General features: G+C 42.3%; 4 protein-coding genes across 14 annotated transcripts; 2 read left to right on the top strand and 2 right to left on the bottom strand.

The window, feature by feature from the left end:
* Positions 1–22: 22 nt before the first annotated feature.
* CSF2 (colony stimulating factor 2) lies at positions 23–2071 on the bottom strand. Its single transcript, XM_030869698.2, has 4 exons — positions 1913–2071; positions 1771–1812; positions 910–1035; positions 23–130 (listed from the first exon to the last, which is right to left on the bottom strand). The coding sequence occupies exons 1-4, from the start codon at positions 2069–2071 to the stop codon at positions 23–25; spliced, it is 435 nt and encodes a 144-aa protein (XP_030725558.1).
* Positions 2072–13852: 11781 nt separating this feature from the next.
* Positions 13853–15622, bottom strand: IL3 (interleukin 3). Its single transcript, XM_070045088.1, has 4 exons — positions 15458–15622; positions 14239–14331; positions 14075–14110; positions 13853–13957 (listed from the first exon to the last, which is right to left on the bottom strand). The coding sequence occupies exons 1-4, from the start codon at positions 15620–15622 to the stop codon at positions 13853–13855; spliced, it is 399 nt and encodes a 132-aa protein (XP_069901189.1).
* A 57733-nt stretch (positions 15623–73355) lies between these two features.
* ACSL6 (acyl-CoA synthetase long chain family member 6) lies at positions 73356–139619 on the top strand. 11 transcript variants are annotated; one of them, XR_009563462.1, is made up of 23 exons: positions 73356–73716; positions 74083–74168; positions 91638–91858; positions 95212–95326; positions 96021–96085; positions 96359–96460; positions 96962–97061; positions 97648–97826; positions 98849–98881; positions 100226–100277; positions 109540–109613; positions 111195–111272; positions 112729–112863; positions 113264–113398; positions 114473–114568; positions 115726–115798; positions 117641–117729; positions 122866–122982; positions 125946–126089; positions 127107–127208; positions 128156–128227; positions 128602–128750; positions 136986–137124. XR_009563462.1 is itself a non-coding variant. In XM_060296178.1 (22 exons), exons 2-22 carry the CDS (start codon positions 74084–74086, stop codon positions 137121–137123), a joined length of 2205 nt encoding a protein of 734 aa, XP_060152161.1. In that variant the 5' UTR covers positions 73358–73716; position 74083; the 3' UTR covers positions 137124–139619. The 11 variants fall into 11 exon arrangements, 10 of the variants coding, with proteins under 10 accessions (XP_060152161.1, XP_060152163.1, XP_060152160.1 ...); XM_060296178.1 differs by lacking the exons at positions 111195–111272; positions 128602–128750 and adding an exon at positions 111330–111407 and having other exon boundaries at positions 73358–73716; positions 136986–139619; XM_060296177.1 differs by lacking the exon at positions 128602–128750 and having other exon boundaries at positions 73360–73716; positions 136986–139619.
* Positions 139620–142617: 2998 nt separating this feature from the next.
* MEIKIN (meiotic kinetochore factor) lies at positions 142618–276621 on the top strand. Its single transcript, XM_070045181.1, has 11 exons — positions 142618–144616; positions 145024–145111; positions 146810–146870; positions 154803–154940; positions 162137–162256; positions 171762–171801; positions 180220–180284; positions 194509–194579; positions 209717–209797; positions 271235–271358; positions 273976–276621. Exons 1-11 carry the CDS (start codon positions 144264–144266, stop codon positions 274050–274052), a joined length of 1218 nt encoding a protein of 405 aa, XP_069901282.1. The 5' UTR covers positions 142618–144263; the 3' UTR covers positions 274053–276621.
* Positions 276622–288358: the final 11737 nt, after the last annotated feature.

Below are 288358 nucleotides of genomic sequence, written 5' to 3'. Positions count from 1 at the left end.
CTTCTGGCCCGTCTGGCCTGCTTCACTTCTGGACTGCCTCCCAGCAGTCAAAGGGGATGGTAAAAAGAAAATCCTTCAGGTTCTCTTTGAAACTTTTAAAGGTGATAATCTGGGTTTCACAAGAAGTTTCCTTAAGAAAGAAAAGAAAAAATATATAAGTTGAGTCCAGGCACGAGTGGGTAATGTGGGGGAAGCATCAGCATGTTTCTGTGCTACGTCTTAGAACTCAGAGGCCAGAAGGCCTGTCTGGGGCCCACCTGCTGACCTGGGTCAGGTGACATGCTGCCACCCATGTGTCACCCAAAAGGTGCACAGCTCTGTCAATGGCAGCCGGGGCCAGGGGCCTGATAAAGTGCAAGCCGGAGGCTGGTCTGCTGGGCAGCTGGGCCACTGCCTCTTTGGTCCCAGGCCAGGGCACAGCAGTTGGGCCCAGGCCGTCTCTAGGAGCCCAGAAGGGGCAGGAGTCAAGGCCTCACTCTTTTCCCACCGGAAAGGAATGTTTGGGGCCTTTTTCCATTTCAGGTAAGCTTTCCTCCTTGCTCCCGTGCAATCCAGGCATCCCAGGAGGGGCCAGGGGAAAGTGCTTTTAGGAGGCGGCACTTGGGCCCCAGAACTTCCTCTGGGCCTTAGGCAGGTCTTGAGTTTCCTTGTATTTGCCTCACCTCTGACCTCATTAATGGTAATAATAAAGATAGTAGCAGCTCCCACTAGGGAGTGCTGTAGGCTCTCGAGTCCAGGGTTTTAACTCCTAGAGTTGCTCCCTCTCAGGAGGGGCTAGTCATTAAAAATCTGTGGACTCAGAAACCCTTTGGGGTCGTGAACACCCACAGCCAAAGGTCTCTCCCCAACCATTCCTCCACCCTCCTAGAATGAGACCTTCCCGCTTGGGGACCTGATGTGGGCACTTACCTGAGTGGGGGGGCAGTGCTGCTTGTAGTGGCTGGCCATCATGGTCAAGGGGCCCTCGAGACTAGTGAGGCTGCCCCGCAGGCCCTGCTTGTACAGCTCCAGGCGAGTCTGCAGGCATGTCGGCTCCTGGGGGAAATGTCCATTCTTTGGTGAGCAGTGGCCAAGTGTGCTCTGGTAGGCACAGGACATCCTCCCCATCACTCCTTCCTGTTCTCATCCCTATCTACCAAGAGCAGGGCCTGGGAGGGGCACAGGACTATTCTTGACTAATCTCAGGCTGGACCCGGTTATACACACTGCCCTGTCCTCCTGTCCACTGCAGGCATGAGTCTGACTCGTCCTCACCACTCAGCTCAGGCCATTCCCAGCCAATACAGCCACATTCCCTTGGCCTGGCATCTCAAGAGGGTCCCAGTCTCCAGAAAAAAGAGGTCACTGTCCTCCCAGCATTCAGGGGGAAGGAGTAGGGGACCCTCGCCCAGACCTGCTGTGTGAGCAAAGTTTGTTCCTGAAACCCTTCTGTGCCCGTCAGTAGCCAGCACCGTGTCCACAGGGCTTGGTCTCAGGCCACAGTGAGTGCCCCATGTCCACATCCCCTGTCTCATGACATAACTCCCACTTACCCACCTGTCCCCTGGTGACCCCTAGCCCCTTGAATGCTAGGTCTGTCCATGGCTGGTCAGCTAGTAAAGAAGCTCACACGACTGCCACAGGGGCAAAGCCAGTGGCCTCCTGAGCAGCCCTCCTTCTGGCAACCAGCTGACTGGGGAGAAAGTGGACAACCCTGTGACAGTCCATCTAAAATGGAGTCACTCCCCAGGGCCGAGGCCTTTGAGAAGTTGTGTCAGAGAGGTATCTTACCTGGGAGTCAAACATTTCAGAGATGACTTCTGTTGTTTCATCCTGTAGAAAAGGAAAATGTTGTGTTATCAAGCTGACAGGCATGCCAGGGCCAGGCCAGCGAGGTGACCCAGGCATGGCCTGTGCTCCCTCCCTCACTCACCATCACAGCAGCAGTGTCTTTACTGTGGTTCAGAATGCTCAGGGCCTCCTTGATGGCATCCACATGCTGCCAGGGCCGGGTGGCAGGGCTGGGTGGGTGGGTGGGTGCGGAGGTGCTGCAGACCACAGTGCTCAGGAGAAGCAGGTTCTGCAGCCACATCCTCCTTAGGACTTTAGCCTTTCTCTCTGAGCACTGGGCTCACTGGCAAAAGAGCTCTTATATACACAGTTAGAGGAAATGATTAATGGTGACCACAAAACACCAGGGAGGCGGGGGAACTACCTGAACTGTGGAATCTCCTGGCCCTTATCGGCTACACATGGAAAGGTGAGCCTTTCCCCAAGGTGGTCAGCCTTGGGGGTTTTCGTTAATGAGTCTTTCCAAGAATTGGCAGCCCACCTGCCCGCCTTCTTGAGCGTTCTCCAGCCCTCCTGGGCAGTCTGACCTGCCAAGTCTTCCCCCTGCCTCTGAGGGGCCTCTGGGCACAGCATGGACTTCCTGGCCTGAAGTGGCTGGGGGGCAGGGCCTGGGAGACATTGAATCGAGCTCCTACCCCCGCCCTCCTCCCCGGCTTCCCATCCTGCCTGTTATCCCAAGAGACCTTTGGGCCGGCTGTGCCACACTGGGGCCCATTCCAACTCCAGCCTCCCCTTCTCTTCCTAGAGCCCGTAGCTGTGGCCACAGTGAGATATGAGTGTGAGGAGGACTCTCACAGTCCTGCCCCACTGTCCACCTAGGCAGATTCCAGCCAAATGACATAGTCCTGCGACAGCTCACCTCATCTCCCACCAAGGACCCAGAGCGGTCAGCAAGCTGTTCCCAGCCAGGAACCTCTGCCCCACAGCCCCTGTGAGCTGAGGGAATGACAACCATGTACAAGTCCAGCCAGCAAGATCCAGAACATTCCTCCATGGTAAGATCTCATCTAACAGCAACAATCCTGGTTTACACAGCCATATTCAGCTCCCAAGCTGCAGAAGTGAGTTGGGGCTCTCAGTGGGGGGTGGGTCAGGATTCTGAGTTCAAATCCTGCTTCCAACTCCACCTTGCTGAGTGACTCTTCCCTTGAATTATGTGAACCTCGCTTCCCTCTGCAGAGCAGACTGGCCCCTCCGAGGTGGGCACTGTGCTGCTAGCTACAGCCTCTGGCAGGCATTAGGCACCAACAGGGTCATGGCTGCATCCACAGGAGGTACAGGGGACAATGGCTTTTCAACCAAGGTCTTCTGGGCTTAGCTTCCTATGTGGCCCCTGCCCCAGCCCACCTCCAGCTCCAGAGGCCTCCCTCTGGAACAGAAACTGCTTCTGGAAAAGTCACAGGCTCTTGAGGGGCTGACAAGTGTTTGATTTTCACAATGGACTTTGGAGAGCACAGCACGAGTTGGTGTTTACTTCCCCATGCCATGAGTTTTGTGGTCGAAGGGATATGGGTCCACACACTTACGTTTCTGAGTGTCTGTGTGCCAGGGTGGTTGATGTCTGTACTTAGAGATGTGTCAGGAGGGGAGGATGTTTTACATGAGGTACATCTGTGTGAGCCCCCATGCCTCTGCAGGTGCCCTTCTGATATAGGAGAAGCTCCCCACACTGGGAGCTTCTGGGCCCCAGAGGGTGATTTAACCTAGATTGATGGGGTCAGACATAAGTGAGGACATGCTGCTGAGCTCAAGTGGACAGCCCTGGGAAGCAGGTAGAACTCATGGTTTGAGTACTGTGGCCCGAACCTGCAGCCCTGGCAAGTTTCACTGCCTAGCAGGAGGGTTGTTGCCCTTGTACAGGGAAACCAGGCCTCAATCCTCCAGACCCCTCTGGAGTCCCTGCCAGGATCTGGGGCACACCGTGAGGCCAGCCCTACCCTTCTGAGCCTGATGGGACATTCCTAGATGGCCAGGCTGGGGGTGAGAGTGTGGCATGTCAAGGCCCTGGCCCTTCCTCTACCTTTTCCATGGAACCTCTGCTCAGCCCCTACCAGGAAGCACTCAGCGGGGAACAGAGGGTCAAAGACACTGGGTGAAGATGCCACACAGAGTGGAGGTCTGTGTCAGACAGTGCCCTGGAGGCTGTGTGGTGGAGGATGGGGGCCACAGGCTATATGGAGACTGGCCCAGACACTGGCCGTCACTCCCCTCTCATCCTTTCTTTACAAAAGGGAGACAGAGGTGGGAAGAGGGAGGCACCCAGTCAGCCAAAACAGAAAGTATCCCCTTATGCAGCCCATAACTCCCTTGTTAGGGAGTTGTTACCTGCAAAGTGGGCCTTCACCTCCTTGCGGAGATAAACTAACTGGGACCCAGAGGTGGAAGTAACAATCCACAGTCATGCAGTGAGAAGTGGCAAAGCTTGAAGGCAGGCTCCAGCCCTGCGTCCAGCACAAAGGCAGCTGCTGTACCCCTGGCACTGCACAGGGGACTTGGCACACTCTCGCTAAGACGTGGCCTGAGGGAGCAGGATGAGTGTGTGTTTAGGGAGAGGGAGTTATGAGTTGATGGCCCCAGGGCTGAGAGGAGAGAGCCCCAAGGACCCCTCCGGTCATCCCAGAAACTTTGTGGGCCACCTCCCTCCCCTTCCCCACAGTTCACTGACCCCTTTATCACTACTCCTGCTGGGCCCTCAGTCTGAGTCCTGGGAGGGGGACTGTCACCCTTGTGAGGGGCTGGGGGGCCTTTGGGGGAGGTGCTGGAAGGAGGTGGGGGGCTCTCTCCAGAGGCAGAGGTACATGACAGGGAGCTCGGGGCTCAAGGCCACGGCCCTCTGGGACCTGAAGAACAGAACTGGAAACAGGAGACACACCTGCCCAAACAGGGCTGCAGGGAGAGTCTGAGGGAGCCCTGACACTTCAGAAAAGTCCTGAAGGAAGGTCGTTCCAGAACCAACCATCTTGCCCAGAATAGAAAGCTTGCATCTGCAACCTTAACTGGCCCATCAGCTCCAGAGGGACTGGTGAGGGAGCTGGGCCAGGGTCCCCAGGCTCCCACCCAGCACCTTTGCCTGGACAAACATAGAGGGCAGTGAGGGGCATCCTCAGGACTTTGGAAGTAGTAAAGGCTTCTGGTAATGATTTCTCTCCCTTTTAATTTTTAATGAAGCCTCCAGTGGTTTTTTTCTTTTAATCCCAAGGGGCAGATGAAGGCAGCAGCCCCTTCTAGCTATCTGGTGACACTCCTAGCTGGGGATGAGCTTAAGGGATAGAGATTCACAGGTGGGGAATGCATTTCCAACCCTGGAGGAAGTCCTCTGGGCGGGTGGGAGGCATAGGTTGGGGGAGGGCAGGCCTGGTGCACACCCACCCTTGGAGTGTCATTTCCTGAGTGTACAGTTGTTGGATCCTGGGAAACAGCAAGGAAGCAACAAGAACCAAGGAGTGAAGTGAAGACATCTCATTATCCTTGGCTCCGCCTTAAAGTTGGCACCCCTGGGCACTACCCAAGGCCTGGCCCGCTCTGTGCAGTGCTCTGGTGCTGGGAACTTCCTCTTCACCAATGACTTCCAGATGTCTTGTGCCATGACTTCTCTCCTACCTTTGGGCCCATGTGGCCACAACTGAGTCTTCTGGCCTCTCAAACTTGCCACATCCAGTCCAGTCTGGACTGGCTCCCCAAACCTCTCTGAGACCTTGGGTCTCCCCCACCACAGCAAGTGGCCTTGCTGTCCACCCAGCTGCCTGAACCAGAACCCCGATGTCAGAGGTTCCTCACTCACCTCCCACCCCCAACCCACACACCCAGTGAGTCCCCTCAAGGCCTTCTCTTAACTTGCTTCACTCTCATTTCATGACCGCCCCCTCCTGGCTCATTCTCTGTGCACATCTTGGTTGGTACCCTTAACACTGTGCCCATGAGTCTGGGCCTTGTCCTCCCTACCACCTACCCAACATGAGCACCAGAAGTGAGTGCAGGGGCCTGTGAGGTCGGCCACACCTCCAGCTCCCTGGAAGCTGGGCTATATGGATGTAGAGTCCACCCACACATGGTTGGGGGTTAACCACCCTCAGGTCCTCCCAGACCAATCAGGATTCGCCAGTGCCAGCGGTCTGGGGATACCCAGAGAGCAGGACAAGAATTGCTCTTCTGGACATCCTGGCCTTTTTGAGGTGCATCTCTGGAGACTTAGATGAGATGCAGGAAGGCTCCAACTGGAGCTGCAACTACAAAGGTCAAAGATGTAGCTTTGTGTGTATGGTATGGCCTGAGGTGACCAGAAACCCCTCTCAGGAAGGACGAGCCATTCACTGGGTTCTCCTGAGGGTGATGCAGGACCCCATGAGCCCTGAATCTGAGTGGTGGTTGGGCTCTCCACCTCACCACATCTGTCCAGAAAGATGCTATCTAGGTCTGCAGCTGGGCAAAGGGTAGCTATCCCTGAAAATTCCAGTAAGGCTGAGTCTCTGCCCAGTTTGGGCTTTAGAAACCTCCCAAAGTGGTGGGGAGAGGAGAGGAAAGGTTGAAGCACTACCTCCTCCCTGGGAGGATTCCCCCACAAAGTTTCCTGGGACAAGCAACAATTTCCTCTGTGAGGCAGAAATAATTAAACCCATTGTACAGATGAGGGAGTTGAGGATCAGAGAGAAGGAACTTTCTTGGGCTACCCAGGGATCAGCGGTAGAGAGTCCAAGCCTGAGACATAGAGATGCCTGGATGGCAGGCTCTGCTGGGGAAATTGTGCCTTTGGCTCCCAGGACTTCCTGGGGACAGTAACAGGACACTCTAGCTTCCCTGCCCACACCTGGAGGAGTCTCCCTTTACAGCTGCCCTGAGGGGGACATCCCTCTGCTGGTCTACCCAGGTGACCAGCATTTCCTGGCTTTCTGATCCCTGACTTAGAAGACATCAGGGGAGCAGGAACAGATACGGGTTCAAATCCCATCTCTGTCATCAATGATAGTGTGGACTGGGTGGGCCACTGGTCTCCTGGTCCTCAGGTCCCCAGGGAAGACAAGGGGTGGCAGGCCCAGGGAGGGTGAGATCAGCTGAGATGCCTGTGCAGAGGTCCCATGGGACGTGAGAAACTCAGGCCCATTTCCTTCCCCTTCATAACTTCCCCTGTGAAAAAGATTCCGGGGACGCCACAAGCCCCTAATTTTCCCCAGAGTCAGTGGGAGGGACACCCATAGGAAACCCCTTCCAGAGGGTTTTCTCCTGACCCTGTGGGAAACGTGCCAAAAAGGAGTCACACTGCCCATGTAGGTCCTCACCCCCCACCCTCGCCTTAGCTCACTCACTCGATGTTATCGCTGTCACTTTCCATGCCATGCAATCTAGGAATGCCTGCCCATGTCACGACCTCAGCCCTGATGTCATCTTTCCAGAAGAAAGATGTGTGGCTCCCCACAAACCTCACTGCCAAACCCATGGACTCCTATCCTTCACGTGCCAACTTCAATGCCCATAGGCCACCCTGCTGGTGTGGACCTCTCCTTGTGGCTCCTGCTCCTCCTTTCCTACTCTCCAAGGACCACTGGCCACTGGCCAGTCTCTCGCCCAGCTATCATGCCTCTGGCCCCTGAACACTGCTGTCCTGGCCTTCAGCTCTTCTTCCCGAATAACACTCCGTGGCCTTAGCCATCACGTGAATGGGGACTGCTCCCGGTCTGTGTCCTACACACGTAGCCTCTGAACCGTCGAACCCTCCTGTGGGCCCTTAGACCCTGCAGACCTGCTTTTTCATCCCCTGGGTCCTCACCTTTGACACATGGAGAGTAGTTCTAACTCTTCTCGCTTACACTCCACAGCACACTTTGTAACCTGCCTCCTCTTCACCATACCTGTTCCTAAAACTCTCTGCCTGTCTGTGCCCCAAACACTCTCCCCCTGTCCTATCCTCCTCCTCCCTCTGACAGCCTGACTTGCCCACCTGACTCTACTTGCCCCTTCAGCAAGCACTGGGAGGCAGCATCTCCCAGGAAAAGTCTCTGGCCCCTGGGACCACCAAGCTGGGACAAGTGGTTCCTTGAGATTCCTCAGCTCTGAATTCCCCCCATCCCAGCCTGGATCATACAATGGGAGGGTCCACTGCTCCCCTACAAGACTGAAAGTCTTCAGGGCCAGATGGAGGGCCAGTGGGAGGGTCCCGTCCTCCTCCTCCCCAGCACAGGGCTTGGTGCAGATAGGAAAAGTTTGTTGACTAATTGTCTGAGCTGTGACAACTCATTTCCAGGAGGAAAGTCACCTTCCATCTCAGAGAGGCCACACCAGCTCTCTGCCTCCCTGGCCACAGGCTTAGCTGGTAGAGGCTTCTGGTAAGGATGGATTTAGGTTTACTGTGCAGACCTTTCCCCAGTACCTCAACACTGCCCCACACCCAGCCCCAGGAGGCAAACCCTGCCAGGCAGCCTGGGTATTCAAGGTCAGCAGACTGGAAATGACTCAGTCAAATGGATTTTCCTGGAAAGAGCCAATTGACCACACGGCTACAGAGCACTTTCCTCCCTAGTCCTGCCCCCTGTCTTGGGTAGGAAGAGGTGGCCCTACCAAGGGCCCAGGGCCTTGCCTTGTAGGAAAAAACAGCCATTGAGTCCGGCCCTCAGCCTGGGGAGAACAGAGTCACATTTATTGGATGCTCACTGATGTGGGGTGGGCTTGGCCAAAGTGTTTCCCCCACCCCCAATCAAGGCTCAGAGCCCCTCTGAGGGATCCATTGTTTTATTACCATGCTCAAGGGAGCCCTGGTCCTTTTCCCCATAGGGGTCAGGACAGATAACAGCAGAAGGAGAAGGAGCACCCTACCAGCATCACCCCCGGATGTGGACCCTCACTGCCAGCACTCTGCCACCAGTGCCCCAGTACCAGGTGCTTCCCACCTGGGCACAGGTACGGGCACAGCCACACTTCTTTCCTGGCACAGCTCTCCTCAGAGGTACACATCTTCACTGTCACAGTCTGCTGTCCCTGGCTGCACCACTTCATCTCTGGCATGGCCCATGTGGTGCCCTCCAGGGCAGGGTGAGTGGAGACACTCGCCCATTGTCTGCTGAAGGAAGTCCCAGGGGCAGCATGGTCAAGGGCGCCTGTCTGAGGAGGAGGCGAGAAGGCCTCAGGCTAGGATTCTGTGGACGCTGGGGAGTAGGGAGGGCTCCTGGAGGGCCACAGCATGAGCCAAGGCTGGAGGTGGAAGTTGAGTCTGGGATCTCTGAGGAGCTGGGTAGGAGAGAGGAAGCCTTGACTACCAGTCAAGGTAGGGGGTGGCTGTGAGCCAGTGATCTCTCTCCCAGAAACTCCATGAGGCATGGGGATGGGAACGAGCCTGGATCTAAGCCCAGTGTGTGTGCATATGTGGGGGGTGCTGGGTAGGAGAAGGGACAAATGTGCATGTAGAGGATTTTGGCGATAAACATGTGGTGGTTCAATGAATGGAGGATGGAGCTGAGGCACCACGGCTGTGCTGTGCGCCCCTGGAGCTGAAACCAGGAGGTCTTGGAGCCAGGAGGTACTTCTGGAGGCCTGGGTCCAGTCAAGGAGGAGACCCCAGGTGGGCCCTAAACCAGACTTAAAGGGCTCCTCTGCTTCAGTGGGCATTGGCCAAAACACTGTGGCTTGAGGATTCAGAGGCTCTGGAGTCATATTCTCTGTGCCTCATTTTTTTTTCGTATGTAAAATGAAGGCAGTCATAGACTTCATCTGGTCATTGAGGGGATTCTGAGTCCCTTTGCCTGATCCATCTTCCCCCTCCATGAGCCTGACCTGAGGTTTTCAGGAGAAAATTGAGACCCCAGCCCATGGTGAGAACTCACTCAACCCTCCACTCTGGCCCACACAACCTCTGCCTCTCCCTCCCTCCTTCCCACCATGGCCCCAGGGATCCGGCTCTGCTTGGCTGGCCCCTCTTTCCTCCAGCTTCTCTCCCTCTGCCCTGGCTCTTTCCTGTTGGCATTAAAAACAGTGATGTGGCCCCATCCTATCCCTCTCCCTCCATACACCCCCGACTCCTCAGGCATGGTTATCTAGTCTTGCTGTCTCCACAGTGTCCAGGCCAGGCTGGGCTAGGCTAGGCAAAGAGAGGGAGGAATGGCGAGGGACCAGGCTGAGACCCAGAGGTGCCTGGGGCTCCCTGACCAAGGGAGCTCTGGGGGACTTGTCTCTACCTGGCCACCCGGCACCCACACTGTGGCCCTATAAACTGCCTAAACTCTCCTGTGACCCCCAACTCACCCTATGCTCTTAGACCTCCACACCCTTACTCCCTGGTGCCATCTGCCTGACGTCCTTCTCTGCACCTCTGGCTGCCTGATGAACTCCTACTCCTTTATCAAGCTCCCTATGCATTACCTCCTGAGAGAAGCACCTCTGACGAGATCCACACCCATCCATCCATGGCTCTGTATGTAGTAACCCCTACCACACCATCCTGGGCCAACTGGACATGGCCAAGAGGCCCCCGGAGGCCTGACTCAGTGTCTCCCCAATCCCCTGCCCCAGCCTGGGTAAGCTGTGGAGGGTCCTCAGGGTGTTCGCTGAACTGAGTCAAATGCAGATTCAAGGCCAGGGTGGGAGGAGCAGAACCCCTTCCTGGAGCAAGAGGATTTGCACCATGGAGGGAGGTGGGCAATGCCTCTCTGAGTTCTCTCCTCAGGCGTTTGCCTTCCTGGCAATTTCTCTTTGCTTTATTTTTCTGTATTTCAAAGTTTATCAGTAAAGCTCATCTATGCTCTCTCATATTGCCCTTGCAGTAAAAAAACGATAATTTAAAAAAATTGAAGTATAGTTGATTTCCAGTGTTTCAGGTGACAGCAGTTATTCAGTTTTAGTTTTATATACATATATTTTTTCTTCTTCAGATTCTCTTCCATAATATTTTTTAAATTAAAAAATAAAATTCCTGGTTGAGGTTATCTACTTTCCTGCTGAAGAAGCACCTTGGATTTGGGAAGGTGGGAACTTTGGCCTTCACTTGGACATTGTGGGACTGATGATGGGGCTTTGGTGCCCCCTTGTGGCAACTGGACCTATAGACCTGGCACTAAGGACAGTCTGGGCAGGCTCTGAAAAAAGACCTTCAGGAGAGACTCAGGCAACCCAGGGCCTCCTGTTGGGTCATGGAGTCATCAGCCCTCTCCCTGAAGGCAGATGGACATGATGTGAAAATACCCTAACTTGACTGGGAACTGACCACCTGTTGGTTCTGGGCCCCAGGACCAGGGCTGTGCTTGGGCCTGGTTGTGTTAGACCCAGGCAGGGTCTGAGGTTTGGGGTCAAGGATGAGCCTGAGTGTGCTGGGCTCATGTTCGTCCCACTTCAGCCTGAAGCAGGCTGGACTGCTGTACAAGAAGGGCAATGAAAAGCCCCCAGGAAACCTGAAAAGGCCCACCCCCTTCTCAAGCATGTCACCTCCACCCAGGTCCTGCCTATACTCCATGTCCTCTGATCTTTCTACACCAAGTCTGTGTTGTCTGACCTGACCACTGACCCCCACCTCCTGCAGTCATTTGCCACTAACACAGGTTGTGGTTTTGGGTTTTGGGTTTTTTTTTTAATTTTTTTATTAACACAAATGGTAGATAGTTTCACACTGTTTTATATCTTTCTTTTTTCCCATTCTTAACCATGAAGTAGTTAATTTTATAACAAAATATACAGATATAAAGTGAGGGAGGTAGATAGCTAGACAAATACATAAATGTGCCTATAGTCAGAAACCAGATAGCATCCACTTCATAACTATGTTATTTAACAAATTATCTATTAAAGGACATATAGATTATTATTATAAAACATATATCAATAGAGTAATAATTATTTGTGCTCATATATACACACGTATGTATATAACAAATAATCACAAGGTATGCCTGTCACATTTAAGTAGATAATAGCAGCTTACCTTTCAAAGAGCTTGAAAATTTTACACTTTCATCAATAATAAATGAGAATGTCTCTTTTCTACAGTATATTCATTTTTAAGCACAAGGTAATTCTAAGTAATATTTTTAAAATAAAATGTGAACAATTAAAATACAACATTTAAAAAACTCTGGTATGTAGACAATAAGAAAAAAAGAAAAAAATGTGTACACCATGACAATTTCATGAGGTTTTTATTTTCAGGAAAAAAAATACACACACCAATGTAGGTTTTGAATTTTTATAAAGCCTGAGGAGGGAAGGGAGAGAAACTGAGGGAGAATTGTGGGCTCTTCCTTCTGTTCCATGAGTGCTCTCAGCACATTTCAGTCTCCAGGCACTGGCTGTTGTTCCCTCTTTCCAGAGTTCCTTCCTCCCTGATTGCTGCATGACTGGCCCTTTCTTGTCATTCAGGTTTCAACCTATATGTCCCCTCCTCAGAAAGACCTTCCGAGGCCATTCAATCTAAAGCAAGCTCCCTGGATACCTTCCATCTGTCTAGTCACTGCCATATTCCCAGTGTCCAGTAGAGGGCCTGACCCATAGGTTTTCAGCACCCAAAGCTCTTATGGGACTTGTGAGGAGTCAGAGAGGATGACATTACTCCTTAGCATGGTGACAGGAAAGTTTGCTCTGCCTCTTCTCCCCTGAACCCCCAGACTGGAGGAAGTGCACCTGGGCAGGGTGCAGGGGAACCAGAGAGGGAGGCACTCAGAGCGAAAGGGTCAGTGGGACCCCAACGGTCAGGTGGCAGACTGAAGCCACATTCAGTGATGCCCCAGTCTCCATCATTCAGGTCAGTCTGTGCCACCTCGGGGCCACACTGGCTGTCCTTCCAGTGGGTCCCTGCCTACGCACCTGTTTCAGAGAAGAGCTCTGTCCTGGAGTAGTGTGGATAACCCAGAGGTATGCAACATTTGAGCTGGTCTTTTTTTCCTCCATGTATTCATTTTTTCTTTTTCAATAGGATTCCAAATCCCCCTAAGCACAGACACTTTATAGTAAATTTAAAAAAAAAAATTACTGCACACATTTTCGCATCCTTTATAAGATACAGGAGACTGTTTTTGTCTGACTTGTCTTTATTATGTTATTTCTTGTCTACTTTAATAAGAAAGATTTCAGTCTGATCTAATTCAAAAACTACATTGCACCTTCTTTTTCTCTACCTTCATTCATCCCTTTAATGACTATGCATTAGAAAACGTGCTGGAAAAGGGCTCTTTAAGTAATCAGAGTGTTACTTGTTACTTCAAGTAGTTAACAGCTTCTTTAAATGAACCTGGGCGTGTTGAGTCAGGATCAGGGCATGTGAGGCTGAGGTTACAGTGTGGGTAAAGGTTTAGAGGTAGGAGGCAAGGTGTGTGGTTCCTCTAGGAAGCCACAGCGCTTCTGTTACCTGGAGCATCAAGGAGGTAGGTAGCTGTGGGAGAAAGGAAATAGAAGCACTGGATGGAACCAGGCCTTTTATGCTACCCTAATGATCTGGACAAGGTCCAGAAGACCCTGAGGACTGGAAAATGAAGTATAAACCAACATGGTCATATTTGCATTTTCTAAAACTCAATCTGGCTCCCCAGTGGACCACAGATTGCCAGGGTGTGGGTTCCAGGCCCATCTGGTGGTAGGGAGGTATGTTAATCATCAGGCAAGAGAGTTACTAAGACCTGAGTAAAAATGAGACACTAGCAACAAAGCATTTGTTCAGAAAGTGTGGTTTATTTTCACAGATGTATAGAAACCAGTTTAAAACCTGAGGTACAAATGAACATGCCTCGAAGTCCCCATCTTGAATCTTGTTCAGAAGGAGCAAGACATGGCTCCTCTGCTAAAATAAATACCCTTCACATTGCACAAGGTAATAAATAAATACATAAATAAATAGTCTCAATAAAATAAAAATGAGAATAATCACAGAAGGACAAATGGGGGCTGCACATTTCAGGAATTAGGTAATTAACAATTAGTCTGACTCCACAGGAGAAAATGAAATTCTTCCAGTCCCGGACTATGCGAGAGACATCCAAGAAACTTAGGACATCTGCTGTTACTGACGTTCCGAGGCTCCAGAGAGGGATCTGAGCTTCGGACTTCAGACGTTAGGGCTCTATGTGTTCTTACAATTCAGAGAGTCTCTAATGGCAGACAGATATTCCTTCAGTTTCACCCGGAAATCACCCAAGTTATCCTTCTCAATAAGGATTGGCTCTTCCTATGAAGAAACCAAGAAGGTGGCATTAGATGGAGCCAGGTTGGAAGGTGGATGACAGGCTGGGGTCAGGTCATAGCTGAGGGCATCACCTGCAGGGACCTCTAGGGGGCAGCTTACCGTGGACGTGGTTGTGGGCAGGATTGGCTGGATTTCCTGTGGGAAGAGACCGAAGCAGACAGTCAGAGACTTGGCTGGAAAAGAAGCAGGACCTGCTACCCTCCTCCCCAGAGGCAGGGCAGGGCCAAGGCAGGAATGACAAAACCCTTGACAGCTTCACATACCTTAAGATTTTTCTTGATTTTCGAATCCTTTCCAAGGGAATTTGTGGCAAATGTCAGGAATTCTTCCAGGTTTGTCGTCCGGAGCCTTGTTTTCTAAGGGGGCAAAGCATTCATGTAAGTGGGGAAAGGTTGGAGAGTGTCCTTCCCATGGCTGGGCTGAAGTCATCCCCACAGTTTTCCAAGCGTGCTTTCAGGGACATGCCTGGACAATCCCCTCCTTGTCCCCTTCTTGCCCCAGGTGGGTCCCTGAACTGCTCTGAAGGGCACAGGCCTAGAGGTGAGTGCACACCCCAGGCAAGCCTTATGTCACCCACATCCCGAGCCTCCTGTGAGCTGCATGAAGGGCCTGGGTGGATCTTTCTGCACTTGGGGAGAAAGAATTTCCCAAAACAGGCTCTAAAAAGGCAAAGGGTTGGCCAAGGGAAATATTTGCAGCAAGAGGCCTTGACTGAATTAAGGGCTCCTAGAAATCAGGAAGACAGTCACAGAGGCCCCAGCATGGAAACGGGTGCAGTGTGTGAACTGTGAGTGCCTAAGAGAGGGGGAATACAAATGGCCAGTAAACTCAGGAGAGATTCCACCTCTTGTTTTACCCAAATAATGCCATGCAAGCAAAAGTGAGATAACCACTTTAGGAAAAATAGCTATAAATGATGATAACTAGGGCTGATCAGAGTTGAAAATACGACAATTATTCAAGGAAAAGGAGGGAAGCAAACATGATCCTGAGGGAAATTTTAGTCTGCCAGCCCAGAGGATGCTCCACTGAAAACTGAGCTTAAAACCTGTGATATTGTTCATCTAGAACTGCCTTTTCATTTTGTAATTTAAAAAGAAATCATTTTCATTATTATAGCCATGACGGGGGAAATGTGTTGAGCAGCTGCTAAGCACCAGAGGCTGGTCTGGGAACTTGACACACAGTGTGCATTTAATCCTCACAACAACCCCACTGAGACAGGTGCTGTTAACCCTATTTACAGATGAAAACACCGAAGCTAGTCAAGGTGAAGTGACACGCCTGAGGTCACCCAGGCAGGAGGTGAATGGGGACCCACCCAAGTGCACCCATTTGTGGGGCTCTTACCATCAGCCTCCTCTTTTCGTTTGAGTTCAAGAAGTCCTGTAGGGGCAGAGGGAGAGAGCCCATGAGTCCTGTTGGCCTGAGGCACCTGCCAGCCCTTCCCTGCCCCTTGCCAACCTTATCCCAGCTACTCACTTCTGAAGCCACAGGTAGCTTGTCTAGCTCATTTATAATTTCCCGGATCAGGTTGAGTACATAGCATTGTTGGGTTCCTGGTGTCTTGACCGGTGCCCCTTGTGCCTGAGGGGTGTGGAGTGTGAGCAGGAACAGGAGCCAATGCAGGATGGGGAGGCTGCGCATGTTTGGGCTGGCAGGATGGATTCTGTCTTGTCCGGGTCCTTCGTGGCATTATGAAGTGTCTGAGACAGCCGCCGTCTTTTATGCAGCAGGCCCGTGCCGCGGGCAAGCGGGGGTGTGGCGGGCGGGCTTCAGAAGAATCTTTATCTGACATGGAACCTCCATAGCAAACCACAGACTTATTCATCACTTTTTAGTACTCAAAATCAGTGAAACTTGGAAAAAAAAAATTACAGGGTATCTCCTCATCTTGCAAAGGAGGCTAAGAGACAGGCAGGTCACTGGGCAGAGTGGGGACAGGTAAAAGGACCTGTCTGACAGGGGAGCGGCCCCCTGACCCTGAGCTCCCTTGAGCCTCCTGCCCAGTGGGACCTGGTCCTGCCATCCCCTGGACAGCCCTGACCCTCTGCTGCCCGCCCCACCTGGCACTGCCTGGTTCTGCATGGGTGGCCAGGTGAAGGCCCAGTGGAACAGGCAAGAGTTTGTCTGGCAGCTGGTCACATGGCTAACCATCCACCTGTGGGCTCGTCCACTGAGAGCACATCTCTTGATACCCACTCCTAGCACTGAATTACTGGTGTTAAAGCCCCCAGTGGTTTGCCTCCCGGGCTTTGGGCAGCTTCTCCTCTACACTCTCTGTTCCTGGTGGGTGGCAGATGGAGCTCAGGCACCAGACGCCCATTCTCTTATTGGTGTGATAACAGCACAGCCCAACTCTGCCCTGTGCTGTGGGATGTTAGCCCCTGGTGGAGGCCTGGCTGCAGGCCCTGGGCAGTCCCTCTGGTAGCACAGAGGAGCTGGGCTCAGGGGCCCGTTGATGGGGGCCCTTGAGGAAGATGTCAGTGGGAAGTAGGAGGAGGGGGCTGGCCTGGGTAGGTTTAGGTGGTGGGATTGACAAGGTCTGAAGGGCGAGGGAAAGGAAGAGAGGTTTCATGCTGGGCCTCTGGTGATGCGGTCCAGTGACCAAAGGAGAGAGTTGTGTCTCAGGGGTCTGGATCCCAGTCTGTGCTGAAGTGTGATTTGGCAGATGCAGGCCAGAAGGAAGGGTTTGCTGAACAGGGCAGAGGGCAGGGATAGACCACGGGAGAGTCCACAAAGAATCAGAGAAGCAGCAGCCAGATGGGAAGCAGGCAAACTAGGAAGGTGGGAGGCTTAGAGGGCAGACCCTGAAGGAAGAGGTAAACTGCTGCCCCATGGGGCATGTCAGGCCCTGACACAGGCCCAGGGCAGGGGGTGTTGGTAAAGGAATAAGTGTAACAGGGACATGGGGAAGAGTTCTTTGAGATGATTGGGGCTGTGGTGGTGGGGGAGAAGAGAGACAGAATGGAAATGCCAGGGGCTGGGGTGCAGTGTGATATGATCCGTGTGGGGAGATGAAGGATAGGAGGTTATGCTGAGGCGGGGGAATTTGGGTGTTTCAGGCTTCTGAGCAGATGGAGATCTGGTGAAGACAAGGACCAAGATGTGGTTGCAGCAGAGGCAGGTGAAGAGGCTGTGATGCAAGGAAATAATGAGAATAATGCCTGTGGCCGATATACGTGGCTCCTAGCTCAGCCCTTGGATCTGGGCCCAGAGCATCCTCAAAAAGCAAGGGGAGTGTCTCAAAGGCATGAGTGAAATGAGGCAACAGAAACAAGTAGGGAGCCTTAGGACTGGGTACCCACTAAGAACAATTCATTCAACAAACTTACGAAGCACTTGCTTTGTGCACGCACTGTGAATAAAGCAGATACCGTTCCTCTCCTTAAGAGATGCACCATCTTGTGGGCAGAGATAGACATAAAGCCTTCCTACTCAGCTTGGACCTCGGACCTGCAGCTTCACCATCAGCTGGGGGCTTGTGTGAAGTGCAGACCCTCAGACTTCACCCCAGACTTTCTGATTCAAAAATTGCCTTTTGACCAGGTCCTCAGGTGATTCACATGACATTTAAGAAGCTCTGATTTGATTGCCAAGATATGGAAGCAACCTAAGTGTCCATCAACAGATGAATGGATAAAGAAAATGTGGTACATATATATACCCAGTGGAATGTTACTCAGCCATGAAAAATAATGACATTTTGCCATTTGCAGCAGCATGGATGGACACGGAGGGCATTATGCTACGTGAAATAAGTCTAACAGAGAAAGATATACTATATTGTATTACTCATATGTGGAATCTAAGAAATACAAGCTAGTGAATATAACAAAGGAAGCAGACTAACAAATATAGAGAACAAACTAGTGGTTACCCGTGAGGAGAGAAAAGCGGGGAGGGGCAATATAGAAGTAGGGGAGTAAGAGGTACAAACTATGAGGTATAAAATAAGCTACAAGGATATGCTGTACAACAAGGGGAATATAGCCAATATTTTATAATAACTATAAATGAGTATAAGTTTTAAATTTTGTGAATCACTGTACTGTACACCTATAACATATAATATTGTACATTAACTATATTTCAACTTTAAAGTGTGGAAGAAAAATAAGAATTAAAAAAAAAAAGTTCAGATTTAAAGTATTCAGCTCAGGCAGGGGCGGGGGTTCATGTCCCAGAGACCCAGGGCTGCTTAAATACTCAACTGTGGTTTGGTATTACATTCTGTATAAGAGTTTTGAGACCTGTGCACACACACAAAAAAATGTGATTTCTTATAGAGAAAAACCTCTTTTTTATGTAAATGAGCTTTTTGAGGGAATTTTAAAGCTATGGAGGCCGAACATTCCTGCAAGCCTTCTTAAACAGTCCTGACTTCACGTTGTATTGTAGCAAAGAAAAATTCTGAGTAGTGTTATTGTAAATCTTGACCTTTGTAGTTTGCCTCTTGTTTAAAAAATAGTTATAAAGTCTATGAAAGGAGGAGGAGGTTTAGGCTTCATGCTAGGAGCCCTGGAAGCATTGTGGGGTTTTCAGCCAGCGACAGGTGTGGTCCCTGGAAGGTTTGGGTCCCAGGAAGCCCAGTCTAGCTACTGTGGGGAGAATGGCTGGGAAGAATCAGGACAGCAGGTTGGCCAGTGCGGAGGCGGGGAAGTTCTCTGGACCACAGATAGTGGGAAGGCTGGAGCTGGTTGACTCTGGTGGGGATGGAGAAAACCAGATGCAGGTAAAGACTCTAACAGCTAACTTCCACTGCCGGGCACAGAGTTCTTTTTATGGGTTAATTCATTTAATCCTCACAATGAGCCTGAGGCAGGGATGGTTATGATCCCCATTTTACAGAAGAGGAAACTGAGGCTCAGAGAGGTTGAGTTCATGCAGCTAGGAAGCAACATCGCCCAGGGCTGAAAGCAAGCAAGTCTGTCTGACCCCAGAGGCTGAGCACCCACCATGACAGCACTGGAAAGTGACAAATTAGGAGGTGATGCCAGGTGGCGGGAGGGGGACAATAGGGTAAAGATAAGATGCGGCCACTGGGATTGTTGACAAGGAGGCCACTGGAGCCTCTGGGAGAGCAGTTTTAGTGTATGATGGGGGCAGAAGCCAGTGATAGTGGGCTGAGGAGTGAAGAAGGGTGAGACAGAGAGGGCAGGCAGCTCTTCGAAGATCTATTCTGAAGAGAAGGAGAGGAAGGCAGCTAGAGGAGTCAAGGGGTCAGAGAAGGATCTTTCCAGGCAGGGAAACTCGAGTATCTCTCTGCTGGAGATGAGCTGGGACTAGGTGAGAGACCTGGATGTTGGGCCAGTGTAGTGAGTGCCTGAGGGGGATGGTCACAGGGAGGGCTCCCGACATCAGGTATCACAGGCCCACCTGAGCAGAGAGCTCAGGGGAGGGCTGCCTGGGTGGGCCCAGTCTGGGAAGGTGCAGTGGGTTTGGTGGCAGGAGGGGACAATGGCTTCTGTCTTCCCCGGGAAATAGGAGGCCAAGTCAGCCATTGAAGAACGGAGGGTGGCATGGTTGAGGAATGTGAACTGACTGCTAGGGATGACCTTGAGGGGCTGGCATCCAGGGGTCAGAGGGTGAGGAGGTTGGGACAATCCAAGGCTTTGCTGGGCTAGAGTGTAGAAAGGCAGGCCCCTGAGGCAAGGTGAAGGGGCCATGGGAGGAGGCCATGAAGGGCTGGGAAGGAAGCAAGGATGGCGCATTTGTGCGAGGAACAGAGTCACATTCCTCCAAGCAAATGTGATTCAGAAGGGCTGCCCAGCTGCCCCTGTGGAGGACAGGTGGGAACCTTCCACAGAGCTTCTGCAGCTTCTCAGGGGAAGCAGGCAGAGCCTGGGCCTCCTCCAGGAGTCTCCTTTGAGGTTTGTCTTGACTCTAAAGAAGCTGCTTCAGGTGAAATCACAGGAACCCTCCTTTCCTCCCCTGCAGGCCACAGTCCTGCCTGACCCCCTGGGTGAGGCCTGGCCCCCTGTAAGACAGTGATCTCACCCCAGGCACCTGCGTCAACCCAGCCCAGGGAAAGCTTCCTCCACAGGCTGACTGATTGTGATCACAAAGGGAAATGAACTAAGGGTGCCCAGCCCTGGGCGGGCACAAGGGAGGCCCTGCTAGAGCTGGGGCAGGAGAGCCAGCCCAGAACTGCTGCCTGGGGTCTGCAGGAAGAGACCCTGTGGGTTTCAGAGTGGGTCCTTGGGCCCCGTCCTACAGACCCCTGCAGGCCTGGCTTGGTCCCGCCTGTTGCCCAGATACATTCAGAGTGGGGCACAGTGTCCGTGGTCCTGGCCCCTGGGGCCCATTCATCCAGAGGTTCACTCCTGTTCCTTCCTGTCACTCACCCCCATAGGCGTGGTGGAGTTACTGAGTGCCCATCACTGGCAGGGACCCAGGGCTCCATCATCATGACTATCTCCTCTGTCACCCTCTCCATGGCATCATGTGTCAGATTTAGTTTCCCCATGACCTCACTTGCACTTTCACTGGTGGCCCTCACCACACCGCCTGGTTTTGTCAATACAGAAGGCAGCTCAGGGCTCCTGGCTGGCCAAGCAGTGTCATCAGTTTCACGTGTCCACCTCAGCAGAGAGTGCAGGAAGGAGCCTCCTGGGTGGGCTCAGATGGAGAGGACCAGCTTCCTGTCCCACCCAGCTCTGTACTCCTTCCCTGGGGCCTGTACAACCTCAACCTGTGCACCCTCAGAATTCTAGCCCATGCTGCAGGGATGCAGCCTCCTTGGGGCACACCTGTGCCGAGTGGACCTCCTCCCCAAGCTCAGTCTAATAGAGAAGACAGATGGAGAAGCACAGTTTAGGATGATAAGCCTGGTGGGGTCGGGGGTGGGGTAGGAAAGGGAAGCCCAGAAGCAGGGCAGCCTCTCCCATCTGGACTGTGGGGGAGGACTGGAGGAAGGGACATCTAACATCTCAAGGATGGTCTGGAGCCAGGCAAGTCGCAGAGGAAGTGCTCCCAAGTAGATCTGGGTTTGGGGATGCAGATGTTCTGTCTGTTGACCTCAACCCTACTAGCCATTGCTCCAGTATCCGGGGAACTGGGGGTGGCCATGTCATTCTTGTTATTAATGTATAGGCATTTGGTGCCTGTCACTCTCTTGTTGCTCACCTGGAACACAAAGACTTGGAACATGCGTTCATTCCTACTGTGTTCATTATATTTATCTCAGACAAAACCAGGAGCCAGGGGAGGGACAGGCATATAGGGCCCTCAGCCCCACAGTCCCCATTCTCAAGGAAGCTGCCCCAAAACTGTGAGGTGACAATGTTGGGACTTAAATGCTAGTAACACAGTGTTCCAGGCTCTTAAATAATATAGTTGACCCTTGAACAACATGGTTTTGAACTGTGTGGTTCCACTTATACATGGATTTTTTTAAATAAATATATTAGAAAAAATTTTGGAGATTTGCAACAATTTGAAAAAATTGACAGATGAGCTGTGGAGCGTAGAAATATTGAAGAAATTAAGAAAACAGTGTGTCATGAATGCATAAAATATATGTGAATACTAGTCTATCCTTATGTAGGCATAAAGTGAGTGACATTTAATATAAAATTAATAATGTGTTAGTTTTCTTACTGTTTTATAACTTCGCTTTCAAAGAATCGCATTATGCTACAGTATGCCTCTCTCTCTTGTAATTGGAGAAATTTCGTATCAGCATATTGTCACAGATTGGTGGATTTTAAAAAATGTAACAATGTTTCCAATACTGTATTATGAATATGACTGTAATACAGTATTCCATGACAGTTGTATAACGATTTATTCATTGGTGTATAGGCTAGGCTACCATGAAGCAATCCTGTTGATTACACTGGGCTACAATAAAGCAGTCATATTGCTGCTTCTTCATTATCAATGCATGAATCTTTATACCTTTAAAAAAAGTATGAATTTCTTTTTCATATTATCTTTTCATTTTTGATGTCTACTGTTAGTAATACACATAACATCTACAGTGTTTGGTATCATATAAGATAGCATTGTTGTAGGTATAGGTACTGACAGGCAGACAATTCATCTTAGAAACACAACATAAACTTGTGGAATCAATAAATACAGTACAGTACTGTAAATGTATTTTCCTTATGATTTTCTTAACATTTTTTTCTCTACTTTACTTCACTGTAAGAATACAGTGTATAGTACGTATACAAAATAAGTGTTAACTGACTGTTACGTTATCAGTAAGGCTTCTGGTCAGCAGTAGCCTATTAGTAGTAAAGTTTTTGAGGAGTCAAAAGTTACATGTGGATTTTCAACTGTGGGGATGTCAGTGCCCCTAATCCCTGTGTTGGTCAAGGGTCAAGTGTACTCTTCTACATGTGTGAGGCTTCACACAAATGGTTAGCCACGTAGAAGATGTTCCCAGGCAGAATCTTGTCTGCCTCTCAGGCAGAGTGGGAGTCCTGTGAGGATGGTGACAGAGAGTCAGAGCTGTCAGAGGGCAACAGGACCAGATCCCAGCTGGGAAGAGGCACAGATAGGCCTGGGCGAACTCAGAGCTAGGCTGCCCTCTCACCTGCGCCCACTCTGTCTGGTGGGCAGTGGCTCGTATCCTCCTTGGTAAGGTGAAGTGAAACCCTTGGAGGGAATTCCCTGGTGGTCCAGTGGTTAGGCCTCCGTGCTTTTACTACCAAGGGCACAGATTCAATTGCTGGTCAGGGAACTAAGATCCTGCAAGACTTGCGGCAAAAAAAAAAAAAGAAGAAGAAGAAGAAAAGAAAAGAAAGAAAGAAATGCTTTGAGAACAGTTTTTCAAGTTTTACTGATCTTGAGTAGCAGAAAATGATGCATAGGTTGATTTGTTTGTCGTAGAGGTTCTATATCAGAAAAGGGTATCAGCCCATCTGGGGCTTCTTCACACACCCCACCATCACCCCATCTCCCAACCTCCCCCTGACTCCACTGGGCCTTTAAGAGAAGCCAGGCCATTTCAGATTTCCATAGGATCAGGGAGGACCACAGTCAATCCCAGCAGCTCAGAGATGTGGGGATCCCTCTGCCTCCTGCTTCCTCATCTTCCTTCCCTTCAGCCTCCCAAACCCCCGGCCCTTAGGGACCCCCTGAAACCAGCCCCAGGCCTGCTGCTACTGGTACATCCTCTCTGAAATCCAGAATAACCTGGCGATCGCCTCTGTGAGTAGCTGGGGCCATGCTGGGCATGGGGCAGGGACAGCCTGGCTCAACCTCAGGCCAGTGGCACTCATGGGTTCTCCCTTCTCCCCTGCAGGAATCTAAACACTTGGATCAGTGGCACATGCTGAAGGTGAGCACTGAAGCTGAGGGCCCACTGTCTCCTTGCTGGTGACTGCCATCGTGTTGCTGGTCACTGCTCTAGGCTTGGGTGCACTGGGGTCCGGCGCACCTGGATGGTCTCCTCTGAGTCTTAACTCTTTACCTGGCATATTAATGGGTCTCTCCTGAGTCTTAATCTTTACCTGGCATCTTAATGGCAGATACGTCCATCACCCTCTTCTTTGTCTCATGTGGGGCTGTGCCGTAGTTGCGTTTTCCCAAGTGTGGGAGTTCTAAAATTTTGTTTTAGCCAAGCTGGCTTCCTTCCCTTTGGGTTCTTCTCTGGCAGCTGGTTCAAGAAGTATTCTCCATTCACCCAAGCCCTTTCCCCAGGCCACCTGGAGCCAGGAGGTGGGATGGGCCCTGCCTTGACTGGCCTTTGCCAGAACATGCTGGGACCACCTCAGGTGTGTGCCCTTAGGGCAGCTGGGTTCTTCCTGGGGTTGGGGTCAGGACAGAGCTGGTGAGCTGGCGGGCTGCGGGAGAGGGTGGAGGGCTCTGCTGAAGACCTCTCCAGAAAGGAGGCATCAGGGATGACAGACAAGGCCACGAGGAGGACAGCCGCTCCCCAGCCCTGTCTCACACACTCTTGGTCCCAGCAGAGAAAAACCCATCTGAAGTCTAACTTGGCTCCCTTCTGGAACGCCTTAGAGAAGTTTGTCAGTATCTTGAATGTGTCTTTAACCATCAGTAAAAATCTGAAGTAGCGTGAGGTATGTGAGGCTGGGGAGGGTCCCTCTGGCACCGGGGTCTCCACGCCCCCAGAAGAGTCCACTCCAGGTCAGAGTGAGTGACCTTGTCTTGCCCTTTCCCAAACAGGAGCAGATTTTCTGCCCCCGTTTCCCAGTTCCTACCCCCTCCTCTGTGACCAACCCCTCCAGGGCTGGGGATAGAGCTGCCACTCAATACCTGCTTAGTCACAGAGGCCCCCCCACTGCCTTCCTGGCTTCCCCCAAAGGCTGACTGGCTTCTCTTGTCTGTGGTCCACAGGAACTCCTGCAAACCCTGACCATCCCCAAGACCACATCCCAGGTAAGCTGCCAGCCAGGCTGGGGCGCCCACTGCCCTGACTGAGCATGGCACCTGCCATACACCTTCCACATTCCCCACACCTGACCCAAATTTGTGATTTCCTCAAAGGGAGTAGAGCACACCCTAGCAAAGAGATTTTAAGGAGTTCTTGAGGAAGTTGAGTATCTTCCTGAAAACCCTGGATGATGCCCTGGAGTCCTTACCGAGCTGCCCACTAACTCTCACAACCTTGTGTAGAGTCCCCGAGTCCAGGCCTTTGCCTTCCCAGGGAACAGAGCTGGGCTCAGGTCCCGGGTCTCAGTCCTCCTTGATATTCCAGTTACTGCTCTGCTCCGTCACAGATCTCAGCTGCTGAACATCTGGCCTCTGAACCAGGCTGCTCAAGTTTGGTCTCAGGGTTACCAGCAATTGTGTCATAAGTTTATGTAGCAGTTTATTTATTTTTTATCTACCCTATTGTGGAGTTATTTATCTTAATAATGGAGGCCTCTACGGAGCCTCTGAGCAGAGCTCACAGGAGGTGAGACACCACTTTCATTTTTATCTCAGATTTCAAAGGGGTTCCTTCTCCTCTGGGAAAAATAATTGCTTTGTAAAGAGTCCCTTTGTGCCCAGTGTTGCATTTCTAGAGGTGTCTCCATCTGACTTGAGTCTGGATCATGATTCCCACACTCTGCAGTTAATTTCATTAATGCTGCGGGGTTGATTCCTCTTGGGATTCTATCTCTGAGTGTATCCCTAGTATTTCCCTGTCCTGTGCCCTGAGCAGGCTCACCCAGGACCTGCTCCTTCTCCGTGGCTTGGTCGCCACCGTCGGCCTCACCCTCCTGCTCATCACTCTCTCCCCACTGCCTGCATCTGCTTCCTAGTACCTCCCTGCTCCGTCCACTTCTCATCATTCCCATGGGCACCCACATCCTGACCCAGGCCTGGCTGCCTGAGTTCCCACCACAGCTCCTAAGCTGACCTCCGACCCTATTTCCCACAGCTGTCAGAGCGGCCTTTCTGGACACCTCTCTGCTCATATCACCCCGGCTTTGTCCTCCAGTGGTCAACCTACTTGGACCAGGCCCCAAGAGAAACATAGCCTAGTTTTCCTCCTAAGGAAATCTCCACTGAAGATCCACAGGGCTCCTTCCAGACCAGGAAACAAGTGGTCCTTGTCAGTTTGGGATCCTGACCCCCTAAATTCCCCTCACCTCTATTCAAATAGGCGTTCGATTCTCCCTCACCCCTCTTGCCATCCTCCACCTCCTGGGAGCCATACCCAGGGGTGTACAAGATAAGAAGAGTATAGCCCACACCACACAATATGAAAATGTGCTTTTTTTTTTATTGGGTGGGCCAAAAAGTGTCTTTGGTTTTTTAACTAAAAATAAGACACATTTTTCATTTTCACCAAGAACTTTATTGGACAATGTATTCACCCTTTTGTTCCACTACATTCTGCCATTTTTCAGGCAATTTCATAATTACATCTTCCCAAAACTTTTTATCTTTTTGAGCAAGGAAGTGTTCCAGGTGCCTTTTACAGTCTTCCATGGAATGGAGATTTTTTCCATTACAAGAATTTTGTAAAGACCAAAATAACTGGAAATCGAAGGTACAATGTCTGGGGAATACGGTGGGTGAATCAGAACTTCCCAGCCAAGCTGTAGCAGTTTTTGCCTGGTCATCAAAGAAACATGCGGTCTTGCGTTATCCTGATGGAAGATTATGCATTTTCTGTTGACTGATTTTGGACGCTTTTCATCGAGTGCCGCTTTCAGTTGCTTTAAGTGGGAGCAATACTTGGAATTAATTGTTTGGTTTTCCGGAAGGAGCTCATAAGAGAGGACTCCCTTCCAATCCCACCATATATACATCACCTTCTTTGGATGAAGACTGGCCCTTTGGTGTAGTTGGTGGTGGTTCATTTCACTTGCCCATGATTTCTTCTGTTCCACATTATTGTACAGTATCCACTTTTCATCACCCGTCAAAATTTGTTTTAAAAATGGAACATTTTCATTACGTTTCAGTAGAGAATCACATGCAGAAATATGGTCAAGAAGGTTTTTTTCCACTTAACTTACGTGGAACCCAAACATGAAAGCGATTCACATAACCAAGCTGGTGCAAATGATTTTCAGTGCTTGATTTGGATATTTTGAGTATGTGGGCTATCTCCAAAGTGATATGACATTGATTGTTCTCAATTATTGTTTCAATGTGATCACTATCAACTTCAACTGGTCTACCCGACTGTGGAGCATCGTCCAGCAAGAAATCTCCAGCATGAAACTGTGCAAACCACTTTTGACACGTTCGATCAGTCACAGCACCTTCTCCATACACTGAACAAATCTTTTTGTGTGTTTCAGTTGCGTTTTTACCTTTCTTGAAATAATAAAGCATAATATGCTGAAAATGTTGCTTTTCTCTTCCATCTTCAATATTAAAATGGCTACACAAAAACTCACCAATTTTGATAAGTCTTTTTTTAAATGCATGCTGATATGACAGCTGTCACATACAATCTAACGAAATTGTTTCGAATGAAGTTAAAGACAACTAGGTGCTATTAGAGCCATCTTATGGAAAAAATCGAACGAGCCCTTTGGCCCACCCAGTAATTGTACTGGCCTCTCTAATGGTTGTTTGTTTTGTTTTGTTTTGTTTTTGGCCATGCCACGCAGCATACAGGATCTTAGTTCCCCGACTAAGGATCAAACCAGGGCCCCTGGCAGTGGAAGCACGAAGTCCTAACCACTGGACCACCAGGGAATTCCCTAATGGTTGTTTCTTAACTGAAATTGCATTAGTTCCTCACTTTGAAACATCTAGTCTTTAGTTATATACCAATGTTCATAGCAGCTATGTTAATCTGTATGGGCTGCTTTAACAAAATACCATAGACAGGGTAGCTAATAAAAAACAGAAATTTATTTCTCACAGTTCTGGAGGCTGGAAAGTCCAAGATCAAGATGCTGGCAGATTTGGTGTCTGATGAGGGGCTGTTTCTTGGTTTATAGATGGCTGTCTTTTTGCTATAACCTCACATGGAAGAAGAGGCAAGGGAGCTCTCTGTGGTTTCTTTTACAAGGGCACGAATCCCATTCATGTAGTCTCTGTCCTCATGACCTAATCACCTTCAAAGGCCCCACCTCCAAATACCATCACTTTGGGGATTAGATTTCAACATATGAATTTTGGAGGGACAAAACCTTCAGTCTGCAGTAGCAGCTGTATTCACAATAGCCAAAAGTGGAAACAAACCAAGTGTCCATCAATACATCTAACAAAATATGGCAAATACATACAATGGAATATTATTCAGCCTTAGTAAAGGGAGGGAATTCTGATACATGCTTCAACATGGATGAAGCTTGAAGACACTGTGCTAAGTGAAATAAGCCAGACACAAAAGGACAAATATTGCACTCTGCTTATGTGAGGTACTTCAAGTAGTCAAATTCATAGAGACAGAATGTAGAATGGTGGTTGCCAGGGGCTGAGGGGAGGGGGAAATGAGGAGTTATCCTTTAATAGGTACAGAGTTTCAGTTCGGGAAGATGAAAGAGGAGATGGATGGTGGTGATGGTTGCACAACAATATGAATGCACTTAATGCTACTGAACTGTACACTGAAAAATGATTTAAATGGTAAATTTTATGTTATGTATATTTTACTCCTAAAAAAAAATCTAGTCTAGATGTTTTCTCAGTTGACCTGGACTCTTCTTGAGGTTTCCTATTGCTCAGATCTCTCAGTGTAGCGACAGAGCCCGCAGAGCCCCAATCCTAGGGTTCTCTCCACCCTGATCCCTGGACCTTCTTCAGCTGGGGGTCCTTGGCTCCTCACCCTCTGGTGAATGCCTCTTCATCTTGAGACTCAATTCATGGTCACCTCTGTGTGGCCCTCCTAGCTTCCTCACCTACCCAGAGATCAGTATCTGCCCTCCTGTATGCCTCGGTTTTACCTACGGTTCTCTCTGTTGATGAGAGCATGTGTACTAGGCCCAGAGGTTTCCGTGGTGAGCCACATCGGCTTCCTCCTGTGCCCTAGGAGCCCTGGGTGGGGGATAGGGGACTAGTCTAGGAGTCCTGTGAGAATAAACATTCTGGGCTTGAACACCAGGCAATCAGGGTAGCAAGCAGGTGGAAGCACCACGTGAAGATGGCTCTAGTGACTGGAAACCTATTGCTTATGGCAGGATCTGGCACAGCCCCAGGCTGTATACTTTTGATGTTTGGGAATGTCTGCTAAGTAGATTTAGATCTACCATGGAATTTGCTCAGGGTGGAGGAAGAGAGGCTGGTGGAGAAGGCAATGAATTGTACTACCATCTTGCCAAACTCTCTTCATTCTAAAAGCTTTTCTAGTTCTCTTTGGTTTTCCAGACTTGAAAATGTTTTACCATCTGGTAGACATAAATAATATCTCATTGTGCTTTAAATCTGCCTTGTGCTGGTTACTAATGAGGTTGAGAACTTTTTCATAGGTTTATCAACCATTTGGATTTCCTCTAATGTGAAGCATCTGTCCAACCTTTTGCTCTGGGATTGTCTGCAACTTTCTTATTTGTAGGATTTCTTTAAATATTCTATATACTAACGCTCTGTGAATTGTATATATGCTGCATGTATCTTCTTCCACTCTGTTTCTTGTCACTCCATGGTATCTTTTGAGGAAACGAAGTTCTTTAGTAATTTCTTACTTCCCTACCTCAAGACCATGAGGTTTTCTCATATACTACATAAAAACTTTATAGTTTTGCTTTTCACATTGATGTGTTTAATTGACCCGGGATAGTATAAGGTAGGGCTCTGGTTTGTTTCCATATTAATACTCATTTTTCCCAGCACCATTTTGAGAAGGCTGTCCTTTCCCTGTTGAATTGCATTACTATCACTATCGTATTTCAAGCGTTCATTTATATGTGGGTGTGGGTCTCTTTCTGGGCTCTCTTTTCTCTTCCATTGGTCTGTTTCTTTTTGAACCAATATCACACTGTCTTAAATTTTATAATTCATCTTTATTATAATGTATAATATATCTGGTAGAACAAATTTTCCCACCTGTCCTTTTTCTTCAAGAGGGTCTTGGCTAGGGGCTTCCCTGGTGGCGCAGTGGTTAAGAATCTGCCTGCTGATGCAGGGGACGCAAGTTTGAACCCTGGCCCAGGAAGATCCCACGTGCCGTGGAGCAACTAAGCCCGTGTGCCACAACTACCGAGCCTGCGCTCTAGAGCCTGCATGCAGGAACTACTGAAGCCCGCGCGCCTAGAGCCTGTGCTCTGAAACAAGAGAAGCCACTGCAATGAGAAGCCTGCACACCGCAACAAAGAGTGGCCCCCGCTCGCTGCAGCTAGAGAAAGCCCATGCGTGGCAACGAAGACCCAACACAGCCAAAAATAAATAAATTAAATAAATTAAAAAAAAAAAAACAAGAGTGTCTTGGCTATTCTTTTTTTTTTTTTTTTTTTTTTTTTTTGCGGTATGCGGCCTCTCACTGTTGTGGCCTCTCCAGTTGCGGAGCACAGGCTTCGGACGCGCAGGCTCAGCGGCCATGGCTCACAGGCCCAGCCGCTCCACGGCACGTGGGATCCTCCCAGTCCCGGGCACGAACCAGTGTCCCCTGCATTGGCAGGCGGACTGTCAGCCACTGCGCCACCAGGGAAGCCGTTGACTATTCTTTATCCACGTCAATTTTAAATCAGCCTGTCAGTTTCTCCCCTCAACCCACCCCACCCCCCAAAATGCTGGGAGTTTGGGATTGCATTGATTCTATATATCAATTTAAGTAAAATGGTATCCTTTAAAATATTAAGACATAATCCATGAATATAATATATCCTTTTTTTATTTCTTTAATGTCTCAATAAAGTTTAAAATTTTCTTAGTAGAGAACTTTTACATCTTTTGTTAGATTTATGCTTAGGAAGTTGGTATTTTGATGTAATATTAGTAATGATATATTTTTAAAAATTCAAATTAGTAAGTTTTATCTGGTATAGAGAAATATAATTTATATAGATTGATTTTGTATCCAGCAAATTTATAAACTCTCTTATCACTATTAAAGCTTTACCTATAGATATTTTTGAACTTTATACATATACAGGTAAACCATCTGTGAATAACGGCATTTTGCTTCTACTTTTCTTATTTTTATATCTTTTATTTATTTTCCTTGCTTTACTATACAGACTAGGACATCCTGTGCAGAGTTAAATAGAAGTAGTGGTATCATGCATCATTGTCTTGTTACAGATCTCAAAGGGAAAGATTCAATCGTTTTACTATTAAGTGTGTTTCTTCTAAGTTTAGTGCACATATCCCTTATCAGATTAAGGAAGTTCCCTCTATTCCTAGGTTTGCTGAGAGGTTTTTTTTTTTAATCATGAATGGATGTTAATTGTACCAAAATCTTTTCCACATATATTGTGATGATCCTGTGTTTTCTTCTTTAATCTGTTAATGTGGTGAATCACATTATTTTTAGAGTTAAAATAATCTGTATTCTGAAAAAGCCCAACATGGTTATCATATATTATTACCATTTTTATGTGTTGCTAGTTTGTGTGTCCTAATATTTTTTAGGATTTTGGCATCTATGTTTATGAGTGAGATTGAGGGGAACATATGTCCTGTTTTGCTTGGGACAACCCCAGTTAATACTTGTCATCCTGATATCATTATTAATAGCAGTTTCTTTCACTCTCAAAAGTGCCCTGGTTTGGATGATAAAGCATATCATTATTCTAGTGAGAATGCCTTCTCATATTGTCTGTCCAGTTTTGGTATCACAGCAGTGTTTCCTCATTTTACAGTCTCTGGAGGAGGTTGTATAAGATTGGAACTATGTCTTCCTTGAATATTTTGGGAAGAATTCACTGTTGAACCCATTTGGGGTCAGAGTTTCCTTACCGAATCCATTATTTTATAGGTTGTAGAATTATTCATGTTTTCTATTTCTCCTTGAGTCAATTTTGAGGTTATAATTTTATCCTAATTTGCTGATTTTTTTCTAAATTTTGTTAGCATATGGCTTTTCATATTGGTTATGAATTCTCTCTACTTTTTTTTTTATTATTTCACTACAGGTTTGTTAATTGTTTTAGGTTTTTCAAAAAGCCAGCTTTGAGCTTTGCTGATCCTTTCTAGCATATGCTCATTTTCTATTTCATTACTGTTTGCTCTTTATTATTTCCTTTCATACATTTTCTTTGGGTTTATTTTGCTGTTCTTCGTCACATTTCTTGACGTGGATGCTTAACTTGTTACCTTTCACTCTTTACTCCTTTCTAATGTATGTACTTAAGGCTCTAAACCAAATAATTTTTCTGTAAAAGACCAAATAGTATATATATATATTTTTTGGGGGGGGAGCTGCATTGGGTCTTCGTTGCTGGGCTCAGGGTTTCTCTAGTTGTGGTGAGCAGGGGCTACTCTTCGCTGTGGTGCATGGGCTTCTCATTGTGGTGGCTTCTCATTGTGGAGCATGGGCTCTAGGCGCGCAGGCTTCGGTAGTTGTGGTGCATGGGCTTCTCATTGCGGTGGCTTCTCATTGTGGAGCATGGGCTCTAGGCGCGCAGGCTTTGGTAGTTGTGGTGCATGGGCTTAGTTGCTCACGGCATGTGGGATCTTACCAGACCAGGGCTCAAACCCGTGTCCTCTGCATTGGTAGGCGGATTCTTAACCACTGTGCCACCAGGGAAGTCCCAGTAAATATATTTTAGCTTGACAGATCTCTGTCAGAACTACTCAGTTCTGCCATAATAGCATGAAGTCAGCAACAGGCAATAAACAAATGGAAGTAACTGAGTTCCAATAAAATTTTATTTACAGAATAAGGCTGTGGCCTGGATTTGGTCCATTGGCTGGATTTTGCCAACCCCTGCTCTAAAATTTGCCATATTTACTGCTTTAGCAACATCTCACGGATTTTGGTAAGTTGTATTTTGTATTTTGTTATCCAGTTCAAATATTTTCTAATTTCCATTTTGAATTCTTCTTTGACATGTGGGCTATTTATGAAGTGTATTTCTTAATATCCAAGTATTTGGGGATTTCTAGTTTTCTTCCTTTTTTTTTCCTAGTAATTCCTTCTTACTTGTTTTGTGGTCAGAGAATATGCTGTATATCAGTGCTGCTCAATAGAAATATAATGCAAGCTACATATGTAATTAAAAATTTTCTAATAGCCACATTTTAAAAAGAGGCAGGTGGAAATTAATTTTAATAATGTGTTTTATCTAACCTCATATATCCAAAATAGTATCAACATGTAATCAATATAAAAATAAATGCCATATTTTAGATTTTTTTTCATACTAAGTCTTCAAAATACAGTGTATATTTTACACATACAGCATATCATAATTAGGACTAGCCACATTTCAAGTCCTCGGCATGTGCCTAGTGGTTACCATATTGGATAGTGTAGCTCTAGATGATGTCACCCTTGGAAATCTGTTAAGACTTACTTTATGGCTTAGTATACAGTCAATTTTTATAAATGTTCCATGTGTATTTGAAAAGATTCTGTATTCTTTAGTTAATGAATAAAGCATTTTATACAAAATGCATTCATCAAAATTGGTTGGGACATTTTCTTACTGTGTTGTTCAAGTCTTTGTATCCTTACTGAATTTTTGGTTGTTATTCTGTCAATCACAGAGAAAATCTTCCACCATGATTGTGAATTTGTCTAATCATCCTTATAGTTCCGTTCCCTTTACATGTTTTGAAGTTATGCATATAATATTTAAATTGTATACTCTTGAGTTGAGCAGTTCATTGTTATAAAGTGACAATGAATTTTTTTTTTTTTTTTTTTTTTGCGGTACACGGGCCTCTCACTGTTGTGGCCTCTCCCATTGTGGAGCACAGGCTCCGGACATGCAGGCTCAGCAGCCATGGCTCACGGGCCTAGCAGCTCCGCGGCATGTGGGATCTTCCCGGACCGGGGTACGAACCTGTGTCCCCTGCATCAGCAGGTGGACTCTCAACCACTGCGCCACCAGGGAAGCCCAGTGACAATGAATTTTAAAATCCTTTTATTTCTAAAAGGATGTTTGTCTTAAAGTCAATTTTGTCTTACTTCACATTCTTTTGTTACTGCTTGCATGGTATATCTTTCTTCAGTCTTTTGCTTTCAACTTCTCTTACACATTAGATATGTCTCTCCTTTTGGTTTTTGGTTTTTGGCCGCGCCATGTGGCATGTGGGATCCAAGTTCCCTGACCAGGGAGAAAACCCGTGCCCCCTGCAGTGGGAGCTTGGAGTCTCAACCACTGGACCCGCAGGGAAGTCCCACTCCTTTTGCTTTTTAATCTAGTCAGACAGCCTTTATCTTTTACTTGGAATGTTTCATTGTTTTTAATTCAAATGTAATATTACTGTCATATTTTGGATAAATTTTATCATCTTACATAGTGACTTTCATTTTTCCTGCCTGTTCTATTTATTTATTTTTGTTCTTTTGGATTAATTTTTTTGGGTTTAGTTTTTTTTTTATCATTTTTTTCATCTCTACTAGTTTGGAAAACCTCTAGCTAAACCAAACAAGGGAGTACCCTTCTACACTGAGATCCCTTAAATCCCTCTGGCCAAACTTAAGGAAGGGATGGGACTTTGGCTCCCCCTACCCCGAACACTCCCCTCCACCAGCCCAGGAAACCTTTATCAAGTTGGGCAAGAGACCTGACACTAAATCATCTTGCAGTTGTACCCTGTGTCCTGAATCCTTAAGAGTCTGAGCTTTTGAAAGTAAAGCCTTTTCTCTGTTTCTCTGAGGTAACATCCATCCTTGGAAGTCCTATGTGCTTCATATTCCATCTGCAGGAATTGGGGAAGCCTTGTGGGGCAACATAATTTACTGGGAGAACAAAACTAGCTTAATATTTGCCAGTGTTCTCCTTTTACTTAATTGTCATCAGGTCTTCCTTCCTTGATTTCTTGGGAAATATGGGAAGTTAATAAGGAAAGCAAAAGCCTAGGGACCACAAGTGACAAGGAGGGGGACTGAGGTCTGGGTAGCAGTTCTGTTCTCTCCCCAGCCTCATCTCTCCTTTTTTTCTGCTCCAGTGTGTGCTGTGAGCCCACTGCCCAATAAGGCTACCCTAAAGAGAGCACTGCTGGAGGCCTTGCTCCCTCTGAAGCACATGGGCATTCAGGTCTAGTGATTTCACTCTCGTGCTCCTCAAAATGCTTCAGAGTTTCTCTGTTGCCTGGTGCTCAAGGTCATGGCTTCTCGTCCCTCCAGCCTACTCTCCCATCACTCCCCTTGCCCCTGCAGCTCATGCTCCTTTCCCTCCCATCCAGGCCTGTACTCACTTGTTCTTGCACTCAAGAACGAATGCTGGTGTCCTCCCCTACCTTCCCACACCTCCCTCCTCTTGCCCTCTCAGGCTTGAGCTCAGACACTTCTTCCTCCAGGAAAACTCCACAGCTGGGTCAGACACCTACTCTAGGGTCAGAAAACCCCAGTGCTTCCTCAGTGGATTGAAGACTTTATTCTCCTTTTCTTTTTTTTTTTGCCACTCCACGCAGCTTGTGGGATCTTATTTCCCTGACCAGGGATCAAACCTGCACCCTTGGCCATGAAATCGCGGAGTCCTAACCACTGGATGACCTCTTTTAATGGCCATTTGTCCATCTTTCTCACTACACTATGAAGACTATGTCTTCTTTCCGCTTATAATCTCAGCACCTAGCTCAGTGCCTAGATGACAGCAGTCCTATCATAAATTCTTGTTGACTGACTGGTTAAATGTCTTCTTTCCTTTCTCTTTGTTCTCTTTCTCTCTCTCCTTCCTTTCTTCCTTCATGACTTGTTCATTCATGTCTTCTGCCCATTTTTCCACTGACATCTCAAGTATTTTCCTTGTAAGAGCTTTCCATATTAGCAACACTTTATGTAATATTTGTGGAAAATATTTCCTCCAGAATGTTAAGTACTTGTTAATGTAATTCAAGGTGATTTTTCACACATAGAAGTTTTAAATTTGTATGCTAGCAAATCAACTGGCCTTTTTTGGGTTACGTTTGGGGGGATATTGTGTAGTGGGTGACATGAGGGAGCCTTCTGGAGTACTGGAAACGTCCCAGATCCTGATCTGAGTGTTGCTTACAGAAGTGTATACATATATAGAAATTCACTGAATTGTACACATAATACCTGTACATATTATTACATGTAAGGTATAACTCAGAAGTTTAAAAATCCATTTACCATTTTATCTGTGATTTTTTTCACTGACTTTTTTGAAAGCAGTTTTATTTAGATACAACTGACATACAATAAACTGCACATTTTAAAATTGTACAATTTGATAAGTTTTAACATATGAAGGCAAGTGTAAAAGCATAACCACAATTAAGATCATGAACATATGCATCACTCCAAAAAGTTTCCTCATACTCCTTTGTAATCTCTTCCTTCTACCCATTCACTACTATATGCTTTACATTTTCTAGAATTTTATGTAAATGGAATCATACAGTATGTTGTCATTTTTGTCTGGCTTCTTTTAGTCAGCATAATTATTTTGAGAGTCACCTGTGCAGTTGCATGTATCAACAGTAACTTCCTTTTTTTAATGATTTTTTATTGAAGTATAGCTAATTTACAACGTTGTTTTAGTTTAAAGCATACAGCAAAGTGATTCAGTTTTATATGGCTCTTTTTCAGATTCTTTTCCATTATAGGTTATTACAAGATATTGAGTATAGTTCCCTGTGCTAAACAGGAGGTCTTTGCTGTTTACCTATTTTATATCTAGTAGGGTGTATATGTTAATTGCAAACTCCTAATTTATCTCTGCCCTACTCCCCACTATCTCCTTTGGTAACCATATATTTGTTTTCTATGTCTGTGAGTCTATTTCTGTTTTGTAAATAAGTTCATTTGTATCATTTTTTAAGATTCTACGTATAAATGATATCATATGATATTTGTCTTTGTCTGACTTACTTCACTTAATATGATAATCCCTAGGTCCATCCATGTTGCTGCAAATGTATAGTACCTTCCTTTTTATTGCTGAGTAGTGCTTCATTGTGTGGCTGGTCCATAATTTGTTTAAACATTTATCTAGCCATGAAAATGTGGGTTGTTTCCAGTTTGGGAGCTACTATGCATAAAACTGCTATCATTCAAGTACAAGTCCTTATGTGGATATATACTTTGATTTCTCTTGGATGAATTCTTTCATTGCTTTTTGTTCTTAGAAAATCCTCTCCCACCAAATGAGAGGATATATATTTTTTCTTCTATTATTTTTTTTAACATTTCGTTTTAAGCAGCTGGAATTAATTTTGTTGGGTAGTGTGAGGTAGGGATTTTAACAGGCTTTTTTCCCCCCAAATAACCATTTTGTCCATCACCATTTAATGAAGAATTGGTTCCTTCCTCCTTTTTTTTTTTTTTTTTTGCGGTACGCGGGCCTCTCTCTGTTGTGGCCTCTCTCGTTGTGGAGCACAGGCTCCGGATGCGCAGGCTCAGCGGCCATGGCTCACAGGCCCAGCCGCCCCACAGCATGTGGGATCTTCCTGGACGGGGGCACAAACCCGCGTCCCCTGCGTCGGCAGGCGGACTCTCAACCACTGCGCCACCAGGGAAGCCCCTTCCTTGATTTATAATATGTAATTCCCCTCCCCACTGTAATTCCAGGAATTGGGACAATTGCAGGAAATGCCCTTTCCCACTCACATCCAGGCCCCTACAATATCCCTCAGTTATTTCTGAGTATCCCCAGAGCATATCTTATGGTCACACAACTCATGCTGACGAAGTTCACACACTTGCTCAGATGTTAGAATCATTCACACCCAGGTTCAACTCTCCACTGATGATTGGCAGGAGATTTGGGCATCTGTCCCATTCATGCAGTGATCCAGACATTGACAGAGTGGGCAGACAGGAGTGACCCACGGTGAGGATGGCAAAGCCAACCCATGTGGCCACCCTTTTAGCCATAACCACTTCCTTCCTGCTTTACTTTGCAGAATGAGGCTGGCAAGAATCTTGGTTGTAGATGATGGGAGCCTTGAATGCCAGGCTGAAGGCTTTATTTTACTGATTCCTGCTCTGCACACAATCCTTGGCTGAGTGCTGAGGATATAGAGATTCCTTATCTTTAGGTCCTGCCCTAGAGGAGCTCACCAACAAGTAAACAGACAACTGTGGTTCCTTCCTTCCATCATTCATTCCACTAATATATTTTGATCACCAGCTAAATGCCAGACATTCTTCTGAGGGCTTAGTGTACATAAGTGAAAGATCCCTGCCCTTGTGAAGCTTGGCAGGGAGAAAGACAGTACAACAATAAGGTCCTAATAAAAAGTATATGGTACATTAGAAGGTGACAAATGCTTTGGAAAACGTAGAGCAGAGTAAGGGATCTGGGAAAGGGTGAGAAGAGGAGGGAGGGATAATGAATTAAAATACGGTGGCCAAGGCGGCCCTTGGGGTACTTGGTGGCAGCCTCCTTCAGAAACACAATGTGGTGCTGAGGTCGTGGGAGCAGAGAGAAGTGTCTCCACCCAGCTGGTGGGGTGGATGGAGGGCTTGCAGGAAGAAGGCCCTGTGAACTGATTGTTGAAGGATAAGGAGGGAAGACAGCAGGGAAAGGAGGAAGCAACATGGGCAGCAGTGACAGAGAGAGTGGCCCAGTGGAGCACCACAGACATGCTCTGGCTGGAGGGCAGGGTCAGATGAGGGAGAGGTGTCCATCTTGGAGCCAGTGGGTGCTTGAGTGAAGCTCTCAGCCCAGGGTGGCAGACCACAGGCAGCCCCTCAGTACGTGCATCTGCGCCCACTGCTTAGTGGATCGGTGATTTTTTCCAGAGCATGGAGCTGGAGTGGTGGGGAGCTCTGCCCCACCTGTGCTGAGTGCAGATCTGCCCAGAGCTCTCTGGTCCCTCAGAGCCAGAGCTGCCACTCCCGGAGGTATCAAGCGGGTTGTCACTAGGTACGCCCTGCTCTTAGGGCATCCACTTTGGGAAAGGTGGGGGTGGGGGCAGTGTGCCTGGCCCTGGGTCTCTGAAGCTAGTCTGGCAGGGCAGCTACTGAGACTGCAGCTGTGGCTTCTGATCTCAGAAGGAGGCAGGAAGCTGTGGCCAAGGCCCCAGCGACATTTGCTTCTCTAAAAGGAGAAAGGAAGTATGTGCCAGGAAACGTGTGCAGCAGCCCCTCCTTGGCCTGGGCCTGAGTGGCCTCAGTCCAGCCGAGTCCTGGATGTGACCCAAGGTCTTGTGATGGCAACAGTACCCACTCCCTCCTAGATAGCACTGCCTGCCCTTGGAACGGCAGTGGCCAAGGTGGTCGCTGACATCAGGGACTCTGGGCCCCAGCAGTAATGGAATCTGTGACCAAAGGCCTCAGGGTGACTGGAGACCTCCCCACACACATCCCGCCCCAAGGCCTCTCTGGGCTGGGGCTTCCTGTGACTGCGGCCGCAGAGGTTTCTTGGGCCCCTTTTCTCTGACGCTTTTTCCATAGAACAGCTAGGAACTAATGTGAACCACCATCTGGAGCCCAGGTCTCTGAAAGCCTCATGGATTCTCCCCTGGGCCCTGTCATCTGCCTCCACACCCCCGCTCTGCCCAGAAGCCTGGTGGAGGACTCGGGGCTTCCACTGCAGTGGGACACAGCGTCCTACATTAGCAAGGCCTCAACAATCTGCTGCTGCTTCGACAGCCACAAACATTGCTGAGATTCACAATCTGTCCAAATGCAATGAATGTTAGGTCTTAGGATACAATAATGAACAAGACTGGGCCAGCCATCAAGGAGCAACCAGGAGAGGGAGAGAGACAGACAATAAAGAAGTGAACACATGCACAAAAAAAGACAATTTCAGACAGTGATAAGTGTCATTAATAAAATAAAACAAGGCACTGTGATAGAGTTTGACTGGGTGAGCATCATGAGGTGGTGTCCTCAAGCAAGGCCTCCTGAGGAGGGGACATCTGAGTCCACACCTGAGTGACAAGAGAGAAGCAACCACAGGAAGAAGTGGGGATATAGAAGAGCAGTGCCAAGGCCTTCCATGGGAGTACAGGGAGACTTTGAGGAAGAGGAAACCAGTGTAGTTGGGGAGGGGGCAGTGGAAGGGGATGAGTCAATAAGGTAGGCAGGGCTAGATCCCATACAGTCGTTAGGCCTGGTAAGGACTCTGAATTCTATTCCAAGTTGGAGGATTTTAAAGCAGGCTAATGATGTAATCTAATTTTAGGTTTTTTAAAGATTCATCTGGCTGCTGTGAGAGAGTAGACAGCAGTGGGACAAGAGTAGGAGAGAATGGATTCTCCATATATTTTGAAAGCAGAACCGAAAGAGTTGCTGACAGACAAGACACAGGGTGTGAGAGTATAAACGGAGTCAGGGATGAGTTGGAAGATTTGGGCTGAACCATTGAATGGATTGGGGTGCCATGAACTGAAATGGGGAAGACCACAGAAAAGTAGGTTGATAGGGTGGTAGGAACATGAGAGTTCTGTGTTTCCTCTCATATGGTCATGAGGCTCCAATTGGAGAGTAACAGAAAGTACAAGTCAAACTGGCCTAAATATCAAGTGGAACGTATTGACTCTAATAACTGAAAAGTCCAGAATTCAAGCATGTTTTGATCCATGGATCCTTAATCTGGCTTTGTCCTCAATCTGGCTTCCCTCAGTGGGATAAAATGACTGTATTGTTTCAGTCTCAACACCCATCAGAAGAAGCAACTTCTACTGCCTAACCATTAAACAAAATTTCTAAACTTTTGTTCAATTTGATTGGATCAATTTAGATCACCAATCACTGTGGCAAATGGGAATGGGGTTATATTAATTGTCTTCACCAATCAGAGACCATCCTTGGAGGTGTGGACAGGAATATCAGCTTACAAAAGGGGGAGGAACAGAATGGATGCTGGGAAAGCAGCCCTAAGGTCCACAGAGCCATGGTTCATTAGAGATGCCACTTAGATGTACAACAGGAACTACCAAGGGGAAAGCTGGATGTAGGAGTCCGAAGTTCAGGAGAGAGGTCAGAGTGGGAAATAAACACTTGTCATTGGTGTATAGATAGTACTTACAGTATGAGCCTAGAAGAGGATACCTGAGGAGTTTAAATGCAAATCTGAGAATTCATCCCTGGGGCATGCCAACATTTCGAGGAAGGACTCTTCTAAAGAGAAGCCAGCAAAGGGAGAACAAAGGAGCAGCCAGTGAGATAGAAGGAAAGCCTGGGGAATGTGTAATCGTGGACTTAAGAGAGGAAAATATTCAGGAGAATGTTTTCCTTCAGCTGAGTTGAAAGCTGCTGAGCAAAAAAGCAAGATGAGAACAAAGACGTGGATCCAACATGGTGCTCATCAATGACCTTGACAAGTGACACCTCAGGGACACACTAGGAGGTGAGGAAGTGGAATAGTGAATATAGATGACTCTTTCAAGCAGTTTGGCTGTCAATGGGGAAGAAAAAAGGTATGACATCTGGGAGGGTCATGAAATCAAGTAAAACTTAGGTCATCGTGGCTGGATTCAGTGCCCATGTGGTCCATGGAGTTGTGGTCCAAGGGGAGCAGCCTGACCACAGGACAGTCATTTTCTTCTCTGTTCTGGGATGAACTTGGACTCAGAGCAGCCCTGGGCCAGGAGCCCCTCTTTGCCCCTCAGACCACTTGGTGTTAGAGCATGCAGCCTACGATATTGTGACTACCCACATCCACCTCCTCTCAACACACCAGGCTTGCACAGGGGTGAGCAGAGTGAAGTAAAGGACTAAACCCTATTCACTGTGGCATCAGCACAGGAGGAAGGTCCTGGGTTCTGACAAAAATGACTGATAGGGAGTTGGGAGGGGTGGGCAGCAGTGCAGCTGGGGTTGGACAGAAATGAAAGTGAAGGATGAGGGACAGTTGAGGTCCAATGGCCAGCATGGTGGGAAGAACAGCATGAGTGCTGGAAAGTCATGAGGCCCTGTTTGTGTGGGATGTATAAGGGTAAGGGCGATGAAAGGGGAGAACTGGGGTCGCAGAAGTTATTGACTGGAAGGGGAGGGCAGGAACAGGGTCCTAAAAGTCCAGGTCATCCTGGAGGCTGCCCTAAGATGATGGTGGTACCTGGCCTGGCAGAAGCCCTATAAGCTAGTCTAAGCTATCGCATGTGCCATGTTAATGTTTTGAAGTATTAACCTCCTTCTGAGCTTTGTTTCTTAGCTCATGCTGCAAAGAGGAAATACCAAACTCCACCTCAGAGCTTCATTCACACCAGTGAAAGAAACCACCTGAGGGATGGTCAGCATGCAAAGACCATCACTCTAATTCCCAGGGGCAAGATCTACCCATGGCTGACTCTGGGACCTCAGGTCTCTTGGGAAGAGAGACTTGGCTTGGACGTGGCTGGATTGATTGTCACAGGAATGACAGGGGGGACATCTATAACAGCTGAGGGTGTGGGCAAGAATCTTGGCCACCATTGCCTGGACACTAGAAGGAGCCCAAAAGTGACAACATTTAGTAAATGAAAGTGAACAAATGAGTGATGAAATGAAAGTGATCAAATGAGTGATCAACTCTGAAACCCAGTTTCCAAAAAGGCAGGAGAGATTCAAAAAGGAAAAAGCCAGGTTAGGAAGGATTGAGTCAAATCAGTGAGCAACCTCTCTGTCCTCAGGGGAGGCTTGGGCCTCAGCCATGCCTGGGCATGCGAGGACACTGACTCATGGGAAAGACAACGTAATCAGGATCAATGTGATTTTGTGGGGGAGGATATTAGATAAACACTTATAAGATGTTCCTTTGCCTGGACTTTTCTTTCCTCCCACTGTTCACCCTGCGTTATCTGGAGCCCACACCCACTTCCGCTAGTGCAGTCCTTCCCCTGCATCCCCTCAGTCCATCCCCAGAGCAGCCAGCCCACGCCTACCCAGCCTGTCTTCTCTACAGCCACTGCCGGCATAAGTCCCACTCACATTCTTTGAAAAGAGATGACATTTTTTGATTTTCATTCTGGCTACAAATGTAATATATGTTCATGACAGACAATTTGGAAAACTCAGAAAAGTACCAAAAAGAGTACAAAAACCACCCTCAATCCCAAGCTTTCTCTCTTGACACATCATTTTGTGTCTTTTTTGACTCCCTTATATAAAGGGAGATGTGGTTATAAACCACATCTTCCTTTTTTTTTTAGTTGGAACCATGCTTAGAGTCTGGTTTATAAATTTTATAATGGAACGGAAGCTTTCATGAGAGTAGGAACGTTATCTTGTTCATTGCTGTTCAGTAGCACCTGGGAGTCGCTCAATAAATATTTGTCAGAAGAGTGGATTTTACAGCTTGTTTTCACTTAATGCCATGTGACCATTTTCTGGCATTATTGTGTATTCTCTTACGCACTTATTTTTAATGGCTGCATGGTATTTTATCCTATGTGTATATAATAATTTTTAAAATATAACCCACTATTGGTAGATATTGAAGTTGCCTCAAATATTTTATGCTATGGGTAATATCAGGCTGAACATCTTTGACTATTCATATATAGCTATTGCTACACATTACGTTCAGAAGATAGATTCCTAGAAGTGCAATTCGTGGATTGAATGTGCTTACTTAAAACTTCTATACATTTGTCTAATTGCCCTGCCACCCCAAAAGGCTGATCCAAACACACGTCCTCAACCCTTTTCAGTGGAATCTATTACCATGTTTTAAACTTTGATAAATAATAGTAAACATGTACCTTATTTTTACTGAATTTTTCTTTGATTACTTGTGAGATTGGCTAATTTTTATGTTTACAAGCTATTTGTATTTTTTTTCTTTTCTGTATTGCTTAGTCATCTTCTTGCCCCTTATTCTTTTCAGGGTGTGTTTTTTCTAATTGATTTGTAAGAGCTCCTCATATAATAAATGTTTTTGAGTTGCAAAATTTAAAAATTTCATGTAGTATTTTTGTTTAGTGTTTGAGCTTTCTAGTAAATTGATCTATTTCTGTGCCACAGATTTAATTTTTGTGTGATTCAGTATATTATTTATTGTGACATTTATTATTGTGGCAGTATTTTTTTTTTTTTTTGGTTGCATCAGGTCTTAGTTGCAGCACACACACTCCTTAGTTGCAGCAGGCAGGCTCCTTAGCCGTGGCGTGTGAACTCTTAGTTGCGGCATGCCTGTGGGATCTAGTTCCCTTAACAGGGATCAAACCCAGGCTCCCTGCTTTGGGAGTGCAGAGTTTTATCCACTGCGCCACCAGGGAAGTCCCTAATTTTTTTTTCTTTATTTTTTTTACTGGTTATCTATTTTATACATATTAGTGTATATATGTCAATACCGATCTCCCAATTCATCCCACCACCACCTGTCCCTAATTTTTAGTATTATTCTACTTTAAAAAATGTCTCAGCCAGTATTGTACATGAACATTCTTACCCATTTTGTTAAGTTTTAAATTTAACAAAAGAGATTAATTAAATGAGATTGCATTAAATGTAAATAAAACTTTGGGGAGAATTGATATCTTTGTAATATTTAGTATTTTAATCCAGGAATATCATTCATCTCTTCATTCATTGGAGCCTTCTTGCTCTTCATCTAGGTCCTGAACATGTCTTGTTTACTCCCATTTTCTATTTTTTTCTTTGTTGCTTTTGTAAAGGAAATATTTCCCTGTATATTTTCTGTTACATTTGTTTTCATATTTAATAAATATTCAATCACCTTACAAACACTCCTGGGTAGTACAAAAGTTTTTAGTTGCTTCTGTTGGAGTTTCTACCCTCTAGGTGCTCACTTTTTGGCTTTCCTCCTTCTCTCTTCCATCTACAGGTGGAGGAAGAACTAAGTTTGAGTACCTCAAACCAGAGGACAGATCAACATGGACTCCTGTCCTCAGAGGAATATGGACGATCTTCCCCCAACGGGATCATTTATGCTTGCCTTGGAAAGATGAGTCTGATCTGGATGCATAGATGTCTAGGGTGAAACAGGACAGACACGGTTTGCCCAGCCAAGGAACCACGGAATCAGGTCTCCTGGGAGGAGCAAAAACCAGGTGAAGCAGAGAGCACGTGGTAGGGAGTTGTGGGTAATACAGCTGGAGGTTCAGTAGAATCTGGTCATGGGCATTTGGAGCTAGCTGGAGGCCCTGAATTCCTGCTCTGGCAGGAGGACCTGCCCTTGAGAAACATGGTGATGGGAATGGGAGAGCCCAAGGAAGAAGAGGAGCTGAATGTGTATATGTTGTTGGGCAGGGTCCGTGGAAGGGGGCCAGAGGGAGCAGAGGTGCCTGGAAGGAGGACCAGTCTGCTAATCTCCTTCTTCCTTCAAGCGCCAATGCCTGCTCTCACCACCTGAGGACATCCTTCCTGAGCCTTTCCAAGGGCATAGTTTAGAGGTCCATCCTCCCCACTCCCATAAGACCCATGCTGACTTTGGCACAAAAAATGCTGCCCCTAGGGCAAATTGTTTCTAATTCTCTGCCTGAACAGGTCCTGTTGGTGTTTACAACTGCTTCATGATTTCTTTTTCATTCTGAAATCCTACAACACCCGACTTGTATTGAGTGTCTCCTGAAAGCCAGATGACTGAGCACATACCAGCATGAGTACTGAGTGGAGGAGGTGGCAGGTGGAAGGCCTCTCTTGGGTGGAGAGGGTGGCCTTGTGGGTTTCAGTCTGATGCTCCCACAGGTGAGCATCACCTCCCTTACTCTTTACCCCACGTTCTCTGGGAATTCACCTTGTGAAACTGTCCTCTCTTCAGTATACGCTTGGGCCCAGCATGTCCATCCTGGGTGATTTACGTTCCATTACCTTTTTCTTGTTTGGGAGCTTTCATTCTACAGATTAAAAAGATTTTTTGGAAATTATTTTGAGTGAGGTTGGAGTTGTACAGCACATGTATGCAGGATGAACTGGTATTTTGGTTGGATTCCCTGCTGTGTGTCATCACTGAGAGCTTGTGGTTCCCCCCAGTGTTTCTATGAATGCACAGGATATTCTCTTTCCTTCTCTCTGGGGTATGCCGCCACACAAACCACAATGAGGCTTTAATAGCTTTAGGGATGACAGCAGACTCGGGTTCCTAGGGTTATACTTGTCATCTTTTCCCACTAGAAAGTAGATTGGCTCCTGAATTCAAGTCTCCTCTTCCCAAGAAATTAACTCTTGCTTTTCTTTTTTACATAGGAAATCCTCTATTCCTAATTTTAAGAGATTTTATTGAGAAAAGATGTTGAATTGTTGTGGATTCCTCTTTAATATGACTTTTGCCAATTTTCCTGTTAATACATATAAAGGAAAGAACACGGGCTTGGGAGGTGGATGGCTTTGGACAAATCTCAGGCTAGCTGTGGGATCTTAGGCAAGTTACTTCAGCTCTCTAAACCTCAATATCCTCATCTGCAAAATTAGGTATTTTAGTACAAATGATTGCAAGCAGTAGTAACCTGCCCAAGCCATCTAAAGATTGATTAGAGGTCACTGGGAAGTACCTCATATGCTCCAAATGCAGGAATGCACCTGAGCCTCCAGGGCACCCTGGAATCAGAGATGCAGCCACAGTTGGAAATGCAGGTCACCAGAAGTTCAGAATCTAGCATGGATTGGCTAAAAAAATCTTTCCCTGGGGATTTGTTTTGAGATGCAACATAGTTGAGCCTGAGCCCTCTTCTGGTCTTGTTTCTCGCACTGATTTCCCTCACCCCTCACTGGCCCATAGAGAACTCAACAATGAATTTCTCTGTTTCTCATCTCTGCTTCTCTGGGTGTATTTGCTTCATTTTTCATGTTCTCTGCAGATGTGTACTCTCTGCAGAAAAGAATTAAAATTCCAGTTCCAAGTTCCCAGGGAAGAACTAAAATGGGTCCAGCGATTGTTCCAGTTATTGGTCATTTTGACCAATCACTGGTGACCAGGGTACAGAGTCACCTGTGTGAACATGACAGCCCCCATTGTAAAGCTTTGGATGGATTGAAGGTCATAGTGAGAGCAACATTTCCTAAAGAAGCTGCTGCAGAGATAATCCTAGCATCCTTATGTCTTAGAGTTGCTAAGGGTAGAACATGAGCTCATTGTGTAATTACACCTGGATAATGCTCAACAAATCTTTAGGTACTGCCCTGACTGCTTGTTCCATATCAGCCTGGTACACTGGAGATAGATTGTATTTTATGTTAGTGGAAATTCAAGTTACATATTTAATCATCAGTTAACATTTTATTTAGGATGTTTTTGGTGCCCATATTTATATCTGATATTGGCCTATTTTAAAAACGTATTTATTTATTTATTTTTATTTATTTTGGCTGTGCCAGGTCTTAGTTGCAGCACGTGGGATCTTCGTTGCAGCATGCGGGATCTTTAGTTGCGGCATGCAAGTGTGATCTAGTTCCCCGACCAGGGATCAAACCCAGGCCCCCTGCATTGGGAGCAGAGTCTTACCCACTGGACCACCAGGGAAGTCCCTGACCTATCTTTTTTTTTTTTTAAATTTATTATTATTTTTTAATTGAAGTATAGTTGATGTACAATATTATAAAGTAAAATGTGTACAATATAGTAATTCACAATTTTTAAAGTTTATATTCCATTTATAGTTATTATAAAATATTGGCTATATTCCCCATGTTGTACAATATATTCTTATAGCTTATTTTATAGCTAATAGTTTGTACCTCTTAATCCCTTACCCCTGTATTTCCTCCCCATTCCCTCTCCCCACTAGTAACCACTAGTTTGTTCTCTATATCTGTGAGTCTGCTTCTGTTTTGTGATACTCACTATAGACCTATCTATTTTTAATTGTTTAAAAGTTTGATGTCACATCAACTTTTGGAATTCTGTCTATATTTACTTCATAAATTGAATTAGATGACAAATAATGTTTTTATATGGTTTCAAATACTTTATATAATATAGTGATTATTTATGTCTTCAAATTAAATAAAATTCTCCTTAGGGGGTAATGGATAAGCACGTTAGACTGGGAGTCAGAATGTCCGTGTTTTGGTCTTTGTCTTAATTTTCTGTGTGACCTCGAGCAAGTCCCTGCTCCTCCCTGGGCCTCTGTGGGATTAGGGAGGACGGGACAGCTGGCTCAGATGTGTTGAGCTCCCACTTAGGTGGCTCTTCTGGGGAGTCAGCCACAGGTCCTTGGGTTTTTTTTTTTTTTGGCAGCCCCCTTCTGCACCTTTCTGGTGCCTTCTAGGAGATTTCTAACCAGTAGTTTTTTCCCCACCTATTTTTTTTAATTGGCATATAATTGCTTTACAATGTTGTATTTGTTTCCACTGTACAACAAAGTGAATCAGCTATATGCATACCTATATCCTCTCCCACTTGGACCTCCCTCCCACCCACCCCCATCCCCATCCCACCCAGCTAGGTCATCACAGAGCACTGAGCTGAGCTCCCTGTGCTGTACAGCAGGTTCCCACTAGCTATCTCTTTTACACATGGTAGTGTATATATGTCAGTCCTAATCTTTGAAGTGCTTTGTGTTGTGCTCTTGTTTCTCTCCTGGCCCTGAGGGTACCCTCTCAAAGCACTGTTTTTTGTTATCTGTGGGTCTGAGCCCATGTGGGCAGTGTCTTGGGCATTGATTTTTTGGTTCCCTGTAAGAAGCTCTGAGACTGGGAAGCAGCCTGACTCCCTCCAGGAGATGTACCATCCTGTTCTGAAAATTCACTTCTCCTTTGACTTCCCAGCACTGGCCCCTCCTCGAGAGCTCCTCCTTCCACCACCTCTAAAAAGGTCTGCCTCTGTCCACCTCCTACCCTCTATAACATCTTCCTGGGCTGCCCATGGGTCACTCTTAAGGTCCACATGGCCACCTCCAGTCCTGACCATGTGGACTTCTAATGGCCACCAGAGAAGGGGAGGACTGGGGCAGATGCCAAGAGACCACAGGTCAGGATGTGAGAAGTCCAGTAGCACTGACCCTCTACTCACACCTTGTAGTTCATGCCATGTAGGAGGGGACATCATTCTGATTTCTGTCATGATCTTCCCATGACATGCTTCTCCCTCTCAAACATCCCAACCCTTTCTGAACCAAGAGAGAGCTCTGGAAATACTTCTTTTTATAATAGATTTTTTTCTTGTTGCAAAAACGTCTATTCATTGTAGCAAATTTGGTAAATTCAAAGAAAAGAAAAAATAACCCCTTATAATCCGACCACTCGGTGATAATCACTATTAACCTTTCTTCCATTTTTCCCCATGAATGTATAAATGCTTTTAAACATAATTGAAATCATACTGAATATATTGTTTTATAACCTGCATTTTTCAACTGGCCACATGCCACAAACATCTCTCTGTGTCATTGCTCAGTCTTACTGCGTCATCATTTTTTAAAATAATGTATTTTATTTATTTATTATTTTTTAAATTTATTTATTTATTTATTTATTTTTGGCTGCATTGGGTTTTCATTGCTGCACGCGGGCTTTCTCTAGTTGTGGCGAGCGGGGGCTACTCTTCATTGCGGTGCGCGAGCTTCTCATTGCGGTGGCTTCTCTTGTTGTGGAGCACGGGCTCTAGGCGCACAGGCTTCAGTAGTTGTGGCACGCAGGCTCAGTAGTTGTGGCTCACAGGCTCTAGAGCGCAGTGTCAGTAGTTGTGGTTCATGGGCTTAGTTGCTCCGTGGCATGTGGGATCTTCTGGACCAGGGCTCGAAGCCATGTCCCCTGCATTGGCAGGCGGATTCTTGCTTCTGCCTTGTTTCAGCAAGATGGAGCCCACGTGTAGGACTCTCTCCCACTCATTGTTGGCTTTTGAATCAAAGGCTCATGAGGGTTCATCTCACTGGTACAGTCTAAGTCACTTATCTACCTGTTCCTGCAAGGGAGGCTGGAAAAGAAAGTTTTCTGGATTCTACCTTGGGAAGGAGGTACTTACAATGTGTATACAATCAAAATATCAAAATAAAGGAGAGTGTTCAAAAATGTTGGAGAGCTCAAATAACAGAGGGTCCATCACTATCAGAGAAGCATGGCCCAGATGTCCTCGCTGCAGGAAAACCTGGGCCCAAAGTGGCTGAGTCCATCCTTGACTGGCTCTTAGGGTCACTAGCAGGCTGGACATAGAGTGGACATGAGGCCTTGCAGAACAGAAAGTTGCCACTTGTGATGATAAAGAGGCAGCAGATTTATCACTAGTTAGTCCTGATGCCCAGAAGCCTCTAGATCCGCCCCCACTTGTACCAGTGAACACAGAGAGGGACAAACTTGCTCAGGGCTGCACAGCATGACAACATCAGAGCCAGGACTGGGAGTGCTGTCCTATGCCCCACTTTGATGCCTGGCAAGATTTAAGAGCCCAACTCAAATATTTTCCTCCTCCAGGAGGTCTCCCCTGGGTTGAATGTGTGTTATCACGTTCACCACCCTGGACTGCTGTTACTGCTGCTTCCTATTTGTCTCTCCTGCCTCTGCAGTGCCCAGGAGGGGGCCAGGCACATTATTAGTAAACATGAGCTGAATGAATGAACAAATAAGAGTCTGGAGGACAGAAGTGCTGTGTGACCTGAGGCAGATACTCTCACCTCTAGACTTCAGTCTCCTGCTCTGTTGAGTGGGATAAGGTTCTCTGCATTCTTTGGGTCAGGCCCTGTGCCAGGGCTGAAAACATGATCAGGATCATGCTTGCCTGCCCTCTCAGAGATGCTGATCTGGGAGGAGATGGCATGAACAGTGCCGACCACTACTGTGGGTGACCTTGCTAAAAAAGAGAAATCCAAGGGTCCTCCAGCCTGGCCTAGGTATCTCTGGGCCCTGGATTCCCTCCTGTTGGGTTCCATGGCTGCCACGCCCATGCAGAGTCACAACTGCCCAGGCTCACAAATGGTGCATAGATGGTTAACCACAGAGCAGGGAGGAGATCTCTGAAGCCCAGGATAGGAAAGAACAAAACCCCTTACCTAGTGATAGGAACAGGCCTAGAGAGGAGAGGTCTTCCTGGTCTTCCTTCCCCATTCCTCAGGGAGGTACCAAGACACGCTCAGTGAAAAAAAAGGAAAATAATAACGTTAAGCTGTAATGTGTCACAGCTTCAGTACAGGTTTTTGAATTAAAATGTTTACAAGTAGCAGAGATAGCTGTAGGAATAGTAACTGGATGCGACATCCTGCAAGAGGCCAGACTAAATGTGTCCCATGACATCACTCTGGAGAGGAGGCTGCCAGGAGTCACACAAGGACCTGGAGCACTTCTGCACCTGAGTGCTGCAGAGGAAGGCTGGGCCTGGGGCTTGAGGCATGGCTCCTGGGCCACTTGCTCTGCAAAGAAATGCTTTGCTGGCCCTCTGACCTAGGAGAAGTTATCTGTCCACTTCTCTAAGATAATCTGATATGGGGACATACCTTCTTTCTGCCCAGCCTTCTGGTTTCCCCTGAGTTTCCTTCTGAGTACCAGAAGGTCTTTAGTTAATCTGCTGCTAGTGGGAGTAAAGGGATGAGATTCTGACAGCGATATGACACTCTCTTGGAGGATCCCAAGCTTGGAGCATGAGAGATTCCAGAGTCCCTGCCAGGCTGTGTCTGAGTTCAGCAGGAGCAGCTCTCCTAGGAGTCCAGGTTCTACGATGGGGAAGAAGGTGGAAGTGCCTATTATAAACACAGGAAGTGTCTCAGAGGTATATACCTGCACACTTGCATCCACAAGGTGTACATAGACAGGCTGGGCACACATAGGTCATATATTGGTACTACAGGCACAGGCCCCTACACAAACTCACACCCTAGCTGCTGAGCTGTGAGCGCACATGCACACAGGGAAGGTGGCCTCTGCTGGGTCTGAAGAGACCTCTGGCCCTTCCACCCTCCACTGCCTGACCTCTGCTCTCTGATTTCCTACCCTTTTCTTCCTGAGTCAGCTAATGCCTGGCCTGGGAGGGCTGCTTATAGACAGGGTTGGGCTGCCTGAGCACTGTTCTCGGTGCTGGAGACCTGGTGGTACGTGCATATTTGAGAACAAGAAAGACTATTGGAGGAGGTGACCTTGAAATCCAGGTGTACGTGTCCACTAGAACCCACCAAAATAACTACACTCATTCTCCCAGAAGAATGTGCAACTGGGCTTCCTCCTTTCAATCCCAGACACTGAAACAGAAGGTGTCCAGCTGAAACCAAGTCTGCCTAAAACTGAGTTCCCTTACTGAGTTTATGATGATCTCTCTATCCAAAACTTTATCCCCTTTCTTGTCCCCTCTGATCTCAGTCCTCTGCTAACTGAACAGTAATCAACCAGTCAGATGACTATGATGTCAATAATGTCATTAATGTGCTAAAATTGCTATTATAGATACCATCACTTATGTACAAACACAGATTGTTTCTCCAGGGCAAGATGAGCTAACAGACCCTGAGTCATGGACCACCTGTCAAGAATCATGAATCAGAGGCATCCTGACTCACGAAACTAGGATTAAGAAATGTCACAAGATGATTAATTCCAGCCTCTTTGTTCTTCCCCTTTTAAAATAAAACCCTAACTCAAAGACCAGGTTGGAGTGGATTTGAGGCTTATCTTCCACTCTCTTGCTTAGCACTGTGCAATAAATGCTGTACTTTCCTTAACCACAACCTGGTGTCAGTAGATTGGTTTTGCTGAGCATTAAGTGAGTAGCCCGGAGTTTAGTTAAGTTACAATTTTTACAACCACGAAAGGACCACCATCCCGTGTAGACATCTCACCCACGGCACGTTGGCCCCTGGCCAGTGGTGGCTCTTAGATCCTGTCTAGCAGCTGCCTGAACGCTTCTGTCTCATGGAGAGCCCTGAGGGCTTTCTGCTGACTGGGCATGGTTGGCCGATGGAGCTCTCAGTTATGTGGTGAAAGACACAAGTCACTGGCTTGTTGAGAGGTCTCTGGCAAGTAGCAGAGCTCATGTGTGACAACAGCAGGGTATTCTTCTCTGATGCATTTGCCTTCATCTTTGGCAGGGCATTGGTTGGGATTTTCCCTTTTGAATTAGGGAACTATGACCCCGAGAGACCACTTTGCATTGGTTGGTTTGTTTGCTTGATATTTGACAACGCTGGCCGTGAACAGCTAATAATAGGTAATCAGAGCTCTTTTCCATCTTGTAGCCCCCTAGGGTGTATTTTACAGAATTGGGAAATTTTAGTTATGCATCTATGAAAAGAAAAAAATTGTATTTTATTGTAACACTGCTTAACTTCAGTACTCCTTAAAATCAGGAGAACAATGGCCCCTAATGGCTCTGTAAATTATAATGCCATTTATCAACTAGAACTGTTTTGTAAAAGGGAAGGAAAATGTGATGAAGTTCCTTATGTGTAGGCTTCTATGCTATTGTATTGCAGTGAGCCTTTGGGAACTTGGCTTTGAGCCTTTCGGAACTGGTTTGACTTATCTCGGTTTGACTTATGTACGTGTGCGAGTGTATATTTGTGTTGAAGCAGGTGCACTATTTTAGTTGGCAGACCCGGGCAACAAAAGTTCAGTTCCTAAAAACAGCCCTTTATGACGCATCCTATGAAATTGGACCACCTTATTTATGGTTCTGTGACTAAAGTCAAATGTATATTGGTAACACCACATGGTCACAATATTCTTTAGGCTCTGGAGAAAAATGACCAAGACAAGGCTCATTTAACAATCCAAAACTGGTTTTGCTGGCTTGATAAAACATCTTTTCAGAACTTTTACCCTAAGGGAACAAGTCCTTCTAGGGGAAAATTGCTTTTCTCTCCCTGTGCCTTTGAGATGTAAATGTTCTAACAGGCTCTCAGGAACTCACCTTTATCTTATCTAGACCATCTCCAATTCTTGAGACTGAAGAAAAAAAGGGAAAAGAGGCCTTTTAAAACTTATTCCAAGTCGTATTTATAACTAGTGAGTTTTATATTGTAACACCTGATTCATGACTAAGTTTTAAAATGAAGCGATGAAATCTCTGGTTGTGTCTCTCTATATGCTTATGTGTGCATTGTAAATATATGTCTTTATATTTGGATGGTCTTACCAAAAAAATTTTTTTAACATTTTTATTGAAGTATAATTGCTTTACAATGGTGTGTTAGTTTCTGCTTTATAACAAAGTGAATCAGCTATATGTATACATATATCCCCATATCTCCTCCTTCTTGTGTCTCCCTCCCACCCTCCCTATCCCAGCCTTCTAGGTGGGCACAAAGCACGGAGCTGATCTCCCTATGCTATGCAGCTGCTATGCAGCTGCTTCCCACTAGCTATCTATTTTACATTTGGTGATGTATATATGTCCATGCCACTCTCTCACTTTGTCCCAGCTTCCCCTTCCCCTTCCCCATGTCCTCAAGTCCTATGTCTGCGTCTTTATTCCTGTCCTGCCCCTAGGTTCTTCAGAACCTTTTTTTTTTTTTGGATTCCATATATATATGTTAGCATACGGTATTTGCTTTTCTCTTTCTGGCTTACTTCACTCTGTATGACAGTCTCTAGATCCATCCACCTCACTACAAATAACTCAAATTTCATTTCTTTTTATGGCTGAGTAATATTCCATTGTATATATGTGCCACGTCTTCTTTATGCATTCATCCGATGATGGACACTTAGGTTGTTTCCATCTCCTGGCTATTGTAAATAGAGCTGCAATGAACATTGTGGTACATAACCCTTTCTGAATTATGGTTCTCTCAGAGTATATGCCCAGTAGTGGGATTGCTGGGTCATATGGTGGTTCTATTTTTAGCTTTACAAGGAACCTCCATACTGTTCTCCATAGTAGCTGTATCAATTTACATTCCCACCAATAGTGCAAGAGTGTTCCCTTTTCTCCACACCCCCCCAGCATTTATTGTTTGTAGATTTTTTGATGATGGCCATTCTGACTGGTGTGAGGTGATACCTCATTTTAGTTTTGATATGCATTTCTCTAATGATTGGTGATGTTGATCAGCCCTTCATGTGTTTGTTGGCAGTCTGTATGCCTTCTTTGGAGAAATGTCTGTTTAGGTCTTCTGCCCATCTTTGGATTGGGTTGTTTTTTTTTTGATATTGAGCTGCACGAGCTGCTTGTAAATTTTAGAGATTAATCCTTTGTCAGTTGCTTCATTTGCAAATATTTTCTCCCATTCTGAGGGTTGTCTTTTGGTCTTGTTTATGTTTTCCTTTGCTGTGCAAAAGCTTTGAAGTTTCATTAGGTCCCATTTTTTTGTTTTTATTTCCATTTCTCTAGGAGGTGGGTCAAAAAGGATCTTGCTGTGATGTATGTCATAGAGTGTTCTGCCTGTGTTTTCCTCTAAGAGTTTGATAGTGCCTGGCCTTACATTTAGGTCTTTAATCCATTTGGAGTTTATTTTTGTGTATGGTGTTAGGGAGTGTTCTAATTCCATTCTTTTACATGTAGCTGTCCAGTTTTCCCAGCACCACTTATTGAAGAGGCTGTCTTTTCTCCATTGTATATTCTTGCCTCCTTTACCAAAGATAAAGTGACCATATGTGTGTGGGTTTATCTCTGGGCTTTCTATCCTGTTCCATTGATCTATATTTCTGTTTATGTGCCAGTACCATACTGTCTTGATTACTGTAGCTTTGTAGTATAGTCTGAAGTCAGGGAGCCTGATTCCTCTAGCTCTGTTTTTCTTTCTCAACATTACTTTGGCTATTCGCGGTCTTTTGTGTTTCCATACAAATTGTGAAATTCTTTGTTCTAGTTCTGTGAAAAATGCCATTGGTAGTTTGATAGGGATTGCATTGAACCTGTAGATTGCTTTGGGTAGTATAGTCATTTTCACAGTGTTGATTCTTCCAATCCAAGAACATGGTATATCTCTCCATCTGTTTCCATCATCTTTAATTTCTTTCATCAGTGTCTTATAGTTTTCTGCATACAGGTCTTTTGTCTCCCTAGGTAGCTTTATTCCTAGATATTTTATTCTTTTTGTTGCAATGGTAAATGGGAGTGTTTTCTTAATTTCTCTTTCAGGTTTTTTGTCGTTAGTGTATAGGAATGCAAGAGATTTCTGTACATTAATTTTGTATCCTGCTAATTTACCAAATTGATTGATTAGCTCTAGTAGTTTTCTGGTAGCATCCTTAGGATTCTCTACGTATAGTATCGTATTATCTGCAAACAGTGACAGCTTTACTTCTTCTTTTCTGATTTGGATTACTTTTATTTCTTTTTATTCTCTGATTGCTGTGGCTAAAACTTCCAAAACTATGTTGAATAATAGTGGTAAGAGTGGACAACCTTGTCTTCTTCCTGATCATAGAGGAATTGGTTTCAGTTTTTCACCATTGAAAACGATGTTGGCTGTGGGTTTGTCATATATGGCCTTTATTATGTTGAGGTAAGTTCCCTCTATGCCTACTTTCTGTAGGGATTTTATCATAAATGGGTGTTGAATTTTGTCCAAAGCTTTTTCTGCATCTATTGAGATGATCATATGGTTTTTCTCCTTCAATTTGTTAATATGGTATATCACATTGATTGATTTGTGTTTATTGAAGAATCCTTGCATTCCTGGGATAAACCCCATTTGATCATGGTGTATTATCCTTTTAATGTGCTGTTGGATTCTGTTTCCTAGAATTTTGTTGAGGAGTTTTGCATCTATATTCATCAGTGATATTGGCTTGTAGTTTTCTTTCTTTGTGACATGTTTGTCTGGTTTTGGTATCAGGGTGATGGTGACCTTGTAGAATGATTTTGGGAGTGTTCCTCCCTCTGCTATATTGTGGAAGAGTTTGAGAAGGATAGGTGTTAGCTCTTCTCTAAATGTTTGATAGAATTCACCTGTGAAGCCATCTGGTCCTGGGCTTTTGTTTGTTGGAAGATTTTAAATCACAGTCTCAATTTCAGTGCTTGTGATTGGTCTGTTTATATTTTCTATTTCTTCCTGGTTCAGTCTCGGAAGGTTGTGCTTTTCTAAGAATTTGTCCAATTCTTCCAGGTTGTCCATTTTATTGGCATATAGTTGCTTGTAGTAATCTCTCATGACACTTTGTATTTCTGCAATGTCAGTTGTTACTTCTCCTTTTTCATTTCTAATTCTATTGATTTGAGTCTTCTCCCTTTTTTTCTTGTTGAGTCTGGCTAATGGTTTATCCATTTTGTTTATCTTATCAAAGAACCAGCTTTTAGTTTTATTGATCTTTGCTATTGTTTCCGTCATTTCTTTCTCATTGATTTCTGATCTGATCTTTATGATTTCTTTCCTTCTGCTAACTTTGGGGTTTTTTGTTCTTTCTCTATTTGCCTTAGGTGTAAGGGATTGTTTATTTGAGATGTTGTTTCTTGCTTCTTGAGGTAGCATTGTATTGCTCTAAACTTCCGTCTTAGAACTGCTTTTGCTGCATCCCATAGGTTTTGGGTCATCGTGTTTTCATTGTCATTTGTCTCTAGGTATTTTTTGATTTCCTCTTTGATTTCTTCAGTGATCTCTTGGTTTTTTAGTAGTGTACTGTTCAGCCTTTATGTATTTGTATTTTTTACAGATTTTTTCCTGTAATTGATATCTAGTGTCATAATGTTGTGATTGGAAAAGATACTTGATACGATTTCAATTTTCTTAAATTTACCAAGGCTTGATTTGTGACCCAAGATATGATCTGTCCTGGAGAATGTTCCATGAGCACTTGAGAAGAAAGGGTATTCTGTTGTTTTTGGATGGAATGTCCTATAAATATCAATTAAGTCCATCTTGTTTAATGCTTGTGTTTCCTTATTTATTTTCCTTTTGGATGATCTATCCATTGGTGAAAGTGGGGTGTTAAAGTCCCCTACTATGAATGTGTTACTGTCGATTTCCCCTTTTATGGCTGTTAGCATTTGCCTTATGTATTGAGGTGCTCCTATGTTGGGAGCATAAAAATTTACAATTGTTATATCTTCTTCTTGGATTGATCATTATGTAGTGTCCTTCTTTGTCTCTTGTAATAATCTTGATTTTAAAGTCTGTTTTGTCTGATATGAGAATTGCTACTCCAGCTTTCTTTTGATTTCCATTTGCATGGAATATCTTTTTCCATTCCCTCACTTTCAGTCTGTATGTGTCCCTAGGTCTGAAGTGGGTCTCTTGTAGACAGCATATATACGGGTCTTGTTTTTGTATCCATTTAGCCAGTCTATGTCTTTTGGTTGGAGCATTTAATTCATTTACATTTTAGGTAGTTATCAATATGTATGTTCTTATTAGCATTTTCTTGATTGTTTTGGGTTTGTTTTTGCAGGTTCTTTTCTTCTCTTGTGTTTCCTGCCTAGAGAAGTTCCTTTAGCATTTGTTGTGAAGCTGGTTTGGTGATGCTGAATGCTCTTAGCTTTTGCTTGTCTGTAAAGGTCTTAATTTCTCTGTCGAATCTGAATGAGATCCTTGCTGGGTATAGTAATCTTGGTTGTAGGTTTTTCCCTTTCATCACTTTAAATACGTCCTGCCACTCCCTTCTGGCCTGCAGAGTTTCTGCTGAAAGAGCAGCTGTTAAGCTTATGGGGATTACCTTGTATGTTATTTGTTGTTTTTCCCTTGCTGCTTTTAATATTCTTCTTTGTGCTTAATATTTGATAGTTTGATTAATATGTGTCTTGGTGTGTTTCTCCTTGGATTTATCCTGTATGGGACTTTCTGCGCTTCCTGGACTTGATTGACTATATCCTTTCCCATATTAGGGAAGTTTTCAACTATAATCTCTTCAAATATTTTCTCAGTCCCTTCCTTTTTCTCTTCTTCTGGGACCCCTAGAATTCGAATGTTGGTGCATTTAATGTTGTCCCAGAGGTCTCTGAGACTGTCCTCAATTCTTTTCATTCTTTTTTTTTATTCTGCCCTGTGGTAGCTATTTCCACTACTTTATCTTCCAGGTCACTTATCCGTTCTTCTCCCTCAGTTATTTTGCTATTGATTCCTTCTAGAGAGTTTTTAATTTCATTTATTGTGTTGTTCATCATTGTTTGTTTTCTCTTTAGTTCTTCTAGGTCCTTGTTAAATGTTTCTTGCATTTTCTCCATTCTATTTCCAAGATTTTGGATCACCTTTACTATCATTACTCTGAATTCTTTTTCAGGTAGACTGCCTATTATTTGTTTGGTCTGGTGAGTTTTTACCTTGCTCCTTCATCTGCTGTGTGTTTCTGTGTCTTCTCATTTTGCTTAACTTATTGTGTTTGGGGTTTCCTTTTTGCAGGCTGCAGGTTCGTAGTTCCCGTTGTTTTTGGTGTCTGCCCCTAGTGGCTAAGTTTGGCTCAATGGGTTGTGTAGGCTTCCTGGTGGAGGAGACTGGTGTCTGTTTTCTGGTGGATGAGGCTGGATCTTGTCTTTCTGGTGGTATGACCATGTCCAGTGGTGTGTTTTGGGGTGTCTGTGACCTTATTATGATTTTAGGCAGCCTCTCTATTAATGGTTGGGGTTGTGTTCCTGTCTTGCTAGCTGTTTGGCATAGGGTGTCCGGCACTGTAGCTTGCTGGTCGTTGAGTGGAGCTGGGTCTTAGCATTGAGATAGAGATGTCTGGGAGAGATTTCACCATTTGATATTATGTGGAAGCTGGGAGGTCTCTTGTAGACCAATGTCCTCAACTCAGCTCTCCCACCTCAGAGGCACAGGCCTGACACCTGGCCAGAGCACGAAGACCCTGCCAGCCACACGGCTCAGAAGAAAAGGGAGAAAAAAAGAAAGAAAGAAAGAAAAAGAAATAAATAAAATATTAAAAAAAAATTTAAGTAATAAAAAAAGAAAGAGAGAAGAGAGCAACCAAACCAAAACACAAATCCACCAATGATAACAAGTGCTAAAAAGTATAGTAAAAAAAAAAAAAATATATATATATATATATATATATGGACAGACAGAACCCTAGGACAAATAGTAAAAGCAAAGCTATAGAGACAAAATCACACAAAGAAGCATACATATACACACAAAAAGCGAAAAAGGAAAAAAAAAATATATCTATATATAAAAAAAAAATGGAAGAGAGCAACGAAATCAATAAACAAATCTACCAATGATAATAAGTTCTAAATACTAAACTAAGATAAACATGAGACCAGAAACTAATTAGATGCAGAAAGCAAACCCCAAGTCTACGGTTGCTCCCAAACTCCACCACCTCAATTTTGGGATGATTCGTTGTCTATTCATGTATTCCACAGATGCAGGGTACATCAGGTTGACTGTGGAGATTTAATCCGCTGCTCCTGAGGCTGATGGGAGAAATTTCCCTTTTTTTTCTTTGTTCACACAGCTCCTGGGGTTCAGCTTTGGATTTGGCCCCGTCTCTGCATGTAGGTCGCCTGAGGGCATCTGTTACTACCTGGACAGGATGGGGTTAAAGTAGCAGCTGATTCAGAGGCTCTGCCTCATTCGGGTCAAGGGTAGGGAGGGGTACAGAACGTGGAGCGAGACTGCGTTGGCAGAGGCCCGCATGATGTTGCATTAGCCTGAGGCATGCCGTGTGTTCTCCTGGGGACGTTGTCCCTGGATCACGGGACCCTGGCAGTGGTGGGCTGCACAGGCTCCTGGGATGGGAGGTGTGGATAGTGACCTGTGCTTGCACACAGGCTTCCTGGTGGCTGCAGCAGCAGCCTTACTGTCTCCTGCCCATCTCTTGTGTTCAAGCTGATAGCCGCGGCTCACGCCCATCTCTGGAGCTCGTTTAGGTGATGCTCTGAGCACCCCTTCCTCGTGCAGCCTGAAACAACGGTCTCTTGCCTCTTAGGCAGCTCCAGACTTTTTCCCAGACTCCCTCCCAGCCAGCTGTGGCGCACTAGCCCCTTTCAGGCTGTGTTCACGCCACCAACCCCAGTCCTCTCTCTGGAATCTGACCTCTGAAGCCAGAGCCTCAGCTCCCAGCCCCCACCCGCCCTAGTGGGTGAGCAGACAAGACTCTTGGGCTGGTGAGTGCTGGTTGGCACCGATCCTCCATGCGAGAATCTCTCCACTTTGCCCTCTGCACCCCTGTTGCTGCAATCTCCTCTGTGGCTCTGAAGCTTCCCCCTCCCGCCCAGCCCTTGTCTCTGCCCGTGAAGGGGCTTCCTAGTGTGTGGAAACTTTTCCTCCTTCACAGCTCCCTCCCAGAGGTGCAGGTCCCGTCCCTATTCTTTTGTTTCTGTTTTTTCTTTTTTGTTTTGCCCTGCCCAGGTACCTGGGAAGTTTCTTGCCTTTTGGAAAGTCTGAGGTCTTCTGCCAGCGTTCAGTAGGTGTTCTACAGGAGTTGTGCCACATGTAGATGTATTTCTGATGTATTTGTGGGGAGGAAGGTGATCTCCAAGTCTTACTCCTCTGCCATCTTGAAGATCTCAGTCTTACCAAAATTAATTTCTAAATAGCTCTATTTAATCGGCTTAAAGGAAGTTGAGTGCATACATAATTCCCAGAAATATAAAAGTAACTAACCCCAGTGAATTTCAGGTTTACATGAACTGGGAAATATTTCATATTAAATTAATATTTGGTATTAAAGTTAGTTTAAGTGAACTGGTTTAATTAATACAGACATGTCGGGACTTCCTTGGTGGTCCAGTGGCAAAGAGTCCATGCTCCCAATGCAGGGGACCCGAGTTCGATCCCTGGGTAGGGAACTATATCCCACATGCCACAACTAAGAGTTCTCATGCTGCAACTAAAGATCCCATATGCTTCCAGGAAGATCCCGCACGCAGCAACAAAGATCCCATGTACTGCAATTAAGACCTGGCATAGCCAAGTAAATACATAAATAAATATTAAAAGAAAATACAGACATGTCTTTAGAGCCATCAACATTAAGTATAATAATTTTATCGTACCTAGGTTTACTAAACATCAAATAAGATCTTATTATATCTGTTACAAAATTTGTCAGCAAAAACAATAATAACTTGGTATGATGAAATTTTTATAAGTCAATTAAATATCAATGAGATAAAAGCTTTTAGGTAAACTCTTCAAGGATAATTATGTTTTAGGAATGTCTGCTTAAAAACAGTGTCTCCAGCTTTTGGTTGCTTGAAACTTTAAATTTTTGCTAAATTAAGTAATGAAAGTTTTCAAAATATCTAGGTCATTCCCAAATAAAATAAAATACTGGAACATTAATTGCTGAACATAGGCTTCCTTTTACAGAGACACTAAAGATATTTAGAACTATTAATAAATATGTTTAGTGTCACACCAAGACATTTTTGGAATGTAAGCACATGTTTTGAGAAATTACAAATAATATTTATAAGTTTGCCAATCTACAGAATGCTAATGTAAGACAGATCATAATTGCTTACTTCTTACTTTTCACTAGAAATTAAGGTTTTTAAGAGTTGAGAATTCTAATTATATATGTAATTAAAACTGAAAATTAATAAGGAAAACATCTTTGTATGCAAGGAAAAAGAAGGTATGAGGAATGGAAAGGCATCTTGTTAAGGGAAAATAATTTTGTCTGAAATCTGGTTATTTCTAAATAGGAGAGAAAATAAGGAACAAATTAATATAGATATAGAAAGTTGTAGAAGATTTGCAAGAGGCAAAAAAATCTTTAGAAAGGAATTCGAGTCCCTCCCATCAGGAAACTTACACAAGCCTCTTAGATAGCCTCATCCACCAGAGGGCAGACAGCAGAAGCAAGAAGAACTATAATCCTGAAGCCTGTGGAACAAAAACCATACACAGAAAGATAAACAAGATGAAAAGGCCGAGGGCTATGTACCAGATGAAGGAACAAGATAAAACCCCAGGTAAATAACTAAAGGAAATGGAGATAGGCAATCTTCCAGAAAAAGAATTCAGAAGAATGATAGTGAAGATGATCCAGGACCTCAGAAAAAGAGTGGAGGCAAAGATCGAGAAGATGCAAGAAATGTTTAACAAAGATCTATAAGAATTAAAGAACAAACAAACAGAGATGGGCTTCCCTGGTGGAGCAGTGGTTGAGAGTCTGCCTGCCGATGCAGGGGACATGGGTTCATGCCCCGGTCCAGGAATATCCCACATGCCACGGAGCAGCTGGGCCCGTGAGCCATGGCTGCTGAGCCTGCATGTCTGGAGCCTGTGCTCCACCACGGGAGAGGCCACAACAGTGAGAGGCCTGCGTACCGCAAAAAAAAAAACAAAAAAATATACGAAACAGAGATGAACAATACAATAACAGAATGAAAAATACACTAGAAGGAATCAATAGCAGAACAACTGTGGCAGAAGAACGGATAAGTGACCTGGAAGACAGAATGGTGGAATTCACTGCTGCAGAACAGAATAAAGAAAAAAGAATGAAGAGAAATGAAGACAGCCTAGGTGACCTCTGGGACAACATTAGACACAACAACATTCGCATTATAGGGGTCCCAGAAGGAGAAGAGAGAGAAAGGACCCAAGAAAATATTTGAAGAGATTATAGTTGAAAACTTCCCTAACATGGGAAAAGAAATAGCCACCCAAGTCCAGGAAGTGCAGAGAGTCCCATACAGGATAAACCCAAGGAGAAACATGCCAAGATACATAGTAATCAAATTGGCAAAAATTAAAGACAAAGAAAATTATTGAAAGCAGCAAGGGAAAAACGCAAATAACATACAAGAGACCTCCCATAAGGTTAACAGCTGATTTCTCAGCAGAAACTCTACAAGCCAGAAGGGAGTGGCATAATATACTTAAAGTGATGAAAGGGAAGAACCTACAACCAAGATTACTCTACCTGACAAGGATCTCATTCAGATTCGATGGAGAATTCAAAAGCTTTACAGACAAGCAAAAGCTATGAGAATTCAGCACCACCAAACCAGCTCTACAACAAATGCTACAGGAACTTCTCTAGGCAGGAAACACAAGAGAAGAAAAGAACCTGCAAAAACAAACCCAAAACAATTAAGAAAATGGTAATAGGAACATACATATCGATAATTACCTTAAACTGGAATGGATTAAATGCTCCAAGCAAAAGACACAGGCTTGCTGAATGGATACAAAAACAAGACCCATATATATATGCTGTCTACAAGAGACCCACTTCAGACCTAGGGACACATACAGACTGAAAGTGGGGTGATGGGAAAAGATATTCCATGCATGGAAATCAAAAGAAAGCTGGAGTAGCAATACTCATATCAGATAAAATAGACTTTAAAATAAAGAATGTTACAAGAGACAAGGAAGGACACTATGTAATGATCAAGGGATCAATCCAAGAAGAAGATATAACAATTATAAATGCTTATGCACCCAACACAGGAGCACCTTAATACATAAGTCAACTGCTAACAGCTCTAAAAGAGGAAGTCGACAGTAACACAATAATAGTGGGGGACTTTAACGCCTCACTTACAGCAATGGACAGATCATCCAAACAGAAAATTAATAGGAAAACACAAGCTTTAAATGACACAATAGACCAGATAAATTTAATTGATATTTATAAGACATTCCATCCAAAAACAGCAGATTACACTTTCTTCTCAAGTGCGCACGGATCATTCTCCAGGATAGATGACATCTTGGGTCACAAATCAAGCCTCAGTAAATTTAAGAAAATTGAAATCATATCAAGCATCTTTTCTGACCACAACTCTATGAGATTAGAAATTAATTACAGGGAAAAAAACGTTAAAAACACAAACACATGGAGGGTAAACAATACGTTACTAAATAACCAAGAGATCACTGAAGAAATCAAAGAGGAAATCAAAAAATACCTAGAGACAGATGACCATGAAAACACGACGATCCAAAACCTATGGGATGCAGCATAAGCAGTTCTAAGAGGGAAGTTTATAGCTATACAAGCCTACCTCAAGAAACAAGAAAAAACTCAAATAAACAATCTAACCTTACACCTAAAGGAACTAGAGAAAGAACAAACAAAACCCAAAGTTAGCAGAAGGAAAGAAGTCATAAAGATCAGAGCAGAAATAAATGAAATAGAAACAAAGAATACAATAGCAAAGATCAATAAAAGTAAAAGCTGGTTGTTTGAGAAGATAAACAAAATTGTTAAATATTAGCCAGACTCATCAAGAAAAAGAGGGAGAGGACTCAAATCAATAAAATTAGAAATGAAAAAGGAGAAGTTACAATGGACACCGCAGAAATACAAAGCATCCTAAGAGTACTACAAGCAATTCTATGCCAATAAAATGGACAACCTGGAAAAAATGGGCAAATTCTTAGAAAGGTATAACCTTCCAAGTCTGAACCAGGAAGAAATAGAAAATATGAACAGACCAATCACAAGTACTGAAATTGAAAGTTGATTAAAAATCTTCCAACAAACAAAAGCCCAGGACCAGATAGCTTCACAGGTGAATTCTATCAAACATTTAGAGAAGCGCTAACACCCATCCTTCTCAAACTCTTCCAAAAAGTTGCAGAGGAAGGAACACTCCCAAATTCATTCTATGAGGCCACCATCACCCTGATACCAAAACCAGACAAAGATACTACAAAAAAAGAAAATTACAGACCAATATCACTGATTGAATATAGATGCAACAATCTCCAACAAAATACTAGCAAACAGAATCCAACAACACACCATGATCACACACCATGATCAAGTGGGATTTATCCCAGTGAAGCAAGGATTCTTCAATATATGCAAATCAATCAATGTGATACACCATATTAACAAATTGAAGAATAAAAACCATATGATTGGGCTTCCCTGGTGGCGCAGTGGTTGAGAGTCCGCGTGCCGATGCAGGGGACATGGGTTCGTTCCCCGGTCCGGGAAGATCTCACATGCCACGGAGCGGCTGGGCTCGTGAGCCATGGCCATTGAGCCTGCGTGTCCAAAGCCTGTGCTCCGCAATGGGAGAGGCCACAACAATGAGAGGCCCATGTACCAAGAAACAAAGAAAAACAAAAAACATATGATCATCTCAATAGACGCAGAAAAAGCTTTTGACAAAATTCAACACCCATTTATGATAAAAACCCTACAGAAAGTGGGCATAGAGGGAACCTACCTCAACATAATAAAGGCCATATATGACATACCCACAGCAAACATTCTCAATGGTGCAAAACTGAAGGCACTTCCTCTAAGATCAGGAACAAGACAAGGATGTCCACTCTCACCACTCTTATTCAACTAATTTTGGAAGTTCTAGCCATGGCAATCAGAGAAGAAAAAGAAATAAAAGGAATACAAATCAGAAAAGAAGAAGTAAAACTCTCACTGTTTGCAGATGACATGATACTATACATAGAGAATACTAAAGATGCCACCAGAAAACTACTAGAGCTAATCAATGAATTTGGTAAAGTTGCAGGATACAAAATTAATGCAGAGAAATCTCTTGCATTCCTATACACTAACGATGAAAAATCTGAAAGAGAAATTAAGGAAACACTTCCATTTACCACTGCACCAAAAAGAATAAAATACCTAGGAATAAAGCTACCTAGGGAGACAAAAGACCTGTATGCAGAAAACTATAAGACACTGATGAAAGAAATTAAAGATGATACCATCAGATGGAGAGATATACCACGTTCTTGGATTGGAAGAATCAATATTGTGAAAATGACTATACTACCCAAAGCAATCTACAGGTTCAATGCAATCCCTATCAAATTACCAATGGCAATTTTTACAGAACTAGAACAAGAAATCTTAAAATTTGTATGGAGACACAGAAGACCCTGAATAGCCAAAGCAGTCTTGGGGGAAAAAAACGGAGCTGGAGGAATCAGGCTCCCTGACTTCAGACTATACTACAAAGCTACAGTAATCAAGACAATATGGTACTGGCACAAAAACAGAAATATAGATCAATGGAACAGGAGAGAAAGCCCAGAGATAAACCCACGCACCTATGGTCAACTAGTCTATGACAAAGGAGGCAAAGATATACAATGGAGAAAAGACAGTCTCTTCAATAAGTGGTGCTGGGAAAACTGGACAGCTACATGTAAAAGAATGAAATTAGAACACTCCCTAACACCATACAGAAAAATAAACTCAAAATGGATTAGAGACCTACATGTAAGACCGGGCACTATAAAACTCTTAGAGGAAAACATAGGAAGAACACTCTTTGACATAAATCACAGCAAGATATTTTTTGATCCACCTCCTAAGGTAATGGAAATAAAAACAAAAATAGAGAAATAGGACCTAATGAAACTTCAAATCTTTTTTTTTTTTTTTTTTGCGGTACATGGGCCTCTCACTGTTGTGGCCTCTCTCGTTGTGGAGCACAGTCTCCAGACGCGCAGGCTCAGTGGCCATGGCTCACGGGCCCAGCTGCTCCGCGGCATGTGGTATCTTCCCGGACCAGGGCACGAACCCATGTCCCCTGCATCAGTAGGCGGACTCTCAACCACTGCACCACCAGGGGAGCCCATCTTCAAAGCTTTTGCACAGCAAAGGAAACCATAAACAAGACGAAAAGACAGCCCTCAGAATGGGAGAAAATATTTGCAAATGAATCATCAGACAAAGGTTCATCTCCAAAATATATAAACAGATCATGCAATATTAAAAAAATAAAACAATGCAATCCAAAAATGGATAGAAGACCTAAATAGACATTTCTCCAAAGAAGACATACAGATGGCCAAGAAGCACATGAAGAGCTGCTCAACATCACTAATTATTAGAGAAATGCAAATCAAAACTACAATGAGGTATCACCTCACACCAGTTAGAATGGGCATCATCAGAAAATCTACGAACAACAAATGCTGGAGAGGGTTTGGAGAAAAAAGGAACCCTCTTGCACTGTTTTGGGGACTGTAAATTGATACAGCCACTATGGAGAACAGTATGGAGGTTCCTTAAAGAACTAAAAATAGCACTACCATATGACCCAGCAATCCCACTACTGGGCATATACCCAGAGAAAACCATAACTCAAAAAGACACATGCACCCCAATGTTCATTGCAGCACTATTTACAATAGCCAGGTCATGGAAGCAACGTAAATGCCCAGTGGCAGACAAATGGATGAAGAAGTTGTGGTACCTATATACAATGGAATATTGCTCAGCCATAAAAAGGAACGAAATTGGGTCATTTGTAGAGATGTGGATGCATCTAGAGAGTATCATACAGAGTGAAGTAAGTCAGAAAGAGAAAAACAAATATCATATATTAATGCATATATGTGGAACCTAGAAAAATGGTACAGACGAACCAGTTTGCAGGGCAGAATTAGAGACACAGATGTAGAGAACAAACCTATGGACACCAAGGGGGGAAAGTGGTGGGGGGTTGGTGGTGTGATGAACTGGGAGATTGGGATTGACATGTATACACTGATGTGTACAAAATGGATGACTAATAAGAAAAAAAATACATAAAAGTTGAGTGGAAATACAAAGAAAATTCCTAGAGAAAAAAAAGGAATTCTGTGTGTGGTCAGGAGTAACTAAAATCAGAATGAATTTGAGTAAATCAATGTTAATATTAAAGGTAAGATGGTGAAAAACCTGAATTTGGTTTCTCTCTGTCAAGAGAACAAAGGGTTTTTGTTCTTTTTTTTTAATTTTGAGCTGCTTTTGGTAACATCATAAGTTTCTTTACAAGCTTTTAAGAAATTTGTTGTAACTCTTTGTATTTGCTTTTGATATTTTTTTGTTTTTTTTTTTGCGGTACGCGGGCCTCTCACTATTGTGGCCTCTCCCGTAGTGGAGCACAGGCTCCAGACACGCAGGTTCAGCATCCATGGCTCACGGGCCCAGCCGCTCCATGGCATGTGGGATCTTCCCGAACCAGGGCATGAGCCCATGTCCCCTGCATCGACAGGCGGACTTTCAACCACTGAGCCACCAGGGAAGCCCTGCTTTTGATATATTTTATTGTCAGTTTGGTTAAGTGAATAAGTACTGTTTCACAGTGACCTATGACCCTATTTGACTAAGTGTTTTGAAACTTTTTGATATTTTTGACAAATTTCCCAAAGGTCAAATTCTAATTAAAGTTCATTTGACCTCTAGCTAACTTTGAGTTTTCTAAAGGGCCCCTGAAGAACCTCAGAGAGAGATATTAAACTAACTAGGATTATTTGGTATTTTAAATTACATGGGAAGCATTGTCAAAGAGTGATAAACATTCTCAGGTTATACTGTATGGGTAAATATTGTTAATATAGATATGTTAGAAATTATATGGAATTCCTAAAAAATCTGGTATGCCCTAATAAAACGCTATCAGTCATAATTCTAGTTATTACCTTACAATGTTGTCTGTCATAGCAGTAACCAAGTTTCTTTGTCAGTTGCATTGTAATAAGATCTTTAATGATGCCTTTTGAAGTTTTTTGTCATTTATAGAGTTTATTATTGTACTATAATGCTTTTGCAAAAAATGCCTCATCTTCAAGAAGATTCATGGAAAGTACAGGTTTCTGATATCTTGCAGATTATGCCACTGAACTGGGTAAGAAAAATGAATCCTGATGAAGGATTCATTACATAGGACTGAGTGAACTGGAGAATATGGTTTTATAAAATGGTTTTTATCTGAAATATTACTGACTTTAATCTGTGTTCTCCAGATATAAGTAAAGCTTTCCCCTTAAGCTAATTATGACTTCCAGCAGCTTGATAAATTATACCTTCATAAGGAGAACTGAAATACTTATCTTTTCTCTCTACCTGATCCCTCCAGAAATTGTAAACTCTTAGGTTTCCAGCAGCCTTATCAGGTGAATAAGGAAGATCACCTCCTGACAGGTGCAGGAATCTCAAGATATTTGGGGGTCCTCGAGAAGAGAAGAATTCACCCAAACCTATAGATATCGCAAGCAGAATCTGTGATAAGCCCTTGGCTGGAGTGGCTTTCCTGGCCTTGAGAGTCCTTTTAAAAAGTTCCATCTGAGATTCCTTATGAAAAGTTCCAGCACAGCTGATTTAAAAGAGCCTATATGATCAATTACACTTTTGTAAATAATCAGGCCAAGTTTACTAAAACCAGACTTACTTTGCAAACAAATTAGTCTTTAAAAATTTTTTTTCTATTTGTTTAATTTATTTCTTTATTATTTTTTTGGGCTGTGTTGGGTCTTCGTTGCTGCACGCAGGCTTTCTCTAGTTGCAGCAGGAGAGTGGGGGCTACTCTTTGTTGTGGTGTGCAGGCTTCTCATTGCGATGGCTTCTCTGGTTGTAGGAGCACGGGCTCTAGGGGCGCAGGCTTCAGTAGTTGCAGCACGCAGGCTCAGTAGTTGTGGCTTGTGGGCTCTAGAGCGCAGGCTCAGTAGTTGTGGCGCATGGGCTTAGTTGCTCCTCAGCATGTGGGATCTTCCTGGACCAGGGCAGGAACCTGTGTCCTCTGCACTGGCAGCACCACCAGGGAAGCCCGACAAATTAGTCTTAATTTGGCTATATTTGGTAGAAATTAGGGTAATTTTAGAGAGAAAAAGATTATGTTCCAGTGGATATTAAATTCTAGTTTTGTTAGTTGAGAACTGTATTTACTGCCTAAGACTCACTTCCCAGATAACTCCTTGTTATTATACTACATTATTGTAAAGTTTAATTGAATTATTAAAAGGACACTCTAAATTTGTTTCTGAAGCTTATCACAGCAGTTTATCTTTGGATGAAGATCAGATGCCCCATGACCTGCAACCAGGAAATTATTCATCCTGGAAAAGGCATCAGTTAAAGGACTGTCTCTAACCTAGATGAAAAGACCCTTATTAGGTACTCTTAAGTAGCTCTTGCACAGCAAAACTGAAAGGAATTGACTCTTGAATTCAGATTTCCCACTTAAGGAGGGTTTCTTCACTGGACTGGCCTACAGAAAGGACTACTGACCGCAAATGACACCCACATCAAGATGAGAAGGAGAAGAAGATGACAGCTGTGGTAGACTGTTGACCCAAGAATCTAGACCAGGTCTGTAAGACCCATCTTATTAATTCAATTGAACTGTTTACCAAATGTTTTTCTCCTATCAAAATTGAAAGTTATTATTTTACTTCTAACCATACTGTTGCCCCAATGTTCAGGATAGAAGGAAAATTCTCTAGTGAAGTTTTCAGAGTATAACTGCTCATGACAGGTATCACTGCTTGCTTTAGGTCTTCTGCTAAAAGCACATGTACAATATTTGTGTGACAATTTGGTGTAATGGATAAAATGTATATCCTATAAAATGTTTCCCCATAATCAGACCTCTGAACTTGTTCACTATGTCTGATTAGTTTTCACCCAATGTAGATAACTAGGCATATCTCTCTGTCTATGTATATATAGAGATAGATAGACATAGTAGATATAGATATCTATATAGATATAGCTATAGATATACATAAACAAAAAGGAGGTCTAGTACTGAGGGACATGATGGATTCAGGGAGGCAGCAATCATCTTGGCATCACAGGACAAATATTTTGATCTATTGAAAGATTTGCAAACAAAAGTGTAAATGATCAAAGAAATTTTCACATATTGAGGTCTGGGAAAGTCATTCTGGCTTATACATCATTTAAATTAAACTGGAACAGCCTATTCTGTGGCTTGTTGAACATACATTGTATTACATCTGCTTTAAGCATTAAGGAAAAAATTGTATTTAGAAATCAAAATAGAGTAACTGTGGTTCAGACATCCCAAATAGAACTGGGTGGCCATGGTTTCAGATTTCTTCCTATATTACTGAGGACTTGAATTTTCTGAACTGTATCAGACTCAAGAACACCACCAGCTGTTCTCAACATCTGCTAGCAGCCCTCAACTGCAACCTTATGGTCTCAAGGTGACTATGAAATCTTGATCTTACTTTAGGAATATTAGTAACAAATGAGACAGCTTTAGCCTCCCAGCAGAAGGCATTAGATTCTTTAGCCAGACTAGTACTCGACAATAAAATTGCTTTAGAATAGATTTTAGCAGAAAAAGGAAACATATGTGTAGTAGCTAATAGCTCCTGTTATGTATATGTTAATACCATATCAGAAGTTAAAACCTACTTACACAGAATTAGGAAATTGGCTACCTGGCTACAAGTCTCCCCATTAGTACCAGGTCCAGGCTGGTTTTCAGGCTTATTCTCCTGAATTCCTCAGGGAACAAGATCTATTTTCCAAGGTTTATTAAAGTTTGGGTTGTCACTCCTCTTACTTCTAATTGGTTATCTGATTATAAAATGCGCTGTACAGGGAGATCAGCTCAGTGTTTTGTGACCACCTAGAGGGGTGGGATAGGGAGGTTGGGAGGGAGACACAAGAGGGAGGAGATATGGGGATATATGTATAGCTGATTCACGTTGTTATACAGCAGAAACTAACCATTGTAAAGCAATTATACTCCAATAAAGATGTTTTGAAAAATAAATAAATAAAATGTGCTATAAGCTGTTGCACCAAAATGGTGGACCAGGGGACTAAAATTTAATCACATAAGTCTTGGGTCTAAGACCTGGAACTCGGAAACATGTCCAACTTGGTATGCAATGTTTCCATTCCCCAAAATGAGGCAGGACTATGCCCCATTTCAGCAGGAAATAGAATAGTCATCACTCTGTTCCCTCAAAGATTTGGGGGAAAGTTAAAACAGGAGTGGGGATTGATGCCGAAATCTCAACTTCTCTGTACACCAGTGCCAAATCAAATCTGAGAGACAGAGTTTTGGGTGAAGTAGAAAAGGATAGCTTTGTTACTTTGCCAGGCAAAGGGGGACGCAGCGGGCTCCTGCCTCAAAAAACTATGTGTCCCAACCCAGGACGATTTGATGAGGAGTTTTGACAATACTTCCCAAGGGTGGGGTTGCTGACAAGATTAGGGTGTGTGCTGTCTCAGATGGTCAGGTCTCCTAATCTTGACTCAGGTGGTTTCTTGGCTGCTCCTCCCTTGATTAGCAACTGTTCGAATCTGCCCTTTAGAACTCCAGGAAGGTCACGGAGGCTGGAGTCTTGCCTATAAGAAATGGGGGACAAAAAGAAACCTCTGTGCCTGGGAGCCCCACAGGGCCCTGCTCAGTTTCAGGATTGAAGCCAAGTCCCCCTAAAATTGAGTTTCTTTACTGAGTTTATGATTAATCTCTCTACCCAAAACTTTATCCCCTTTCTTATCCCCTCTGACCTCAATCATCTGCTAACTAAACAGTAATCAACAGAATCAGATGACTAAAATTGCTGTGTTGATAACATTGTTAATGTACTAAAAGCTATTAGAGATATCATCATTAATATACAAACTCGGGTTGTTTCTCCAGGGCAAGATGAGCTAACAGACTGCAAGCCATGGACCACCTGGCCAGAGCATCATAAACCAGGGACATCCTGACTTTCAAAACTACAATGAAGAAATGTCACAAGACAATTAATTCCAGCCTGTTTGTTCTTTAAAAAAATCCTAACTCAAAGACCGAGTTGAAGTGTATCTGAGGTTTATCTTCCACTCCCTTGCTTGGAGCACTGTGATAAACACTGTACTTTCCTTCACCAAAACCTGGTGTCAGTAGATTCGCTTTGCTGTGCCTCAGGCGGGATGAGTTCCGTTTGGTAACACAACCGCTCAGCTAGCAGTGTGGCAATCTGTGACCGTGGGTGCCTATGTGGCCATTCATTTTAGCTACTAGGGGCCTCTTGAGACCTCATGTGCCACATAAGATTGTGGGTGAAGACCAGGATTGCCTGTGTTCTGGTGGAACACCTGTGATTCCATGTGGCTTCCTGTGACTTCATGTGACCCTGTGTGGCAGCCTGTTACAACATGGAGCCTCCTGTGACCTTGGGTGGCCTCAGATCCAATCTTCCCAGAAAGAGAGATCTGAGGTCCCCAGAGAATATGGGCACTATCCGGCGTAGCTGCCCCTTTTCCAGTTCCTAAATAGACCCTCACCGCCCTCTCTCCTCTTTGGCTTGCAGACCTGACATCCAGAGGCTCCTGGTGTCTGAAAACTGGGGTCCTAGGGAGCGTTAGCGTCAGCGGGAACCGGCCCACCGGCAAGTGTGCCTCCTAGAACAGGTGACCGCGACCTCTCTGCCACCCGAGCCCGCCCAGCCATAAAAGCCAGCATCGCGCTGGGTAGGGGTAAGGGTCGCGCGTTGGTGGGGTGCGCGCGGCGTCGCGCTCCTACGCTCGTCGCCCGTGCTGCCCTCTCCTGCCGGTTTCCCCAGAACTCCGGGTCGTGACGTTAGGCGGGGCGGAGAGGGCCGGTCGGCTCTGCAGCCTGGCCCCTCCCCCGCCCGGGGCCTCGGCGGTTCCCACGCGGCTGTGAGCGTGCGGAGCGCCCGGACCTGGACCGCGGCAGGGCTGGAAGGGGGCTGGAAGGGGGCTCCGGTGCAGAGCGGGCCCGTGGCGCCCTCCCCCTCCCGCCAAGACACCGCAGCCGCGCGCGGAGGCGGGGCGCTGCGGAGCCGGGCGAGGGGGGGGGCGGGGGCTAAAAATACCCGGCGGCAGCGGCTGCGCGGCTTCTGCTGGGGCTGCGGGGCTGTGGGCCGGGGAGGTCGTGCCGGGCCCATCTGGGTCCCGCTGAGCGACATGCTGACCTTCTTCCTCGTGTCGGGGGGCTCCCTCTGGCTGTTCTCGGGTAAGTCTTCCCCCTCTCCCCGCCCTCTTCTGTGACCCTCATCCCTGGCACGCGGTGGGGTCTTGGTCCCAGGCTGGGGGTGATCCCCCAGCCCCGGCTGCCGAGCCATCCTTTCAGGACTACCCTGGGCCCCCCAGGTCTACCCCCTTCCAAATTCTGGCGGGCTCCAGGCCGCGTTTGGGAAGTGCTTGTGTCAGTGAAAATGAGGGGCCTTGCTCTCCGAGACCTCACAACAACTTCCCTCCGGTTCTCGACTCCCCCCGCCCCTTATAGTGAGAACCATCCGCCGAGCAGACTAGGCCCTGAGCCCAATCGTCCCCCAAGGCCAAGTCCAGGGACAGACAGTTCATCCTTGTCCATCTCCAGGATGCAGACCCTGAGGATGTTGGACCCTGAGGTCCCACAGCAGGTCAAGGACGTGACCGGGACTGACCTGGGGCTTCCTGATCCTGGTGAGAAGGCTTCCTCACAACCCCTCCTGCCCACCCTTCAGCCGGAGTACACGATTTCTGTAAAGCAGGGTTCACCTGGCTCCTCAGCTATGCCCATGGCTTGTGTCCCCACCCTGCCAGCGCCCACCTCTCCCCCTCACAGGAGTCAGCCTCTCACCCCTGCATCCTCTCAAGAAACCTTGAGAACCCCTTCTGAATCCCTGCCCAATGCTCTTGCCCCCTCCCCACACAGGACCTGGGCTCTCACCCAGGGCGCAGTCATCCACCAGTTCTGCTGCCTACACCAGCCACTCCCCTTTGTGAGTGTTGGGTTCCTCTAGGTTATGATACCACTAAAGGGTCTCCACCCACCCCCACCCATACCCCCATGTGCAAATTCAGTCTCATAATGTATGTGAAGTGCTCGAACCTTAAACTGGTTTTAAGCTGGACCTGACCCAGAGCAAGTGCTTTATGAATGTTAGTTTTATTATTATTTCATGCTCAAACAGCATCATCAGAGGAGGTAGTAAGGTTCTTTCTGAGCCGAAGAAGGGGAGGAAGGCGACCCTTTTGAAATCCTTAACTGAAACCTTGCCTGTGTTATTTAATATTCACAGCAAATCCTAGGAGGTTGGTGGTGCTCTTTTTTTACTGAGGTTCAGAGGTTAATTGACTTGCCCAATGTCACACGGATAATATCTGACAGATTAGGATTTGATCTGAGTTTTAATTGATTCATCATTGCTAAGTGCTTCCTGGTATCAGGCTTGAACCTAGAGGGTTGGTAGGCCAGGTAGTGGTGGGCAGCCCCTGCCACCATTGCCCTGAGTCAGGCCACAGGGACACCTCCCCTGAGCTGGGGAGAGTGTGGCCTCCCTAATCCCCTCAGCTCCCTAAGCTCCTTCTGTCTGCCGTGTCTGAGGCCAAGCCGTGCAGGGGCACTCTGGGCCTGATGTGCTCATCCAACAGGCAGGGTTGGAGCTAGAGCTAGGGTTAAGAATAAAGGGCAGGAGTCATCAAAATAATGGTAATGATGATGATGATGATAGTAACAGCCACCATTTATTGCTTGGATGATGGTCTCAGAGCCTTTTCCCTGTGCCAGGACCCCTTTCCCCTACCCTTAGGAGGCCCCCACCCAGCCATGGGTCCAAGGGTAGCTCTCTGGAGCCTTGGTCTTCTGTGGCTACAGGGAAGTGCCTGGGGGCTACAGAGCCACATGTGGCAGGAGTCATCAGCCTCTGAGAAAAAAAGTCCTTACAGTGCGGGATGCTTGTCTGAAAGTGGGATTCAGCAGATGCTAACTCAAACTGGTTTTCTGCCCTGCTTCGGCGTGGAGTGTTTCCCAAAGCGGTCAGTCGCCTCCTAGAATGAGGAAACTGCCTCAATGAAAGACTGTTCAGGGGCCTCAGAATAGTCAAGCAGGGTGACTCTTGGTACAGGTGACATCTTCTTCCCTACAGACCAAGTTTCTCAGTAGGTACAGGAAATTCCTCAAAGATGCCATACTTGGTGTAAGAGTGAGACACTGAGGCTGGTGTGTGGTACCCACTTCAGACACATTGTGGCATTCGCAGATCACGTCCACCTTGCTTGGGACTTTGCCTGGACCCCAGCCTTTTTTTGAGAGCAGAGAGGACACCTAGGCTAACACTGAGAACACATTCTGCCTTGTAATCGCCAGGGTCCCATGGCAGCTGCCAGATCTCTCTGGCTCAGTTAGAAATAGGAGAGGCCCCCTGAAGTGATATTACTGTTTGTAGAGTTATGTGCCGTTTGCCACCCAATCCAGCCCTAGGGAGACAAGGGAAGGGTAGAGGGGAGCCACCTGGAGAAGGAACTGATTATATGGGGGAAGCAGCCATGTACTCTGAGCCTTAGGAGAGCTAGGGCTGTATTTGTCCTGTTCCCCGCTGAGGCCAGCCCAGATCCCACCTGTGTATTGAGTAATAAACAAGGAAACAAAATAGATCCAGTGTGGTGCGTCAGATGCTGTGCCTGGCCCAGGAAAACATGGTCTCAGTGCTGTGAGCACTCAGAGGACTATGGGAGCAATGGATTGGCACTTCTGCCTGCCTATATGGCACCCTTGTACAAAGTAGAAAGAGGCTCCCCTCCTGGTGGATGAATTTCTAGGCTGATGCAGCCCTGTGTCCTTCTACAGTGTCCAGTCTGTGCCCCATATACCCAACCATCGGTCCGAGTGGGCTTTTGCAGCATATAGGGAGGGGTGTTTTGTCAGAGTCAGGTAGGCCAAACCCCAGGTAGAGAAAATCAGGCCAGCAAAAGTGTGCAGGAAGAACTGTGGTGGAGGCGGGTCTTTAGGGTCTTGTGCCTGAGGAGTCTAGCTTGTAGGAGGGGATGGAGTCGGGATGGAGTCTGGATGGGAGGGGATTCTAGAGAAAAGAGTTTTATTCAGGGGGGCAGAGGAGCCCTCAATTTAGCTGCAGTGGCCAGGCTGAGCCAGAAGGAGGAGGGTGGAGGCTGGGAGAGTAGTGGGAGGCTGTTGTGATGTTATGGATGAGAATAACTGTGGCCCAAGGATGGCCCAGTTGAGGCTGGGTTCCAGGAAGGGGAAGGTAGGAGGCCCTAGCTGTGACCCTTAGGGGAATGGGGGCTGGCCCTGGTGGCAGAGATTGGTGTGGCAGCAACCTGGCTGTAGGTATCCAGGGCAAGTGCAGACTTGCACAGCCTAGCTCAGCCCAGCCCCATCAGATTCTCCCCACACCCCTGCTCCCATTAGGGTGGAGGACTGGTGTGAGGTCTGGGGCCATCCCAGGGGGCCCAAGAAGGCAGCCAGGGCCCTGACAGATGGTGGGGCACCAGGCAGCACATCTGAGGGCATGCCTCACAAGATAAGGCCTGGATTTGCACATGGTGCACCACTGTGTGGGAGAATTCGTACCTCAGTGCCTTCTCTCCCTCCCCGGCCTGTGGTAGGATACAGGGGTGCTCCCAGTGAGAGCACACTGACACCAGGGGGTGGCAGAACCCAGCCATTCTGCTCTCTGGCAGGTTTTCTGTCCCTTGTGATTACAGGGGCTCTTGGGTTGACCTTCAGAAGGCTGAACCTGGCTCAGCTACAGTCCCAGATGGGACCCAGGACTGTCCCCCACACACAGCATGCAGGATAAGTGAGCATGAGGAGTTTGCAAAAAGAGGCCGAAGTTACAGGCATTGGTGTAACAGAAGCTGCAGTGTGTAACTAGCCAGTGCCTGGCACGTAGTAGGCACTCAGATATTTGTTGAATGAAGTACTTTTGGGGGCGAGCAGTGTTTTCATGGGGGAAGTGTTGTTGCAAACATGCTGACTTGACTGCTGTTGCCCTGAGCACCCATCACGTGTCCAGCACCATGTTCTACAGTTCCCCAAGCTTTCCTTTAATCTTACCCACAACACTGTGGTGCTGTTATCCCCATTTAATAGATGTGGCACAAAGACACAAGGAGGTTCAGTGGTGAAGCAACTCCTGAGAGCTGTGAGTCAGACCACATGCTCAGACTCCAGGCCAAGAAGGGACCCGGAGGATCAGGCAGGATCAGGCAGGGCCTGAGCCCCTCCAGCAGGCTAAGTCAGTGGGCACAGACAAAGGAGCAGTCCTTGGATGGGGAGGGTTTAAAGAGAAGACAGGTGTAAAGAGCAAAGAGCAGGGGCTGGCTCATAGGAAAGGGCTCACTGAATGTTAGCTAAAGTTATAACACCTTGAGCTAAGCCTTCCTCAAAGGAGGTGCAGGATTCTGACGTGCAGAAAGGGGGTAGGGAAAGAAAAGGCGTTCCAGGCAGAGGGATCCGTGTGAGAAAAGATTGGGAAGATGAATCAGTGAGAGTTAGGGACTCTGCTCAGCCAGCGGGGTCTCCAGGGCTGGCCTCTGCGGGCACTAGAAGGCCAGGCCAGGCAGCACAGGCTTCATTCTGTGTGGTAGATGCATCAAGGACATATGGCCCAAACTGGGCATGTGGATGGCCAAGGTGACACTGTCCCTACACTACTCAAGCCGCATGCATCTCCTGGTGGCACGCGTGCCACTGAACTACAGTCTTTTGCCTCCTCTACTAGCCCTACGATCTCCTTGAGGGCAGAGCCAGGGTGTCTCCTCCCCGCGCCCAAGCCAGGGCCGGTACACAGTGTGCATCAGTGTTGATTGCATAAATGAATGATATGAAGAATTCCCTGAGAACAATTTATCTTAATAATGAGGTGTTTTCTCACTACAAGTCCATTGGCTGACAACAGACCTTGAGTGTTCTCCTACTGGGTGCCAGGCTCTATGCCAAGCTGGGGGATATCACCAATATGGTAGAAGCTGTAGGGGAAAGCAGGTGTGAACTCCTTGCAGGCAGAACCAGATCAGCCTTCAGTGGAGAACCCGGAACAGAAGGTGGTGCTCCAGAAGTGTTTGCTGAATTAACGAGTGAGTGAATGACCACACTCACAGCTGTGGTGTGACTGGTTTCACAGAAGATAGTCTTCTCTGAGGATGAGATTCTGTTGTTTCCTTAGAGCTCCAAGTTTCCAGTCTCCCGGTAGGCTGGGAACTCCGGCGAAGCAGAGCTGAAAGGAGGCCCTAGTCAAGGTCCTCAGCTCACTGGATGATCTGGTGTGATGGCCCCACTCCTGCGTTGGCCTGGCCAGAGTCCCCACTCACCACCCATTGGGCCCCAGGAGGGTAGCACTGTTAGTGAGGTGCTACTTTGGGCCCTTGGGGTTGGCCTTCAGGTGAGGCCCAGGGGTGGTCCCACATAATTGCTCAGCTGCTCCAGGAGCCCATAGTTGGTGTGGTCATTCTCAGACCCAGTTACTTTGTGTGGCTCCTGATTTGTGTGAAGCTTGGGATCTGTGACAGGCAGAAGTAGGAGGATGGAAAATGGGCTTGGACAGATTCTGAGCCAAGCTGAGCTATCTGTTCAGAAGCCCAATCTGTAATCTCAGAGCCTGAAAGATTTCAAATCCCAAGAAGTCCCATCTGTGCCTGCTTACGAGCTCTTCCTGGAGAACTTTGCTCTCCCGACAGCTACTCCGGGGAGTGGGGGTGCCTGGGGGTGTCCATGGAGAGTTGGGGGTGGTGAGCTTCTGATTTGTCTTCTGCTCATTCAGGCCTGCATTCTGAGGTAACTGTCTTCCTGGAGCTTTAGAATAGGAAGCCAGGCCTGGATGGTGCCAGTGAGGTAACAGTCAGCATCTGTTCCCAGACCCTGGAGTAAGCAAATCTGGGTTGGCACCTGTTAGGGCCAGGAGCAGACCTAGTGATTGATGGCTATTGGAGGAATGGAGAGAGAGGACAGGCAGGCCCAGGTTGAGTGGGCAGCTCTGAGACAGAGCCCACTAATCAACACTGGCAACACTGCCCTACTCCCAGGGTACCACAGCTTGACCTACCAGCACGGGAGGTAGATAATCAGGGACTGAGCAGGACTTGTCCTGCTGCAGAGCCCTGTTTTTACCACTAGCATGTTTTCCCTGTTTGTTTGTTTCTCTAGATTGTTCTGGTGGCTGAAGAGTCCCCAGTGGGGTTCCTCCTGACCACTCACCCTTGCCCCAGCCTTGGCTATAAACCATTCTGGGCACTGACTGTAGGTCCTGCCACATAGACAGGAGGGCTACTGGGAGGGACAGTAAGGTCAGCCAGAGAGTAGACAGCAAGGCCAACTGGAGGCCACACAGCAAGGACAGAAATGGGGATGGGAAGGTAGCCAGAGCTGGGACAAAGAGGGCAACAAGATGGGATGTGGGCCCGCCAGTGAGATGGGACAGGGAGGTTGGCCAGAGGCTGATGGTGAGGCCCTAGAGACCAATAAGAGGAAAGCAGGTATGAGCATGGAGAAGGGGGCCTCAGGGAGGACCCATCTAGGCCTGCAGTGACCCCTTGACTTTGTTTGCTTTATTTAATTTATTTATCTTTGGCTGCGTAGGGTCTTCCTTGCTGCGCAGGCTTTCTCTAGTTGTGGAGAGTGGCGGGCTACTCTTCGTTGCAGTGCGCAGGCTTCTCATTGTGGTGGCTTCTCTTGTTGCAGAGCAGGGGCTCTAGGCATGCGGGCTTTAGTAGTTGTGGCTCACGGGCTCTAGAGCGCAGGCTCACTAGTTGTGGCGCATGGGCTTAGTTGTTTCGCGGCATGTGGGATCTTCCCGGACCAGGGATCGAACCCGTGACCCCTGCACTGGCAGATGGATTCTTAACCACTGCGCCACCAGGTAAGTCCCCCTCTTGACTTTGGAAGGAGCAGTGTTTCTGGCCCTTCTTCTGTGTCCCCTAGCTGCATGAAGCCACCTGGACCTCAGGACCCTGCTTAATGGTGGAGAATGTACCTTCACGCAGATGGATTGGATGTGCTTCTCTGGGGGACGCCTTCGACTCACCCATACTCAGCCCCCACCCAGCCTGCAGGCTGCCTCCGCCTCAGCCTGGCTCTGCCTGGGGTGGTGGAGAGAAAGGGAGGGTGGCCTTCCCCTGGCCAGTGGGCTGTTGGGAGATTTGGGTACATGTGTCCCTGATCTCCTTGCCACAGATCAGGCAGCAGGGAAAGCTGTGACCTGTGAAGACCCCTTTTCCATCTGGACTGACGTTTCTTTTCTCTTTCTCCTCTACCTCCTGCTTTTCCTCCCTGGGGCAGCCCCATGAACCCTCCCAGAGACATGCCTGGCCTCTGGGCTTCATGGGCATACTGTGTGGCCCCAGCTGACAGTAGGAGGACCTGAGGAAGGAGGCAGCAGTGCACGGTCATCAAAGATGGGCATTTTCTCTGGGCTGAGAGGCTGACAGGGCCTGTTTCCTTTGGATTGCAGGAGATCTGTGGAGCATCTCCAAACCCTCCTATTGGTTCAGAATCAGCTCCCGGGTGGTTTTGTCCTAGATTTCCTCTCAGGCTAAATGATCATACGTGTGATTGAGATCTTGCTGTGTCATTGTCTCCTGTTAATGGGAGTCTGAGTAGCAGCCATGCTTCATAGGTTATAAGCTTTGTGCTGTAGACATAGATTAGCTTCACCTGTGTTTGTCCTGTCTCTGTGGGAGAATAGTGCCTAGAGTGTGCACTATTTTGTGCCTGGTTTCTTCACTCAGTATCATCCACAGTGCTATGTGTAATGGGGAAATTTGCAACAATACATTCCAAAAAATGGAAAATGAAGGCAACACTGTTGAGTTGTTCAAGTCAAATGACTCTCCTTTATTCTGAGATCATGTTCTTCCATCTATCTTGCAATAAAATATGCTGGCAGTTTGGTTGGGTTTTGTTTTGTTATTGATACATTTGTTTAAAAAATAAGTAGATAGATATAGATACAGACATTTGTATATTTGTGCCATGGTTAATGGACAGCTCCTGGTGACCCTAGGGTGTCAGAAGAGCAGCATTTCTGGCCTCTGAAAATCTGAACAAGATTGAAGTCTGACCTTGTCGTGGAGCCTCTGTGGTGGATGGAGTCCAAGCTCTGGAGCGTGATTGTGCACATTGGGCTCTGGGTCACAAACCCCACCCACAGCTCGAGGGCCACCTGTGGCAGCAACACTCTGGGCAGCAGGCAGAGAGTACATGTGACCTCCATTCTTCAAAGCCCTGTCAGTGCCCTGCAAGGGCTTTTGTTTGCTGTCACATTTTTCTTCCCCTTTCTTTGTCCACATTTACCACCAACACCATGAGAATTGTTGGAAGTTCCCTCATTAAAAAAGGTTGCTACCTGAGGCCCAGTCATTACTATTTCTGAAAAGGACAAAACAACGGAGCCTCAGAATGGGCCGATCCCATTTCTTGGTCCCGCCCACCCTGACCTGACGCAGTGCTTTCTTTCCGCAGCGGCCGCAGAGGCCTCCCTCCAGCTCCCTCTGGAAAGGTGGTGGATTCAGTGAGAATCCAAGTGATGGGTGCTCTCAGTGGGTCGGTGTGAACAACGTCCAGCAGCCTTCCTGGGCCAGCCAGGGCCTCGTTTTGCTTTGGTCTGAAAGAGATTTTTGTTTTCCGGTGAGAACAGCCCCAGCCTGGCCGGGTGCCAGAGGCAGCGGCAGGAATACAAACACTTTCATGTGACAGACCCTGGTGGAGAGGTGTGGGCCTGCCAGCAGTGGGCCCTCCCCTGCCGCTGCTCCTTGGGAGGCGGTGATTTGCATATTCCCCATTCATCTTGGCCTTGAAAAGGAGGCCTGCGTTCTCAGTCCTCCGGACCAGCTGAGGCCTGGGCTGCTTGAGCCTGGTTTTAACTCTGTGGATGCCACCGGCTCTCACCGGCCAACAGCAGGTCTTGGTGGCTGGAGGGTGGTGAACGGCAGCAGCTGCTGTGTGGTCCTGGCCTCCAGAGGGATGATTGAGGAGGTGGCAGGGTCCCACTGAACAGCACAGGCTTCTGCTGAGCGGAGTGAGGTTCAGATTTGTTTCTCCTTGCGCCATTCGGAAGAGGAACTTTGTCAAAGTATGAGGAAGCCAGAAAATTAAGGTGTTTATCAGAGTCCCAGAAAATTTGCCTTTAACCAAAAGCAAAACTCCCTTTTCTTTGCTCATTGTCATTCCTGCAAAATAACAGTGACCCCTGGAATGGTGGGTATAGGTGCCTTATTGGCTCCTGGCTGCAGCAGGGGTCCCTTTGGCTGGGATCTGGAAGGACAGCTTGCCTGGGACACTTTGGCATCCTAAAACCCCAAAGTGCTAGGTCAGGTGAGCGGATGGGTCCTGTTAGCTTGTGGCTGGGACTTCAAAAGCATGAGGCTATATATAGTACAAATCACCATCTTTTTCCCTCTGCAGCTAAATGCTATCTTCCCAGCCTCGCTGCCTCCTTCCCAGGAGCCCCAGCATCCAGTAGGCTCTTTCTAGGACTCTGTCCCCTTCTCAGAACTCTCCTTCCCGCCCTGTTCCTGATCTCCTTGCTCCCCGTCCCTGACTGAGGATATGTCTTAGGTTCTGTCTTGTGAATCTCCCCTCCCCCTGCCCCAGCAGGTTGTCCCCAGTTGCTCCTGAGGGAACAAGTGGGCAAAAGTAAATCCCTCTGTTGCTCTCCCCACCTCAACGACCCAAACCACATCTCAACAGAACCCTCCTCCCTCCTGCAAGGTGCTTCCCCCTCGCTGGAGGTGGTTACATCCTGTTTCCCCTGTACCCTGGCCACCTGCAGTTGAGCTCTGACAGCATGGCCCTGCCTGGAGCAGCCCATGTTCTCTTTCTGAGCTTGAGTCTGTAGGGTTTGCCTTGTGTCCTCAGTTTGGGCCAGTGATGGAAATGGATCACTGCTCCTGAGGCCAGGACACTGGTTGCCCTAACCTAGACGGGCTGGGAGGGGAAAGGATCATGTTGCAGCCACAGGATTTGGCTTCCTGCACAGTGGGGCCTGGCCAGGGGGTGTCCTCTGCTTGTGTAGCGCTCATTGGCCCTTGCCACTGTCCCTAGGGTTCTGCCTGCCATCCCAGGGCTTGGTGTGGAAGGAAGGACGATGAGGCCAAGGCTTATCCACACCGTCTGTCCTAGTCTTCGTCCCCTGGAAATATTTCTAAAGGGAGCGTTGCCACTGTCATAACCTCTGCTGTCCCTCCTCGTTCTGAGAATTTTGTCAGGCCTGATTCGTGGTAAGGACAACTTTTATCTCAGAGCTCGTGAAAGACACTGTTTCTCTTTGCTCCTCTGCTCTCAAGGCTATTTGTATTTTTAAGTGTCTGAAAGTATTGTTTGAGCCTGGCTTCCTGGTGGTGTTGTCAGGACTGTGGGCCCACGTTCCCTGACCAGGGCTTAGGGTGAGTGAGATTCTTAAGAGGTGCTGGCCTGAGGATGGGGGCGGAGGGTGCTGGGGGCTGCTTCCCACCCCCAGTGAATTGCTGGAGGGGAGGCATGTTCACAGTGGGGTCGGGCTCTTGAGACAGGGGCCCTGTGCAGTGGCCAGGCACCGACAACTTTAGTTAGGCCTTTCTACATTCAAGAGGCTTAAGTAAACCTTCAGAGCAATAATCAGGCTCCTCAGGGAGGTTCGGCAGGCGAGCCACCCTGTAACCCCGCAACCCTGAATCCTGGGCCCGTCTCTCTTGGGGGAACATGCGGTGGGTCTCACCTGGCAATTCCCAGCTCGGGGATGCCCTTGACCCCATGTCTGCCCCAGTCATCTGTGGTTCTGTGACTCTAATTAAAACCCAGGAGGAAGGTGGAGAGAAAGCCCCTCTCACAGCACAGACAAGCGTGAATCCCTGTGTGGATGGGGTGGGGGCCCGCTGAGTGTGGGCCGCTGTGTTTGTGTCTCTACAGATCAGGGTCACACAGGTGTGATGGTGAGACTTGTGCTTTTCTTAACCTAGTACCTGGGCCACACACTTCCCGGGGTAGCACTGCTGGGCCGTGACTCTCTGCCTCTGGCACCCTGTGTGGTTTTCCGTCAGCCAGGACCTCGGTTGTGTCTACTGGATTTTCTGCCCCAGAAGCTGCCCTGAGAAGCATTAAAGGAGGCTTTCGTCTTAGTTAACAACATCTCTGAAAAGGTACAGAGAAAAGTAAAGGTCCTGCCAAGAAGGAAGGAAAAGGGGCTTTGGGGGCTGAGGGTTGGTCCTCAGGCATTTGTGCATTGTAAAGCTTCCTCCAGGTGTGTTGCCGGAGGCTGGGGCCTGGGGGCCCAGGCAAGCTTTTGCCAAGTTCCAGGTTAGTGCTGCTGAGGCAGGAAGCTCTCTGTGCGGCCCACCTGCCCCAGATGGTGGGGTGAACAGTGGAAGCCCTATCAGCCCCAGGGAAAGTGTTGCAAGGCCTGCGGGCTCTAGAGTTTCCAGGCAGGTTATGAACACAGCTCTCGAGAGGGAGCTCAGAGTGCTGCGCGGCGACCTGGGGCGGTCTTGCTGCAGAGGAGGCGGATGGTGTTGGGCAGACAGCGGCCCTGTCCTGGAAGACTCGGAAGCACCGGTTGTGAGTAGGGCCTGGGAGTGGTGAGCTGGGTCCTGTGGGCTGGACCTGCCTTTTATTCTCCACAGCGGCTACCATGTGCCTGCTGTGAGCCCAGCCACACCCTGGCCTTGGAAGTAGGAGTCAAAAAAGGCCATACGCAATCACCACCCCAACTCCTCACCCAGTGGAGAAATCTTGCAGGAGTGAGGCCCTGGGTGCCCTGGGACCTCACTGTCCCAGTCTGTCTGCCAGAGGCGTTGAGGGAGTTTGGGGCTCAGCTTTGGTTCCAACAGGCCTGGGTGTGGATTCTGGCTCCAGGATGGCCATCCCCCTGGCAAGCCAGGAAAGCGTCTCTCAGGGCAGGCTTTAAGGAGGGGCTGGTGTGCTGCCCTGGGGTCTGTGGGGGAGCTAAGCCATTATCTTCTACCTGCTGACCTTGGTGCTTGGTCTGCAGTGTCCCCACTGCCCAGGGCATCTCTGAGCAGATGTTTTATCTGGGACTGTGCCTAATCTCCTTCCTCTCCCCGAGTAGACTGGTTGTGACCTTGTGGGGTTGGGGGTGGAGACAGCCCCTGGAAGGTGCTGGAGGAGATTCCTGGGCAACGGTGCAGGCCGCCCTCGGCACCAGGGATCTGGCCTCTCCACGCCCACTTCCACCATTCCCACCACCCCTACCGCTGTGCGGCCTGCAGGTCCCCAGCCCACAGCTGAGGGCCTGGCCCTTAATCAGTGCCACAGATAGTTGTGTAAGAAGACTTTGTCCTTAGGCAACCCTTCTGACGAATTCCTCTCCAGGACTGAAGACAGGGTAGGGGTGGGGAGAAGCAGAGGGGTGTGAACTGAGGCTCTTGCAACCTGGCAGAGTTGGGGTTAAGGCTGGGTTGCTTGCCTCTGAGCTGATCTGAGCCAGCACTGCCCCGTGTGCAGATGCAGGGGAGGGGCAGCGGGGGGCCTGGAGGGGCCAGCGGCTCCCCATAGAGCTGTTCTGTGCCCGGGTCCCTGCCAGACCTGCTGCCACAGCTGCCAGGGAGCCTCTGCCACCACTGCTAGAGCCTCTACCACCAGCCGGCTTCTCAGAGCAGGCATTCGTTGCCATCGGCTGACCCCAGGAGGGCAGACCTGGGGCAGGGCCTTCGCCACTTTTGAGCTTTGATCAAGATGTGGTAAGCTCTCTCCCTAAACCCCACGCATCCTTCATAAAGGGAGGCTGGTGCTAGTGGGACCAGCTCAGCTGCCTCCCCAGTGCCAAGAGCCTGCTGGAAAGGTAGGATGTGAATGCATGTAATTTTGCAAGTTGTCTTTGAGCCCTTTTGGCTGGCAGAGACAGAGTAACTGCTTAGCTAACTTCTATCTACTGAATGTCTCCCTTACTGCATGCCTGGTACCTTATTCTCTGTCCATGAGATTTTTGATATGAGGCTAGAGGGGTAAAGTGACTTGTCCAAGGTCATACAGCTGTCAAGAGTATGAGTCAGGATTTGGACCCGGATCAGTCCAGCACAAGAACTTCCCTTTGGGCCCTTTCCCTGACTTGTTTGCTGGGGACCCTGGCCTCTGGGAGGTTATGATTTCATTTCAGAGCTCTTCATTGGGAGGTTCTTTAATGATCTGCTGGCTTGCCTTGTGCTTCCCCGTTTCTGAAGCCCTCAGAAGTTTGCACAGACCCGGAACCCCATTGCAAGGACCCCCACCTGCCTCCAGGCTGATACAGAGCGAAGCTGGTGTGATTCTAAGGGGAGGGAAGAATCTGAGGATCATGGAGGGTCTCAGTGCCAGCATTATGAGTTTGAATTTTTGTCCTAAGGTAGGAGGGAGCCAGGTAAGGTTTTTGAGCAGCGGCATGATATGGTTATGTCTGTGTATCAGGAACATAACTTTGGTATCAGTGTAAACACTGGTTAGAGCAAGGAGACCTGTGAGGAGATTGGTGTGGGAGTCTGGACAGCACTTGGTGGTGGCTGGACCAGGCCAGGCCAGGAGGCTGGAGAGGAGTGGTCAGGTTTGGGAGGTGTTTAGGAAGTAGTCCTGATAGAACCATCTTGCTAGATCGTGAAGGTCTAGAGTCAGGAAGCTGGACCAGCAGAGGGCTCTTGGAGTGGAGCCATGGGTCTCAGGGCCATCTCCACTGGAAATGTGCCCTGTGGCTCTGCTTCTGCCCCCTTGAAGTCAAAATACTTCTGACCAGGGCCCCCCTTCCTCCCATTCTCTCCCTTCCTGGGTTTTGACAGCTATGCCTCTCACTACCCACCTTACATGTGCCCTGAACCAGCCTGTGCCACCACTGGGTATTCTGAACTGGTCTGTGCCCAAGGCGAAGGCATAGGATATGCTAGAGGAGAAGAGGCTAGTTGATGCTGAGGGCTGGGTACCCCTGCCAGGTGAATATTTACAGACACTCATAGCCGCTTTCTTGGCAACACCAGCACCACTGATTCCCTTGGGTGCTGTCCCCCTCCCCCATGCCCCCTGTGCCCCATGCTGCTGCAGCCAAGAGAGCCTCCTGGGGGCATGGAAGGAGGCAGCCATGGCTGGGACCCCAGGGACAGAGAAGGAGAGGAGGTCAGAAGAGGCCAAGGCCCTGTGAAATAATGAGATAAGACCAGACTCCCAGGCCCAGGCTCTGCTCTGCCCCAAGCCAAAGGCCTGGTGGCACAGGCTGGCTCTGAGGTCCATGTCCTCAGAGGACCTGAATTTGCAGCTCTCCACTCCAGTGGCTCCCGGCGGTCTGAAGGGCATCTCACGGTATGTGCAAGCACCCGTGACTGTCTGAGGTTGGCAAGCCTGTGCGAATGACACCCTCTGGTTGCTGCCCAGCCAGGAAGGGGCACAGGCTCAGCCTTAGGACTAGAGGAGCTGCAGTCACTTCAGACGCCTCCTTAGGGGTGGACACCTAAATAGAAGCCTGAGGAGGAGTGGGTAGCCAAGCCCTTTTCCCACCACCCTCCAGTGTCCTAGGCGAGTGGGCTTCCTGGAAGAGAACTCAGCCATAGGAGGATGGCAAGTTCATAAGGTGAGGCCAGGAGGGAGCCCACCTGTGGTGTGTGCGTGGTGAAGAGCAAGTGACTGGCCTGACTGGCTGAGCCCTGCTTACGGACTCTGGTGGCCCCTACCCCCTGCAACCTGCCTGGGCTCTTCTGAGCAGGCCTGAAGATGGTTTTCTGTGGGTTCAGCACTACTGCAGAGGAGAGCATGGGTTTGGGTATGGATGGTACAGTGTAGGCAAGGGTTAGTGTTGCGATGCAACACAAGGCAGTGGTTTGAGAGGCCATAGTCGTCTGGGGCTCAAGTCCTGGCTCCCCTGCTTGCTCACTGTGTCCCTGTGAATGGCAGGTAACTTCTTCAGTGGAGTCTCTATGTCCTCACCTTATAATGAGTACGTGGAGCTGTCATGAGGATCGAGCAGTGCAGTGTGTAGGCATGGGCTCCCACACACTAGCAGTTCAGGAAGTTTAGGCAAGTTCTCTTCTTCCCTCTCCTGGAAACTGTGATACTTTGGTGATGGCCGAAAGCTCTGCACATCTGGGAAACCAGCCTCAGACTTGTGGCACTGACCCTCGTACAAGATTTCATGGGCTCAAGACTTTATTTCCTGAGAGAATATATAGTTTGCTAAGTGCTCCATGGTCTCCCTCAGCTCCAACCTTTGCATATTTGCTTCCCTCTGCTTGGGACACCCTTTCCTCTTTATCCTTCAGTCTCAGCATCAATACCACTTCCGGCCAGAAGCCTGCCCTGACTCTCCGTACCTGAGTTGGGCATCTTCTCTGGTTCCCCATGCACAGCCCAAACGGCACTCACGGCACTGCCCACTGCCTCATGTATTTCCCCCGTAAGATTGTGGGCAGGCCCACATCTGGCTTGTCCCAGTGCCCAGCACTGAGCTAGCTCAGAGCAGAGGCCATAGGAGAGTCTGCTAGGTGAATGGGTAGGTGGATGGGTGTGTGGGTGGATGCGTTGGCCATTCTTGTCTGTGCTCTGTGACAACCACAGCATTGCAGCCAGTGCCCACTTGCGGCTGTAGCTTAGGACCTGTGAGCAATTGCCAAGGGCTGGGGACTGGAGGTAGTAAGGCATCCTTCCTGGGTTTTCTCTAAAACTTTTGGGACCACGTACTTGAGCCTTAGAGCTGAGCCAGGACTTCTTGGGCCTTGGCTTCCTAGCCCATGGAGTCAGTTCAGTCCATTAGAGGAAACCTCACTCAGCTCTCAGAGCTCACCCCAGGAGCTGGTGGGCATATCTAGATTTTCCACTATGTAGTGAGTCGTTTATCTGATGGGCCTGGCTGTGACTTAGTCTGCCATTTGCAGCTCAAGGAAGTAAATCTCCTAGGAAAGCCAGCTGGCCTCCTGCCAAGCGTCTTCCCCAGAGCAGTTTTCCTTGGTGAATTCACTGCGGTCCATAGCCTGCCCTCTGCTGATGCAGAACCTTAATTTGACCAGTATGCCAGGAGTGGTTTGTTCCTGTGGGATGGCCTCAAAACTGATCCCGTTCAAGGAGGCTGCTGGTAAAACTGGATCTCCGCCTCAGGGACTCAGTGAGAATGCTCTGGCTGGCTGGGGGCTCACTTCTCTCACCCAGAGCCTGTAGGTGGTTGATGAGTGTTCCCCGGACTCAGACAGCCTGTTGTGCCATCTGTAGAGCATAAACTCCTGTGGGTCCGTACTACCTGGATTCGGCCACCTCTGTCCAGTGGTTATTCCTACCTGGACTGAGCAGCCTCCTTGGTCTGACAGGCATACCTCTAGCCATCTCTTTAGTCCCAGCATGCCTCCACCTATGCTAGATCCAGTATGAGGAGCTTTACATGCCTGAGTGATAATGTCCCCATTTTAAGGATGGGGAAGAAGAGGTCTAAAGAAGTGGGGTGTGCTCGACCTAGCATAGCTCATAAGTGCAGGAGAAGGGACTTGAACTCCGGAGCTTTGCCTGCTTTCTCTACAATGGCTTTGCACAGCCTTGACCTTATTTTTGGTGTGGTGATGTTACAGTTCAGCACAAATGCCACTTATTGGGAGTTCAGCAGACCTCTCTTCTCTCTTCTCAAAATTGCTGTTTGGCTCATATCCCGTGGCTGCAGAGTAGCTGTTGTTAGGTTTCTCATTCTTTCCCAAGAAGGAAAACAACAGCCATGCTCCCAAAGGTTGGGGATGGAAGGCCAGTGACTGTCAGCCTGGAGCCCACACAATCCTCATTGAGCTGGCAGACCTATAGGTGTCATACAGCACTTCTGGCTTTAGGCCCTTCAGGTGGACAGTAGCACCAAGAAGGCCCCAGTGGGGATAAAGTATCCAGCTGGCCCTCCCTGGCTACCTTCCTCAGTCCTAGGCAAAGTGCAGACAGACCCCTGAGCCCTGCTGATCATGTGTCTGTTCTGCCAACACTACTTCACTTAGCAGCTAACAGGAGGACATGGTAGCACTTGGGGACTTCCCTCTTTGAACCAAATTCAGTCACCAGTGCTTCTCACAGAAAAGCTCCCACTGCCCACCTCAGGGCATCCTCCATGTGCCCCTGTAGGCCCACTGTGTCCACTTGGACTGCAGTGGGTGAGCGTGGCACCCAGACCACCATATGCAACGTCACGAGGGATTCTCGTTACCCCTAGGAGTGCACACAGCACTTTGCTGAGCCCTTTCTCTCCGAGCCTTCATTCCTTTCCCTTCCCACCAGCTTACCTCCTGCTCCCCTCTGGCACCTCCTTTTTCCTCTGGACATTAGCAGATGGGATCCCAGGGAGGACAACACAGGCTTAGTTAATGGTGGGGCTAGCTCTTCTTCTTGGGTCTTGGTCTGTGCAGAGCTGCAGTGCAGTCTGGGGTCAGAGAACAGTGCCCGGACCTCACCCGGGCTGCTCTTGGGATCTCTGCTATTCCTCAGAAAGATGGCCCCAGCATTACCTCTGGCGCTGGCAGGCCTTTGGCTCCAACTTTTCTTCAAGGAGACCCCATGGTGGGCCAGGATGTGGGCCTAAGGGGACTCTGCTGTGTGTCATCCACTGGACCCTTGTCAGGTAGGTCATTGTCCTCAGATCTCGGGGGCAGGAAGTGTCTGTCAGGGCTGTTCTGTGGGCTCTGCCACCTTGCTTTCTCTGGGTCCCTTAGGGTGAGAGCCTGGTGCTGGCAACTTTGAGGTGGAGTGGAAGGAGTTTGCATCCCTTCACCCCCCGTCGTTCTGGGCACTGTGCTAGGCACACCTGCTGCCCCTCTGTCCAGTCCACGTCGCAGGAGCAAGGATAAGCAAAATTCTATGACCACACAGGAAAGGCAGTACACCCGGGCCCTAGGGCTCAGGAGGTGTTAACTCCAGAGCTGTCAGAGCACGCTCTCTATTCCTGAAAGATGTGGAAGTACGTGTCAGGCAGGGCCCAGGGCCTGAGTGTATGTTTCTCAGGAAAACTGGGCCGGATGTCTGACGGTCAGGTATGACTGCTAAGGGCTCTCTGGCCTGTCACCGGGATAGGCCCTTCCAGGCGGCCAGCTTTCAGGATACACTGTGTTGCACCAGGAGCCTGTGTACCCCAACTCGCTCGAGGCCTGGCCAAGATCAGTGTGTCGCCTGTGACACAAGACAGGTGGGAGGAGAGGCCCAGGACTGCTCCCTTGCCTCCTGTCAGGGCTCCTCCTTCACCTGCCTCTTGTTTCCTGCAGAGTTCATCCTCTCGCTTCTGGAGAAGATGCAGACTCAGGAGATCCTGAGGATGCTGCGGCTGCCCGAGCTAGGCGACTTGGGCCAGTTTTTCCGCAGCCTCTCAGCCACCACCCTCGTGAGTATGGGTGCACTGGCTGCCATCCTCGCCTACTGGTTCACTCACCGGCCAAAGGCCTTGCAACCACCGTGCAATCTCCTGATGCAGTCAGAGGAGGTGGAGGTGAGCAGGGTGTGAGCAATTGGGCTGTGGGAAGTAGTAGGCGGGGGACAGGCATCTTGAAGGAAGAAGCCAAACTTATGGCTTATTTGACCTCAAATGGCCCAGAGAATCTCCGTTTCTCCCGGCAGCCAGCCAGTAAGCCCAGAAGTGGCCCTGGGCAGGCTCTCCTACTAGAGGCTCCTTCTGCCTCTCCCAGTAACTAAAGCCTGGGCAGAGACTGACCTTGGCTTTGCCCTGGGCCTCTGGTTTGCCTGCTTCTTGGGTAGGGGGCCTTGGCTTACGTTGCCTCAGTAGGCGGTCTAAGCATGTGCTCAAGGGGCTGCCAGGTAAATTCCCTCCCAGATTCTCCCTGTGCCCCACCCAGGGCCCTGCCCTCCCAGAGCACATGGACTCACAGGTAGAGCCACTGAGGGAAGAAGGGATGGTGGCCCAGCCTGGACAAGGGTGTTCCAGGCTCTGTCTAGAAGGACCAGTAAGATTTCTTTCTTAAGTTTATGGAGTTTATTTTGCCTTTTTAAAGAACTTTAATTCCATTTATTTTGAATAGATAATATAGTCACACAGTTCAAAAGCAACCAAAGGACATAGACTGAAAAGCTTCCACCTTCTTCCCCTTGCCTCTAAGCTCTCTTCCCCTGAGAATTGTGTTAGCAGTTGTCCACGAGCAGATGTATAGATGTCTGCCCACCTTTTAAAATGATAACATACCGCATACACTGTGCAGCACCTTGCTTTTGCTCTCGATGGTATGTCGTGCAGGTACCGATCAAAAGCATGACAGAGTTTGGCCTGGTGGGAGAGGGCTCAGGTCAAGATAGGGCTGGGATCTTTAGGGCATTTTTCCAGCAGAGGGAATGATGTGTGCAGAGGTGAGAGTGTGTGATAACACACCTGGTGCCTTTGGGAAATGGCGATTCATGTGGTGTGGCTGGGAGGTGGAGAGGGGCTGTGGATGCGTCAGTAGCCTGTGGTTACCAGCAGCCGTGGGTTTGCAGGCTGGCCGTGCCTCTTACTAGCCTGATGGTCCTTGGCTGTTTCTTAACTCTCTGAGCCTCAGTTTCCTCATGTGTCAAGTGGGCAATAAAAAGAGTATCTGCTTCCTAAAGTTATGGTAAGGATTTGGTGAGGTGATGCAGAGAAAGCACTAAGATGAATTATTTTTGGTAAGCTTACAGTTACAACTCATCTGGAGAGGCCAGCAAGGACAAAGCCCCATTAACTGGGCAGAGACCCTTGGAGATGGACAGCCTGGATTTATTTGAGGCTGTCAGTAGTAGGAGAGACAGGGCCAGTTTTTGCTGTGGCTTTGGCAGGGGCAGGCATGAGGAGGCAACTGGGGCTTCTGGGCTGGAGGTGACAGTGGTCTGGATGGGGTCAGGTTGAACGCCACAGAGTGAGTTGCATCACGGGTCTGGCTGGGAGGACAGGGCATGGACACAGCTAAGGTCTCCCTTCCTGGGGAGGATGGAGCCCTCCCTTGCTTCATCCCCCAGGAGTGTAGGAATCTGGAGTGACTATAGTGAAGGAGGAGAGGAGAGAGTGGTAGGAAATGAGATGAGAGAGGTAAGAGGGACCCAGATCATAGAGGGCCTGGTAGCATTTACTCTGTGTGCTACACGGTAGGAAACAATTCATATCATGTCACTCACCCTGGCTTAAAATCCTTCCCTGCTCCCCGTTGCCCTCAACCTAAAGCTCAGACTCCTCACCTTGATCTGCAGCCTCTCTGGCCTCCTCCATTTACCACTTGGAGTGGCATGAATCGCCTACAGTCTCCCAGGTGCCCCCTGCCCCATGTGTTTGCACTCCCCGTTGCCTCTGGTGAAACCGCCATTCCTTGTTCCTCATTCTTCCCAGTAAACCCTTTTATTTTTTAAAAAAATTTTTTTCTATTTCTTTCCTTATTTAATTAATTAATTTATTTTGGCTGTGTTGGGTCTTTGTTGCTGCGCGCGGGCTTTCTCTAGTTGTGGCGAGCGGGGGCTACTCTTTGTTGCAGTGCGAGGGCTTCTCATTGCGGTGGCTCCTCTTGTTGCAGAGCACGGGCTTCAGTAGTTGTGGCGCATGGGCTCAGTAGTTTTGGCTTGCAGGCTCTAGAGCACAGGCTCTGTAGTTGTGGCGCACGGGCTTAGTTGCTCTGCGGCATGTGGGATCTTCCCAGACCAGGGCTCGGACCCGTGTCCCCTGCATTGGCGGGCGGATTCGTAACCACTGCGCCATCAGGGAAGCCCCCTCTTTGTATCCTTCAAAACCCAGCTCAGCGGCCACTCTCTGACATACCTGCCCACTGAGCCCCTTCTGTCGCTGGCACACAGTCTCTTGCTGTCTCATTTCTGTCCCCCTGAATGCTAACCAGGTCTGACTGTATCTGTCCCCAGATTCCCACAGAGGTCCTGCATGGGCCTGGTGCTCAGGAAGCACTGGCCAAACAGAACTTTCCACTGCAGAACAGCTGAGTGCTGCCTGTGGTTTTGAGTTTGGCTGTTGGCTCTGTGGCTGTCACATTTTTCCTCAGACCTGATGTTCCAAGAGGGGTAGCGGACCATGGGCCAGCCCAGTGCAGCCCAAATAGTGCTCAGAGAAGAGGTGGAGCCGTGATACTGCAGAGTTCTGGGTTTGGGGAGCCCGAGGAGGGGTGGCATGTGGAAGGGAAAGAGGCAGGAGAAACCCAGCTCCTTTCCCCCGCCCCCCAGCACAGATGGTGTTTGCTACAGTCCCACTCTGGATCCATACCACTGAGGGCCCGGGCATCTGCTACGCTATTCCCTCCACCGCCTTCTAGGCCTCTTTTCCCAGCTGGTCCTCAAACTCATCACACTGTTATGTGAATGATGGATGGGAGCCTTCTTAGCTAAAGACAGCTCCCAAATGATTCTTAACCTACGTGCATAGCAGCAACACCTTTGCAGGTTGGTCCTGATGCAGGGGGCAGCCTGACTAGCCAACACTCCCCACTCTGCTGTATGAGTGAACCACGGGTGCGTATGAACAGTAACTGAAGATTCTGGGCATTTAGTGTATGCTGCCTGGTGTGTGGGTGCTGTATGTGTGTATGTGTGTGGGAGACCAGTGTACTGGGCCCCTGGGCATGAGCCACCTGTGTTTGAGTGTGGATGCATACAGGTCCAGTGTGTACAAGCCACGTGTACATGAATGTGTGTGGAGTTTGTGTGTGTACAGCCCAGGTGCGTGTAGGCCATGTGTGTGAGTGCACACAGAGTGTGTCCCAGCTCCAACTATGTTGCCCAGGTGTGTATCCAAGCCATGTACAGCCTGGTGCATGCTGGTGCCCTCTCCTGATACCCCTGCCTGCCTACATCAGCCAGCTTCTCTGGCCTGTGCTTGGCTCATAGGACAGTGGTGGGGCCCGGCGATCCGTGATAGGGGATGGCCCTCAACTGCTCACCCACTACTATGACGATGCCAGGACCATGTATGAGGTGTTCCGCCGTGGACTTAGCATCTCAGGTGAGAGGGCCCATGGGGGTGTGGAAGGGCTGTGGCAGGGGTTGAGCAGGTGCAAGGGTGTAAGTGAGCAAGCATGGTTCCAGGGGTATGGCAGGTGAGTCGCGCCCAGGTTCAGAGGAGAGAAGCCATTCTTGGCCCTCCTGCCACCCACCCAGACGAGTAGCTGCATTATGAGGCCAAAGGGCTGACCTCAGCTTTATTACAGCCCTGAACACTGCTGACCTTAAGCGGTCTCTTTGCTCATATTCTATATCTCCTATTTGCAGCCCCTCGTGAGCCTTGAACTCGCAGGCTACTGGCTGGCATGGTTCTGAACCTGAGCCTCCGAGAGGTCTGGGTGACCCATGGCGTGGGGTGAAGGGAGTTGTCACAGAGAGGCAAACTTCCACCTCTGGCCAGTGGCCCCCAGGTCTCCATGTCTTCTTGGGGCTGCATCACACAGGTCATTGTGGGAACTAGCGCTGTGTCAGTTCCCATTCCTGGGCCTTCCTGATCTCCCTGGGGAGATGCCATGCTTGTGCACTTTAGGCCTTCTTGGACTTCAGCAGGTTAGACAGAAAGCTGGGGAGCAGTTCATTTGGCCCATGGACCACCTCCCAGGATGGAATATTGATCCAGGTGTCTGATGGGCAGGTTCAGTGGCTCCCACACCCTGCCCTCCTCCCTGGCACAAGGCCTGCTTATCTCTATGTAGGGAATGGACCCTGTCTTGGCTTCAGGAATCCCAAGAAGCCTTATCAGTGGCTGTCCTACCAGGAGGTGAGTAATAGAAGACAGGCCCCACCCTGTCTACCCACACAGACCTGGCACTTGGGTGGGGGGGCTTGTGGGCACCCTGGAGGCTCTCAGAGAGTCATTTTTTTCCTTGCCTGGACTGTCTGCCAAACTCCAGGCAGCAACCTCTCAGGACTTCCAGCATCACTGAGTAGGGAGTTGGGGAGCTCCATCAGACCTTAGAAATCCCACCTGGGGATCTCCCTTCCCTGCTGAAGAGTCCTTGCTTTCCCATCACTGCCCCATGTTTGTGTGCAGGTGGCCGACAGGGCTGAATTTCTAGGGTCTGGACTTCTCCAGCACAATTGTAAACCGTGTACAGATCAGTTTATCGGCATTTTTGCACAAAATCGACCAGAGGTGAGCACCTGCCTTAACTGGTTTTAGAGGCATCAGTGGAACACAAGCTTGGGTACCGTAGAACAGCCCTGCTCCCGCTGTCTGTAGGGCCTGGGACAAGAGGAAAACTGGAGACTGTTGGTCCATGCCATCCCCCACTCCCTTGGCTCTGTCCCTCATCAGGGCTGGACATTCCAGCCAAGTTCTGTCCACACCCTACCTAGCTGTCCAAACAGTGGCTCCCTGAGCCATGGGGGAAGAAGGATCTGGGGAAGAAGGCCATGCAAACCCCGGAGGTGGGCCTGGGGTTATTTTGAGTCCTGTAATTCCCTGGGGCAAGCAAGTCTAGAAGAACGTGGGGGAGCAGGCCCAACGGGTCAGCTTTATGGATCCCTTGCCTTGTGCGGAGCGCTCTCGGCACAGGACCCTGATCAGGGAGCCCCGTGCCTAAGGCCTGAGGGCAGTGCAGCCCTGCTGTCTGCTCTGCGCTCCCCCTTCCCCCCAACCTGTGTGTCTCCACAGTGGATCATCGCAGAGCTTGCCTGCTACACATACTCTATGGTGGTGGTCCCGCTCTATGACACCCTGGGCCCAGGGGCAATCCGCTACATCATCGACACAGGTGAGCCCAGCCACCCACTCCTGCCCCTGGCAGCCAGCCCCACCTCCTCCTCCCAGCCCTTTTCAGCTTATGCTGATTGTCTGACACTAGTAAGTACTTTGCTTCCGCTCTCAGAGAACGCTGGGGGCTTCCACTTTGGCCCTTGAGTTGGCTTCCTGAGTCCAGCTGTCCCCAGTTGGACTTCACCCAAAGGCTCCTTCCACAGGGTAGGGCTGCCAAGAAGGAGACTCTGTACCAGCCTCCACGTAGGGCTGCCAACCCTCTGAGTTCACTTCAGCTTGAGGAAGATGCTGTGGGGTGGTAAATATCTCAAACAGACCAGGGACGATGGGGGCTGAGCCTGAAGAAAAGGAATGCTTGGAATCTACCCCGGGAGACTCCCTGGTCTTCTGCCCTTGGCTCCATCCAGGCTCTGTGCACTTTCCTCTGGACACAATACATGTCCCACATGGCCTGTCGTATGTATTTATTTACACACAAGCTTATCATGTGGCACACACAGCCCATGGTTCCACTGCCTGCCATGTGCTGCCCACAGTCACAGCCTGTGCCCGCACAGCCTGACTCTCCTTGGTGGTCCCCGCAGCCGACATCAGCACTGTGATCGTGGATAAACCTCAGAAAGCCGTGGTTCTGCTGGAGCACGTGGAGAGGAAGGAGACACCAGGGCTCAAGCTGATCATCCTCATGGAACCATTTGAGGAAGCTTTGAAAGACAGAGGGCAAGACTGCGGGGTGGTCGTTAAGTCCATGCAGGCTGTGGAGGTGAGGGTCTGCTTCTGGGCTGTTTCCTGGCCACAGCTGGTTGGCCACTGAGCCAGAGCTGCCGCTTATCTGCCCATCTTATGCCCTAGGATGGGTGTCTTGGGCCATTAGGGTGTGTCAGGGTTCAAACAGGGCAGGCTTCACAAGGGCTGGTGGTGGGTAGTGGGGTTGGTACCCACAGGCATCCTCTTTGAGATGGGCTCAGTTATTTGGCACAGTTAGTGACACAGGCACCAACAGGTAGATGGTGGTGCCAGCCTGCCCCAGAGCTATCCCCACAGCCTCCGGAGCCTCCTCATTTCCAGCTAATAGCCAGCCTGTCTGAGCCTGAGGACTGTAGTAAACTTGAGGTCCAGAAGTCTTGGAGAGGTTCTTGCAGTTGTGTCCCAGACCCCCAGCAGCCAGCAGAACCAATTTTCCTTTGCATGGCCTCTGCAGAGACATTAGGCTGGTGGCAGCTTATGGCCTGCTGGAGTGACCCAGGACATCCTCCGGGGCCTCAGGCCTTTTGCTCAGTAGCAGCTGACCCCCACTGTGCCCTCCTGGATCTAGGCCTGTGGGCCCTCCATTTCTCCTTCTGTCTCCCTGTCTGCTCTTAAATGTACCCACAAAGCCATGGAGGGCCTGTGCCCCTCCATGGCTTTAGGGGCCACGCCTAAGCTGGCAGCCTCCATCTGCCCCTCCAGCCCTGACCACTTAGTTGCAAGCCCGGGTCACCTAGCCACTGTGTCTTGAGCATGCGTCTAGACGTACCGTGGGCCCCTCAGGCTGTCTCTCCCTTGTGCATGTGCACAGTGCTTAGCCTCTTCCTGGGCCCCAGGCCGCTGTCTGGGGTGCATGGGTGGCCAAGGCCTGGATGTGTATCTGAGGAGAGACCGCTGAGGTGGTGTCTCTGCACGGGCCACATCTGGGCAGGGAGTCTGGGACTCTGGGCTTGCCGCGGGAACAGAGCATACTGTGCTGAGTTTATTTTGATTGATTAGAACTCTCGAGCATTTAAAAACAGTGTTTTCCTCTTCCAGGACTGTGGCCAGCGGAATCACCACGTTCCTGTGGTAAGCTCATCTGCCAGCAGGTTTTGACTGAGCACTATGGTGTCCAGGGCACGTCCTCACAGACTCCCTCGCTGTGCACAAGGCTCAGTAGAGGGGCCAGAGTAGCAGCTCTGTGTTAATAAGCAACTCAGGAAACGTCCCCTTGGGGCACCCAGGACGACCTGGAACGGGAGTCAGACATTGGGAGGGAGATAAAAGGGCCGCCAATCCTGGACACCCTTGGGTCTCCAGTAACTTTTTCTTTGGGAGGTCTTATGTTTTCCCTTTCGATGTAGCAGTCTCTCCCGAGGATGGGATGGACAGGAACAGCAACAGACTCGGAAGTGGACCCCTTGTAACATCTGCTGTCTTTGTTCATCTTTGCTCTCTGAACTTTTCTGTGTGTCGGCCCCGAGTGATCCTCCCTGGGCTCGAGTCACCAGGGAGGGTCACAGCCCCTGGGAGGGTCTTGTAGGGGCTGTGAGCTTTCTAACCAGGCCTCTTGCCTCCAGCTCCCTCTGCAGCTCAGCTCTTCCCGCTCTCACCAGCCTGTGAGCTTTCTCACACACAGGCCTCAGCAGGTCAACCCCTGCTTCCCAGGGCCCTTCACCATGAGTAGCCCCTGGCGTGTCCCCACCTCTACACACTGTGCCCCAGCCTTAGAGACCTGCTCTCTGGCCCTGCAGCATGCTGTCTCTTGTGCCTCTGACAGTGCCCAGGCTGGTTCCTCTCCCAGAATGCCCACCGTCACTTCACCTGGAGAGATCTTGCTTGTCCTTCAGTCTCAACTCATGTCACCTCCTCCGGGAAGCCATCCTCTACATGCAAGTGGTCATGGTGGGCTCCTCCTGGTGACCCCAGGACTATGTGCACACTGCCAGGGCAAGGGCCTGATGCAGAGCAATCTTAGTGACAGAGTGGGCAGCTCAGTTCTTGGGTTACATTTTCCGTTCCCAAGCCTAAACCCAGACACTTGGGAGAAAGTGGGAAGGAAGGAGGAAGTGGGTCACATTCCCTAGAACGGTGAGATCTTTGATAGAGGCCTAGGTATGGCCACTGCAACCCAATCCCATTAGAATTCAGCTCAGCCTCAAGTAGGCGAGGCAGCAGGAGCAGGTGTGAGGTTGGTGGGACAGATCGACGTCCATGTCCGGTTAGGTTTCCTTGGTTTTTCTTCCTCTTTCCTGGGGACTCGCCTGCTCACCTTTCCAATGACAGCATGCAGGGCCATGCACATGTGCCGACACATGCCTGCACCCTCACACAGTGCACACACGGGGGTGTGCTCAGAGGGGCTGGCTGGTGGAGGAGTCCAGGCTGGGCACACTGGGTCTCTTTAACACACTCCTCTTCTCACCTCTGCAGCCCCCGAAACCCAGTGACCTCTCCATTGTGTGTTTCACAAGCGGCACAACAGGTAAGCAGAGGCTCCTAGCCCACCAGCCAGGGCCACCTGCACCCTTCCCTGGCAGCTTTGGCAGAGTGACTGAGACGTCTCCGGCACCCTCTGTGGGATGGGCTGAGCCTTGTCCTGTGCCTGGCTCCAGACACTGGGTCCTTCCTGCTGCTCCCAGTGGCCAACGCGAGGCAACGTGGGGCAGCTGGAAGTGAATGGACGGTGTGGACTGGGGGTGTCTGGGGTGGGGTGGGTGCTACAGACTTCCTGGAGCTGGGGCCAGAGGTGGGCTGGGCAGCTGGGTCACGTCATTACTCTGAGGAGGGGCTCTCACTCCTCAGCTTTCCTGCCCCTGCCTGGACTTTGTGTCAGGGACTGGGGAAGGAGTGTGGGATTTGGTATCTGAGAGCCTGGTTTTAAGTCCCACCTCCACCACTTGCCGGGGGGCCATAAGCCGGTCCCTTAACCCCCCTGCCACCACTGTCCCCAGTTTCTTTCTTTCTTTCTTTTTTTAATATTTATTTATTTGGCTGTGCCGGATCTTAGTTGCAGCACACAGGATCTTCAGTTGCAGCATGAGGGATCTAGTTCCCTGACCAGGGATAGAACCCGGGCCCCCATGCATTGGAGCACGGAGTCTTAACTGCTGGACCACCAGGGAAGTCCCTGTCCCCAGTTTCTTACCTGGGTGGTTAAAGGTGCCAAGTTGGAGGTGGGAAAGTGTGTGAAAGGGCAGTGCAGATGATCTGGGGCAAGATCATCTGCACAGATGATCTATGCCGTGGGCAAGGCTGTCAGGGAGAGAAAATGATGCAGTCCATGCCCAGTGCTGACAGAGGAACACGTGCATCAGTGTCAGTGCAAACAGCCAAGGAAGGCTTCCTAGGGGAGGCACAACGCACCTGAGGACCACGGCTACAGGCACAGTACTTTGCAGCCTGCAGTGGCCCGTTCACCCTATCACTGTGTCACTGGGGCCTCAGCACGACCTGTGAGGCAGGTGGGGTGGAGACTATCCAAGGGGGCACCAACAGCAATTGGAGGCAGAGGCTTGTGCCCTGTTCTCCCATTTCACAGCCCAGTGCTCTCCCCACTGCTGCCTCTTCATCTCATCTGATGACTCGGGAAGTCACTTGCCCTCGGCCTGAAGGGGCAAGAAGGTTCCAGCCTGTTTTCCAGACCTAGGGCTGGCCTACCTTGATGATAGCTCTTGATGGGCAGTGACCTGGAGTTCCCCACGCCTTCCACAGATGGAGCCTCCAAGGCGGTTGGCAGATCCTTGACCAGCCCCGCAGGCAGGATAATCCTTGTGGGTAGATCACGATAAGCATGATGTTATTGAATCAGAGTGGGTTTTTGCCATTAACTCAAGTGGGTCTGAGAATTTCCACCTGACTGCTAAACCCTGTCAGGAGAGAAATAACACAGCCTTTGCTTTCCAGGAGCTGACATCCAGAGCCAGCCCAGAATTCAAAAATGCCCTTCAGGTTTTTGTTGCTTTTTGTCAAGAGTTTCACAATGTGAAATTTTGGTGACATGTCCCTCCACCCTGGGTTTGGGGGCAGGTCACTACTGCGGCCTTTAGCTTTGGACCCTTGCTGTTCAAGAGTGCCCCCTGGCTTTTTTTTTTTAAACATCTTTATTGGAGTATAATTGCTTTACAATGGTGTGTTAGTTTCTGCTTTATAACAAAGTGAATTAGTTATACATCTGTTCCCACATCTCTTCCCTCCTGCGTCTCCCTCCCTCTCACCCTCCCAATCCCACCCCTCTAGGTGGTCACAAAGCACAGAGCTGATCTCCCTGTGCTATGCGGCTGCTTCCCACTAGCTATCGGTTTTATATTTGGTAGTGTATATATGTCCATGCCACTCTCTCACTTTGGCACAGCTTACCCTTCCCCATCCCCATATCCTCAAGTCCATTTTCTAGTAGGTCTGTATCTTTATTCCCGTCTTACCCCTAGGTTCTTCATGACCTTTTTTTTTTTTTTTAGATTCCATATATATGTGTTAGCATATGGTATTTGTCTATCTCTTTCTGACTTACTTCACTCTGTATGACAGACTCTAGGTCCATCCACCTCACTCCAAATAACTCAATTTCGTTTCTTTTTATGGCTGAGTAATATTCCATTGTATATAGATGCCACATCTTCTGAGTCAGTTAGTCACAGCTGCTGCCCCTGGATCTGGAAAAGAACTTGATGATGCAGAAATGTGTTGTTGCCTACCTGCAGAGGGCAGGCCTCATGTCCAGTGCTTTTTCAGACCATGGAGTCTCAATTGGAAGCTGAGCCATCCTGCCCAGGCTCTATGTGGTGGAAGCAGAATGTATGGAGGCTAGAAAACAGGTTGTGATTCAGTGCCCAAACCTCTCACTCCAGCGGTGTGGCTGGTGCCAGGGCAGAGCTGGGGGAGTGAGCAGGCCTCATACCTGACGTTACCCTGCTTGGCTGCACGTGTGGATTTCCTTGGCATTAGCCTAAGCCTGTGCTGCGCCTCTGGTAGCCATCCTCTTGTCCAGCACATCACAGCTGTGGATACAGCTTCCCTTCCATGACAAGTGTCCTGGCCTCAGCTTCATCAAGAGCCACATCATTCTTTCAATGAGGAAAGATGGAAAATATGATCTGAATCTGACATTTGAATCATGATTCTGGTGGGATCATTCTGGGAAGATTTTTCTCTTGATGTGTGATGGAAACATCTGTGGAAATTCCCAGAATAGGCCAGTGCTTTGGAGCCACCAGTTAGGCCAAGAAGGCCCTGGAGGAGGTGAGAGCTTGGGGTTTGTCTGTACTCAGGGATGGCTAATGGGTGGGTGTGTGGTTGGTTGTTCGTTTCAGAATAACCATCAGCTGGACTGAAATCGAGCTGCCCTCTCCAAATAAAAGATAATTTGTGGGTATAACGTAGCCCAGTCTGGGGACTTGGGCCCCATGAATGATAGTTCAGATGTATCTTTATGCGTTCATGTGCTACCCTCCCTTCCTAGAGAAGAAAATACAGTGGTCTTTTATTTTATTATTTATTTATTATTTATTTACTTATTTTATATATTTTTGGCTGCATTGGGTCTTAGTTGAGGCATGCGGGATCTTCACTGAGGCATGCGGGATCTTTCGTTGTGGTGCGCAGTCTCCTCTTTAGTTGTGGCATGTGGGTTTTCTCTTCTCTAGTTGTGGCGCACAGGCTCCAGGGCACGTGGGCTTAGTTGCCCTGCGGCACGTGGGATTGAACCCACGTCCCCTGCATTGTAAGGCAGATTCTTTACCACTGGACCACCAGGGAAGTCCCTACAGTGGTCTTTTAAAACATATCCTTCTTAGTCTGGGTTTTTAGCATTCTTTTTCTAATTTATGTAGATTCATTCATTCAGCTCATTTATTGAGCATCCACTATGCCTCAGACCTAGTGTTGGAGGCTGAGGACACAGGGATGGACAAGACACGACCCTGCCCTCATGAGCACACAGCTCATGTCATGAGGCAGTTCACTGCCTCGAGGGTCTGCATCCCAGGGTACATGGAGTGCTAGGCCACCCAGAGGTCAGGACAGCGGGACAGAAAGGATTTCAAATCTAAGCAGAGTCTTGAAGGATTGGCAGCTGGAGGAGAAGAGGAGGAAGGGCATTCTCAGCAAAGGGAACAGCATGTGCAGAGGACCAGCGGCAAGAAAGAAAATGTTTCTTTGAGGGAGAGTCGACTGAGGAAAAGAGAGGTCTGGTTGCAGGGCCTGGGAATCCTGACAGGAGAGGAATGATGGGGGTAGGAGTTCCAAATAAAGGCTGAGCAGGAGCAGCCAGAGAGGCTAGAGGAGAATAGAACCTGTCAGCATTGTCGATGGCTAAGCTGTACCCATAGGATGCTGCCACAAAAACACCTGCTGGTGCTCCTGAGACAGGGGAGGTTGGAAGCAGAAACTGATTATGGTGGACTGAGGAGTGGATGGGAGGTAAGGATGTCAACTCAGCAAGTGTGGACAATTCTTTTTTTTTTTTTTTTTTTGGCGATACGCGGTCCTCTCACTGTTGTGGCCTGTCCCATTGCGGAGCACGGGCTCTGGACGTGCAGGCTCAGTGGCCATGGCTCACGGGCCCAGCCGCTCCGCGGCACGTGGGATCTTCCCAGACCGGGGCACGAACCCGCGTCCCTTGCATCGGCAGGTGGACTCTCAACCACCGCGCCACCAGGGAAGCCTGACAACTCTTTTAAGAAGCTTGGCTGTGTCACCAAAAGGCATGCTCCATAATGTTCCCAGCAACACGATTTGGAAAGTCAAAGTCTGGAAACAATGCAAATGACCCTTCAGCAATAGAATGGTATATCTACAAATAGAAAATTATATACCTTAATGTTGAGCGAAAGAAAAAAGGCACAAAATATTGTATGATTTCTTTTTTTTTTTATAACAAAGTGAATCAGTTATACATATACATATGTTCCCATATCTCTTCCCTCTGCGTCTCCCTCCCTCCCACCCTCCCTATCCCACCCCTCTAGGTGGTCACAAAGCACAGAGCTGATCTCCCTGTGCTATACAGCTGCTTCCCACTAGCTATCGGTTTTACATTTGGTAGTGTATATATGTCCATGCCACTCTCACTTTGTCTCAGCTTACCCTTCCCCTTCCCCGTGTCCTCAAGTCCATTCTCTAGTAGGTCTGTGTCTTTTTTCCTGTGCTGCCGCTAGGTTCTTCATGACCTATTTTTTTTTTTTTTTTTTAGATTCCATATATATGTGTTAGCATACGGTATTTGTCTTTCTCTTTCGGACTTACTTCACTCTGTATGACAGACTCTAGGTCCATCCACCTCACTCCAAATAACTCAATTTCGTTTCTTTTTATGGCTGGGTAATATTCCATTGTATATATGTGCCACATCTTCTTTATCCATTCATCTGTCGATGGACACTTAGGTTGCTTCCATGTCCTGGTTACTGTAAATAGTGCTTCAGTGAAAATTGTGGTACATGACTCTTTTTGAATTATGGTTTGCTCAGGGTATATGCCCAGGATTGGGATTGATGGGTCATATGGTAGTTCTATTTTTAGTTTTTTAAGGAACCTCCATACTGTTCTCCATAGTGGCTGTATCAATTTACGTTCCCACCAACAGTGCAAGAGGGTTCCCTTTTCTCCACACCCTGTCTAGCATTTATTGTTTGTAGGTTTCTTGATGATGGCCATTCTGACTGGTGTGAGGTGATAGCTCACTGTAGTTTTGATTTGCATTTCTCTAATGATTAATGATGTTGAGCACTCTTTCATATGTTTGTTGGCATTCTGTATATCTTCTTTGGAGAAATGTCTATTTAGGTCTTCTGCCCATTTTTGGATTGGGTTGTTGGTATTTTTCATATTGAGCTGCATGAGCTGCTTGTATATTTTGGAGATTAATCCTTTGTCAGTTGCTTCATTTGCAAATATTTTCTCCCATTCTGAGGGTTGTCTTTTTGTCTTGTTTATGGTGTCCTTTGCTGTGCAAAAGCTTTGAAGTTTCACTAGGTCCCATTTGTGTATTTTTGTTTTGATTTCCATTTCTCTAGGAGGTGGGTCAAAAAGGATCTTGCTGTGATGTATGTCATAGAGTGTTCTGCCTATGTTTTCCTTTAAAAGTTTGATAGTGTCTGGCCTTACATTTAGGTCTTTAATCCATTTGGAGTTTATTTTTGTGTATGGTGTTAGGGAGAGTTCTAGTTTCATTCTTTTACATGTAGCTGTCCAGTTTTCCCAGCACCACTTATTGAAGTGGCTGTCTTTTCTCCACTGTGTATTCTTGCCTCCTTTATCAAAGATAAGGTGACCATATGTGCGTGGGTTTATCTCTGGGCTTTCTATCCTGTTCCATTGATCTATATTTCTGTTTTTGTGCCAGTACCATACTGTCTTGATTACTGTAGCTTTGTAGTATAGTCTGAAGTCAGAGAGCCTGACTCCTCCAGCTCTGTTTTTCTTTCTTCAAGATTGCGTTGGCTATTTGGGGTCTTTTGTGTTTCCATACAAATTGTGAAATTCTTTGTTCTAGTTCTGTGAAAATGCCAGTGGTAGTTTGATAGGGATTGCATTGAATCTGTAGATTGCTTTGGGTAGTATAGTCATTTTCACAATGTTGATTCTTCCAATCCAAGAACATGGTATATCTCTCCATCTATTTGTATCATCTAATTTCTTTCCTCAGTGTCTTATAGTTTTCTGCATACAGGTCCTTTTTCTCCTTAGGTAGGTTTATTCCTAGGTATTTTATTCTTTTTGTTGCAATGGTAAATGGGAGTGCTCCTTAGTTTCACTTTCAGATTTTTTGTTGTTAGTGTAGACGAATGCAAGACATCTCTGTGCATTAATTTTGTATCCTGCTCCTTTACCACATTCATTGATTAGCTCTAGTAGTTTTCTGGTAGCATCTTTAGGATTCTCTGTGTATAGTATCATGTCATCTGCAAACAGTGACAGCTTTACTTCTTTTCTGATTTGTGTTCCTTTTATTTCTTTTTCTTCTCTGATTGCTGTGGCTAAACCTTCCAAAACTATGTTGAATAATAGTGGTGAGAGTGGGCAGCATTGTCTTGTTCCTGATCTTAGTGGAAATGGTTTCAGTTTTTCACCATTGAGGATGATGTTGACCATGGGTTTGTCATATATGGCCTTTACTATGTTGAGGTAGGTTCCCTCTATGCCTACTTTCTGGAGGGTTTTTATCGTAAGTGGATGTTGAATTTTGTCGAAAGGTTTTTCTGCATCTATTGAGAGGATCATATGGTTTTTATTCTTCAATTTGTTAATATGGGGTATCACATTGATTGATTTGCATATATTGAAGAATCTTTGAATTTCTGGGATAAACCCCACTTGATATGGTGTATGATCCTTTTAATGTGCTGTTGGATTCTGTTTCCTAGTATTTTGTTGAGGATTTTTGCATCTATGTTCATCAGTGATACTGGCCTGTAGTTTTCTTTCTTTGTGACATTTTTTTAAAAATTAATTTATATATTTTTTATTTTTGGCTGCATTGGGTCTTTGTTGCTGTGTGCAGGCTTTTTCTAGTTGCGGCAAGTGGGGGCTACTCTTCGCTGCAGTGCACGGGCTTCTCATTGTGGTGGCTTCTCTTGCTGTGAGGCACGGGATATAGGGGCCCAGGCTTCAGTAGTTGTGGCACACGGGCTTAGGTTCTCCACGGCATGTGGGATCTTCCCGGACCAGAACTTGAACCCGTGTCCTCTGCATTAGCAGGCGGATTCTTAACCACTGTGCCTCCAGGGAAGCCCCCCTTTGTGACATCTTTATCTGGTTTTGGTATCAGGGTGATGGTGGCCTCGTAGAATGAGTTTGGGAGTGTTCCTCCCTCTGCTATATTTTGGAAGAGTTTAAGAAGGATAGGTGTTAGCTCTTCTCTAAATGTTTGATAGAATTTGCTTATGAGGCCGTCTGGTCCTGGGCTTTTGTTTGTTGGAAGACTTTTAATCACAGTTTCAATTTCCATGCTTGTGATTGGTCTGTTTATATTTTCTAGTTTTCCTGGTTCAGTCTTGGAAGGTTGTGCTTTTCTAAGAATTTGCCCATTTCTTCCAGGTTGTCCATTTTATTGGCATAGAGTTGCTTGTAGTAATCTCTCCTGATCCTTTGTAGTTTTGTAGTGTCAGTTGTTACTTCTCCTTTTTCATTTCTAATTCTATGATTTGAGTCTTCTCCCTCTTCTTCTTGGTGAATGTGGCTAATGGTTTATCAATTTAGTTTATCTTCTCAAAGAACCAGCATTTAGTTTTATTGATCTTTGCTTTTGTTTCCTTCAAGATTCCTTTTTAACACACCATTCCCACCACCACCTATTGTTCCTTCTGCAGACTCCATATCCAGTTTCTGGGATTTATTGTTTTTTTTGCAGCCACGGCCTTCTTCACCTTTCTTTTTGGGACCCCCCCCCAACCCCCCAGCCCAAGCTGTAGGGAACATGATTGGGCTTTTGAAGCAATCTCATTAGTGGCTGAGTTAGCTTGGGTTTCAGATTGGAGATGGGAGAGAGGACCCCTCATTTCTCCCCTTTTGATGGGCTATAGCACTCAGCATAGCTCTCTCGCCAAAGAAATCCTTTCACAAATTCTTCCTCATTCATTCATATTCTCTCTCCCCCACCCCCACCCCTTTCTTATGGAGGTGAAATTCATATAGCATAAAATTAACCATTTTAAAGTGAAAAATTCAGTGGCATTGACTATAATACTCAATCTTAACCTCAACTCAGCCCTTTTTTTAACCTCTTTCTGGGTGAGGGTTGCAAAGTTAACATTTTGGTTTATTTGATATTTCTTGGGTAAATTCTGCACATGGTCTAGCCCCTCACTTTTGGAGTTTCACAGCTGTTGTATCTTCTGCCTCAGTGGAAACTTCTAATTTAATGTCTTTTGTGCATGGCTGTGTCCTTAGACCTTATAGAGCCCTATGAGGTGGGTGTCATTGTCCCTATTTTATAGGTTAGGAAACTGAGAGAGGAAAAATGACTTGCCAGTGTTACACTGCCAAGGAGGGGCAAGGCCAGGATTTGAGCCTGCTCAGATCTGTCCAGCAGCAGTGGCAGTGCTGTATCCACGTTGACATGAAATGGTGGCCAACAGCCTCCCTCCACAGCCTGCTGTGCCTTCTGTCCCCACCTGGTCTCTGTCCTCTGAGCCATCCTAGCAGCCCTGGGCTTCCTCATGAGCAGCAGTGAAAGGTCGTGTCAAGACAAAGCAAGAATATCCATGTCCCATCTCTGCCAGTGAGCAGGCAGGAGGGCTGCCCCAGCAGTCTGGACCTCCGGCCTGGCCTGAGCTGGGGCCTTTCCAGGTGCTGGATGCAGCGAGGAAGTCCTCTGCCAGCACAATTGACTGCTGGATTCTGGACACTAGAACTGCTCAGGCCCAGAGAGTGGCATAGTTTACTGGGTATATGTATAAGGAGACTGGAGGCCAAGAGCCTGTGCTCCTTGAGGAAGGCAGAAGGGAAGGTGCAGGCCAACCCATCAGTCCTGAGGCACTCCTTGAGGCGCTTGAGGTGACTCCAAGCTGTGTCACCTGCCTTCTGGTCTCAAGCACCTGGGAGCCTCAAGATGGGCTTCAAGTGTCTACAGAATGAAGGTCCCTGACACAGCATCCATCTGCCTGGGACTCTGAAGGCGGCTGTGGACGAAGGCCAGAGGTTTGCGTGGACAGCTCTGGGTGTCTGGGACTGGTGACTCCGGTGCTGTTCTCAAGGAGTGGCCCTTGAGCTTCCCACTAATTCTCCTTCTTGCTCTCTCCTTTCAGGGAACCCAAAAGGTGCGATGCTCACCCATGGGAACGTGGTGGCTGATTTCTCAGGCTTTCTGAAAGTGACAGAGGTGAATAAAGTAGACTCACCAATGCAGGTGTCTCTCAAGGACACCCTCGAGCCTCAGAGGTTTTTTGGGTTTTCTTTTTTTTTCCCTGATACAATCTGGGCTGCCTTTCACAGGCAGGAGTTTCTGTTCTCATTAGAGCAACCTCACATTCACAGATACTTTTAACCCCAAACACTGAAATGATCCATACCTGGTAAATATTCAGTTGATTTCTGAGAGTGCTCAGATCCCAGAAAGAAAAACGTGGAAACCTATCTTTCATTTTTAACTTCAAATATTAAGATACCTGTGGTTTTACGTATACCTTTATTTAAAAGTAATCCTTAATAACTTGTTTTTCCAAGTAGGTCAGGGTTTAATTCAGTCATTTTGTGTTTAAGAACTACTAGAGTCTGAGAAACAATGGCAACTGCTAATTTATAAAACTGTACTTAAAAAAGGTAAATCTAAAATCAAAAAAGCTTGATAACTTGGCCTGACAAAAACATGTTAGCACTTTTTAACCGGCTAAGAAAGAAGGACCTTTTTCCACAAGTGGTGAGTATCTGAATGTCCTACACTTTCCTAAAGGAGAAAGGAATGTACCTTTTCCTATATAAATTAAGCTTTTTCTCTACTGTGGAGAAAATCGCTATCCACATTTATGCCAGATGGCATTATGGAGCATATGCCCATTTGTTATATATTTTGGTGGAAAACCGTGAGACACTGTTGGTAGCTGAGCCCAGACCAGAAGCCATGAGCAAGGTCCCCTGGGCTTGTCCAAACTCGTCCAAAAGCCAGCCCAGGAGACTGAAGACCTCTGTAAAAGGGCGGAGGGCAGGGAACTCAGCCAAGGAGAGCTCATCCCCCTGAATGGGGCCCCCTGGCCAGGGCAGCCCCTGTCCCTGAGGTCAGACCCATCCTGGAGAGTGGGGTCCCTCTTGGCCATCCGCTTTAAGGCCATGTTCCCAGGCTGTAGCTTATGAGGCCTGGTTCCACCCACCACACCTCTGTCCGGGGCACGTACCCCAGCCCCAATAGGCATAGACCTAGGGTTCTCTTGGCCCCTTTCTCTCGAAGGAGGACCAGAAAGTGCCAACAGGCTGAGACCCTCTGAATCGCTGTCCGGGTGGTCCAGGAAAGCTGGTGAAGTGGGGCCTGAGGCAGATCCTGCAGCTGTGGGGAGGGAGAGGCGTGCCGGTCTGGCGCGAAGACTGAACGAGGTGCAGGCCCTCCCAGAGGAGACTTCCCTGCGGAGCTCGACTCTGCTGGTTTATGTGTGCTTCAGTTGGCTCTTTGCTTCTGCAGATAACCTAGACCCACTGGCGCTTCTACCTAACACTCCGCTTCCTACACTGCCCTGTCTCTCTGTCTCTCTCTCTCTTTTCTTTCTGCGCCTCCCATCTTCCTCTCTCTCCTCTCTCTCTCACTTTTCTCTCGCTGTCATCTCACCTCTCTCTCTGTCCTCCCTTCCCCACTGCCCTTCCCCTCTTCATGTTTGCCCCTCCAGGTCATTTTCTCTTTATTGTTTTATGACTCTCTTGTCGTCTTCCTGTCAGTGTTTCTTTCCTTTCTGTCTCCCATGCCCGGCACCTGCAGAAAGTGATCTTTCCGAGACAGGACGATGTGCTCATCTCCTTCCTGCCTCTGGCTCACATGTTTGAGAGAGTCATCCAGGTAAGACGCCCGCCTGACTGACCGGGCCTTGCCTGGGCTCCTTCTGTTTTCTTACAGAGTCAGTGGGCTCCCACTTGTGCGGATGTGCACATTTCCTATTTGCCTTTAGCACACATGTTTGAGCGAATGGTGCAGGTAAGGCCCTGGCTTCAGGGAGGCACAGTCTGAGCCCAGAACCCAGAACCCTAGCAGGGTGTCACACTTGTCACTGGCAGCTTGAAGTAGAACTAAACTGGCCTGTCCTCGGAAGGTGCCACAGGGGTCAGAGGGGTCAGAGGACCTTGGACCCCCTGATCTGTCCCTCCTGTGAGCACTGCTCCAGGGAGGACCCAGGCCTGCTTGTCTTGCTGTGGACACACCTTGGCTGAGAAAGGCCCCAGCTGCTCAGAGAGCATTGCAGCTCTGCACAAGTGCTTTACCATTCAAGCTCTGTACAGTATGGCTCCATTTATGGCCCAAACACCTATATTCTGTAACTTTCATCACTCACTAAACTCCTAAAAAAGGAAACAAGACAGTGAAGTTGAAAGGGGAGTCAAACTATCATGGCCCCTCAGGCTGTGGATGGGACTGGTGTTATGGTTGGACCTGGGACAGGCCTTGTGGGGACACAGAGAGAATGGAGGAGTCCTCCTGAGGTTGTGGGGACAAAGAATTACCCGTGTGTGTCACTTAAGGGACCAGCCTGTGCATAAACTATCTCCTAAGCCTCTCCCGTTTTGCCTTGGGGGAGGTCTGGTACACTAGGGCGTGCTTTCAAGTTTTCCAGACCTGGATTCGCATGCCAGCAATTACCATGAACTAGTTTTGGGACTCTAGGCAAATCCCTTTCTTTACCTCTGTGACCTTTGCATTCCTCATCTGTAAAACAGAGATTAGAAATTCTGTTTCCCGTATAGAATAGCTCTGAGCATTACAGAAAGGAGCCCCTGGCGTACTCTTAGTCCCATTAGCAACCAGCCAGGCTCTGCCTTGGCCTCCCACCGCCAACATTAGCAGCACCTCCAGTACTTGTGGGCACTGCATACCCTTCCAGAGTTGCCGAGGTATCCCTGGGGAAGACCACAGGTGCTCTGAGACCTGGAGGGACACACCGATAGGGTGTTGTACAGCTCAGAGACTGAGTCCTCAGGGAGGCCCCTGTCCAGGCTTTGGGAGTAAGCTTGAAGGGGCAGGCACCAGTGAGACTGGCTGCTCTGGCATCTCCCAAAGGCTCAGGATTCCACCCTGTCTCCTGCTGCTTCTCTCCATGTCTGACTGGGACTTGGTGGGGAGGGGTGTGTGTGTGGGGGGTGTCACCTCTAATGGCTTCCTTCAGTGTCCCAAGGCAGCAGCCAGAGCTGGGTGAGGGGTGTCACCGGCACCCTCCGTGTGGGGCAGAGCTTTGGACAGCTCTGGATTACAGCCAGGAGTGACTGCCCTGAGGGACTCCTCCCTTCCTGTCCACTTCTTCCAGTCTGTCGTCTACTGCCACGGAGGGCGCGTCGGCTTCTTCCAGGGAGACATCCGCCTCCTCTCAGATGACATGAAGGCTCTGTGTCCTACCATCTTCCCTGTGGTCCCACGACTACTGAACCGCATGTACGACAAGGTGAGCTCCGCGGGGAGTCTCTGGCCAGGCTGAGCAGCTGCATATCTGCTTGTTTGGACAGAGGCTGGAGCCCCAGGCTGGCTTTCTACACCACCAGTCCCAGGTCCTGGAAGTTGCCTCTTCTCTTGTATTCCCTGACTCTCACCCCTCCTTCTCCTGTTTTCTTCCTATTCTCCGAAACCCTGGTTGGGAGATTTCGGGGGGAGGGCTTCTTTCCCAACAACGTGTCTGGGCCTTGGTAGCGTTAACCTTTAGCTGGATGTCACACATTCAGTGACCTCCTGCAGGGGCAGAAATAGAGTGTGGCTTCTCTGCTGGCCAATCTAGGCCTTCTTCCTGGGGGTGTATCTAGAGGTGGGACCTGCAGTCTTTACAGCTGTTTCCAACTTCTGTTCCTCAGATTTTCAGCCAGGCAGACACATCATTAAAGCGCTGGCTCCTGGAATTTGCAGCTAAGCGTAAACAGGCTGAGGTCCAGAGTGGAATCATCAGGAATGATAGTATCTGGGATGAACTCTTCTTTCATAAGATTCAGGTAAGAAAATGAACAAGTGATGATAGAGTGGCACCCAAGTGTCCAATGGGTGACCTTACAGAAGAATTAGAGAAGTTCATCCCAATGGTGTGTAATCTTATAAAACAGTAACTTTTTGCTAATGAAATCAAAGCTTAAGCTACCACTGAAATTTTAAAGGACCCATTTTTGTTCATTGGAGATGTGTTACATTTGCCAAAGGCAACCAGCAAGAAGGACTCCTGGAAAGTAAGTTCCTTGACCTCTATAGGCAGTAGGGCAGCTTTGCCCTTGGGTAGTCAGATTCACCAAGCAAGCAGCTCTTGGGGCTCGAAGATTCTCTTGCCCCTCCCTGTAGCCTTGGCCACGGTGGCTTTCCAGTAGCACAAGGTTCTAGCCAGATGACCAAGAATCTTCCTTTCCCTCAGTGTTTCCCATCTCTTCAGCCTCTCCTAAACCAAGCTGTTTATGAATTACTCATTCCTGTCTCCTCACTAAAGTTTTAAAGCTGTGCATTACTCAAAGAACTTGTAGTTAATTTGTACCAGTACTCATTTTTCCTTACTACTCTATTTTTAGCTATGAAAACTAATATTTAAAATCTCTTGGCTCAACTTACAGAAACAAAGTGTTTAAAAAATTCTTTGACCTCTGCAGTGCATAGTAAATAGCTCATGGCATTGATTTAGAAATGAAAAAAGGCCATGCCGTTAAGGTGGAAGTGGGAAGAAATTGTCCTCAGTAATTGTTTTGGATGCTTGCAAATGATGGGAGAGTGAGGAAACAGCTGTGTATTTTAAGAAAGGGAGAACCAAAATTATAGAATGCCACACAGATTAATGGCCCTTATCTCAAAATACATAAAAGAATTGGCCATATTGTGGGTTGGATTGCAAAGCTGATTGGGCTGATTCATTTGGAAGAAGGGGGCTTCCTCAGCTCATGTGTTGTACAGCCTCAGGCGGCCTCTCTGATCCCAACCCTAGGGTCCAGGGAGGGTACAGCTGTTGAACGTTGATGTTAGGTGAGGCCCAGGTGAGCTACACTCCACTTGCCACAGCACAGACTCTGGCAGGTTCTTCTCTCTTCCCACAGGCCAGTCTTGGTGGGTGCGTGCGGATGATTGTTACTGGAGCGGCCCCCGCGTCACCAACGGTCCTGGGATTCCTCCGGGCGGCTCTGGGGTGCCAGGTATTTCCTTTATGTGGCCTTCCCTGGGGGCAGTGGGGTGAGTGTTAGGACAGGGCAGGAGACCCATTATACCCTCTACTGTACAGAGAAATATTCTGGGGGCAAGATCTTTGTGGAATAAAAGCTCCCTTCTCTGAAGATGTAAAAAGCCCAGGGTCACTGAAAGCCAAGATAACCTTGTGACATTGTGCAAAGCCCAGGTGTGTGTATCCACTCTGGGACAAAACTGTATATGGATCATCAGTGTGCTGGAGAACCTGTCTCACACCTGTACCAGCATCTCTGCATTCTCCAGCCTGCAGACTCTTTCCCAGCCCAGAGAAGGAGCACGAGGGAGGGGGATAAAAGTTCATTTGTGTGTTTTTATTTGATTCAGTAGGTTTTGTCATTGCTAAAAAAATTCATTCCTTTATTTATCCATTGAATTAATGTTTGTCAGGTTCCTACTTATGCAGACTATAGTAACATAGTTGTGACTGGTGGGTTTTAAGTAAAGTAGGCACATCTACTTCATAAATGTGCATGCTTAAAATTTTATCCTTTAGAAGCCGTGGGCTTCTTGGGAATTCCCTGGCAGTCCAGTGGTTAGGACTCAGTGCTTTCACTGCCGTGGGCTCAATCCCTGGCTGGGGAACTAAGATCCTGCAAGCCGCCAAAAAAAAAAAAAAAGGAAGGAAAAAAGAAGCCAGGGGCTTCTTACGCTGACTTCCTGTTCTACGCCAACATGAGCTGACCACTCCTAAAGGCAGCTCTCCCACATGGTCCATTCATGCGAGCACATGGGGCTCTGAAGGGGAACATCTTACAGAGACAAAACCTTTATTGGATTTTAAAATGTTTGTCTTTAATACATATTATTCAAATTAGAAATAGAGTCAGTGGTTGAAAATAGGTTAGAAGTCTTTATCCCAAACCATATAACCTTATCTACTAAGTGTCTGTGGTTAAAAATAGCATTTCTTCCAAGCAGAGTAGCTATACCTGTTGTCTGTGTTCAGTTTCTCCTGAAGGTACCTACTTCCAGAGCACCTCCCCTCCCACCATCCCCAGCATGGAGCAGCCAGATGCTCCGTGAGAGGTTATCTGGCTGAAAAGGGCAGCCAGCTATCTGCAGGCAGGTGGGCACCTACAGTATGGTTTCTGTGTTTTGCTTGAAGGTTTATGAAGGTTATGGCCAAACTGAGTGCACAGCTGGATGTACCTTCACCACACCCGGGGACTGGACATCAGGTAGGATTGGCTGGAGATGTGGGAATGAGTTAGAACAGCAGGCTCTAAAACTTCCTCATGGAAAGTATATTTACATAGGAAACAGCAGAAGAAACAGAAGAAAAACAATGATGGTAGTTTTGTCTGTGTTGTGGCATTATGGATCTGTTTCTTTTTGTTACATATTTTTGTATTTCCTACTGTATTTTGTATTTTCCTATTTCTTTTATAAATAAACAGAAGTTATGTTAAAAAAAGTAGTAGATCACAAAATACAGCTCCAGGTAGAAAAATCCTATGATATCAATATATTGGATTTTATAGTTTCTAAATATCACACAGTCTTGCTTACAGTCATTTCAGAATGAAGGAAGCAGACTGTGAATTGGATATGATTTAGGAAGGAGAGGCAAGTTTATAGCAGCCAGTGCGCTGTTTCTTGAAGAGCCATTTCAGAGGCTCTTTGGAACTATGGTCTCCTGTGATAGCAACATCTAAAAGGCAATGGCAACCTCAGAAAGGAGCAGCTACTATCCACACCCTCATTCTGAAGGGACCTATCTTTCAGGGCAAGGAGGAAGCAGTAGGTAGCCCATGTATTGGCTGTCACTAAACTTAGAGCAAATACAATCATCTGAAAAACATTCAGCAAAAGAATTCTTCAGGATACCAACTTCCTCTGTGAGCCTGGAGCCACGCTTCACGCTTAAGTTTGCTCAACTACGAACTAGAAAATTTGGGATGATGTGCACAGAAAAGAAATATGCTTAGTAGTGTAATACTATTTTCAGAGCACCTTGAGGTAGTCAGCAGAAACATGATAGGTGGATTCTAAATTGAAATCACATTTGGCAAAGTCAGGTACAGAAGTTTTATCTCCTTAAACTCTAGCTGAATAAAGCCTATCTTGTATGTGAAGTTTTTGATCTCCCTGCCACTGGCACCTTTACTACACGGACCATTTTCTGAGGTCCTGGCTCATTAACTCTGTTCTTGTTACTGCGATCATATTTACTGATCATTTACATGTATACCCTTCCTTTGGACACTTTCTTCCCTCTTATGATGTCCTGCATTTTCCTATGTGAGGCTTTTGAGGTTTTACCTTTTTTATGCATCCTTACCATAAAAACTTGCAAAGGTTATTGAGTATGAGAGGATCGGTATCTTTGTACAATATTATAAAAGATTTGGCGGTCTCTCATTTAAAAGAGAAACGAAAGTGTCACAGCCTGCTTTTTGTTTATGTGGCTCACTTTATTTCAGGACCTTGGCCAGCATCTGCTTAAAAATCCTGCGCCTTGCCAGTGAATTGTGTAACCACCACAATTACTAGAAAATGACTTAGATGTAGTTTTGTGGTGGGAGTATATAAGACCAAGAAAATTTGCAGTCTTATTTGAGGGGGTGGGGTGGTGAGTTGCCTCATCCTTGTTTTCCATTTCAACAGTCTGGTGACTGGAAGAAAAAGCAATAATGACTATATTTTATGATCCCCAAACCAAAACATATGATCTGATGATGGGGAAAGTGTTTTAATATAAAAAATCCTGACTGTTTGGTTGGTGTGGGTATGAGCCTCCCCAGAGACCCTGTACAGGTTGACTCTGGGCCGTGTAAGCCTGGCCGGCTGTTTAAGAATCAGATGTAAAACAAAGGCCCAGCAGAGGTTGGCCTCTCCTTTCTCCAGAAATTTGTTTTATCATCAATGCTTGCTTGTGACAAACGCCCATCTAGAGGTGTATTGCTTTCCATCCACGATTCCCCACTTTGACCACTTGAGGGGTTTCACATGGCGTGGAGCATCTTCAGTGCTGAAATTGATCTGAACACTGACAAATGCACATTGTTCTGGTGTTCTAGGACACGTAGGAGCACCTCTGCCCTGCAATCATATCAAGCTCGTGGATGTCAAGGAACTGAACTATTGGACCAGCAAAGGAGAAGGAGAGGTAAACTTGAGCGTTTAGCCATTCATGTTTGTGGATGCTCTACATGTAGCGAGGAAAAGAAAAAAAAATGGAAATGGAATTGTTTTCCTTTTACCCTATGTGTAAAGTCATTTTATATTATTGATTAATTTGACTCAACTGAATTGAGCATTTTCTCTCCTGTTTATGAAGTAACCAACCCTCAAGGCTGGGACTGGGCTGGTCCAAAACAAGATTTGGGATTCACAGACTGTTTTAAAAATCCATTTTTTTCTTAACTGGCACGGCTTGTTGCTGTGTATCTGGGCAGGCAGAAACATGACCATTTGCAAATAGGCCAGATGGGGTAGATAGAGCTGTGGGACATTAAACGCAACAACATTTGCATTATAGGGGTCCCAGAAGGAGAAGAGAGAGAGAAAGGACCTGAGAAAATATTTGAAGAGATTATAGTCGAAAACTTCCCTAGCATGGGAAAGGAAATAGCCACCTAAGTCCAGGAAGCACAGAGAGTCCCAGGCAGGATAAACCCAAGGAGAAACATGCCGAGACTGTCGGCATGTTTTGTCAGTAATCAAACTGACAAAAATTAAAGACAAAGAAAAATTATTGAAAGCAACAAGGGAAAAATGACAAATAACATTCAAGGGAACTCCCATAAGGTTAACAGCTGGTTTCTCAGCAGAAACCCTACAAGCCAGAAGGGAGTGGCATGACATATTTAAAGTGATGAAAGGAAAGAACCTACAACCAAGATTACTCTACCTGGCAAGGATGTCATTCAGATTCGATGGAGAAATCAAAAGCTTTACAGACAAGCAAAAGCTAAGAGAATTCAGCACCACCAAACCAGCTCTACAACAAATGCTGAAGGAACTTCTCTAAGTGGGAAACACAAGAGAAGAAAAGGACCTACAAAAACAAACCCAAAACAATTAAGAAAATGCTCATAGGAGCATACATATCGATAATTACCTTAAACGTGAATGGATTAAATGCTCCAAGCAAAAGACACAGGCTTGCTGAATGGATACAAAAGCAAGACCCATATATATGATGTCTACAAGAGACTCACTTCAGACCTAGGGACACATACAGACTGAAAGTGAGGGGATGGGAAAAGATATTCCATGCAAATGGAAATCAAAAGAAAGCTGGAGTAGCAATACTCATATCAGATAAAATAGACTTTAAAATAAAAAATGTTACAAGAGACAAAGAAGGACACTACATAATGACCAAGGGATCAATCCAAGAAGAATATATAACAATTATAAATATATATGCACCCAACACTAGGAGCACCTCAATACATAAGGCAATTGCTAACAGTTATAAAAGAGGAAACTGACAGTAACACAATAATAGTGGAGGACTTTAACACCTCACTTACACCAATGGACAGATCATCCAGAAAGAAAACTAACAAGGAAACACAAGCTTTAAATGACACAATAGACTAGATAGATTTAATTGACATTTATAGGACATTCCATCCCAAAACAACAGATTACACTTTCTTCTCAAGTGCACATGAAACATTCTCCAGGATAGATCACATCTTGGGTCACAAATCAAGCCTTGGTAAATTTAAGAAAATTGAAATCATATCAAGCATCTTTTCTGACCACAATGCTATGAGATTAGAAATCAATTAGAGAGAATGAAACGTAAAAAACACGAACCCCTTAATACCTTGCCATAGGGAATTTTCTTAATGCCAAGTGACCCTTGTAACCTTTCCTTCAGATTTTATGTGTCAAGTTTATTGCTTCATGTGGGTGTTCTTCTTCTGTCTGTTGGCTTCTCTTCTGCCTGGAGCCTGGCTACTCAATGTGTGGTCCATGAACCAGCATCATCTGTATTACCTGGAAGCCTCTTAGAAATGCAGATGCACTGTCCCTGACTTCCTGACCAGAATCTGCATTTCACCAAGATCCCCAGGTGGTTGCACTTTAAATTTAAGAAACATTCTATTCCCACTGCCTGTACAAAGGGCATCATTATATACAACAGAGGAAGGAATTAACTTAATGGCTATTAATATGTCACTCATTGCTTAGTGATGGATTTTACCAAGACAGCACCAGGCCGTCTCCCCGGGACTGTAGTGTATGGGTGTTTGCTTACTTAGTGGATTTTGCCTGAGTCCATCCAGGATCTTTTCCACCAGGGAGGGGGAACTTCTGAAGGTAATAAATCTCCATCCCTGGGGCCTTCGAGTGAAAACTCCTGAGCCGCTGGAAGCTTAGAACTGTCACCTGTAAGATTTATTTTTTAATCTTGGCTTGAAGTCCTCTCGGACGTTATTGCTGTTTTGCACTTTATACTTGTTTTTTTCTAAAATAAGTTTGGAATCATGGTGGAGATAGCTTGATAGCCCCACAAGAAAATATAAAATTCTCCCTTGAGAACTGACAACAAGCACATCAACCATGGATCAGTTTGTTTAATCTTTCAAGTCCCCTAAAGCAACCTTTCCTGTGAAAGGTGGAAACATGCCAGCAGCTTTAAAAGATCAGAAATGCTTTCTTTCCTTGCTTGTTAAATGTGACGCATTTCTGACCCAGATACTCTTTTCAAACTTTACACTTCTGATGGATTTTATAGCTCTGGAGAGAAACAGATTCCTTCAAAACTAAATAAAGAATTTATCCAAGAGCTCTAATTTAAAAGTTAAAAGATTTTGAAGCACTAAAAGATACAGAAAGAACAATCTGTGCTCTAGTGTTTAATGACACAAAATAAAATACCTTTAACATTTTGTATTAAAAAGTAAAAAAAAAAAGTACTTTTCGAATCATCTTTCATGTTGAACATTCTACATACTCAGAATGTGGAATGCACAGCTACATGAGATTATGTACATTCCATAAATATTTACATACTGATGTGAGTCATTACATACTGAGTCATTACTATGACTCAGTCATTACATACTGAGTCATTACTATGAAATAAATCATATGCACACGTTTTAAGAAGACTACTATTGTTTCCTAAAAGAGTATATGTAGGTGCAACCCCTCATCTACAAAATTAACCACTACAACACATTTGAATCTTCCCTTGCTCCTCCAGACTTTCATTCCCCTAGTTAAGTATTACCCTGCTTTTATTAAACCAATCTTTGTATTGTTTTTCTTTGTAATCTATCATGTATGTAGGTAACTTTAAACAATAAATTGTCTTGTGTTGCCTTGCTTTTAACTTTATAAATAGGATATTCCTGCATACATTCTTGTGTGACTTGCATTTTTTTTGTTCTACATTAGTTTTTGAGGTCCAGCCATGTAGATATGAATAGCTAATCAATTTTCATGGCTGTATGCTTTTTTATGCATATTATACCATGTTTTACACACCTATTTCACCATTTTATGTTAATAGACATTTTGATTGTGCCCATTTTTTTATTATAAAAATGCTATAAATATTGGTACAGCTGCTAAGAACCATCTTGCCAGTGATTTTTAAATTTTCCTTATGCACAAACTATCTGACATTCCTAACAAGTACAGTCAATTTAGTGAAACAACAGTCAGTATCATGGTTTTAGTGGCACACTCCAATGGTTAAGATGAATGAATGCTCGAGAACCCAGTTGTCACACTGGTTGTGCACATAGACCCAGCCGTTGGCTCCACTAATATCTATGAAAGGACCCTAGAGCTCTAGAGGAAATGTGTTGAAAAATGTATAAGGAGCCTTTCTTGTGTATTTTCATAAAATTGTGCTGATGTGCAGGCTGTCTTGTTAACATAGTTTCCAAGAAGAAAGTGTCCCTAAGATGAGTGGAATTACAAAGTTTAAACATTCCATGAGACAGTATAATGACTTTTCTTCATTACAACTTTCCTACTTTTCTGATGTAATTCTGTGTTGTCACTGAGTGGCAAAAACAGAACTTGGAGTCACAGCACTTTCTTCCTAACCAATGTATAAATTTAGAGTGACCTCTATACGCATGGCTATAAATATCCAGTTGATTCCTACAGAACAGTTTCAGCCACTGAGTCAAATGAACTTAGTCAACTGTACGTTTTATATCGACACAGCAGCATCTTTTTTTCCTAGAGAAAGAATATATACTATTTTAAAAATTCAAGTAATGCCTTTGCCAAACTAAAACAAACAAAACCAAAACACACTAATTTACTAATGTTAAATAAAAAGGTGGATACTATTTTTACTCAAGGAAAACCAGAAGAGGCAGGTCTAGGACCAACAGGCATGGAGTTCTGATTCTCAATAGATTTATTATAGTCACAAGTTTTATGCACATGTAGAACCCTTGCTCAGGGCCCCTTTGTCTCCATAATTCATTGGACGTTCCAGCCCTGTTCTGGGTAAAGTAGGACAGGTCAGCTACAGCTTGAGTGGAAGCTCTACCCTGAAAACTCCAATGTCTGGGTAATTATTCAATCCAAAGAGTAGCTTATGTCAGTATCTGTTTACTTATCTTTTTGATTAGTGTCTGACGGTACCAGAATATGTGTGGTGTTGACATGGAAGTGAACTTCATCCAATCCATGCTTTCTAGCAATATTTGGACTAATAAAGCCAGTGTTCCTCGGTCAACTAGGTGAAAGCCAGTTAATGATACCTGATTTTTCACAGAAAACAATACCCCGTGTTCTGAAATACTCCTTGACCAGGTTTCCTTCCCATTACTGGTTTTCCTAATGGATAGTCAACTGCAAGTTTCCAATTATCATTATATGATCAGTCAGATTTCGTTGCAATGCTTCACTGTAAAAGCAGACTAGTACAGCTTGTTCATTCCATGGGAGTAGATAGGAAAGCTGAGTGCCTGGTCATGAAGCAGGGGGCTCAAGCACCTCTGGTAGAATCAGCCAGCTTTCAGTATCTGATGAGACCCCATCCAGTGTCACAAAGCAGCGCATACCGAAAGCCGCAGTGTTCCTGAGGAAGAAGGGACGGCAGAGAGGTAGTTGGAGAGGACACTGCTTGAGAGAAGGCAGGAGACAGGTGAGAACGCTGGCGGCTGTTCCTGTCCTCTCTTTCCATCCCTGTAGTTTCCACAGTGGATTTCCTGAGGGATAGTGTCCATTTTTCTACCCATGCCTCGTGACTGCCTCATATCAGGATTCCTTATGCTGTGGGCTGAGAGAAACCGGGCATTTGTCCCTACAGATCTGTGTGAGAGGACCAAATGTGTTCAAAGGTTACTTGAAAGATCCGGAGAGGACAAAGGAGGCCCTGGACGACGACGGCTGGCTTCACACTGGAGACATTGGGAAGTGGCTGCCAGTATGTATGTTTGGAACCGTGGGCCTCCACACATGGTGGTGGTGGGAGTGTGTATAATCTGATTCACTCCAAGGCAGGAGTCTTTATATCCACCCTGACAAGTAATCATTCCAGAATACCTCTGGGAAATGGGAGGTTCTTCCTTACCTCGCCCCCAGAGCCTCCTCCTGCATCCTCCTGATGAAGGTGACAGGGATCTTCTGGGAGCGTAGAACTGGAGTTTGAGGCCTACCCTCTACCCTTAAGAGGTTTCCAGGAAGAGATCTGACAGCGTTCTGGAATCCGATGGGTGAAGTACAAGGAGCATGGGGCTCGTAACTCTGGGAGATCTGACGAAGGCAGGGCCTGGGAGCCCATGGACACTGGCCGCCAGCTGACAGGTGGCACTGAGCAGTGTGAAGAGCTTGGAGCTGGGCAGGAGGATGCTGGCGTTCCTTTGTCTCTGCTAGCCGCTGCTCTCGTGACCTTGAGCAAAGCTTCATTCCTCTCTGGGGCTCTGTATTGACTCAGTTATAGAATAAGAAAGTAAGGCTACATGGCATTCTTTAGCGGTGGCCCCCAACTTTTAGCCAAAACCAGTAGTGGTGCCTCATTCTGTCATTTGTAAAATGGAGGTGATAACATTGCTTACCTCTATGGTCGTTGTTGTAAGGAACAAATGAGATTATACCTGTAAAGCCCTTAGCACAATACCTGGCACACAGGAGATGCTTAGATGGAAACCATGACCAGAAAAAAACTATGTAACTGAAACCGAGAGCCTCCACCTGCAGCAGCCCACCCCAGGAAACCTTTCCTGTGTCTCTGGGAGATTGCTAAGATTTTGGGTGGAGTTCTGAGATGTTGAATTTATTGGACAGGTGAATGATGTTAAGCCCTCCAGGGGCCCTCTGGGCTGGTGAGCTGATTTGCCCCTGCCTGGAACTGCGCATTTCACTTTGAGACACCCTCACTCTTGCAGCAGACATGGATGTATCCCTGGGCCAGGGACTATGCTCAGGGGAGAGACACATCTTTAGACAGTTGCCAACCCAGTGTGATGGGCATGAGATGAGGGTCATGCTCACCTAGGGGAGAAGGACAAGCGCCTACTGGCTCTGAGTCTCAGGATTTAAGTCCTGTTCCAAGAGGAGAGGGGAGAGTGGGAAGGACAGTCAGGGCAGGAGTAATAGCATGTGCTAAGTAGGGAGACACTAGAGGTGTGAGGCAAGGAATTCTAACTGAGGTTCCCACAGATGTGGAGGAGGGAGGCTGGAGAAGCAGCAGGACCCTGGACACTGGCAGAGGGTAGATTGTCCCATCAGCTAACGAAGCCTAGGCTTCAGCCTTCACTTGCATAGGCCCCTTTCAAGGCTCTGCACTTCATTTTATATTATTTTTCTTAAAGGTGGGGGTCTCAAAACTGGAAAAAACTTGAAGTCCCACAAAACTCTGGATCTGCCACTGATGCCCTGTAACTTGGATGAAACCACCCACCTTGCAGGGTGTTGTGAGAAGCAAGTGAATTGATTCATGTGAAGCACCTAGTGCTGTGCCTGAACTCAGAGCCCAAGGCAGTAGGCAGGCAGTCTGTGGGAGTCAGTTTTTAAAATCATTACTATTTTGAAATAGTATTAGATAGATCAAGAAAAAGGTCTAAGTGTCTGATCCAGAAAGACCTGGTTTAAGTCCTGGTTCTCCCACCTCCTAGCTGTGTGGCCTTCGAGGCGTTAACTGACCTCTCTCATCCTCACCTTCACCATTTATGAAATGGAGGTGATGACACCCAGCTCATGGGGTGCCACGAGGACCAAAGAAGCCAGTGTAAGGAACGGCCCTGATGTCCAGCCTGGATTTTGAGCAAAACAAGGCCTGCTTGTTTTTCTCTTCTGGCGAGACTACTCTGGTTCTGATGATTGAACAGATAGAGCAGGGCCAGAGTGTGTGCACACGTTCAGTAAGGAAGTGGTTTTGTTGGAGGAGGAGGTGTCTGTGAGAAGGATTTATGAGTGAGGACAGATGAGCCTGACTGCTGGAAGTCCCAGGAGAGGCCAATGGCAAGGCCATCTCCAGGTCTGGGGCTTGGGGAATGGGACAGGCTTGAGGAGGAGAAGGATGAGCTTCCTTTAGGGCATGTTGCATCGTGCAGGGAAAAGGGCCTGGTTTTTGTAGAGTTTGGAGGATAGTGAGGTTCTGGGTCTGGAACTCAGTGAAGAGCTCTGGCTGGAAGCTCAGACATATGCAGGAGTGGCCACTTAGGAGATAAATGATGGTCACCTCAAGGAGCATCGTCAGTGAAGGTGAGGAAGTTGCAACGTTCAAGGAGAGAGCCAAAGGAGAGAGACCCACCTATTCACCTTGGAAATTCAAAAAGTTTTGAAGGGAGTCAGGGAGGTGAGTGGGGTTCCTGGAGGCCAGGGGTGCAAGCACTCACTGCCCAAGGGGTGGCCTGCCTGCTGCAGAGGTCCTGGAGGGAGAGGGCTCCTAATGCCACCTGGGGTCCTCTGCCAGAGCTGTGCTATGTGCTGAAGGATGGAGAGGCTGCTCTTTGGGAGTGGTGGCCTAAGCATGGTTCAAGGGGGAGAATCTGAAGATGCTGCTGAGAAAAGCGACAGCTGGAGCGAGGGCCTGGGTTAGAGGAGCCCTGATGGGAAGGTGGGTGGCCTCCTGAGGAGGAGGGCACCTGTTGCTGGGCACCAGGGTGGCAGGGTTGGGAGGGGGAGTAGGGCGCATGGTGAGGGTACAGGACAGTGGGCACTCAGGGCCCAGCAGAGCTTGGGAGCCATCCACCCTTGTGCACGGCGTCCCTCTCCAGCCGTGCAGTGGCTCCATGAGAGCAGAGATGTCAGGTGCACGAGCAGATCTGGTGGGGCTTGCAGGGTGAGACCGGGCGTTGGAGAGGTGAGGGGCTATGGCACTAATGAGTGAGGGGCTCAGGCTTGGGAATGCCGCCATTTTATGAAGCCGCTTGTCCAATTCCACAGGCTGGAACTCTTAAAATTATTGATCGGAAGAAGCACATATTTAAACTTGCTCAGGGAGAATATATTGCGCCCGAGATGATTGAGAACATCTACATCCGGAGTGAGCCTGTTGCACAAATGTATGTCCATGGGGACAGCTTAAAGGTGAGTCCCCTAGGCCTCAGCCCTCCCACACGTACTTTGGGCCTGATGAGTACTCTGGGAATGGTTTCCTAAGTAACTGGTATTTGATTAAAGTGATGAACATTAATTTCCAATCAGATACTGGTATTCTCTGGCGTATAGGATCATGAGAGAAAATGCCTTTCTAAGGGAGAAATCTTAATTGCTTATAGTTTGGTAAATTGCAGTTAGGTAAATAAGTTGCTTAAAGTAGTAGTAATAACATTCCCACTACTTTTAACTTATGCTCTGTCTACTTCCAAGAGGAATTTTGAGGTAATATGCTGAAGCGAGATTCAGGGTTTCTGCTCTTTTGATTTTGAAATACACATAAGAACTTTACAGATAAATAGGTGCAGTATTGCAAATAATGATACTGATGATATATCTTAATATATTAAGCTAATGTGCTAATATAGTACAGGATTAAATTATTTGAAGAGGATTTATATTTATTCTGCTTTCTGGTATCATTTAGATCTGAAGTCAGAAAGATCACTGTGAATATATTCTGTGCTATCATTGGATTTATGTAATTAAAGACTATTAAATTATTTTTTAAGAAAATGATTTAAAAATTAAAATGGTGTTCTTAAAGAATGAGGACCATACTAATGAATCAATTTCAAAATGGTCTGGAAATCCTTAGAAATGTATGTGTTTTGGATTGTAGAGCTGGTTGATTAGTATCCTAAAGATGTACTCATTTAAGATCGGCATGAGAATCAAAGGTACATACAGGACTAACCTTACTGATTCCTAATCTTCTTAAGCTTATTTTTTATTAATAAACTTTTTACGAAGTTAGGGAAATATATCAGAAATATTCAAGAATATTTCTGTCGAGAATGTGTGATATGTTTCATAACATAAACATATACATATTTTTAGAAAAGAGTGGAGTCTGAGAATACCAAGAGATTAGTTTTAATGCTGGACCGCAAATAACCACTTTAAAAGCTTTTGTCATAACTGTGTTTTCCTTTGGTGGGATCGCAGGCCTTTTTGGTGGGCATAGTCGTGCCCGACCCGGAAGTCATGCCCTCTTGGGCCCAGAAGAGAGGAATTGAAGGGACGTATGCAGAGCTCTGCACAAATAAGGTCTGTACCTTGGGGCTGTTCCCCAAAAGACTGCTGGACCTTCTGTGATACTGCATAATGAGAGGACATACAAAAACAGTAGCCCAAGTGAAATTTGAACCTATAGGGAAATTTCTAACTTTATTTTATAAATGGTAGGAATCCTAAACCAGAGGTTTGTCTTTTGTCATTGTTGTAGAAGGAGCTCATCTCGCTTCTTAGAACACTTGATAAACTATTGAATTTTCCAGCCAGGAGACATCAGAGAAAGTTTGTCCAGCCCTGTTGTTTTGCAGCTTGCAGGAGAGTCCAGAGAGGGAGGCGTCTTGCCCAAAGCCACATAGCTGGTTAACAGCAGTGTCAGATGTGAGAATAGGCCTTCTGACTCACTGGCCCTGCTCTCTCCTAATGTGAGGTAGCTTTTATATCTACTGGGCTTAGAGAGACAGTCATGGAATTGAAAAAGGAGCACAGTTCTCCCTGCTTAGAACATTTGCCGCTCACACCTTCCAGAAGCCTTCTCCTGGCACATGTACTGTGCCAGGATCTCTGTGCCCTGACTCAGAGGATCTCTGTGCCCTGACTCAGCATCGGCCCCTCAGTCACATGATCTGTTTCTTAGCAGCAGCCATGAACCCTAGAGCTCCCACCAGGCCCTGGGCTCTTCTGGGGGTGACAGGGCCCCTGAGACTCACTAGGCTGACCAGAGGTCTGCTTTAAAAAACAAAATTGAGTGGTCCCTTAGCCTGTTGTTGGACACTCCTTAGGCCATGCAGGCACTTACTTGCCAGATGAGGGATGGTAATTGGCTTTCTGCCAGGGAGCGTCAGCCCTAGTTGGGGGTTTGAAAGGTGGGGGGAGTGTTGGTATGATTGCCAGTTATACTTTGCTCACAACTCATTGATTCTTCTGTCTCCATTTTGAAATGTGTTTTTGCCTTGTAATTTTACCTATATGGTTCAATTCAGGAGCTGAGGAAAGCCATTTTGGAAGATATGGTGAGGTTAGGAAAAGAAAGTGGACTCCATTCTTTTGAACAGGTAACTGTTACCTTCTCCATACTTGTTACTGCCCTTTATGCAGGGATGAGAATTAAAGTAACCAACAGTGACCCTGACCTAGATTCCCTATCCTCCACGCTGTGGCCTGCAGACAGGCAGTGTACTAACGGACCCCTGAAGGCCTGTTCTAAGCTGACTTTGCAACAGCCTGCATCCTAACTAAAATCGGTCGTAGGCTGAGTGAGACTGTGCTTATTGTCCTCATAATCACAGATGTTCATAAAGCTGAAATATTACCCTAGCCATAACTGGTACAGCATGTCTACATGGTGTGTCTCCAAGCTGCGTGCAGTACTCAAGACCAGACTCCTGTCTTATTTTTATTTTTATGGGGACTGTCTTCTTGGCTGCAGCAGGCAAGCTTACTTGCTAGGACATCAGAAAGATTGCACTCCTGGGGCCACTGATCTGTCAGCCCAGCATGCCCTGAACAAAGAGGAGGAAACAAAGAGTGTGTTGGGAGTGGACACAGCAGACCTCTAAGACTTTCCGTCTTTGCAAGGTTGGGGTTCTTTTTTGTAACTGAGTTCATAAGCGTACTTGGTCCTACTTACACATGCCATTTATAATCCTCTTTAGTCACAAATTCAAAAAGAAAAATTCTTCAAACAGAAAAATATTAATAGGCTGATTTTTAAAAATTTCTTAGTATGTATTTAATATAATTGTTTTTCATAAAATGGTTCTCCAACAGTGTCCCCAAATATAGTATTAAGGATCTGCAAGGTTTATGAGAAGTTTAAATTTTATCTGTTCTTTTATTTTAATATAAATTTTTTTATTTATTTATTTTTGGCTGTGTTGGGTCTTCGTTGCTGCGCATGGGCTTTCTCTAGTTGCGGTGAGCGGGAGCTACTCTTTGTTGTGGTGCGCGGGCTTCTCACTGCAGTGGCTTCTCTTGTTGCAGAGCATGGGCTCTGGGGCACTTGGGCTTCAGTAGTTGTGGCACACGGGCTCAGTAGTTGTGGCTCACGGGCTTAGTTGCTCCACTGCACGTGGGATCTTCCCGGACCAGGGCTTGAACCCGTGTCTCCTGCATTGGCAGGCAGATTCTCAACTACTGCACCACCAGGGAAGCCCCTTTGTATATGTTCATTTTGATGTTAACCTAAAAACATTTTTAAACCAGTTTTAAATATAAACTCTTACAGCAGTTGTTTGACAATTAGAAAACATTTCCACAGATTAAGACTTTTAATTTCTTAAGTTTCAAAGTGAGGAAATCTAAATATAGTTTCAGGGTTTGAGGGAATTGTTTTTCTTTTGAAATGGATCTTTACATTAATCTAGCTTGAGAGAAACTGCTTTACCCTCATCCATCAGTGTGTTTTAGGGCAAATAAGGCCTGGATGAATAAATCCTTATTTTTAAAAATTATAAAATCTGAGGCATTCAGGCAAGTCATATTTATCTTTCTGAATGCAAGGTCATTTCTGGCATGATAATTAAATTTCTAAATTTGCTAAAACTGACTTCATTGCTCTTCCATTACGGGGAGCTGTGTGACTGTAGATGTGATCCTGTAGAGCAGGCGCCACAAATGAGTGGTTGGAGACCTGGTTGATCTGGGCTCCCTATTACCTGAATGGATGGCTGTAAGGGCGCTGGGGGTGCACTGGGGATCCTGCGGATACCCTTGTGATTCCCAAGGCTTGCATGCCCCCTGCTGGATGTGGGCTGCGTGATCTGCCTCAGAGCAGGTGGAGAATTGTAACAGAGTCCTCTCCTTGGAAAAGACTACCACTCTTAAGCTTATGTTTAAAAGAAACCTTTGGTTAAGGTTCCAGTGTTAACCATTGCTCAAGTCAGAGCTTTTACTGAGAGGAGACGTATTCTTGACTTTCCATACGCCTTAAGCAAAGTTTCTGCTCTAATATTCGGCCCTCGCCATGGTAACCTTAAATACAGAGAAGTCATGTGGCATCCCAAAGGCCTGCGTTTTATTGCCAAGGCTGTTACCTCTTCATTTTCTCTGTTCTCATTCTCCTCTTTGTTGGTGTGTGCTCCTAGTTGTGTTCCAAAGCTCAACATAAATTACTTGAGTTAATCCATAATCTATTGTCAGCTAGTCCTTTTCCCTTTTCCTCAAAAAGGAATGATCAATTAAGGCTTAATGCTAATTTTTTACCCCCCCTCCTCCCCCAGTAGATATCCAAGCCCAAGGCTTAAATCATTCAACAGAAGCTTTAGGAGTTCAGACTTACTGGGCAGCATTGATCTGAATGAAACTTTGAATTAGATGAAAAATTAACGTAATTTGATTTCCAGAAACAGACAATTCCTAGAACTAGGCCAACCATTATCAATTTATGGAGATTTAATGAGTAGATAAGAAGCATTTAAAATAACTGTTATCAATAATTAAAATATGTAGGTTCTTGGGAAGTATCTGAGCATACTTAACTGTGATTTAACCTTTTTTTTTTGACATTTCTATGCCTTATTAGTTTGCATAAGCGTATAAAATACAAAGTGAACTTTGAAACTTGACAGTTTTCAAATTTGGACTGCAAAGCCCTTGCTAAATATATTTTATTGTATTTCTTGTCATTGAAATGAATACTTACCTAATCAATTTACCTTTAAATCAGAAATGAATTGAACATTTCCCTAATTTAAAATTTTAAAATTTCTCTTGTCCTAAATTATTCACTCTGTGTTTATTAGCTACAAGCAATATTGTGTGTTAAAGTGTTTCACAGAGTAATACCATTGAAAGATTTTAAATAGTTTTTTTTTTCAGAATTATGAAAATTTCTATGCTTTAATGAGTTGGCATACATTGACATTTTTGAGGCATTATATTCCAATATAATATTTAAATGTTATAGTATCTTTAAATTAAAAAAAAACTATAGAATCACTTTTCCGTGACAAGAGTGTAGTTTCAGAAAGGGAGGTAACATTAAGCATCTCCTTCCTTCTTTCCTCAACAAAAACTTTGCTTATTGCAAACTGGAAAACAAGTTTTATGTTGTGTTAGGCATAAAGGGAGACTAAAGACTCTCGTTCCTTCCCCCCCCCCATAATTCAACAGTTTGGTTTTATTAGAAAATATGTAATTATTTATAAAAAATGAAAATTCGTTTTACCATTGGTTTACTTCTGAAAATAAACTAACTATAGGTTTGGGGCCCACAGTTAAGGTCAGTTAAAGAACTGTTTTGACTCATTTTTTCCCACTTACTGATTAGACTTTTAGTCACTGGCGCAATTTGTATAGGTATTTTCATGGAAGAATTTAAATAGACCCAGGGCTGTAGGTCAGGCTGGAACAGGGACTGGCAGTAGTGCCACTCTGATCTGCTCACTAAGTGGCTGAAAGGTGAGCTGAGTGCCATATTACTCGGCTTCCCTCAACACTGTATTTAATTGTGTTTCCTCTCCTCAGGCAGAGACTGTGTTGTAGAGAGCCACATTGAACTGCAGATGCCCCAGTCAGCACTTTAGGCCTGCTACAGGTTGCTGGTTTGACAGATACTCAAAATCTACCAGCAGATGCAGTTCTTTCTTCCTAAGATCATAGTGTTTTCTTTTACATTCTACTTACCATCTAAATAGTGTATGTAGCTCTCCCTATGAGAGTCATCTTCCCTGTGCTGTATTGTTTGAAGCTTCTGCTTGTCACTGCTGTATTTTCAGAGGTGTTCTCCCAAGTCCCTGTACTGAACATAGACTCTTGTCTCAATTACACATGTTCTCCACATGCTGTTAGGAATGCAGATGAGCTGAAACCCAGGCTGCCAGGACACTTGTAGAAATTGTATCTTGGCATTGGCATCTCCTATAAAATTATATTATTAATTTCATTTACAGAAGAAGGTGGATAGATCGTTTACACTTGCCAGAAGTCTTTATGTGATACTGTTTCTATCAGAAAGGAACTTTAAAAAAAAAATTAAGGATATTAGCACTGCCAGTTTTTCATTTCATGGAGGTAAACATGAATTACTAAGTTAAATCACTGTATCTAGGATTAAGTTTGATTTGGATTTTGTTCATATTTTCTTCAAGCTAGCTAGTTTTGTTATCAAATGGTGATTTCTGAACTTGAGTAGCAGAACTTAGATGACATCTTATATGCACCTTATGAGCACGTACAAAACATAAGAGCAGTGCTGCTCTGGTAGGTTTGGGGCTTGAGCCAGAGCCTGTCTTCCACCTCCCACCCCTCAACCCAGCCCCCTCACTCATCCCTCCCCCACCCCGCCTCCAATGCACTTTTGCCTCTCCCCCACCTCATCCCACCCGTGTCTGTCTACACTCCACCTTCACGCCCATCTCCACCTCTATACCCCTGCCCAGCAGAGGCCACTGCAGAACCCCTAGCTCTCAGTGCACTATGGTCTGAAAACGTCTCCCTTGGGACCTGTTTCCAGTGAATTTTGGATCCCCTAGGATGATTTATGTTTGATCAAAACAAATTAGGAAAAAAGTATATTCCAGAGGGTACAAAAACTGGCAGCCCTATTCCTTACCAAATCCTTGCTTCTTTGAGCATCAAAAACACTGAGAGAATTTTTTTTTTAATTTTTTTTATTTTGCCATGAAAAAAATTCAGAAAATTTTTATTTTATATTGGAGTTGAGAGAATTTTCAAACAAAACACTTTTTACAAGAACCTTAACAAATTTTGAAACATTCGATAATGCCTCTTTTTAGCCAAGAGCCTCAGATTTCCAGTTATTTATACTGGATATCCAAGTAGAAATCCTTTCAGTATGTAAGGTAAAGTTGAGGCAGCTACCTGTAATGCCAGCTTTAATTTTAGCCTAAAGTCCAGTCCTCCCCTTCCCACCACACACGAATCCCTTAAAATGCTATTCTTTTTATAGCAAAAGTGAATCCTTCATTTGAACACATTTCTAAAGAGACAAAGATGAATCTCATTTATTAATGCTGTGCTCATTTGAAAATTATCACATTTTAAAATTACAAGCATGGGTTTAAAAAATGCCAGAATTTTTCTTAAAAACTTTTTAAGAAGTAGAAAGTGTAGCTGTTTTAGGGGTCTTCTTTGTATATTGAGTCTTTGATCTGAAAAATCAGTGAATGCAATGGAGAATTTTCTGAGGAAAGACTTCTTTGTCATATTATAATACCCACCTGCCAGGACACTAGACCGTTAGCATCAGAGATTTGGAAAACAATCACTGACATGTTGAATTTTTTGCGACTATTTGCATACATTGATTTTTTCCAATTTTTAAATTTTTGGTGGTTAAATACACATAACATAAAATTTACCATCTTAACCATTTTTTACGTGTGCAGTTCAGTGGCATTAATACATTCATAATGTTGTACAACCATCACCACCATCCATCTCTGTAACTCTTCATTTTGTAGAATGAAGCTCTGTACCCCTCGAACAATAACTCCCAATTCCCGCCCTCCCCCCAGCCTCCAGAAACCACCATTTTACTTTCTGTCCCTATGACTTTGACTACTCTAAGTACTTGTGTTTTTGTGACTGGCTTATTTCACTTAGCCTAACGCCCTCAAAGTTCATCCATGTTGTAGCATGTGTCAGAATTTCCTTACTTTATATAAATAATATTCCATTGTATGTCTATGCCACATTTTGCCTATCCTTTCATCTGCTGATGGACATTTGCGTTGCTTCCCTGTTTTAGCTATTGTGAATAACGCTGCTATGAACATGGATTTACAAATATCTCTTTGAGATCCTGCTTTCAATTCTTTTGGGTATATATTCCAGTTTCTCTATATCCTCACCAACACTTGTTATTTCTGTTTTCTGGATAATAGCCAGCCTAATGGGTGTGAGGTGGTGCATAGACTGATTTTTGAAATAAGTCATTTCCTGATTGTATCCATTGATTTTAATTAACAATTCTCATATGACAGTAACACATGCCACAGTAACCTTTCACTCTTGTTCTCCTGGCTTCTGTAACCCACACCCCCGTTCCTTTCTACTCCTCAAGAAACTCCTGTCTCTCAAGCCCAGGCTGAAGCTGTGTCCTACATACTAATACTAATATATCCAATGTCCAAAAACCACTTGGATGTCTCAGAAGCATTTCAAACTTGACATGAATACTTGATCTTCCTGCCTCCAAAGAATCTTTCTGCTCCTCCTCCAGTTTTTCTGCTCAAGCAGAAATCTAGAGCCCGTCTTAAAATCTCTTTCTCTATCAATTACCCAAACCAATTGTAAGTCCTGTCCTTTCTACTCCCCAAATCTATTTCCATCTCCACAGCCAACTTTATAGCCTAAATCACCATCAATCTTGCCTTTTGGCTGGTCTTCCAGCTTCCACTTTTACCTCATTTTAATCCTCTCTTAACAGGGTAATCTTTCCAAAGATGCATGCTAGTACTGTCTCTCACTGATTAAAAATTGTTTAAAGAATTATGTCCAAAATCCCTACCTTGGCATATTGATCCTTTGTAATTTGGCCCCAGCCTATCTCCCCAGCCCCATCTCTTTCTTCTTCTTTATTTGTATCACCTGCTGCAGCCTATACTTGTGATGTCCCAAGTGTGTTTTGGCACATGTTGCCTCTGCCTAGAGCCATATAACAGCCTCTCCCTTCCCCTTGCTATCTTCATCTGGCCAAAGCCTACTTATCCTCCAGAGTTCAACTCAAGCATCCCTTTTCAATGAATCCTGCTCCAGAGACTGGGTTAGGTGCTATATCAGAAAGGCATTCAGCTCTAAAAGAAAACCCTCAGGGTCTTAAACACATAGGGTGTGTTTTTTTGGTGTTCTCACATAAGAAGTCCGAACATAGGCAGTCCAAGGCAGGTACAGGTTCTCAAAGACCTAGGCTCTGCCTATCTTTCCACTCTCCCTTCTTAGTATGTTGGCTTATCACTTTCTGTGGCTGCTACAGCTTTGGACATTGTCCATATTCAAGGAAGGAAAAAAAGAGAGTGGGTAGAAATAGGTATGTCTGGACCTTTTATTAGGAAAGCAAAAGCTATCCCTTCTCACTAGCCACAGATGGATCTTATGACTACACCTTAGCTGCAAGGGAGCCTGGGAAATCAGGACATAGGATTGTCATACTTTACATAGAACATTTTGGCCCCAAACAAAACCTGGGTTTTATTAGCATGGAAGATAGGGAGTGATACTGGGAAAGCAACTGACAACTGCTCGTCCCTATAGTAGTATTATCATACTGCAGCATCCCTCGTTAGATTGTAAGCTCCATGTGTGCAGAGATTGTGTCTTGTTCTTCTTTGTATCCCTGGTGCCTTACACTATACCTGACACATGGTAGTTGCTCAATAAATGCCAATTAAGCAAAACAACAAGTGAAAATATATATGTATTTAGCGCATATATTTTGAGTTAATTTTTTAAAGTCTATATATAGCAGTTCATTTGCTATTTAATAATATGGATCTGTTGTCTCAACAAAATAATTGAATATAGACCCAGTTGTCAGTCAGGATACAATTTCTTAGAGACATTGTCACTCCAGGATTCAGCTCAAGCCCAGATCATAAAATTCTGGTTGAACTGACAGTCACCCTTTCAGCTGAAATCTCATGTGGGAGGAGACTGCCCAGGCCCTCCCAGGTTAGTTCATCTATCTCTCTGGTCCCCCATTCAGGCTTGCAAAGAGACTTTGCATGAGGAGGCCTGGAATCTGCCTCATGGAAATAGGCAACACGAACACTAAGTCTGATCCCTCCATTCCTCCTTCCAATAATGTGATCACATTTTCTGGCAGAACTTTTTTTTTTAACACAGACTCGTCATGTCCCCGCCTAGACTTTATATTTCTCCTGTGAATGGCACCACTGTCCATGCAGCCCTCCAAGCTGGAAACCTGGAAGTCCTCAAGGCTGCCTCCTTCTTTATTACATCCTGCCCATTTATCTCTAAATCGCTCTTAGAACTGCTTACTTGTCTCTGTCTCTGCCACTTCTGTAGGTGCAGGCCCTTATCTTCTTCTCTCCTGTGGATTGGTCAGGTCCTTCTGATTGGTTTCCCTGCTTCTAATCTTAACATTCTTAAAAGCCATCTTCACATTTCTCTTGGAGAGATCTTTATAAATTGTATATTCAGCCATGTCATTGCCCTGTATAAAAATCTCCTACTGTTTTCCTCTATAAACTGCCCCATCTACCACTTCAGCTTCATCTCTCACCCACTTCGCCTCCTACTTTATGTAACTACAACAGAAATCACTTGGATTTCCTTTTTCATACTCTGCCATTTCTCACTCCCGTAGCTTTGTTCATAGGGTTGCCTCTGCCTGGAAATGCCCTTCTCCACCCACCTCTCCTCCTTTGCTGGTTAACTCTTACTCGTCCTTTAACACTCACCTGATTTGAGAAGGCTTCCCTGACTGCTCCTCTCTCTTCCCTGCCATAACTGAGTTAGGTGCCCTTCATCCTGTGTAGACCGCATTGTCTAATAATTACCCAGTGTGTCTGCTCTACTGGATTCCAGTGTGCACTCCCCGAGGGCAGAGGTGCTCATGATCCCCCTTTGTGTCCTCCGTGCCTGGCACAGAGTAAGGAACTAACTCATTTCTGTTGACTGGCTAAATGGAGGAGTAAGAAGGAAAAAAGGTGGCTTTCAGACATATCAAATAGGCTGAAATGTTATTAGGATAACTCTGACTTTTAAATAGGCATAGTGTTTTTATATCAATATTTCTATTCCCATATGCCTGTCTACTTTTATCATGTATGCTATGAATGCTGTGTTATATTCCTGATAAAGATGTATTCTGCATTTGGTTTTTAGGTTAAAGCCATTCACATCCACTCTGATATGTTCTCAGTTCAAAATGGCTTGCTGACACCAACACTAAAGGCTAAGAGACCTGAGCTGAGAGAGTACTTCAAAAAACAAATAGAAGAGCTTTACTCAATCTCCATGTGAAGTTCAAGGGAAGTTCTTCTCAGTATAATGGACAATGTAGCAATATTATAGTTATTTTTTGAAAGTAATGTGTCAGAATGATGCAGCTGAAAATGAAAAGCACGTGACCTTATGACTGAGCCTCTTCCTGTCCCAAGAGGTCTTTAACAATATTTTCTCTCTCATCACCGAGTATACTTTATTTTTATTACAATGATATTGTAGTAAGCTGCTAAAAATATCAGAAATGGCATTGTAAAAATCAAGACTTTTCTCAAGAACTGTGTACCACTAAAAGTAATATATTCTCAGTGTTCACAGAACTTCTATTAAACATAAAGGAAAAACATAACTGATATATTGTACTTAATTATTTGTGGAATAGTAACCAGGTACAGCAAATATCTAGGCAATGTGGACTACCTCATTCAATAACTGATGGTCAAAATCACAATTAAATCAGACTTAAAAAATTAAAACTAATACAGAATAATTCTGAAACAAAACATGATAGCTCACATTCTACATAACTTCAGATTCTTTAAACATAACAATCCTCATTGATGTGAAAAAATTTTCTCTCCAATTTTTACTTTTATTTATGAAGAATGCAAATTCAAGTATTCTTAAAACAAATGTATTTACATAACATTTTACAAAGATCTTTCAATACATTTTCTTATTTATTAAGCTCATTCAAATATTAAGGAGCTACCTAGAAAAAAATGTAATGTACAACTACTTCAAGGATAGTATGTGTATATTCATGGATGTCTTACCACATGAATTATAAAAGATGTCTGTTTGACTCTGCTCTGCAATGAATGGACCTTTAGGGAAGACTTGGGAGAAGAAACCCAGAATTATTTCTCAGGGTGGGCAGCAATTAATGTACTGATGTTCCTTGCTGGGTTCTTCCAGTCTTTCCATTCTCAATGTGTCCATGCCAGGCCTGGGAAACCCATATGGCAATAATTCTGAACAGCTTCACTTTCTTCCAGTAAGAGATTATCACGGCAGGATGTAGGGAGGGGGGGATGTTATTTCCAAATGAAATAATTTTTCAACAACGTAAGTTTGAAGAACCTCTTCAAAATACCCCTAGAAAACTGTTTACGTCCATCATAGATAAATATCTCCTTGGGAAATAATTTCATGCATAGAATATCTAAACCCTTCTAAGCTTACCCATGAAAACCTCCTTTCTTGGCGTTATGTGTTTAAATACTTCTTGCACCTGGGTGCCAACAATGTCGTATAATTAAAGCCCAGCATGGACAGCAGTTAGGTTCCAAGCTACAGACTGCATCTACAGAAGAAACTGTCCCTAGGAAAGTGTTTTCTTCTGTAGAGACAGGACTCTGAAAGCAGAGATGGGGGCAGTATTCACAGTCCAGAAGCTCCTTACCGCTGGAGCAAATCCAAACTGTCAATAAATGTTGTCGGTTAGAAACTGCATAATCACACAGGCTCACTAGATGAATCTGCACCAGTGATTATACACTTATATTTCAGTCTTCACAAAAGTGGACGACCACAGCTTCATTTGATGTATTTATCCAATCTTTTACATATTCCTTTGCTGGATTCTCTCTGCAGTCCCACTACTTGCACTTATAAATTTGACTTTTAGTAGATGACCTAGTTCTGTGCACATTAATTTTTAAAGGCATTTCTAAATAAACAAATATTAAAACTGTCCAAGGCCACATCTATTATACATAGCATTAATTTTTTTATATTTAATATATATTTGACTAATTAAAAGAGAAAATCATTACCTGAATTGGATATTTGTATTATTTTAAAGGCAAGTAGCTTCACATCTTGAGGAAAATGAACCTCTTTCCCATTGTCCTTCTGCTCAACTAAATTTCATATTTGTCTTTGTTTCCAAAGGATTTTAGACAATGAAATTATAAGCAAATAATTTAAAATTTATTTTGATTACATTTATACCTAATAATAGTTAGAGATAATTGATTATGGATAACTTAAGATTTCTTCTCTTTCTCACTTTAAAGATCTTATGTTTCTATTCGCCTTCCTGATTCCTGTGAAAATCGTCACACTTGGGCATATAAATAGGTTCTGGCAGATGTGCTGAGAACAGTAAACAGTGGGCCCTAAATATATTGCTTGTACATTTATTTTTTCCACTGTTTAACTTTACTGAATTTTTTAATAAAGGAGAAATGAAACAATATGTGTTAATGGAAAAAAAATCCTTCTTACTTCAGATTTCCCAACTTTATTTTGAGGGGGGAAAAGTTTATATTTCTCTTTAACCAATGTAGAAAAAGGCTATGTACTTAAGACATTTACATTCATAGTGGACATCAGATCCGATTTAAGTCTAGAGGTATAACGGAGATCAATTACGTAACATAAACATGTTCTTAAATGTTTGGCCTTTTATCTCTTTCTCATTTAAATGTGTTAGTAATTCTTACATTTTACAAACTAATCTTGTTGTCTATAAAGATATAAAATAGAATATACACCAATTTTTTTTTTCCTTTTGCCATAAAAGACATCTTTGTATTGTGATTCTCCTCCAGGTGAGAGAGGAAACTGACCAGGTATGTGCAGGCCTAGCTTCACATATTAGGAACTCACGAACTCAGGAGTCTAAGGAATAAACATACCTAGTCTCCCTCACATGAGTAAGTCAACCTTTCGTTCTAAATTTAGGTAAAACTGCAAGCATGAGAAAAAATAGGATTTTTTCATTGCAATTTTTATAGTCAAGTAATGTTTTAGCAACTTGAAGTCAGCACTTAATTTGATTGTATTACCCATCAAAGAACCTCTGATCTTTTATTTTTCTGCAGTAAAGGGAATGAATTATTCTTTATTTTCCAAATGTATAAAGCACAAATGTGATATAGTTACTTAGAATACAAAATACTGTGAAATGAATGTAAAGAATGGAAAAATGTATTTTTGCATGAAAACAGACCACTTACAAACTTGCTTCATATCTCAGGAAAAAAAGAATGGAAAATCATATATAAAATTGATAAACTATATGAGCTAAGTTGCTGTATTTTCTTGCCTATTTCTATTTTAAGGAAGCATATACATGAAAAGAAAAAATGATCCTGGTAGTCTGAATTTTCTCTCAAGTATGCTACACAGTCCTTTCTGTGAATCTACAGTTAACTGCAGTAAGAATGGAATTAGCATTCACGTGAGGACAAAGCCCTAATGAGAAACTCTTCAGTTAGAACACATGAATGGTTATAACCCAGAGGCAATAGATATATACTACCTGGAACACGAGCATTTCTAAACTTGGTCCCAAACAAAAGGTTTTCATGAGGTGACAGTGGCTTTTAAGCATTCATTTGACTGATTATTTTTATTTTCCTTGTTAAGTCATTGCAAAAATTGCATGGAGGGCAATGGATATTTTTGCAAGAACTGCTTATTCTACTTTCAATTTTTAAAAATTGAGGAGATTAAAAAATTACCTTTTAAATATGCATAAAGTTATTTTAACTGTAATTATATTTTTAGTTGCTTTGTTATAGTAGCATGCATATCAAATATAAAATGCATTTATGAAAACATTTGTAAAAAATAAAGATTTTTTGTTTCTCAAAGTTGCTTATAATTACTATTTTATAATATTTATTTAGCATAATCCCCTGATGTTAGTATACTTGGTGATCATAGATCATAGTGCTTATGGTAAACACTGTATCAAGCTATATCACTAGTCAGCATACTCTACGTCCTCTATAAGGGTCCCCAAACTCTAAACACTTATGGCCCCCCCAGAGAACCTATCCTTTTCCTTGCACATTTGCTATTACCAAATGTGTCCTGTATTTACTTCATTTTTATATTTTTAAAAGAACAAAAAATTGTATTCAAATTTTCCATCATGATGGTCCTTAAACAGTATTTCCATAATATCTTTTACCCATACACAGCGGTACACTTTCTTAAAATTGTACATTCTGCCATGTCTAAATTATGCAGATTCTGCCATATATTTGCTACCATCTACTCCTCTCTATTTTCACAGCTTTTAGTGTAGTTGGGGCCACTCTCTTCTCTTGTCTGGAATATTACACTGCTTTTAAAATTAGTCTTCCTGTTTCCACCCCAGCTTCCTCAAATTTCACCATCCACATTTCAGTCAGGGGGATCTTTCTAAATTGAAAATCTGGTCGTGCCACTCTCCTGCTTATTATTCCACAGTATCCAGGATAAAGTTCAGACTCCCTGCTTCAGCACACAAGGCCCAGCATCTCTTCTCCAGCCCTTCCTCCATAGAGTATTGGCTTCAATCATACCAACTACTTTTTGCAGTGCCCTAAAAGCATCATGCTTTTAGGTCCCCTTTTCATAGAATACCCTTTCCTTTAATCCCCCTAATTCCTATCATTCATATCTTAAAACTCAGTTCAACTATCTTTTTCTCTAAGAAGCTTCCCACATGGTTGCATGGTTGATTGTCCCTTTGCCCCACTCTCACTAAGACTGTGAGTTGCCTGGGGCTGCAGAAGGTCTGGCCCATAGTGGATGCTCAAGAAATGTCTATAATCCCCTTGGCCCTTTTACATATGTTGCATAGCATTAAGACTGCAATACGTAAAGATACTTTTCATCTATCACTGTTATTTTTTCCCCAATCCTGTCAACTAAGCAAAAATAAGCCGATTTTCAGTTGGACCCTAAAGCCTGTGGATGGTGCCACAAATGAAGCCTCTTGGGGTTGGGGGGTGGGGGATTCACTTGATAAGAAAACGGTATTCAGAAAGATTTCCTCTCGGCTCCAGGGAATCCTAAACCCATGAACTGGCGGTTTTCCCAAAAGCTTTCTTCAGCAATCTATTAAAAATTTGGATTTTCTTTTCCCATGGAAGTTAGCATCTCCATGACTGTTCCAATCTAGTCAAAACCACATGACTGAACTGAAACACTGAAAGAATTCTGAGTGTAGATATGGAAGCAATACAACAGGGAAATGGAAGATGTTCAGTTTAATACTCATGGCTGAATGCTTGCACTGGCATTTGTGTATTTGAGGACGGAGTGGAGGGAGACAGGTGATTGAGTTGAGATATCTCTGCCCTACCTCACCCTTTTGTAGGGGACACATTTCATTCCCCTTTTATGGGCTGGGTAGGTGAAACTTTAAATTGCAAGTCTGTATGTAGTCCCTTCCCCTCCCCTTGCTACTTAGGGCTTCGAGCTCTTTTCCTTGTTCCCCCCATCCCTTTCCCAGCCATGTGTTAGGAGGAGTGGGAGCATGGCAAGCACACTAGCCAAATGTCAGGAGATCCATGCCACCTAGGTCAACCACCTGTCATAATGAGCCTCCTACGTTGTGGTTTGCTCAGCTTCGAATTGAGGGGACAGCAAGATCATCTCTAAGGACCCTTTTGGCTCAAGGAATCACACCAAAGGTTATTTCCAGTTTTGAAACCCTAGGCAATTAACTCCCATAAACCTTGACTTGATGGCACTTCAGTGAATGTAATTCAGTATAGAGAGACAATTCTAGAGAATAGGGCCACCAAAGGGCAGATCAACTTTTGCTTTAAGCTGTTTTCCTTTTTCAATGTTTCTTCCATTTCTAGGTCTAGGGCATCCCAGGATCTATACCTCCCAAAGGTCATTTAAGAGCTCCAAGTTTTTTTTTTTCACAACATTCTCCAAAGGGCAAGAAGGGAGCCTGGAGACCTGGCTTGTAAACTAGAGACTGCCTGTCAGCATATTATGGATGTGACTAAAGAGAAGATGTTGAAATACGATAACTGCTTTATACTGCAAAAAAACTGTGAGATCCTTGATTGAAGAACCATTTCTAATTCACTTCTGTATCCCCAGGACCTACCACAATGCCTAACAGAGAGTAAGGTGCTAAGTAAGTAGTGATTCAGTGACTCAAAGCACTATATCTAATCAGGTAAGAATGCCTACCCTCTGTTCTTTACAAAGTTAAGTCTAATGATTAATTAGTGATTGTTTTAATTATTAATAAGTGACTTTCTATGAGCAGATTTTGAATAAAAAATTCAGTGATTTTATTATGAAAATATTGTGGCTATATGTGTGCTATATTTACAGACAATATTGGAGCATCACAGAAAAAGTCTTTGTGTTTTTCTAATTTCATCTGTACAAACAGCATTTTTTAATGTTGTGAAATGACATTTTTTTAAAATAAGAAGATGGTTATTATAGGCACAATACGTTTATCAGATGCAGCCAGATGGTTCAACCTGGGTGTATGGAGAGAATGAGTGGTCATTCCTATGTTACTTCCTTTGGGCAGAGCAAAAGAGCTGAGCCTCAGGGCACTAGGAGGGCATCCCTTGTGGAACTCACTACCTTAACCACAAGGCTGCCCAGAGATGTCCAGGAGGTAGCTTCTAGGCAGGGGCTAAGGGATTCTGCTTGTCCCTGAGAAGAAACCTCCTGGAACCTAAGCTCTTCTAATGCCTGGTTAGACTCTCAAGTACCATGCCCGCCCCCAGTAAATTGGCGGCCCCAGGCGCTGAAGGCCAGTGGACACTCAGGAGGACACTCCCCGTCACCATAACGTGCTTTCATTCCTCTCTGACCTTCCTGCACTGAGTCAGGCTGACCCCCAGCTAGACTCCATGTGCTAAGAGACTTCAAACTCCATTACCATGGCCTTCCTGGTAATGTTGCTAAGGAGAGCGGCCCAGGCATCAGTACCAGGTGTTGGGCCCATCAGACTAATGAGAAAATGCAAAACAAAAGAACAACCTCCTGGACGATGAAAAGTCTTTTTCTATTAATTTTCCCTTCAGCACGAGGCGAGGGAGCCTGTGCCTAGAGTCCAAGGTCCAGGCCCCCGCCCCCCGTCCACCACCAAGTTCCCTGGCGCTACGCCTCCAGGAGGGCGGGGCACTGCCACTTCACCGTGTCTTCCCAGAAGCCACCGCGTGACTCCTCGGAGATAAAAAGGCGGGAGTGAGGCGGTGTTTCCAGACCAGTGTGGGGGTTGGCGCTGTGGGCCTGTTGTTTTTTTCTCACGTCTTTCATTCCTCTCGGGCTGCCCCGCAGGCCAGGCCTGAACGCTGGTTCCCTCCGGCTTAGCTCGGTTCCTCAGGAAGAAGACGAGACAGGCCTTCGAGGGCCAAGAGCCCTCCGAGGCCTGGCGGTGGGGTGGCAATGTGGTCACTACGGGTCTGTACACGCAAAAAGCGGGCCAGCCATAGGCTCAACCTAACCCCAACGCCAGATCTAGGTGCCCTGGCTAAGGCGGAGGCCCCGTCAGGGCCCGGCCGGAAGCTGTCTGCCCACTGTAAGCGCCGTGTGGCTGGCCTACGGAGTGGGACACGGGGTGGGCTGGGCCTAAGCCCCAGGGACCTCCGAGGCCCGCGGGCAGGCCTCCAAGGCTTTTTCCCTGAAGCATGTCATCCTCTCTTAGGCCTGAAAAGAAGTGGCAAAACGCGCGGTTTGCAGAGAATCACAGAGAAATCAGAGCGGAGTCGGCTGGGAGGTAGCAGCTCTGGGCCACCGAGGTGCGTATCCACAAGTAACAGCCCCATGCCTCTGGCCACCTCAAAATTTCAATCCTGATTTTCTCCTAATAGCCTCTCATTGTAAGAGTCAGTGAAGAAAATAGTGTGCTCTGATTTCGCTGTTCTCCGAACACAGAGCCAGAAATTTGACTTAGGAAAGAGTCAAATATTAAAAATATTAAAAAAAAAAAAGTTTTACCAAGTTGCCTAAAAGCAAGTGAGAGAAAACCTCCGGGAAAGCATTCGTGGCATCAATTGGTTATTGATACAATTCACCTACTGTGTTCCTTACTTCTTGTTAATTATGTTTCCACAGAGCTTTTCAGATTATAACAGTGTGAATAGTGATCAGGGACGTGGAGAGCCAAGTCCAGACGGTGCAAACTAATTGTGTTGTTTTTTGTTAGCACTCAGTTAAGAGGTACAGGAGAGAAAAGCCTGCATGAAAATAGCACTAGTGAAGAAGCCCAGGATGAGAAGATTGCTCCATTGAGTGTATGTATGTTTCTCCTATGGTCCTTGGATAAGCTTAGGGTAGAGACCAGTGGTGCCTGATGTACCTCTGGTCTTATATGAAAATACAATATGGTCTTTGTTCTATAGAGACTACATAGCTTTCCAGTGTTTTTATAAACATTGATGCTGTATCTTCAGACAGGGCCTTGAATTAATGATTCTGGTAGACTCATAGCCATGCATTTTTGTTTTTTCTTTCCTTTGACAAAAATTTAAGAAATATTCATTACTGGTTGATTTTCTGTGTGACAGATATAAAGTGTTTCTTAGTAATTCTCTAATGTTTGGTAGCACTTAAACATTTCAAAGCCATTTTCATGTTTTCTCATTTGACTTTGCATTAATAGTTAGAAACAGAGGATTCATTATCATTAGAATATTATATAACTTCCTGATCCACTGTATTTAATGTGGATTCTGTACAGTATTTTAAACATGTGTAGCAGTAGTTTAGAGAAATTCAGATTTTAAAAATTGCTTGTGACTCATCTGACGTTAGCATTAAATTGGATAGTCACAGTCCAGCATTTTAGCTTGCGTATTTCTCTTTGACATGTTTTTTGGCGGAGGGCAGTTTTAACAAAAGGCATTTTTTTAAAAAAGGCTTTTCCCCAGATTTTAAGTGTTAAGTGTCCCTAATAGATTATTCAGACTATGCAAAAAAATGTTTAATCAGTTTCTTTTAAGTTTTGTACTTTTCCTTCCATTCCTTTTTTCTGTGCCTTTAAAATTTTTTTTACAAATTATCTTATTGTGTAAATTCCTCTAACATTAAGTAATCTTCAAAAATATGGTTTTTAGTGTCTGCATAGTGCTTTGTCTTATACATAGGTATACTATAATTTGTATAACTATTTTTCTGTGGTTGGGAGATTGAGATTGTTTCTAAGGTTTTGCTGTTTTAGATATCAGTAGATATCCTACCACAGAAATTTTTTGTGTGTACCTCAGATTGATATCCTAAGACAAATACGTTGCAGTGGGTCAAGGGTTGGATTATATTTAAAGTTTTGATTCATGTTGGCCAGTTGGCACCATCTTATCTGAAACTTAAAATATCTATCTATCTACTTATCGATCGATAGATAGATATTTGATAGATGAAAAGTAGCATGTTGTTTTACTTTCCATTTCTTTGAATGCTAGTAAGGTTGATATTTTTTCTCATTTTATTGGCCATTTGTGTGATATTTTGGTGAAATACTTATTCATTATATATTGAAGATTGTTGTACTTTTACACACACATGTTACAAATATTTCCACATTTGTTTGCCTTTAATTTTATTTTTGGTATTTTAGACTTATTTATCAATCATTTTCTTTTGATTTATTTTGCTTTCATATTTAGAGGGAAAAAATTCTTTCCTACTTACGGTGTCAGAAAAATATTCATCTTTATTTTCTAGTTGCTGGTTTATCCCACAATAGTTAGTTGACTAGTATATTGTTGACTCCCTAGATATGTCCATAATATTATATTTTAAGATTTAATATTAAATATAAGACTACATCTGTATCAATAAGCTGAAAGAATGTATTACATATGAAACTGATATACAAAGTTGATATTAGTTTTGCATTTTTGAAATAACCAAATCAATGTGTTATAATATTATAATATAAAAATATTCCATCTCATAATTGGTGTTATATCTTTAATTCTTATTTCACATAGGAGTCAGTGACAGATGACCTCCAGGTTGATCGTAGTTTATCAAATAGTGAACGAGTATCAGGTAAGACTGGCAATGTGAACTTCTTCAACTTGCTTTCTTACAAATATAAGCATCCATTTGTATCTCTGCCTTATCTTCCCATCTCAGTGGAAGAGATGTCTTTCTCCTGGTCCAAGTTGAATCCTTCGGCCTGTGCTGTAGACTTCATCCTCAAAGCCTTCAAGCACACACCAGTAAATTATAATTGAGATAAGTGCTACAAAAGTGAGGTTAACTTGAGTGTAACTGAATTTAGTTGAAGAGATTAGGGAAGACTTCCATGAGGGAATGGCAATTTAATTGAGATCTGAAAAAAAGAAGAGCTGAACTATAAAGAGAGGTGAATAAAGAGAAATCCAGGCAGAAGGAACAGCATGTGCAAAGACCCTAACGTGGGACTGAGCATTTTGTGTTCAGTGAACTGAAAGAAGGCCAGTGTGGCTGAAGTAGAGAGGAGGAAGTGTGATAATAAGACAAGGTTGGACAAACTGAGGCTTTGCATAGCCTTATAGGCCATGCCAAAGATACTGATGTTTATCTTTGGAGCAGCAGGAAGCCACTGAAGTTTTTTAAATACAGAATGATATGATCGTATTAGCTACAGTATGGAAAAAAGTAGGAGTAGATGTAAATAGACCAGTTGGGAGGCTATCGCAGTAGTTAAGGGGAGGAATGATGGCTCTTTGTACTATGGGATGACATTGGAAATGGAAAGAAGTGGGCATATCTTATGGCTGTTGTAGGAAATGAAATTGACAGAATTTGGCAAATGAAGAGTGAAGAAGACGGAGGTATCAAAGATGACACGTGTTTCTGGCTTGCATAACTGAGTATAAGGTGGTAGCATTCACTGAAAAAACCTTGTTCGAGGGAAAGGTCATAAATTCTCTTTTTAATAAGTTATGGGTGTGTTTAAGATGTCTAAGTAGTAATGTCAAATAGGCAGTTGGATATGGAGGGCTACTGATAGAAGTTTGGTGTAATTGAAGTTATTTTTGAAAACAAGAAAGGATGCCATTACCACACCAAAAATACTGAGGAATTCTTAAAAACAGATGAGATCCAGCTGATGAATAAATGAAGAGCAGAGAAAAACCACTGCAGAGGTAAGAATAGCTCTGGAGATGCACTTAACTCAAAACACTTGGTCAATAAATGCAGAACACTGTAATAGATGGGACCCTGAAGGAGTTGTCAAGGTGGTGGATTAAGCACTACATTCTGGCACTGTATGACCTGTCACCCTTCTCATCCCCTTCTTACACTGGAAACACTGGCAGCTCCCAGTGCCTGCTGCCAGGTCAAAACCCTAGGAATTACTGCCAAGCAAAGTGAACTAAGTCTTCACTTTGGCTCTTTAGGGTCAATGTTGGAACTGGAGTGAGAAGCAGAAGGGAGTCTAAAGTAACTCCAGATTGCCATACAGAGAGCAGAGGGGCAAAAAAGTTAAAAATATAGATTATGCTTATGGTTGCTAAGCCCAGGAAGAAGATACATTATGGCTCTCTGAAGTGGGAATTCTGATATAAGAGACTTCCAGTGTGGATACTAGCCAAATAGGGCAGTGTCCCCATGTAACCTACAATACCTGGAAAATACAGGAGGACATCCCACCTAGACCGTAAGTTCCAAGAATGTCTCATCACTCTTCTAAAATCTCCAGAGGTAGGTTGTTGTTTCAGAATTTATACTCTGTGCCATACAAACAGATTCTCAAATAGAGATATGAACAATCAGAAACAGTCAAATCTTTGAAGAAAATCAGTGCCATGGAAGAGAGGCCACAAATGCAACAAACAAAAGAATTAACACCTGAGGGAAATGGTAGAAAACTTTAAATATCTCTTTAGAGACAAGAGGCTGTTGAATCCATAATATAACAGGCTGCTATAAAAAAAATTATAGTCCCTGGAAACTAAAAATATCATCAAATTTTAAAACAAGAAATTAACCTAATATTGAGATGTATTCAGCTGAAAATTAAATTAGCTAGCTAGAAAATAGAATAGAGGAATTTTCTTAAACTATAGTGCAAAAGAGCATGGGAGGTTCTCAACAAATGCTTTTCCCTCCTTCTTCTTCTCGCCTCTTTGCCTGGTTAACTTCTGCTAGTTCTTCAAAAATAGATTCAGGTGCTATCTCTACTGGGAAGCCTCTCCTGACTGCTCTTCTCTCTTTCTAGATGAGTTGTTCTATCCTGGTAATTCTATGGCACTGTCATAGGACTCAAAACAGCAGTATAATTGTTTTTGTTCCTCTAGGCCCTAAAGCTATTGAAAATAAGCAGTATCTTTTATCTTCCTATTCCATTCTTGGGACATAAAATAGTTTGAAATGCTTGTTGAATGAGTTTACTGCTCTATTTAGAGGAAATAAACAATTTTACCATAATCAGTATTTTTTAAAATTGTAGTTTAAATATATGATAAATGTCTTTGGTTACTAGCTTTATCAAATTGATGTGTGAAAGGTATGAGGAGTTAGAAAATAGACTGTCTCTAATTAACAAACTGGTTGTATTCTGAGTTCATTTGTTGATTGATATTTGAGACCTAGAGTACTTTATACTATAATAAAATATAAATGGTTAGGTTTTGAGCAGCCCACAGAATTCTATTTAACATATAATTACTTGTTTTAATTCTGTCTTGGAATCTAGTAATTTTGCAACATGATGAAAATTAACTCAGGATTTCATATTTAATATGAAGGATTGAACATATGTTTACTTCTCCCTTCTGAAACCTCACTAAAATACCAATAAAGGCATTAAAAAAGGCATGAATCCACAACATAGAGAAAAGGAGACCTCAGCTGACAAGAAATAATCAGCAAAAGTTTGGAATCTGGAATGTAGATGAATAAATTATAATAGGCCTAACAGACAGAAAAAAAAAAAAGCTGAAACCTAGATACCTAGAACAAACCAAGAAGCAAACTGAGGCAAGCTGAAGTTTCAGAAATTAGAGGAATCACATACTCCTGAAGGAATAGATAGAGTTAATGTTGAAAATAGGATTTTTGGAAATCCTTAAAAGTAGCAATTAGATGGGCTTACCTGGTGGCACAGTGGTTGAGAGTCTGCCTGCCGATGCAGGGGACACAGGTTCGTGCCCCGGTCTGGGAAGATCCCACATGCCGCGGAGCGGCTGGGCCCGTGAGCCATGGCCGCTGAGCCTGCGTGTCTGGAGCCTGTGCTCCGCAACGGGAGAGGCCACAACAGTGAGAGGCCCGCGTACCACACACACACACACAAAAGTAGCAATTAGATGCTGTGATCCCTTCCCCAACACTATGTAGCCAGGCAGCTACTCTTTTTCCCACCATGGCAGTCCAGAGACATTGAAGCAAAGTGTCTGGACACAGGGATGCTCAGTACTGCTGAGGGCAGGGGTGCTGTATTGAAAACTAGCAGTGCGAGGTGGTGGGAGGAGGAGGGAAGGGAATTAACTAAAGTCTGTTTACTTACCCCAGACTCCTTCCCCCACTCAGGAAAATACACCCCAGTTAAGGGACTGGAGGATTCCTCTTTTGGAAGAGACCTATTATCTGGCAGTAATGACCTGGTCCCTGTCCAAATACCCATCAGTAAAGCCCACTACTTCCTAAACCCCACTTATGAATCCAGAGTTTCCAACTGCTATTTAGTTGCCTCATTCTTTTTTTAAAAAAAATATTTATTTATTTTTGGCTGCACTGGGTCTTCATTGCTGCGCATGGGCTTTCTCTAGTTGGTGGCGAGCAGGGGCTACTCTTCGTTGCGGTGCGCGAGCTTCTCATTGCGGTAGCTTCTCATTGTGGAGCACTGGCTCTAGGTGTGTGGGCTTCAGTAGTTGTGGCATGCAGGCTCAGTAGTTGTGGCTCATAGGCTGTAGAGCGCAGGCTCAGTAGTTGTGGCTCACAGGCTTAATTACTATGCGGCATGTGGGACCTTCCCAGACCAGGGCTCAAACCCATGTCCCCTGTATTGGCAGGCGGATTCTTAACCACTGTGCCACCAGGGGAGTCCTAGTGCCTCATTCTTAAACATTCAAGAATTACCAGGCATTTAAAGAAAATACTTAAAATAAAAGTTAGATACCAAATAAAAAGAAACCTGAAGGACAGAGACAATGCAAAGAAAAAAACTTCTAAGCCATATTTACATTATTATCCTCAGGATGATGAAAAAGTGTGTCCATGAAACAAGTGCAGGCTACTATAAAAAGGAGCGTTCAGAGAACAAAAAGAATTATTAAAAAATAGTAACATAGAATTAGGAAAACATTCTATGAAGGATTGGGTAATGAATTTAAGGAAATATTCCAAAAGTTGAACAGACATTAAAGAGAAGATAAAAGATAGAAATAGTGGTGACCCAACTCTATGAGTATACTAGAAAACCACCGAATTGTATACTTTAAAAGATTGGGATTTATGGAATATGAATTGTATTTCAATAAAGCTGCTATTTTAAAAAGAAAAATAATTATAAGCTGAGTCTAGGCATTCTAACATCTGAAAAATAGTAGTTCCAGATATTATAAAGTAAACAGAAAGGGAATTAATTATTAAACACATAAAACTGGAAATTTTTCTAAAATTAAAAATGGTTATGAGTGTACATATTGAAAGAGCGCACCAACTGCCCATCACAATGAATGAAAAAGACCCACACCAAGGCACAACGTTATGTAATATAAAAATCCTCAGGATAAAGAGAGAAGTCCTTCAGTTTTCCAGAGACAGGATAGATTCCCACCCAAAATTTTTTTCCAATTTCAAGGTTAATGATGCCATTCACATAACAGGAGGGTATGGAAAGGTTTATTACTGATATGATGAAGCCTTCTAGAGAGGAGGGTGTCTCCTGAGCAGGACTGAAAATGGCTTGAGAGAGCAGGGAAAGGAGACTGTGTTGGGGTTTTTAGGTGGTTAGAGGATGGGGCTGGGGTGAGGTTTTAACTTGGCTGGCATTGCCAGAAGATGGAGCACCAGGGCTTATCAGCTTGTACCGATGTGGGGCAGAAGGGGAACATGGAGCAGTGAGGTTTAAATCTGTCAAACACTAAAAAATGCAATCAGTTTTTAAAATATACTGGTCTAGAATTCTGTACTCAGCTAAACAATCACTCAAATGTGAAGATAGTATAAAGAAATTTTTTAGACAGGTCTTCCATGCACCTTTTCTCAGGAAATGAAGAAGATACTCCAGCAAAACCAGAAAGTAAATCAATAAAGAAGAAATCATGAGATCCAGAAGTCAGAGGCTCTAATACATAAAATATGTGAAAGAATTTCTTAGGATCATGGTAAAGGGAAATCCCGGGAATACATGTGTGCAGCATGTCTAGAGGATAACCAGTCCAAATTTGAGCAAGTATATTGAGATCTCCAGTAGCAATATTTTTTTAAAAAAGAGAAAAACAAAAAGAAGGAAAGAAAGAGGAGGAGAGAGAGAGAGGCAGGGAAGGAGGAAGGAAGGAAAGAAAAGAAAAGAACTGATAGATAACGTGGCATTTAAAAAATTTTTTGAGAGGAAATTTACACTTTTGCAAAAAGTTGGGATGAAATGGGTGCTTAGAAAACTAATTAAAAATTAGGTTATCAATAACTCAAAGGAAAAACAAAAACTTGTAGCAAAAAGGCGATATAAATAATATAGCTCATAGTACATGGCTCAGCTCTAAATATATTTAAGCAGTCATAATGATAGAATCATTGAATACATTTAATTTAAAAATATAAAGGAAGATATTAAAAGAAACAATAGAGTTAATAGGGTTGAAAACAGTTGTTTCATTATGGGGGTTATGAAACAAGAGGTTTTTGATAAAAGCCTTGTAGAACTATTTGACTTTTTTAAATGTATGGTATAATTTGATATACATGTAATTCTAAGTGTATTTACATTTCTAACTTGTGACACCAGAAACAACCTTCTACTGTTATAATCAGGAACATTTGTTTATTCTTTTCTCTACCAAACTACCTAGATGGTGAGTACAGGGCTTTCCGAATTTCCAAGGCTGGCTTGAGTTCTGGGGTTTGGTGGAAGGGTTAGCTCTCCTGAGAGTGGTATTCATGGAATTTTGAGAGGTGGAAGGCACAAGAGATGTAGCAACATGTCAGTGAGAAGGATGAAGACAGAGTGAGACAAGTAAAAAGTAGCAAGGACAGGGAAGGACACTCTAGGGCAGCTGAAGTAGGGGAAGCAAAAGATACTTAGAGGCATAATTTACCTCTGACATCTGAGGAGGTGAAGGATGGTAGCTTGAGTCAGTCAATTTAAGTGTTGCACTGGTGGCTGGAGGAGGTGGCCAGGTAGGAAACAATTGTCAACTTTAAGGAGGGGGTTGGAGTGGAAGAGAAGGGTGTGGTGAGGTCAAAATGGGAAGGATAAAGAGTTAGTTGTATCAGGTAGGTAATGGATGAGCAGAGATAGGTATAGATAGGGCAGGGCAGAAGATAATGGGTTTTCAGAGTAATGCTCTCCTTTCATCCCTTACCCCACACCCCTCCAGTTTCTATTAGCGTTGACCTCTGTTTTATCATGTTAGAAGTGTTTGATAAATGCTGACTGACTATAGCAGAGTATATTTTCCCTTTCCTTACTAAATCTTCTGGTTCTTCAAATAAATACTAAGTTCTATCCCTGTCATTTATTAGAAAAGTTTTCATTCTAGGCTACTCTCACAGGGATGACTTTAAGACCTCTGATTCTGGGAGATTTTCTGTTCAGATACTTACCCCAATTTCCTACTGAGATGTTTGTTTTCTTATTCCTGAGTTTTCGGAGTTCTTTATATTTTGGATTCCAGTCCATTTACAAATGTTTTCTCCTAATCTATGGCTTGTCTTCTCACCTTAACCATCTCTTTCAAATAAAAGGTTTAAAATTTGATGAAGTCCAGTTTATCTCTGCTGTTGTTTTATGAATCATCCTTTTAGTGTTATATCAAAGAAATCTTTGCCTAACTCAGTGTCATGAAGATTTTCTCCTCTGTTTTTTTCTAAAAGTTTTGTAGTTTTAGGATTTGCATTTAGAATCATGATGCATTTAGAGTTAATTTTTTATATGATGGAAGGTATGAATGCAAGTTGTTTTGTTTTGCTTTTGCATATGGATATCCAGTTCCAACATAATTTGTTTAAAAGAATATCCTTTCTCCACTGAATTGCCTTTGCATCTTGGTCAAAAGTCAGTTACTCTTATATGTGTGAGTCTATTTCTGGGCTCTCTGTTCAATTCCTTTGATCTGTGTTCCTTTGAGTCTATGTTTATGCTCATTGTTTTTTATGGAATAACTAGAATCACCGTTTCTTCTTCTCAGCTAGTTAGCTTACAGTTATTGGGTTACTTATATATAAAACTTGCATTTAAAAAATTAGGTATAGGGCTTCCCTGGTGGCGCAGTGGTTGAGAGTCCACCTGCCGATGCAGGGGACACGGGTTCGTGCCCCGGTCTGGGAAGATCCCATATGCCACGGAGCGGCTGGGCCCATGAGCCATGGCTGTTGAGCCTGCGCATCCGGAGCCTGTTGCTCCGCAGCGGGAGAGGCCACAACAGTGAGAGGCCCACGTACTGCCAAAAAAAAAAAAAAAAAAAAAAATTAAGTATACATTTTATTTATTTATATTTATTTTTTATTGAAGTATAGTTGATAAAACTTGCATTTTTGAGCCAAGAATTATAACTGAACCAAAGTAGGGAAGGAATAAATTATAAAACTTTGAAAAACAATGGAAAAGATTTATAGTGCATTTTCTCCATATCAAAAACAGAATTATTTTCTCAGATTGAAGTACAATTTAAGATTGTGTACAATAGTATGCCTTTTCAGTTGTATGTGTAATTTTACATTATTAGTATATAACTGCACGTACATTTCTACAACTTTGAATTCTTAGGATTTTGAATCTGTTTACTATTGAAACATTTTACCCTTTTTGTTTGTTTGTTTATTCTACAGGACTAAGTTTACAGCATGATATTTCTAGCTCTCTTCTAAGTTACTCAATCACAGACTCTTATACAGAACACAAGACTTTTGAAGAGAGTTTAAGTAGCTTCCCATCGCCTGAACTCTTCAGAGGATCAGATTATTTAGGTGAGAAAATAATTTCAACCTTAAGTTGCTCTACTATAGAAATTGCTCCTTTGTCCACAAATCCTGCAATGAATAATGTTCCTTTTGAGGAGGTATACTTCTTTTCCACCAAAACCTTCTTCTGCCCACTATCCATTGTGTTCCACGCTCAGTCACATAGGACTATAGATCAAAAGCCCTCAGATCAGGGAAGGATGAAAAGATTAGCATTTATATGTAATACATATCCAGTTAGTAAACAGTTTTGCACATAACATATGTATACTTGTTCTCTTGAACGATGGGCTATCTTTTACTTCCTATACTTCTCTTACTTTTCAATAACTAAAAGCTTGACTAGACCATCTCCCTGTCTGAATTTTTTCTCCAAATTAACAGTTATTTACATTTAGTATATGTATAATTAAGAGCCTTTGGTTAATGATGCATATTGAACACATGCCTTCCTCCACAACTTTGCGCAATGGCTTTTTTAAAAAGACATAAGCACATAAGAGTAAAGAGAATGGGGAAGAATAAAGCATAAAGTTTGGAAAGCTAGAAAGCAAATGGTCTGATAAAGCAGAATTGAAAAAACTGAGTCCTAAATCAACAATGAGAATACCCCAGAAACAAGTTAGTTTGTACAATACCGTAGTATCCCAGAAAAGTTTTCAATGTGGCTTGTAAAATACTTGTAAAAAGCTGTGTCCGAAACACAAAAGATGTGGTGACTTCTCCTTTCCTACTCAAATGGAGTCTGGAGATTTATTCTTTGGGGTGTTTTGAAACAGAGGGACTCTGGACTGGAGGATACTAGGCACTGTTAATAGCAGGGATAGCATGGTATTTTGAAATGTTAGTCCCAATTACTCATTCCCCTGTAGTAGTATTATATAGCCATACACTTGTCATAGCCTCATAGTGGATGAAGTGTACTTTCTCACTCTTTTGCTTTGGAGTTGACCATATGACTTACTTTGGGCAATAGGATATCAGTGAGTGATACATAAACAAACTTTTGATATGTGCATACATGATTGGGCTTGTCCTCTTATCCTTTTGCCATCGTGAGACGAATACAGATCTTCTTCCACTTATGATGGAAAAAACTGTAAGTTGAACTATTATAAGTCAGGGACCACATGTATATCCTAATTAGCTTTTACCTCTCCTGTGGGACTCCAGAATAAGAGATACAGAGCAGGATAGCCCCAGGCAGACTGCAGACTTCAGAGAGCTGCTCCAGCTGATCACCAGACCCATATAATCTAAAGCAGAGCTGCTTGAGCCAAACAGTAGACATGAGTATAAGAAATAAATACTTTCATTTTATGCTAGTGGCATTTCAGTGTTATTTATTATACAGAAAAAACCAACTGCTTCAGATACTGTAGTGAATGCAGAAAGGGGGAATTAAATGCAAGTGTACATTCCAAATTGTTGTACTTGCTCACCCAGTGCCTATTCTCATCCTAACCCAACAGCTCATTACTCTGTTCAGCTTCCAGAATGCTAGCATCCAGAATTGAAACTTTCAGGCAAGGGAATGGAAGGTTTTTTCCTGAGAAATCTGAGCAACCCTAAAGAAAGTACCTAAAGATACTGGCCTCAGTAGTCCTTCAATGAAACTGACAAGAACCCTACAGTGAAGCTGCCTATGTGACAAGCCCCAACTAAGCCATAGAGATCCCACTTAGCCATTTAGGGCCCCCAGAGAGCCAAGGACTACTAGACTTCTGAGAAAACCCTCTAACATAAAACATAGAGATCAGAACAAAGCAAAATATGGTAGTGAGTCAGTAAGGTGTTGGAATAGGAAACCCTAGACCTGCCTTCCCCCAGGGACACACCAATTCAACAACAATACATGGACTAATTCCCTTTGTGAGAAATCTAAAAACTAGTTGAGGGGCTCCTGCACCCCAGGCAAGCTTGAGGCCAGTCACATCAGAGGCAGTAGGAAGGACTTCCCTGGTGGCACAGTAGTTAAGAATCCACTTGCCAATGCAGGGGACACAGGTTCGATCCCTGATCCGGGAAGATCCCATGTGCTGCGGAGCAACCAAGCCCTTGTGCCACAAGTACTGAGCCTGTGCTCTAGAGCCTGCAAGCCACAACTACTGAAGCCCGCACACCTAGAACCCATGCTCAGCAACAAGAGAAGCCACCACAATGAGAAGCCCGTGCACCACAACAAAGAAGAGTAACCCCCACTTGACGCAACTAGAGAAAGCCCGCACGCAGCAACAAAGACCTAACTCAGCCCCCACCACACCCAGAGAAGCCAGTAGGAAAATTCAAGACACGCTTTCACCATAATTCACACCCCCAGCACAGGTTGGCAGGAAACCTTCAGCTTCCAGCTTCTCCCTAGGGAGGGAGGGAAAGGACTGAAGCATGTGTCAAAAGTTCTCAATTTTCTGGGAATGGTCAAAGAACTGCCTACTGTCTTATCTGCCTCAGAGGGCTGATGGGACCTGACATACTCTAGAAGTCTGATGGGTGCTGAAACAAAGATAGTATTTTGTCCTAGCATAAAAACATTCACTAGATCCCAGCTTCTCTCTGGAGCAGGAAAGAGTTGGACTGTGTCCAACATTCCAACATTTCCGGGGGCTGCTCAAAGGAATAGTTTTTGTCTCATCTGTCTTGGAGCACTGATGGGACTTGGTGTATTCTAGATTCCTCATGGGCACTAAGAACAAAGACTGTGGTTTGAACTGGCAAGAAGGTTTGAGAGGATCCCAGAATCTCTGGTTGGGAAGATTGGTGAAGGTCTTCTGTACGACACCTATCTGTGAAGACTGGGAGAGGTGGCTGTTTTTTCTAATGTGCAGATACCAACACAAATCATTAAAGAAAAAGAAACAGCGAAACATGGTCCAAAAAATGGGAATAAGATAAAGCTCCAGAAACTGACCCTAATTAAATGGAAATATATGAACTACCTGACAGAGAATTCAAAATAATTGTCATAAAGATGTTCAACAAATGTTCATAAAGAGCTCAGGAGAACAATGCACAGAGAAAGTGAGAATTTTAAGAAAGAGGGAAAAAAGTTAACCAAAAAGAAATCTTAGAGCTGAGAAAAACAGTAAATGAATTTTAAAAACCCAGTAAAAGAGATTGGACTAGATCAAGCAGAAGAAAGAATCGGCAAACTCAAAGATAAGTCATTTGAAATTATCCAATCAGAGGAGCAAAAAGGAAAAAAAATATAAAAGAATGAAGAAAGTTTGAGATTTCTGTTAAGAAAACAGATCAGTATATGGATTGTGGGAGTCCCATAGGGAAAAGGGAGGTAGGAAGGGAGGGAAAGAGAAGGGGCCAGAAGGGTTTTTCACAGAAATGGTGGCTGAAAACTTCCTAAGTCTGGGGAAGGAAATCTACATCCAGACCTAGGAACCCCAACAAACCTCAAATAAGATGAACCAAAGAAATTCACATGGGTGCACATAATCAAATTGTCAAAAGTCAAAGACAAAAAGAGAATTTTGAAAGCAGCAACTAAAAAAGTGACTTGATATGTACAAGGGGACCCCATTAGACTATCAGCGGATTTCTCAGGAGAAACCTTGCAGGCAAGAAGGGAGTGGAATTTTATAGACAAAGTGCTGAAAGAAAAAAACTGTCAACCAACAATACTCTAACCAGCAAAGCTGTCTTTAAGAAATGAAGAGAAGATAAGGAATTTTCCAGACAAACAAAAGCTGAAGGAGTTAATCATCACTAGACCTGCCTTACAAGAAATGCTAGAGGGAGTTTTTCAAGTTGAAACAAAGGACTCTAAAACAGCAACATAAAAGCATATGAAAGTATAAAACTCACTGGTAAGTATATAGACAAATATACTAATACTATAACAGTGACATATAAATCACTTAATTCTAGTATAAAAGTTAAATGACAAAAGTATTAAATATGACTATAAAAATATGTTAATGGATACACCATATAAAAGGATGTAAATTGTAACATCAGTATTGCAAAGTGTGTTTGAGGGGTGAAGTAAAAGTGTAGAGTTTTTGTTAAATTGTTATCAGCTTAAAGTAGACCGTTTAAACTATGTTTTGTGTAAGCCCCATGGTAACCACACACACACAAAATATGTATAGAGGAGACACAAAAGAAAAATAGAAAGGAGTCAAAGCATATCAACATAAAAGAATCAGTGAAAGACAAAGGAACATGGCAAAAGAGGAAAGAGAGGCAAAAGAACTACAAAACAGAAAACAACAAAATTGTAATAGTCCTTCTCTATCAATAATTACTGTAACTATAAATGGATTAAACCCAATCAAAAGACAAAGAGTGGCTGAATAGATTGAAAAAAAATCCAGCCATATGCTGTCTACAAAAGACTCATTTTAGATTTAAGGACACACATGGACTGAAAATAAATGGGTGGGGAAAGATACTCCGTGCAAATGTGACCAAAAGAGAGCAGGAGGGGCTATACTTATATCAGATAAAAATAGACTTTAAGTCAACTATTATAAGAGACAAAGAAGGATGTTATATAATTATATAAGGGTCAGTTCATCAGGAACACGTAACAATTATGAATAAATATTCACCCAACATCAGAACACCTAACTAACATATGAGGCAAACACTGACAGAAATGAAGGTAGGAATAGGCATCAATACAATCACAGTAGGAGACTTCAGTACCCCCACTTGTAATAATGGATAGAACATTTGGACAGAAAATCAACACTTAACTGATTTCAAAGTATCAATATATTGCAAAGCTACAGTAAATATAACATTATAGTACTGGCAATACAGACATGTAGACCAGTAGGACAGAATATAGGGCCCAAAACTAAATCCATAAATATATGGTCACCTGATCTTTCACAAGAGTGCCAAGAATACACAATGTGGGAGAAGTAGTCTCTTCAACAAATGATGTTGGCAAAACTGGATATCCAGATACAAAAGAATGAAATTGGACCCTTACCTTATATCATACAGAAAAGTCAACTCAAAATGTAGTAAGGACTTAAACGTGAGAACAGCAACTGTAAAACTCCTAGAAGAAAACATAGGGGAAAATCTTCATGGCAGTTGGTCTTGGCAGTTATTTTTTTATGTGACACCAAAAGCACAGGGAACAAAAGCAAAATTAGACAAGTGAACCTTGATAAAACTAAAAAGCTTCTGCACAGAAGAAGAAACAATCAACAGGGTGAAAAGGCAACCTATAAAAAGGGAGAAAATATTTGCAAACCACATATCTGATAAGGGATTAATATCCAAAATATATTGGAAACTCCCACAATTCAAAAGGAAAAAAAAATCCAAATAACCTGATTAAAAAATGACAAAGAACTTGAATAGACATTTCCCCTAAAGAAGACATTCACATTGCCAACAGGTATATGAAAAGATCACTAACCATTAGGGAAACGCAAATCAAGACCATAGTGAAATATCACCTCACAACTCTTAGGATGGTTATTATTTTAAAAAATAGAAGTGTTGGCAAGGATATAGAGAAACTGGACACCCTTCTACACTGTTGATGGGAATGTAACATAGTGAAGCTGCAATGGAACACCGTATGGCAGTTACTCAAAAAATTAGAAGTAGAACTACCATATATGATCCACCAATCCCACTTCTGAGTGTTTATTCAAACTAATTGCAGTCAGGACCTAGAAGATATATTTGCACTCCCGTGTTCATTGCAGCCTTTTTCACAATAACCCAATGTGGAAACAACCTAAGTGACCATTGAGGGATGAATGGAGGAAGAAAATATGGTATATGCATACAATGGAATATTATTCAGCCTTAAAAAAAAAGGAATATCAGGATATATGTATATGTATAGCTGATTCACTTTGTTATAAAGCAGAAACTAACACACCATTGTAAAGCAATTATACTCCAGTAAAGATGTTAAAAAAAAAAAAGGATATCCTGCTATATGCAACACTATAGAAGAACTTTTAGGACACCATGGTAAGTGAAATAAGCCAGTCACAGGAAGAAAAATACTATATGATTCCACCTGTATGAGATATCTAAAGAAGTCAAATTCATAGAAGTAGAGAGTAGAATGTTGGTTGCCAGGGCCCTGGAAGAAAGGGGTGTGGGGAGTTGCTATTCAACAGGTATAATTTCAGTTATGCAAGATGAATAAGTTCTAGAAATCTGCTGCACAGCACTGTGCCTACAGTTAACAATACTCTATTGCACTCTTACAAATTTGAGGGTATGTCTTCTGTTAAGTGTTCCCACCATAATAAAATTAAAAATAAGAGAAGAAACCAAGCAGAAATAGGAATACAAGGAAGATACTGGAAAAAAAAAACCTTCACTGAGATAAAAAAATGTATATTGCATCCATTGAATAGGAATAGGATGCTGTGGGAAAAAAAGGGGGGTGAATATTCAGAGAACAAATTAAATGCAGTAGTAGAATGGAAAACTCAATAGAAGGATTAGAAGATAAGTTGAGGAGATTTCCCAGAAAAAAAAAAAGTCAGGAGGAAAACACAAAAAATGGAGAAAAAAGGTAAGTTAGAGAAGCAATATATGAAATCTAATATCAAACAATAGGAGTTCCAGAAAAAGATAATGAAATAAACAGAAGGAAGAAAATTATCAGAGATACAATTACAGAACACTTTCTAGAGCTAAAGAATATGATTTCTGGATTAAAAGGGCCATACTGTGCCTAGCACAATAGATGAAAAACACCAAGACAAAACATTATGAAATTTCAGAACATCTGAGGATGGAATAAACAGAATGGATTTATACAATTTGGTAGAGTTTAGGATTAAATAGATGAAAAATACAGAGAAAACTAAACAAACAAGACTTTTATTGACTCCAGGAAAAACAAAAGGTGGTCATGGTATATACCACAAGAGTAAAAATTAAGATTTTTATGGCAGTTTATCATCATTATGTCTATATTGAATATTGGCCTAACTAAATATGTGATATAATAGTATGAGGACAATGGGAAAGAGGTGGGTAAAAGGAAATAAGAGTGTTAGGGGACTGCAGAAGCCCAAAGATTATTTAATATCCTGATGCCGTCAAGGCTTGTCTTTTTTTCTCTGTCTCACCCAAACTTTCTTCAACTACTGTACCTTGGTATGGGCTGGGGACCTAAGTTGAGGAGAAAAAGGTAATCTGCCACTTGTGTGCTGTTGTTCAAAATTTTGTGCCATTTCTCCCTGCTTTTTTAGATTGGGAGTGTCCCATGTTGGAAGAAAACTTGCTATGTAAGAATTCCACTCTTTTGGACACCAGTAAAGCAGTACCGATACAGAAGGCACTACAGTTTTCAAACCTCTCTGCAATTTTAGGTAAGTTTCACATTCTTTTTCCTCGTATCACAAGAGGAAACCCTTGTCTATATTGGAAAAGCAAAGTACTTTTTCTTTTGAATGATTTCTAAGCTAAATTCATTGATTAGGATTACCTTTGGCTCCACATCATATCTGACTAATAGTAAGTAGCTTAAGTACATATGGGTTTACTTTCTTAAAACATTTATTTTGAATTTTAGACTTGAAGAAAAGTTGCAAAAGTAATACTAAGGGTTCCCATATACCTTGCATCCAGCTTTCTGAAATATTATCTTATACAATCGTAATACAATGGTGATAATCAGGAAATTAACATTGGTATTAAACTGTTAACTAAACTACAGACTTTATTCACGTTTCACCAGTTTTTCCACTAACGTCTTTTCTTCTGTTTCAGGATCCTATCTAGGATCCTACATTGAATTAGATTGTTATTTCTCCCTTAGTCTACTGAGATCTGTGACAGATGCTCAGTGTTTGTCTTTCATAAGCTTGATACTTTTGAAGATTACTGATCAGTTATTTTCTAGAATGTCCCTCAGTTTGAATTTGTCTAGTGTTTTCTCATGATAGGAAAGAAATTATGCAATTTTTGATAAGAACACCACAGAAATGATGTATTAAGGAATTCTTAATGTCAGTACATATATCTTCTTATTGGTGATGTTAAACTTCACTTAATTAAGGTGGTATCTGCTGGTTTTCTCCACTGTAAAGTTACTAGTTTCCCTCTGTAGTTAATAAATACCTAGAAAAAGATAGTTTGAGACTCCATAAGTCCTGTTTCTCCTCACTTTCATTCACTGATATTACCATTCATCAGAAGAACTTGATTGCCACAGTTCTTACTGTGGTGTTCATCTCATGGTGATTTTCTTTTTTTTTTTTTATCTTTATTGGAGTATAATTGCTTTACAATGGTGTGTTAGTTTCTGCTTTATAACAAAGTGAATCAGTTATACATATACATATGTTGCCATATCTCTTCCCTCTTATGTCTCCCTCCCTGCACCCTCCCTATCCCACCCCTCAGGCGGTCACAAAGCACCAAGCTGATCTCCCTGTGCTATGCGGCTGCTTCCCACTTGCTATCTACCTTACGTTTGGTAGTGTATATATGTCCATGCCTCTCTCTCACTTTGTCACAGCTTACCTTTCCCCCTCCCCATATCCTCAAGTCCATTCTCTAGTAGGTCTGTGTCTTTATTCCTGTCCTACCCCTAGTTTCTTCATGACATTTTTTTTTCTTAGATTCCATATATATGTGTTAGCATACGGTATTTGTCTTTCTCTTTCTGACTTACTTCACTCTGTATGACAGACTCTAGGTCCATCCAGCTCACTACAAATAACTCAATTTCCTTTCTTTTTATGGCTGAGTAATATTCCATTGTGTATATGTGCCACATCTTCTTTATCCATTCGTCCAATGAGGGATACTTAGGTTGTTTCCATCTCCTGGGTATTGTAAATAGAGCTGCAATGAACATTTTGGTACATGACTCTTTTTGAATTTTGGTTTTCTCAGGGTATATGCCCAGTAGTGGGATTGCTGGGTCATATGGTAGTTCTATTTTTAGTTTTTTAAGGAACCTCCATACTGTTCTCCATAGTGGCTGTATCAATTTACATTCCCACCAACAGTGCAAGAGGGTTCCCTTTTCTCCACACCCTCTCCAGCATTTATTGTTTCTAGATTTTTTGATGATGGCCATTCTGACTGGTGTGAGGTGATACCTCATTGTAGTTTTGATTTACATTTCTCTAATGATTAATGATGTTGAGCATTCCTTCATGTGTTTGTTGGCAGTCTGTATATCTTCTTTGGAGAAATGTCTGTTTAGGTCTTCTGCCCATTTTTGGATTGGGTTGTTTGTTTTTTTGATATTGAGCTGCATGAGCTGCTTGTAAATTTTGGAGATTAATCCTTTGTCAGTTGCTTCATTTGCAAATATTTTCTCCCATTCTGAGGGTTGTCTTTTGGTCTTGTTTATGATTTCCTTTGCTGTGCAAAAGCTTTGAAGTTTCATTAGGTCCCATTTGTTTATTTTTGTTTTTATTTCCATTTCTCTAGGAGGTGGGTCAAAAAGGATCTTGCTGTGATTTATGTCATAGAGTGTTCTGCCTATGTTTTCCTCTAAGAGTTTGATAGTTTCTGGCCTTCCATTTAGGTCTTTAATCCATTTTGAGCTTATTTTTGTGTATGGTGTTAGGGAGTGTTCTAATCTCATACTTTTACATGTACCTGTCCAGTTTTCCCAGCACCACTTATTGAAGAGGCTGTCCTTTCTCCACTGTACATTCCTGCCTCCTTTATCAAAGATAAGGTGACCATATGTGCTTGGTTTATCTCTGGGCTTTCTATCCTGTTCCATTGATGTATATTTCTGTTTTTGTACCAGTACCATACTGTCTTGATTACTGTAGCTTTGTAGTATAGTCTGAAGTCAGGGAGCCTGATTCCTCCAGCTCTGTTTTTCGTTCTCAAGATTGCTTTGGCTATTCGGTGTCTTTTGTGTTTCCATACAGGTTGTGAAATCTTTTGTGCTAGTTCTGTGAAGAATGCCAGTGGTAGTTTGATAGGGATTGCCTTGAATATGTAGATTGCTTTGGGTAGTATAGTCATTTTCACAGTGTTGATTCTTCCAATCCAAGAACATGGTATATCTCTCCATCTATTTGTATTATCTTTAATTTCTTTCATCAGTGTCTTATAATTTTCTGCATACAGGTCTTTTGTCTCCTTAGGTAGGTTTATTCCTAGGTATTTGATTCTTTTTGTTGCAGTAGTAAATGGGAGTGTTTTCTTGATTTCACATTCAGATTTTTCATCATTAGTGTATAGGAATGCCACAGATTTCTGTGCATTAATTTTGTATCCTGCTACTTTACCAAATTCATTGATTAGCTCTAGTAGTTTTCTGGTAGCATCTTTAGGATTCTCTGTGTATAGTATCATGTCATCTGCAAACAGTGACAGCTTTACTTCTTCTTTTCCGATTTGGATTCCTTTATTTCCTTTTCTTCTCTGATTGCTGTGACTAAAACTTCCAAAACTATGTTGAATAAGAGTGGTGAGAGTGGGCAACCTTATCTTGTTCCTGATCTTAGTGGAAATGCTTTCAGTTTTTCACCATTGAGGATGATGCTGGCTCTGGGTTTGTCATATATGGCCTTTATTATGTTGAGGAAAGTTCCCACTATGCCTTCTTTCTGCAGGGTTTTTATCATAAATGGGTGTTGAATTTTGTTGAAGGCTTTCTCTGCATCTATTGAGATGATCATATGGTTTTTCTCCTTCAATTTGTTAATATGGTGTGTCACGTTCATTGATTTGCGTATATTGAAGAATCCTTGCATTCCTGGAATAAACCCCACTTGATCATGGTGTATGATCCTTTTAATGTGCTGTTGGATTCTGTTTGCTGGTATTTTGTTGAGGATTTTTGCATCTATGTTCATCAGTGATATTGGCCTGTAGTTTTGTTTCTTTGTGACATCCTTGTCGGGTTTTGGTATCAGGGTGATGGTGGCCTCGTAGAATGAGTTTGGGAGTGTTCCTCCCTCTGCTATATTTTGGAAGAGTTTGAGAAGGATAGGTGTTAGCTCTTCTCTAAAGGTTTGATAGAATTGGCCTGTGAAGGCATCTGGTCCTTGGCTTTTGTTTGTTGGAAGATTTTTAATCACCGTTTCAATTTCAGTGCGTGTGATTGGTCTGTTCATATTTTCTATTTCTTCCTGGTTCAGTCTTGGCAGGTTGTGCATTTCTAAGAATTTGTCCATTTCTTCCAGGTTGTCCATTTTATTGGCATAGAGTTGCTTGTAGTAATCTCTCCTGAGCCTTTGTATTTCTGCAGTGTCATTTGTTACTTCTTCTTTTTCATTTCTAATTCTATTGATTTGAGTCTTCTCCCTTTTTTTCTTGATGAGTCTGGCTAATGGTTTATCAATTTTGTTTATCTTCTCAAAGAACCAGCTTTTAGTTTTATTGATCTTTGCTATTGTTTCCTTCATTTCTTTCTCATCGATTTCTGATCTGATCTTTATGATTTCTTTCCTTCTGCTAACTTTGGAGGTTTTTGTTTGTCTTTCTCTAATTGCTTTAGGTGCAAGGTTAGGTTTTTTATTTGAGATGTTTCCTGTTTCTTAAGGTAGGACTGTATTGCTATAAACTTCCCTCTTAGAACTGCTTTTGCTGCATCCCATAGGTTTTGGGTCGTCATGTCTCCATTGTCATTTGTTTCTAGGTATTTTTTGATTTCCTCTTTGATTTCTTCAGTGATCACTTCGTTATTAAGTAGTGTATTGTTTAGCCTCCATGTTCGTATTTTTTACAGATCTTTTCCTGTAATTGATATCTAGTCTCATAGCGTTGTGGTCGGAAAAGATACTTGATACAATTTCAATTTTCTTAAATTTACCAAGACTTGATTTGTGACCCAAGACATGATCTATCCTGGAGAATGTTCCATGAGCACTTGAGAAAAATGTGTATTCTGTTGTTTTTGGATGGAATGTCCTATAAATATCAATTAAGTCCATCTTGTTTAATGTATCATTTAAAGCTTGTGTTTCCTTATTTGTTTTCATTTTGGATGATCTATCCATTGTTGAAAGTGGGGCGTTAAAGTCCCCTACTATGAATGTGTTACTGTCAATTTCCCCTTCTATGGCTGTTAGTATTTGCCTTATGTATTGAGGTGCTCCTATGTTGGGTGCATAAATATATACAACTGTTATATCTTCTTCTTGGATCGATCCCTTGATCATTATGTAGTGTCCTTCTTTGTCTCTTGTAATAGTCTTGATTTTAAAGTCTATTTTGTCTGATATGAGAATTGCTACTCCAGCTTTCTTTTGGTTTCCATTTGCATGGAATATCTTTTTCCTTCCCCTCACTTTCAGTCTGTATGTGTCCCTAGGTCTGAAGTGGGTCTCTTGTAGACAGCATATATATGGGTCTTGTTTTTGTATCCATTCAGCCAGTCTGTGTCTTTTGGTGGGAGCATTTAATGTATTTACATTTATCGTAATTATTGATATGTATGTTCCTATTCCCATTTTCTCAATTGTTTTGGGTTTGTTATTGTAGGTCTTTTCCTTCTCTTGTGTTTCTTGCCTAGAGAAGTTCCTTTAGCATTTGTTGTAAAGCTGGTTTTATAGTGCTGAACTCTCTCAGCTTTTGCTTGTCTGTAAAGGTTTTGATTTGTCCATCAAATCTGAATGAGATCCTTGCTGGGTAGAGTAATCTTGGTTGCAGGTTTTTCTCCTTCATCACTTTAAATATGTCCTGCCAGTCCCTTCTGGCTTGCAGAGTTTCTGCTGAAAGATCAGCTGTTAACCTTATGGGGATTCCCTTGTGTGTTATTTGTTGTTTTTCCCTTGCTGCTTTTAATACGTTTTCTTTGTATTTAATTTTTGACAGTTTGATTAATACGTGTCTTGGCATGTTTCTCCTTGGATTTATCCTGTATGGGACTCTCTGTGCTTCCTGGACTTGATTAACTATTTCCTTTCCTATATTATGGAAGTTTTCAACTATAATCTCTTCAGATATTTTCTCAGTCCCTTTCTTTTTCTCTTCCTCTTCTGGGACCCCTAGAATTCGAATGTTGGTGCATTTAATGTTGTCCCAGAGGTCTCTCAGACTGTCCTCAGTTCTTTTCATTCTTTTTTCTGCTCTGCAGTAGTTATTTCCACTATTTTATCTTTCAGGTCTCTTATCCGTTCTTCTGCCTCAGTTATTCTGCTATTGATCCCTTCTAGAGTATTTTTAATTTCATTTATTGTGTTGTTAATTGTTGCTTGTTTCCTCTTTAGTTCTTCTAGGTCCTTGTTAAATGTTTCTTGCATTTTCTGTATTCTATTTCCAAGATTTTGGATCATCTTTACTATCATTATTCTGAATTCTTTTTCAGGTAGACTGCCTATTTCCTCTTCATTTGTTAGGTCTGATGGGTTTTTATTTTGCTCCTTCATCTGCTGTGTGTTTCCCTGTCTTCTCATTTTGCTTATCTTACTGTGTTTGGGGTCTCCTTTTTGCAGGCTGCAGGTTCGTATTTCCCGTTGTTTTTGGTGTCTGTCCCCAGTGGCTAAAGTTGGTTCAGAGGGTTGTGTAGGCTTCCTGGTTGAGGGGAATAGTGCCTGTGTTCTGGTGGATGAGGCTGGATCTTGTCTTCCTGGTGGGCAGGTCCACGTCTGGTGGTGTTTTGGGGTGTCTGTTGCCTTATTATGATTTTAGGCAGCCTCTCTGCTAATGGGTGGGGTTGTGTTCCTGTCTTGCTAGTTGTTTGGCATAGGGTGTCCAGCATTGTAGCTTGCTGGTCGTTGAGTGAAGCTGGGTGTTTGTGTTGAGATGGAGATCTCTGAGAGATTTTTGCCATTTGATATTATGTGGAGCTGGGAGGTCTCTTGTGGACCAGTGTCCCAAAGTTGGCTCTCCCACGTCAGAGGCACAGCACTGACTCCTGGCTGGAGCACCAAGAGCCTTTCATCCACACAGCTCAGAATAAATGGGAGAAAAAGTAGAAAGAAAGAAAGAACGAAAGAAAGAGGATAAAATAAAATAAAATAGAGTAAGATAAAATAAAATAAATTTATTAAAATAAAAAATAATTATTAAGAAAAAAATTTTTTTAAAAAGTAAAATACCAAAAATGGACGGACAGAACCCTGTGATAAATGGTGAAAGCAAAGCTATACAGACAAAATCTCACACAGAAGCATACACATACACACTCACAAAAAGAGGAAAAGGGGAAAAAATAATAAATCTTGCTCTCAAAGTCCACTTCCTCAATTTGGGATGATTCGGTGTCTATTCATGTATTCCACAGGTGCAGGTACATCAAGTTGATTGTGGAGATTTAATCCGCTGCTGTTGAGGCTGCTGGGAGAAATTTCCCTTTCTCTTCTTTGTTCGCACAGCTCCTGGGGTTCAGCTTTGGATTTGGCCCCGCCTCTGCGTGTAGGTCGCCGGAGGGTGTCTGTTCTTCACTCAGAGAGGACGGGGTTAAAGGAGCCGCTGATTGAGGGGCTCTGGCTCACTCAGTCCTGGCGGAGGGTGGGGTACAGATGCGGGCGAGCCTGCAGTGGCAGAGGCCAGCGTGACGTTGCAGCAGCCTGAGGCGTGCTGTGCGTTCTCCCCGGGAGGTTGTCCCTGGATCACGGGACCCTGGCAGTGGCGGGCTGCACAGGCTTCCGGGAGGGGAGGTGTGGATAGTGACCTGTGCTCTCACACAGGCTTCTTGGTGGCAGCAGCAGCAGCCTTAGCGTCTCATGCCCGTCTCTGGGGACCGCGCTGATAGCCACGGCTCACGCCCTTCTCTGGAGCTCCTTTAAGCAGTGCTCTTAATCCCCTCTCCTCACACACCAGGAAACAAAGAGGGAAGAAAAAGTCTCTTGCCTCTTCGGAAGGTGCAGACTTTTTCCCAGACTCCCTCCCGGCTACCTGTGGTGCACTAACCCCTTCAGGCTGTGTTCACGCCCCAGTCCTCTCCCTGCGCCCCAGTCCTCTCCCTGTGCTCTGACCGTAGCCTGACTCAGCTCCCAGCCCCCGCCCACCCCAGCGGGTAAGCAGACAAGCCTCTAGGGCTGGTGAGTGCCTGTTGGCACCGATCCTCTGTGCGGGAATCTCTCCGCTTTGCCCTCCGCACCCCTGTTGCTTATCTGCTGTTCTGATTGGGTGATTTCTATTATTCTATCTTCCAGATCACTTATTTGTTCTACTGTGTCATTTAGTTTGCTATTCATTGCTTCTAGATTGGCTTTTATCTTGGTAATTGAATTGTCCACTTTTGATTGGTTCATTTTTATAATTTCTAGTTCCTTGTTACAGTGATCTGCATTTTTATCAATAATCTTTCTTAATTATGTTAGCCTTTTTATTACCACCTTTTTGAGTTCAAGGTCTAGTAGACTGGTGAGCTCAGTTTCATTGTTTTTTTCTTACAGAGGATCGTTGTTCTTTTAATTCGGAATAGTTCCTCTGACTTTTCATTTTACTTAACTTTGTCTCTATTAATTTAAGAGAAACAGTTATCTACTATGGTCTTGAAAGGGTGTTTTTATGTGGGAGCATCCTGGTGCAGGCTGTGTGTGTCCCATGTTTTGGTGCAAAGGCTGGTTTTGGTATAGACCCCAGCCATGTCCTTCCTCAGGTTTTTCTGGCTGTTATCCCCTTGATAGGGGGTGTGGTTCATGCTAGAGTATCTAGAGCCTATGCAGAATGTGAGGCAGGGCTTCCTCTCTGCTCAGTGGCTGTCACCACTTTGTCAGAGGCAGGTCTGCTCCCCAGTTGTTGGATTAGAAGCTCTGAGGGTTGGGTCTGATCAGGCTCTGTTGCCCTTGAGTCTGTCCCCTGTCCCAAAGCAAGTGAGGCTTGTTCAGTCACAGAGGACCTGTGTGCCACCTGTGTAGGCATCTGTGATTCTGCTCAGCAGCTGCTTAAGTTCGCGTCCCTTTCTCTGTTGTATTTGTCCCAGATATAGTGCAAGGCTCTGGTGTGACATAGGCTGTGGCTGGCGGTCAGGGCATTGTGGATATAGGAACTGAGGTGGCTGTGCTTCCTCCTGAGATCTGGGCTGCCTCTGTAGCAGACCTCTCCCAAGACCTGCCTGCTCCAGATCTACCACTAAGGTGTGGTGTGGAATTGGTGGAGCCAGGGCACTCTCACTGGGAGCCGAACCACCGTGTATTCCTGAGCGTGCTGACAATGGCCTCCACGGCTCCACCCAGATCACATTCCAGGCCCTCTTGGTGGTCTCTGCGTAGCTAGATGGAGCCCTCTCCCAGGGCCTATGTGCTCGAAGTTCAGGGCTTAACCACTGCACACTCTTTTGATGCCACCCTATGCGCACACTGACAGTACCCACCACAGCTCAACCCGGATCACACCCCAGGCACCCTGGTCTGTCTCTGGGTAGCTAGATCAAGTCTTTGCCCAGAACCTACACCAGGCTATAGTGTGGAGTGAGTGGGGCTGGGGTACTTGCCCCTTTGGGTTGAGAAGTGACATGAGGTTCTCTTTGCCCTGATTGTTAGCAAGCCAGAATGTGTGTACTCCTTAAGGTAGAGTCTAGGCTTTTTCAGCCCTTCTGTCTGTCTCAGCAGATTTCCCAGCAGGCCAGGGTGCTTGTCTCCTGTGCACAGGACCCAAGGACTGTGATGTCCAGGTTGGGCTTGACTTGCTTGCTCCCCAGGACGAGGGTCCACCCATGTGGACCTTTTCTTCCTTACAGATCTCTCCCAGGGGCACAAGTCCTGACCCAGTGCCGTTTTCTTCCATCTCACCTGGTTATGTGGAGATCTGTCTCACAGCTTTGGTTGTATAGGAGTTTTTTCTGCCAGTTTCCAGTTAGTTTTCCATGAGAATTGTTCTACATGTATATGTATTTTTGATGTGTTTGCTGTGGGAGGTGAGTTCCACATTCTTCTATTCTGCCATCTTGGTTACCCTCCCCTGAATTATATTTCTAATAGATTGTTTTTTTCCCTTTCTTAGGTACCTCTTCAGAAGACTATCAGAAATGCCATAGGAAAGTGTAAGAACTAACATTTTAAAAGTTGTTGTGCTTTTAAAACTTTGTGTACTAATAGTTATATAGCAAGTATGATTGGTAACCCACAAATTCAGATGTTTGTTTATTCAGTGTTTGTTGAGGACTCACTGTATACCAGAACTGTTCTGATTGCTGGAGGTATATTTACTAACTATCCATCTGTCTGTCTATCTATCTAATTGCTGTAGTGAACAAAATTGATTAAAAACAAAATCTCTGCCTTCTTTGAGTCCACATTCTAGTTGGAGGAGATGGACAATAAATAAATAAGCAAGTAAATTTATACCATGCTATATGGTAATGAATGCTATGGAGAAAAATAAAACAAAATAGGGGACTAGGGAGTATTGGGATAGAGATTTGCTCTTTTAAGTGGTGTGGTCCGAGACTCACCATTGAAAAGGCAGCATTTGAGCAGAGACCTAAAGAAGGAGACAGAGCAAGCTGTGTAACTCATTGGAGAAAGGAGCATTCCAGGTAGAGGGAATAGCTGGAGCCATGCCCCGAGGCAAGAAGGCCTGGGCTCCTGGTGTGAGGTGAGGGAGGAGGAGTGAGGTAAGAGATAAAGTGAGAGAAGAATCAAGAGGCCAGATCATATAAGGCACTTTAGTCAAATATAAGTGAATTGGAAGGTCTTTGAAGGGTTTAGAAGGATGATATGATATGACTTATGTTTTAAAAGAATCATGCTAGCTGCTGTGTTGAGAATAGACTATGATGAGGCAAGGAATTAGGGAAATTATAGTTAGGAGACTACTGCCCTAATATGGGCAAGAAATATTGGAGTATGGACCAGAGTGGCAAGAGGGGAGATAGTGAGAAGTAGGATTTTGGATATATTTTGAAAGCAGAACTAAGAGGATCCACTGAAGGACTGAGTGGTGAAGTATGAAAGTAGTCAAGGCTAACACCATGGTTTTAGCTTGAGCAACTGGAAGGGGGGAGTTGCCATTTATTAAGATGGGGAAGACTGAGGAGAAACGTATTACCAGGGGCAGATGAGTTTGGCTTAGGGCATATAGACTGAAGGGTAAGGTATGTGAGAGAGACGTTCAAGGAGGTGGTCACATTCTGGATCATGAATACCTTAAGAGCTGGTATTTTTATTTTTCCTGAATATGATGAGAGCCTATGAAAGCTTTTCAGTAGGACTGAAAATATAATGATTTTTTTTAACACCTAATCTTCAAAGGTTGAAAGAACTTACACAAAATTCATACAAGTTTAAAAACAAAGTCAGGAGACACCATCACGAAAGTGAAAAGACAGTATACACAATGGGAGAAAATATTTGCAAATCATATATCTAATAAGGGAATTGTATGCAGAGTATGTAAAGAACTCTTATAACTCAACAATAAAAGGACAAATAACCTGATTTAAAAATGGACAAAGCGGGCTTCCCTGGTGGTGCAGTGGTTGAGAGTCCGCCTGCCAATGCAGGGGACATGGGTTCGTGCCCCTGTCCGGGAAGATCCCACATGCCGCGGAGCGACTAGGCCCATGAACCATGGCTGCTGAGCCTGCGCGTCCGGAGCCTGTGCTCCGCAACGGGAGAGGCCACAACAGTGAGAGACCCACGTACTGCAAAAAAAAAAAAAAAAAAAAAAAAAAATGGACAAAGCATCTGAACAGGCATTTCTCCATAGAAGATAAACAAATGGCCAATAAGCACATGAAAAGATACTTAATATCATTATCCATTCGGGAAATGCAAATCAACTTCATTGAGATACCACTTCACACCCACTCGGATGGTTATAATCAAAGAGACAGATAACAAGTATTGTCTTGGATGTGGAGAAGTTGGAACTCTCATACATGGCTGATGAGAATTTTAAATAGCGAAGGTGCTTTAGAAAATAGTTTGGCAGCTCCTTCAAATGTGACCCAGCAATTCAGTCCTAGTTTTGCATACCTAAGAGAAATGAAAACTATGTGTACACAAAAACTTGTACATGAATGTTCACAGCAAGTTTATTCATAACAGCCAAAAAGTAGAAACAATCCAAATATCCATCTGCTGATGAATAGATAAATAAAATATGGTCTATCTGTAATGGGATGTTATTCAACAGCAAAAAGAAGTGAAATTCTGATATGCACTAAACATGGATGAACCCTGTAAATATTTTGCTAACTGAAAGAAGCCAGTCATACAAGACCACATATTTTATGGTTTCATTCATATAAGATAGCAAGAATAGACAAATCTATAGAGACAGAAAGCAGATTAATGATTGCCTAAGACTGGGGGGGTTTGGGAAGAAATGAGAATTGACTGCTAGTGGGTACAGGGTTTCTTTCTGGGGTGATGAAAATGTTCTAAAATTGACTGTGATGGTGGTTGCACAACTCTCTGAATATACTAAAAAACATTGAATTGCACACTCTAAATTTGTAAATTATATGGTATGTGAATTATATCAATAAATCTGTTAAAAAAGACAAAGTTAGGACCAAGCAAACCAAGGAGATATGATTTTTAATAGGCGATATAGATATAACCAGATTTTTTTTTTTACCAGAATTAAATGGTAGACAGTACAATGTGGTCTTCTTTGATGAGGATCTATAGTATTGGTACTTTGTGTTGCTGAGTGTGTGGGGGCAAGGACTGATAAACTGCTGAGCAAAAATTTCTGTGGAATTTTTAATTACCCAACCAAAATTCTTGCCAATCATCCTACCTCTTCACAAACATATGCATCATATTTCTGTCTTGTGCAATCACTCTTGCAGCAAAGAAGAAGATGGATTAGGAGTGATTAGATTGAAGGGATGACTATTGTGGCATTCCAAGTGAGGCATGATTAGGACCTGAACTTTAGTGGCAAGGATTGCTTAGAAGGAAAACTTGAGAACAATTCAAGAGTGATAATCAACTGTTGTTAATGATTGGATGGTTAAGAGAGGAAGATGGAGTCCATGATGACCCTCAGCCCTCTGACTTAGGAAACAGGATGAATGATGACTCATTCACTACGTGAAGGAACACAAATAGAAAAGCAAGAGTGAGTTGGAGTGACAGGTCTGGAAAACACTGAAATAACCTACAGCACTTTGAAGTGGAGATATCTAGCAGGCATTTGTATATCCCAGCCTGGAAAGCAAGGGAAAGGTTCTGGGCTGAAAGCATAGTTGTTCTCTTGGGAAAGTGTGTAGAGTGAGAAAAGAATAGTTTTAGTGTGATAGGCTCCTTATAGTTATGCTTGCATCTAAATGATGAGAAATTTCTGAAGAAAAGAAAATCAATGACTGTTATTCTTGGGTGAATTATTCTTCCTTGGTGAACAACAGCGAAAATTCTAAGGCTAAATTATTAAGAAAATATAGCTTTGTTGATTTATTTTTTTAAATAACTGATCTAAACTTCTCACGGGCTTTGATCACCTTTCTCCCCTGTTTAGCAGGGAAATGATGAGTTAAAGTTATTAATGCCATCCAGTTACTTCCAGGTAAAAGTCTCTTTTGGGTAAAAGCTGAGTCTTTCATATTTTCTCCCACTCCATATTCCTGAGGATGATCATACCTCTTGATTTGCCTGGGACAGTCCCAGTGTGTGCCTGCTGTTCTCACATAATCTTTTATAGAACTTCCTTTTACTCTCAGAAAGGTCCCAGTTTGGACAAATCGTCACCCTAAATATAGGTGTATAGGCCAGAGGTGGGGGAGGGGTGAAGTTGGGTCTTGAGGGTGTCTGGGATCCACAAGTTGTCTCTGAATTTTTACTGATTTGTGCTGCAGGTTTCAAGACTAGTTCATACCTGGGCTGGACTCTACTGATAAAGTCATTGATGAACTTACAGCTGTATTTTGGGTCTGAAGTCCTCCATTGCTGATTTTTCCTCACCTTAGCTTTTATTGCCACCCCAAACCCCTTAAGTCTCATTGAAGTCCTCCATCCAGACTTTGACTTAGTTGCCTTTCTACAACCTTTGTGGTAAACTCACCTAGACACAACAGCCCTATGCTGGGTATTTTGGTTCTAAATTTGACCACCTTCTCTGCATTGCCTTTGGTATGTGGAACCTTGAGAACTAGTTTACAGTATACAGGAATTAAGGGACTCTTAGGAGGGCTGAGGCCTCCTCTCTGCCTGAGTATCCCAAGCTCTTATTTTTATGTTGAGTTTCCTCCTTGTGTGGATGTTTTCTCCTAGAGTTCTAAACAGGGAGTTTGGCACATGCCCTCTACTTTGGGCTTTCTCTTCACCTCTTCTAATGTCATCATCACACCTATTACCCCCACCTCCAGATTTTGGGCTTGAAGGAGAGAAGTCAGTCCCCATTGTCTAACTGCTTGTTTCCTAAGCCTGTGTCCCCTTTATCTTTCCAATAAACCTTTAGGCTGGAAGGCATAGAGGGGGGATCTATCTTAGGTCACATGAGTTCTTACAGTAAAACTCTGTAATTCATGTAAAACTCTGTGGTTCTGTCTACAAGCCTTAATCTATATATGTTAATAGGACCTTGAGGAATGTAGCAGGATGTTAAATGTGCTTTCATGTAGTCTTAGAGTTTGACCTTAATAGATGAGAACAAAATAAAAATGACAATTACCCCATCCCCTATTCTGTGTAGAACCATCTATGTAGAATTTGTAATAAGTGAGATCAAAACCTAATTCTTTCAACATTAGACCATCACCAATCTCTAAGCTATTTAAGAAAAGACAAAGAATGCACTGAGAGGATGAAATGATCAAGAATGTTTCTTTGATAAGAGTTATTGATGTCATATGCAAGGAGAGGAGAAAACTTCTCCCTCACCTCAACACAAGAGAGAAGCTCCCAGAGATCCATTTGGAAAGTTCAACGTATGTTCCCTGGAATTTGGTTTCTGACTCACACCTGGTAAAGCTAAAAGCAAGAAAGTCTGTTAGATGCTTTGGAATGGCTGATAAAGAGGACACTAGAAATACTTTCAGAGTTTGGCACAGCAAAGATTTGTGCATATTGCCCAGACGTCAGACATAGATCCCACAGAAGGGATCATCTTGAAAGGGATCATGCCAAATACGACTTCCTGGAAAGGACAAAATAAACTTGACTGAAAGAGACTGGAAATTTTACCATCAAATTGAAAAGCTGAGGACATCATAAAGAGCAAGTGAGACAGCCCCAGAGATAGGGAAATCTTATCACTGAACCCTTCAAAATACTTCAGGTTTGGGCTTCCCTGGTGGCGCAGTGGTTAAGAATCCGCCTGCCAATGCAGGGGACACAGGTTCGAGCCCTGGTCCAGGAAGATCCCCCATGCCGCGGAGCAACTAGGCCCATGCGCCACAATTACTGAGCCCGCGCTCTAGAGCCTGCAAGCCACAGCTACTGAAGCCTGCGCACCTAGAGCCCGTGCTCTGCAACAAGAGAAGCCACCGCAGTGAGAGGCCCACGCACTGCAAGTAGGCCCCACTCGCTGCAACTAGAGAAAGCCCGTGCACAGCAACAAAGACCCCACGCAGCCAAAAATAAAATAAATAAATTTATTTTAAAAAAACTACTTCAGGTTTGAAAGAGTCAGCATTTGGTTATCTGTCATGCCCAAAGGGCACCAAGGACATATTAGAATAGTATCAGTTAAGAAAGACCTTTCCTACAGTTCCTTCCTGCTACTCCAATGCCAAAGGATCCTAAAGAGTAGTTAACAAATGGGGAAGGAAAAAGAGCAAGAAATAGAGGAAAAAAACAGTGATGGTTGCTTTCCTCACTGCAGGCTATGAGTCTAAATCAGACCTCAGTTGGGAAAAGGAAGAGGTTTAAGTTGGATAATAAGAGTTTAGTGTTGTGATATTATGCTGGGCTTTTTATTACCTGAAAATGTCTATTGGGCTTCCCTGGTGGCGCAGTGGTTGAGAGTCCGCCTGCCGATGCAGGGGACACGGGTTCGTGCCCCGGTCCGGGAGGATCCCACATGCCGTGGAGCGGCTGGGCCCGTGGGCCGTGGCTGCTGAGCCTGCGCGTCCGGAGCCTGTGCTCCGCAACGGGAGAGGCCACAACAGTGAGAGGCCCGCGTACCGCAAAAAATAAATAAATAAAATAAAATAAAATAAAATAAAAATGACTACTTATAGGCCAGAGAATACCACAAAAGCAACAGAATACACCTGAAAGGGGCAAGAAAGTACTATTTTGACAGGATGAATTTATTTTTTTGTATCTGATTCCTTTTTCCAATATTTTTTATTGAAGTATAGTTTATTTACAATGCTGTGTTAATTTCTGCTGTGCAGCAAAGTGATTCCGTTATACATATATATACATTCTTTTTAAAATATTCTTTTCCATTATGGTTTTTTATAGGATATTGAATATAGTTCTCTGTGCTATACGGTAGGACCTTGTTGTTTATAAATTCTATATATAAAAGCTTACATCTGCTAACTCCAACCTCCCACTCCATCCCTCCCCCAATCCTCTCCCCTTTGGCAACCACCAGTCTGTTCTCTATGTCTGTCATTCTGTTTCTGTTTCATAGATAGGTTCATTTGTGTCATATTTTAGATTCCATGTATAAGTGATATAGTATGGTATTTGTCTTTCTGTTTCTGACTTATTTCACTTAGTATGATAATCTCTAGTTGCATGCATGTTGCTGCAAATAGCATTATTTTGTTCTTTTTTATGACTGAGTAGTATTCCATTGTATATATGTACCACATCTTCTTTATTAATTCATCTACTGATGGACATTTAGGTTGTTTCCATGTCTTGGCTATTGTGAATAGTGCTACTATGAACATGGGGGTGTATGTGTCTTTCTGAATTATAGTTTTTGGTTTTTTTTTTAACATCTTTATTGGGGTATAATTGCTTTACAATGGTGTGTTAGTTTCTGCTTTATAACAAAGTGAATCAGTTATACATATGTTCCCATATCTCTTCCCTCTTGCGTCTCCCTCCCTCCCACCCTCCCTATCCCACCCCTCCAGGCGGTCACAAAGCACCGAGCCGATATCCCTGTGCCAAGCGGCTGCTTCCCACTAGCTATCTACCTTACGTTTGTTAGTGTGTATATGTCCATGACTCTCTTTCGCCCTGTCACAGCTCACCCTTCCCCCTCCCCATATCCTCAAGCCCGTTCTCCAGTAGGTCTGTGTCTTTATTCCTGTCTTACCCCTAGGTTCTTCATGACATTTTTTTTTCTTCTTAAATTCCATATATATGTGTTAGCATACGGTATTTGTCTTTTTCTTTCTGACTTCACTCTGTATGACAGACTCTAGGTCTATCCACCTCATTACAAATAGCTCAATTTTGTTTCTTTTTATGGCTGAGTAATATTCCATTGTATATATGTGCCACATCTTCTTTATCCATTCATCCGATGATGGGCACTTAGATTGTTTCCATTTCCAGGCTTGAATTATAGTTTTTAACAGGATGAATTTAAAGAGGAAATATGAAGGAATAAAATACTTGTTTGCATACTGAGTTCAACTTTTCACTAAAGCAGTAATAGGAATTTAAAAATCATTTTCTCACATTCAGTTTTCAACTCCACTGTCTTGCTGGGGATTCAGAAATTCCACTTTGGTGGTCAAAGGCTGAGGGTTTGATTCTTTTGTATTCCTCTTGTAATAGCTAATCCTCTTTTACACATTTCGATAAGATTGGGGTCAGTCTCATTTGTGAAAGTATAAAATAGAACAGAGTATTAATTTTTTTAAGTATTATTTCTAATGTTACTTGAGATCCTTACCACAAGAATCCTGGAAAACAAGGGACTTCCCAGGTGGTCCAGTGGGTAAGACTCCACGCTCCCAATACAGGGGGCCCAGGTTCGATACCTAGTTGGGGAACTAGATCCCACATGTATGCCACAACTAAGAGTCATGCTGCAACTAAGAGTCGGCATGCCTCAACTAAGAAGTCCACATGCTGCAACTAAAAAAAAAGATCCTGCATGCCACAAAGAACATCCTGCGTGCCACAACTAAAACCCAGCACAGCCAAAATAAATAAATAAATAAATAAATAAATATTTTCTTTAAAAAGATAATGAGGTATCATTTCTTAAAAAAAAAAAAAAAGCATCTTGGTAAACAAGATTGCTATTCCTTTTCCATAAATGAGATAATCAAGACTCAAGACAGGTAAAGTAACTTTCCCAAGGCCACTGAAGTGTAAGTAGCAGAACTGAGCTTTAAATCAACGTCTGTCTGATTCTAAATACTATGCTTTGTCCTCTACACATACTATCTCACACTGATGAACGTATAAGTATATTGCCCTTTATTATGAAACTATTTGTTCATATAGATATGTTAGCATTTTTTCTAACTAGCTTTATTTTTTCTATAGGATAATTGATTGCATAAAAATGTCTTTAAGTATTATTTGAGGATTCTCAAAAGTTACTGAAAGAGTAAAAGAATCCCATTAATTTGTTCTTATTCTAGCATGATGATGTTAGCAGACCAAAGTATTTCTCCAAAACCAAAGAGTACTGCAAGTTCAGAATCAGGTAATTAGTAATGAAACTAATCATTTTCATAATCCTCTATTTATTTTTAACATCTTTATTGGAGTATAATTGCTTTACAGTGTTGTGTTAGTTTCTGCTGTATAACAAACTGAATCAGCTATATGCATACATGTATTACCACATCCCCTCCCTCTTGCGTCTCCCTCCCACCCTCCTTATCTGACCCCTCTAGGTAGTTGCAAATCACGGAGCTGATCTCCTGGTGCCATGCAGCTGCTTCCCAGTAGCTATCTATGTTACCTTTGGTAGTGTATATATGTCAATGCTACTCTCTCACTTCGTCCCTGCTTACCCTTCCCCCTCCCCATTCCTCAAGTCCATTCTCTACGTCTGTGTCTTTATTCCTGTCCTGCCCCTAGGTTCATTAGAACCATTTTCTTTTAGATTCCATATATATGTGTTAGCATACAGTATTTGTTTTTCTCTTTCTGACTTACTTCACTGTGTAGGACAGACTCTAGGGCCATCCACCTCACTACAAATAACTGAATTTCATTTCTTTTTATGGCTGAGTAATATTCCATTGTATATATGTGCCACATCTTCTTTATCCATTCATCTATTGATGGACACTTAGGTAGCTTCCATGTCCTGGCTATTGTAAATACAGCTGCACTGAACATTGTGGTACATGACTCTGTCTGAATTATGGTTTTCTCAGGGTCCATGCCCAGTAGTGGGATTGCTGGGTCATATGGTAGTTCTATTTTTAGCTTTTTAAGGAACCTCCATACTGTTCTCCATAGTGGCTGTATCAATTTACATTCCCACCAACAGTGCAAGAGGGTTCCCTTTTCTCCACACCCTCTCCAGCATTTATTGTTTGTAGATTTTTTGTTGATGGCCATTCTGACTGGTGTGAGGTGATACCTCATTGTAGTTTTGTTTTGCATTTCTCTAATGATTACTGATGTTGAGCATCTTTTCATATGTTTGTTGGCAATCTGTATGTCTGCTTTGGAGAAATGTCTGTTTCGGTCTTCTGCCCATTTTGGGGTTGGGTTGTTTGTTTTTTTGATATTGAGCTACATGAGCTGTTGTATATTTTGAGATTAATCCTTTGTCACTTGCTTTGTTTGCAAATATTTTCTCCCATCTGAGGGTTGCCTTTGAGTCATGTTTATGGTTTCCTTTACTGTGCAAAAGCTTTGAAGTTTCATTAGGTCAGCTTTGTTTATTTTTGTTTTTATTTCCATTTCTCTAGGAGGTGGGTCAAAAAGGATCTTGTTGTGATTTATGTCATAGAGTGTTCTGCCTATGTTTTCCTCTAAGAGTTTTAGAGTGGCCTTACATTTTACATTTTACATCTTTACATCTTTAATCCATTTGGAGTTTATTTTTGTGTATGGTGTTAGGAAGTGTTCTAATTTCATTCTTTTACATGCAGCTGTCCAGCTTTCCCAGCACCACTTATTGAAGAGGCTGTCTTTTCTCCATTGTATACTCATGCCTCATTTATCAAAGATAAGGTGATCGTATGTGCGTGGGTTTATCTCTGGGCTTTCTGTCCTGTTCCATTGATCTATATTTCTGTTTTTGTGCCAGTACCATACTGTCTTGATTACTGTAGCTTTGTAGTATAATCTGAAGTCTGGGAGCCTGAAGCCTCCAGCTCTGTTTTTTTTTCTCAAGATTGTTTTGGCTATTTGGGGTCCTTTGTGTTTCCATACAAATTGTGCAATTTTTTTGTTCTAGTTCTGTGAAAAATGACATTGGTAATTTGATAGGGCTTGCACTGAATCTGTAGATTGCTTTGGGTAGTATAGTCATTTTCACAATGTTGATTCTTCCAATCCAATAATATGGTATATCTCTCCATTTGTTTGTATCATCTTTAATTTCCTTCATCAGTGTCTTATAGTTTTCTGCATACAGGTCTTTTTTCTCCTTAGGTAGGTTTATTCCTAGGTATTTTATTCTTTTTGTTGCAATGGTAAATGAGAGTGTTTCAATAATTTATCAGATTTTTCATCATTAGTGTATAGGAATGCAAGTGATTTCTGTACATTAATTTTGTATCCTGCTACTCTACCAAATTGATTGATTAGCTCTAGTACTTTTCTGGTAGCATCTTTAGGATTCTCTATGTATAGTATCGTGTTATCTGCAAACAGTGACAGTTTTACTTCTTCTTTTCCAATTTGGATTCCTTTTATTTCTTTTTCTTCTCTGATTGCTGTGACTAAAACTTCCAAAACTATGTTGAATAATAGTGGTGAGAGTGGGCAACCTTGTCTTGTTCCTGATCTTAGAGGAAATGGTTTCATTTTTTCACCATTGAGAACGATGTTGGCTGGGGGGTTGTCTTATACGGGCTTTATTATGTTGAGGTAAGTTCCCTCTATGCCTACTTTCTGGAGAGATTTTATCATAAATTGATGTTGAATTTTGTCAAAAGCTTTTTCTGCATCTATTGAGATGATCATATGGTTTTTATCCTTCTGTTTGTTAATATGTTGTATCACAATGATTGATTTGCATATTTTGAAGAATCTTTGCATTCCTGGGATAAACCCCACTTATCATGGTATATGATCCTTTTAATGTGCTGTTGGATTGTTTGCTAGTATTTTTTTGAGGATTTTTGCATCTAGGTTCATCAGTGATATTGGCCTGTGGTTTCTTTGTGACATCTTTGTCTGGTATTTTGGTTTTTTTTTTTGTTTTTTTGCAGTACGTGGGCCTCTCACTGTTGTGGCCTCTCCCATTGCGGAGCACAGGCTCCAGATGCGCAGGCTCAACTGCCATGGCTCACGGGCCCAGCCGCTCCGCAGCATGTGGGATCTTCCCGGACAGGGACACGAACCCGTGTCCCCTGCATCGGCAGGCGGACTCTCAACCACTGTGCCACCAGGGAAGCCCCTTTGTCTGGTTTTGGTATCAGGGTAATGGTGGCCTCGTAGAATGAGTTTGGAAATGTTCCTCCCTCTGCTATATTTTGGCAGAGTTTCAGGATAGGTGTTAAGTCTTCTCTAAATGTTTGATAGAATTTGCCCGTGAAGCCATCTGGTCCTAGGCTTTTGTTTGTTGGAAGATTTTTAATCACAGTTTCAATTTCAGTGCTTGTGATTGGTCTGTTCATATTTTCTATTTCTTCCTGGTTCAGTCTCGGAAGGTTGTGTTTTTCTAAGAATTTGTCCATTTCTTCCAGGTTTCCATTTTATTGGCATATAGTTGCTTGTAGTAATCTCTCATGAGCCTTTGTATTTCTGCAGTCTCAGTTGTTACTTCTCCTTTTTCATTTCCAATTCTATTGATCTGAGTCTTCTCCCTTTTTTTCTTAGTGAGTCTGGCTAATGTTTTATCCATTTTGTTTATCTTGTTAAAGAACCAGGTTTTAGTTTTATTGATCTTTGCTGTTGTTACCTTCATTTATTTTTCATTTATTTCTGATCTGATCTTTATCATTTCTTTCCTTCTGCTAACTTTGGGTTTTTTGGTTCTTCTTTCTCTAACTGCTTTAGGTGTAAGGTTAGGTTGTTTGAGATTTTTCTTGTTTCTTGAGGTAGGATTGTATTACTCTAAACTTCCCTCTTAGAACTGCTTTTGCTGCATCCCATAGGTTTTGGGTCATCCTGTTTTCATTGTCATTTGTTTCTAGGTATTTTTTGATTTCCTCTTTGATTTCTTCAGTGATCTCTTGTTTATTTAGTATTGTATTGTTTAGCCTCCGTGTGTTTGTATTTTTTACAGGTTTTTTCCTGTAATAGATATGTAGTCTCATAGTGTTGTGATCGGAAAAGATACTTGATACAATTTCAATTTTATTAAATTTACCAAGGCTTGATTTGTGACCCAAGATATGATGTATCCTGGAGAATGTTCCATGAGCACTTGAGAAGAAAGTGTATTCTGTTGTTTTTGGATGGAATGTCCTATAAATATCAATTAAGTCCATCTTGTTTAATGTATCATTTAAAGCTTGTGTTTCCTTATTTATTTTCATTTTGGATGATCTGTCCATTGGTGAAAGTGGGGTGTTAAAGTCCCCTACTATGATTGTGTTACTGTCGATTTCCCCTTTTATGGCTGTTAGCATTTGCCTTATGTATTGAGGTGCTCCTATGTTGGGTGCATAAATATTTACTATTGTTATATCTTCTTCTTGGATTGATCCCTTGATCATTATGTTGTGTCCTCCTTTGTCTCTTGTAATAGTCTTTATTTTAAGGTCTATTCTGTCTGATATGAGAATTGCTACTCCTGCTTTCTTGTAATTTCCATTTGCATGGAACATCTTTTTCCATCCCCTCACTTTCAGTCTGTATGTGTTCCTAGGTCTGAAGTGGGTCTCTTGTAGACAGCATATATACTGGTCTTGTTTTTGTATTCATTCAGCCAATCTATGTCTTTTGGTTGGAGCATTTAATCCATTTGCACTTAAGGTAATTATCGAAATGTATGTTCCTATTACCATTTTGTTAATTGCTTTGGGTTTGTTTTTGTAGGTCTTTTCCTTCTCTTGTGTTTCCCGCCTAGAGAAGTTCCTTCATTTATTGTAAAGCTGGTTTGGTGGTGCTGAATTCTCTTAACTTTTGCTTATCTGTAAAGGTTTTAATTTCTCTGTCAAATCTGAATGAGATCCTTGCTGGGTAGAGTAATCTTGATTGTATGTTTTTCCTTTTCATCACTTTAAATATGTCCTGCCACTCCCTTATGGCTTGCAGAGTTTCTGCTGAAAAATCGGCTGTTAACCTTATGGGGATTCCCTTGTGTGTTATTTGTTCCTTTTTCCTTGCTGCTTTTAATATTTTTACTTTCTACTTAATTTTTGATAGTTTGATTAATATGTGTCTTGGTGTGTTTCTCCTTGGATGTATCCTGCATGGGACTCTCTGCGCTTCCTGGAATTGATTAACTATTTCCTTTCTCATGTTGGGAAGTTTTCAAGTATAATCTCTTCAAATATTTTCTCAGTCCCTTTCTTTTTCTCTTCTTCTTCTGGAACCCCTATAATTCGAATGTTGGTGCGTTTAATGTTGTCCCAGAGGTCTCTGAGACTGTCCTCAATTCTTTTCATTCTCTTTTCTTTTTTCTGCTCCCTGGCAGTTATTTCCACCATATTATCTTCCAGCTCACTTATCTGTTCTTCTGCCTCAGTTATTCTGTTATTGATTCCTTCTAGAGTATTTTTAATTTCACTAATTGTGTTCTTCATCACTATTTGTTTGCTCTTTAGTTCTTCTAGAGCCTTGTTAAGTGTTTCTTGTATTTTCTCCATTCTGTGTCTGAGATTTTGGATCATCTTTACTATCATTACTCGAATTCTTTTTCAGGTAGGTTGCCTATTTTGCCTTCATTTGTTTGGTCTTGTAGGTTTTTACCTTGCTTCTTTGTCTGTAACATATTTTTTTGTTGCTTCATTTTTGTTTTTGTTTTTTTTTTGATGTGTGGTGCTGTATTCCTGTCTTACTGGTTGTTTGGCCTGAGACATCCAGAACTGGAGTTTGCAGGCAGTTGGATAGAGCTGGGTCTTGGTGTTGAGATGAGGATCTCCGGGAGACCTCACTCTGATTGATATTCCCTGGGATCTGAGGTTCTCTGTTAGTCCAGTGGTTTTGACTTGGAACTCCCACCACAGGAGCTTCAGCCTGACCTCCAGATTGGGAACCAAGATCCCACAAGCTTCGTGGTGTGGTTAAAAAAAAAATAAGAAGAAAAAAAAAGGAGCAGTACAGTATCAAAGAATAAAAAAACAAAATAAAATTAGAAAGATGAAAAATATATTAGGAAAAATAAAACTATAATTGAAACATCTGCAACAAGGTAAAATAAAACCACAACAGAAAAAAGAAAAAAAAAAGGTGGGGTGGGGTGGGGGTACAAGCCAGAAGGAGAGATCACCAGTCATTGGGGGTTCCTCCATCCCCTTAGGTGTCCGTGGTCCCCCACCGGTGCCTGCTAGATGCCCTAGTTGTGAGGAGATGCGAATTTTGTTTCCTCCTAGTACACCATCTTGACCCTGACTCCCTCTATTCATTTTTGTCACGGTGCTGCAGTATTTGTTAAGAAAACTGGTAGCCCAGGAAATTGAGTGCTTTTTAGTGTGGTTGTATTTAAGAAATGAAGATATGTGAGGTTAGGTCTTAACTATCCCCACAGCACCCATCATTAATTCATTTAATAAACGTTTACTGAGTATGTATTCTGTACTAGGTATTACTATATATACCGATAGGGAGTGATGTATTTTCCCTGACCTTGTAAATTTCATTCGGAGGAGAGGAAGATAATCAGTAAACAGATGCATTGGAGTTATGTGTGATGGTTGAAAAATAAAAGAATCAACAAAGTGCCTTGCATTTTTGGCCCTCTATTATTTAGTTTACTATTAGAATAAACATAGCAAGACCTTTACAACCTTATTAACATCTATTGTATTTCAGATTTCTATTTTCTTTATTTTCTGCAAGAAGTTTTATAGCATCTGTTTGGGGATAAATTTAAAGAATTGCTTGTTTTGCTCCTGATAGATATAAATGTTTGTATGAACTGAAAAAAAAGAGTTTTTTTGGTGTTGTCTTCACTTTAAGCGGTTGTCTTAATGAGCATTTAGAAAATGCCAGGTATTATGTTAGGAAATGTGGGTATAAAAATGCTTAAGATGGTTTCTGTTCTAAGGGAAATGAATCTAGTGATAAAAACTAAACTTGTAAAAGCACACATCCTTGGAAAGAGTAGCACCTACTACCTTGGAGGGTGAGCATTAGAAGGAAGATTTGCTTTACAGATCACAATTAAGGAACTTGTGAACAAAGGAAGAAAGATATGAAAGGGAAAGTTGGTAAGGGTATCAAAAACAATCATGATTTTACCTAGTTCTTGCCAGATTTTGGCTGTGGAAAATATTATTTATAAAGCCTGGTAGTAAGGCAGAATATTGATTCTGTAATTATGTATGCTTGTGTATTCTTACTTTTATGTGGTTGATTGACTTAAAATTTCAAATTAAATAAATTACATCTTACTCTAGAGTTATTTTTTACACATTCCTTAATTCAGCAAATCCAAGTTTGTTCCAGTTGTTTGTTAGGCTCTTTACTAAGTGTTAGGAAACCAAGAAATGACTATATTCCTGCCCTCAGGGGTTCATAGTCTAGTAATAGAAACAAACAAACAAGAAATTACTTCTCAGACATCTCCTGCTCAGTCTTCTTTGCAATCTTATCTACTGCTATTAGCTATTAAATGTGGGAGTTCTTAAAGGCTGATTCCTAGATTTTAATTTCTGTTCAGTCTACTCCCTGATATGTATAAGTGTCCTATAGAAGGTAGGGCTTCCAAATTTTCCATTCTGGACTCTCCTCTGAGGTAAGACCCTTATATGTAGCTGCCTTCTGGACATCTCCGCTTGGATGTTTCAGAGACACCTTATCTCATCATTCGTTAATTCCACTCATTCAACGAATATTTATTAAGCACCTACAGTGTAACACAAACTGTTTTAGTTGCTGGGGAACATGACAAATTTCTTGCCCTAACAGAGTTTATATTATAGTGGAGAAAGAAAGAAAATAAACAAATAAAAACAGATAAACAAATACATATATCACAACATCAAAAATAAGAGTAATGAGGGAAAATAAAGAAGGGTAAAAACAGAGTGTGTGACGAGGGATGCTGTTTTAGACAGGCTAATCAGGATAGGCCTCTCTGAGGAGGTGACATTCACACAGAGCTTGAATGAAGTGACAGAGTACGCCATGTGAAAATCTGGTGGCAGAGCATGCCAGGCATAAGGGCATCACAAGTGAAAAGACCATGAGATGGGAATGTGTTTAGCATGTTGGAAAAAGAGAAAAGAGGCTAGTGTGACTGGAGAAAGATGAGGAAATAAAAATGAATGGTTGAAATTGTAGTCGGTGAGCAAGTGGTATAATGTAGTCTCATATGCCATCGCAAAGAGTAGGGATTTTTTTCTAAATGTGTTGATAAGTGCATCTTAGAGCAGAGGAATGACATGATCAGGTACATATTTTAGAATTATCACTCTGGCTACTATGTGGATAATAGACTAAGGGGTAAGAGTGGAAGCAAGGAAACCTTGTGAAATAAACTATTGCAATGGTCAGATAATGGTGTTTGAGACTAAAGTGATAGCAGTGGTCTGATTTGGAATATTTTTTTTTTTTTTTTTTACAGTTTTTAATTTTATTATTTTTTTGAATTTTATTATTTTTTTATACAGCAGGTTCTTATTAGTTACCTATTTTATGCATATTAGTGTATACATGTCAATCCCAACCTCCCAATTCATCCCACCACTACCTACCCCCCGGCTGCTTTCCCCCCTTGGTGTCCATATGTTTGTTCTCTACATCTGTGTCTCTATTTCTGCCTTGCAAACCGGTTCATATGTACCATTTTTTCTAGGTTCCACATATATGTGTTAATATATGATATTTGTTTTTCTCTTTCTGACTTATTTCACTCTATTACAGTCTCTAGATCCATCCACATCTCTACAAATGACCCAATTTTGTTCCTTTTTATGGCTGAGTAATAGTCCATTGTATATACGTACCACATCTTCTTTATCCATTCGTCTGTTTTTTTTTTTTTTTTTTTATCATTTATAAGTTTTATTATTTTCCAAATCTTATTCAATAACAAGTACTACTTTTCAAATCAGAAAAAAAATTAGTAAGCATGAGGAAACCAACCACCTGATGACAAACTTAAATAGTCACTAATTTCACCAATAGATTTGGGTAATTTCAAATTTCCTTGCTAACACAAATTTTGGAATAAGTCACCTTATGTGTATTACTGAATATGTTCATAACAACCAGAGCCAGAAGTGGGATTTGTCATTTGTTAAATTCAGGCAGCTCACCAAGCAGCCCAGACTTAAACATGAGAACAAATGAATTGCTCACCATAGCTTTGTACTCACATCTCAAATGACTGACTACCTTAGGTACATCTTACCTTCTTTCCACATCCACTTTAGCCATTGAATCTCTCCCTGAGATTAAGAAAAGATTTATGATGAAAAAGATAGCTCTTACCATCGGGAAACTCTTCCTCCCCTAGAAATGCCAACCCTTTGCTCCTTGCAAAGATATGCTCTGTACCAGCATTTTATTTTGGACCCCACCTTATCCTAAAACAATGGAGCATCTTGGCTGAGCAGCCCACAGAGGATTCCATCCGCTGCTGGCCAGACAGAAGCTGGGGATTAGGAGTAAACACTGGGAGCCCCAAGCGGATCAGCCAGTGTGTCCCTGCCCCTCCCCTAAGCTTTATGCTTCCTCCCGTGGAGCCTTCTGTACCTTCCAAAGCCCTCAATGAATGGGCTAGAAAAAGGTTCTTTTCTTCCCTTGGCACTTTACTGCCATGCATGTTTCCCTGCTAGCATGGGCTACTCCATTAAGCCTCCTGCCTGTCAAAATTTCTAGACTCAAAGTAGGCACCAGGCTGTATATCTTCATTGCCTCAAACTCCAGAGGACATGTCAAGCCCTCCAAGTCCAATCCACTCCATCAGTACCACAGGGGAGTGGAATGTCTGCTGGTACAAAATGCCCCACATCCCCTCCTTGCAAGCATCCCCAGTCTCCACAAGGGAGTCTCTCAGGGTCCCTTCACTTGACTTCATGGGGAGCAAAAAGTCTTTCACCTCAAGCAAGTACATCCTACAGGCCAAGATTCCAAAGATTATGCCTTCCTTTCTATCTCTATAATTATATAGACCTGGGGGCTTAGAGTTGAGGGTTCCACGACCAGTTTTGTTATTGTAGGTCTTTTCCTTCTTTTGTGTTTCTTGCCTAGAGAAGTTCCTTTAGCAGTTGTTGTAGAGCTGGTTTGGTGGTGCTGAACTCTCTCAGCTTTTGCTTGTCTCTAAAGGTTTTAATTACTCCATCAAATCTGAATGAGATCCTTGCTGGGTAGAGTAATCTTGGTTGCAGGTTTTTCTCCTTCAACACTTTCAATATGTCCTGCCACTCCCTTCTGGCTTGCAGAGTTTCTGCTGAAAGATCAGCTGTTAACCTTATGGGGATTCCCTTGTGTGTTATTTGTTGTTTTTCCCTTGCTGCTTTTAATATGTTTTCTTTGTATTTAATTTTTGACAGTTTGATTAATATGTGTCTTGGCGTATTTCTCCTTGGATTTATCCTGTATGGGACTCTCTGTGCTTCCTGGACTTGATTAACTATTTCCTTTCCCATATTAGGGAAGTTTTCAACTATAATCTCTTCAAATATTTTCTCAGTCCCTTTCTTTTTCTCTTCTTCTTCTGGAACCCCTATAATTCGAATGTTGGTACGTTTAATGTTGTCCCAGAGGTCTCTGAGACTGTCCTCAGTTCTTTTCATTCTTTTTTCTTTATTCTGCTCTGCAGTAGTTATTTCCACTATTTTATCTTCCAGGTCACTTATCCGTTCTTCTGTCTCAGTTATTCTGCTATTGATCCCATCTAGAGTACTTTTAATTTCATTTATTGTGTTGTTCATCGTTGCTTGTTTCATCTTTAGCTCTTCTAGGTCCTTGTTAACTGATTCTTGCATTTTGTCCATTCTATTGTCCATTCTATCTCCAAGATTTCGGATCAACCTTACTATCATTATTCTGAATTCTTTTTCAGGTAGACTGCCTATTTCCTCTTCATTTGTTAGGTCTGATGGGTTTTTATCTTGCTCCTTCATCTGTGGTGTGTTTTTCTGTCTTTTCATTTTGCTTATCTTACTGTGTTTGGGGTCTCCTTTTTTGCAGGCTGAAGGTTCGTAGTTCCTGTTGTTTTTTGTGTCTGTCCCCAGTGGCTAAGGTTGGTTCAGTGGGTTGTGTAGGCTTCCTGGTGGAGGGTACTAGTGCCTGTGTTCTGGTGGATGAGGCTAGATCTTGTCTTTCTGGTGGGCAGGTCCACGTCTGGTGGTGTGTTTTGGGGTGTCTGTAGACTTATTATGATTTTGGGCCGCCTCTCTGCTAATGGGTGGGGTTGTGTTCCTGTGTTGCTAGTTGTTTGGCATAGGATGTCCAGCACTGTAGCTTGCTGGTCGTTGAGTGAAGCTGGGTGCTGGCGTTGAGATGGAGATCTCTCGGAAATTTTTGCTGTTTGATATTATGTGCAGCTGGGAGGTCTCTTGTGGATCAGTGTCCTGAAGTTGGCTCTCCCACCTCAGAGGCACAGCACTGACTCCTGGCTGCAGCACCAAGAGCCTTTCATCCACAGGGCTCCTTAATTTGGGATGATTGGTTGTCTATTCAGGTATTCCACAGATGCAGGGTATATCAAGTTGATTGTGGAGCTTTAATCCGCTGCTTCTGAGGCTGCTGGGAGAGATTTCCCTTTCTCTTCTTTGTTCTCACAGCTCCCAGGGGCTCAGCTTTGGATTTAGCCCCGCCTGTGCGTGTAGGTCGCCGGAGGGCGTCTGTTCTTTGCTCAGACACGACGGGGTTAAAGGAGCCGCTGATTCGGAGGCTCTGGCTCACTCAGGCCCGGGGGTAGGGCGGGGCATGGAGTGTGGGGCGGGCCTGCGGCGGCAGAGGCCGGCGAGACGTTGCAGCCTGAGGCGCACCTGTGCGTTCTCCCGGGGGAGTTGTCCCTGGATCCCGGGACCCTGGCAGTGGCGGGCTGCACAGGCTCCCCGGAAGGGCGTGTGGCTAGTGACCTGTGTTCGCACACAGGCCTCCCGGTGGCGGCAGCAGCGGCCCTAGCGTCTCATGTCTGTCTCTGGGCTCCGCACTTTTAGCCGCGGCTCGCGCCCGTCCCTGGAGCTCTCTCAAGCAGCGTTCTTAATCCCCTCTCCTCGCGCACCAGGAAACAAAGAGGGACGTAAAAGTCTCTTGCCTTTTCGGCAGTTCCAGACTTCTCCCCGGACTCTCTCCCGGCCAGCCGCGGTGCACTAACGCCCTGCAGGCTGTGTTCACGCCGCCAACCTCAGTCCTCTCCCGGCGCTCCGACAAAAGCCGGAGCCTCAGCTCCCAGTCCCGCCCGCCCCGGCGGGCGAGCAGACAAGCCTCTCGGCTGGTGAGTGCCGGTCGGCCCGATCCTCTGCGCTGGAATCTGTCCGCTTTGCCTTCCGCACCCCTGTTGCTGTGCTCTCCTCCGCGGCTCCCAAGCTCCCCCACTCCGCCTCCCGAAGTCTCCACCCGCGAAGGGGCTTCCTAGTGTGTGGACACTTTTCCTCCTTCACAGCTCTCTCCCGCTGGTGCAGGACCCGTCCCTATCCTTTTGTCTCTGTTTAGTTTTTTCTTTTGCCCTACCCAGGTACGTGGGGGGTTTCTTGCCTTTTGGGAGGTCTGAGGTCTTTTGCCAGCGTTCAGTAGGTGTTCTGTAGGAGTTGTTCCACGCGTAGATGTATTTCTGGTGTATCTGTGGGGAGGAACGTGATCTCCGCGTCTTACTCTTCCGCCATCTTCCCGGACCAGTTGATTTGGAATATATTTTAAAGGCAGATGGGCCAGGATTTCCTGAATAGGTTGGTTGTTGGGTAAGAGAGAAAAGTCAAGAATGACTCTTAAATTATTGGTTTGAGCAACTAGATGAATGGTGGTATCATTTCTTGAGATAGGAACATCGTAGGGCAGAGCAAGTTAGGAGAATAATTAAGAGTCTTTGGTTTATGCATATTAAATTTGATCTGTCAGCTCATGTACATAATGTTACATGAAAGAATGGAAACACAAACAGGTATATACTCATTTATTTTATATATATATATAAAGTTCAAGAACAGGCAAGACTTATTCTGGCTAACAGAAGTTAGAATAGTGGTAATCTTTAAAAAGGGGTTGCTGACTGGGAAAAAACATATAGGAAATTTCTGGGGTGTTGGAAATATTTTATGTCTTGATCTGGGTGATAATTATATGGACGAATACATGTAAATATAAGATTTGTTCCCATTACTGTACCTATGGAGTACCTTAAGAAAATATTAAAACATTAAGAGGATTTTTAACCTTCAGCTGGAGATGTGAAAGCAGTTTGTGACACAGAGTCCGGAGTTCAGGGCAGAGACTGGGGCTGCAGATAAATATTTAGAGTCAGGTATAGATGCTTTGAAGCCGTTAGAGTAGGTGAGTCACTTAGGAAGAGAAAAGAAATAGAAAAGAGACATGTAAAAGAATGTAAATGGAACACTTCAACATTTAGAAACAGCTGTAACAAAATATTCCAAGAGATCAAATAAAACAAGGGTTGATGACTGAGAATTGTTACAACCAAGACCTAACCTAGTCTTCCTCCTCCAGTGTCCTCCGTCTCAACAAATGTAGCTTAATAAACCAAAACATGGGATCATCCTCAACACCTTCCTGTTTGTCATTTCTGTCTCTAAGTACTAATTTTATCTTTTACAGAACTCTCAAACCTACAGCTTCTCTCTACATTGGGAGATGAAGATGAGAGGAATGATTAGCCTCAAAGTTTACCAGATTTAGCAAATAAAGATACACAATGCCCAGTGAAATTAGAATTCAGAAGCAAATAATTTTTAATATAATTATGTCATGAACATTGCCTAGGCTGTACTATTACACAGAAAATACTTAAACTAAAAAGAATTTGTGATTCATCTGAACTTCACATTTAAGTGGGCATCCTATGTTTAATCTCTGCAATGAGGCTGGAAATATGTAAGCAATACAGGGATTATAAAAATAGGATTTTGTATGCCAATTTAAGAAGCTTAAGTTTTAACTTGAGGGCAGTGGAAAGCCTTTAAAGAGTGTTAAGCAGATGATATTAGATTTGTATTTTAGGTATACAGTGTGGATAGTGGACTGCAGAAGGAGGTGATTTGAAAGGCTATTGGGATCTATGTAGCAGGAAAGGTTTTGGGGTACAGATAAAGTTTTTGGTAAGATGAAAGAGGCCTGAGTATGTTTTAAGTGCTGGTAGGAAAGTTGGAGTAGAAAGGGAGAGAGTGAAAATACAGGATAGTAGAAATGGAAGGATAATTAATGAAGAATTCTAATCACATGCAACTTTCTCTACTAATTGAAAGGTAAATCTTTTATATACAGTTTATTTACTTCTGTGAAACCTGGAGCTCTTGAGATAAAGGTATTTTTAAGAATTCTTTCTCCTTTCTGTAGCAAGTCAGGTTGTTCAACATACATTAAGTTTTTCTTCTAAAACTATTACAAAATCATAGTCATTAAAATCCATTTTTTCCTCAAATTTGAGTTCTCTTTTCTGTACTTAGAGTTCATGACAGGTTAAATAATGAAAATACTAAAGTATATTTTTATTATAGATAATGCATCTTGTGGAGTTTTACTTGCTGAGAAAAATTACCCTTCAACCCCTCAAAAAACAAAGAAAAAAGCAAGTATTGAAGCAGAATAACCTTATAAACCATAAATTTCATTAATATGGGACATACTATTTTCTTTTAAACAACACTTTTATAGGAATTATTTTTCAGCTATTTAAGCCAATAATGGAAAATATTTTTGGAGCTTAGCAATTAGATTGCATTATTGTTGCATGAATATATACTCTATATAAAGTTAATGAAAGAGGATTAAAACTTTAAAATTTTCCAATTTCCTTAAATTGGATGTCTATTAATAATTTAAAGTGAAAATAACACATTTGCTTTGTAGCCAGAACAGTGTTCTATACGAAGGAACTGAAAATCAGTACATTAGGCCTGGAATCTAGAGGTCTTTGGGGAGGAATTCAGACTTGATTATGTATATAACAGGAGCTACTCTCTGAGTGGCTACTCAGAGTAAAGTATTATTATCCTTTTCATTATATGTTTTTTATAGCATTCCTATCAGGTAAGTTTTTCATTTGTTTTATTTTTTAGCAATTTTATAGCTGAGAAAAATGAGGTTTAGATATTAACCAATATGCTTGAGGAGCTTGTGACAAGTCTTTCTCAATCTAAAACCTGTACTTTTTCCACTGTACCGTATGGTCACTATATACTTTGGGGAGCAAATTGAAAGAGGGCAAGAGTGTCAGCAGGAAGATTCATTAATAGAAAGTTGCAAAGGTTTTTGGTGGGAGATTGTGGTGGCTTTAACTAGGATGTTTTGTAGGAGAGATGGAATAATATGCGTGGATTGAAGATAATTTTACCTATAGAGTTTATGGATTGGACATAGAGGATGAAAGAGTGAGAGGTGTCAATAAAGGCTTCTAGGTTTGTGTCTTAAGCAGCTTTGATGGATAAAGGTGCTATATAATGTGATAGGAAAGGCAGGAGATCTGAAGGCACATAAAGATGAAAATGTTGGAAGGGCCATTAGCTGTAAGTTTCCAGGTCAGGAAAACAGAACAGGAGTATACAATATTATAGATATTTTAAAATTCATGATAATGGGTGAAATCACCTGGGAAAGAGTATCTAGAGAGTAAGGAAGAAAAGGGGGTCCAGGATCAATTCTTGAAAAACTCTACAGTCACATGGAAAAGGAAAAGTGGGCAGAGAGAACAGGGAAAATAAACAGCATATGGTATCATAGAAGGTAAAGGAGGAGAGCTTTTGCTCCTTAAAGGGAGAGTGGCCAACTATGCTGGGTGCTGCTTGGAGGTCCAGTGTTATAAAGAATTTTGAAAAATTGGAAGACTTCCAGTTTCTGGTCCAACATGAAAGGAACTTAGAAGTCACTACTCTGTCCTAACAACAAGTAGAAACCTGAACAAACTGAAAAATAAGCAACTCTTTATAGATCTTTCGAAGAAGTAAGTAAGGTCACATGGTCAACTGCTACACCAAAATATGGAAAGACAGACAGGTGGATACATAGAATAATGACTTACCAGAGCAGAAACACATGAACAGAAACCTCCCTGTGAACCAGTGCTGGGGTGGGAAACCCAAAAGTGTGATTGATTAATTGCTAAAGGCTCAGTGTGGACAACTCTGAAAGTTAAAAACTCAAGAGGGACCCAGTCATCAGAGGAACCTCCACACTTTTGTGAGTTTTACCTCCAGAAACTCTACCAGATCCTCACAGTGAAAATCAGAGAAGAATACCCTCATGCTTCTGGTAGTGGAAAGGGAAAAGGAACCATTTTGAAATACATCAGAATATTCTGTTCTTCTTAACAAAGCCTGCCCTCAACAGAAAGTGTTTTACAATAGCCTAACTTGCTGGGGTTTTATCAGAGCCTAACCTACCTGGGGAGGGGAAGTACCTGATTCCAGCCAGCTCTCCACTTCCAAGTGGAGGAAGGAAATTATTCAATTCCAGCTCCCTCTAGCCTTCCACATGGGTGAATGGAAGTACCCGATTACTACAAGATGGTCCTTTCTAGCCATCCTGTCTCAACTCAAGGGGGAAAAAACTGAGAAGAACCGGTGATGTTTGCAGTCCAGGGGCACAGGCTCAATAAAAGACTGAGACCTAATCATAGAACTGTAGAATGCTTCTCCATCCCTACAATTTATCAGTGCATTACTAAAGACGTATTCACCACAGTTGCTATTACCCAGTACATCATGTCCACATTTTAGCAAAAAATTACAAGCCATACTAAAGGGCAAAAATTACTGTTTAAAGAGGCTGAATAAGCATCAGAGCCAGAGACAGATGTGGCAGTAGTGTTAGAATGATCAGACCAGAAATATAAAATAACTATGATTAATGTGCTAAGGCAGTTATAGGAAAAAGTAGACAACATGCAATATAAGCAGAGAGATGGAAATTCTAAGAAATAATCAAAGGAGTGCTAGAGATCAAAAACACTATAGCAGGAATGAAGAATGCCTTTGATGGACTCAGTAGTAGAATAGACACAGCTAAGGGAAGAATATCTGAGTCTGAGGACATGACAATAGAAACTTCCCAAACTGAAAAGCAAAGAGAAAAAAGGACTAAAAAAAAAAAAAAAGAACTGTGGGACAACTACAAAAGGTGTGACATATACATAATTAGAATTCCAGATGGAAAGAAACAGAGAAAGGAACAGAAGCAACATTTGAAACAATAATGACTAAAAATTTTCCAAAATTAAAATGTCAGACATTAAACCACAGATCCAGGAAATTGAGACAATACAAAGCAGGATAAATGCCCCCAAAACTACATATAGAAATATCAGATTTGAACATCAGAAAATCAAGCAAAGAAAATATCTTGGAAGAAGCCAGAAGGAAAAACACCTTACCTATAGAAGAGCAAAGATAAGATTTACAGACCTCTCCTCAGAAACCATTCAAGCAAGAAGAGAGTGAAGTGAAATATTTAAAGTATTGAGAGAAAACAACCACCAACTAGAATTCAGTACCCTGTGAAGTTATCCTTCAAAAGTGGAGGAGAAATACATACTTTCTCAGACAAACAAAATTTGAGGGAATTTGTTGCCAGTAGGCTTGCCTTGTAAGAACTATTTAAAGTTCTTCAGGAAGAAGGAAAATAACATGTCAGTATAGGTTTATCTATCTTAACAAATGTACCACTGTGGTGTAGTGTGTCAATAGTAGGGGAGGTTGTGCATGATTGGGGACAAAGGGGTATATGGGAACTCTGTACATTCAGCTGAGTTTTGCTGTGAACCTCAAACTGCTGTAAAATATGAAGTTTGTTAATTTTTTAAAAGTCAATTGCATTTAGGATCAAGAAGGAAATTGATGACTTTGGCAATAATAATTTTAGTGGACTAGTAAGGAAACTAGATTGGAATAGGTTAAAGAGTTATAGAAATTGAGAAAGTATAAAATATATAAAGAAGCAAATTGGGACATAAACAATATAAAATGTGTGTGTGGAGGGGAAAGTAAATGTGTAAAACTTTTTAATGCAATTGAAGTTAATTTGTTTTCAGCTTAAAGTAGACTATTATAAGATGTATTATGAATGCCTTAGGTAATCAAAAAGCAAAAATCTGTGAGAGATACACAATGATAAAGAGAAAAGAATCAAAGCATACCACTAGAAAAAAAAAAAATCAATTCACAAAGAAAGACAGCAATAGAGGAAGAAAGGAACAAAGGAACTATAAAATAATCAGAAAGCAATTAACAAAATGGTGATAGTCCTTACTATCAATAAGTCTGCACCTCTCAGTAATTATTCTAAATGTAAATGTTTTAAATTCTTCATTTAAAAGATATAGAGCAGCTAAATGAAAACAAAATACCTATATGCTGTCTACTAGAGACCCACTTAAGCTTTAAGGACACTAAGGCTGAAAGTGAAGGGATGGACAAAGTTATTCCATACAAATAGAAACCCAAATAGAACAAGGGTAGCTATACTTATATGAGACAAAATAGATTTTTAAGTCAAAAGCTGTAATAAGAGACAAAGAATGCCAGTATATAGTGATAAAGGGGTCAGTTCATCAAGAGGATATAACAATTGTAAGTATATACTTACTGAATTTTGAAGCACTGAAGTATATTAAACAATTATTAACGGATCTAAAAGCAGAAATAGGCAGCAGTGCAATAAGAGTAAGGGACTTCAATACCTGACTTTCAAAAATGGATAAATTATCCAGACTGAAAATCAGTGAGGAAATAATGGACTTGAACTACACTTCAGACTAAATGCACCTAACAGACATATACAGAACATTCCACCCAACAACGGTAGAATCCACATTCTTCTCAAATGCACAGGAAACATGTTCCAGAATAGATCATACGTTAGGTCACAAAACAAGTCTTTAACAAATTTAATAAGATTGAAATTATATCAAGTATATTTTCTGACTGCAATGGTATAAAACTAAAAATCAACAATAAGAGCAAAGCTGGAAAACTCAAATATTTGGAAATTAAACAACATATTTATGAAAAACCGATGAGTCAAAGAATAAATCAAAAGAGCTATTAAAAATATCTTGGGGGGGGGCTTCCCTGGTGGTGCAGTGGTTGAGAGTCTGCCTGCTGGTGCAGGGGACACAGGTTCGAGCCCTGGTCTGGGAGGATCCCACATGCCGCGGAGCGGCTAGGCCCGTGAGCCACAACTACTGAGCCTGCACGTCTGGAGCTTGTGCTCCACAACAAGAGAGGCTGCGATAGTGAGAGGCCCACGCACCGTGATGAAGAGTGGCCCCCGCTTGCCACAACTAGAGAAAGCCCTCGCATCGAAACGAAGACCCAACACAACAAAAATAAATAAATTAATTTAAAAAATATATCTTGAGGGCTTCCCTGGTGGCGCAGTGGTTGAGAGTCCGCCTGCCAACGCAGGGGACACGGGTTCGTGCCCCGGTCCAGGAAGATCCCACGTGTTGCGGCATGGCTAGGCCCATGAGCCATGGCCGCTGAGCCTGCGTGTCCGGAGCCTGTGCTCCGTTAACAGGAGAGTCCACAACAGTGAGAGGCCCGCGTACGGCAAAAAAAAAAAAAAAAAAATCTTGAGACAAATGAAAATGGAAACACAACATACCAAAACTTATGGGATACATCAAAAGCAGCCTTACAAGAGAAGTTTATAGCGTTAAACACCTACATTAAGAAAAAATTAAGACCTCAAGTAACAGCCTAATCTTATACTTCAGGGAACTAGAAAAAGAAGAACAAACTAAGTCCAAAGTTAGCAGAAGGAAGAAAATTAAAATATTAGAGCAGAAAGAAATGATCTAGAAACTAGAGAGACAATAAAAATGATTAACTAAGCTAAGAGTTGGTTTCATTAAAAGATGAACAATTGAGAAACTTCTATCTAGACTAAGAAAAAAAGATGACTCAAATTAATAAATTATAAATGAAAGAGGAGGCATTACAACTGATAACACAGAAATGCAGAGAGTCATAACAGACTTCTGTGGATAATTATATATCAACAAATTTGATAACTTAGAAGATATGGATAAATTCCTAGAAATGTACAACTTACCAAGACTGAATCACAAAGTAATAGGGAATCTGAACAGACCAATAATGACCAAGGAGATTAAATCAGTAATTAAAAATTTCCCAGCAAAAAAAGGAACCAGCTAGCTTCACTGGTGCATTCTACCAAACCTTTAAAGAATTAATATGAGTCTTTCTCAAACTCTTCCAAAAAGTTGAAGAGGAACACTTCCAAACTCATTTCTGAGGCCAGCATTACCACGGTTACTAAATTCAGATCAGGGCATTGAAAGAAAATTACAGGCCACTATCCCCACTGAACATAGATGTAAAAATCCTCACCAAAATGCCATCAAACCAAATTTAAGGACACATTAAAAGGACCATATACCATTATCAAGTGAGATTTATCCCTGGGACTCAAGGATGGTTCAACATAGGGAAATAAATTCATGTGATACACCACATTAACAGAATGAAGGGTAAAAACCATATGATCATTTCAATAGATGTTGAAAAAGCATTTGACAAAATTCAACATCGTTTCATGATGAAAACTCTCATTAAATTAGGTATAGAAGGAATGTACCTCATCATAATAAAGGTCATATATGACAAGTGCATAGCTAACATCATAGTCAGTGGTGAAAAGTTCAAAGCCCTTCCTCTAAGATCAAGAATAAGAAAAGGATGCCCACTCTTGCCACTTCTACTATACTATTCAACATAGTATTGGAAGTCCTAGCCAGAGCAATTAGGCAAGAAAAAGAAATAAAAGGCATCCAAGTAAGAAAGGAAGAAGTGAAATTATCTCTGTTTACAGATGACTTGATCCTATATTGAAAACCATAAAGACTCCACCAAAAACCTTTAGAACTAATAAACAAATTCAATAAAATTGTAGGATACAAAATCAACATACAAAAATCGGTTTCATTTCTATACACTAACAAAAAACTATCTGAAAGAGAAATTAGAGGGCAATCCTGTGAGATAATAGAAAAAATATATATACTGGTCTCTGCCCCCAGTTTCTGGCACAGAACTCCTAAACCCTTATAATTTCCTAAGTGTAAGAATGCTAGGAGCATCTCTTTGTTTTAGTATGTGGTCTTTGACCTCATCCCTGACACAGGACTCCTACAACCTTGTAAACTCCTAAGTGATAAGAGTACTAGTGGATATTTTGTTTTAATGAAGCAACTCCGGATGGGCTTCTGGATGGCTCTGGTATAGGGACTGGTCACCAGAAAGATGAAGCCATGATTAGAAGCTTGGAATTTTCAGCCCACAGCCTCCCCTTCTCCAGAGAGTGGTGAGGGGCTGGAAATGAAGTTAATAATTGATCATGACTATGTGAGGAAACCTCCATAAAAGTCCCAATAGTAGAGGGTACGGAGAGCTGCCAGGTTGAGCACAGAAGCTCCTGCACTTGGAACTCTCCCAGACCTCACCTTATGTGTTTTTTTATCTGGCTGTTCGTATATATCCTTTAATAAATTGGTAAATGTAAGTAAGTGTTTCCCTCAGTTCTGTAAGCTGCCCTAGCAAATTAATCAAATCTGAGGTGGGGGTGATGGGAACCTCTGATTTGTATCCAAATCAGACAGAAGTTGTGGGTAACCTACTACTCACAATTGTCATCTGAAGTAGGATGGGAACAGTCTTGTGAGACTGAGCCCTTAACCTGTGGGATTTGACACTATCCCCAGGAAGATAGTGTTAGTACTGAGTTGAACTGTAGGCTGCCTAGCTGGCATTGTAGAAAATTGCTTGTTCTGGAGAAACCCCCACACACATTTGGTGACCAGACCGTGCGGGTTTTGTGTGAGTAGTAAAGTAGACTCACAGGAGAAAGACTCATAAGAGGTAAAACAGGTTTTTCCTTTTAAAATCCCATTTACAGTAGCATCAAAAACAATAAAATACTTAGAGATAAATTTAACCAAGCAAGTAAAAGACCTGTACACTGAAAACTGTAAGACATTGATGAAAGTAATTGAAGAAGACAGAAATAAATGGAAAAATATCCCGTATTCTTGGATTGGAAGAATTAGTGTTGTGAAAATGTCCATACTATCCAAAGTGATCAACAGATTCGGTGCAATCCCTATCAAAATTCCAATGACATTTTTCACAGAAATAGAAAAACTATTCTAAAATTTATATCAAACCACAATAGAACCGAAATACCTAAAGCAATCTTGAGAAAGAAAAAAGCTGGAGACATCACATTTCTTGTTTTCAATTTATATTACAAAACTATAGAAATGAAAACAGTATGGTACTGGCACAAAAAGAGGCACATAGACCAGTAGAGAGCACACACATAAACCTACGCACGTATAGCCAATTGATTTTTTTTTTTTTTTTTTTTGCGGTATGCGGGCCTATCACTGCTGTGGCTTCTCCCGTCGCGGAGCACAGGCTCAGCGGCCCTGGCCCATGAGCCCAGCCGCTCCGCAGCATGTGGGATCCTCCCGGACCGGGGCATGAACCCGTGTCCCCTGCATCAGCAGGTGGACGCTCAACCACTGCGCCACCAGGGAAGCCCTAGCCAATTGATTTTTGACAAGGGTGCCAAGAACATAAAATGGGGAAAGGATAGTCTCTTCAATAAATGGTAATAGGGAAACTGGATATCCACATGCAAAGGAATGAAATTGGAACCCCATCTTACATTAGTCACAGAAATTAACTCGAAATGGATTCAAGACTTACATATAAGACCTGAAACCCTAAAAACTCAAAGAAGAAAACATAGGGAAAAAGCTTGACATGGGTCTTGGCAATGATTTCTTTGATAAGGCACCAGAACACACAACAAAAGCTAAAATAAACAAGTGGGACTACATCAAACTAAAGAACTTCTGCATAGAAAAGGAACAGTTAGTAAATTTAAAAGGTAACCTACAGAACGAGTGAAAATATTTGCAAATCGCATATCTTCTAAGGGATTAATATCCAAAATATATAAAGAACCTATATAACTCAAGAGCAAAAAGCAAATAATTCAATTTTTAAATGGACAAAGTACCTGAATAGACAGTTTCCCAAAGAGCATATACAGGTGGTCGATAGGTACATGAAAATGTGCTCAATATCACTAATCATAAGGGAAATGCAAATCAAAACTACATTGAGATATCACCTTGAACCTGTTAGGATGGCTATTATCAAAAAGCCAAAGCTAACAAATGTTGGCAACGATGTGGAGAAAAGGGAACATTTATACACTGTTGGCGGGAATGTAAATTGGTATAACCATTATGGACAACCATATAGCAGTTCCTCCAAAAATTAAAAATAGAACTACCATGTAATCCAGCAATCTCACTCCCAGGTATGTATCCAAACGAAGTGAAATAAGTATCTTGAGGAGTTATCTGCACTCCCATGTTCATTGCAGCATTATTCACAATAACGAGATATGGAAACAACCTAAATGTCCTTCACTGGATGAATGGATAAAGAAAATGTGATATAGATGTAGAAAATGGCATATTATTCAGCCATAAAAAGAAGGAAATCTTTCCATTTGCGACAATCTGTATGAACCCGTAGGGCATTATGCTAAGTGAAATAAACCAGAGAAAGATAAATACTGTATGGTATTGCTTATATGTGGGGGGAAAAAGCCAATTTCATTACAGAGAATAGAACAGTGGTTGCCAGGGTCTGGGGTATGAGGAAATGGTGAGATGTAGGTTAAACTACAGACTTTCAGTTGTAAGAAAAATAAGTTCTGAGGGTCTGACATTAGCATGGTGACAATAGTTAATAATATGGTATTGTATATTTTAAAAGTTGCTGAAAATATATTTTAAGCTTTCTCACAATGCACACTCCACTAATGTTAACTATGTGAGGTGATGGATATGTTAATTACCTTGATCTTGGTAATCATTCCACAATGTATATGTATATCAAATTATCACTTGTGTGCTTTAAATATATATATTATTATATTTGTCAATTATTCCTCAATAAAGGTGGGAAAAAAAGAAAAAAATAAAGTAAGGAAGTAATGATTATCTATAGAGATTAATTCTGATGGGAAATAGTGGAAAAGAACAGTAACTAGAGGGAGAGGCAGGGTCAGAGGAAATTTATTCTGTTTTGTTTTAAAGATGGGATATGTGGGACCATTTTTTAGGGCTAATGGGAATAATAGAAGGAAAGAAGAGGGAATAGTGAATGTAACTCAGTAGGCAACTGGAGCTCCCTGTGACATAGAGATCTAGTTGAAGTTGACCTGAATTTCACTTTTTTAACCTAAAGCAATGAAAAATCTTCCACATACTTCTATGTTTTCTTTTCCATGCTTCTTTGCTTCCTCCTGGTTACATTTCCCTTTCCTGTTTCCATGCATGCTGTCTCAGTTTCATACTCCATTATCTCTCTCTCTCTCTCTCTCTCTCTCTCTCTCTCTCACACACACACACACACACACACACACACACACAACCACACACACGCACACCTTTCTATACAAATCAAGCATCTTATAATTTGTGTGTCACATGTTACATTAAATGCCATTTCTTATGCTCTTGCATGTTCTGCCCCTTCTCAAAAGCTGTGTTCCTAAGTTTCTCTTCCTGACTATAGCTTTACCATTTCTGGGATGCTGGTCTATGAGAACTTCCTTATATTATTTTGAAGAAGATATACAGATGGCCAATAAGTACATGAAAAGATGCTCAATATCCTTAGTCATTAGGGAAATGCAAATCAAAACCACAATGAGGTATGACTTCATATCCACTAGGATGACTATAATCAAAAAGACAGATAACGGAATTCCATGGTGGTCCAGTGGTTAGGACTCGGCACTTTCACTGCTGTGGCCCGGGTTCATTCCCTGGTCGGGGAACCACAATTCTGCAAGCTGCACAGCACGGCCAAAAAAAGAAAAACAAGACAGACAATAATAAATGTTGGTGATGATGTGGAGAAATGAGAACCTTCAGACATTGTGGGGTGAATGTAAAATAGTACAGCTGATTCGTAAAACAATTTGGCAGTTCTTCAAAATTTTAAACGTGGAGTTACCGTAGGACTCAGCAATTCTACACTTAGGTTTATACCCAGGAGAAATAAAAGCATACATCCTTACAAAAACTTATACATGAATGTTCTTGACAGCATTTATTCACAACAGGCAAAAAGTGGAAACAACACCAGTGTCCATCTCCTGATGAATGGGTAAATAAAATGTGGTATATCCATACAATAGAATATTATTTGGCAATAAAAACCAGTGAAGCACTGATACATGCTACAACTTGGATGAACCTTGAAAAAACTATGCACTGTGAAATAAGCCAGTCACAAAAGGCCACATATTATATGACCTCATTTATAAGAAGTGTCCAGGATAGGCAAATATATAAAGACAGCCATAGATTAGTAGTTACTTAGGGCTGATGGGGATGGAATGGAGATTGACTGCTAATGGTTATGGGGTTTCTTTTAGTGGGAACAAAAATGTTCTAAAATAGGCTGTGGTGATGATTGCACAACCCTGTGAATGTATTAAAAACCATTGAATTTTACTCTTAAATGGGTGAATTTTATGGTGATTTATATCTCAATAAAGCTATTTTAAAAAATAAAAACAAAAAGCTTCCCTATACTATTATATGGAGGAGAGAAGTCCTTGAAAAGATGAGGAAGGATGAGATCCAGAATACCAGTGGAGAAACTGGCATTTAAAAGAGGAGGGAGATTTCTCTTGTGATATACTTGTAGATGTAGTGGTAGCAGGGCGGGTATTGTGCTTAGAAGGACCCCATGCTTCATTTAATGCTCTGTTTTCACCATCTTGACATTTTAAATAGCTTTTAAATATTGGGGCCCCACAATTTTATTTTGCACTGGGCCCCCAAAATTTGAGTCTCGAGTGAGTAGTTGGATGCTGTTTGATGTCTTTTATTGTTGCAGGGAAGGGTGAGCCAAAGATGTCAGTTGCAGATGGTAGAAGGAAGGAGGCTGGAGGTTTAAGGAAAATTGGGTGATTTTGAAATAGTCATGAGAAGCTAGAGAAGTGTAGAAGAGGTGCCAATCTGTGGCTACTCCTTTTGAGTTTGTAGTGCTGTTGGTATGCCACATTGTATAATTTTCTCCAACACTTAATTGCACTGGTGGTACAGCGGATATTGATGTTAGGGTTCATCAGGCTGGGGATTTGTCAGGCATCTGTGATAGGAGGAGAAAGCGATAAGAAAGTAGTTATAATGATGGTTGGTGGTAGATAAGGAAGGAATAAGACAGGAGAAAGATCATGGATGAGATAACATTGTAGGATCAGTAAATTGGAGATTTCAATGACAGGGAAGTTTATTTCCTCAAGATAATTGTGCAAGGGTTGGACAAATATAGGAAGCTATTTGAATTGATTGATTCTGTAGTTTCTATTGATGGCAAGGGCTAAGTTTGATCATAGAGTGAATGAAATGCCATGAGGGGAAAAGGTTATTGGAAATGCAGAGATCAAGCAACTTAGAGACCAGTTGGTTGGCTGGGTTATTCCCTTGGATGATGAAATTGCTGAGAATGATGACAGGAGTGAAAGAAAAGGCTGTATGCAAGGTGTGAAATTTTCAGTGAAAGAAAGGAGTTAATAGTTGACAGTAAGTACCTCACTCTTTGCTCCATACCTTTGTTCTTTCCTTTGCTTGGACTATATCAATACCTTATACCTCTTCTACTTCCCTCCCCTCCTCTTTCTTTATCATCCTCTTTATCCCCTTACCCTCAACTCAAAATCTTGTCATTCTCAAATTGCATTCTCCTCAGTTATGTTGAATATATTTAAACTTTGAATATTATTCTACTTTATTTATTTATTTTAATTTATTTATTTTTGGCTGTGTTGGGTCTTCGTTGCCACTCACGGGCTTTCTCTAGTTGCAGCAAGCAGGGGCTACTCTTCATTGCAGTGCACGGGCTTCTCATTGCGGTGGCTTGTCTTTGTTGCGTAGCATGGGCTCTAGGCATGTGGGCTTCAGTAGTTGTGGCACACGGACTCAGTAGTTGTGGCTCGTGGGCTCTAGAGCGCAGGCTCCGTAGTTGTAGCGCATGGGCTTAGCTGCTCCACGGCATGTGGGATCTTCCCGGACCAGGGCTCGAACCCATGTCCCCTGCATTGGCAGGTGGATTCTTAACCACCAGGGAAGTCCCTGAATATTATTATAAACACATCTTGAAAGCATAAGACAAGTCACATAACTTAGGACAAGCAGTCACTGAACAGTTTTCAGTGCAGGGACTAGTTGGTAAAGCAATACACTTTCTTTTTTTGTTTGTTTGTTTGTTTTTGTTTTTGTTTTTTGGCGGTACGCGGGCCTCTCACTGTTGTGGCCTCTCCCGTTGCAGAGCACAGGCTCCGGACGCACAGGCTCATCGGCCATGGCTCACGGGCCCAGCCGCTCCACGGCCATGTGGGATCTTCCCGGACCGGGGCACGAACCCGTGTCCCCTGCATCGGCAGGTGGACTCTCAACCACTGCGCCACCAGGGAAGCCCGCAATACACTTTCTTGTAGTTGCAGCTTCCTGATGTCTTAGAAAGGACTTTTTGTTTTTTAAATGAAGATTATTGCATAATAAAGATATTTATATAAATATATTTAATGTTTTCTCTAAAATTTAGTTTTAAATAGTGACAAATAAATAGATCTTATTGTCATTTTTCTTTTCAAAAACACTATTTGGGAGATGTTACCTTAAATGTGGTAGGACAATTTTTTGAGCTGAGTATATTTCAGACTATTTTGTCTTTCAACAAATTTTTTTTCCTTAAATATATTAAAAACCTTCCTTTTTTAAAAAAACTTTTTAAGTTTAAAACTTTCTTTCAAGTTGAGGGAATTATAGATAGAAATATAGATCCCATTTTAATTATAACAATTATAACACAAATATATATAAAACAATAAAAATAGGACATCTGAGAGATGATACAAATGTTGTTATAGCATTGTAAAATGTGTTTTATGATTCTGAATTTCTTTCAGCCTGAAAAAGATCCTGAACCTAGAGATACAAGTTCTCAAACAACATTAAGCTCTCATCACCTAAATATCAAGGTTCCATCATCTCACCAGAGGTCTGTTGTAGAAAGCAGTGCAGGTAGATCAGTTGCTAAAGTTCTGCTGCCTCAGCCCCTCAAACCTGCGTTGGTAAGCACTGGCCTTTTATTAACTAATTCTTGAAAAGACTATAAAAAGAAAATGTACTTATTAGGAAAATTTAGGTATGCATTAATGTCTTAGCAAATCTAGGAAAAAATGCGGAGAATCTATGTACTTACAGCTATATACAGGCAGATTTTTTTTTTTTTTTTGCGGTACGCGGGCCTCTCACTGTTGCGGCCTCTCCCGTTGCAGAGGACAGGCTCCGGACGCGCAGGCTCAGCGGCCATGGCTCATGGGGCCAGCCGCTCCACGGCATGTGGGATCTTCCTGGACCGGGGCACGAACCCATGTCCCCTGCATCGGCAGGCGGACTCTCGACCACTGCGCCACTAGGGAAGCCCCAGGCAGATGTTTTTTAAATGGATTGACTGTTGACAATTGTGTCACTTGAGACCACTGGGAAGAGATTATTCCAGCAGAATTAAGAGTTCAGGGCTTCCCTGGTGGCACAGTGGTTGAGAGTTCGCCTAACGATGCAGGGGACACGGGTTCGTGCCCTGGTCTGGGAAGATCCCACATGCCGCGGAGCGGCTAGGCCCATGAGCCATGGCCACTGAGCCTGCGCGTCTGGAGCCTGTGCTCCACAACGGGAGAGGCCACAACAGTGAGGGGCCCTAATAACGCAAAAAAAAAAAAAAAAAAAAGCGTTCAAATGGCATATTGGAGGGGGTAATACCTGAGAAAGGAAAGCAGGGAGGAAGGAAGATTGGGCTGGAATAGCCTCAGTCTTCAATGCAGATCTGACAAAGACTCTCCCAGTGGGGAGGTCTGGAGCAAAGATTGTCCATTATAGGAATATTATGTTGGGCTGCTATGCTTAGATGTTGGCTGAGGCTTGCCCTAGATGATGGCCTCAACCTGAAAGCTGAAGCAGATTCTAAAGGTGTTGCAGCTGGGCAGTATCAGCTAACTGCACTCCTTGCAGTGGAACAGCATGTATTATTTGTAACCTTTGCATGGCAATTCCTAGGGTAGAATAATCCCTATTGTTCAGATGAACAGATTAAAAGATCATATAGGTAATAAATTAGAGAACTAACATATTTAGTGTACTAGGTAAATTTACTTATAATTTTTTGATAAAATCTTCCTAATAAATATTCCAGATTATGTCTTGAACAACTAGTTTAAGAGATTTTAAGCCAGAAAGAAAGAGTTCAAGAAAGAAAAGACGAAAGAAAGAAAAAAGAAACCTAACACAACTTCCCTGTGATGTTCAGGTTTTATGAATTTGGGTTCCAGGCTTGGCAGCATGTAATGACACCTATTCAAAGAGATATATCATTTTTACCACATAGAGTTCTCTTGGAGGTTGTTTGACCTAGCTCAAGCCAAAAAATTCTTTAGTTTCTTGTCTAGTGTTTTAAAATTTAATTAGCATATTAAAATTTTATTACTATGACATATGATCTAGTATACTATTAAAATTTTGTTTGTACTGTATTAAGGTATTTTATTTCTTTCTGCTATTCAATTCCCTATTTCACAAAATACTGATAGAACACACATTCCAGTACTTCTGATAAGAAAAGCAGAGGCCTGTTAACAAGTACTCCGTCTTCACAAACAGCTAGTTTAATGGTAAGTGTTATTAGCATTTGACACTTGTAGTATCTATTTTCTGGCTCCCTGTTCTTCCCATTATTCTGTTTCTCTTAGACTAGGGGAATATCGCACATAGACAATAATGTCTGTAATTTCTATTGCATAAACATACTTTCACTGGAAGTACTCTATATACTGGTATACATGAAAGAAAGATTTCTGTCTTCTTTAAAAAAAATTTTTTATTGTGGCAAAATATATATAACATAAAATTTACCATTTTAACCATTTTTTAATTTTTTTTTTTGTGGTACGCGGGCCTCTCACTGTTGTGACCTCTCCCGTTGCGGAGCATGGGCTCCAGACGCGCAGGCTCAGCTGCCATGGCTCACGGGCCCAGCCGCTCCGCGGCATGTGGGATCTTCCTGGACCGGGGCACGAACCCGTGTCCCCTGCATCGGCAGGCGGACTCTCAACCACTGTGCCACCAGGGAAGCCCCATTTTAACCATTTTTAAATGTGCAGTTCAAGTACTTTCACATTGTTGTGCAACCATCACCACCAACAATACTGAGAAATTTTTCATCTTGCCAAACTGAAATTTCATACACATTAAACAGTAACTCCCCATTCTTTCCTCCCCAGTCCCTTGTTACCACCATTGTACTCTCTGTCTCTATGAATCTGATTGTTCTAGGTACTTCATATAAATGGAATCATACAGTATTTGTCTTTTTTGTGACTGACTTATTTCACTTAGCATAATGTCTTCAAGGTTTATCTATGTTGTAGCATGTGTCAGGATATACTTCCTTTTTAAAGGCTAAATAATATTACATTGTGTGAATATACCACATTTTGTTTATCCATTCTTCTGTCTATGGGCATTTGGTTGCTTCCATCTTTTGGCTATTGTGAATAATGCTGCTATGAAAATGGGTGTAAAAATATCTCTTTGTGACCCTGCTTTCAATTCTTCTGGGTATATTTTTGAGGAGCCACCATACTGTTTTCCATGTCAGTTGCACTATTTTACATTCGCACCACAATTTACAAATGTGCCAATTTCTCTACATCCTTGCTAACACTTGTAACTTTCTGTGTTTTTTTTTAAATAATAGATGTGAGATGGTATCTCCTTGTGGGTTTTTTTTTAACACCTTTATTGGAGTATAATTGCTTTACAATGGTGTGCTAGACTCTGCTCTACAACAAAGTGAATCAGCCATACATATACACACATTCCCGTATCTCTTCCCTCTTGCATCTCCCTCCCGCCCACCTCCCTCTAGGTGGTCACAAAGCACTGAGCTGATCTCCCTGTGCTATGCGGCTGCTTCCCACTAGCTATCGGTTTTACATTTGGTAGTGTATATATGTCCATGCCATTCTCTCACTTTCTGCCAGTTTCCCCTTCCCCTTCCCTGTATCCTCAAGTCCGTTCTCTAGTAGGTCTGCATCTTTATTCCCATCTTTCCCCTAGGTTCTTCATGACCTTTTTTTTTTTTTTTTTTTTAGATTCCATATATATGTGTTAGCATACAGTATTTGTTTTTCTCTTTCTGATTTCACTCTGTATGGCAGACTCTAGGTCCATCCACCTCACTCCAAATAACTCAATTTCGTTACTTTTTATGGCTGAGTAATATTCCATTGTATATATGTGCCACATCTTCTTTATCCATTTATCTGATGATGGACACTTAGGTTGCTTCCCTGTCCTGGCTATTGTAAATAGAGCAGCAGTGACCATTGTGGTACATGACTCTTTTTGAATTATGGTTTCCTCAGGGTATATGCCCAGTAGTGGGATTGCTGGGTTGTATGGTAGTGCTATTTTTAGTTTTTTTAAGGAACCTCCATAAGTTCTCCATAGTGGCTGTATCAATTTACATTCCCACCAACAGTGCAAGAGGGTTCCCTTTTCTCCACACCCTCTCCAGCATTTATTGTTTGTAGAGTTTTTGTGATGGCCATTCTGACCGGTGTGAGATGATATCTCATTTTAGTTTTGATTTTCATTTCTCTAATGATAAATGAAGTGGAGCATTCTTTTATGTGTTTGTTGGCAATCTGTGTATCTTCTTTGGAGAAATGTCTATATAGGTCTTCTGCCCATTTTTGGATTGGGTTGTTTGTTTTTTTGTTATTGAGCTGCATGAGCTGCTCATAAATTTTAGAGATTAATCCTTTGTCAGTTGCTTCATTGGCAAATATTTTCTCCAATTCTGAGGGTTGTCTATTCATCTTCTTTATGGTTTCCTTTTCTGTGCAAAAGCTTTTAAGTTTCATTAGGTCCCATTTGTTTATTTTTGGTTTTATTTCCATTTACCTAAGAGATGGGTCAAAAAGGATCTTGCTGTGATTTATGTCATAGAGTGTTCTGCCTGTGTATTCCTCTAAGAGTTTGATAGTGTCTGGCCTTACATTTAGGTCTTTAATCCATTTGGAGTTTATTTTTGTGTATGGTGTTAGGAAGTGTTCTAATTTCATTCTTTTACATGTAGCTGTCCAGTTTTCCTAGCGCCACTTATTGAAGAGGCTGTGTTTTCTCCACTGTATATTCTTGCCTTCTTTATAGAAGGTAAGGTGACCATATGTGCGTGGGTTTGTCTCTGGACTTTCTATCCTGTACCATTGATCTGTATTTCTGTTTTTGTGCCAGTACCATACTGTCTTGATTACTGTAGCTTTGTAGTATAGTCTGAAGTCAGGGAGCCTGATTCCTCCAGCTCCTGTTTTTCTTTCTCAAGATTGCTTTGGCTATTTGGACTCTTTTGTGTTTCCATACAAATTGTGCCATTTTTTGTTCTAGTTCTGTGAAAAATGCCATTGGTAGTTTGATAGGGATTTCACTGAATCTGTAGATTGCTTTGGGTAGTATAGTCATTTTCACAATGTTGATTCTTCCAATCCAAGAAAATGGTATATCTCTCCATCTGTCTGTATCATCTTTAATTTCTTCCATCAGTGTCTTATAATTTTCTGCATACAGGTCTTTTGTCTCCTTAGGTAGGTTTATTCCTAGGTATTTGATTCTTTTTGTTGCAGTGGTAAATGGGAGTGTTTCCTTAATTTCTCTTTCAGATTTTTCGTCACTAGTGTATAGGAATGCCAGAGATTTCTGTGCATTTAATTTTGTATTCTGCTACTTTACGAAGTTCATTGATTAGCTCTAGTAGTTTTCTGGTAGCATCTTTAGGATTCTCATCTGCAAACAGTGACAGCTTTACTTCTTCTTTTCCGATTTGGATTCCTTTTATTTCTTTTTCTTCTCTGATTGCTGTGGCTAAAACTTCCAAAACTATGTTGAATAAGAGTGGTGAGAGTGGGCAACCTTGTCTTGTGCCTGATCTTAGTGGAAATGGTTTCAGTTATTCACCATTGAGGACGACATTGGCTGTGGGTTTGTCATATATGGCCTTTATTATGTTGAGGTAAGTTCCCTCTATGCCTAGTTTCTGGAGGGTTTTTATCATAAATGGGTATTGAAGTTTGTCGAAAGCTTTCTCTGCATCTATTGAGATGATCATATGGTTTTTCTCCTTCAATTTGTTAATATGTTGTATCACATTGATTGATTTGTGTATATTGAAGAATCCTTGCATTCGTGGGATAAACCCCACTTGATCATGGTGTATGATCCTTTTAATGTGCTGTTGGATTCTGTTTGCTAGTATTTTGTTGAGGATTTTTGCATCTATGTTCATCAGTGATATTGGCCTATAGTTTTCTTTCTTTGTGACATCTTTGTCTGGTTTTGGTATCAGGGTGATGGTGGCCTCGTAGAATGAGTTTGGGAGTGTACCTCCCTCTGCTATATTTTGGAAGAGTTTCATAAGGATAGATGTTAGCTCTTCTCTAAATGTTTGATAGAATTTGCCTGTGAAGCCATCTGGTCCTGATCTCTTTCTTGTCTGTTGAAAGATTTTTAATCACAGTTTCACTTTCAGTGCTTGTGATTGGTCTGTTCATATTTTTTCTTTCTTCCTGGTTCAGTCTTGAAAGGTTGTGCATTTCTAAGAACTTGTCTATTTCTTCCAGATTTTCCATTTTATTGGCATATAGTTGCTTGTAGTAATCTCTCATGACACTTTGTATTTCTGCAGTCTCAGTTGTTACTTCTCCTTTTTCATTTCTAATTCTATTGATTTGAACCTTCTCCCTTTTTTTCTGGATGAGACTGGCTAATGGTTTATCAATTTTGTTTATCTTCTCAAAGAATCAGCTTTTAGTTTTATTGATCTTTGCTATCGTTTCCTTCATTTCTTTTTCATTTATTTCTGATCTGATCTATATGATTTCTTTCCTTCTGCTATCTTTGGGTTTTTTTTGTTCTTCTTTCTCTAATTGCTTTAGGTGTAAGATTAGGTTGTTTATTTAAGATGTTTCCTGTTTCTTAAGGTAGGATTGTATTGCTCTAAACTTCCCTCTTAGAACTGCTTTTGTGGCATCGCATAGGTTTTGGGTCTTGTGTTTTCATTGTCATTTGTTTCTAGGTATTTTTTGATTTCCTCTTTGATTTCTTCAGTGATCTCTTGGTTATTAAGTAGTGTATTGTTTAGCTTCCATGTGTTTGTATTTTTTACAGATTTTTTCCTGTAGTTGATATCTGGTCTCATAGCGTTGTGGTCGGAAAAGATACTTGATACGATTTCAATTTTCTTAAATTTACCAAGGCTTGATTTGTGACCCAAGATATGATCTATCCTGGAGAATGTTCCATGAGCACTTGAGAAAAATGTGTATTCTGTTGTTTTTGGATGGAATGTCCTATAAACATCAATTAAGTCCATCTTGTTTAATGTATCATTTAAAGCTTGTGTTTCCTTATTTGTTTTCATTTTGGATGATCTGTCCATTGTTGAAAGTGGGGTGTTAAATTCCCCTACTATGATTGTGTTACTGTCGAGTTCTCCTTTTATGTCTGTTAGTATTTGCCTTATGTATTGAGGTGCTCCTATGTTGGGTGCATAAATATTTACTATTGTTATATCTTCTTCTTGGATTGATCCCTTCATCGTTATGTAGTGTCCTTCTTTGTCTCTTGTAGTAGTCTTGATTTTAAAGTCTATTTTGTCTGATATGAGAATTGCTACTCCAGATTTCTTTTGGTTTCCATTTGCATGGAATATCTTTTTCCCCCCCTCACTTTCAGTCTGTATGTGTCCCTAGGTCTGAAGTGGGTCTCTTGTAGACAGCATATATTCGTGTCTTGTTTTTGTATCCATTCAGCCAGTCTGTGTCTTTTGGTTGGAGCATTTAATCCATTTACATTTAAGGTAGTTATCAATATGTATGGTCCTATTACCATTTTCTAAATTGTTTTGGGTTTGTTATTGTAGGTGTTTTTCTTCTCTCGTGTTTCCTGCCTAGAGAAGTTACTTTAGCATTTGTTGTAAAGCTGGTTTGGTGGTGCTGATTTCTCTTAGCTTTTGCTTGTCTGTAAAGGTTTTGATTTGTCCATCAAATCTGAATGAGATCCTTGCTGGGTAGAGTAATCTTGGTTGCAGGTTTTTCTCCTTCATCACTTTAAATATGTCCTGCCAGTCCCTTCTGGCTTGCAGAGTTTCTGCTGAAAGATCAGCTGTTAACCTTATGGGGATTCCCTTGTGTGTTATTTGTTGTTTTTCCCTTGCTGCTTTTAATACGTTTTCTTTGTATTTAATTTTTGACAGTTTGATTAATATGTGTCCTGGCGTGTTTCTCCTTGGATTTATCCTGTATGGGACTCTCTGTGCTTCCTGGACTTGATTAACTATTTCCTTGCTCATATTAGTGAAGTTTTCAACTATAATCTCTTCACATATTTTCCCAGTCCGTTTCTTTTTCTATTCTTCTTCTGGGACCCCAAAATTCGAATGTTGGTGCGTTTAATGTTGTCCCAGAAGTCTCTGAGACTGTCCTCAATTCTTTTCATTCTTTTTTGTTTATTCTGCTCTGCAGTAGCTATTTCCACTACTTTACCTTCCAGGTCACTTATCCGTTCTTCTGCCTCAGTTATTCTGCTATTGATCCCTTCTAGAGTAGTTTTAATTTCATTGTTTTGTGTTGTTAATCGTTGCTTGTTTCCTCTTTAGTTCTTCTAGGTCCTTGTTAAACGTTTCTTGTATTTTCTCCATTCTATTTCCGAGAGTTTGGATCATCTTTACTATCATTATTCTGAATTCCTTTTCAGGTAGACTGCTCTTCATTTGTTAGGTCTGGTGTGTTTTTACCTTGCTCCTTCATCTGCAGTGTGTTTCTCTCTCTTCTCATTTTGCTTAACTTACTGTGTTTGGGGTCTCATTTTCGCAGGCTGCAGGTTCGTAGTTCCCATTGTTTTTGGTTTCTGCCCCCAGTGGCTAAGGTTGGTTCAGTGGGTTGTGTAAGCTTCCTGGTTGAGGGGACTAGTGCCTGTGTTCTGGTGGATGAGGCTGGATCTTGCCTTTGTGGTGTGCAGGTCCACGTCTGGTCGTGTGTTTTGGGGTGTCTGTGGCCTTATGATGATTTTAGGCAGCCTCTCTGCTAATGGGTGGGGGTGTGTTCCTGTCCTGATAGTTGTTTGGCATAGGGTGTCGAGCACTGTAGCTTGCTGGTCATTGAATGGATCTGGGTCTTGGCATTGAGATGGAGATCTCTGGGAGATTTTCACCATTTGATATTATGTGGAGCTGGGCGTCTCTTGTGGACCAGTGTCCTGAGCTTGGCTCTCCCACCTCAGAGGCACAGCCCTGATGCCTGGCTGGAGCACCAAGAGCCTTCATACACACAGCTCAGACCAGGTATGTGGGGAGTTTCTTGCCTTTTGGGAGGTCTGAGTTCTTCTACCAGCATTCAGTAGGTGTTCTGTAGGAGTTGTTCCACATGTAGATATATTTCTGATGTATTTGTGGGGAGGAACGTGATCTCCACGTCTTACTCCTCCACCATCTTGAAGCTCCTCTCTCTCCTTGTGTTTTGATTTGTATTTCCCTAATGGCCAATGATGTTGAGCATCTTTTCATATGCTTATTAACCATTTTTATATCTTCTTTTGAGGAGTGTCTTTTCAAGTTCTTCACACATTTAAAAAATCAGGTGGTTTATTTTTTTGTTGTTCAGTTATAGGAGTTCTTTATATATTCTAGATATTAACCCCTTATCAGATATATGGTTTGCAAATATTTTCTCCCATTTTGTGGGTTACCTTTTCATTCTGTTGATAGTGTCCTTTGATGCACAAAAGTTTTAAATTTTTATGTAGTCCAGTTTATCTTTTGTTGTTGTTGTTGCCTTCGCTTTTGTGTCATATCCAAGAATTCATTATTAAATGCAGTGTCATGAAGGTTTCTCCCTGTGTTTTCTTCTAAGAATCTATAATTTAGCTCTTACCCAGCCAGGGTTCTTCTTAGGTTCAACTAAACAGCAGGTATACAGCTGTTTAGGTATACAGCAGGTATACAGTAGAGCAGGAGCAGATGTTCCTCTTCAGCAGGAGCAGTCCTCACAGAAGTCCATGTAGTAGCTTATATAGCAGTCTGGGGACAGCTCAGATACAAGGAGATGAGATCCAGTATCTTTTGTAATAACACATAGGCGCAGCTTCCAGGGTCCCCACAAGGGATATGCCTAATTACAAGAGTCCGGGAAGCCCAAAATATGGTGCCTTTTCTAGTATTTATTTACTTATAGTGTGCGTATAGTTCCTCCCAGTCCAGATGCAATTTCTCAATCAGATACCATTTTTACCCTAAGCAATGTTACCTAGTAATACAGTTGACATTCTTACCTTTATCCTAGTGGAACAGAGTTGGAGAGTTAACCAAAGATCACTTTTTCAAGATGGGGAAAAGATTTCTGTAAGCACTCTGCTCATAATCTTTCCAGTGTTCTAAAGATTAATACTTTTTCCAGAAAATGACTTTCATTTTTTATTCATTTTTGTTTTATATTTTGGGTTAAAATGTATATATGAGAAATAAGTGTTTAAAAATGAGTTTTGTCCCCTGCAAAACTAATCTTTTGACTATTTTGTAAATACCAACATCTTTTTAAAATTAAGCTATAATTCACATTTTATAAAATTCACCTTGCTAAAGTGTGAATTCAGTGACTTTTAGTATACTCAGAAGGTTGTGCAGCCGTTGACCCCTAATTTAGGAACATTCAGGAACATTTTTAGGAACATTTTTCATCACCCCCTTAGCAGTCACTTACCATTCCCCCCATCTCAGCCTTCAGCTCCTGGAAATTACTAATCTACTTTCTGTGTTTTTAGGTTAGCTTATTAATAAGTGGCCATTTCGTATAAATTGTATCATACAGTATGTGGCCTTTTTGTGTCTAGCTGCTTTCACTTATAATATTTTCAAGATTCATCCATGTTACAGCATTTATCAGTACCTTGTTCCTTATTTATGGCTGAATAATATCCCATTATAAGGATATACCACATTTTATTTTCTAATTCATCAGTTTATGGGCATTTGGATGAATAATAGTGCTATGAGTGTTCGTGTACAAGTCTTTGTATGGATATATGTTTTCAGTTTTCTTGGGTATATACCTATAAGTGGAAAAAGAATTAATTGGTTACATGGTAACTGTATGTTTAATACTTTTTTTGTGGTGGACTTTTAAAAACAGCTTTTTTGAGGTACAGTTCACCTATTTAGAGTATAAATTTCAGCGTTTTTTAGTATATTCACAAATATGTGCCATTATCACCCCAGTCAATTTTAGAACATTTTTATCACCTTAAAAACAAACTCTGTACCCTTTAACCATTACTATTATCCCCTTATTCCTCCATCCCACTATCTGGCCCCAAGCAACCACTAATCCGCTTTCCATCTCAGTAGATTTCCTGGACATTTTATATGAATAAAATCATATAATATGTAGTCTTTTGTGACTAACTTCTTTTACTTAGCATAATGTTTTCAAGGTATCAGTACTTCTTTCCTTTTCATGGCCAAACAATATTCTATTGTGTTCATGACCATTTGGGTTATTTCTGCCTTTGGACAATTATGAATAAAGCTGCCATAAACATCCAGGTACAAGCTTTTGTGTGGATATATGTTTTCATTTCTCTTGAGTGTATACCTAGAAGTAAAATTGAAGGGTTATAAGGTAACTCTATGGTTGGTCATTAGAGGAGTTGATAGACTGTTTTCCAAAGTGGTTGAATAGTTTTACATTCCCAGCAGCAGTGTATGAGTGTTCTGATTTGTCTATATTCTTACCAACACTTACTATCATCTATCTTTTGGGGTGTGAAGTTGTATCTCATTGTGATTTTGTAATGGAGCTTATTGGCCCTTTGTATATCTTCTTTGGAGAAATGTCTTCTCAGATCCTTTGCTTATTTAAAAGTTAGGTTATTTGTCTTCTTATTGTTGAGTTGTAAGTGTTCTTTATATGTTCTAGATACTAGACCCTTATCAGATAAAGGATTTTCAAATATTTTCTCCCATTCTGTAGGTAAATACCAGTGTCTTTTAATAAATAAAAATACTTTTGAGAACACTTAATGGCTTAACATTTTAAGGTTTACATTTTGTTACCAAATGAATCTGAGACTAATTGCCCTTTGGTTCTTCTACACCAAATGAGGCATATAGATTCCCCTCAATTCCAAGCTGTCATTCCTTGGCTGACTACACTGAAAGGAGGCCAGTTGACTCAAGGACTTCTGGAGATTTTCATTTTCTAGGGCCTCACTTTAATGTGACCTTCCTAACAGTGTTTCAAGGTACACATTGATAGGCCTGAAGTTGTTCTGTCCTCCTACAAGGAAGAGGAGCTAGGCAAAGGCAGATGCCCCCCACTCCCTACCCAGCGCAGTTGATAATTCATTTTGGGCACATCTACAAGTGGTGTAGCCTAGGTTCAGGCCAGACCTAGTCTGATCTGGATAGTCAACATGACAAAGCTTCTTAGAATCCCAAACTAAAGAGTATGGATCATGACTTTGGTTTTAAATATTTTGAATTTGATGTAGAAATATGTGGTGATTTAAGTAACCTGATAATGATATGGTTATGGTGCTCAGGAAAGAGATAGAGATTTAAAAATCTCTAGTGTACAATTGGTAGGCAAAAAGAAGGCAAGAGTAGAACACTGGGGAAGGCTGACAGTTGAGGGAAGAGCAGGAGAAATTATTCCATGAGGTGTAGTTGCTGGGTATGTGAATTTCATTTAGTAGGTACTTAATATATAAAAATTAAATTGTGCTTTAGCAAATGAAAATTCCTATTTAAAAAATAATTTTTTAAATTCCTATTTAAAAAATAATATATAAAAATTAAATTGTACTTTAGCAAATGAAAATTCCTATTTAAAAAATAATTTTAAATTTAAATTATTATTTAAATAATAATTTCAAATAATACAAGGCTAAAGAGCCTTGTATTCTTCTTTATAGATTCACTTGTTCCCAGTTAAACATGCATCTTTTGAAGAAGTATTTCTAAATACCAACAATTATATGAATTCAGATAAAATTATTCATATGTCAAGTTCACAAGAAAATCATTCTATTGAGAGAGTAGTTCAACTTTCCTTTAATTAAAAATATTGTTTTTGCCACATTGAGCTTCTACAAAAGAGTAATATATTCTTTTATAGATTGATTTGTCCTCAGTACAAAAAACATCTTTTGAAGAACTGTTTCCAAATGTCAGCAATTATGTTAATTCAAATGAAATTGTTCCTGTGTCAACTTTGCAAGAAAATTCTTCAAATGAGGTAGTATTTTCAAATTTTCCTTCACTTACTAAAAGAAATAATTACTGTTATATTGGATACTTTGTATATGAGATACTTTAAGAGATCTGTAACTCAGTTGAGGCTAACATCATCTACATGTGGAGTCAGCTATCAGATATAATTCCAAATAAAGGATATTAGGCTGCCACAGCCAAAACACTTTGCATCATCAGGACCTAGGGATATTAAACAACTAGAGGAAATAGTATTATCCTACTTGAATCCAAAACTCAGTTTTTGTTTGTGCATATAAATTGTAGACATCAACCTAGTTGTGTTAGAATGAATATATGGAAGTACTATGATCCACGAATAAAACTCATAACTCTAAGGGCCATGGGGTGTGGGATGGGAGTAAAGAAAGAGGATGACCAGAAAAAGAGAGAAGAACAGAAGAGAGAGAGGGAGAGAGAAAGAGACAGAAAGAAGGGGAGAGAGGGCAGACAAGAGAGACAGAGATAAAGAATAAGACAAGAAAGAGGCAGAGAGAAAAAGAAATTAAGAGGCAGAACTTAGGGGTGGGCAGTGGTTCATTGCAGCTAGATCTTTTCACTGTGACCCTGGAGTGAAGGCGGGGATGCAGGTGGTGAGGAGAAAGCTGGAGATGAGATTGTAGAGATCAACAGGGGCCAGTATCAAAGAGCGTCTTATAATCCATGTTAAGGAATTTGGATTTTTTCTTGAGGGGGGGCTGGTAAGGGATTGTAAACAGGATATATCAAATGTTCTTGTATAAAGTTTATTTTGGCTCCAGGGGTGGAGAGCAGATTGTAAAAGTCTGAGACTAGAGGCATCTTGAGGGATAATCTTCAGAGAAAGAGAGTAAGAGAAAGAAAGAATATAGGGTAAGAGGCTTAAGGATAGTAAAAATAGTTTGAAATAGGAGTTTGGGGGAATGGAAGAATTAGGGAAACCAAGATTATAGCCCATTGTTGAGATCCCAGTTGAAACTAAGAACTATTGCCTTTTTTTTTTTTTTTTTTGCGGTACGTGGGCCTCTCACTGTTGTGGCCTCTCCCATTGCGGAGCACAGGCTCCAGACGTGCAGGCTCAGCGGCCATGGCTCACGGGCCCAGCTGCTCCGCGGCATGTGGGATCTTCCTGGACCGGGACACGAACCCGCGTCCCCTGCATCGGCAGGCGGACTCTCAACCATTGCGCCACCAGGGAAGCCCAGAACTATTACTTTTTTTAAAAAACGTTCTTTATTGAGGTATAATATAATTGACATGCAATAAACTGCACATATTTAAAGTGTGCAATTTAGAAGTTTTTACGTATGTAAGCACCTTTGAAACAACCACCACAATCAAGATAGTGGAAATATCCATCACCAAAATTTCCGCCTACCATTTTATAATTTCTTTCTTCCTGCCCCACCCTCTGCTCCCTAAGAAACTACTGATCTAGTTACTGTCATTATAGATTGGATTTTGGAGGAGGGGGGGGGTGGGAGGGGGAGGGGGAAGGGAGGAGGAGAGGGGGAGAGAGAGAGAGAGAGAGAGAGAGAGAGTTTTTTGGTCTGGCTTCTTTTACTCAGCATAATTATGAGATTCAGCCATGTTGTTGAGTGTATCAGTAGTTTGTTCCTTTTTATTGCTAAGTAGTATTCCATTGCATGGTATACCATAATTTAACCGTTCACCTATTTATGGACATTCAGATTGTTTAGCTGCTGGGAACATTTGTGTACAAGTATTTGTATTGACAAAGAATCTCTCCTTGATCAAACTTGAGTTAGGCTACTCTGAGCCCTCTTCTCAACTTGGCCTTGACCTTGGGCTTCCGCATCCATCCTTGAATACATTTTTAGCAAGAATTCTGCTACGTCAGTTTAGAGAGAGTCCCCCACCCCTGATACCTGATCACCCTGGCTGCCTTTAGCAGCCTGGCCTATTAAGTCTAATTCGGTTCCTGGACCCAATTCCAACGAGTGTGCAATGAGGAGGGTTTCCCCACACTTCCAGCAAGCGATGCTCCAGGCACCAGCTGGGTATCATAGATTTCAACCCAATTCTGACACTATCTACCCAGAGATAGCATCAGATTCCGCAGATAAAGGACTCCGTCCCACAGGAACACCTTCCACTTCAGACACCAATTGCAAGCCCAGGTTATTATCTATGTTTCTGACAGACTGGCTACAAATTGGAGGTTCCTATGACCCCGTTCTTGGACTTCAGACTCCAGTCACAAGTCCAGGTTGTTACATTTACTTCTGACTTACTGGCTATAAATCAGAGGTTCTCACAACCCTCTCCTTGGGTTTGATTAATTTTTTAGAGCAGCTCACAGAACTCAGAAAAACATTTACTTACTAAATTACTGGTTTATTATAAAAGGATATAATTAAGGGACAGCCAGATAGAAGACATGCATAGGGCAAGGTATGAGGAAAGGGTGCAGAGCTTCCATACTTTTTCTTGGAGTGCCATTCTCCCCGAATCTCACCAACCCAGAAGCTGTTTGAACCCTGTACTTTTGGAGTTTTATGGAGGCTTCATTACACAGGCCTGGTTGATTAAATCAATGGTCATTGGTGATTCATTCAACCTCTAGCTTCTCTCTCTTCCCTTATGAGGAGAGGTTATGGTGTGGGCCTGAAATTTCCAACCCTGTAATCACATAGCTGGTTTCCCTGGCAACCAGCCCATCCTTTTTTTTTTTAAATTAATTAACTTATTTATTTATTTTTTGGCTATGTTGGGTCTTTGTTGCTGCACGCAGGCTTTCTCTAGTTGTGGTGAGCGGGGGCTACTCTTCGTTGCAGTGCGTGGGCTTCTCATTGTGGTGGCTTCTCTTGTTGCAGAGCACGGGCTCTAGGTCCGCGGGCTTCAGTAGTTGTGGCACGTGGGCTCAGTAGTTGTGGCTCACAGGCTCTAGAGCACAGGCTCAGTAGTTGTGGCACACAGGCTTAGTTGCTCAACGGCATGTGAGATCTTCCCAGACAGGGCTCAAACCCGTATCCCCTGCATTGGCAGGAGGATTCTTAACCACTGCACCATCAGGGAAGTCCCTTATCCTTAAGTGCAGTTCAAAAGTCACTTTATTAATGTAACAAAAGATACCTCATTGCTCTCATCACTTAGAAAATTCCAAGGGTTTTAGGAGCTCTATACCAGAAATGCGGGCAAAGATCAAATATATATTTCCTATCGTAAATCATAGTATCACAGATCAGTTTAGCAAGAATCCCTGTACCCTTGATGTCTCCTCATAGCAGTTTTCCATCCTCTGATGACTTCACTCTCTTCATTGGCTATAAATCCCCAGCTGTCTTTGCTGTATTTGGAGTTGGACCCAATCTCTCTCTGCTATTGCAGTACCCCTATTACAATAGTTTTGAATAAAGTCTTCCTTATTGTTTTAACAAGTATCAGAATATACTTTCTTTTACAGCATGGATGTATATTTTCTTTCCTCTTGGGTAGATATCTAAGAGTGGAAATTGCCAAGCTGTTTTCCAAAGTGGTTATACCATATTTTACATTTCCACTAGCAGTGTTTGAAACATGTAGTTGCTTGTGAACAGTGTCATTTGAAGAATATAAATTTTTAACTTCAACGAAGTCCAACTTGTCAGTTTTTTAATGAGGTGTGCCTTTGTTGTCATATCTAAGAAATCTTTGCCTAACCCAAGGTCACAAAGATATTCTATGTTTTCTTTTTTTTTAAATAAATAAATTTATTTATTTATTTTTGGCTGCATCGGGTCTTCATTGCTACATGCAGGCTTTCTCTAGTTGTGGCGAGTGGGGGCTACTCTTCGTTGCAGTGCACAGGCTTCTCACTGTGGTGGCTTCTCTTGTTGTGGAGTATGGGCTCTAGGCACGTGGGCTTCAGTAGTTGTGGCACGCATGCTCAGTAGTTGTGGCTTGTGGGCTCTAGAGCGCAGGCTCAGTAGTTGTGGCGCACAGGCCCAGTTGCTCCTCGGCATGTGGGATCTTCCCAGACCAGGGATCAAACCCGTGTCCCCTGCATTGGCAGGCAGATTCTTAACTACTGCACCACCAGGGAAGTCCGATCTTCTATGTTTTCTTCTAGAAGTTTTATAGTTTAAAGTTTTACACTTATGCCTATGAATTAATTTTTTTTAAAGGGAACGCTATTTATTTTTGGCTGTGTTGGGTCTTCGTTTCTGTGCGAGGGCTTTCTCTAGTTGCGGTGAGTGGGGGCCACTCTTCATCGCGGTGCACGGGCCTCTCACTGTCGCGGCCTCTCTTGTTGTGGAGCACAAGCTCCAGATGCGCAGGCTCAGTAGTTGTGGCTCACGGGCCTAGTTGTTCCGTGGCATGTGGGATCTTCCCAGACCAGGGCTCAAACCCGTGTCCCCTGCATTGGCAGGCAGATTCTCAACCACTGCACCACCAGGGAAGCCCTGAATTAATTTTATTATATGATGTAAGGTATGGATTCAAGTTCATTTTTTTGCATATTGACATTCAGTTATTCTAGCACCATTTGTGGAAATGCTATCCTTTCTTCACTGTATTGCCTTTGCATCTTTGCTGAAAAACAGTTATCCCTATATATGTATGGGTTTGTGTCTGGATTCTCTATATTGTTCCATTCATCTACTTGTTTACCTTTATGCCAATACCATGCAGTATTGAATAATGTGGCACTATAGTAATTCTTGAAATCAGATAGTGTTACCCCTCTAACTTTGTTATTCTTTTTCAGTTGTTTTGGCTGTTCTAGGTCCTTTGCATTTCTATATGAATTTTAGGATCAGCTTGTCAATTTCTACAAAAAAAGAAAAAAACAAAACCCTGACGGGATTTTGATTAAGATTGCATTGAATCTGTAGATTAATTTGAGGGTAATTGATATCATAACAAGATTGAGTTTCCCATCTTAAGAAAAAGGTGTATCTGTCCATTTATTTAGGTGTTTTTCAATATTTCTCCAAAATATTTTGTAATTTTTACTGTACAGGTCATTATTCTCACCTAATTTCAATATTTCATATTTTTGATGCTATTAATTTCAATTTCTCACTATTCATTGCTAGCATATAGAAATACATATTTTTTTGTATTTGATTATTATATTAGTCTTCTTGGGCTGCCATAACAAAACACCATAGACTGGGGGGGATTAAACAACAGAAGTTTATTTTTTCCCAGTTCTGGAGGCCAGGAAGTCCAAGACCAAAGTGCTGGCCTATTCAGTTCCTGATAGGGCTCTTTTCCTCACTTGTAGATGGCCACCATCTTGCTATGACTTCACATGGTCTTTTCTCTCTTTGCACAAAGAAAGAGAGGGCTCTGGTGTTTCTTCCTTTTCTTATGAGGGCACCAGACCTCTCAGATTTGGGCCTCACTCTTATAAACTCATATCACCCTCTCATAGACCCTATCTCCAAATACAGTCTCATTGAGGATTATGACTTCAACATATGAATTTTGTAGGGACACAAACCCTCAGTTCATAACAAAGGTACTGTAAACTTGCTAGTCTTAATTATTAGTAGTTTCTTCCCCTAAAGGTTCCATTAGACCATAGGCGATTATGTCATCTGTGAATAGAAACAGTTTTACTTCTTCCTTTCCAATATGGATGCCTTTTTTTTCTTGCATAATTGCATTGGTCCATCCTCCTGTACAATGTTGAGAGAGAGCAGTAGGGAGAGCAGACATCCTTGCAGTAGTTCACTATTAAGTATGATATTATCTGTAGGTTTTTCTTAGGTTGAGGAAGTTTTCCTTCTATTCCTAATATGCTTGAGAGAGTTTATCAGGAATGGATGTTGGATTTTTGCCAAAGGTACTTCTTTTATTTTTAAAAAAAATTTTTTTTTATTCCAAAGGTACTTCTTGTGTCTTCTAAGGTGATCATAGGGTTTTTCTTTTTCAGTTTGTTAATATGGTGAATTGATGATGATTGTGAATTGAATATGATATATTGATTGACATTATGTTAAATCAACTCTGCATCCTAGGATAAACCCTACTTGGTTGTGGTGTATTTTTCTTTTTATATATTTTTGGATTTGATTTGCTTAAATTTTTGCATCATTGTTCATGAGGGTCTGTACTTTTATTTTCTTTTGATGTGTATGTCTGGTTTTGGTATCAGAGTAATGATAACCTCATAGAACAAGTCAGGAAGTATTCCTCTTCGATTTTTTGGAAAAGAGATAGTATTATTTTTGCCTTAAATGTTGGGTGGAATTCACTATTGAAGCCATCTAGGCCTGGAATTTTCTGTGTTGGAAGGAAATAAACTATAGTTACAACCTCTTTAGGGCTATTCAACTTATCTCTTTCTTCTTGAGTGAACTTTGGTAGTTTGTGTATTTCAAGGAATTTGTCCATTTTCTATAAACTTATTCATTTATTGTCAAATATTTATAATCTCTTATTATTCTTTAATATATTGGCATCTGTAGTAATGTAATCTTTCTCATTCCTGATATTGATAATTTGTGTTTTCTCTCTTTTTTTTTTTCCCTGAACAATCTGGTTTCTGCTCTGATATTTTCTTAAGCCTGCTTACTTTGGGTTTAATTAGCTCTTCTTTTTTCACTTTCTTAAGGTGGAAGCTGAGGTCATTGATATGAGACCTTTCTTCTTTTCTAATATAGATTTTAATGCTACACAATTCCTTCAACTACTGCTTTAGCAGCAACCCACAAGTTTTGACATGCTGTGTTTTCATTTTCATGTACTTCAAATACTTTCCACTTTCCCTATTTATTTATTCTTTGATCCATGGGCTTTTAGAAGTGTTCTATTACCCAAATATCTGAAAAATTTCCAGAGATATTTCTGTTACAGGTTTCTGATTTCATTCCATTGTGGTCTGAGACCATACTTTATATGCCTAGAATCCTTTTAAATTTGTTGAGACATGTTTTATAACCAATATGGTTTATTTCGGTGAATGTTCTGTGTGTACTTGAGCATAATGTGTATTCTGCTTTTGTTGGGTAAAGTGGTCTATAAATGTCAATCAGGTCAGATTGATTGGTAATGATGTTCAAGTTGACTATATCCTTGCTAATTTTTTGCCTACTTGGTCTGTTGATTATTAAGAGGTATTGAAATCTCGTACTATAATGGTAGATTTCTCTATTTCTCCTTTTAGTCCTATTCTTTTTTGTTTCACATATTTTGAAGCTCTGTTACTAGGTGTATAAACATTTACAGTGTTTAGGATTGTTATGTCTTCTTGATTAATTCACCCCTTTATCATGAAAGACCTTATTTATCCCTGGTAATATTCTTTGCATAGAAATCTCCTTTGTCTGATACTAATATAGCTACTCCAGCTTTGTTTTGACTGTTGTTAGCATGGTGTATATTTTTACATCTTTTTACTTAAAAAATTTTTTAGAGAAGTCTTAGTTTTATAGCAAAATTGAGAGGGAGGTTCAGTGATCTCTCATATACTCACTACTTCCACACATGCAGAGCCATAACCATTATCAACATCATTCACCAGAATGGTACATTTTTTTTTACCAAGAATAAGCCTACATTGACATATCATAATCACCCAAATCCATAGTTTAAATTGGACTTCAATCTTGGTGTTGTACATTCTGTGGGTTTGGACAAAAGTATAATGATATTACAGGCATACCTCAGAGTTATTGCAGGTTCAGTTCCAGACCACAGCAATAAAGTGAATATCACAATAAAGTGAGTTACACAAGTATTTTCATTTCAGAAAACTTGCATATAAAATTATATGCGTATACAATTATATTTATACTATAGTGTAGTTGTTTAAGTGTGTAGTAGCATTAAATCAAAAAAAATCTTAATTAAAAAATACTTTATTGCTAAAAAATGCCAAAACAATTATAATAATCAAAGTTCACTGGTCACTAATGACCATAACAAATATAATAATGAAAATATTTGAAATATGTATGAATTACCGAAATGTGACACAGAAACATGAAGTGAGCAAATGCTATTGGAAAAATGGCACCAGTAGACTTGCTGAACACAAGGTTGCCACAAAACATCAATTTGTAAAAAAATACAGTATGTGCAAAGTGCAATAAAGCAGAGAGCAATAAAACAAGGTATGCCTATAATTATAGTATTGTATAGTGTATTTTCACTGCCCTAAATATCCTCTGTGCTCTACCTATTCATCTCCCCTCACCTACCCCTGACAATCATTGATCTTTTAATTTAATTATCTCCATAGTTTTACCTTTTCCAAAATGTCATATAGTTGGAAACATACAGTATGTAGCTTTTTCAGTTTGTCTCCTTTCACTTAGTAATGTGCATTTTAGGTTCCTCCATGTCTTTTCAAAACTTAATAGCTCATTTCTTTTTAGTGATATTTGAGTGATATTCCATTGTCTGGATGTTTATTTATCCACTCACCTATAGAAAGACATCTTGGTTGCTTCCAGGTTTTAGCAATTATGAATAAAAGCTGCTGTAAATATCCATGTACAGATTTTTGTGTAGACATAAGTTTTCAACTGATTTGGATAAATACCATGGAGTGAAATTGCTAGATCAAATGGTAAGAGTATGTTTAGTTTTGTAAGAAATCACCAAATTATCCTACAAAACGGCTATACCATTTTGCAGGCCCACCAGCAAGGAATGAGAGTTCGTCTTGCTCCACATCTTCACCAACATTTACTGTTTTCAGTGTTTTGGGGTTTGGCCATTCTAGTAGGTGTGTAGTGGCATCTCATTGTTGATTTAATTTGCATATCCCTGATGTGAAAATATGATATGGAGCATCCTTTCCTATGCTTACTTGCCAGCTGTATATCTTCTTTGGTGAGGTGTCTGTTAAGCTGTTTGGCCCTTTTTTTTTTGCAGTACGTGGGCCTCTCACTGTTGTGGCCTCTCCCATTGCAGAGCACAGGCTCCGGACACGCAGGCTCAGCGACCATGGCTCATGGGCCTAGCCGCTCCGCGGCATGTGGGATCTTCCCGGACCGGGGCACGAACCCGTGTCTCCTGCATAGGCAGGCAGACTCTCAACCACTGCGCCACCAGGGAAGCCCTGGCCCATTTTTTAATTGTGTTGTTTGTTTTCTTATTGCTGAGTTTAACAGCTCTTTGTATATTTGGGGGATTTTTGTTTTGTTTTGTTTTTTTATTATTTATTTATTTGGCTGTGTCTGGTCTTAGTTGAGGCATATAGGCTCTTCGTTGCGGCTTGCGGACTTCTCTCTAGTTGTGGTGCGTAGGCTGTAGAGCACACAGGCTCGGTAGTTGCAGCACACGGGCTCTCTAGTTGTGGTGCACAGGCTCCAGAGTGTGCAGGCTCAGTAGTTGCAGTGCATGGGCTCTAGAGCGTGCAGGCTTAGTTGCCCCCCGGCATGTGGGATCTTAGTTCTCCAACCAGGAATCATTAGTCCCCTGCATTGGAAGGTGGATTCTTAACCACTGGACCATCAGGGAAGTCCCTCTTTGTATATTTTGAATAACAGTCCTTTATCAGATGTACCTTTTACAAATATTTTCTCCCAATTTGTGGCTTTTCTTCTAATTCTCTTGATACTCCCTTTTGCAAAGCAGAAGTTTTAAATTTTAAGTAAATCTAGCTTATCAATTATTTCTTTCATGGATCATGTCTTTGATGTCACATCTAAAAAAAATCACCATACCCAAGTTCATCTAAGTTTTCTCCTATGTTGTCTTTTAGGAGTTTCATAATTTTGCATTTTACCTTTAGACCTGTGATCCATTTTGAGTTATTTTCGGTGAAGGTTGTACGGTCTGTGTATAAATCCATTTTTTTTTGTATATGGATGTCCATTGTTCCAGCACCATTTGTTGAATAGAGTATTTTGCTTCATTGTATTTCCTTTGCTCCTTTGTCAAAGATCAGTTGAGTATATATGAGGGTCTATTTCTGGGTTCTCTCTTCTGTTCCATTGATCTATTTGTCCACTTTTTTGGACACTCTCATGATTACTATAGCTTTATAATAAGTCTTAAAGTTGGATAGTGTCTGTCCTCTGACTTTGTTCTTCTCCTTCAATATTGTGTTCTCTAATCTGGGTCTTTTGCCTTTCCATATAAACTTTAGAATCAGTTTTTCAATATCCACAAAATAACTTGGTGAGATTTTTATTGGGATTGTGCTGAATCTATAGATTAAGTTGGGATGAACTGCCATTTTGACAATATTGAGTTGTCTTATCTATGACCATGAAATATATCTCCATTTATTTCATTCTTTTTTGATGTCTTTAATCAGAGTTTTATAGTTTTTCTCATATAGATCTTATGCATATTTTGTTAGATTTATACCTAAATAATTCATTTTGGGGGGTGCTAATATAAATGGTAATGTGTTTTTAATTTCAAATTCCAATTGTCCATTTTTGGTATATAGGAAAGCAATTGACTTTTGTATATTAACCTTGTATCCTGCAACCTTGCCATAATTGCTTACTATCTCCAGGAGTTTTGCTGTTGTTTTGTTGTTGTTGTTGACTCTTTTGGATTTTCTGCATAGACAATCATGTCATCTGCAAATAACAACAGCTTTATGCCTTCTTTACACTCTGTATATCTTTTATTTCCTTTCTTGCCTTCTTGAATTAGCAAAGACTTCCAGTACAATGTTGAAAAACAGTGGTGAGAGGGGACATCCTTGTCTTATACCTGATCTTAGTGGGAAAGTTTCAAGTTTTTCACCATTAAATATGATGTTAGCTGTAGGTATTTTTTAATAGATGTTCTTTAGCAAGTTGAAGAAGTTCCCCTCTATTCCTAGTTTACTGAGAGTTTTTAATCATAAATGAGTATTATATTTTGTCAATGCTTTTTCTGCATCTACTGATATGATTATGTGGTTTTTCTTCCTTAGCCTGTTAATGTGATAGATTGCATTAATTGATTTTTAAATGGTGAGCCAGCCTTGCATACCTGGGTTAAATCCCACTTGATCTTGGTGTATAATTCTTTTTTATACATTGTTGCATTTGATTTGTTAATATTTTGCTGAGGATTTTACATCTATGTTCATGAGAGATATTGGTCTATAGTTTTCTTACTTGTAATGTCTTTTTTCAGTGTTAGTATTAGGATTATGCTGGCCTTGGAGAATAAGTTAGGAAGTGTCCCCTCTGCTTTTGTCTTCTGATAAAGATTGTAGAGAATTGGTGTAATTCATTCCTTAAATGTTTGGTGGAATTCACCATTGAACTCATCTGGGCCTGGTGCTTTCTGTTTTGGAAGGTTATTCATTATTGATTCAATATCTTTAATAGATATAGGGCTATCCAGGTTGTCTTTTCTTTGAGTGCATTTTGGAAGATTGTGCCTTTCAAGGAACTGGTCCATTTCATGTAAGTTATCAAAGGTGTAGGCATAAAGTTGTTCATGGTATTCTTTTATCATCCTTTTAAATTTTGTGGGCTCTATTGTAGTATTGTCTTCTCTTTCATTTCTGATAGTAATAATTTGGGTCATTTCTCCTTTTTTTTCCTAGTTAGCCTGTATAGAGGCTTGTTAATTTTATTGACCTCTTCAAAGAACCAGCTTTTGTTTTTGTTCATTTTCTCTATTGGTTTTCTCTTTTCAATTTCATTGGTTTTTGCTCTAATTCTTATTATTTATTTTCTTCTGCTTACTTTGGATTTAATTTGCTCTCTTTTTTTGCTGTTTTCCTAGGTGCAAACATAGATTCTTTATTTTAGGTCTTTCGTCTTTTCTGATATGAATATTCAATGCTATCAATTTCCCTCTAAGTACTGCTTTTGCTGTACCCCACAAAGTTTCATAGGTTATGTTTTCATTTTCATTTAGTTCAAAATGGTTTAAAATATATCTTGAGATTTCTTCTTTGACCCATGTGTTATTTATCTCTAAGTATTAATCTCTAAGTATTTGGGGATTTTCCAGCTGTCTTTCTGTTACTGATTTCTAGTTTCATTCCATTGTGGCCTATTAGCACATACTGTATGACTTCTATTATTTTAAACTTGTTAAGATATGTTTTGTTGCCTAGAATGTGATATATCTTGGTGAACATTCCATGTGAGCTTGATAAAAATGTGTAATCTGCTGTTGTTGGATGAAATAGTCTGTAGATGTCCAATGTATCCAGTTGATTGATGGTGCTGTTGAGTTCGACTATGTCGCCACTTGTTTTCTTCCTGCTGGATCTATTTCAGAGAGAGAGGGTTTTAAAGTCTCCAGGTACTATAGTGAATTTATCCATTTCTCCTTTCTGTTCTATCCATTTTTGCCTCATATAGATGCTCTGTTGTTAGCTACATACACATTAAGAATTTGTATGTCTTCATGAAGAATTGACTTATTTATCATTACATAATGCCCTGCTCTACCCCTTATAACTTTCCTTACTTTGGAGTCTGCTCTATCTAATATTAATATAGCTACTACTACTTTCTTTTGATTAGTGTTAGCATGTTATATCTTTCTCCATTTACTTTTTCTTTTAAATTTTTGTTGGAGTGTAGTTTATTTACAAGTTGTTATTCAATAGTTTCAGATGTACAACAAAGTGAATCTGTTATACGTATACATATATCCACTCGTTTTTAGATTTTTTTCCTATATAGGCCATTACAGAGTACTGTAAGTACAGTAGGTCCTTAATTACTGTACTATTAAGTACAGTAGGTCCTTAATAGTTATCTATTTTATATATATTACTGTGTATATGTCAATCCCAATCTTCCAATTTATCCCTCCCCCCCATACCCTCTGGTAACCATAAGTTTTTATTTTCTACATCTGTAACTATATTTCTGTTTTGTAGATAAGTTCATTTGTACCCTTTTTTTTAAGATGCCACATATAAGTGATATCATATGATATTTATCTTTCTCTGACTTACTTCACTCAGTATGACAATCTCTAGGTTCATCTTGTTGCTGCAAATGGCATTACAGTATTTCATTCTTTTATGGCTAAGTAATATTCCATTGTATATATGTACCACAACTTCTTTATCCATTCTGCTGCTGATGGACATTTAGGTTGCTCCCATGTCCTGGCTATTGTAAGTAATGCTGCAATGAATATTGTGGCACATGTATCTTTTCAAATGATGGTTTTCTCTGGATATATGTCCAGGAGTGGGATTGCTGGATCATATGTTAGCACTATTTTCAGTTTTTTAAGGAACCTCCATACTGTTCTCCATAGTGGCTGTACCAGTTTACATTCCCACCAACAGTGTAGGAGGATTCCCTTTTCTCCACAGCCTCTCCAGCATTTATTGTTTGTAGATTTTTTGATGAGGGCCATTTTGACTGGTGTGAGGTGATACTTCATTGCAGTTTTGATTTGCATTTCTCTAATAATTAGTGACAAGCATCTTTTCATGTGATTTTTAACCATCTGTATGTCTTTTTCGGAGAAATGTCTATTTAGATCTTCCACCCATTTTTTGATTGGATTGTTTGGTTTTTTTGATACTGAGCTGCATGAGCTGTTTATATATTTTGGAGATTAATCCCTTGTCGGTCGCTTCGTTGGCAAATATTTTCTTCCATTCTCAGGGTTGTCTCATAGGTTGTCTCTTTTCATTTTGTTGATGGTTTGTTTTTTGCTGTGCAAAAGCTTTTAAGTTTAATAAGATCCCGTTTGTTTATTTTTGTTTTTATTTTCATTACTCTAGGAGGTGGATTGAAAAAGATTTTGCTGCAATTTATGTCAGAGAGTGTTCTAAGTTTTCCTCTAAGAGTTTTATAGTATTCAGTCTTAACATTTAGGTCTTTAATCCATTTTGAGTTTATTTTTGTGTATGGTGTTAGGGAGTGTTCAAATTTCATTCTTTTACATGTAGCTGTCCAGTTTTCCTAGCACCACTTATTGAAGAGACTGTCTCTTCTCCACTGTATATTCTTGCCTCCTTTGTCATAGATTAGGTAGCCACAGGTGCATGGGTTTATCTCTGGACTTTCTATCCTATTCTGTTGATCTATGTTTCTGTTTTTGTGCCAGTTCCATACTGTTTTGGTTACTGTAACTTTGTATTATAGTATAGTCTTAAGTCAGGGACTTCCTCCAGCTCTGTTTTTCTTTCTCAGGATTGCTTTGGCTATTCGTGCCCTTCTGTGTTTCCATACAGATCATAACATTTTTTTTCTAATTCTGTGAAAAATGCCATTGGTAATTTCATAGGGATTGCACTGAAACTGTAGATTGCTTTGGGTAGTATAGTCATTTTCACAATATTGATTCTTCCAATCCAAGAACATGGTACATCTCTTCATCTGTTTGTGTCATCTTTGATTTCTTTCATCAGTGTTGTATAGTTTTTTGAGTACAGGTCTTTTGCCTCCTTAGGTAGGTTTATTTCTAGGTATTTTATTCTTTTTGATGCAATGGGATTGTTTCCTTGATTTCTCTTTCTGATCTTTCATTGTTAGTGTATAAGAATGCAAGAGATTTTTGTGTATTAATTTTGTATCCTGCAACTTTACCAAATGCATTGATGAGCTCTAGTAGTTTTACGGTAGCATCTTTAAGGTTTTCTATGTATAGAATCATGTTATCTGCAAACAGTGACAGTTTTACTTCTTTTCTGATTTGGATTCCTTTTATTTCTTTTTCTTCTCTGATTGCCATGGCTAAAACTTCCAAAACTATGTTGAATAATAGTGGTGAGAGTGGACATCCTTGTCTTGTTCCTGATCTTAGAGGAAATTCTTTCAGATTTTCACCACTGAGAATGATGTTTGCTGTGGGTTTGTCGTATATGGCCTTTATTATGTTGAAGTATCTATGCCCACTTTCTGGAGAATTTTTATCATAAATGGGTGTTGAATTTCGTCAAAAGCTTTTTCCACATCTATTGAGATGATCATATCATTTTTATTCTTCAGATTGTTGATATGGTGCATCACACTGATTGATTTGCAGATATTGAAAAATCCTTGCATCCCTGGGGTAAATTCCACTTGATCGTGGTGTATGATCCTTTTAATGTGTTGTTGGATTCTGTTTGCTAGTATTTTGTTGAGGATTTTTGCATCTATGTTCATCAGTGATACTGGCCTGTAATTTTTTTTGTGATACCTTTGTCTGGTTTTGGTACCAGGGTGGTGGTGACCTCGTAGAATGAGCTTGGGAGGGTTCCTTCCTCTGCAACTTTTTGGAAGAGTTTCAGAAGGGTAGGTGTTAACTTGTCTCTAAATGTTTGATAGAATTCGCCTCTGAAGCCATCTGGTCCTGGACTTTTGTTTGTTGCAAGTTTTTTAGTCACAGTTTCAAATTCAGTACTTGTGATTGGTCTGTTCATATTTTCTATTTCTTCCTGGTTTAGTCTTGGAAGGTTGTATCTTTCTAAGAATTTGTCCATTTCTTCAAGGTTGTCGGTTTTATTGGTGTATAGTTGCTTGTAGTAGTCTTTTATGATCCTTTGTATTTCTGCGGTGTCTGTTGTAACTTCTTTTTCATTTCTAATTTTATTGATTTGCGTCCTCTCCCTTTTTTTCTTGATGAGTCTGGCTAAAGGTTTATCAATTTTGTATACCTTCTCAAAGAAGCAGCTTTTAGTTTCAGTGATCTTTGTTATCATTTTCTTTGCCTGTATTTTATTTATTTCTGCTCTGATCTTTATGATTTCTTTCCTTCTGCTAATCTGGGTTTTGTTTGTTCTTGTTTGTTTAGTTACTTTAGATGTAAGGATAGGTTGCTTATTTGAGATTTTTCTTGTTTTTTGAGGTAAGATGTATTACTATAAAGTTCCCTCTTAGAACTGCTTTTGCTGCATCCCATAGGTTTTGGATTGTCATGTGCTCATTGTCATTTGTCTCTAGGTACTTTTTGATTTCCTCTTTGATTTCTTCAGTGATCCATTGATTATTTAGTAACACACTTTTTAGCCTCCACATGTTTGTGTTTTTTACAGATTTTTTCTTGTAATTGATTTCTAATCTCACAGCGTTGTGAGATGTGTTGATATGACTTCAGTTTTCTTAAATTTACCGAGGCTTGATTTGTGGCCCAAGGTTAGATCTATCCTGGAGAATGTTCTGTGTGCAATTGAGAAGAATGTATATTCTGCTGCTTTCGGATGGAATGTCCTATAAATATCAATTAAGTCTGTCTGGTCTAATCTGTCATTTAAGGCTTGTGTTTCCTTACTAATTTTCTGTCTGAATGATCTGTCCATTGGTGTGAGTGGGGTGTTAAAGTCCCCCACTATTATTGTGTTACTATCGATTTCTCCTTTTATGGCTGTTAGCATGTCCCTTATATATTGAGGTGCTCCTATGTTGGGTGCATATATATTTACAATTATCATATCTTCTTCTCGGATTGGTCCCTTGATCATTGTGTAGTGTCCTTCCTTGTCTCTTGTAATAGTCTTTTAAAGTGTATTTTGTCTGATATGAGTATTGCTACTCCAGTTTTCTTTTGATTTCCATTCATATAGAATATCTTTTTCCATCCCCTCACTTTCAGTCTGTATGTGGGTCTCTTGTAAACAGTGGGTCTTATTTTTGTATCCATTTAGCCAGTTGCATCTTTTGGTCAGAACATTTAATCCATTTACATTTAAGGTAACTATCCATATGTATGTTCCGATTGCCATTTTCTTAATTGTTTTGGGTTTGTTTCTGTAGGTCTTTTTTCTTCCTTTCCTCTTTTGTTGTCTTCTCTTGTGTTTCCTGCCTAGAGAAGTTCCTTTAGCATTTGTTGTACTGCTGGTTTGGTGATGCTGAATTCTCTTAACTTTTGCTTGTTTGTAAAGCTTTTAATATCTCTGTTGAATCTGAATGAGAGTCTCCTGGGTAGAGTATTCTTGGTTGTAGGTTTATCCCTTTTATCACTTTAAATATATCATGCCACTCCCTTTTGGCCTGCTGAGTTTCTGCTGGAAAATCAGCTGATAACCTTATGTGGATTCCCTTGTATGTTATTTGTTGCTTTTTTCTTGCTGCTTTTAATATTTTTTCCTTGTATGTAATTTTTGTTTAAGTTAGATTAATTAATAAGTGTCTCTGTGTGTTTCTCCTTGGGTTTATCCTGTATGGGACTCTCTGTGCTTCCTGGCCTTGGGTTACTATTTCCTTTCCCATGTTAGGGAAGTTTTCAATTATAATCTCTTCAAATATTTCCTCAGTCCCTTCTCTTTCTCTTCTTCTTCTGGGACCCCTATCATTTGATGCATTTAATGTTGTCCCAGAAGTCTGAGACTGTCCTCATTTCTTTTCATTCTTTTTTTCTTTATTCTGTTCTGCAACAGTGATTTCACCATTCTATCTTCCAGCTCACTTATCTGTTTTTCTGCCTCAGTTATTCTGCTATTGATTCCTTCTAGTGTATTTTTCATTTCAGTTATGATATTGTTCATCACTATTTCTTTGTTCTTTAGTTCTTCTAGGTCCTTGTTAAACATTTCTTGTATCTTCTTGATCTGTGCCTCCTTTCCTTTTCTAAGATCTTGGATTATCTTTACTATTGTTACTGTGAATTCTTCTTGAGGTAGATTGCCTATCTCCTCTTCATTTAGTTCTCTTATAGGTTTTTACCTTGTTCCTTCATCTGCAGCATATTTCTTTGTCTCATTTTGTTTGACTTTCTGTGTTTGTGGTCTGCTTTCTGCAGGCTGCAGGGTAATAGTTCCTCTTGCTTCTGTTGCCTGCCCCCTGCTGGGTGAGGTTGGTCCAGGGGCTTTTGTAGGCTTCCTGTTGGGAGGGACTGGTGCCTGCCTTCTGGTGGGTGGAGCTGGGTCTTGTCCCTCTGGTGGGCAGGGCCATGTCAAAGGGTGTGTTTTGGGGTGTCTGTGAGCTTAGTATGACTTTAGGCAGCCTGTCTGCTGATGGGATGGGTGGGGCTGTATTCCTCTCTTGCTGGTTGTTTGCCTGAGGCGTTCCAGCATTGGAGCTTACAGGCTATTAGGCGGTACTGGGTCTTGGTACCGAGATGGGGACCTTCAGGAGAGCTCACACCAATTAATATTCCCTGGGGCTGGGAATTCCCTGGCAGTCCATGGCCAGGACTCGGTGCTCCCATCGCAGGGGCTTGGGTTCGACCCCCAGCCGGGGAACCAAGATCCCAAGCTGTGCAGTGTGGCCAAAAAAAAAAAGAGAGAGACCACAAAACAAGACAGACAAACAAAAACCAAAACAAACCATAAAAACAAAACAAACAAAAAATCCCAAAGAAAACAGAAAGCAAGAAAACAACCAACCAAAGAAAAACACAACTAAAAAAACCCAAAAAAGAAAGAAAACAACCAAAAAAAAGAACCCCTCCCAAAATCCAAACAAAAACATACAATAAATAAATATAATAAAATAATAGAAAAATAAAAAATGCTTTAAAAAAATTTAATAACAATAAAAATAAAAAGTAGAACAACAACAACAAAATTTCCCTGGGGTCTCTGCTACCAGTGTTCTTGCCCCCATGGTGAGCTACAGCTAACTCCCGCCTCCCCAGGAGACCCTCCAAGACCTTGAGGAAGGTCTATGGACCTGCTGTGGGCACTGTGGGGGCAGCTCAGACTCTGACCTGCCCCAACTCTCATGTGTACTTGCCCTCAAAGTCCACAGCTGCTGAAGCTAGACCCATCTCAGTTGTGGGAGCACTCATTGTTCATTCAGATGTTCTGCAGGTACTGGGTTTACCAACTGATTGCAGGGGTTTAATCTACAGCTTGCGCAGCTGTAAGGAGAGATTTCAGTTCTTCGTTAGTCACACAGCCCCTGGGACTCAGCTTTGGTTTTGGCCCCCCCTCTGCTTATGGGCCACCCTCAGGCATCTGCTCCCTGCCCAGGCAAGAGGGGGCGAAGGCAGCAACTGGGGGCACTCTGGCCTGTTTCAGTGGGAGGGGGTGGGGCAGTAACTGACTGGGGCATGCTCGCTCACTTAGGTGGGAGGGGCAGGAGGCGGTGACCAACTGGGTCACCAGCAAGTGCGCTTGCTCGAGCGGGAGGCGCTCCTAGTGCCTGTGGAGGCAGGGGCTGGTGTGTGAGGAGAGGCTGTGATGGCGGCTCCGCCCTTCACGCATCACTCAAAATGCACCTCGTTTCTATGGCAGTCCAAGCTTCTTTCAGGAGCATTCTTGGTTGCATAACTCCTCACTGCCGTCCCCTCAGGCTGTCTCCATGCAACCAACAGCAGTCCTCTCCCTGGGTCCACTCTCCAAACCCCACATTCCGGCACCCAACCCCTGTCAGCACTGGTAGACACCCATCTTAGGCTGGGGCATGCAGAGCTGTGGCACAGACCATTTGTGTAAGTCTTGCTCTGTTCTGCCTGCCACAGACCAGTTGCTGCACTTTCCTCCAGTAGCCCCTGAAGCTCCCCTTCTATCTCAGCTGATCTCCCTGTGGTGAGGGGGCTTCTCCTCTCCTTCAGCTCCCCCGCAGTGGTGTGGGTTCCATCCTGTTTCCTCTTTTCTTTTTCTTCCTTTACTCTCTTTTGTCCTACCTGGTTATTTGGGGATCTTTTCTTGTCCTTTTAGGCGTCCGAGGTCCTTTGCTAGTGTTCAGCAGGTTCTCTATGCTAATTGTTCAATTTGTAGATGTATTCTTGATGTATTTGTGGGGAGAGGTGAACTCCAGGTCCTCCTATTCTGCCATATTTACCCATCACATCTCTCTATTTACTTTTAATCTATGTGTGTCTTTATATTTAAAGTGTTTTTCTTGTAGCCAACATATAGTTGTGTTGTGGTTTTTGATGCACTCTGACCATCTCTGTCTTTAAATTGGTGCATTTAGGCCATTGACATTCAAAGTGATTAGTGATATAATTGGATAAATATCTAGCATATTTGCTACTGTTTTTCTATTTGTTGCCGCATTCTTTGTTTCTATTTTTGTCTTCCTCATTTTTTCTGCCTTTTGCAGTTTTAATTGAGCATATTGCATGATTATGTTTTCTCTTCTTTCTTAGCACATTAGTTATACTTCTTTTTTACTTTTTTTAGTGGTTACCCTAGTGTTTTCAGTATACATTTACAGCTGATCCAAGTTCACTTTTAAATAACACTATCCACTTCACAGGTAGTGCAAGTACCTTATAATAACAAAATAATCCTAATTCATTTTCCCCATCCCTTATATCGTTGTTGTCATTCATTTCATTATACATAAGCATATGTACATTTACACCTAAGATATTTACATAAGTGTTCATAATTGAATATATTACTGCTATTATTATTTTGAACAAACTGTTATCTGTTAAAACAATTAATAATTGGTTTTTAATTGATTGTTTATTTTAATTGACAATTGATTTTTCAATTAAAAAGATAAAAGTTTTAATTTACCTTCACTTATTTATTCTCCATTGCTCTTTCTTTCTTTATGTAGATCCAAATGATCTATATCATTTTCCTTCTTCCTGAGGAAATTGTATTAATATTTCTTTCAAAGCAGGCCTACTGGCAACAAATTCCCTCAATTTTTGTTTGTCTGAGAAAGTCTGTATTTCTCCTTCACTTTTGAAGGATAATTTCACAGAGTACTGAATTCTAGTTTTGTTTGTTTTTCTGTCAACACTTTAAATATTTCACTTCATTCTTCTCTTTCCTGAATGATTTCTGAGGAGAGGTCTGTAAATCTTATCTTAGCTCTTCTATAAGTAAGGTGTTTTCCCCTCTGGTTTCCTTCAAGATATTTTCTTTCTGTTTGATTTTCTCATGTTCACATCTGATATGCTTATATGTAGTTTTTTGAGCATTTATCCTGCTTTGTATTCTCTTAGATTCCTGGATCTGTGATTTGATGTCTGACATTAATTTAGGACAATTCTTAGTCATCATTGCTTCAAATGTTGTTTCTGTTCCTTCTCCTTCTGGAATTCCAATTATGTATATGTCACTCCTTTTGTAGTTGTCCCACAATTCTTAGCATTCTATTATGGTTTTTTCAGTCTTTTTTCTCTTAGCTTTTCAGTTTGGGAAGTTTCTATTGTACTATCTTCAGACTCAAATATTCTTTCCTCAGCTGTGTCTGGTCTAATAATGAGTCCATCAAAGGCATTCTTCATTAGAAAATGCAGGGACTTCCCTGGCAGTCCAGTGGTTAAGACTTTGCCTTCCAATGCAGGGATTGCAGGTTCAATCCCTGGTCAGGGAGCTAAGATCCCACATGCCTTGGAACCAAAAAAACAAAACATAAAAAAAAAACCAAAAACAGAAACAGTATTGTAACAAATTCAATAAAGACTTTGAAAATATCCACATCAAAAAAATCTTAAAAAAAAAAAAGAAAATGCAGACAATGTATCTTCCTTTCTGTCTGGTGGGGAAGAGAGACACAAGAGGAAAATTACAACTCTGACAAGTACTACAAAGAGAGTGGTACACGGTACTATGAGAACCTATGAAAGGGGCACTTGGCCTGGTTGAGACAGTAATGGAAAGATTTTCTAAGGAACTAAAAGTTGATGTTAGGTCTTAATGATAAGTAAGAGTAATCTAGGCAAGGAAGCTTAGGAAGGGTGTTTCAAGACTACTTGGTGTAAAGCCCTTAATCCTTATATCAAGACTATAAGGGCCTGAGGGAATGCTATCATGACTGGAGTGGTGAAAACAAGTGGGAGGATGATACAAGATAAGGCTGAATGGTGAGAAGAAACTGGTCAATTTAGAGTTTTGAATACCATTTTATAGATTTTGACCTTTATGATTTTGTTAGAATTAAGTAACTCAAACTTTCTTTTAAATTTGTCATTTAGAGTCAAATTTGATCTACTAATAAATTGTCAGTATAGTTCAATAAAAATGTATATCTCAAAATTCAGTAATTTTGCTGTGTTTTTATTGTATTTGTGTTTTTTATAAATTTATTTATTTATTATTTTTGGCCACATTGGGTCTTCTCACAGTGCTGCACGTGGCTTTCTCTAGTTGTGGCGAGCGGGGGCTACTCTTTGTTGCAGTGCACAGGCTTCTCACTGCGGTGGCTTCTCTTGTTGCGGAGCTCAGGCTCTAGGCACGCAGGCTTCAGTAGTTGTGGCATGTGGGTTCAGTAGTGGTGGCGCATGAGCTTAGCTGCTCTGCAGCATGTGGGATCTTCCTGGACCAGGGCTCGAACCCATGTCCCTTGCATCGTCAAGCAGATTCTTAACCACTGAGCCACCAGGGAAGCCCTTTATTGTATTTGTTTTTAGGATTACCTTTTATTTATGACAAGTATTAATAATTATCCATTCATGAAAATAATGCACATTTTCCTCTTGTTTGTTTATATTTATTTTAGTTTTATTTTGATAAGAATACTTACATGAGATCTACCCTTTTAACAGATTTTTAAAGATTATTGTCTATAGGCACAATATTATACAGCAGGTCTCTAGAGCTTATTCATTTTGCATCACTGAAATCTTATATCCATTGATTAGCAACTCCTCCCCCCCCACCCCGCCCCAGTTTCTGGCAAGCACAATTCTGTTCTTCGCTATTTTTTAAAAAAGGGCAACAAATGTTAGCGAAGTTGTGGGGATATTGGAACCCTTGTACACTGTTGGTGGAAATGCAGAAATGGTGCAGTTGCTATGGAAAGCAGTGTGGAGGTTTCTTTAAAAATTAAAAATAGAACTGCTGTATGATCCAGCAATCCCACTTATGGGTATTTATCCAAAGAATTGAAATCAGTATCTCAAAGAACTATTAGCACTCCAGGTTCATTGCAGCACTATTCACAATAGCCAAAATGTGCAAACAGCCTAAATCTCCCATTGACAGATGGATAGATTTTGTTTTTTAAATGTGTACAGTGGAACATTATTCAGCATTTTAAAAAGAAGGAAATCCTGAGATACAGGATAACATGAAGAAACCTAGAGAACATTATGCTAAGTGAAATAAGGCATTCACAGAAGGACAAATACTTCTTATTTTTTTAAATTTATTATTATTTATTTTCTTTAATTGTTTTTTTGGGCTGTGTCGGGTCTTAGTTGTGGCATGCAGGATCTTTCGTTGTGGGGCTCAGTCTCTTCATTGTGGTGCGCGGGCTTCTCTCTGGTTGTGGCATGCAGGTTTTCTCTCTCTAGTTGTGGTGCATGGGCTCCAGGGCACGTGAGCTCTGTAGTCGCGGTGCACGGGCTCCAGAGTGTGTGGGCTCTGTAGTTTGTGGCACGTGGGCTCTCTCGTTGAGGTGTGCGAGCTCAGTAGCTGTGGTGCATGGGCTTAGTTGCCCCGCAGCATGTGGGATCTTAGTTCCCTGACCAGGGATCGAACCTGCCTTCCCCTGCATTGGAGGGCAGATTCTTTAACACTGGACCACCAGGGAAGTCACAAGGACAAATACTTCTTGATTCCACTTATATGAGGTATATAAAATAGTTTCCTTTTAAAATTAAATAAAAAGTTAGTTAATTTAAAGAAAATATTAATAGTAAATTTGCTGTGTAGATATGACAAAACAAATAAGATCGTATGGAATAAACTTTGAGATTAGTGCTTTAGAGAGTAATTTGGAGGAAGGGGGAGCTAGAGGACAAAACCTGCAGAAGTGCTGTTCATGATGAAATTCAACTGGTCTAGATGTTTTCATATAAATTTTTAAATTATCTTCGTGTGTGCCCCATAGCCTACTGCTGCTCAATTTGTTCATGCCATTAATCCTAGGTTTAGAGTTTTCCTGATGTGCTTTTGGGAAGAACAACACAAACTTACCTCTGATTTTTCTTTTTTGGTCTTGTTGAGATGTAATTGACATAAAATATTGTATAATTTAAGGTTACAATGTGATAATTTCATACATGTATATATTGCTATTATGTGTGTGTATACATACCCCACAATAAGGTTAATTAACATATCCTTCCCCTCACACAGTTACCATTTAGTTTTTTGTTGTTATGGTGGGAACATTAAAACTATGTTCTCATGCCAACATTCAAGTATACTATAGTTATCATGCTGTACCTTACTTAGATCCCTGGGATTTATTCATTTTATAACTAAAAGTTTGGATCCCTTGACCATCATCTCCCCATTTCCTCCACCCCTCAGCTCCCGGCAACCATCATTCTACTCTGTTTCTGAGTTTGATGTTTTTAGATTCCACATATAGATGAGTTCATACAGTTTTTGTCTTTCGCTGTCTTACTTCACTTAGCATTATGCTCTTGAGGCTTATGTATATTGTTACAAATGGCAGAATTTCTTTCTTTTTATGGCTGAATAGTATTCCATTGTGTGTATGTGTGTGTGTGTATATATATATATATACACATATATATATGTAGTTTCATTCTTTTTTATATATAATCAATAAACTATCTTGATCCAGAAGCTTCACCTTTAAACTTTTCAGAAGTCTACTTTAACATGTTATTCGTTCTCAGAGAAAAACATTATCATTTGAGTCCCTGCATTTAAAATGATGATTTTAGTATACCTTTCCTTCCTAACTAAAATATTTGCATTCAGTTTTGTAGCTAAATTTACAATTATTAACATGTATCATGTTTCAGTATTTGGCACCCCTTGTCTTATATCAGGAGCCTCCCTTTTTTGAGTTCTTAAGTTTCATTTATTTCTTAGGTAAGGTGTGTCTAAAGACAAGATTTTCGTGAAGAATACAGTGACACATTTTTAGAGCTTTTATTATTTGAAAATCTCTTTATCCATATGAAGGAAGGATGAGTTAGGTATAAAAATCCTTTGCTATGCAAAAGCTTTTAAGTTTAATTAGGTCCTGTTTGTTTATTTTTGCTTCTATTTCCTTTACTTTAGGAGACAGAGTCAAAAAAAAATTTCTAAGATCTATGTCACAGAGTGTTCCACCTATGTTTTCTTCTAGGATTTTTATGGTTTCCAGTCTTACGTTTAGGTCTTTAATACATTTTGAGTTTATTTTGTATATGGTGTTAAAGAATGTTCTAACCTCATTCTTTTACATGTAGCTGTCCAGTTTTCCCAGTTTCCTCTTTTTTGTTGAAGAGACTTTTTTCTTCATTGTATATTCTTGTGTCCTTTGTTGTAGATTAATTGACCATAAGAGAGCCATTTCTGGGCTCTCTATTCAGTTCCATTGATCTGTGTGTCTGTTTTTGTGCCAGTACTATGCTGTTTTGATTACTGTAGCTTTGTAGTACAGTCTGAAGTCGCAGGGGTGGCTTCTCCAGCGCTGTTCTTTCTCAAGATTATTTTGACAGTTTGGGGTCTTTTATGTTTACATACAAATTTTAAAATTATTTCTTCTAGTTCTGTGAAAAATGCCGTTGGTACTTTGATAGGGATTGCATTGAATCTGTAGATTGCCCTGGGCAGCGTGGTCATTTTAACAACTAATTCTTCTAATTCACGAACATGGTATCTCTCTCCATCTGTTTCTGTTGTCTTCAGTTTCTTTCATCATATCTTATAGTTTTTTGGGTATAGGTTTTTTACCTCCTTAGGTAGGTTTATTCCTAGGTATTTTATTCTTTTTGATGCAATGGTAAATGTCCTCTTTCTGATTGTTTGTTGTTAGTATGTAGAAATGCAACAGATTTCTGTATTTTAATATTGTATTCTGCACCTTTACCAAATTCATTGTTGAGCTCTAGTAGTTTTTTGGTGGCATCTTTAGGATTTTCTATGTATAGTATCATGTCATTTGCAACCAGTGGCAGTTTTATTTCTTCCTTTCCAATTTGGATTCCTTCTATTTCTTCTTCTTGTCTGAGTGCTATGGCTAGGACTTCCAATACTATGTTAAATAAAATTGGTGAGAGTGGGCATCTTTGTCTTGTTCCTGATCTTAGAGGAAATGCTTTCAGGTTTTCACTGTTGAGTATGATGTTAGCTATGTTTTTGTCATATATCTTAAGTTGAGGTGTGTTCTGTCTATGCTTACTTTCTGGAGAGTTTTTATCATAAATTGACATTGAATTTTTGTCAAAATCTTTTTCTGTATCAATTGAGATGGTCGTATGTTTTTTATTCTTTAGGTTGTTAATGTGGTGTATCACATTGATTGATTTGTGGATATTGAAAAATTCTTGCATTCCCTGGGATAAATTCTGCTTGATCATGGTGTATGTTCCTTTTATTGTATTGTTGGTATTCAATTTGCTAATATTTTGTTGAAGATATTTGTATCTATGCTCATCAGTGATATTGGCTTGTAATTTTTTGTGTGTGTGTGTGGTATCTTTGGTTTTAGTATCAGGGTGATGCTGGCCTCGAATGAGTGTGGCAGCATTCCTTCCTCTGCAATTTTTTGTAATAGTTTATGAAGGATAGGTGTTAATTCTTCTGTACATGTTTGGTAGAACTCACATGTGAAGCCATCTGGTCTTGGACTTTTGTTTGTTGGGAGTTTTTAAATTACTGATTCAACTTCATTACTGGCAATTGGTGTGTTCATATTTTCCATTTCTTCCTGGTTCAGTCTTGGGAGATTGTACATTTCTAAGAATTTGTCCATTTCTTCTATATTGTCCATTTTATTGTCATATAATTGTACTTAGTTGTCTCTTAGGATCCTTTGTATCTCTGTGGTATCAGTTATAACTTCTCTTTCATTTCTGATTTTATTGATTTGGCCCCTCTCATTTTTTTCTTGATGAGTCTGGCTAAAGGTTTATCAATTTTGTGTATATTTTCAAAGAACTAGCCATTAGTTTCATTTATCTTTTCTATTGTTTTCTTTTTCTCTATTTCATTTATTTCTGCTCTGATCTTTATGATTTCTTTCCTTCTACTAACTTTGGGTTTTGTTTGTTCTTCTTTTTCTAGTTCCTTTAGGTTTAAGTTTAGGTTATTTATTTGAGATTTTTCTTGTTTCCTGAGATAAGCTTGTATCGCTATAAATTTCCCTCTTAGAACTGCTTTTGCTGCATCCCACAGATTTTGGATCATTGTGTTTTTTTTCATTTGTCTCCAGGTATTGTTTTAATTTACTCTTTGATTTCTTCAGTGATCCATTGGTTGTTTTATAGCATATTGTTATCCTCAACGTGTTTGTGTGTTTTGCAGTTTTCTTTTCCTGCAGTTGATTTCTAGTCTCATAGCATTGTGCTCAGAAAAGATAATTTATATTGTTTCAATTTTCTTAAATTTACAGAGGCTTGTTTTGTGGCCTAGCATGTGGTCTATCCTGAAGAATGTTGCATGTGCTCTTCAAAAGACTGTATTGTGCTGCTTTTGGATGAAATGTTCTATACACACACACACACACACACACACACACACACACACACAAGTCCCTCTGGTATAACTTGTCATTTAAGGCGGGTGTTTCTTCCTCATTGCCTGGATTGAAGAGGAGAGGTTTATTTCTCTGTGTATATGTATTTACCTCCTAGGTAAGGACTGTAGTTAGCTTTGCTTGGATCACATGCCTGCTTTGTGGACCAATTGTCATTGCCAGGGAAATGTCAAATTATAATTGGCCAACCCTAGGTCACTTGCCCACATTTTTAGTCAGAAAGCAAAGTTATAACCCCAAAGAGGATGAGAAGCATGCTGAGCAGACAAAACAATAGCTCTCAGAGCCCACTATAATTATTTTTTGTTTCTTTAGTGTTGAGGAGACCAGCCTAGTTTATTTTCCTTTTCAGACAACTTGTTCATTTTTCTACCTGGTAACTTGTTAGCAGAAAACATCTTTCTTTTCTTCTTTTTTTTCTTTTCATAGATTTATTTATTTATTTATTTATTTTTGGCTGTGTTGAGTCCTTGTTGCTGAGCATGGGCTTTCTCTAGCTGCGGTGAGCAGGGGCCACTCTGTTGTGGTGTGCAGGCTTCTCACTGCGGTGGCTTCTCTTGTTGCAGAGCATGGGCTCTAGGCGCATGGCTCAGTAGTTGTGGCACATGGGCTTAGTTTCTCCGTGGCATGTGGGATCTTCCCGGCTCCTGGCTCAAACCCATGTCCCCTGCATTGGCAGGTGGATTCTTAACCACTGTGCTACCAGGCAAGCCTAGAAAACATCTTTCTTTTGAAGATGTACTTTAATGTCATTCTTTTTGATTGGAGGAGGGAACAATTCTGTATGGTATCTTTGAGAGTTGCTAAGAGAGTAGATTGTAAAATATCTCATCCCAAGGGAAAAACAGCTTTTTTGCAAATACATGAGGTGATGGATAATAACTAAACTTACTGTGATAATCAATTCACAATATATACATATGTCAAGTCATTATGCTTACACCTTAAACTCATACAGTGTTATATGGCAACTATATCTCATTAAAAGTGGAAGGAAAAAAGGGGGAGAGGGACTTTAGGAATATGTTGAACCCTTTCATTCCTCTCGTATAATTTCTTTTTTAGCTCAGACATTTTCTAGTGTATCTCTGATTATGGCTTAATTTCATTTATTCTCTGTTCTAATACAAATAATCTTTATTTTAACTTTTTTGTTGTTTTCTGTATTGATCTATCTTTTCTCTCATTTGCCTCTTTTGGTCCTTTTTCTCTATATTTTGATAGCACTTTCCAAGTTTTTCCTTCAAAATCTGGAAATCAGGGACTTCCCTGGTGGTCCAGTGGGTAAGACTCCACGCTCCCAATGCAGGGGGCCCAGGTTTGATCCCTGGTCAGGGAACTAGATCCCACATTCATGCCACAACTAAGAGTCTGCATGCCACAACTAGTAGTCCACGTGCCGAAACTAAGAAGTCCCCATGCCACAACTAAGAAGAAGTCTGCATACTGCAACTAAAACATCCAGCATGCTGCAACAAAGATCCCACGTGACGCAACTAAGACCTGGTGTAGCCAAAATAAATAACAGATATTTTAAAAAAATACTGGAAATCAAAGCAACCTCAAATATCAGTTACATATATAGAAGATTTTCATTCTGGAAATGCACTGAGTCTTTGAGTTGGGAAAAGGTTTATCTTCAAAATACTTAATGGTTCAGGCAGGGGTACAGAGCACCAATCTATCAAAATGGTGTTGGCCCAATCAATCAACCTCAAACTATAAACAACTAATACAGATAGGAACCTCAGGTGAATGTCAGCCCTGGAGTCAGATGGTGGATGACAGAGAAAAGATTTTCCTTTTTTTCCCCCCAGGTACTCTGAAAATGGATGTTTTATGAGACTGAGACTTAATAAGTTTTTCTCCAATTCAGTTTCGTAAATCTTAAAATCAACGGAGGTCCTACCCTATTTATGGTATTTGGTAAACTATGACCACTTTTCCTTGTTTTTTCTGGAGTAAATACTTATCTTGTTTACTTGTTGTATTAGTTCCCTAGAGCTCCAGTAAAAAAGTACCATAAGCTAGGTGGCTTCTTGAAAGAACAGAAATTTATTCTTTCACAGTTCTGGAAGCTAGTAGTCTCAAATCAAGGTGTTGGCAGGGCCATATTCCCTTTGAAGCCTCTAGGGGAGGATCCTTCCTTCCCTCTTCTGGCTTCTCTTAGCCCCAGGCATTTATTGGTTTGTGGCAGCATATCTCCAATCTCTGCCTCTATCTTTGTATGACTGTCTGTGTGTTTCTTTGTCTTCTTATGGCATTCTCCATGTGTGTTTTGTGTCCAAATTTTCCTCTTCTTTGAAGGATAGCAGTCATACTGGACTAAGGCCCACTTCTAATGACCTTATCTTGATTAAATCTGCGAAGACCCTATTTTCAAATAAGGTCACCTTCACAAGTATTGAGGGTTAGGACTTCAACATATCTTTGTTTGGGAGGCCACAATTCAACCCATAACTTGTCTTCTTGTTTTTCTGTCTAATCAATCCTAAACTCTTTGCCAGTTATCCATGTGGCCCCTCAGGATTTTCAGTTTCATGAAGTTTTCTATGAATTTCAACTATGCCTGGGGCATAGTTATCTTCCTAGAATCTCCCTATACAATGATCCTAAGAATTTACTTCGCCTCTCTCCTGTTTCTTCTGTCCTGTAGCTTTCTCTTTCTGCTGTATTTTGGTGGAAGTGATCATCCATTAGCCTCCTGAGAAAGTGAACATGGTATAGAAATTGTTAGAGATTGAAAATCTTTTTATTCCATCCTCACATATGATTGGTAGTTTAAGCTGGTTGGGGAATTCTAGGTTGGAAATAATTTTCTTTGCTAGCATAATTCTATTATAGTTCTGGTTTTCAGTATTATTTTGAGAATCATTCTTGTTCCTAGTCTTTTATTAATGAACAATTTTTCCTCTGTGGAGGTCAGAAGGATCTTCTCCTTATCCTCAGTGTCTTGAAATTTCATGATCATGTTCCTTGGTATAGGTTTTTGTCCATGTATTACGCTAGAACATGGTGGATTCTTTTAACCTGGAAGCATAAACACTTTGGTTTGGGGATTTTTTTTTCATATTATCTCATTGATAATCTCCTTCTCTCTGTTCTTTCTCTTTTTTCTGGAACATCTATTATTTGTATAGTGGACTTCCTGTACCAGCCCTTTCAAATTCTTATCTTTAAAATAATCTCTTTATCCTTTTGTTCTACTTTCTGGGAGATTCCCTCAGTTTTATCTTCCACATCTTATATTGAAGATTTTGCATTAATGCTATAATATTTGTAATGTACAAGAGCTCCTTTTTGTTCTCTGGATGTCGCTTTATAATATACTTGTTTCATGGTTGCCATACCTTGTAATGTTAATTAGCTAATGTTGATGTTTTCTTTTACTACTGTAGTCTCTGTTTCCTCCAAGATGTATCCTTCCTTCTTTTCTTTAATTTTCTTCTTTTTCCCTCTTCTCCTCTCTTCTTTCCTCCCATTCCCTCTGTTCTTCTCTTCTCCCTCCCTCCCTCTTTCTCTCCCTCCTTTCCTCCCTCCCTCCCCTTCTTCCTTCCATCCTTCTTTCTTTCTTTCTTTCTTTCTTTCTTTTCCTTCCTTCCTTCCTTCCTTCCTTTCTTTCTTTCTTTCTTTTTCTCTCTTTCTCTCTTTCTTTCTCTCTCTACTCATATTTAAGATTGTGGATCTAAAAAGCTGATTGGACACCCTAGTTCCTGCGTAGAGCTTGTCAACTGTGAAATTCATTGTAGGGTGATTTTGCTGAAACTTTTACTTGTATCAGCAACATTAGCTCTTTCCTTTTGGACTGCAGAGAGCAAAATCTTTCAATCTCTTGTCTGGAGGATAAAAGCCTCTTAGGGTTGGGAGTCTCAGCACCACTTTTGTGATGAATTGGGAGATTGGGATTGACATATATACACTAATATGTATAAAATGGATAACTAATAAGAAACTGCTGTCTAAAAAAATAAATAAAATAAAATTCAAAGAAAAAAGACAGAAAAATAGAAGCAATCTGAAAGATTAGATTAAGCTGGTAATCTACTTTCCTTCTTGTCCCAAATTTCTTTTTTTTTAAATAAATACATTTATTGGGCTTCCCTGGTGGCGCAGTGGTTGAGAGTCCGCCTGCCGATGCAGGGGACACGGGTTCGTGCCATGGTCCGGGAAGATCCCACATGCCGCGGAGCAGCTAGGCCCGTGAGCCATGTCCACTGAGCCTGTGCGTCCGGAGCCTGTGCTCCGCAACGGGAGAGGCCACAACAGTGAGAGGCCCGCATACTGCAAATAAATAAATAAATACATTTATTTATTTTATATATTTTTTTATTTTTGGCTGAGTTGGATCTTTGTTGCCGTGTGTGGGCTTTTCTCTAGTTGTGGCAAGCAGGGGCTACTCTTCGTTGCAGTGCATGGGCTTCTCATTGCAGTGGCTTCTCTTGTGGAGCATGGGCTCTAGGTGCGTGGGCTTCAGTAGTTGTGGCACACGGGCTCAGTAGTTGTGGCTCATGGGCTCTAGAGTGCAGGCTCAGTAGTTGTGGCTCATGTGCTCTAGAGTGCAGGCTCAGTAGTTGTGGCATACGGGGTTAGTTGCTCCACGGCATGTGGGATCTTCCTGGACCAGAGCTCAAACCCACGCCCCCTGCATCGGCAGGTGGATTTTTAACCACTGTACCACCTGGGAAGCCCAGCACCACTTACTTTTAGTACAGTACCTCCCACTTCAACTTCTGGAAATTCCTTAGAGAGGAAACCGTCTGTTATACCATTTTCATAGACAAATCCTACAGTCTTTTGATTGAGTTGGAGAAGAGCAGTTACAAGAAGTAGGAGAGTAGGTCTGGGAATTCGACTGCCTTCTCTTTATGTAAATATAGCATTCATAAAAGAGTACGTGTATGGAAAAAAATAGATGAACACCCTTATGCTCTCCTACCATGCAGACAATTAAATAGAACATTACAAATATCACCCCCCCCGAAACCCGAGGAGTCTCACTATGATTCCATTAACCCTCTCCCATAAGTAATGACTGTCCTGAGATTTGTGCCATTCATTCCTCTACTTTTATTTTATTTATTTATTTTGCGGTAAGCGGGCCTCTCACTGTTGTGGCCTCTCCCGTTGCGGAGCACAGGCTCCGGACGCGCAGGCTCAGTGGCCATGGCTCACGGGCCTAGCCGCTCCGCGGCATGTGGGATCTTCCCGGACCGGGGCACGAACCCGTGTCCCCTGCATCGGCAGGCGGACTCTCAACCACTGCGCCACCAGGGAAGCTCTACTTTTATTTTTATTACTAACATCTTTACTAAATCTTTCATTCCATGAACGTTATATATTTCCTGATTTATTTAAGTGTTCCTCAATATTTTTCAATAAAGTTTTATTATTTTAACCAGAATGACCTTGTATTTTTTTTGTTAAACATATTCCTATGTACATTATATTATTTGATGCTGTGGTAAATGATGTCTTTTTATAATTTCATTTTTAACTTTTTGTTTATAGAGTATAGAAATACAAATGACTTGTATATATTTAGCAGAGCCAGCACTCTGCTAAATCTTATTAATGCTAATATATGTATATGGATTCTTTTGGATTTCTATGTAGACAGTCATATCATCTGTGCATAATAACAATTTTGTTTTTTCCATGAGAATTGTCCCTTATTGTCCTGGATAAGACCTCCAGTACAACATATTTCTTTTTTGAGATCTTAAGGGAAATTGTTTAAAAGGTTTCACTGTTGGGGCGAGTCAAGATGGCGTACTAGGAGGACATGGAATTTGCATCTCCTCACAACTAGTGCACCTACCAGGCACCCATGGGGTACCACAGACAGCTAAGGGGACAGGAGGAAACCCCAGTGACCGGGTAGGACATGGGGCATGGGGGGAGTGAAGGGGGAGGAGAAGTGGAGGCGGGGCAGGACTGGCACCCTGAGGGGCAGCTGGAGGAGGGGAAGGGATCCCATGCCCAAAGGGGGAAATTTTAGAACTATTGGGAGGGCAGAGGATCAAAAGGGAGTGTAGCCAGTGTTCCCCTGCCCACTTGGACCCCCAAGAACCTGCTGGGATCCTGGGCCTGATCCTCTGCCCACCTAGGCCCCCTCCAGCTGCGGGAGTCCTGAGGGGAGTGGGAAGGAGGGAAGGCGGAGCAAAAGTAAAGGCTGGACCTCCAGAATGGCACCCCTGAGGCGTGGCTGGGGGAGGGAAGGAGTCCCTACACCCAGCAGTACCCACCCACTGTTAGGGGTCCAGTAGCAATGGGGGAGACCCTGGGGAGACAGTAGGAGAGGGGAGGGAAGGAATGGAAGGGAACGGGGCCAGTGCTTTCCCTGTCCCAGAAGCCTGTTGGACTCCCAGGCCTAATCCTCTGCATTCAGAGCCTCCCTCCTGCTGTGCAGAGCCCAAGCCCCACCCCTACACCTCCACCCAGGGCCCTACCTCCAAACTCCGGAACCCTACACTCCAGAGGCTCTCCTTTGGACATGCTGCCTCTCCCCTTCCACACAGCTCCTAAGCAGAGGACCGCCCCACACTTGAACGTTACCCGCCTAGGCCCTGCCCCAGTCTCAAACGTCACCACCCTACCCACCTAGGTCCTGCCCCACACTAAACCCTGGCCCTGCCTAAGTTCCACCCCCTGCCTAAACTCTGCCCCCATAGCCAAGGCTTTTTTTTCTTTTTCCTTTTCTTTTTTCCTCTTTTAGTTTGGGGTGCTGTTTTACCTTGTTTTATTGATTGGGGTGCTGTTTTACCTTGTTTTATTTTGGTGTTTTTTCTTGTTTTTTTTAAATAAATATTTATTTATTTATGGCTGCATTGGGTCTTCGTTGCTGTGAGTGGGCTTTCTCTTGTTGCAGCGAGTGGGGGCTACTGTTTGTTGTGGTGTGTGAGCTTCTTATTTCGGTGGCTTCTCTTGTTGTGGAGCGTGGGCTCTAGGTACGTGGGCTTCAGTAGTTGCAGCACACAGGCTCAGTACTTGTGGCTTGCGGGCTCTAGAGCACAGGCTCAGTAGTTGTGGCGCATGGGCTCTGCGGCATGTGGGATCTTCCCGGACCAGGGATCGAACCCATGTCTCCTGCATTGGCAGGTGGATTCTCAACCACTGCGCCACCACGGAAGCCCTGTTTTAACTTGTTGATTCATTATTGTTGATTCTTTATATTTTTCCTAATAAATCTTTTATTTTTCTAATTTTATTTTACTTTATACTTTGTTAGTGATCTCTCCTTTTAGCTTGTTGCCCCCCCTTTTTTTCTTTTTCTTCCTGTGGTTTTATTTTACCTTGTTGCAGTTATTTCAATTACAGTTTTATTTTTCCTAATATATTCTTTATCTTTCTAATTTTATTTTGTTTTTTATTCTTTGATATTTTACTGCTCCATTTTTCTTTCTTTCTTCCTTTTTTTTTTCTTTTTTTTTTCACTGTGCCATGAACCTTGCGGGATCTTGGTTCCCATGGGGGAGGTTGGGCCTGAGCTCCTGTGGTGGGAGCTCTGAGTCCAAACTGCTGGACGAACAGTGAACCTCAGACCCCAGGGAATATTAATCGGAGTGAGGCCTCCTGGAGGTCCTCATGTCAGCACCAAGACCCAGCTCTGTCTAACTGCCTGCAAACTCCAGTGCTGGATGTCTCAGGCCAAACAACCAGTAAGACAGGCATACAGCACCACTCATTTAAAAAAAAAAATTGAAACGACAAAAAAATATGTTACAGTCGAAGGAGCAAGGTAAAAACCTACAAGACCAAATAAATGAAGGTGAAATAGGCAAATTACCTGAAAAAGAATTCAGAGTAATGATAGTAAAGATGATCCAAAATCTCGGAAACAGAATGGAGAAAATACAAGTAACATTTAACAAGGATCTAGAAGAACTAAAGAGCAAACAAACAGTGATGAACAACAAAATTACTGAAATTAAAAATACTCTAGAAGGAATCAATAACAGAATAACTGAGGCAGAAGAACTGATAAGTGAACTGGAAGATAAAATGGTGGAAATAACTGCCAGGGAGCAAAATAAAGAAAAAAGAATGAAAAGAATTGAGGACAGTCTCAGAGACCTCTGGGACAACATTAAACACACCAACATTCAAATTATAGGGGTCCCAGAATAAGAAGAGGAAAAGAAAGGGTCTGAGAAAATCTTAAAAGAGATTATAGTAGAGAAACGTCCCTAACATGGGAAAGGAAATACTCAATCAAGTCCAGGAAGCACAGAGAGTACCATACAGGAGAAACCTAAAGAAAAACTCGCCGAGAAACATATTAATCAAACTATCAAAAATTAAATACAAAGAAAAAATATTAAAAACAACAAGGGAAAAGGAACAAATAACATACAAAGGAATTCCCATAAGGTTAACAGCTGATTTTTCAGTAGAAAGCAAGCCAGAAGGGAGTGGCAGGACATATTTAAAGTGATGAAAGGGAAAAACCTACAAACAAGATTACTCTTCCCAGGAAGGATCTCATTCAGATTTGATGGAGAAATTAAAACCTTTACAGATAAGCAAAAGATAAGAGAATTCAGCACCACCAAGCCAGCTTTACAACAAAGTGCTAAAGGAACTTCTCTAGGCAGGAGACACAAGAGAAGGAAAAGACCTACAATAACAAACCAAAAACAATTAAGAAAATGGTAATAAGAACATACTATCGATAATTACCTTAAATGTAAATAGATTAAATGCTCCAACCAAAAGACATAGACTGGCTGAATGGATACAAAAACAAGACCTGTAGATATGCTGTCTACAAGAGACCCACTTCAGACCTAGAGACACATACAGACTGAAAGTGAGGGGATGGAAAAAGATATTCCATACAAATGGAAATCAAAAGAAAGGTGCAGTAGCAATACTCATATCAGACAGAATACACTTTAAAATAAAGACTATTACAAGAGACAAAGAATGCCACTACATAGTGATCAATGGATCAATCCCAGAAGAAGATATAACAATTGTAAATATTTATGCACCCAACATAGGAGCACCTCAATACATAAGGCAGATGCTAACAGCCATAAAAGGGGAAGTCAACAGTAACACAATCATAGTAGGGGACTTTAACGCCCCAGTTCACCAATGGACAGGTCATCCAAAATGAAAATAAATAAGGAAACACAAGCTTTAAATGATACATTAGGGCTTCCCTGGTGGTGCAGTGGTTGAGGGTCTGCCTGCTGATGCAGGGGACACGGGTTTGTGCCCCGGTCCAGGAGAATCCCGCGTGCCGCAGAGCGGCTGGGCCCGTGAGCCATGGCCACTGGGTCTGCGTGTGCAGAGCCTGTGCTCCGCAATGGGAGAGGCCGCAGCAGTGGGAGGCCTGCATACCACAAAAAAAAAAAAAAAAAGATACATTAAACAAGATGGACGTAATTGATATTTATAGGACATTGGACATTCCATCCAAACACAACAGAATACGCTTTCTTTTCAAGTGCTCATGGAACATTTTCCAGGATAGATAATATCTTGGGTCACAAATCAAGCCTTGGTAAATTTAAGAAAATTGAAATTGTATCAAGTATGTTTTCTGACCACAATGCTATGAGACTACATATCTATTATAGGAAAAAATCTGTAAGAAATACAAACACCCAGAAGCTAAACAATACACTACTAAGTAAGAAGAGAACACTGAAGAAATCAAAGGAGAAATCAAAAAATACCTAGAAACAAATGACAATGAAAACACGATGACCCAAACCTATGGGATGCAGCAAAAGCAATTCTAAGAGGAAAGTTTATAGCAATACAGTCCTACCTCAAAAACCAAAAGAGCCCCAAACAACCTAACCTTACACCTAAATCAGTTAGAGAAAGAAGAACAAAAAAAACCCCAACGTTAGCAGAAGGAAAGAAATCATAACGATCAGATCAGAAATAAATGAAAAAGAAATGAAGGTAACAGTAGCAAAGATCAATAAAACTAAAAGCTGGTTCTTTGAGAAGATAAACACAATTGATAAACCATTAGCCAGACTCACCAAAAAAAAAAAAAAAAAAAGGGAGAAGACTCAAACCAACAGAATTAGAAATGAAAAAGGAGAAGTAACAACTGACACTGCAGAAATACAAAGGCTCAGGAGAGATTACTACAAGCATCTATATGCCAATAAAATGGAAAACCTGGAAGAAGTGGACAAATTCTCAGAAAAGCACAACCTTCCAAGACAGGACCAGGAGGAAATAGAAAATATAAGCAGACCAATCACAAGCGCTGAAATTGAAACTGTGATTAAAAACATTCCAACAAACAAAAGCCAGGACCAGATAGCTTCACAGACAAATTCTATCAAACATTTACAGAAGACCTAACACCTATCCTTCTTAAACTCTTCCAAAATATAGCAGAGGGAGGAACACTCCCAAACTCATTCTACGAGACCACCATCATCCTGATACCAAAACCAGACAAAGATGTTACAAAGAAAGAAAACTACAGGCCAGTATCACTGATGAACATAGATGCAAAAATCCTCAACAAAATACTAGCAAACAGAATCCAACAGCACATTAAAAGGATCATACACCATGATCAAGTGGGGTTTATCCCAGGAATGCAAAGATTCTTCAATATATGCAAATCAATCATTGTGATACACTATATTAACACACAGAAGGATAAAAACCATATGATCATCTCAATAGATGTAGAAAAGCTTTTGACAAAATTCAACGTCAATTTATGATAAAAACTTTCCAGAAAGTAGGCATAAGGGGAACCTATCTCAACATAATAAAGGCCATATATGACAAGCGCACAGTCGACATTGTTCTCAGTGGTGAAAAACTGAAACCATTTCCTCAAAGATCAGGAACAAGACAAGGTTGCCCACTCTCACCACTGTTATTCAACAGAGTTTTGTAAGTTTTACCCACAGCAATAAGAGAAGAAAAAGAAATAAAAGGAATCCGAACTGGAAAAGAAGAAGTAAAACTGTCACAGTTTGCAGATGACATGATACTATACATAGAGAATCCTAAAAAGGCTACCAGAAAACTACTAGAGCTAATCAATGAATTTGATAAAGTTGCAGGATACACAATTAATTCACAGAAATCTCTGGCACTCCTATACACTAATGATCAAATATCTGAAAGAGAAATTAAGGAAACACTCCCATTTACCATTGCAACAAAAAGAATAAAATATCTGGGAATAAACCTACCTAAGGAGAAAAAAGACCTATGTGCAAAAAACTATAAGACACTGATGAAAGAAATTAAAGATGATACAAACAGATGGAGAGATATACCATGTTCTTGGATTGGAAGAATCAACATTGTGAAAATGCCTATACTACCCAAAGCAGTCTACAGATTCAGTGCAATCCCTATCAAACTACCAATGGCATTTTTCACAGAACTAGAACAAAAAAATGCACAATTTGTATGGAAACACAAAAGACCCCGAATAGCCAAAACAATCTTGAGAAAGAAAAACAGAGCTGGAGGAATCAGGCTCCCAGACTTCAGACTATACTACAAACCTACAGTAATCAAGACAGTATGGTACTGGCGCAAAAACAGAAATATAGAGCAATGGAACAGGATAGAAAGTCCAGAGATAAACCCATGCATGTATTATCACCTTATCTTTGATAAAGGAGGAAGAGTATACAGTGGAGAAAGACAGCCTTTGCAATAAGTGGTGCTGAGAAAACTGGACAGCTACATGTAAAAGAATGAAATTAGGACACTTCCTAACACCATACACAAAAATAAACTCCAAATGGATTCAAGATGTAAATGTAAGGCAAGACACTGTCAAACTCTTAGAGGAAAACATAGGTAGAACACTCTATGACATAAATCACAGCAAGATCCTTTTTGATCCACCTCCTGGAGAAATGGAAATAAAAAGAAAAATAAAGAAATGGGACCTAATGAAACTTAAATGCTTTTGCACAGTAAAGGAAACCATTAACAAGATGAAAAGGGAACCCTCAGAATGGGAGAAAATATTTGCAAACAAAGCAACTGACAAAGGATTAATCTCCAAAATATACAGTCAGCTCATGGAGCTCAATATCAAAAAAACAAACAACCCAATCCAAAAATGGGCCGAAGACCTAAATAGTCATTTCTCCAAAGCAGATATACAGATTGCCAACAAATGTATGAAAAGATGCTCAACATCACTAATTATTAGAGAAATGTAAATCAAAACTACCGTGAGGTATCACCTCACAGCAGTCAGAATGGCCATCATCAAAATATCTACAAACAATAAATGCTGGAGAGGGTGTGGAGAAAAGGGAACCCTCTTGCACTGTTGGTGGGAATGTAAATTGATACAGCCACTATGGAGAACAGTATGGAGGTTCCTTAAAAAACTAAAAATAGAACTTCCATATGACCCAGCAATCCCACTACTGGGCATGGACCCTGAGAAAACCATGATTCAGAAAGAGTCATGTGACACAATGTTCATTGCAGCACTATTTACAATAGCCAGGACATGGAAGCAACCTAAGTGTCCAACGACAGATGAATGGATAAAGAAGATGTGGCACATATATACAATGGAATATTAATCAGCCATAAAAAGAAATGAAATTGAGTTATTTGTAGTGAGGTAGATGGACCTAGGTTCTGTCATACAGAGTGAAGTAAGTCAGAAATAGAAAAACAAATACCATATGCTAACACATATATGTGGAATCTTAAAAAAAAAATGGTTCTGATGGACCTAGGGGCAGGACAGGAATAAAGACACAGACATAGAGAATTGACTTGACACAGGAGGGGATAAGGCAAGCTGGGATGAAAGTGAGAGAGTAGCACTGACATATATACACTACCAAATGTAAAATAGCTAGTGGGAAGCAGCTGCATGGCACAGGGAGATCAGCTCGGTACTTTGCAACTACCTAGAGGGGTGGGAAAAGGAGGGTGGGAGGGAGACACAAGAGGGAGGGGATATGGTGATATATGTATGCATATAGCTGATTCAGTTTGTTATACAGCAGTAACTAACACAACACTGTAAAGCAATTATACTCCAATTAAGATGTTTAAAAAAAAGTTTCCCTGTTAAGCTTAAAGCTTGTGCACGTTATTTTATAGATAACTTGTACTAAGCTGGATAACCTGTGGTAAGAAGCAAGTAAAAGAATTTTAGCAGCTGAATGAATAAAGGTTCATTTCTTGATCATGCTTTATGTCCATTGGGTTGACTTAGGGCCCTGCTCATAGAGCAGCCTGCATCTTGAATATTGCTAGAAATTATGCCAGTAAAAAAAAAAAAAGAAAACTCTGGAATGTCTTCTTACATTGGCAATTAAATATTCTGGCCTGGAAATGACGTTCATTACTTCTGCTCTAAACTCATTGGCCAGGGCTTCCCTGGTGGCGCAGTGGTTGAGAGTCTGCCTGCTGATGCAGGGGACACGGGTTCGTGCCCTGGTCTGGGAAGATCCCACATGCCGCAGAGCGGCTGGGCCCGTGAGCCATGGCCGCTGAGGCTGCGCGTCTGGAACCTGTGCTTCGCAACGGGAGAGGCCGCAACAGAAACTCATTGGCCAGAAATACTCACGTGTCCTTACTGAATCAGAAGGGGAATAGGAGGTGTATATTCTCCACAAAAAATAGAAAGTCTTTGAGAAACAATACTCAGGACTACCAATATCCTTTACTAGGTTGAGAACTTCCCCTTATTTCTAGTTTGCTATGATGTGAATGTGATTTTTATTAAAATTTTTTTCTGCATCTATTGGGTACATACTTCTTTGTTGAGAGCGATTTTTCTCTCTGCTCTGTGATGCTATCATTCCACTGTCTTCTCTCTTACATACTGCTGTTGGGACTCTTCTATTACCCTAATTGTCATTTCCTTGTATATTATATGTATGCAGGAAAGGGTTAGATTATAAGGCCTGCACTTTCCCAAGGTCCTCAGGCCTATCCTGTGGTGAGGCTCCTGGGAGATGATCTCTGAGCCCCTGGCATATCCTGACTGATAACAGTGTTTTTGTATGTTCTGAGCCAGGCCAGATAGTTTATGCTAGCAAGTGATTTATGGTAAACACCTGTTTTTGTTGCCTGAGGCTTTGGGCCACCTTGTATCAGTTTGACCTCTGGGGGACTGGGGTCTGAGTAGCTGAGGTCAGTCATGCAGGCACTGCATGCTTATGTGACTGACTCCAAATAGAAACCCTGATGCCAAGGCTCACTGAGCTTCCCTGGTTGGCAGTACTTTGTACATGGGAGAAATAAGTGTTCTCCATGTGACCTCAACTAGGAGTGGACAACTGGAAGCGTATCCTCCTGAATTCAGTTCTATATGCCTTTTCTTCTGGACTCCACCCTATGTGCCTTTTCCTTTTGCTGATTTTATCTTATTTTAATTTTTAAAAGTAATTAATTGTTTGTATTGAAGTAGAGTTGATTTAAAATATTATACTATTTTCAGTCGTATAGATAGTGATTCAGTGTTTTTGCAGACTGTACCCCCATTATAAGTTATTGTAAAATAATGGCTATAATCCCTGTGCTCTACAATGTATCCTTGTTGTTAATCTATTTTATACATAGTAGTTTTTATGTTACTCCAGTCCCCCTAATTTGTCCCTCTCCCCTGCCATCTCCACTTTGATAACCACAAGTTTGTTTTCTATATCTGTGAGTCTATTTCTGTTTTGTATATTCATTTGTATTATTATTTTTTTAGATTCCACATATAAGAGATGTCATAAAGTATTTGTCTTTCTTGGTCTGACTTATTTCATGAAGTATAATATTCTCTAGGTCCATCCATATTGCTGCAAATGACAGAATTTCATTCTTTTTTATGGCTAATGGTTCATTTTATATATATATATATGTGTGTGTGTGTGTGTGTGTGTGTGTATGTATATATTGCATCTTCTTTATCCATTTATCTGTCAACGGACACTTGGGTTGCTTACATGTCGTAGGCATTATAAATAGTGGTGCTGTGAACATTGTGGTGCATGTATCTTTTCAAATTAGTGTTTTCATTTTTTCTGCACATATACCCAGGAATGGAATTGCTGAATCAAATGGTAGTTCAATTTTTTCTTTTTGAGGAACCTCCATACTGTTTTCCATAATGGCCGCACCAATTTACATTCCCACCAACAGTGCACAAGGGTTCCCTTTTCTCCATATCATCTCCAACATTTGTTTTTTGTAGACTTTTTGATGATAGCCATTCTGACAGATGTGAGGTGATATCTTATTGTTGTTTCAATTTGCATTTCTTTAATAATTAGCGATGATGAGCATCTTTTCATATGCCTGTTAGCCATCTGTATGTCTTCTTTGGAAAAATGTCTATTTAGGTCTTCTAGACATTTTTTATTGGGTTGTTTGTTTTTATTGATATTGAGTTTTATGAGCTGTTTATATATTTTGGATATTAACCCCTTTTTGGTCATATTATTTGCAAATATTTTCTCCCATTCTGTAGGTTGTATTTTCATTTTGTTTATGGTTTCCTTTACTATGCAAAAGCTTTTAAGTTTACTTAGGCCCCATTAGTTTGTTTTTGCTTCTATTTCTTTGCCTTAGGAGACATTTTCAAAAAATATTGCCACTATTTATGTAAAAGAGTGTTCTACCTTTGTTTTCTTCTAGGAGTTTTATGGTTTCTAGTCTTGTATTTAGGTCTTTAATCCATTTTGTAATTTTGTATTTTTGTAAACGGTGTTAGAAAATGTTCTAATTTCATTCTTTTACATGTAGCTGTTCATTTTCCCCCAGAACCACTTGTTGAAGAGATTGTCTTTTCTCCACTGTATATTCTTGTGTCCTTTGTCATAGATTAATTGACCATAGTTGTGTAGGTTTATTTCTGTGCTTTTTATTCTGTTCCATTGATCTATGTGTCTCTTTTTGTGCCACTACTCTGCTGTTTTGATTACTGTAACTTTGTAGTATAGTCTGAAGTCTGGAAGGGTTATACCTCCAGCTTTGTTCTTTTTTCCCAAGATTATTTTGGCAACTCAGGGTCTTTTTGTTGTTCCATATGACTTTTAGGACTATTTGTTCTAGTTATGTGAAAAATGTCATGTTTATTTTGATAGGAATTGCATTAAATCTGTAGATTGATTTGGGTAGTATGGCCATTTTAAAAATATTAATTCTTCCAATCCAAGAGCACAGGATATCTTTTCATTTCTTTGTATCATCTTCAATTTCTTTCATCAATGTTTTATAGTTTTTAGAGTATAGGTCTTTCACCTCCTTGGTTAATTTTGTTCCTAGTTATTTTATTCTCTTCTCTGTGTGTTTAAACAGGATTGTTTTTGTATTTTTTACTTTCTTTGTGTATAGAAATGCAACAGATTTCTGTATATTAATCTCATGTCATGCAACTTTACTAAATTCATTTATTATTGCTAATAATTTTGGTGTAGAGGCTTCAGGATTTTCTATACAAAGTATCGTATTACCTCTTCTCTTCCAATTTGGATACATTTTCTTTGTTTTTCTTACCTTATTGCTGTGGCTAGGCCTTCCATTACTATGTTAAATAGAATTGTTGGGAATGGGCATCTTCTGCCCACTGTGTTCTTTCTGATTTTAGAGGAAAGACTTTCAGCTTTTCACCATTGAGTATGATATTAGCTCTGGGCTTGTTGTAAATGGCTTTTATTAAGTTGAGATATGTTCCCTCTGTACCCACTTTGATGAGAGTTTTTATCACGAATGGATGTTGAATTTTGTCAAATGCTTTTTCTGTGTCTATTGAGATGATCATGTGATTTTTATCTTTGCTTTTGTTATTGGGTGTATCACACTGATTGATTTACGAATATTGAACTGTCCTTGTGACCCTAGAATAAATCCAACTTGATCATGTATATGATCCTTTTTATATATTACTGGATTTGGTTTGCTGATATTTTGTTGAGGATTTTTGCATCTATATTCATCAAAGATATTGGCCTGTAATTTTCTTTTTTTTGTAGTGTCTTTGTCTGCTTTTGGTATCCGGGCAACGGTGGCCTTATAGAATGAATTGAGAGTGTTCTTTCCTCTTCAATTTTTGGAATAGTTTGAGAAGGATAGGTATTAATTCTTTTTTATATGTTTGGTAGAATTCCCTTCTGAAGCTCTCTGGTCCTGGACTTTTGTTTGCTGGGAGCTTTTTTTAAATTACAGATTCTATTTCACTTCTAGTGATTGGTCTGTTTAAATTATTTGTAGCTTTTTGGTTCAGTCTTGGCAGGTTGTATGCTTCTATAAATTTGTCAGTTTCTTCCAGGTTGTCCAATTTGTGGACATACTAACTGTTCATAGTATTATCTTATGATTTTGCGGGGGTATTTCTTTGTTGTCAGTTGTTATTTCTCCTCTTTCATTAATTATTATTATTTTTTTCATTCATTAATTATTTTGAGTCCTCTCTTTTATCTTCTTGATGAACCTGGCTAAAAGTTTATCAATTTTTAAAATCTTTTTTAAAAAAACAGTTCTTGGTTTTATTGATCTTTTCTATGGTTTTTATCTCTATTTTACTTATTTCCTCTCTAATCTTTATCCTTCCTTCTGCTGACTTTGGGCTTTGTTTGTTCTTCTTTGTCTAATTCTTTTAAGTGGAATGTTAGGTTGTTTATTTGAGATTTTTCTTGTTTCTTGAAGAAGGCTGTATTGCTATAAACTTCCCTCTTAGAAATGTTTTTGCTGCATCTCATAGATTTTGGGAACTTTTTTTTCCATTTCATTTGTCTTGACGTATTTTTTGGTTTACTCTTCGATTTCATCATAGACCCATTGGTTTTTTAGTATCATGTTGTTTAGTCTCCACACGTTTGTTCTTTTCCCATTTTTCCTTCTGTAGTTGATTTGTATTTACATACCATTGTGGTTGGAAAAAAATGCATGATAATAATTCCTATCCCTTTACATTTGTTGAGGCTTGTTTTGTGGCCCAGTATGTGATTTACCCTGGAGCACTTTCTATGTGCACTTGAAAAGAATGTGTATTCTGCTGTTTTTGGATTTAGCGTCCTATAGATATGTATTAAGTACAACCAGTCCATTGGGTTATTTAGGACCACTGTTTCTTTATTGATTTTCTGTCTGGATGATCTGTCCATTGATGCCAGTGGGGTGTTAATGTACCCTACTATTACTGTATTATTGCTGATTTCTCTCTTTATGTCTGTTAGTATTTGCTCTATATATGTAGTTGCTCCTGTATGGGTGCATATATGTTAATGAGTATAATACCCTCTTCTTGTATTGATTCCTTTATCATTGTGAATGATAATTAATCTTCATCTTTGTTATAGCCTTTGTTTTAAAATCTATTTTGTTTGATATGAGTATTGCTATCCCCACATTCTTGTTGTTTTTGTTTACATGAAATATATTTTCTATCCCCTCACTTTCAGTTTTTGAGTTTTGTGTGTGTCTTTAGCCCTGAAGTGAGCCTCAGATAGGCAGCATATTGAAGAGTTTTTTTTAATCCAGTCATCCACGCTATGTCTTTTGGCTGGAGCATTTAGTCCATTGACACATAAAGTAATTATTGTAGGTATGTACTTATGCCATTTTATTACTTTTTTCCAGTTGTTTTTTGTAGTTGTTCTCTGTTGATTTCTTCTTTTTGTTTTTACCATTGTGATTTGATGATTTTCTTTAGTAGTGTACTTGGGTACATTTCTTTTTGATTTCTCTTTATCTACTGTAGCTTTCTGATTTGTGGTTACCATAGAAATAATATTGACCCAGGATTATATCTACTTGTTTTAAACTTGTATTCATTTAAGTTCAAACACATTCTAAAAGATCTCCATTTTTTACTCCCCTCCCCAACATTTTGTGTTTTTGATGTCATATTTTACATCTTCATGCTTATCCTTTTGCTGGTAATTGTAGTTGTAGTTGCTCTTACAATATTTTGTCTTTTAATCTGCACAGTGGTTTATTTAAGTAATCTTCAATCCTTACTATATACCTGCCTTTCCTAGTGGAATTTTCTCTTTCCTCTAGATTCTTACTTCTTTTCCATTTAGAGACCTTTCAACATTTCTTTTAAAGTAGGTTTAATATTGATGAATTCTTATAGTTTTTCCTTGTTTGAGAAGCTCTTTATCTCTCCTTCTATTCTAAATGATAATACTGCATAGAGTACCCTTGGTTGTAGGTTTTTCCCTTTTAGGTCTTTGAAAATATAATGCTGCTCCCTTCTGGCCTGCAAAGTTTCTGCAGAAAAATCAGAGGATAGCAAAAAGGGAATTCCCCTGTATATGACTCTTTGTTTTTCTCTTGCTGCCTTTGGAATTCTCTCTTTATCTTTAACTTTTGCCATTTTAAGTATGATGTGTCCTGCTATGGGTCTGTTTGGGTTCATCTTGTTTGGACCCTCTGTGCTTCCTGTACCTGGATATATGTTTCCTTTTCTCGATTTGCGAAGTTTTCAGCCTAATTTCTTCAAATACATTTTCAATCCCCTTTTCTCTCTCTTCTCCTTCTGGAAACCCTATAATGTGAATGTTGTCACACTTAATATTATCCTAAAGATCTCATAGGTTGCTTTTTTTTTAAAATTTGTGTTTCTTTCTGCTGTTCTGATTGGATGATTTACATTATTTTATCTTCTAGGTCACTTATGCATTCTTCTGTATCACTTAGTCTGCTATTCATTCCTTCTAGTGTGTTTTTTAATTTCAACTATTGAATTTTTCATTTCTGATGAGGTCTTTTTTATATTTTCTCTTTCCTTGTTAAAATGATCAGTGTTTAGATCAATTATTTTTCCTAGTTCAGTTAACATTTTTATTACCAATGATTTGAATTCTTTATCTGGTAAATTGCTTATTTTTATTTGTTTGTTTTTCAGGGTTTTTTTCCCTTGCTCTTTCAATTGAGGGCAGTTTCTCTGCCTTTTTGTTTTGCTTAACTTTCTCTGCCTCTTGGAATTTAAATCAAACAGTTACCTGTTATGGTCTTGAAGAGGTGTTCTTACATGGGAGTTTTTCTCTGTAGACTGTATGTGCTCAGTGCCTTTGGTGGGAGGGATGGATTTGATGTGGACACCAGTCATGCCTTTCTTCAGTGTTGCTGGCAGCTATCACCTTGGAGGAGGTGGGGCTGGAGATGGAGGGGCTAGAACTTGCACAGGCTGTGAGGCAGGACTTCCTCTCTGCTGCATGGCTGTAACAACCCAGTCACAGCGGGTTGTGATCCCAAGCTGCTGGAGTAGAAGCCCTGAGGGTTGGGCTCATGCTGGCTCTGTTTTTAATTGTTTTTCCTTCTCCCTGCACCAGGACCTTTGCCCCAAAGGAGGGCTTGTGTACCTACAGAAGTCCAATGCTCTGCCTGTGTTCGTCACATTTTTTCCCAGGTCGTGGCTGCTCCAGATATAGACCTGTGGTGTGGCATGGAGTGAGCCACACTCAGCTTGGGCTGGGGTACATAGCGAGGTGGTCGCGGGGAAACCCAGTGGCTGTGCTGTTGTCAGAAGTCTGGGCTGTTTCTGGGGTGCTGCTTGAGTAAACACCAGCAGTCAGCACTGCTGCTCTACCTTGGCTGTGCCCCAGAACCGGGTCACCTCTGCATCCCAAGGTCAAGTCTTTTCCCCTGAGCTGCTGCCCTAGATTCAGTGCCACGCGGTGGCATGGAGTGAGCTGTGCTGGGGCATTCACTTCACTCAGGTTGGGGAGTGCTGTGAGGTGGCTGCTGGAAACCCAGCAGCTGCTGGGGCAGACCTCTGTCTTACCTGCCTGGGGGCAAGCCAGTACCTGTGCACTCCTCATGAGTGAAATCCAGGTTTCATCAACCTTTCTGTCTCTCCCAGTGGTTTTCCAACCAGCCAAAGGGCGAATGAGTAGATTCTCCCAAGAAAACTCTGGTACTGTTCAGTATCAGAAGGATGGAAAATGAATTCTGGGCAGGAAAATTGCAGATGTCTACTTCAGAGGGTGATATGAATTTTACATTTGAAGAGGTTTCTGTATAATCTTTATTTAAAATAGGAGGAGCCCTTCATAAATATGTATCTCTACTTCTGAGTTCTAAGAGACAAGATATGTCATGTTTGAAAGATACGGTATTTCTTTATTCTAGAGACGGTCTGCTTGACGGGATATTGTCTAAATTAACTGACAATCCCTATCAAATTACCAATAGCGTTTTTTACAGCCCCTTTGGTACTTACTTTCTTGTTATTATAGTGAAATTATATGAGGATGTGAAATGTATTTTGTCCATCATTTCTGCTTAAAACTATTCTGAGCTGAATCTTGAAGAACAACTCTGACACTGACCTTGACCCTGATCATTTATTTTGTTGCTCTTATTTGATGAGAATCCTATGGACCTAAATTGGAGATCTCATCCTCCTAAGATTTGTGTCTGTTTCTACTACAAGTGTAGCTAGGGTTGAGTATCAATCTGGGACCATTTTGGTCCCCTTTAACGATTCTGGTTTTTTGTCACAATCTCAGGTTCAGCATTCCTTTCTTCCTGTTGGCCCATTTACGGTGTCCTGTTCTGAGCCAGTCCCTGTGTCTAGTGGCATGGAATACATTGATTGGCTAGGCTGGGTCTTGTGACCTTGTTGGTGCTCAGAAGTGTTATCAGTGGTGCTGGGAAAACTGGACAGCTACATGTAAAAGAATGAAATTAGAACATTCTCTAACACCATGCACAAAAATAGACTCAAAATGGATTAAAGACCTAAATGTAAGACCAGATAGTATAAAATTCCTAGAGTAAAACATAAGCAGGATACTTTTTGACATAGTCGCAGTAATATCTTTTTGGATCCGTCTCCTAGAGTAATGGAAATAAGAACAAAAATAAACAAATGGTATCTAATTAAACTTAAAAGCATTTGCACAGCAAAGGAAACCATAAACAAAATGAAGAGACACCCTACAGAATGGGAGAAAGTATTTGCAAACAATGCAACTGACAAGGGATTAATCGCCAAAATATACAAACAGCACATGCAGCTTAGTATCAAAAAACCAAACAACCCAATGAAAAAATGGGTAGAAGACCTAAATAAACATTTTTCCAGAGAAGACATACAGATGGCCAAAAACCACATGAAAAGATGCTCAACATTGCTAATTAGAGAAATGCAAATCTAAACTACAGTGGAACCCTCCTACACTGTTGGTGGGAATGTAAATTGGTACAGCTGCTATGGAGAACATTATGGAGTTTCCTTTAAAAACTAAAAATAGAGCTACCATATGATCCTACAATTCCACTCCTGGGCATATATCTAGAGAAAACTATAATTTGAAAAGGTACACGCACCCCAGTGCTCATTGCAGCACTATTTACAGTAGCCAAGACATGGAAGCAACTTAAATGTCCATCGACAGATGAATAAAGAAGATGTGGTATATTTATACAATGGAATATTACTCAGCCATAAAAAAGAATGGAATAATACCATTTGCAACAATATGGATGGATCTGATCATCATACTAAGTAAAGTAAGCCAGACAAAGACAAATATCATATGATATCGCTTCTGTGTGGAATCTAAAAAAAAACCAATATAAATGAACTTATTTACAAAACAGAAAGAGACTCACAGGCCTAGAAAACAAACTTATGGTTACTAAAGGGTAAGGGGGGGGGTGGGGGGAGGGATAAATTAGGAGGTTGGGATTAATATATACACACTACTATATATAAAATAGATAACCAGCAAGGACCTACTGAATAGTACAGGGAACTATACTCAGTGTTTTATAATAACCTATAAGGGAAAAGAATCTGAAAAAAAATATATATATATATAAAACTGAATAAATGAACTTATTTACAAAACAGAAAGAGACTCACAGGCCTAGAAAACAAACTTATGGTTACTAAAGGGTAAGGGGGGGGTGGGGGGAGGGATAAATTAGGAGGTTGGGATTAATATATACACACTACTATATATAAAATAGATAACCAGCAAGGACCTACTGAATAGTACAGGGAACTATACTCAGTGTTTTATAATAACCTATAAGGGAAAAGAATCTGAAAATATATATATATATATAACTGAATCATCACTGCACTGTATACCTGAAAGTAACACGATATTGTAAATCAGCTATACTTCAATGTAGAAAAAAGTTATAAAGGTAACCAGTAGAAAGACTAAACGTTAGTGCTATGGGGGAAGGGATGTAAAGTGGTATAAAAAGGTGATTTAATTTAATCTATCAATTATAGAAGAAATAAATATTCCTCATAAAATTTCAAAAAAAATTAACTGAGTTGGGAAATCAAGGAAATCTAGTGTTTGGCTCTGACTTAAATTTATATTTATGTTTTAACTCAGTAAATCCTGTAAACTTTCTCTCCCACTTTGGAGTGCTTGAATCTCAACTCATTACTTTCTCTCTGTTTTTAAATAAGTTATCTAACCTCTCTGAACATAAGTTTCCTTGTTTTACAAATGGGAGTAATATAATCTGCTTTGCTGGTTCTTGGGAATATTAAATAAGCAAATGTTTTAAAACCAATTACCTAGTGTCTGGAGTGAAATAAGCATTTCATAGATGCTTTCTATTGTTAATATCTATGAAATATATGGATATTGAGACTATTTGCCTTTGAAATAAAATAAAACAATCTATAGATATAGTACCTGGAAAAAATATGCAATATCTGCTTTTTTCTTTTGCAGTTTCCTTCAAATACATCAGAAATATGTTGTATTATTAAAGCATCACCAGGAACTAGACAAGTGGAAAGTAAAGCTGTTATTGTAAGGAAGAAGAAGTATTCTCTTCCTGAAGATACTCCTGAAGGTACTGTAGTATGAATGCAGAACCTACTTTTTGGAAGACACCAAACATTTTTTAATTGTAAATTCCTTATGTATACAGGAAGTTCAATTATAGATTGTATTCTGAGAGTTCTGGCATAAAGTGGAAATGGTAAAATTATTAAAAACTTGGTCAGGTTTCAGAACCTGAGCAAAATAGTTTTTTGAAAGTCAGATACTTCATCTCTTGAAAAATTAGCTTATGCCATTGATTTAAAGTGTGTTTATCTAGGATACTTCCTCTTATAACTATCTGAAATTTAGTGTTGTTGGGTTTCATATTTAGTAGGTATTTCATTTTTAAAGATATGGAGATATTTTTGCATTCACTTAACATTGGTTGAGCACTTCCTCTGTGAAAGGCACCTTATTATAACTTCTTTATTTCTCACTATTACTTTATGATGACAGGATGTATACTCTGTCCTCATTTAATATATTAAGAATCTGAGGCTTAAAGTATTATAGTATGAAATTTGTCTAAGATCACACTGCTTCCGAGTGGTGGAGAGGAATTCAATCTTTAAAGGCTTCTAAACGCCAAGTTTAGGTTTTTCTGTACTTCTCTCACTGCATATCAGGCAGAATGTCTAATTACTCGATGGAGCTTGGGCACCTTCGAAAGGTAAGCAGGCAGTGAAGCAATTGAAACTTAATAGGTTATGTATAACTTGATCCTTGTCCCCATTTCCTCCACAGAATGTGCCCTGAGCACTCCTGAAGTCCACAGAGATCTTTTTATTTTCCTCTAAGTTCCTTGACTACTTAATTCGATGACACTCATTTGACACTGAATAATATACTACTACCTGACATAATTTACAATGCTGACTTTTCATATTCTTTAGGTTATGAATTTTTCAAGGACAGAAACCACATACTAGACTTCTTTCTATGTCTATCTCTGATAGCTTTTTTAGCATAGTGGTAGGGAATAGTAGATGCCATATCAGTCAGGATTCTACCAAAGAAACAGAGCTAGTAGGACATATATAGCCACAATCTATGTATACGTATACAAAGAGATTTATTTCAGAGAATTGACATACGCAATTGGAGGGTCTGGCTGAAAACTCTAGGGCAGGCTGGAAACTCTTGGGCAGGAGCTAATGATACGGTCAGTCCTCAGGAGGAATTTTTCTTCTTCAGAGGAACCTCAGTTTTGCTCTTAAGGTCTTTCAGTTGATTGGATGAGGCCTACCTACATTATCAAGGATAATTTCCTTTACTTAAAGTTAGTTATTACGTATGTTAGCTGAACCTACAAAATACCTTCACAGCAACACCAAGATTAGTATTTAATTTAATTGGGTAATGTTGCCTAGCCAAGTTGACGCATACAACTAACCATCACAGTCCACTCCATGTCAACTATGCATTCATACACATCTCCTTAAACCATATTTAATCTCCAAATAAAGACAATAACAAAGTCATACTTCTGCCTAACATAATACAACTGCTGTAAATAAAACTGAAAATATACTAACTCCTTCCCCAGAAGAGGATGGGTGATGTTTGTTCTTCTGCTTGATATCATATAACTTAAATACTATGATATAAAGTTAACTGATATTAATACAACTTATGTTATATGACATGGGCATGAGAGAGAGAAGAAAACAAAGATATTTGCTTGACTAGTCATGTGGTCATAACGGGTATTTATAACTACCTTCCTCCACTACCCATTTCATATTCCCTCTCCCCTCAGTAAGCATCTCAGCTGGTTGTGGTTCTTTAACTGGTCAGGTGACACAACCCTCATTTCTGAAGGGCCCGTGCTGTTAGTAGTCCTGCTTAGATTGGGTTATTGTAGTTTTCCATTGACCTTAATCATGGGGCATGGTAGAAGAGATGCTCTAAATGATCTCCTGTATTCCAGACATACTCTTCCTTACCTCCATCATGGAGTAGTAGTCCAGTTTCCCGTTGGTAGTCAGGATCAATCACCCCAGCCAGCACAGTAAGTTCCTTCTTTTCCTGTTGACTCAGAGGCATGAGAAGCTCAAAGTGGCCAGGTGGCTGTCTTAATTTCTAGTTCAGTGGAATCATTGTTGTGACTCCTGCATTACTCCCTTTGGAACTAAGACCTCTAGACCTGCAGAGCATAAAGTCATGGCAAAAGGAGGCAAAAATTTTGCAGTGGGTCACCAGGGGTAGTATTGAATAGTCTCACTTCCATTTCTACCGCTTGACTCCTGGGCCTGTGAATCCTGGCCATGGGAGAAACAGTACCATGTATTGGATGCTGATTCAGAGCATACACAACCTTCTGCAGAACCTTGCCTCAGCCCTGCAAGGTATTGCCACCTAGTTGGTGCTATAACTGAGTATTCCAAAGGCCTTTCCATCATTCTGTCAGGCCAGCTGCTTCAGAATGGTGGGGAACATGGTAAGACCAGTGAATTCCATGAACTTGGGTCTATTGCCAAACTACTTTTGCTGTGAAGTGAGTTCTGTAATCAGAAACAATGTTGTGGGATACCATGATGGTGGATAGGGCATTCCATAAATCTTTGGTTGGTGATTTTTAGCAAAAGCATTATGTGCAGGGAAGGCAAATCCATATCCAGAGTAATTTATTCTTACTATTCCAGTAAGAATAAAATGCTGCCCTGATCATGATGGAAGTGGACCAATGCAATCAACCTCTTGCCACCAGGTAGCTGGCTGACCTCTCCAGGGAATGGTGCCATATCAGAGACCAACTAGGTGTTGGTCTCTGCTGCTGACAGATTGGGTACTCAGCAGTGGCTGTAGCCAGGTTGACTTTGGTGAGTGGAAGTCTGTTTTGCTGAGACCATGTATAACCTCCATCCCTGCCACTATGGCCACTTTGTTCATTGGCTTATTGGGTGATGACAGGGGTGGCTGGGGAAAGAAGCTAATGGGTATCCACATAACAGGTCATCTTATCCACTTGATTATGAAAATTTTCCTCTGCTTAGATAACCCTTTGGTGAGTGTTCATGTGGGACACATATATCATCATGTTTTTTGCGCATTCAGAGAGTTCTATCCACATGCCTCTTCCCATATTTTCTTGATACCAATTTTCAAATCATGTGCCTTCTGAGTCCCTGACCATCTAGCCAGACTATTGGTCACAGCCCATGAATCAGTATATAATCAAACATCTGGCCATTTCTCCTTCCAGCAAAGTGAACAACCAAATGTACTGCTTGAAGTTCTGCTCACTTCATCCCTTCACCAGTTTCCTTCAGGGATGTCCCAGAAAGAAGCTGTAGGTGCTATAGCTGTTCACTTTCAGATGGTGTCTGCATATCTTGCAGAACCATCTGTAAACGAAGCCTTAGCTTTATTTTCCTCAGTCACCTGACCATAGAGAACTCCCCATGATGCCATTAAAGCAGGCAGGGAGAGAGAAGATAATGTACCGGGAGTAGGGGCCACGGGCATCTGGGCCACTTCCTCATATAACTTACTTGTGCCTTCAGGACCTGCTTGAGCTCAGTCTCATATATACTGTTTCCATTTGCTAACAGAGTGCTGCTCTTCACAGCCAACTTTATGGCTTGGTGCATCAGACAACACACAATTCATGATGGGTAGCTCAGCTCTCATTGTAACTTTGTGGCCCATGGTTAAATATTCAATCTCTACTAAGACCTAGTAGCAGAGCAAAAGCTATTTCTCAAAAAGAGAGTAATTACCCACAGAGGATGGCAGCGCTTTGCTCCAAAATCCTCAGGGCCTGTACTGTGATTATTCACCTACAAGCTCCAAACAGCATCTCTTTCTGCCACTGACATTTCAAGCACCATTGGATCTGCTGGACTATATGGTACAAGTGGCACAGTAGCCTGGACCTTTTGCAGAGCCTTCTCTTTATTCTGAGACTCCCTCAAAACCAGCAACTTTTTAGGTCACTTAGTAGGTGGGCTGGAGTAGTACACACAAATGAGGAAATATGTTGACTCCAAAATCTAAAATGGCCCACTACATGTTGTCTCCTTTTTGGTTGTAGGAGAGGCCAGATGGAACAACTTATCCTTTACCTTATAAGGCATATCTCTCATACCACTGGAACCCTAGAAGTTTCACTGAGATGGAAAAGAGACCCAGCAATTCCACTTCCCTGGACACTAAAGACCCAGCAATTCCACTTCCAGTCTGTTTTGCTGAGACCATGCATAACCTCCATCCCTGCCATCATGGCCACTTTGTTCAGTGGCTTATTGGGTGATGACAGGGGTGGCTAACATATATATGACACTGTATATATATATACAGTGTATCCACTGTAATGGGTACATATGTTCATCATAAGATATATACTAGCATGTTCATAGCAGCACTGTTGGTAATAGCTTCAAACTGGAAACTATCCGAATATGCCCATCAACAGTAGAATGGACAAATAAACTGTGGTATATTCATTCATTAGGGTGCTATATAGCAGTGAGAATCAACAGTATATAGTTACTTGCAACAATATTGATGAGTCCCACATAAGAAGCCAAACACAATACAGTACATTTAATATTACTTATATTTAGTACAAAACTAGGCAAACTAAACTATGATGGAAATCACCACAGTGGGTGTCCTTGTTGGGGAGCGGGTATTAACTGGAAAGCGTTATAAGAGGGAATTCTAGGGTACTGGTAGTGTTCAGTTTCATTATCTGGATGCTGGTTACATGGGTGTGTTAAGTTTCTGAAGACCCAACAAGCTGTACAGTACACATATGTGTACTTTTCTGTGTGTATGTTATACTTCAGTAAAATGATAAAAATAAACTTGTCTTAATTTGATCTTTTTGGCCTATCATATTAATTTATGACAGCAGGTAATGTCACAATTCTGGGTTTAATTATTCAACAAATCAAAACTAAGTTGTATCTAGGAAGTTCTTTTGAGTGTTCAGACCAAAATTATTATTATTATTATATTATTTTCATATACAAAAAGATAAAACTTGAAACAGTTTTAGATTTTTCCTCCTATTCTGTTGGGGTGCGGCTGCTTCTTCACACAGGGGAAAATACTACATTCACATCAGTTTATTTGAGGACCCAGTGCCGAGTTCAAGCAGCAAAACCCCAACTTAGCAGATCTAATTTCAAACTTGACACTCATTTCTAAAATTACCACAGTAAAAAGGAACAAAGATCCACTGCAAATGAATGAACTATGATACAATGTTCTCTCCGAAATGTCTTCATTTTGCAGCTGTAATTACATGGATGTCTGCTTTAGGCCATTTTAGATGTGTGCGGGTATATAATATATATATATGTGTGTGTGTATTTCATATATATACACATATATATATATATGTGGATGTGTGTGTGTGTACATATATATATATATCAGCACATTTTTCAAATCCAGACAGGGTAACAGCAACAGCTTAACTCTGTGTGTGTGTGTATATATATATATATATATATATATATATATATACTTTTTTTTTTAAACATGATACTTTAGTATAACTTTTGTTAATTCAGTAGTACAATCTATTTCTGTTTTACAGAATTTTTATTTTATAGCTACAAGGGTGAAAAGTGACCTATTACATTTACATCTCACATATCCTGGCATACAAACAGTACTTAACTGAATTTGAGCCCCAAACTAGAAGTCTTTAGTTTTAGTACTTGAAGAGCTTCTTCACTTCTACAGTCTTAAATCATATCCTAGTCACATTTCCAGAGTTTTCAAATGATTCATCATTGTAAACCGCGAGAAACAGGTGAATCCAAACTTTTAATTACAGTTGTATATACAAGTTAGATAACACAGCTCAAAAAGACTTTGCTATCCATCCTAAACCCAACACACACATTGTCCACTAAGTTATTAGACAAGTCTTAGGGTTTTCCTTCTTTTCCTTACAAATAATACACACATTTAGAAGGAGCTGGTAAAACTGATATATAAGATGGCAAATGAGAGGTCACATCTGTTGGTTCCAGAATTGGTCCTGCAAATGTTGTACTCTGCTGTGTTCTTTAACTGTGTGTCTGTTACATGCAGAAGCTCTTCACAAGAACTGTCATCAAACTCAATGTAAGTTAAATTTACAGTACTGTATGAAGTTCTTCAGATTCAAGGATAAATGTGGAAAAAATATTAACACGTGAAAAATTCGGCCTTTCATGCTACCATTAAGACCGTGTCAAATTCATAAGCAGATTCTTTGGTACAGTTGAAAAGCGGAATTGTATGGATTTGTGGCGTGGAACTGAAATATAGAAGTATGTTTCTCATCTGCGGTAATCCTCACCCCCAATTCTCAAGTACCACCCAATTTTCTTTGCATTTTTACAGAATTCTGGGGGAAAAAAAAGGGAGGAAAAAGACGCTGGCATTGTAACACTTCCTCCCCTCACAGGAGGTCTTCACGCTCTCAGATGAGGTCTCCTAAGACTCTCTGTATGGTCACTGGCTCTCGGACGGCCTTTGACAATGACTTGGACACTTTCCAAATCGAATCCCAGATGTTGCCTAACCTTTCCTACTCTTATCTCTGTCATTGCTGGTAAAATTTCGATGAGCGCGTTTTTCCCTTATGGAGAAATCAGACCAAAATTTTTAGTTTAATTCACAGAAAGCCCCCTGATGCCTGTTGAACTAGTTGTGCCACCTCCTGGCTTCTTCCTAGGCTCTCACCTCATATAGCAGCCTCCTTATTTAAGTAATTCCCTTTCAACCTCTGGGCACTTGTCTCTGTCTTTCCTTCAGTAAAAATAGCAAAGCCCCAAGCTAACTGTGAGCATGTTATTTTAAACATGCAGCAGGCTATTTTTAGTCCTGGCATTTAACAGTTTAGCTAGTTTGGCAGTAATCTAATCAGGACTACAGAGTGAAGCTCACTTTTGATGGTCTAGGACCCCTGTTCAGTATGCTGCTTGTTCATTAATAACTGGCACTATGCTGATTAAAGAAAACAAATTGGTGAAAGTAAACCACTAGAGGAGTCCAAAAGAGATGTGGTAGAGGAGGTGATGTGGGTAAGTAGAGATCTGAGAATGGTGACAGAGAGACAGATAGAAGAGGCCTTAGAAAACATCCAGTCCAAGGTTTCTCATTGTGTGCTCCTCTGACCACCTGTAGCAGAATCACTGCAGACCTGGTAAATTACAATCTCTAGCGATATGGCACAAGAATCTACAATTTGATGAGCTTTCAGAGTGATCCCAATAAGCACTAAAATTTGAGAACCATATAATAATCTAGTTTATTTTGCTCATTTTGCGTATAAAAAAAATGACCTGGCCATATTGATAAGTGACTTGCCCAAGTTCACACAGCTAATTACTGGTAGAGTCAGAACTAGAACTTAGTTTTCCTGGTTCTGAGTTTGACTGGGTAGCTGTCAAATAGGGAATGTGGGGTAGAGTAGATAGGGCTCTGAGTTTCTCAGGTCATCCAGACAGAGCAGTTTTGATTCTCTTTGCTTTACACATTGGACTTCTATATCTATTTAAACAGACTTAACTTTTTTTTTTTTTTTTTTGCCAAGAAGACGGTTGGACAATCATTGCTTCTGTACCTCTTACAGTTACAGCAATGGATGTCTAATTTATTGGTACTTTAATTCAGCCAACAAGCATGCATTATGCTCTGCATTATTAGATAGGGATAGGAGTATAGCCTTTGCTCTCTGGGGCTCACAGATTAGTGATGAAGTAGACCTCACAGTCTTCTCTATAAGGTGATAAGTTAGAAGTGGAGCAAAACACTCTAGGAGCCCAGGAGAGGATGCTTTTAACTTTGAAGTGTCAGAGAAGACTTCCAAGCTAACAGTACATTTTGGAAAATCAGACAAAACCTGTAGCTATCCTTATAGTAAGATTTTTATTTTCATCTCCAGAAGAGATGATAAATGATGTGTTATAAATTCATATCTTAAGCTAGTAGAATAACAGCCTTTACCTGGATACATATATATCTTTAGTGAGAGTTTGAGTTTTTAGATAATAATAGCAGGCAGAAGTATCACACAGAAATATGATAAAGTGTGGTGCTCATACCACATGGGGAATGTATAAATAATGCAAATTCCAGGGTCATTGCTTCAGCAGTCTGATTCAGGATTTCTGGGGATTGAGAACCAGTGTAACCTAAAAATGTTTATTGGTATAATTGCCAGGGTTTAGTGACTGCTTAGGTACTGGTACAGGGTAGTGAGAGAGAAGGACAGTTAGAGGATGACTCCTAGGTCTCTAGTATTGTAAAGTTTTAGAAATGATGTGCTCTAGGTGATGTCAGGGGAAAATATAGGGCATGACCCTGGATGTATATATGAAGGCAGAGAAGGGATAGGGGAGACTACATAGTTGGGTGGGTTGATTGCCACTTGGAAAGTTACTCAAAAATTGGTATGGGACTTCCCTGGTGGCGCAGTGGTTGGGAGTCCACCTGCCGATGCAGGGGACACAGGTTCGTGCCCTGGTCCGGGAAGATCCCACATGCCGCAGAGCGGCTGGGCTCGTGAGCCATGACCGCTGAGCCTGCGCGTCCGGAACCTGTGCTCTGCAGCCGGAGAGGCCACAACAGTGAGAGGCCCGCGTACAGCAAAAAAAAAAAAAAAAAAAAAAAAATTGGTATGGAGAAGATGGCTGTGGCCCAAAGTCTTTAATAAATGAGCAGATAGTATCTGAGGTCAGTGAAGACAACAATAAGGAGGAATAGAGGGTAGAATAGCCAGTACTTCGCAAACTTTAATTTACTTGTGAACTGCTTGAGGATCTTGTTTAAAATGGAGATTTTGATTCAATAGGTCTGGAATGGAGCCCAAGATTCTACATTTCTAATCAACTCCTAGGTGACATTGAAGTTACTGGTCCATGGACCACACTTTGAATATCAAAGATATAGGTCTCTGGTGTTCCAACAGCTGCACATCAGACTTTCCTGGATATTTGAGTCCCTTGTCCAGAGGTTCTGTTCTAATTGGTATGGAGCATAGCCTGGATATCAGGATTTGTAAAAGCTCAGATAACTCTATGGTACAGCAGAGTTTGAGAACCTATTGATATAGGCTGATTAGGCTAGCGGGTGAGGTATATCGTAGTATGAAAGTGGCAATGGAAATAGGTAAAGCTGACTCCACTCTGGATCTTGTGGTACAAGATATTGGGGGAGGGGTGAAGGCCCCAGAATCCTGTATTGGAAAGAACCTGGGTTCATCTACAACAAAGGGTAGGAGAATGAAAAGGAGAGATGGGTAGGAAAATGTGAGGAGGTTCTGACTAGGTGGTGGCTGAGGAGGACTGGGATTAGGAGCACAACTGGATCCATTCCACCAGGTTACAAGGCTGGAGTTAGCGACTTGTGATGGCCACTAACAGCTGTCTTTGCTGGGCTTTCCATTGGAATGTTATTGAGCAGGTCTCTTTGTGTCTCCAAAGAGAAGAGAAGCGTCTTCAGCATGTCCAGGAAGGAGTGAGCCAGCTATTCCATTTTTTTTTTTAATGACCTCTGGATTTGTTTCCTAAGGCTCGATGGAGTGAAACTAGAGTTGCTTGGACATCAAGCGTTCTCTCCCCCAGGGACTGATTATAATAACTATTGAACACCTGCTTGTGATGCATATGAAATAATCTATTGTTATTTTTTTCTCCAGATATTATAATAAAAACAAGTGGCAGGATGTAGCAGCTGTGGCTGAATTTTCACTACTTTGAAGACTTGAATGTGAAGTCAAAGTCCGTGAAGCAGAATGTCTGCCTAAAATTACATGAAATTCAAAAATCAAAATTCTCTGATTATTTGTGACATATCCTGATGTTGAAATTCTGTTGAGTCTTATAAATTACTTTTAATGAGCTGAGAAAGAATCTTCTGTCTGCTTCTTAAATGTACGTATTTGTATTATAAAATAACAAATAGCTTATATTAGAAGACTGTACACTAAATAGATGACTTCAGCTATTTATAAAGACCCAACACCAGGATACTAGGTAACTTCCTTTGATGGTTTTTTCCCAAGTTTATCCTTTGTATGGATTAAAGGTAGTAAAATTGTTGATGCTTATATTACGAGCTATTTTTAACAGAACTTAATTGAAACCACATGAGTGAGAGACCTAATTCCAGGTCTGACTGAAAGAAACTCTATACTTAAGGTTTGCTGAAGCAGGGAATGTATAATACGTACAATCAATCACACACTAAGTATTTAATATATTACCTCATCCCCGAACAACCTTTTTTAGCTAATGCTATCTATCTGTAGGATTTTTTTTGGGGGGGTAATACAGCTTATTGTGGCATCTTGGAAATGCCCTTCCTAAAAAGGAACAATCCTGTTGTCAGTGAACAGTGTATAACGGTGAGATTTTAACTCTGTTGGTTTTACTAATGTTATTAGACATAAAAGTAAATGAGGCCAATTTTCAAAGCTCCTTCAATATGAAAGAGAATTGTAAAATTGAAGAATTAACTGAGGTTACATAACCCATATAGTACTCATTTTTAAATAGGACTCCCATGAAAATATTCTTGTAAACGATTTGACAAGGTCTTAAGCCACTAACAAAACTATTTGTGATTTCAGTTCCACATTTTAATCTAGAGGTGAAATATGGGAAAGTTGTTAGGAAATGTAGAAGAGATCATTAATGATGGATGTTAGAACCAAATTTAGACCTGAATTCTAAATCAGTACTCAGCTAAGTCAGCAACTCCTGTGGTAGTTTTAAAGCAGAAGTGTGATAAGCAGTGAGGGAAGAAGAAATGGAATAGAAGGCCTATTACCTGCCTTCAAGGAGTTTATAATCCAAGGGGGAGGAGTTAGAATGAGAACAAAGTATTTGATAATTTCTAAACAGGTGGTAGGTTCTTGTGAGAAAAAACGATACCTGATTCTTAGACTGGGCCTAGTGGGGCTGGAGGAGATAACATTTGATAGTTCCATGTTGCTGATAAGAAAAATATAGCTACCTTAGAAAGATAAATACTTGGCAAGGCTGATGTGAAAGTAGGATTATGTGAGTTCAATATTTTTATCAGCTTGAGCACAGGGCAAGGTGGGAGGGAGGAAGGAGTTGCAATTGGAGTTGAAGGTTTAGTGGTAGAGGACATAACTTCGATTATGATTAAGAGGAGGGAAAGTAAAATAAGCCTGCTTGCTGTCTGGTGGACGTTAGAAGTTCCAAGAGGATTCCTGTTGGCAAATCCTAGAAGAAGGTTATACTCTTAACTTTACATTGGTGGGTAGGCCACAGACGTCTCTCAGTGAACCTGCCTGGAAGATCATCAGAAAGGACCATCTCTTTCTGGGGTGAGGGTCTCCATAGTTTTCATCATATTTTCTAAGCGGTCTGTGATTTTTAAAAAGTTAACAATGGGACTGGATCCCTTTACTTTAGCATATAACTAATTACATTTCATTTTTAAGCACTTAAAATTATATTTTCAAATTACACTTCGTGAAAAAAAATCTCAGGTCGTAAGTGTGAAAATCCAGTTAAAAATTCATGAAAGGCCAGGCATGATACCGTTTCCATTTAAAAAAAATTAACTAGAGTTTTTTTCGCCTTTCCCAGGTGTAATTCATCATGGTTTGTTCAGTTATGAATAGCCTCTTTATCTCATATTGTGTATACAGGATATGTGTTTATATGAAGGGTATGGTGCCCAGACTTTCCAGATGGATGTTATCTTCAACCTCTCCTGCTCTACTGTTGCTTTCTAACCTGCATTTTAAAATGCTGAATCAGCTTATATCTTAAATACTCCCTTGATTCCATATGTTCTTCTACCTACCCAATAATTCTTTACCTGTTTACATCCATGCTTCCTAAAAAGAGTGCTTTCTGCTTTCTCACTGATTCCCTCACTACTCAGCCCTTTCTCCTCTTCCTTCCCCTGCCCCAATACACATAAAGTCTGGTTTTAGCTCTGATCCTTCACTGACACTGGTCCCCTCAAGGCTACAAGCAACTACTTTGATGCTAATCTAAGGAGTATTTTTCAGTTCTTGTCTTACCCAACCTTTCCCAGCTAATGATGTTGTAGACTATTACTCTCCTCTTGAAAGCCTCCAGTAAGGAATGACCTCTCTGAAACATTATTCTCCAGTCTTTCATCTCATGTATAGCTCTTTCTCTTCCATTTCTCCTGAAGCCTCATTTTCCTCTGTCCAGTCTTTAAATTTTGTTGTTTCTTCGGGTTCTATTCTAGGGCTTCTTCTTATGTTACACAGTCTCCCTGGGTGATGTCATCTACCACTGCCATCAGTTATCATCTCTGTTCAGTTGACCCCAAATATTTGTCAGTAACTGCCATGGATATTGGTAGTGGAGATGTGTCGTGACTGGCCCTGTATCTGTCCCCCAAAATGTTTGCTGTCTTTCCTTGTATTCCCACAGCATCCTATACTTGCCCACGTCATAGCATTTATCACAATGTACTGTAATTGCCTTTCAAATTCTACTTTTTCTCCCTTAGATTGTAAGCTTCTTGAGCGCAGGAACTACATCTTGTTCATCACTGTATTTCTGTTCCCCTCTACCTCTATTGTAATTGGATTTTGAGTTTCCAGGTCACATGGTTTAGGTGGGATTGATCCCACCCTTAGTTCCAGGGGTGGGCCTTTAACGGTTTAAGTCAATTAACATGGCCCTCCTAACTCAGGCACAGTGATTGGTTCAGAACGGGTGCAAGGCCTAAAATAACCTATTGGATTAAATCTCAGAGCTTTTTCTGGGAATGCTGGGATGTAGACATTTTACTTTTCCTCTTGGATTTTTATCTGAAAGGATTTTACCTGAGAGGAGAGCTTCTGGCAGCCATCTTGTGTCCACAAATGGAGGCCCTGCCTGGGAATGGAGTTCATACAGAGAAATTAGAGCTGGGATAGAGAAATTGGATTCTTGATATCATTGTTGCAGTCTCTGGATGCAGCTGTACCTGAACTGTGCTCTACTTGAGCTCCAGTTATGTGAGCCAATCAATTTTTTTTTTTTGCTTAGGCTAGTTTAATTTGGGTTTTCTATCATGTGCAACACAGAACATCCTGATTGATGGACTCACACAAGACCTTTCTAGAGTTCTAAGTCTGTGTAGCCAAAAGCTTACTTGTCATCACTACAGGGATTCTCATGGTATCTCATATTCAACATATCCCAAACTCAACTTATCTCCCCCTTGAAGCAGTTCTTTCTCCTATCATCTGTTTCAGTGTTATATATCTTCATCTATCCAAGTTACCTGAGCCAGAAATTTGCTGTCACCCATGACTCCTCTCTTTCTCTTACTTTCCCACAGGCAGTCAGTCATGAAGTCCTGTTGATTTTGAATCCTAAAAGCCCTCATTATTTTCCATACTCCTCCATTCCCATGGCTATTCTCTGAGTTCATGTCAGTACTTCTTGCCTGGCTTAGAATGAGAGCCTCTTCACTAGTTTCTCAATCATTATTCTTGTACCTTATAGTCAGCTTTCCACAACGTATCCAGAGAGCTTTCTAAAATGCTCATCTGATCATGTTTTCTGCTTAAAATTCCTCAATAGCTCCCCATATCCTCTGGATAAAGTCTTATCTTTTAAGTGATTTTTACAGTTTTCTTTTTTTTTTAAGATTTATTTTATTATTTATTTATTTTATTTATTTTTGGCTGCATTGGGTCTTAGTTGCAGCACGTGGGCTCTTCGTTGTGGTGCACAGGCTTCTCTCCAGTTGTGGCGTGGGGGTTTTCTCTCTGTAGTTGTGGCGTGTGGGCTCCAGAGCGCGTGGGCTCTGTAGTTTGAGGCACGCAAGCTCTCTAGTTGAGGCGCGTGAGCTCAGTAGTTGTGGTGTGCAGGCTTAGTTGCCCCGCAGCATGTGGAATCTTAGTTCCCTGACCACGGATCAAACCCGCGTCCCCTGCATTGTAAGGCGGATTCTTTACCACTGGACCACCAGGGAAGTCCCTTACATAGTTTTCTTAATCCAGTTCAATTTTACCATTAGATTATATTGTAGGTCACTGAATTTTTATATTCTCTTTTGCCTCCACCAGGCAGATGGTATGTGCTGCTCCATCTGCCTGAAACACTTTCCATGCCCACATCCTCTTTTCTTTAGCATATCCCGTTTTAATTCCTATTTATTTCACCCTTCAGAAAACTCCCTGTAATTCTCCCAAAAGGTTAGTTGCTTTTCCTTGTTTTCCCCTGGCATCCTGTACTTGCCACATCATAGCATTTATCATAATGTAACACCATGTAATTGCCTGTCAAATTCTGTTTTTTCTCTCTAGGCTGTAAGGTCCTTGAGTGCAGGAACTACATCTTGTCCATCATTGTATTTCCAGGTTGTAGCACAGCTCCCAGACACATAGTAAACATATTAAGTGTTTGAAAAATACTTGTTGAAAGAATGTTTGTCATAGAAGTGTGCCATTATTCTTGCATACTTCTAATAGAATTCAAGATGAGGATTTCAAGCCAATTTTATATTGAAGATAAAAGTTTGATTCTTTAAAAGCACTTATCACAATCTGTAATAACCTGTTTACTTGTTGATTTCTTAAGGGTGAGGGCTGTACCTGTCTTGTACATTATTGCATTCTGGAACATAGCAGGTATTTGATTTCAGCATCTCTATTAGATTATTTCTCTTAGCATATGAAATTCTCTAATATCTTCCATCTCAAAAAAAAAAAAAAAAAGAGGAGGACAATTTTCCCTCCTCCCGTCTCCTCTCAATCCTCATTTTTCTGCTCCTTATCTCAGCAAAATGGAGTAGTTGTCTATACTTGCTTTACCACTCCCTCCCTACTCTTTCTTTTTTAGTCCACTCCATTCAGGCTTTTGCTCATCCTTCCATTGAAACTGTTCTTGTCAAGATGTCCATGTTGACAAATCTAATGGACACTTAAATTTTCAGTAACATTCAACACAGTTGACCCCTTCCTCCGTTTTGGGTTATTTTCTTCTCTTGTCTTGCTACTACTGCTTATGCTCATCCTTCTTTCCTGGATCCTTCTCTTCAAGACTTGTAAGTGTTGCCTTCTTTGAATATTAGTGCTGGACTCTCTTCTGTATTATACACTCTTTCATTTAAAAATTAAAAAAATTATTTTTGGCTGCGTTGGGTCTTCATTGCTGTGCGCGGGCTTTCTCTAGTTGCGGTGAGCGGGGGCTACTTTTCGTTGCGGTGCGTGGGCTTCTCATTGCAGTGGCTTCTCTTGCTGCAGAGCATGGGCTCTAGGCACACGGGCTTCAGTAGTTGTGGCACATGGGCTCAGTAGTTGTGGCTTGCGGGCTCTAGAGTGCAGGCTCAGTAGTTGTGGTGCACGGGCTTAGTTGCTCTGCGGCATGTGGGCTCTTCCCGGACCAGGGCTCGAACCCATGTCCCCTGCAGTGGCAGGCGGATTCTTAACCACTACACCACCAGGGAAGTCCCATACACATTCTTTCTAGGTAAACTCACTCATTCTATATTTTAAATTCTGTGTATTAGCTGATGCCTACTGAATTTCTCTGCAATCCTGGATTCTCCTCATATATTCTCAGAATCTCCACGTGGATATCTAATAGCCAATTCAAACTTAATATATCCAAACTTAATATGCTTGATTTTCCTCTTCAAACCTGTACTTTCCCTGGTCTTTCCATCAGGAAATGACTTCCATTTGGTTGCCCAAGGCAAAAACGTAGGAGTCAATCCTTAGTTTTCCTTTCTTTCACTCCTACTACAAATCGTGTTAGTTCTATCTTCAAAATAGTTAGCCAACATCAGCTCTTGCCTAAAATACATGGTAGACTCCTATATGGTTTCTCTCCTTCCATTCTTATTCTTTTATAATCCCTTCTCCACAGAGCAACCGATCTTCTAAAATCATAAATTCTATCACGTCCCTCTCCTGTTTTAAACTCCTACAATAGTTCCCATCACAATGTAACCTCCTTCGCATGATTTACAAGGTTCTACATAATCTGGCTCCTTGTACCTTTCTAGCCACATCTCAAACATCTTCCGCCTCCCACAGGGTGTTCAGCTGTTTTGGCCTCCTTTTTCTTCTTCAAACAGGAGAAACCCATTCCTGCCTCAGTCTTTGTACTTCTTCTTCTCTCTGCTAGAATGTTCTTTACCATCATCTTCCCGTCACGGGTTCCTTTTCATTCTTTAGACCTCAGTTCAAATACCGCATCTTTGGAGAGGATTTTCCTGACCACTCTATCTAAATTTGGCCGCACCAGTTGTACTATCAACTCTTTTTTTCCTAGCTTTTAGGACTACTTGCAAACATCTTGTTTACTTTGCCTCTTCCCACTAAGAACTAAGTTTCTGAGAGTAGGAATAGACTACCAGAACAGAGTCTGGGACCTTTGAGGGACTCAATAAATATTTGTTGAATAAATGATTGTTTGTTTGCTGTTGCCTCAAACCACTGCCATTCCCTTATTATATAGCAGTAAATCATTGGTTGGCTTAAGAGTTTTTAAAACTGAGGTACCGTCATGAGTCCATCTAAGTGCCATTCAGGAAGTTTTACTTTATCATCTTGATTCTGACTATCTTGTTCTGAGATGCTATCAATGAAAATTTAACTTGTTTCAGGAAAATTTAGCACAACTCAGGTTGTGCTTACTAGCATGGTGGTTAAGGGAGCAAGATTCCAGTTTTATTGCCACCTTTTGCTATATTTGATAACTGGAAAATGGCTGTAGTGAGAAGTGCCCCTGTCTTCTATGATATTGGAGTCAGTTGGACAGAGCCCCAAAGGCTGTTGGGGTTTGTGGGGAGGCTAAATCTTCTACTCCTGAGTGAAAGTGTAGGCCTTATGTCTAATTTTCTAACCCAACAGTTCCACATTCATATAACATTAATGAATCATTATTTTCTTTCTTACATTTCCTCCTTGCTCCTAAACTTAAAGAGGCTACTTTAAGACACCTCAGCTTCTCTGGGGGAAGAGGTAGTGTTAAGTAAAAGGGGAAAAAAAGATAATATACAGTTATTGAAGTTGAAAATATTTTCATTTTAACCTGCATAATTACGTATAGTTATATG

The sequence above is a fragment of the Globicephala melas genome, chromosome 3 (assembly GCF_963455315.2).
Source record: "Globicephala melas chromosome 3, mGloMel1.2, whole genome shotgun sequence".
NCBI lineage: Eukaryota > Metazoa > Chordata > Mammalia > Artiodactyla > Delphinidae > Globicephala > Globicephala melas.
This window is presented reverse-complemented; position numbering and strand designations above follow the sequence as displayed.

Bases quoted from the DNA above. Each gene is read 5' to 3' on its own strand.
- CSF2 (XM_030869698.2), bottom strand. From the start codon at position 2,071: ATGTGGCTGCAGAACCTGCTTCTCCTGAGCACTGTGGTCTGCAGCACC. The intron at 1,036-1,770 runs GTAAGATACCTC...CATTTCCCCCAG, and splicing joins CTGAAATGTTTGACTCCCAG to GAGCCGACATGCCTGCAGAC. The intron at 131-909 runs GTAAGTGCCCAC...TTCTTTCTTAAG, and splicing joins AGCACTGCCCCCCCACTCAG to GAAACTTCTTGTGAAACCCA.
- IL3 (XM_070045088.1), bottom strand. From the start codon at position 15,622: ATGCGCAGCCTCCCCATCCTGCATTGGCTCCTGTTCCTGCTCACACTC. The intron at 14,111-14,238 runs GTATGTGAAGCT...CTCTTCCCACAG, and splicing joins AAATCAAGAAAAATCTTAAG to GAAATCCAGCCAATCCTGCC. The intron at 13,958-14,074 runs GTAAGCTGCCCC...GTTTCTTCATAG, and splicing joins TGCCCACAACCACGTCCACG to GAAGAGCCAATCCTTATTGA.
- ACSL6 (XM_060296178.1), top strand. From the start codon at position 74,084: ATGCAGACCCTGAGGATGTTGGACCCTGAGGTCCCACAGCAGGTCAAG. The intron at 111,408-112,728 runs GTAAGGCCCTGG...CACTTCTTCCAG, and splicing joins TGTTTGAGCGAATGGTGCAG to TCTGTCGTCTACTGCCACGG. The intron at 127,209-128,155 runs GTCTGTACCTTG...GGTTCAATTCAG, and splicing joins CAGAGCTCTGCACAAATAAG to GAGCTGAGGAAAGCCATTTT.
- MEIKIN (XM_070045181.1), top strand. From the start codon at position 144,264: ATGTGGTCACTACGGGTCTGTACACGCAAAAAGCGGGCCAGCCATAGG. The intron at 144,617-145,023 runs GTGCGTATCCAC...GTTTTTTGTTAG, and splicing joins AGCAGCTCTGGGCCACCGAG to CACTCAGTTAAGAGGTACAG. The intron at 162,257-171,761 runs GTAAGTTTCACA...TCCCTTTCTTAG, and splicing joins AAACCTCTCTGCAATTTTAG to GTACCTCTTCAGAAGACTAT.